Source organism: Nipponia nippon, unplaced genomic scaffold (genome assembly GCF_047370975.1).
Source record: "Nipponia nippon isolate SJK-2023a ecotype South Korea unplaced genomic scaffold, ASM4737097v1 scaffold_5, whole genome shotgun sequence".
In the NCBI taxonomy this organism is placed as follows: domain Eukaryota; kingdom Metazoa; phylum Chordata; class Aves; order Pelecaniformes; family Threskiornithidae; genus Nipponia; species Nipponia nippon.
The window spans coordinates 94,407,049-94,650,752 of NW_028262369.1; the positions used below are offsets into that span (position 1 = coordinate 94,407,049).

Below are 243,704 nucleotides of genomic sequence, written 5' to 3' on the forward strand. Positions count from 1 at the left end.
GAAATTGCTTCTCTTCCATCTGCCTACTCAGGCTGTGGAGGCCTCCCCATCTGCCTCCTCCTTGGTCTCTTGGAGGATCTCAGTTGGCTCACAGCCATTGGCAGTGGAGAGATGGCTGGATCTGGCAGAAGCATCTTGTCAGACCTGTGGAAGGTCCCTTGCCTTGTTGCATCAGATTTCTTCATTTCACAGATGCGTTTCATTTGCCCAGTTCTTGTATATAGATTGTAAGAAATCATTTATTCAAGTAATACGCAGCTCAGGACTCGGACTTTGAAAACCTGGGTTCAAGTCGCTCTTCAAATCCCATCACTTTCTGTTGTGATAACTGGAGCATCACAGCTCATTAGAAAATCCATTTTCCTTATTCCAGTACATTCTGCTTTGTCAATAGTTCCAGGAATGTTTGAGGTGGAAGAATAATTTAATGTCCCCTCAAGGCCCTTTTCAGTTCTAGTTTATTTTTGTGTTGAAACCTTGGTTTATACAAGTGCAGTTCTCTTCCGCCTAACCAGTCACATTTCCAAAGTGAAGGCATGAACAGTAGATTTGTGTACTTCCTGCAAAACCCTCTTTAGTGTCTACAGATCAATTATATCAAGTTAACTCATTGGGTTTGAGTTTGATTCTCTCAATTACTGAAAAACACAAGTACCATGTTTATGCAGATTTTGTAAGCGTTTCCACTGATAGATTCCCTCAGTTTAAGATCAGCGTATATGCAGCCCCTTCACGATCAATGTTTTAACCTTTTAAAGAGATTTCTGTTCATGTGTAAACATTTTCTGTTTTAGACTGTAATCCACTTTATAGGTCCATGATAATTTCCTATTATTTTATGTAAACTTTCTTTATCTTTCTTTTTTAATCCAAGCAGTCTCTAGTGTAATAGCTACTAATACAGATCCTATCCGCCCCCCTCCCCCAGCTCCTTTCTACTGCTGCCGTAACCTTGCTCAGGTTCTCTTCTGATTTTTTTCAGACCTTGCGACTCAAAAATTCACTCCCAGCTTTGGCTACCTTGAGACTGAACCTGGCTTTCTTTTGTTTATTTTGGATTCAGTCCTCTCCTTCTGTTCTGTTTTTTTAAGGAAAGGGAAATCAATAGTCCGGGCTTACTTTCTAATATCTATACAACCTTATGTCAGTATTAATCTCTGTGCTTTTGCCTTGTTCAGATACCACCCTATTACATTTTTTTATTTTACCACAGGCTGAACCGTGCATAATTTCAATAACCGATGGTTTTCCATCTTGATCTTCCTAGTTACGGTCTTTAGAACAACTCTGTTTAGCTCATTCTTTGTGTCTTGACTTGTGTCTTTATTCTCAGGTGTTTCCAAGTAGAAGTTGCAAAAATAGGTCTTGTTATGTATGAAGAAATAGAGAATAAAGCCAGGTTTGAATTTCATTTTGTGTGTGAATAGTGCTTTGGCCATTTCTATCTATCTCCTGCAGGAAATCTCTGCTGTTTCTTCATGTCACTTGCCTTCATGAACCTCCAGTCTTCAGTAATCTGGTCTTGTAAAGTGATGGCAGGTCATAGCTGTCGAGGGGAAAATGATTGTTTGGTTTATAAGGGCATAAGCTTATAAAAGTGTTTTAATAGCAGGAGAAAGATTTTGAAATTGTCTCTGCATTAAAGGGCAAATGAACGGATTAGGTTGATAGTGGCTTGTGCTATTAAACAGATAGATAGGCTGCTTCATTTTGTGCCCATTGAAATTCTTTTTTGGTACCCCAGACTTAGTTAAAATGAAATAAACAGGCTTGATGGATCTTCTTTCTCTGAGACATCCATGTTAGTAACAAACTCTTTGTTGACTATCAGAAGCCTGGCACGGAGTACAGAGAAGGCATGCAGCTTTTGAATAGGGTAATCTAGTTTTGCTGCACCCTTATGAAAAATCTGTCTTATACCTGACATGGACTCTGACAGCACTAACAATCTAATAAATCAGTCATGGGTAATGCATGCCGAAAGCTGCTTTGGGGGAAAAAAAAAGAAAGGAAAAAGGAGGGGACTTAAGAGCAGACCAGGAGTATGTTTCTTTCTTCCCGTGGCTCTAAGGCAAACTGATTAAAAGCCTCTGTATTCTCTCAGTAAACTCAGCACAAGTTATTTCCATCTTCCTGTTGCAGTACGAATGCCAGCAAGTTACATGTCTAGATCGAAATTACTTCTAAAGAGGGGGAAAAAAAAGTCTTAACCAGGTGTCAAAGAAATCAGCTGGGAAATTGGCTGATCCCATCAGGAACACCATCATGACAGAAGAGTAAAATTTCGAGAGTAAAGTTAGTACAAAAAGTTTTGACAAAATTATGATCATTAGGATAAAAGTTCTTCCTGGTTCAGACTGAGAAATTGTCTAGTTAGGGTTTTTTCTCAGAAGCACTTTCCATTTTTTGATCAGTTTTAACAGAGGGGCTTCTCCGAGCCAGGTTAGCTGCAGAGTTTGGGGAGGTGTTGAGTTATCTATCACATGGGAAGGTAATAACAGATCTGGCTCTGGCACGGAAGAGAGAGAAGGAAGTGATTTTGTGAACTCTGAAGAGCTCAACTAACACCTCTAGTTTGGAACTGAGTTGCCTGTGACTCAGGCAGAGGCAGAAAAGAAAGGCACCTCTGGATGATTTGCGTCTTAGTTTCGGAGCACGGAGGCAGAACACATCCCCTTGGAGCAGGGAGGCAGGCACCGAGAGAAGCCAGGCGTGGGCTGTGCCGCAGGAGCCTGACTTCACCTCTGCAGGAGGAGCTCCTGCGTGGCCGCTTACCCGCCTCTGTTCACAGTGCAGGGCTTGGAGCTCATATAAAGAAGTCACACAGTGCATCCACATGTTCCTCTTCCTAGGGAAAACTGGCCAATGTCAAGGCTCCCAAATCTCAGCTGATACAAATAGGAAGCAATACAGAAGAGAGAGCAATGTCTGTCTGCGTCCTGTGAGGCTGAGACCTTCTGCCTTTCTCCACCTGCCTTGTGGGTGCCCAGGGGATCGATTCAGAGCTCCTGTTCTCAAGCATAACGAAAACTTGTTCTGAATAATGAACATTAATTTTGGATGTAGCAGCTCCTACCCAGAGCTCCTGAGTATGAATTAGTTTGCCAAAGTGTAAATGGTAATCTTAGAGGTACATATTGTAATGCATACCACGTATGTTCTGGTATGTCCTGCTTCTTCTCTAACTGTTATTAATGTTAAAAAATTAATTGAGCATAAAGATGTAGTATTAGGCCTACAGAGTATGTCATGCTCTACAGCTTTTGTAGTTAAATAATTTAAAGTGAAAATAATTTTATGCATCATTCTAGGTGTGTGTGTTTATGTGTATGGAGTATTGCAAAGTCTTTTTCATTTGGGATGTGATATACAAGTTGGCAGACCCTCTCAATGTGTCATCAGCTTGAACTGAGCCCCAAAACATACTCATTTCAATCCATCATCTGCTGTTTTTTCAGTGACCTGTGCAGAACAGGGTTTTCTGGCAGCAAGGCTGAGAGTTAAATACACATAGAGACCAGGTCACGCTTCTCTCCCCTACGGGTGGTCTCCCTAGGACAGGATTAGTGGCTTCTGCTGTTCCGCTGCTGCTGTACTTGTTTATGGATAAACCAAGGAATGACATCTGCAGGCCCCTGAAAGCCGTACGTTTCTGGAGCAAAACTCTGCTTATTCTAAAAGGAGTTAAGATGTTGTATCTAACTACCCATTCTGCGGGGAGTACATGCACTTCTTTCAACTTACATTGCACTTCCTAACAGCAGAGAAAAAAAGCCCTTTTAGATGAAAAGAAAATGGTATTTTTTTCCTGCTGGAATACCAAATAGCATGGCTGTTTTTCCATTAAAAGCATTTTCTTTGCTTCATAGCAATTTCTTGGTTTTCAGCTAATGTACTATGGAGATACACATATATGTGCATACATATATATGTACAATGAAGCGTATAACCTGCCCCATTTTTTTGGCAAGGGTTAATAAGGGCAGAGAGTAGGCACAAAAATTAACTCCTATTTATTGCAATCTCCTGCTTTCTAGGCAGAAAAAGTGTTAGTGTCATCTTTTCTCTTGAAAACAACACAAAACCAATGAAAATTCAAAAAGAATACAGCCAGGGGCTTAATGTTTAAACATCCACATGAATGAATATTGTAAGCCATGGATGAGTTAAATCTGGCAATGACTGTGCTCTTAAAAAAGGTTTACATTAAGCAAAAAACCCAAACACTCCCCCTTCTGCCTGATGGTTCTGTTTGCTCTTCCCATAACATGAGATCATGATATATTGTGCCCAATTTATTTGGGGTTTTAATAGGATTGTGAAATAAGTCTTCAGCAAACAAAGAGTTTTGGAAGTCAAAATGACAGTCAGAAGTTACAACTAAATAACTTACAACTTCAAGTAACTATGCAGAGCTGGCACATTTTGTTGGTAGAGTGCAATTGGTAACACTGACTCCTGCCTTAAGCTCCTTGCAGTCTTTTTGGACAAATAACAAGTAGAAGAAGTGGCTTATAAGTACAAGAGAAGATTTAGAAAACTAAGACCTTTTATTTGCAGGAAAAAATCCCAATTGAGTATTTTTCAACGAGGTGTAAAACACCTGTGAAATTCTAGAGAATAATTTTTCTCTTCCATTATTCTATATCTTGTTTAAGACACGAGCTGAGCATATAGTCATCACCACATCTAGTGACTTTTCAGCAAAGTATATTGAATAATCAGTGGAAGAAAATCAGTTAAGTGCTGAAGCGGGCGGGAGAAAAGAAACAGTGTCGAATTCATCCTCAAGAAAAGAAGTGTTACACTGACATGACCTGTGAAACTACGGTAACTGTAGGTTGCCTGTAGTTTGATATCAGACACTGGAACCTGAGCGTTGCTATTTAGTAGCAATCATTTCTGTTTTATAACCACACATGAACTATCCTCAATGATGTCAAATAACTTTCTAATTGTCTAAAAATAGATGGGGATGTATATTGTCTCACATAGTCACTTCTAGAAATACAGTGAGAAGCTGCAAGGCGTTGAAAGCTGTTTTAGGTTTTCAAATCCAATCTTGGCAAAGGGTTTTGTTCATTAGCACTGTCTCTTGCAGACATTATGGAGGCAAGGTAATAGAAATCTTTTTTATTGATTGGGGCTGTACTTCAAGAAAGGCGTAATTGCCACCCTAAATTTAATTGTGTAGATACTCTTCTGGTGCCAATGTTCTGTTTTAGTATTAATGTCTTCCTGGAACTGTTAAAGTGAATGCTAAAAACTTAACTTCATATTAACATTGCTAACTGTGATCTAGTTATGTATGTATTAGTAAAATATAGCAAGTATTTTTGAAGTCTGGTCCTTCATCTAAGTGTTTGTAGGAAACTTCCAAGGAGTGGCAAGTGTAATTTGCTTTTATAATCTTTTGCATTTGGGATACTATTTACGTTGGAGCAGTTCATAACATAAAATGAAAGGCGAAACTTCAGAAATAAAGACTAGAGAATCCTTTATTGGAAAACAGAATGGATACATTTAAAATCATTTTGCTATATTAGTTAGATGTGGGGAAAAAAGCTACTATTGGGAACCGGGCGAAAAGGAGGAGGAATGTTTCTGTGAGTTGTAGTACCGCCAGTTTTTCCAAGCTTTTTTAAACACTTAATTTGCAGTATTCAAAGGTCTCACAGTCAGTATTTTTTATTCTTATACATTGACAGTAAGGGTCAGATCAAATCTTACATCTAGTTACTGTTGCAGCCCTGAAGGTTCAATCAAAAAATCCTTACTAGTATCATTGTTCCCCTAAGTTGCTTCTGGACGAGTGAGGGAATGTCAAAACTTCTGTCTTCCTTCTCCAGGGCACCTAGATTTTGATCTATAGTTGCTCTGAATCTTCCAATGAGACAAACGAAAGGAGAGCATGAGTGCCCAGAGCGTGGTTTGGGATTTACCTTACTGAACCTGAGCCGTCTGAGGTGACAGTTTAAAACTCTTTTTTTTCCAAGTGAACTTATAATTGGTTTCTTTCTTCCCTTCCTCGCACTCCTTCCTTCTCCCCCAGGTTTCCCGCCACTGCTCCATCCCACCCCATGTCAGTACCGCTGCCTGTGATGAAACACGCGGCTCGTCTTTTGGCCCCTGGTAGGTGAGGCAACGGCAGATTGCTGTAAATCTGAATTTTCAGATTAAGATGCAAATTTCTGAGAGCAACTAGATTTTCCAGTATTTCACTAAGCCCCTATTGTATGATTAGAAAGCTGGTTTTTCAAAATGCTTCCAGGGATTAAGGCTGTATGGCTACATGGGGTCTTGTGTGTCCTTAGTGTGTCAACCGTTGACTCGCCAGGGAGCAATGTATAGCCATTACAGAGGGCAAAGGAGAACTCGGGTGTAGAGGCAACTAAAAGCCAGCATTTCACCAGGTACTGCATTGATGCCTCCACAAATAAATGCTGACACATTAGCAACTTAGAAAACTAAAGCATTTGGCTTTAGCAGTTATTCAGCGGAAAGACACTACATGCTGGAGCTAGCATTAGTTAAACATTACTGAGGTCTTTCCCTTGGTAGTCACTGAAATTTCTCAGTAGAAGTAGGATTTTATTTATTCACTTTTCTCTAGACTGTGGGTAAACATACCTGTTAAAAAAATGGGAAGAAATGAGGAAATTTATCTGTGCCTTCAAATTTTAACGGCACTAAAAATCTTTATGAAATGATCTGTACCATTTTAAAATCTTGTTGCTGTCAGGAGCAGTTGTTGTGATGGTGTCACTACAGCCACGGATCGTGAATTTGAGCCTCGCCATAGACAGGTTTGAACGTAAATGTAGGTTTATTGACGTATGAGAAGGTTTGGGTTTTTTTATTCTTCTGTGTGATTATATGAGGGTAAAAGGGACAGAACTAGCAATTTCTTCACACTATATCTTCCCAAATGAAAAACGTGCTCAGTGCCAGATTATCAATACCCAAATGATTGTCTTCATTGTCCTGCTGTTATCTTCATCCTATTGGGAGCTGCAAAAAAGAAATGAGGATTCAGCTGCTTAAGGGACTATAGGAGAAACAGCGTCATGCATGTGGTGTCATGTAAGAAATATTATGTGCAAGTGTTGAAATGATTTATTGTAGTTACTGTGTTTTCTTTGGAACTTTTATGAAATTACGGCAAAATCACAATCCACTTTTGTTTTTTTTTCCACAATTTTGACTTAGGTAACCAAAGTTTTTATTAACCAGGGAATGAAGAACATGTTTTTGAAAGGGATTAAGCAGTGAAATGATGAATGGAACTGTTTCCAAAGCATGCACATAAAGTGATATCATCTAGCTATGGCTGATTTCTGCTCCATCGCTTCAACAGGAAAATAGCTATATTGCTGAAATGATTCGGCTTAGGCTCTATTATTTGTGGTGGCGCTTGACAGTTATGGAGTTGGAATTCAATTTCTTTCATCTAAAGCAGGTGTGCCTTAAAAATATCACTCTGCCACTTATGTATAACGCATGGAGATTGTTGGCTTCTTGCCTGAGAGCGTTTCAGTGCACTTATCCCATTTTCATACAGCAGAAGTTGTCCATGAATATCATCTTGGTTTAAATACATGAGTGAATTTTCTTTATCCCAAAACAAGATAATAGATGATATGAAAAGCTTTATTTTATGCTAGCACATAGATTTAAGAACCCATTTTGAAGGGCAGTTTTATAGAAATCTATATTACAAAGCACATAAAGATGTTGATATTAATTTATTATTCAGGACAAGAAGAAAGGTGCTCCTTAATCTTGATGTATCTGTATTTGATATGACAGGTTAACCTTGATATTAGCATCATGTATCCAAATTGTACTTCCCTGTTTGACTCTAAAATACCTTACCTTAGTTTCTGATAGTGATGTATCCAGGTAGCAGTTGTTTATTTGTGAATAGTACATGGCACATTTATTTTACACAAAAAGAGAGCATACTTCTACAATTGCCTGCTGGGATTTAGACAGGTTTAGTTGCAGTAAGGATTTGATTTCACACGGAAAAAAGGTGTGTAATATCTGGAAGAGTGCTATATATTTACTGAGGTCAAATAAAAATGTATGTGCGTGTCTGTGTCATATTACGTATTTCCATATATCTATATACACATTTATACTAAAATATATATATGGATTTTAGATGTGTATGCATCTGTATGTGTAAATATGTATATATAAAACCATAGAATCATTTAGGTTGGAGAAGACCTTTAAGATCATTAAGTCCAACTATAACCTAGCACTGCCAAATCCACCACTAAACCATGTCCCTAAGCACCACATCTACATCTCTTTTGAATACCTCCAGGGATGGAGGCTCAACCACTGCCCTGGGCAGCCTGTGCCAGTGCCTGACTGCCCTTTCAGAGAACAAATTTTTCTTAATATCCAACCTAAACCTTCCCTGCACAACTTGTGTCCATTTCATCTCGTCCTATCGCTTGTTACTAGGGAGAAGAGACCGACCCCCACCTCGCTCCAGCCTCCTTTCAGGTAGTTGTAGAGAGCAACAAGGTCTCCCCTCAGCCTCCTCTTCTCCAGACTGAACAACCCCAGCTCCCTCAGCCGCTCCTCATAAGACTTGTGCTCCAGACCCTTCCCCAGCTTCGTTGCCCTTCTTTGGATGCAGATGTATATATGTGCATTTATATACAAAATAGGACGTATTATGAAACTTAAAATGCTACAAAGGCACTGTCCTGCTTTCTTTTGGTAGAAACATGTGTGAAGGAAGTTGGAGCATATATTTAGTACCAAAGAGGGCAGAAACTTCCAACTATTCATGTTACAGAAACCTGTCTGCAGTCACCCCAAAACCCCATTCTGAAGGTTTGTGTCAGTTGAAGTCAAAACATATCAGGGAGGACTTTCAGTAGACTGGTTTCTCTTGTGTTCATGAAACTTTAATGAGAGCTAAAGAAAAACACTGTAATTTCCAAATCAGTAATGCTCTTCTGTCCCATTTAGACTTAAAGAGAAGATACATTTTTGTTGCAGGGAAGTCAACAGCAGAAGTCCAGAATGAACACTTTTGTAAGTTTTCTTTCTTCATAAGCTTCTCTGAGATTAAAAGTGTGTTCAAGTATTCATACACACTACAGATTTTCATTTTACTGTGCACTACCATAGTTCTTTAAATCCTTTAAGGACCAGGTGCAGGCTTTTGTCATCAATAGGATGGAGCATACGTTGAGACCTGCAGGCTAGCAGGGACTCAAGCTGGTGAGTTCACCTGGTAGGGCACATCTCTGCCTGGGTTTATCTGGGCACGCCTGGAAGCCCAAGTTCTTGGATGCTTCCAGGTCTGAACTAACTACAGTGTATCAGGAAGCCTCTGAATACAATCTGACTACATGAACAAATATACATGTTGAAGGTATTCAGTGATATGACGAGGAAGTCACAGTAATTTTTCTTGCTTAAATAGCATTTACTACTCTTCCATTCCTTTGTAATAAGCAAGCAAATAGTCCAACTGACATACATGTGTAGCCCGATACTGCTTGTATTTGACTTTCCTTTTTTTATCTCATATTACTTCCCTTTATTTGTCAAATAATTTACAAATAGGCATGCCATTTTTTCCTAAAACTCCACAGATGACTAGCTTGTATATTCACAGATGCTGAATACAGCTTGTATAACTTGAGCATCATGATTTGTGGTTTACTGTCTCTTGATGTATAAATGAACAAAGAAATAGTGATGTTAAGGTCACTAACTGCAGCAAAGGGTTGCCTAATATGAGAAATTGTTTATTAAAAACATCTTGGATTTTCAGGCTGTACTGAAATCAATAGTATGTTTAATCTTGGGAAGGCAGTCAATGGGTTCATTCATAGGGAATGAATGGCCTGTTGCTGTTCGATTTACTGGTAAAAACCAGTGTTAAAAAAAACTGCAACAAGGTTTACCTTTTCTTAATTATTATTTTCTGTAACAGGCTACAACTCTCAGTACCTTTATGTCTTAGAATAAATATTCAACAGACAGGCAAGTTTAGCACATTAATATTTAAACTGTTATGGGGAAAATACACCATCATGATAGCTTGTAGTGTAAATATTATGTACCATTTATATCTAACTAGATAACATTGTTTAGCTTAAATTAATTCTGTTGGCTTAATTAATGCTATTACTTTAATCCGTTTAGAAAGGAAAAAAAAAAAACAAGGAAAGCGTGATGGTATCAGATAGGACAACAGATATGATATGAATTTCAACTTTCTGAAAATCTCCCTGTTGTACAAAGGATGCAGCGATCATCTTAGTCTCTTTTGGGACTCGTGCCAAAGTTTTTAATTGTGGTTCCACTGGAAAAGAGGTCTGTTTAGTCTGTTTTATTTGGGTCGCTCCTTCCAGCCCTGGACAAATGTGCTCTAATGGCTGTTTTGAATATAAAAGTCAGCAGGAGCATTTGTCTTCGTGTCTGCCATGAAACTTGCTAAATTATCTGGATCTCTCAAAGAGTCAATACAAATTAAAAATACGCAAAAGGTTTCTAAGAGAGTGATTGCTATTCTAGCAAGTTCATTAGCCTTCTGAGGAATGCTGTTGGCAGGCTTTGTTTAGCAGAAGTCCAAAACAAAGTAAACCAAAAATGTCAGAAAATGAATTGCAAATCACTTGGTGATACAAATGTGAGAACTAGGACACTGATTATGAATAATTTGGGAAAATGTATATTGTTCCTTCAGGAATCTTAACTGCACAAAGAGGAACTATACCAGAGATTACAGCAGAGAAAGGGGGATAACTTGATTAAGTGAATATGGGCCATCCAGCTTTTCCAAATGCACTGGCAAAACCAGACTCCAGACACTAGTTAGTGTGTGGAAAAAAAAAGGAGTTCTGCAGTGAGGCCTTTTTTTTCCAGCTCCCTGTATCTATCTCCTTAGTGTTTTCAGTCTATACTCTGAAAAAAAGCTGCTGAAAATGATTTTTTCACTCTAATTTTGTGAGACTAAGTTGAAGACCAGAAATGAAGTTAAAAGGAGGAAATCAGTCTCCTAACCTGGGCAAGTGGCAATTGCATCTCCTTCCCTAGAAAAGGGAGGTTGGCGAGCTTCAGTTGGCTGCAGGTGCAGTCACCTGGAGCATCCCTTGTCAGCTGCTGCGGAGGGAAGGGAAGAGGCTGCTCCACTCCAATTTATTCCAGGTTTTTTTTGACAAATTTTACATGCCACTGCTACTGTATTGTTCCCATTATTTGAAGATTCAGAATAGAAACAGACCAAAGCATGAGTTTTAACTCCCATAGCAAAACGTAGTGATAAATCTAACTAGAAGGAGAGAAGATTGCAGATGCCACAGGCAAGGCTAACGTGCTCAGTGCCTTTTCTTCAGTCTTCACGGAAAGGTTAAACGTGACAGAAGGTTTAACATGATCAGAATTAACAAAGGAACAGAAATGCAAAGGGGAGTAGGGAAGGAACTGAGTATTTAGATTCAGAAAAGTCAGATTTAAGGCCTGTTTACAAGGTTAAATGATCAGGCAATAAACTGGGATTTGAATTTATGGTATGCTATCTACTGTGCATTAACTCACCATATGGAAAATCATAGTGTATATGAGGAGCTTTACATGAAGCAGCTTATCCAGGTCAACAGGGTCTCATAGAGTTTACCCCCGCCTATTTAAAGATGCATTTTCTAAACCAGCAGTGATTTGCTTTGAGAACTCCCAAAGGATATAAATAGTCCCAATAAACATAGTACATATTTTTAAATGAGAAAAAAAGGAAAGGCAAGGGAATGACAGCCAAAGGTTCAGACTAAGTTGGTATCTGGAAAGATACTAACACAAAATATTAAACAACCAACTTATAAGCCCCTCAAGCATAATACGGTAAACAGCCACCAGGAGCAGATACGTTTTTCACTTTAGGGAGGCTTCTGACATGACTCAGACAGTCATGCCAGTAGGTATGATTCAGATGAAATAAGTAAGGAGCAAGGCTTGTTTGAGAAAGTATTATCAAAGAATAATTTTATCAGTAGTCTGTTGTCAAGATGGGTACCCAGAGGCCCTGATTTTTCTACTATTCACTACTTGTATTAATGTCTTGGACAATGAGATGTCACATTTTTGAACAAAGTCACACTTGGAAGCAGTGCAAGCAGGCTTAGAATTAAAAATCTTTATAGTAAATGGGTGAAAGAGCTTGAAATGCGTAAGACAAAATTAAGTAAAGACAATAAAGATGGCGCTTACACAGGAAAAGTCAACTGCACAAATGCCAAATGGGAAATAAGGTACCCACACTGTGGAAAAGACTGAGCAGGTTGCAGTGCTGTCGCAGAAAAATGTGAATCTCTTGCTGTAAATGTATTAACCAGCGACTCAGGAGCCACGTGGGGAGGCAGTTGCTCGGCACTGGCTCGTGCCGGCACTCAGCTACAGCACATCAGGAAGGATATGGAGAAACTGGAGAGGGATTAGAGGAGAGCAACAGAGAACAGGGCTTGAGACTTGGTTGGTTTAGCTTAGGAAAATGGGAGAAAGTCAGGCAGGGGAGACTCTAATTGTCTTCAAACATGTAAATGTTACTAAAAGAACTGTGATAACTTTTCTCTGTGCCACCAGGGTTACCCCAAGAAGTATCAGTTTTACTTGCAACAGATTGGGTTTATGTTCAGTGTTAGGGAAAACAAAACTGTGCTCTAATAATGTAGCTAAATGCTTGAATAAATGACTTAGATAAATTGTGAGGTTTCCCTGACTGACGGGTTTGGAGAAGAAGTTGATAAAAGCCTATTCACTTATACCTGATCCATCCTGATAAATTAACTCTTGGGAGGCCTATCGTCCCAAGTTTTCTACAGTAATATAGGTATGAATTCCTATGTTTACAGTTTACTCTAATACATGCTAGTAAATAAGCTTTGTATTTTAATCTCTCTCATAATTTTGATTTCTTTTTGAGGGGTAGCTCATTTACTTTCATATGATATAAGCCATGTAATTTAAACTAGACACCATTAAATCCATCGTTTTTATTACTAACTTTGCTTCTAGCTTTCAGCAAGGCTCCCGGATTGAAGGAAGCCGGTTAATTCTCTTTTATTCAGAACGTTTCCTTCTTCACATCAAAGCAATACATGTTCATATCAGTGCAGCCAATCAGTATTTCTGCAGAATGAGCCATGAAACTGAAGAGTGCTTCAAACAGTCTTAAAAAGTGTGAGATGAATCATTGCTAGAGAGACCCACGTGTTTACGTGTATCATTGATGGCTTGGCATTTTGGACATACCTAATACGCAAAGTCTTTTTCTACTTTCTTTTTCTTTCAGGACTGATTTACTGTGTAATAGTTTATTCATGTGAAAGAGGAAGCCTGGTTTTTTGATTTAATATTTTCTGTTAAGTGCAACAGAGTTCCACTTCATTTGTGAAATGATAAATATCATACTTCACACTTTCACAACTAGAATAATGCTCTAAAGCAATCCTGGTAATCTTTTGGTCTGCTGTATCAAAAAGGGCAACTCTTGACCTACCAAAAGAAAGTCTCCTGGATATAGACACCTGCAGACAATAACTCCAGTTTATCTCGGCATATTCCTGCTTCCATTTGGATGACTTCTGTTAATTATTTGAGAAAATGTCCACCATATTTTCCTAGGCTACAGCCAACCTGTTCAATAGATTTTTTATATATAGAAAATCACAATACTTACTCATCTTTTCTACATCAGCTGCATTTCAGTATTGATGTAGGAGCTGTAATTTAGTATGAGAATGTACTTCTTAAGAAAATCCATACAGAACTGTAATTCTCGTATTAAAATCTAATTATCATTAACAGAATAAAGTGACTATCTGAACAGATTTTCATGCTTTCTCTTAATGCAATATGTAATTGAAGTGAAAATATGTTGATTTTTGCCCCTAGCCTTTCATTATAGATAAATGACAGGGCAACCTGCCTTTCTGAAAGCTGGAGATGGGGCCGGTCAGGACATCTGAGTGTGATAGTGTTTGAGTTATGGGAAATGAGTGGGGCTTAAAAAAGTGGCCCTTGACAAACATGTAAAATGGTTTGGGTGTTTGTGACTCTGGAAGGGAGAAGACTCTCTGAGAAACAGGGGGTGCAGGGTATGAAATAAAGCAGTATTCAAAATAGAAGGGGAAATTCAACTTGATATATACAGCGTTTAGGCACAGCAGGCAAGACAGAAAAAAAGGTTTTGTCTTAGCGGTGGTGCGGGGGAGAAACTGGACCCACAGACAAACACCGACGTGCTGGTCAGGTCAAGCCCAGCTGTTGGATGTGCTGTAGCTTTGCAAACCGTTCTAGGAGCTGGAGATGGCTTATTGTTTTTTTTTTAGGGGGTGAGGGTAGTATTTGCCCAACTCTATGCTTCTCAAATTCATGCAAAAAAAGGTTTGCATGAACTGGACTTCAGTTTGCTTTGGTTGATGCCAGGAAGAAAGAAATCATTGTTTCTTCACAAGGCAAGGGGAACAGCTGTCACAGCATGAAGATACAGAGCAGGAAAGGGGCTGCCTATTTTGGCTGTCATTCACCTTGGGAGGGCACAGAAGATTTAGTCCCGTCACCTCTGTTTGAGCATAGGCAGGAACACATGTTTGGTAGCAGAGTAGCAAGTGTTAACAGGTGCTAGGAGAGTTAATCTTGGAAAAGAGCCTCTAACAAAGTTAATTGGAGGAGAGAAGGGGATCCCTCTCTGACCAGGAGAATTGTTTTGGTGTTTTGCCACTTTTTGATAGGTCTATAGTGACGTTTAATGTATAGTTTGAGGTCAAGCCCAGCCAGACAAAGTGGGCTGTCTGTGGACATCAGGAACTGGAATGGAGAAGGAATGAACTAGAGTAATTGCCGCTTGCGGACCTCCTGGGTGCAAGGCTTGCCATTTCATGTTGCGAACAAGAGGCGAAGTTAGAAAGGCAGGGGGGTGAAAAGCAAGTGGAGGGGCGGCTGGTGGGGAGGAGCAGGTTGCCTTTGCCATTCAGAAAAGCTTCCAGGCTTGGGCTGGGCTGTAACCAGGTATTTTTCTCCAGGGTTTGCTGTGCAGATGATTAGTGGGTTTGGACCGGAGCACTGTATTAAGGATGACCCTGACTACCAGAATAGACACAGCTTTTGTGGATTTTATATTTGGAATATTAAACTGTTCCTTAAGGGAAAACGTTGTATAGAACTTGCATACAGGGTTAGTTTGGCAGCTGAGCAGTCATTAAACTTCCTTTAAACTATTTTATAACCTTATTTACATCTTTCATAAGGTTAACAAGACTTTAATCCATTTTTCTGTAAACTATTTCCATAACATTTCACTATTTTTGTCCTTACCATAAGAATCAGTTCTTTTGGACCTTACCTTCTTTTCACATGCTGAACCAGTATAGCCACTTCGGCAAGCGCAGACATTTGGTCTTATGCATCTGCTTCCAAATAGACATTTTTGCTCACAAAGTGCTACAAACGAAAGATAAACTTGGTTAGAAATACACTTATTCTAAGTCTTATAATTAGAAAGGGAATATTTAGATGCTTTTGAAAATGTTGTGACAAAATATATTATGATTCTGTAGTTTCATATGATGGAGGAAAGGGCAATAAACAAAAAAATGTTGAGCCATTAAAGATGGTTTGCCATAGGCTTTTTCATACCTATGTGTCTGTTATGTTTACAATTGTCTTTATTTCTTCCTTTTGTCCCTAATGATGGGGAAAGCGAAACCTGTGCCAAAGTAGTCGCCTCAGCTCAGTCAGATATTGATCAGTGCAAGGCCTCATTTTGAAAGCCAGGATACATTCTGGGCATTGATGGTTGGGTCAGATTTGTGCCAAAATTGATTTTATTTTGTTCCAATTGAAATAAAATAACAGCCATTAAAAGATCCGTTCTTGACTTGAGATGAAAAGGTATGTTAAATATGTACTCCCAAAGGTGATGCTATATAGGTGATGCTGTATAAAGGGGAGAGTTTGGTGAACTGCACACTTTACACCTCTGGAAACCAAGGCATAAGAACATGTAATTTCATGGTCCCACAGAATCAGTAATGAGCTACTTATTCCAAGTAAAAAGGAATCAGAAAAACTTTTTTATCATATCTAGAGTACCAGTGCACTTACAGAGGCCCATCCATCTGAAGATATTCTGTTAATAATAGAATCAGTGTTCTTGGTTTTTAAGAGAGAAAAAAGATAATCAATTGAATTAGTCAAATTTCAGCCAGTTTTTCCTCCTCATTAGCGGTTTATATTGTTATGACATTGTTTTGGCACTGAATAAAGAGAACAGCCAATTCACAGGGCCCAATTCAAGAAGAACACACATGTCATAGTATTTTAATTAGATCTCATGAGTTAAACCTTCTATAAATATTGCCAGAATATTGTATCCTCATTATAGGCAGTCAAACTAAATGCCTTCAAAACTGTGAATCAACAACGGGATGCTTATATTTTCTTGTGTGGCAGAGGCATATAGGAAGCTGCGAACCATGCACCATTAAGACAGACCTGAAAATAAAGTAGATGCATATCTATGATCCAGTACCATCTCCTTCATCATGGAGCAAAGTGTTTCATCAGATTTGAAAGAGTTTAATGTACTCCTATAAGGTTTTTTTCACAGAAAATCAACTTCAATAAATTCAGGGGCTGAAGGAACAAATTCCAGAATTTCAGTTTGTTGGACTTAGGTTCTGATTTTGACACAGATTTAAGCTCATGCAAATTCTTAGTGTTACGATCTGAAGTCTCAGAGATAAATCCGGCCAAGTGAAATTTCTTTAGAAAACACATAGTGGGATTCTAAGCCGTCCAAATGTGATTCTCAGAGTTATACTAATTGTTATAGTGACCTTGGAAGGCCAGCGACAAGATGTTTAACAACATCTGGAATTTGTATTGGTTTTGTTCTATCAGGTTATCATGGCAGCTACCGCTCAGTGAGGAGGCTGAGATTTTGCTACAGTAGGGAATATTAAAATCTAATTATGTGTACTGAACTTCAGGCTACGGGACAGAGGAGCAAAGAACTAGACTTACTGCCGCTCTACGCGTCTTAAAAAGGAGAGGCTGTAAACAGCTTGGCAAACTGCTACTCTTACGAGTACAGTCAGGTAGCAAGGGTTCATCCTGTGTCAAAACTACTGACCCGTACCATGTCCAGAACAAGAACACGCAGAGACCCGGACATGCTGGTGACCTTCATGTGCTCCTTTTTAAAAAGCCAGCTGTGTCAGGTGGTTATCTGCTGTAGGACTCCAGTGACCTGGAGCTAGCGGCTCGCCTTCCTAGTATATGAGCCAGTTGATGTATTTCTGCTATTTTGTAAAGGTAAAAGTGCTGTTTTGTTGAAATGAGATTTTAAGAAGCAAACTTGGTTTTGTTAGGTGTCTGTTGCAAAACACTCCTAAAGACCCAGAATGGGCAGCTGCAAACTTCTGAATCTCTCCTTCTGAGAGCAGGACACCCCAGTTTGAATCCTGGGTGTGGATGGGGCAGAGGAGGAATTACGGCCAAGCTAGAACAGTGTGCTCATCATCTGTCGACTGCTTCTTCAGCTCCTCCATGAACTTTGAAAGAACTCAGATTTATAACTGGAAAAATCTTAGAGTTTCATTCACTGGAACAAAACCGTTTCCCAGTAGGGAGTGCATTGTCAGCAGAAGGGGCTCCTTGTGCCCACACCAGTTTTGTTCCACTGCATAGTAAGCTAGAAGAGAGAGAACTGTGTATGATACTACTGTTACAGAGAGCTGTGTATGACACTACTGTTATTCATTTGGTATGAACTTGGGCTGGGGAAAAATGGAAGTTGATTCTCCTTTCAGCTTGGTAGTGGATAAAATAAGAACAGGTAAGGCAAAGAGAGGTGGACTCTTCTGGAGACCCCTATAGCAGCTGGGGGTGTTCTGGTGTGCACGGGCAGAAGAACAGGCATTAGGTAACGTACCAGGCTTTTTTCCGTCTGTGGTTTCTTTGAATCTCAGTTGATGCAACAAAGAAAAAAAAGGGAAAAGATTTCCTCCTTTTTTATCCTTTGCTACCTGCCTGTCTCTCCCTCTCCACCCACTGCTTCCTGCTGTAGTGCTCAGAAAAACAAGAGCTCAGTTAGGAGAAAAGTTAAAAACATTTTGGAAGAAAATTGGAACTGAAATCACAGAGGATAATAACATAGCTGAAGTTCAAATGAATATTTCATAAATGTATTTACAAGGGATGCTAAGCCACTAAACACTAAAAATGACACAGGCTATGTATGCATTATCCTGTACAGATTCAGCAAAGAAAGTCATTTAATAAGCTAAGCTTATGTTAAAATTATAATCAATAAATGCCCATTACAGAAAGAGATTTATCCCTGGGTGTTAAAAGAACAGAGCTATAATTTGCATGCGAACTACGTTCTTTTTTAGGATTTTTCTTTTTTAACGTTTGATAGGGTTACACAGGAAAGGTAGAAGAAAGCCTGTCTGAGATGTTGTTCAAGGCAGAGAGAGAGACCGAGGAAGAATGCTGAGGAAATTATAAGGCTATAAGCTTGACACTTATAACATGCAAATAAAGAGAAGACATTCTGAAGGGCAACGAGGAGCCAGTATGGGTTCAATAATATTAGAACAGAAGATAGCAGCATGAATTTTAATGATGAAGATCCTTCACAACTATAACCTTCTTATACTTGATAATTAATTATTAGAATTATACCTTGATCCTGCATTCAGAGCCTTAAACAACAGACTTATATCCCTGGCCAGAAGCCTTCTGACTTTACTGGGTTGTGTTTTGGCTATATCTGTCAGGGTAATCAGATTGCGCTATCAGGTCTTCACTGCTTTGGTCTAATGTTTCTTTTCTAGCTCAATAAAAAGAGACGTGTGAGTTAACCCTGCAGGAGGCAGGGGGAAGCCACAAGCATGGAGCTTTAGACTGGGTGACTGATACGGAATGGGAAGGAAATCACTGATGAAAACATGGTGATCTTGGGATACAGTTTATGTGTTTTCAGAGAGGGAATTCTTGGAATATTTGTGCTGCTGTCATGGAAGCTAAAAACAAAGTCAGACAGAAAATATGTTCTAATGGAGGGAGCTTAATCTATGAAGCTGCTGGTTTCTGTAGTTGAGACATGCTGAATATTTCAAATGACATTTTTTAACCTGTCCTCCTGAAAGGTAATTTCCCTGCATTTGCAATACAGTCTGAAACTTGACCATTATTCCTTAAACTATGACCATCAAAGTCATAGGTATTTATCAAGGATAATGTGTGTATTCCACCGTACACCGTATTTGTTGGGGCAAATGACCTATTTTATTGATTCTCTTTCAGAAGCTATTCTGTTCAGTTACAGATGAGTGGGGAACAAAACCATTCTCTTGACTGACCTCTTTATTTACAGTCTGATAAGAGGACTATTGTGTTTTGTCTGTTACCAATGCCTCCTAAAAGTCTCTACTTTTACTCTTGCGAAGTTCTGCAGTGTAGTGATAGCCAGAGACTGGTCTTACTCTCTAAAGCATTTTCAAAATACTTGAGTGAGAAAATTATTCTGACTTAGACAGTGCCAATCTTCATTGCAACAGAACTGAAAATCTGCTCTAGGTTCCTGTCAGTGGTGGTGTCCGCTGAAAGGTTGAAGCATTTTGGGCTATCACTTGTGATAGAGATCTATGCCCTTCTTTCCCAGTGAAAATTGGCAGGTAAATTTCAGACATCGGTATTTGCACTTGTAAGTATTTAAATTAATTATTAGGGACCTAAAAGTAGAGAATGTCATGTTTTGCCTTTTCTGGTTTTATAGAAGACTGAGAACAGGAGATTTAGAAAAGATTTTATTGCAGCAGCTATATCTACCGCTGCCTCCAAACATCTTCTTGACCTGTCCATGTAGGCTTAGGCTTCTGTGAGTTAGAAACTGCACTGACGAAGGCGATCTGTGACTTCTTACTAAAGATAAATCAAAAGTAGATGTCCAAGATGAATTGTCAGTATTTGTCCGTTGTCTTTTTTGTTGGCTTAATGGCTTACTCTGGCTAGCTATTGCAGTATAGAGGACTGAAACAATTTTTTTCCTTCTGAGAAATGTCCAGAAAATAGTGGAAGTCTCTGTAGATCCTTTGGTTTGGTCACCCTACTGGATGTGCGTTAGGAAGTTAACAGGGAAAAATGGGGTTCAGTGCGTAGATGAAACCTGTATCTCCGTTTCCGTCTCTGCCATCTCGATAAGGGCAGCTGCATGAATTCACAGGCTGAAAAGCTGGGGTTATCTAACCTCCTCCTACCCTTGAAAATGGCCCAGAGAAACAATCCAGCCCGAGTTGCTTCTGGAGAGTGGAGAAGGTACAGCGATTGCTGAGAAAAGTTATCGTCTGGATTGTTACTTGTAAAGTGAGATGGAATTTTTGCATTATGAAATGTAAAAAATCTAGATGAATGATATGAAAAATATATTAATTAATAGATAATATATATTAATAAATTCACATACAATATAATAAACAATAGATAATGTATTTATATAATATGTAATAAAATAAATTAGTATAGAATATGAAATAATATTTGAATATCATGACTAATATGTTGCTACTACTTTCTTATCTTATAAAGTGAATGTTTTGCTCTGTTGTTAGCAGCCAAGGTCTGTAGTTAAAGTGGTGCAAATCAAGGCCGTATTCAGCCTTGTGGTTGATACTACAGTAAAGCACAGAATTTGGGCATACGGAAAGGGGGTGCCGAGCACAGCGAAACCTCAGGGGCTTAAATTTGAGAAAGCAGTTTTGCCCAGGGGAGTAACGTGATGAACCAAACGCCTCCTTGCCAGAAGTGCACTGGGTCTGGCAGAGCGTGTGGATGTGGCCCACTATTCGTGCGCTGCTGGGAGATGGGAAAGAGGCCAAAGTAATACAAGAGTGACAAAAAGATGTAACCAGAAGTTGGTTACAGTCCTCTTTGCTGCCGCTAGCAGCCTGCTCGTCAGTGCCAGAGCTGAGGCGAAGGTGAGCGCTTCTTTGAGCAAGGAAGGCACTCAGAAGGCTTTTTATGTTTAGGCAGATAAATGCGTTTTTTTCATTGAGTTCTGGATTTGGGTGAATCCCATTAAAACACAAAACCAGACCTGCTTTCAGGGGTTACACTTCTATGCAAAACTTTCTACCTAACATATGTGAGGATGAAGACTTTCTTGTTCCCCTGCTTCCTCCCTGCCTCACTGTGAATACCCTGGAGCAACATTATAAGACCTCACCATCTGCTCGCTGACAATAGTCTTCTCTCTTTCTACTTAAAAAACCAGAAATTCCAACCATTTGGTGATTGTTTGAGTTTGCTGTGGGACCTAGGAGTTTCAGCCAGCTCCTTTTGGACAAAAAGCTAATATAATTCCCCACTACAGTGAAAACATGGGAAGAAATAGTAAAAACAGAGTGAGTAGCAAGTGAACAGATTTGGAGCAAAGTTTCAAAGGTTAGACAGATATATAAAAAGTTGCCTAGGCTTCTTTGCCTGCATAGGACAGCAGAAATCCTTAATGACAGTAAGCCTTACTTGCCTTTCACAGGAACAAGCATGATTTGTTTATTTATTTAATAAACTGAGTCAAGAATATGTCATCAACTAATAAATAACTTTAAACATTACGATGTTTGAACTAGAAGACAGCTGGCACAAAGAAACAAGTACACAGCCATTGGGATTTAACTGACAAAGAATTTCCATAAGTAATTACGCTCTGCGAGTGTGAGAGGAAAGAAAGATTGCCCTTTAAAGGGGATAATGCCTTGATATTTTCCTCATGCTCTTTTACTGTAAAGCTAATAACATACACAAACTGAAGTGACCCTGGATGTAACAGGCAATAATGGATCTCTTCCTATTGCAGGTCTTCCAGCCCCTCCACATGCAAGTACTTCCAGCTATCTCAGTGCTCGGTCTGAACACGTAGTATTTACAGGATTGGGCTCTTAGGTAAGCAGATACATAGATTTTCTTTCTGTGCTTAATGCCATCTACGTACACAGAATGGCTACTCCATTTCCTTTTGTCCCTGACCCCTCTTTTTTTTTACCTTGCATTTCAAATTGTTTAATTTAAAGACTACTAATTTTGTCTGACGGATTGAGCTCAGCATCCACATAAGCAAAAGATGAGTCGGGTCTCTTTCTCATGCTGACGTTGAGTCCAGAAATGTCTTTGAAAGTAACAGTTTTACTGGCAGCATAAGACAGTTCTGACAAATAAGAGGCAGAATTGTAGGTGCTAATCATGTCAGGGTTGACTTTTACATGCAGTATACACTTAGTAGGAAATTTAATGCATAAAGATCTCCAGTGCAATGTGCATGGCTACAAAACTGTAGTAGCTAAAGCAGCACTTACGGGTCTGGCACAGCACTCCGACCCATCCTCCAGAGCACTCGCAGATGTTTGGACCTATACATTCTCCACCGTTCAGGCATTTCTGCAGGCAAACAGCTGAACAGATTGACATGAAACAAGTGAGATGATGTACAACATATATCTGATGTTTAAGATCTGTCTGAAAGAGGGACCTGCTCGGTTTTATTCCATATGGCTAATTTCTAAAGAAGTGAATGTGTTATATTCATCAGATAATCAGTGTTCAGGATTCTTTGATGTTTGCTTCTTAAGAAATTAATCTTTGATGACTGTTTACTGGTAGCTTCACTATTTCTAATGCTCAGCTAACTATCAGCTAAGAATATTCTTCATGTAGAAGCATAGAATCATTTAGGTTGGAAAAGACCTTTAGGATCATTGAGTCCAACCATAAACCTAGCACTGCCAACTTCACCACTCAATATATGCTATATCCATATAATTTGATATATCCATATGTGTTATATGCATATTATGTGTTCCATGTTATAAATAAACAGATTCTCACAGTAAAGTTTGATAAGTTTATTGCATATATTATTTCTTCAGAGATCCTGAAAGAATGAATGCATGTTTTGGTGTATATGTGTGAGAGACACAGACTTCCTTCAGAATTTCTGAATCAATTATTAATATTATAATTTCAAAACACTAGTTCTGAAATCATGTTTACTATCAGGACCAAAGGGTAAAAAGCCAATATTTTAATATAGTTTACATGCAGTATGTCATCTTGATTATAAATTTATTCAGTTTATCTGTCAACATCATGGTAATGAATAGCCACGTAAGGAAAAATATTCCTTGAAAATATTTTAGGGTGAGAGGGTTTTTTTAATTACATTTTAATGTAACCATAGTCAGACCTGGTAGAGCTACAGAGTAAGAACACATCATTCTCCAAATTATGCACCAAAATCTATCTGGTGACCTTGAGAGTATGTTGGCTTGGAAGGCTTTATAGCAGGCTTTAAATAGTTCTGTATTTTGAAATATATGGCATTTCTCTGTAAAATATAACAAAATATGTGAAGCTGTTAAAACATAAAATCAATGATTCAAATTTAACACTACAAAAATGAATTTCCATAACAAGATGTATAACAGACAGCTGCATGAAGCAGAACCGGGGTTGCCCTGCACAGCTTTTTTCCTTTGCAAGCATCAAATGTTTATGGCATTTTGTTTTACCTGTACTTAAAACTGGTTTTCTTCAAACTGCTGAAGTAGCAAAACAGATTCTATTCGCTACGTTGTTTTTCAATATTAAAATAAGATTACAATTGATGTTGACTGGCCTAAGTAATAATAATCTGCTCGATGGGCAGTAGAGGTGCTTACGTTTATTACAGTGCTTTCCCCTCCAGCCAGACGGGCAGTCGCAGCCATTTGGGCGTACGCATTTCCCTCCGTTCATGCACATGGGGTCACAGACACCTGCAGATACATATCAAAGGAAGAACATGGTAGCTGGGAAATGAGGGAAGACTTTACTAGAGACTTATTTGCTTCCTTTCAGAAGGTTCAATTGCTTGTAATTAAAAACCAGGAAAGTAATTTGGATTTGAGAATCTGAAACACAGAGGCTTGATAGCTCCCATAAATCCTTCTGGAAAACGCTGTGCGTTGTGTGGAAGCTCTTTCAGGGAAGCTCCAGTAAGAGCTGCCTCACCAGAAAAACAAGAGAGGCATTAATTACAATGATTCTCAGAAAAACAAGTAAGAAATTTTCTGTGGCAGCTGTGGACAGATCGAATACTTGTTAGAGCTTTCGCTTCCTGAATTGGAAAACACGTTCTCAGATGTTCATTTGGATAAGAAAAGACTTGAAGAGGATAGATGGGTTTGACACAATTTTGGGAATGTTTTTGCATTCAACCAAGCTTAAAAGCTAAATAGATCTATTCCTCCATCGCCTTTTTGCACCATTATTTGTTAAAGTACTTACCTTCTTACTTTATTCTGTCATATAAATAAGATGTGAACGCTAAATTGTTCTTTTAACCACAACCACAGGAAAACAGATGATTTTTTTGTTAGATTTCACTAGAAACCTAATTGCTAATTTTTGTGTCTCAGATTAAGCCCTGTATTTATCAATATTGTTGTTTTACAACATTCAACAGTAAAATCTTACTCTTCTGGCAAGTCAAACATCTGCAATCCCAACCTGCTGTGATATAAGTAGATGCCACAGGCAGATACCCAAAGTCCTCACCTCCTGTTTCTCCTTGCCTGTAAGTATAGGAAGGACCCATCAGCGGCAGTGTCGTTTAGAAACATGGCAGTGCTGGGATGATGGGAGTGGGAATGATTTGCCTTTTACGTGGAAGAAGGCATTTGATAGCTGGGTGGAAGACAATAAAACCATGTTACATAGCAAGCAGCTGGACTGGAGTACGGGAGTGAAGTCAGGAGGAGTCTGACAATGAAGGTTTGAGATCACATTTGTCTCGAATGGCTCCTGCCACCTTTAAAGCTTTATGGGCACCATGGGATTTCCCCGTAACTCATTACCAACAGCAGTAATCAGCATCAGTCCTCCCTGCTTGCGGAGCCGGGCGGCTGTTGAACACCCAGCTCTTCCTCAGCAGGGAGCAGGCTACTTGCTTCTGCAGGCACCGAGGGGCCTGACAGCTAAAATATAGCATTACAGTGCCTTTGTTAGCCTTAAGGTTGTGATGTCTTTTGGCACATCAGCAGTAAGAACAGAACTTGAATACTAATGCCGTAGCAATTCCAATTTTCAAGTCATCACTATGTACAGGGATCTGAAACTACCACAGCCCCCCCCAGACCTTTGCTGTAGAAGGTGGAATCCTGCAAAAAGCCTCAAAATAGGAATGATTATTAAGAAATAGCATGCAAAAATACAGCAACTGTTATTCGATGGGAGAATAACCTTGTGTTCCTCTCTTAGGTATGATCAGGCATTTTGAGATAGGTAGATTTAGATTCCCTAATTATTCCTCTGATGTATTGAAATATTGCTTTGGTAGCTTTTTATGTTCTGGTCTATTCCTTCGGTGCAGATGCTGCTGCACTGGCAGCTTTTGGTGCTACATTGCTGCTCTTGGTTGGCTGCTACATTTGCATTTTGTTCTGTGCCAAGCCTCCTGGTTCCCTCAGCACAGTGACCTGCCCTCAGGCAGGTCAGACTTACCCACGCTTATAAGGGCTGCTTGGATCCAAGCCCTTAAACTGTCATCCTCTTTTTCCTTCTTCTTCCCCCTCTCCTGATCCATGCTATAATCTTGGCCTCTGCTTTTACTAAGGCTAACAGGGATCTACAGTTCTTGCTGAATTGTCAAAAAGTGCTGCAACCACTAGTTAAAACCTAGATGAGTTCAAAGTGTCATGGCAACCATAACTCTGAAATAATTTCATCTTTTATTTTCCCTCTTCCTTTTTCTCTCCCTTTTGATCTCATGACTTCTGGCCTACAATCTTTGTTGTGTTGTATTTGACTTCCCATTTCAATTGTAACACAGCTCAGATATTCAGAATTTAGAAAAGATGACCCCAAACCATAAAATTTGGTTCTAGATTTCAAATGACCTTATGCTTTGTGATATTCACGGACCATGGTGTCCCGAATGCTAACCTGCTGTCCTCAAATCAGTTGAAAATCTGGAGGTTGATTTTGAGATCATATGAAACTTGGACAATTTCTTCCACTCACCTCTTAAAAAGTAAAGCCAAGAAAAAGTAACTAGAAGCACAGTAGCAATTGTTCAAATGGGTATTTCTCCTTTTTTTTTTTTTTTTGTCCCTTACATTTTCTGTGTATTTTTAACCTTATTCAAGCAATTACATTTTAAGATATTCCTGGTTGTTTTGTACTGATAGCAGATTTTTTAAATTGTGGAACAACAGACTCTTCCTTCAATTACAGGGAGTCAAACTAGTGTGCTTTTTCATTAACTTTTAGTTTTTAGTGTGTGTATAAGTGAACTTGTTCCAGCTCAATTTGCATTGTAATTCAGCAAAACTTGAAGCAACAGGTGAGGTCCAGTCTCGGTTTGAGAAAAACATCTTGGTTCAAACTGACTTTCAACTTGAGAGCTGTTTTTCTCTTTGTTCAGCTGCCTTACAAATGAACAAGCAACCCTGAAAATGTAGCATGAACTTCCTTTACGTTGTTTATTGCTTATGGCATCTCTCACTTCAGTGATAAATCCAAAGGAGTTCAATTCCAAGTGAACTGAGGCAAGTACCAAACCTGTTCTGAACTGGAGGGGCACTTCTGCCTGGCCACCCTCCGGGGCAGGTACTTTCTCTTCTTGCTAGGGAAATCACGAGCACCTTTATGTAAACGAATGCAGTGTTATCTCTCTCCTTTTCCTGTCTGACACCTCCACTCTGTTCTCCTTTTCTTTAACTTTCTTAAATACAATTCCACCTCAGTACCCATCAGGCAGACTTCAACATTTGTTGATGATGATAACTAGTTTGGATCCTTTCTAGTCCCACTCCTTGGCCTCTGTGGAGGAGCTCCAATTTCAAAACAGCAAACAAAAATGTTACAGCCTCTCACAGGAAAACTAAATAAATTATCAGACACTAGGAGAGCAAATCGAATTATTGTAATCCTCCCAGGCACTGGCATGACTTTAAGAAGACTCACCTTTCTTTTTTTCCCCCTCCCTTTAAAAAAGGCCTGGCATCTTGACCCAAAGGCAACAGTGGTTTGATAGGTATTCCACCTGCCTTGGGGGCTAGCCCTAATGACACGGATACAAACACATTCATCTCTTCCCTTTGTTGCAGTTTGGTGGGGTGTATCACTGGGGATAGGGAGAGTCCTGCGCTGTCAACACATCCTGGGTGCAAACTTGCTGGCAGCCAGTCAGTATCACTAAAGCCTTAATCCCATTCCCCTTGCTGTCAGTGTCGACATTTCCATGCTCCTCAGTAAGAACAGAAGCACAGAATTTCATACGCATATGCAATAGAGTTAATTCTATAACATGCCACAATTCTGTAAGGCCACTGTTTAAAACTAGAAAGGACTTCCATGATCTTATGTTTTCCAAAACAGGTAAGGTAGATAAGGCAAGCCTATGGTGAAGGTGATAATGCAGGTTAAAGAAAAAGCATGATTACGTGTTGTATTTCAGGTGAGGGGTGATTTTGATAAGGTAACAAGCAGATGCAGGTGTTAAGATAAAACATAGGTGTTGCACAGAACATCATACAAAATGTACGGAATTCTTTTGTGTGCTGAAAGGCATTCACAAGTTGCTAAGTTTTCTGTTTTATGCAGCAGCTATTTCTCTTTGATGGCTTTAATGCATTTTGACCTTACAATCACTTAAAATTTCCTGTGACCCTTTTCATAGCTTATCCCCTGTAGGCTGACTTGACCCAGAGAACTGCTTCTTGCAACTCTTTTTATCAACCTCCATGGAGCTCCATAGTTCAACTGCTCAGCCCTAACATCTTTAAGGTAGTCAGACGTCCTGCTTTGTCAGCTAAAGGGAAGAATTTTCCTGCAAAATAAATAATTCCAGAGATTACTAAAATTCTAAGAAAAAAACAAATCAACACCTGAAACGTGGTGTATAAAGTCAAGTAGGTCCTCCTGGTGTAAGTAGCACCAGCAATGGACACCTACAATTCCAGGGTCTTCCTTTGCCTGCCCTTCTTGCCATTGATTTACACTAACAGGTCCCCTAAAACACACATGGTATTAAGCAAAATATCCCTGCTATGCAAAGCCAGAAGGGACTGAGGGCAAAGTTAAGCACTGGGATGCTTTGCTGGACTGCACATACTAGAAGCAACTGCGAGTAATCTCTTGTTCTGACAGTCACAATATTAGCCAGCAGTATCTGCTGATTACTTTACGGTGATTAAAAGAAGCCAGACATTTCCTTCAGACTCCCACTGCTTCTGCGGGTTAGGAGGCAAAAACTTTTCAAGTTGAACCGAAGCCACCTTTTGATGCAACTACCCCATTACACCTTTTCTCGCTAGAAGTAGATAATAATAAGTAGTGAAAAGCTTGTAATTTTGTTGAAATACGACAGTCTTCATCACCACCCTCATAAAGTCAAAACAGAGGGAATATTAAATCAGGCTCCTAAAATCTTGGCAGAAAGGGATCCTCTGCAATGTTTCAGGAGTAGCCTTGCCGCGGCTGAACATCCATGTCCTTCCCTGACAATGAGACTGCACAGACTATTTCTTTCTGAATCAAAAATTACCTGTCATCACGTATCCTGAGCCATGCTGCTGATGAGGAGACAGTGCGTCACGCTGCAGTGCTGATTAGAAGATGTAGTTTTCAAGACAACTTTTCTTTCTTTTTTTTTTTTTTTTTTTTTTTTTTTAATATGCCCTGTAGAAGCTGAGAAAATTGACCTGCTTCTGGATGCATTCTGCCTTTGGATGGAAGAGAGAAAACAGCCTCAAGCAGTAACATCTGTGTGGGCCAGCTAAGGTAATGCATCAGGCTATAGCTTACTGACAAAGAACACAGAAATGCGGCCAAAAGAACCCCTACTGGCAGATACATACTTTAATGTATCCTTTAAGTCACCATCCCTGTGCTGTCATTTATGTGTGATTCACAAGCGCTGCTTTTATTTCTGGCTGTGGTTGGTTTTGGACTGACTTCTCTGTGGGTCTAGTGCATATTTTGACTTGCTCTCTCTACTGCTCTTTTGAGGAGCAGGCAGCTTGATCAGTTGCAGTTTTGGCTTTTGTATGTGTACATGTTGTTTTAATGTTCATTTTCTCCTTTCTGCTTAGTGGTTATCTTGATTTTGTGTGACATTCTCAAAGACAAAGAGCTGTAGCTGGGGAGATACGACACAGTAAGGACACAGAGCATGGGACACATTTAAAAATAACACTGGCTGGTCTTGTCAGGAAAATACAGATGACAGAACTCAAGCTGAGAACAAAAATAAAACCAATAGATGTGAAAGCAGTGGACTTTCTGTTAAAACTGGCACTTCTAGTCCTTTTCCAATGTTTATAGGTAATGTACATCACCTATTGATAAAACACAAAAACCGGGGAGAGGCTCTGTGCCAGGAATGGCACAATCATGAGACTGCAGCCTTAAAATGTAGGGATGTTGCTGAACTTTTCCATAGGACAAGAACTGGAAGGTCAGGTCAGCAGTTTCACAAAATAGCACGGTTCGATTGATCGACTGGAAAGAAGGTTCCCCATCTCTCTGGATGCATTATGCATCCCAGCAGCACTGCTCGAATGAAACATTATCCTGACTGCAGTAAGGAAACAATTGGTTGGATGCTACTGGGCTCCAAATAAAGATTTGATCTTGCTGAACGATCTTTAATCCTTTGAAAAAATGAATAACAAAATGGGTGTGTTCGGGCAAAAAAGGGTTTTTCTAAAAAAGAGCACCATTGTTTGGATTCTACTGCCCTGACACTGGCAAAAACTAGTCGAGGTAAAAAATGTCATTCTCCCCTTTAGAGGGTATAACTGATGCTCAACAGATCATTAGCGAGATGGATGTACCAATATATCTGTTGCTGTGAAGGTCCCAAATGTACATAGCTCTGAAAAACATGTTATGGATTCGGGACACTAGCAATTTCTAGTCTCCTTTTTTCTGCTTCCAAGGGCAGTAAGGAACTAGTTTTGCCGGTGCTGAGTTTTAGGCACGTATGTTGTTCCAGAGCTTGATTTTCTCTGAAATTCCTCATCTATGTTGCTTTGGATTTGTAAATAAAGAAATAACTTTCTCTCGAAGCTCTATCAGAGTAACCTCAGATGTGCGATCCACTGAATGTCAGTAATTATAGCCACAGATTAAATTTTAAGAAGAGGGAATATTTGTCATGTAATAAAGTTGTTGGCAATTTTTGTGCAAGGTTGTTCTAAAATTTGGATCCTTATCCATATCAGGCTACCAATCATTCTGAGGTTTGCTCATCCCTATTTTTCGCTTCATGTATCTCTGACAGAGATGCAAAGCACTTCTTCAATAAATTACCTTTCTGAATAGTAAAAATAATCTGGTAGAAACCTCTGAGGGATGCAGTGCGGGAGAACAAATTACTACAAGACACAGAGGGAGCTGTAAATGTAATTGTGATGGGTGTGGTGACAGTTTGCATTTATAATATATTCACTTTACCACGCAGCTCTAGCAATATGAGTTAGTTTGCATGACCTAGCACACATTTCAGAAGAAAAAATGGTCTGAAAAATTATGGATCATATAGATAGCAGTGCAATGCCAGTGCTTTGCCTAATTGTGTCTGGTCTTTTTTCTGATGCGTACTCTGATATACCTATGAGGCCTTTTAGAGTTATTAAAGCAGGAGATAAATCTAGTTTAGGTATTAGTTCAGGAAAAAAAATGGGAAAAATAATGAATATTGTATGGCAAGAGATGCTAGACTAAAATCCGAGTGTTGTGCATAATGTACTGCATTCCTCTTTGCTCTGTCATGTCACTCTCATCAGACAATAACATTTTCCATCAGTTAAAGAGGCTCCTGATCTCTCCATCTGTACCTCCAAAAGATTCCCTGGTAGTATCTGGTGGGTAAGACTCTTAAACCCCAGGAAGCTGTGGAAACCAGTGAGGGGTTGCCACTCCAATACAGACAGGGGGCTCTCCACTCTCCTTGGACTGAAATATTTCACCCTCCGGGTCTCCAGATCTTCATTTTGCTTATTTTCTCTTGTCAGGTGAAACTCTTTCTAGAGGTACAATTGTATGATGTTTAGATAGCTGCAAAATATTTCAGCATCTTTCAGAATGAAAGCCGCTATAAACAAAATATGCATGTGCAGGTGCACATTTATATATTTGAGGAATATTCTGCTAAGAACTGTCAGATTTTGAGATCGTTAGCAAAACCTTTTTCTCATTTACTGATTGGTTTTAGTCTGCAACACTACTAATTTGAAAGAGACTGCAGCTATATACTTTATTCTCATCTTTGCAACTGTTAGTGTATAATTAATGTGGGGAATTGTAAAGTATACTCTCAGCATAGCTTATATTCCCATCTTGTTAGGATCTTGGGTTTGGTAACGTTTTCTCTTCATTGAAGAATGCTCTGTGTTTTATTAGGTCAGTGAACCATTGCAGCACGTGTATAAATTGTTCTGTTGAGCTGCTTTCTTGCCATGCCTGAATAAGAAGTGAAAGAGGATTCTCATATACGTTGCTTTCCTCTGTTGATTGTTTTTGCAGCTTCTGTGCTTGCAGTATGACCTGCCATTTAGGCACGTTTTCATTGCGCTGAGTGGGCTAAGCCGTCGCCTATGCTTGATGCAATTTGGTTTATTTTCATCTCTACAAAGGAAAAGGGAGATTCGGGCAGAGTAACCGAAGAGAACCGTGGCAACATGGGAGACGCAGTCTCAAGCCAAGAAGAAGACCAGCCGCAGGCCACCGTGGTCCAGCTGATAACCCAGCCGCAGAGCGAGGACCTCAGGTGGGACCCCAGTCAGAAGGTTCGGAAGAGGGCTGCTGTCTGCATTGGCACCGCACTAATCTGTTAGTCATCCTGTTATCATCTGTCTTAGAAAGTCAGCTAAGGCTTACTTGGGAATCGATGCTGGAGAGGATTGTCTTGCCAATGTCTTTTTGTGGATAAACAGACAACATTAATCTCCATAACTGTCTGTCCTCTGGGCTTTTCAAGTGGTAGATCCCATGCCCCTTTTTTTAAAAACATTTAAAAAATATTTTAATTCAAAATAGACCCCCAAAAGTGTTGTTTCTTAAATCAATTAGTGGAAAAAAGCACTTATCCTCACACAGAAGCCCACTGCAAAGAGAAATGCAGTAATTCAGGAATCCCTGCTCTTTTACTTTAAGTATGCATTTACGTACAGCAGCAGATCTGACACATTTCTTCAGTGCCTTTAAAATACAAGTAAAGAAATACTTGCTCAAAACCTAGATTTTCTACTCTAGGAAAATTCATGCTGTAGTCTGTGAATGTTTTGCCTATGGAATGAATAAAAATTTAATAAGGCTTTTGGGCTTATTTAGGATATATATTCAGTTCTTACCCAGATATATTCTTGTTCTCTTCCTGCAAAATAAATTTAGACAACTGCATGTGCTCAACCCCCCTATTAAAATAAATGCATCAGCTACACATAAATGAACAAAATGTAGCTTTTAAGAAAGGCCAACTAATGATTTTGTCACAAATCCTTACTAAGAGTGAGCAGAGAGGAGCGCTGCTTTGAGCGCAGACCACAAACCAGGTTGTGCCTTGAGTCACTGTCTCCTCTTTGGCTCTTGCTTTCTCTGGGAAGTCAGAGCTCTCCCTGTTCCCCCCTGGCAAGATGCGTGGATCATGCTGTGTTCAGCTGAATGGGAAAGACAGTAGTAGCCCTATTTTTTTTTTCCTTCATCTTCTGTTGTATTTCCTTCCAAGGAAGGAAGATGACATCTAATATGAACCTATTCTGTTACATAGGCTGGAAAATCAAGTAAAAACTGAGACCAGCGTTTCCTTTTCCTGTGTCTCCAGACTGTGCAGCAACCAGTCAACAAGCCAACCTACCAATCTTTCTACTTCTGTTACAAAACTAATGCTTTTAGCAGTAAGTTACAAGTCTCTCTGCTATGAGCAGCTGTTTATTTATTTCCAGACACCCACTGCCCAAGGATATTGGCCATCCAGAAATCTTAGACAAATAGTCGTTGCTTATGAGCACATCCCTGACTTAGGAAAAGCAAGTCTAATGCAAATGATTACTCCGTCCATTCAGATGAGATACGTGGATTGTTCCCTGCGCAGTTGTGTGGGAGGCTATGCTGGACCTCTGGTTTGCACACTGGCTGATTTTAGATGGCTTGAGTCAATCTGCCTACTCAGTGAAGATATTCCAGAGAATATATCACCCGTTGTCAAGATGATAACTCGGTAGAAGTCTAATTTGTTGAGCAGTAAAACTTCCTGCTTATGCAGCTGGCAAGGCAGTAATCTACAGAACCATTGCATGGGAAGGCTGGAATATGGGAAATCAGTGACTTTCACAATATGACATTGCTTAGCAAAAAGCTGCCTTTGAAACCCAGTGTTCACATTTCCAATTAGTTTGCCTCTAGCTCTCATGCAAGTAAAGTCCTCATGGTACTGGGAAGGAAAAAGAGAAGGGGAGGGAAGAGGAGCAAGCAGAGCTGGAGGAATGAGCGTGAGTTATATTGTGCACTGTATATTGACTATAAATCCTGCCTGCAGGAATTACTGAAATAGAGAAATAGTTATCTACTAACTTTGAGATCCAATCTGCAAAGTCCCAATGTCAGTGCAATGATTTATGTGATACAAAGTCATCAGGATTCAGCCTGACACGATAAAATAGATGCATGCAGAAACACGGTCTCTCTGTTTTAAACCGTATGTAAACTCCAGCTAGCTGGCTGCGAGACGAGTGGCAAGAAGGTACGCTGCTGTAAGCCAGGCCGAGGTCAGGCTGCAGATGTGCTTGGTATTCTGGAGAAGGGAGGAGGAGGATGTTCAGCACGGTTCTCCTGTGACCTTTGCTTGCTGATGAGCTCCAGAGGGAGCTGTGGCTTGCCTTTTTGCTCAGAGATGAACTCACTAGAAGCGGATAGCAACAGAGAAGGGATAAACGTGCGGTCCCACGAATTCCTCTTTTTCTCCCCTTCTCTTCACTCCAACCCTTCACAAGAAAAGTCAGCTTTTATTAGCTTTCCATTTTAAAGAGTTTTTTCTAAAGCACTCCTGTGAAAATGCGTCTAGTAAATAAATGACATGTAATCTATTTTCTTTGTAATTTTTGTAAGGATGTAGTAGGAATCAGTGTGAACACTGCTTTAAAGCCTCATGAACAGGAGTGATATCCCAGGATTGTTACAGCTGCGCATCTTTTCAAAAGGTAATTTAAACCCACACCGAATAGCTTTTCTTTAGTATTAATGCCGAGTATGTTTGTTCGATGCAAAGTCGATCCAGAAATATATTTTATTTTGAGGTGCTGCCAGCATTTGCCTCTTTCCACTCAACAAGACTGATTATACTGAAAACAACACGTAGCAAGTGAGGATACAAGGTTGTACAATTGCTGAGGCATAACCATACATTTCACTGTCAGCTCTGACACCTGCTTGTCCTGGGTGTGGGTGGCTGGTTTGCATAATCACCAGGCAGTTATTTATCAGTAAACACACCAGGCAAACCCTTATATTTCAGCTGGCAGCCAATCAGACCTGGTTGATTTACACGTTCTTTTGAGATTATGTTTATTTACATACAAAACAAACACAAACTTTCAGGCTGAATGCCTTTCTCTGTATACTAAAGAAGTAAAGAAGAGTAAGCCTGAACGGCAAAGGCGTGGTGCTGCCACTCCGTCCTGCATGTTTTAGCTGTCAGGCAGAGCGCATTAGAAATGCCAAACTGTCCAGACGGGGATGGAAGTGAAAATCCTAAGGCGCGTTGCCACGTATTTAAACTAAACCCGTAGCATATTTGGGCTCAGTTTAGAAATAACCTGTCTTTGATTGGCTGCCATGGCTTTTAGTTTTAATTATCTCCTTGAGTTGAGAATCTGAAGCTGCCAAAAGCAAACAGAAGCTTTTGTTTCTCTGCCCATGCAGGTGAGATATTAAGAAGGAAAGAGAAATGTCTAAAAGCAGTGGAAACAATGCCAAAATGTCCAAGGGGTAAGTGACCAAAAAACTGATTGGTCTTATTTTTATCTTTGCCTCTATACACTGTTCCTACTTTAAAAAAAACTTCGTAAAACAGGTATCATGAATAATATGCAGTTTGTTTAGAGTAGGTGAATTCTTTATGCTGTTAATTCAGCTACAGATATTAAGGTGCCTTTTTATGATATTTGTTAAGATGAAGGAAGTACTTATGAGCTTGAATTACTGGAGAAACAGACACCCACCACTATTATTATTATTATTATTTTGTTGACTCATCACAAGGACAAATGTCTGTCCCACTTGACCGGCTGCTACTTACATCTGAACCATAGAATCATAGAATCATTTAGGTTGGAAAAGACCCTTAAGATCATCAAGTCCAACCATTAACCTGGCACTGCCAAGTCCACTACTAAACCATGTCCCTAAGCACCACATCTATATGTCTTTTAAATACCTCCAGGGATGGAGACTCAACCACTTCCCTGGGCAGCCTGTGCCAGTGCCTGACTGCCCTTGCGGTGAAGAATTTTTTCCTAATGTCCAACCTAAACTTCCCCTGGTGCAGCCTGAGGCTGTTTCCTCTCGTCCTATCGCTTGTTACTAGGGAGAAGAGACTGACCCCCACCTCGCTACAGCCTCCTTTCAGGCAGTTGTAGAGAGTGTTAAGGTCTCCCCTCAGCCTCCTCTTCTCCAGGCTAAACAACACCAGCTCCCTCAGCCGCTCCTCATAAGACTTGTGCTCCAGACCCTTCACCAGCTTCGTTGCCCTCCTCTGGCCACGCTCCAGCACCTCCATGTCCTTCTTGTAGCGAGGGGCCCAAAACTGAACACAGGACTCGAGGTGCGGCCTCACCAGTGCCGAGTACACGGGCACTATCACCTCCCTGGTCCTGCTGGCCACACTATTCCTGATACAAAGTTTCTGAGTTGCAAAACACTCAGTGCATACATTGGGAACAACCCTAATGTGCAAGTTACCTCCAGGATGGACATCCAACTGCTGGCTTCCTTGACTTAATGTAGCTCCATCAAAGGGGTCATCCAGAAGTGTGTTATGCTACCATGAGCCTGCAAACCATAGCATCCCTACTGTAATCAGGGCTGTTCATGGCAGGGAATTTTCCCTTTGCTCTAATTCTGTGTCAGAGCATATTAAAGCTGAAATCTAAGGGTTTACTGATGCTATTGATATCATTATTAGTAGGTTTCAGAGATAAGTGTGCAAAAACTGTGTACTGCTGTGTAGAAACAATGACAAAATTGAAAAGATGTCAGTTTCAAGCATTCAATGCAGGTTCAGAAAGGTAATATTTTTGTTCAGATCACTGTTTCTGAAAAGACTATTTCTCAGTTTTTATGGTTCATGGGAAATTTCCCAACCCCACAAATATTCTCTGAAAATAAAGATCAAGAATGTGAGGCTGCTCTGCACGTAATACATGGGTAGCAAACTTCTTCAGATTTGTCTTAGTCTTAAGTTTACTCACTCTATCTTGATAGGTTTTATTGGGCAGGTAATAAATCCACCCAAGATTAGAGACTCAGTGTAAATACATAGTAAACCTGATTTGCTGTCAGAGGTTTCTGAAACTGTACTAGAAGTGTAAAGGGACTTAAGGACACTGCAAACTCATATTGAGAGAGCATAGAACAAGTAATATAATGATAAAATCCCTCACAAGGAATTGTTTTTCTCATTTTGGCTAAGCCAGCTATGCATGTGTCAGCATGGCGCAACCTGGCAGCGATGGGTTAGATGCCACTGAGCTATGATTTGGGCCACAGGTTCACCTCTGGCAGTTCCTCTGAAAACGTGGTACATGGGCCTGGGGATTTGCAAATGGGAGCTGCTGCAGTATTAAACTTCCAGTAAACTTTGTTTCTAATTACAGTTTTGCTGTTGTCATATGTGTATTTCTTTTCTGTGCAATTACCATGGCAAGTAATACATTCAGAATAAAATCATAAGCCTCACCCAGGGCACAGCTGGGTTACAGGAGGTCCTTAAAGGCAAACAGAAAATATGCTCAAATCCAGAGAAAATCCTCTCTGTAAAACAGAAATCTGCTGGTTTTTTCCTGATTCCTTCCTTGCCATACCCTTCCCAGGAAGGTTAGCAAAAGCATGGCATGGATCATCTCCCAGCTGGGTTTCTGAGCATTCAGGCACACAGTCCATGGGGCTGGTCTCACCTCTACAGAGTCAGCAGCCCAAGCAGCCGCAGGATTATCGAAATCTATTTGATCACTGTGTAAGTAGATACATACACTGCTAGGAATACTGCAAATGAGACAGAATGAGCTACATGACATATTAGCTCCTTTTGGAATGTAAAATGGATATTGTGGTACTTTTTATACATTTTATTTAAGAAAAAAGGGGTTGGGTAGTGGAAGTTCTTCATTCTAGGAATTTATTTTCCACTTTTTCATTTGTCTGCGTGTAAATAAGTTAGGAACACATGTCCATATATATACTCCTAGCCCTTAAGTGTATGCGAAGTACGTCAGCGGATCTACTAATCAGGTCAATGCCTGATTGAAAATGATACCTAAAAAAAGGTATGAAATGCCTTTGGCATTTGAACTTCAAGACGTATGGGACTGAGAGCAGCCTCCAGCCGATGGGAGCACTAGTTTTCTCCATTTTGGGGAGGGGGGGGGGCAGGTTTGCAGAGGTCAGCTGAGGCTTACTTCTGCTGTGGGCCCTGCAGTCCTTTGCTCCAGGGGAACAAAGAAACCTGGATCGTCTGGCGGAGGAGAGAGAAGCTATTTCATAGGACAACAACGATAACACATACAGCTCTAACAGCAACTGCTTGCTATGAAGGGCTTGTGAATAAACTATTTCTTTCTATGGATCATGATACCTGTCCCGTATGCCGTTGATTGTAAGCAAGAAAAAAGAAACATTACTCAACCTTTTTTACCTATTAACAGTCAGTGGCCAGTAAGAGTAAGCAAATAGTAGCATTTGCCTTCTGCTTAATCATGTTTCTATTCATTCATCACAGACACAGGTGCTTTCTTTAAGTTTTTATAACACTAGGCTAAATAAAACAGATTATATACTGGTTATTGAAGCAGAACAGAGGCTGAGATTGGACAGAAAAAAATATTTTCATCACATCAGAAAGCTTTTTTTGCAAAAGACTTTACCAAGATGGGCAACAAAACCTCATAAACTGTTTGAAAGTGGAAAGAAACATGGTGTGGGTTGGTAGTAGCAGCTGGAGCATTTAGGGCAGTGCTTTGCTAGACTGCAATCATGATCACCTCTTTTTCCTTTGATCTGTCTGGAGATGTGGTGGTAGGTTTAAAGCTGGAAACAGCACTTTTCTAATGTTCTCTAACCTCAAAAACAAGATGCCAAACATAAGGTTTTTTTCCTCCTTTCTTCCCTCCAGCTTGTTCCTGCCAGAACAGACTATTCAATTGTGTATTTTGCAGCCAGGCAGAACTGTGCATCGTGATTCTCCCTGCTGAAGGAGGGGAGAGCTGTAGTGTGGGGATTGAGAGGGCTTTTGTTGCTGGAAGGAATTTTTTACTAGCTTTTTTTCTCTGTGTGTGAGAGACATAAAGTGCTTTGGAAACGTACAGATTCTTCTTGCCAAGAATGGTTGTTTTCACAGCTCCCCTTTTGCCAATTTCAAACTGGTTAAGAAATAATAAAAAAAAAAAAAAAAAAGTTTTCACATACATATCCTAAACTCCCTGGGTGACAGATATTGTTGAGCAATAGAGTCTGTAAAAGTGCCAAAATAACCTGTTTCCCCAGAAGAATAGAAGAATCGAATATGAATACCGATGCTAAGGTGAAGAGGGAGTTTTCAGTGAAAAGAACAAAGGCAAGACTGAAGCGTTATTAACCAACTGTCTTAATTAAGCTAGAAGTATGATGTTCTAATATTTTTAAGGATCTCAGTCAGCTGCTCTGCCTTTGGCTTTAATTTTTTCCCCCAAAAAATCTTTAATGCAAAATAACTAATTCATCTCCAAATACAAGTGTTACTCATTCTGAATGCATGAAATATTTAGAGAGGATTCTAGCAAAATGTTCTACTCCCAACATTGACTTGACTTAATGCTATTCTAATTAAGAAGTTGGTTTTAGACATGACGTAGTGCTATATGTGCTCTGATAGAAATATAGGAGATCACAGCATTAATCCAGACTAAATATTCTGTTGAACATGCACAAAAGGGAGAAAAATTGTTTATGAGTCAGAGAACATTGGAAAGCAATGGGAAGTTTGCAACTTACTTTTCTGACACCTTCTTCCAGTGTAGCCCTCGGTACAGGAGCACACATTGGTTCGAACACAGTGACCACCGTTCTTACAAGGGGGAATGCAAACAGCTAGTGAAAGGAAAGCAAAAGTTTGTGCACTGAAATCACGCAGGGGATCAATGTTACCTCAATGTAGGCTCCTTATTTAGGTGCCTGTTGTGGGACACCAGTCTGCAGCGGCTTTTTTCTTTAGTCGGGGTAGAGAAGGTGTCTCTCCAAAGGGTGATTCGGACAGATGCCTAGCTGGAGATCCTGATTCTCTCTTGTTTGTGGAAAGAACGTGGGGGACAACTCCCAGCACCTAAGGGTCTCTCTTAGATGCATGCAGTGAAGTGGTTGGAATATTCCTGAGAATGTCTTACATTTTTAACTTTCTAGCTAAAGGCTTCTGCCCTTGAAATTATAGATCAGTGTTTGATATTTGCTAACTTGGTTTTGGTGCTATTTCTTCCCCCCTTCTCAATGAAGCAGAAGGAAGGGCTTTGCTTTTCTTCAGCATCCGTCCACTATCTCCCCATAGCACTTCCATATCCCACAAATGTGGATATTGATTTTCAAGTTTTAATTCTGTCTAAACCATAACGCTTAGGGAGAAAAAATCCAAATCACCTAGATTTTGAAAATCACCTTCCATGTTGAACCTCAAGAGAAAGATCATCAAATTACAGAGTCTGTATCATTTTCACTCTCTCCTTCACCCCCAACATCACAAAAACAAAGAGCTTCCAGCAAGCTCCATTTGCAATTAGGTTTTTGTGTGTGAATCATTCACTTGCAAAAATATGCGTTGGGATTGTGTTCATCTAGGAACTCCAGGGAAACAAAAGAGAGAGAGAAAGAGAAAAGAACTTTTAATATTGAAATAGTTCAGGTTTAGTAATAAGAGTGTATTTATATTCCCAGATTCAGAAGGGATTATTAGAGCCATGTTCAAAAAAATGAAGAGCAAGTGGTATAAGCACAGGGGTCTTCTTACTATCTGAGCCCTAAACATAAGTTTCTCTCATGTCTATTCTGCCTGGGCTAATGGGTAAAGTATTCATTAATTTGACTTCTGCAGCACAAGTGAAGTGAGGAAGAAGCCCAAGGTACCGTTAGCCTCAGTTAGGAGTTCTCCCCTTTAGGTCAGGGATTCAAAATCAGGTCCTGCTCTATGTCAGGCAGAGTGACATTTGATCAGCTCTTTGAGCAGGGGTCTGAAGGAGTCGTATACAAGTCTCCCATCCATTACACTCTAGGATGGTCACGTAGGTGATATTGTGAGCCCCGTTTGAAGATAAATTATCATCTGGCTCTGAAACACAGTACAGTGCACACTATGGAGTGCGCAAAATGAACAAAGTAGAGCCATGCTTTAGCATTTAATTGAATAGTTGTTAATTAGTGATATCACTGACTTCAATTAATTGTTTAGTTATCAGTAATGCCATCATAAATAAGTGCTTACTCCTTCACAGCACCATTACGAACAATATAATGCGGATTTACGACAGACTGTAACATCAAAGGAGCACACAGGGAGTTATGACAGGGAAAGTCTCTGGATATACTTCATGTGGGGGCAGGTAATGATATAGGCTGCTGTTTATATTTTAAGTCTGGATCTTTTATGAAGATGATAAATAGAACTTTCTTACCTCTCTGGCACTGTGGCCCGTAGAAACCATAAGGACATGTACACATATTTGGCCGTACACAGATTCCTCCATTCAAGCACACAGGATTGCACACAGCTGTATATGAATATAAGGTAACTATATGAATCTCTTGTAATTTTGAATTTTTTAGAGTAGGCACTCTTTTGCTGCTGCACGTGTCATTAAAATAACATTTCTAGTAATACTGTGACAAATTTCATACAGTCCTTGCTGGTCAGTTGTGCTGTGCCATTTATTCATTGTCGACACAGTGGGAGCATTTCAGTGGTGCTTTAGCATAGCTTGGGGGATGAAATAAAATATAATTTAATAGTTTATTTCTGATGTCGTCCTTTGATTTGCGCAGTTCATTTGCTTCCACTCTAGTATCCTCACCAAACACAATCCCAAGGTAGTAAAATGTAGTCACATTGCGTGCAGCCTGGATAACCTGGAGATGAGATATTAACCATTTGCTGCTTTGTCTGAGTTCAGCAGAGCATTGTGACATTTCCACAAAGTTGGATAGGTATGCACCGCAAAACCTCCGTTTGTTCTGCCTCATTTAAATGCCAGTTCCCACAACATATTGGCTCATGCATCACCAACAGAGCCGCTGGCTGAGCTCCCTTTGCCTCTCTATTTATCTGTTATTGCTGTAGATGATATAACGGGCATTAGGAATTAAAAGCTGTCTTGCATATTTCTATGTGGCAAGTACCTGACTGTTGGAAACAAAGGTATTAGAATTGCAAATTAGTTTAGTTGGAAAGTCACTGTGTGAAGAATAAGAAGACCGATAAAGTTTTCATTGTAAAGCAGAGTGATGCTTTAAAATAGGCTTTTTCCTTCTATTCCCTTTGTCTTTCAGTATCTTACAGAATAGCCCATTAAATAAATTAAATACATTTACGCTTAAATAAATTAAGAGTCACTAAAATGTTTCCAATGAACTAAAGGAGAAATAAAATGTCAGTTTGGAAAGAGAAAAAAGTGAAATTGTAGTCTAGATGAGAGGCTTTTCTGACTAAGCAGCAATCACTTATGAAGTCAAAATGGACTTCACGCATTGCTAATGGTGAATTTGGATTAGTTGCCTCATTGTCTTAGCTGGTTCACAGATGTCCACACTCTGTCAGTGTTTATATTTCCACTAGTAAATTCCTCTAAGTCCCTTTTTTTTTGTTTCTGTATCTGTGTTCATCCAGAGACTCCTATCATAGCCCTTGAGGTAGGAAACCCCAACATTATCCACAAAGTACTCTGTGTAGCACACACAGAACAGTGCTGGAGAGGTGAGCCTGATAATCTTTCACCTAAGGTATCGGCAGACAAACAAATCCTGCTGCTGTTATTCTAGGTTGGAAATTACTGCTTCTGCTGCTGTTGCTTGTCCTCCTCTTGGAATAATCCTGTTCAAAGCCACCCCAAAATAAATGTGCAGAAGTCAAGGAGAGTAATATCTGGGAGGAAAAAGAGGAGATAGCGGGAACCAGAATAGCTAGTGGCAATCCCAGTCATTTACCGTGGATCTTAGCTAGGTTAATTTATGTGTCCTCGATTGGTCTGTCATTTCAACACTTACAGGAAGAGCAATCTCCGGGAGATGGAGGTTAAAATGACATCTCTCACCTTCCAGGAAAGGTAATGTAGGCTGAAGGTGTCTTAGTCATTTAATATTCACTATGGCAGAGGCAGACTGCCTCTGTAGCCTTGAGGTTTGGCACTGATTAAGGTACTCCTCCTTCTTGCTCCTTTTAATATTTCACTATTTTGCATGCCTTGTCCCAGGTGAGTGCTGTAGTTACTGTGCCTTTGGAGGAAAAATATGTACTCCAGCTTTTAGTGCTTAGGCCCTGAGAGGAAGGTCTGAGCTGTATCTATTCAAAACAGGGTTCAAAACTATGAGTCCTGACTAAAAATAGGTACCTAGTTCCAATCCCTGCCTTGTCATTTTGTACTTATGGGTGGAGGTGGCTTTTCCCTGAGCGTGCACGCTTCTGTGGATGCCTTTGTAGGTACTCTGCAAGTATGAGCCGCAGGAGGAGCAGTGTGAATTCTGGCAGCAGCAGGATGTTTAACATTAGGGGGTGAATGGTTACCTTCTCCTTGCAAAGTGGCTTTTGTTTTTTCTCATACAGTCACAAGCCATCTTCTAAGTGGCGAAAGTGAATCCAAGAACTGGACCACAAAAGTCTGAGTAGCCAGTCTTAGTTTCTGATAGTTTACCCTTCTATATTTGCTTCTCTTCTTCAGACTATGCAGTATTAGAAGTGCGTATGTAGTTGCTAACTTAGCATCAGAAGTCCCGGTGGCTTGCTTATGTTCTTGTCCTAACTTAAACTGGCCTCCTATTCCTGTCGCCATAAACTGTACTTTTAAGTTCAGATTTGACTGCATACCATTAAAAATCACCAAAAGCCAAACCCTTCTTCTTTCTGCCCCACTGTCATACCTTGAGAGAAACGCGTAGGGTTAAAAGCAATGAAAACTGGAAGTTGCACAGATTGCGAGCAGTGGAGATGGCTGCATTGCCCTCATCTCTGCCACTGCGGGTGTGGGGCAGGACTCATTCTTTGAGCTCTCCATGAGAAGACCAACAAAGGGTGAGGTTATGTCCATGGCAGCTGAGACTGTAAATCATAGAATCATAGAATGCTTTGGGATGGAAGGGACCTTTAACGGCCATCTAGTCCATTCCCCCTGCAATGGGCAGGGACATCTACAACCAGATCAGGTTGCTCAGAGCCCCGTCCAGCCTGGCCTTCAATGTTTCCAGGGATGGGGCATCTACCACCTCTCTGGGCAACCTGTGCCAGTGTTTCACCACCCTCATTGTAAAAAATTTCTTCCTTACATCTAGTCTGAATCTACCCTCTTTTAGTTTAAAACCACCACCCCTTGTCCTATCGCAACAGGCCCTGATAAGAAGTCTGTCCCCATCTTTCTTATAAGCCCCCTTTAAGTACTGAAAGGCTGCAATAAGGTCTCCCTGCAGCCTTCTCTTCTCCAGGCTGAACAACCCTGGATCAACACATCTCCAAAGTCCCAGTGAGAATTATTCTCATTTGCAGAAGCTACCCAGTAAGGTTGTAACTTCTGAAAAGGTGAATAGCTTTATTTTCATTTTTGTGCATGCTAAGAATAAACTCCGGAATCACACGAGCTTAAAAAGCTGCAAAAAGGTTTTGTTTGTGGGTTTCCTCTACGTGACCCTGAGATTTAGACAAACATCTAAACTTATGAATACTTACATAAACTCAAAGCCTTCTGAGGTTTTGCCCTTTACTAGGTCTCCTGTTCTTATGCTTTAATTCTTTAAGCAATTCCCAGTCTGACAGCTGAATTGCGGGAATCACATGGTTTTCAGGCAACAAAAGAGGTGAGAGACCAGTCATTTCTAACCACTTACCTGTTTCGCAAGAAGGGCTGCTCCATCCATTTCTGCATTTGCACTCATCCGGTGACACACAGACCCCGCCGTTGTGACAGTGCCTGTTACACACCACTGGAAAATATGCAAAGGATCAAGATCTCTTATTGGGAACACTGATGCAGATCCTAAAGTTGCTCTATTACAGCAAATAATAAATGGTATTAGTTCAAGAGGTAAACCGAGGGATGAATCTGTCCCTTTCCTGGATTTTCTTTCTCTATTAGCAGTCCTGCACATAAAATTATTTGCTTTTTAAGTATTCCAGCTACTCTGGCTCAGAGATAAAATTATATTCCTGTCAAGGGCAACCTGATGTTTAAATAAGCAGTGAGGAGTGTAATAATGAAACTGCATACGTTTTGCTGTTCAGCTAATATAGAAGGGTTTGAAGGCTGATTTTTTTCCCAGATGTTCTGTATATTGAACCTCTTTTGTAGCTTGTATTGCACAATAACGTGACTCCTAATAGGTATGGTTGTCTTCTTGTGTTCTCAAAATTAGTATTACTGCATTCACTCACACAACCTTGAATTTCATAAATGTTACTATAAATAACATGGAGGTTTTTGCTTGTTTGTTTGTTTTTCCAGAAGCATTTTATGGAGAAAATGTTGATATAGATATGCATATTTTTACATAATACAACTATGCTGCTGGTACATACACGCTCTGAAATAGTTCAGCTACTGTATTACTTCAATATATTATACTTTGATTTCCTTGCTCTATTCAATCATCACTTTAAGGGGGAATATAGAAACATAAAAAGGCTTTTTTCATCTTCTAATTTTCTGCAAATTCAAACATATAATGAGGAGAAAAGCCTGAATGAGTTCATACATACTTGTTTCACATCGAGGACCAACAAATCCATAAGCACAAGAACAAGTATTTTGAGATAGACAAGTTCCTCCATGCTCACATGGTGGATCACACTGCACTGCAAGAATAAAACACGAGAAAAAAAATATAGTTCAAATATTACATTCTGTGTGGTTATGAGCACAGCACTTGTTACTACTTTTCCCATACCATTTTATTCATCCAACAAGTAATTTGGCTACTGAGGAAAACACTGCAGCATAAAAGTAGGTAGTATCGCATTAGTACTACAGCACTAACTGATGACTAGCTATATAGTGTCTGCAAGGGAACAGTTTTAACATAAGCATATTTAACTTCTGAGCATGCACATTTTTAAGTATGTGTTTTTGAAGTCTAAGGATGCATCGAGTACAAATGTGCGTAATACTAAAGACCTTGCCCATCCCTCTACAAATTTGCCTTGTGGATGTTAAGTAAGCCTTGACATGTATCAGAAGTTACACTAAAGCAGAGATGAAGTGTTTCTTCTGCATAGAAAAGAGTTGTATGGAAATTTGTCAGAAAAATGACACACACTTAAGCAACGATTTAAATGTTTAATAAGTAGTGTGAGGTCTGCAAACAAACCAGCAAGTTAGATTATGATTTCTTGACATATTGCAATACGCAGTGTCATTCTGTGGAAGAAAGATGAGGAGCAGATGTATTGCATAAAGCTGGAAAGTACTGCAGCTCCTGAAACACGCTATTTGCCGAAGACACTTGTTGCTTTTTAAATGCTGATCGTTATGAGCCTAGCGGCTTTATTGTGCAGGGAGCCTGGAAGGTTTAGCTTCTTAAATCTAACATCTAAGGTAGATACCGGACATCTGATGTCATGAACGCTTCTATTTGTAGCCCTCTAATAAGAGGTAGTTTTGCATGCCAAAGGCAGGAGAGGAGAAGACCAGTGAAGGTAGAAGATGACCACTGACACTTACTAAAAAGAAGTGTTGTGTGCAGGAGCAGAGGAAAGCGTGTGTGTCAGCTGGCTCTCACTTATGCCTTCAGAAAAAAAGCCACCTCACATAACAGAATGAAAAATATCTTTCCATGTGCTTGGGAAGTGAACACAGAGAAAAATGTGGTACTTTGGCACACTTTACTGGCAGAGTTTTGTCTTTTATAATGGATATGAAGCTAAGCAAGGTTATTCCAAGGAAAATGCAAAATGAAGCTAAAGAGATCTGAAACAAAAGCATCTTTCATTTTAAGTATTGTTACAAGGGGAAAAAAAACCCCAAATGTACCACGTTTTACTCTCAAAACTGGAAAATGGGCTGTGTCACTGGAAAGATAATTGAAGGACAAATACTTGTGGCACCACACAGTTTAAACAAAGCTCATGCACTGAAGGCCTCCTCACCTCTTATAATATCACCAGGCCTTCAGATAAAGCCATTGCATATGAACTTTGCCATCCAAAAAAGCTATGATAGCCACCACACATTTTCCAATTGCAGTTAAAAAGAGAAGCTTCAAGAAGGTACCTTTAAATAAACCATTTTGACACAAATAACATTCAAGAAATATGTTTGGTATTATACCTGCTCTTCAGGTACTTCAGTATTTACATTTCCTGTTATCATATAGTTTTAACTGTGACATTTTCAATGCTGCATTAAAATAACTTCAGGATTTGACATACCTGAGAACAGAAAACTCGGTAGCTATAGTTTAGATCCATACTATACATGCTGAGAATGTCATTAAGCTAAATTTAGTTTGGATTTGATGGGCTGTAAGGTTTAGACATTTGCAATTCAGCATGTGTTTAGCTGAAATTTGAAGTGTACATCTGGGAGAAAAAAAGAATAAAAAAAAATCGACATTGTCTGGACAACTAAATAGATTTGATTTAGACCCATTTAAGGAGTTAGTGTTAAACTTTCCCAAAGTTCTTCTAATTCAGCCACTGTGGGAGCAGGTCAGAGGCTCAGGCAGCTTGGGGTCTCATGCTATTAGGGTGAACAGCAGGTAGCAGTCCGTGATGAAATGGAAAGTGGAAGAAAGGGAAAGAAACTGAAGCTGTTTTCAAAGAAATTTGTTATTCCTTTAAAATTGCAGTGCTGTATTTATAAGCCACCACTCGCGTTTGGGGGCTTACGCTGTATCTCACTGAAGTCAAGGACAGGCGTAGGGTTTTGAAAGGGGGGTGCCAGCCCGTCCGCGGCACACACGTCCCTCTGAAACAGCTCCATTCCTCTGGGCTTGGGTAAGCACAGGACTTGCTTACAAAGGAGTTTCTTTGCAATCAGAAATTAACAGTATATAGAATTAGATAATATTCTCTGCATGGAGACAGGGAAGCACAACACCTGGGAAAAATATACCGCTCTTTTTGAAGAAATGTGATTGCCTTTCCCGTACAATGATGGTTGCATAAAGCCTTCAGGTGCCTAAGTGCTGTGCCAAGCACAGTGATGTTCAAACACATTGCGGTTTATTTCAGCATGTTTTGTATGTAACACTTAGAGCGAATGTGTCCATTGGAATACAGTGCTTTCCATCTGGCCTTTACACATTTCGAGATGCATCTGAACTGTCAGAAAAGAACACGGGATTTTGGATATTAAAACACTTAGCTCTTATGGTGACATTTAATAGTAAAATGTTTAGAACTATTCTATTACTGGTGAACAGCAAAAGATAAAAACTGAACACTGGCTGCAATGTGAGAGCAAGAGTAATATTCACCTAAAAGACATTTCCCTCCATAATAGAAATATACTGTTTGTGTCAAATTCTTTTCCGAAACTTCTATCTTTCATCTTCTGGAATGAATATTTTTTTCCATAAACATTTGCTAAATTGTGCAAAGGTATTGCAGTGTTTTTACACTAAGCGGTTTTGGATGGTATAAAATGACAGTAAAGAGGAAAACACTGCTGTAAATGGTCAATCTGGCTGTCAAATGTATGTATGTTTATGTTTATAATTTAAAATCTGGAGGTGAAAATAGCGAAGACCATTATTGTTTTCTCTGAAAGGGCTTTTTGGGAAATATCCCAAAACTACTTTTTCCATTAAAATGAGATCATACACTTTTTATAAGTTTCTCTACGATAACTTTGGGGGTAGTCAGGAATACCAGATGCTGTGTTGTTTCCTCCATTTTCAATAGCCTAATCAGCAAATGGCTTCCAGGACAGAGTTATTGCTTAACATCTCAACAGCGAGTAAACTCCCTGTGCCCTCCAGCATGTGAGGTCCTGGGCACGCACCATTAAATCAAGGCTCGGAGGTGTGAGAACATTGCCTGCGGTTCCATTTAAAAATTTGGAAATTCACTGGAAGGAGTATAGTCTTCCTTGTTTCATGCAATCATTGTACGTTATTTATTTTCTTTCAAAGATGCATTAATCTAATTTTCTAAATGTACAGATGAAGTTTGAAAATGTGCAGCACAAGGGAAGGAAAAAAAAGAAAAGAAAGTTATGTTGCAGGCTAGCCAGGTTACTGGTTTTCCTTTTGAACAGATAGGGCTTGAAGCCTTTCTTTTGCATGTAAGATACACAGATAAAGGAAATAAAGCATAGGGTTAAATATGTATTTGTGCAATTAAAATAACTCTTATGCGTATTTAAATAGTCCAGCAGTCCAGAGCCCAGTTATGACATAAATACCCCTCATAGCAAATAGAAAATTAACAAGATTAACTTGACTGAATAAATTGGGAATACAAATACAGACAACAGTTCTGGTTAGGTTGTACTAATGGACTTTGTTTTGTGAAATGTCAGCTGAGTGCTCATCTGCAGTCAAAAAAGCAAATAAAGTGTTAGGAATTGTTAAGAAATGAGCAGAGCACAAAATGCCAGACTTTGTTATGGTCTGTATCCATAGTGAGCTGCATCTTAAATACCATGTTCAGGTCTGATCCCCCAGCTCAGAAAAGATATAGTAAAAGTGGAAAAGATGCAAAAAAAGGTGACAGGGATAACCAAAGTTATAGGAGAGCTTTTGTACAAAGAACAAGTGAATAGATTAGGTCTTTGGGAAAGACATGACTTGGAGGGATAGGACAGAAAACTGCAAAATCAGATGTGACCTGGAAAGGTTGAGCAGGGTACTGTTCAAATCCATCACCTTTGCTTTTTGAAGCACATGATCCATAACTTGCTGAGAGACTATACTGGACACTATCCCTGTATCTTTCCCATGTACTGCCAGATGTCTGCTGTTGGTAGCTATTGGAGATAGGGGAAGGACTTTTGGTCTGGTATAGTAGAGCTTTTTGGGTGTAAAAATGTCAGAACAGACAAATGTCAGCTACCTGATTTCTTCTGCCTGGTTTCATCCAGCTGTGCATCCTGAGGATGTAATACTTTCCCAACTACTCCATCTTTCCTGTTATTTTGAAAATTATTTGGTTTGAACAGTGGTTTTGTAATGTCAAGGCAATGCTGTGTTTTTAACTCTTGAGCAGAAAGCATGACTACTGATGTTCTAGACTTCCCCTTCCCTCAGAAAATACCATGCAGAGCCTATAAAATATCCCAGAGTTTTACTGAATTAATATTTTTAAGAAAATGTTTCTAAAGTAGCATGACTTTATCTTCTACACAAATTCTGAGCAACTTTTATGACTACTAAAAAACTGGAAAGATAATAGTCCTTAACTGTCACCTAATCCAAAATAGTTTTAAATAATTGTCTGTATTCTATGGAACTGAGTCTTTGACTTTTTAATTGTACAGTTTTAATAACAAGACACTCCTTATCAAATGAACTTGGGGTTAGAGAAATAAAAACAAGGATGACTGGGAATTTGGCTTAAATTCTTATTTTTCTTCAGGCTTCAGGTTTAGGTCTCTCAGAAACAAGCAGAACACTGATGCCCAGAGCAGAATTTTTTGTTAACTTCAACCCTGTTATCGAACGGAAAGGACAAGTTCCACCTTAGGGCACCCTAAGGAGCTCAAGAAATACAACAGCTGCTCTCAGACAGTGCCGTATGTACAGACCCTGGTGAACAAACTGAGCCCAGGGAAAAGTCAGCATTTGTTTCCTTTTCCAGTGGATACAGCATTTTTGAAAGTGCGGGCTTATGGCCCTGTTGTAGAGTGGGGAACAGGATGGCGAGTAATTGCTCTAAGGTGAGTAACAACACTAACAAATACTTCAGAGAATTAGCCTCAAATGTTACAAAGTGCTGCGTTACATGTGCCACTTGTAATACACTGGACAAAATATCAGAAACATTCTGAAAACAATCCTATTTGGACTAGTTATGCATTGTCAAAGTACTAGTTTTTTATTCTGTTGGCATACTGAGCTGAAATATTTGAAGCTCTGTAAGTGTTACGGCATTTCTGCAGTGTGCTTTGGCAGGTGGTATGTGCTGTCCCGTAAAACTGCTAGGAGTGTACCATAGTAGTGCATTGGTTTTATGGTATATATACTTGAAAAGGACACTCGGAGTGGAAATTATGCATTTAGTAACCTCCCTCATCACCAGAGGAACTCTTCGCTAAGTTGACTCCATGAAGGCCAGCGAGCATCCTCTGCCAGAGAATACATGGGAGAATCCAGTGGACTGCAGTAGGCCTTATTTCTCCTGCTTATTTTTTGTTATTGTGTAGGTGATGTTGGCTATCTCCAAAATGCTACTCTGAAATTACATTTTTCAAGGCCTTGCCTACTTAGCAGACTAGTCTTAACATTAGGCCACTAATAAATGGCAATACTGCCTTTGTGCAGGAAGGTGAAAGAGCTCTACAAGCTGAGAACCTGCCCAGCTGTAGGAAAAGGCATGGGAGTGATGAGTGAAGCCTTGAGGAACTACTTCATCTCAGCTCATCTGCAGAGTAATTAGCCAGGAGCAAGAGAATTAAGAATCTGTGATGCTTATTAAGCCAAAGCAAAATGGGTAAAAGCAAGGTCCTACTTTTTACAGATGACAAAGTTGTTGGTAGTGAAGGGAGTGATCTAAACGGGAATTGCTAAAAGCACCTGAACATATCTCGGTTTAGGCGCCCGAATGTAAGCTGAACACAGTGACATCTAGCTATGTTCTTCCAAAAGAAGATAGGAGGCTGGACCTGATGATCCCTAGAGCTCTCTTCCAGCCTGGACTCCTGTGAGCCTATGATTCCCAAAGGAGGAAGACAGAGCAGAGGGAAGAGACTTCCAACTCAGTCATAACAGGGAGACAGAAGGGCTTGTCCAAAGGGATAAGAATATTACAGAAATAAAATTTGGTATGATTTATTTTAGAAGAGAAATTCTCTTTCAGGATGATGCTTATTTTTTCCCTACCAGTCCTCAAAGCCTGATTTTGAACTGCACAACTGGAAAAAAAATTTACATTCTGTCACAAGATAAATATAACTCAGTAAAGTATTTATTATCTTAGATTATTTTCAGACACTCTTATTAAAGAAAGATCACATCCCCTCAAGCTCCACAGGTATTAAAACTTGCTACTGATGGGCTGTTTCTTTTATCTCGGTGAATTTTGATATTAAATAAGATGGTGACAACTATCAATAGTGTCTGAGGCTGTCGACATTTTTGCTCACTTGCCACAGGTGTTGCATCAAAGCCTGAAGATTTTGCAAATGTTGGTCTCATCTAAGCTTTGATCACTTGTTCAGTTTTGCTGCCTCCTGTTCTTAGAGGGTACTATTGTTTTGAGGGAAGTCGGTACAATCATGGGGGCATTGTGAGGAGCTGATAGCAGAGGTTCCGACAGGCCTTAATCCAAGGAATCATCCTCATCTTTCAGCTTCATCTGTCATGATGAATCAGCTGCATCTGACATGGGGAGAGACATCAACGGCTGGAGGTACAATGGGTGCTCTTCACCCTTCTGGCCACGCTCCAGGAGGTGCTCGCAGGTGCGCAGGGGGGCTCGAGATGAAGCAGAAGCAGGGAACAGACAGGCTCATTATTAAGTCAGGTGACACGGTCAGTGACAAGAGACCAGTAACGGATGTTTGTGTATCATGTCATCAAGCCCGGAGACAGAGAATGATGTTGGTAATAAAGTATTTCATCCTAAGGACTCTCCAGAGAGGTTTTCAGTAATACCAGTAATTGAAGAAAACATCTCATCTTGCGAGAGAGTAAAAGGCAGAGGTAGATTTATGTTTTAAGGACTATACTGATGGGCATACTAAATATACTTATACACAAAGCAGCTGTATGCCCGTATTCATAAATATTCATATGTACATGGGCCTGGTCTTTGAGGGGAGGCCATTCTGCAATCAAACTTGCTTTGGGCTTCCCGGTACTAGGAGCTCCTTGGTATTTTTCCTGTTCCAGGTATAAAACAGGGGTCAAAGATAGGGTCTTTCATGCCAAGTAACCTTAAGTCCTTTAGAAGGGGCATTTCAGAAATGCGCAAACAGGCAAAAATTACAGCACCCAAGATTATAGTAACCTTTTCTTATGCATTTTGTAATATATCTCCAGGACTGCTCTGAGCTTAGAGGGCTGCAGTATTGCTGGGAGCTTTATACCCCCACAAAGCCTTGCTCACAGCAGGTTGTCCCCGGGAGGTCTACCATCGAGCGCAGCAGAGACCCCCCTACGCCTGTCTGCTCCATGTGCAGAGCGCAAGAAACCGTACATGAAAGAGAAATAAATGATGCACACACTTTTGCTTTGTGTAGTGAAAGGCCAATTAAGATATCAACTTATCAGAGGGATTTCAACAAAGGGTGTAATTAATGATAGCTAAGTCAGGGAATTCATTGTTTCAACAATGTGCATAATACTATTGTTTTAGGGAGGTATTCTAAGCTGTCTAATAAATAAGTCAATATATTGTGAAAGCCCTTCTGGTGCTATACATTTCAGATGACAAGTTCAGTTTTGTATTTAAGATATTAGATAGATATTTAAAAGTCATTTTTAAGGTAGTAGAACAATTAGTTTTTCCTAGAATATGTGTTGTATAGAGAAATGGAGTCAATTTTACTCTTTCCCACAGAAGTTTTATATGTTTTCAAATGTAATGATTTCAGTAGAATGAATCTGGCCTTAAGCAAGGGCAAGCAAGATCACAATCTGTCCCTGGTTTCAATAGATTAGATATTATCAAATAAATTTGTCATTTTTGTAAGTGGAAAGAGCTTTTTCAAAGTTACAGAATATTTTTCTATTATTTTGAAATATAATTGGCTTTGAAAACCAGAATGATCCCAGCTAGAGAAATCTCCAAATTTATAATCAAAATTAATTTTCACTTTGGGGAGTTATTAGATTTGAAGTTACAGAAGAATTTGAAAGAGGATTTTCCCCCTTACCTTCACATGTAATTCCATCACCGCTGTATCCAGCGGGACAAGGCCCACATTTAAATCCTCCATCTTCGTCGGGCTCGCACTGCACACCAGTAAAGCACGGCATATTAGCGCAAACGACTTTCTGATGCATCCCACCGCTGGTTTTTGGCAGTTCCACACGATCCATCGCTGTGTTGTACACATTTCTGGCTGCTGTGGCCTGTGCTGGAAGCCTTGCTTGGGGAGCAGACCCTGGTGGGACGCTGGCACTCCAGGGAGCTGTATCAAGGGAAGAACCTATTAAATGGAAAGGGGAGGTGAGGCGTGTTGCCAAAGGAGATGGTCTCTGCTGCTCTGTTGGGAAATCTTGGGATGGTTTAGTCTTTGAGACAGTAACTCGACCGGGCCAGTTCCTGGGAGAATAGCTGTACTTGGAACGAGTTTGCTGAACAGCATGTGGCCTTGCAAAGAATGAACTTGCATTTGTGTTGCGATGAGAAGGAACAGTCCGTGTTGTACCTGGTTTGTATTGTTTAAAATGGAGAGGGGTGTGGGTTGTGACACTGACTGCTGTGGCTCTAGGGTCTGGCTCCTCGTGCAGAAGGAAAGTGTGCGTATCACTTCTTTTTTCAAGAAAAGATTGTTCTTCAGGTGCTGTGGACTCCATATCAGGTTTTTTTGCTGACGATGTCTTCCTTTTCATTGTAAGGGGTGGAGTGTTAATGACTGTGGGGTTTCTTTCCAAAAAGTATGTTGTTTCTTGTCTTGGAATTTGAGTTTGGGACAGAAAGGAATATATGTTTCTTGATGTCTTTAAAACGTCTTCCTGGGGAGAGCCTCTAGCATCTTCAATATCTCTTCCAGCAAAATCCACATGGCTTTGGGAAGATCTTGAAACTAGGGCAGAAGAAAGATATATATTAGCCAAATTTGCTGCTCTAGAGTTTAAAGGAACCACAGTGAGCTTATGAGCAAACAACAGAACATCAGTTCTAGAAGTAAAAGAGTTAATCTATCCTGTATGCTAAGGGCATGTTTATGCTGGCTGGCATAGAAGTGACATGGTGCAGGCTGCTACGGGTAACACCAGCAGTGGATGCACAGGGAACTGCAAGACCGAAACTTACAGGGTGGCAGTTCGTGAACTAGATGAAATATATTTATGCTGGCTTAACCTTGAGCCTAAGGTAGTAAGTCTCAGTGAAGGTCAGGCATTATTCTATGAGGTGTCGCGCTGGGCTTACAGAGGTTAAATTGCAGCCAGCCAAAAACACTTACCATGCTGGTTTACTAATTTGGGCTTACACTGGTCCATGAGGTTTTGGCACTGTGCACCTTTCCATGGTGCACCCTTCCGTGGTGCACCCTGCAGTTCTTGACCACCTGAGCTAATATTTGTTTCTCGTTAACTGTCTATATTGCAATAGTGTGCTGGGAGATGTTCTGCTACATAACGCAGAGACTTTGCGTTCAAGCTCTTGCAGTCTAGGAGTAAGATGAGACATTGCAGTTTGAGACAGACAGATATCGGAGATGGAGAAATAAACAATGTTAAGATGGTCCTTGGCACGATCGTGTCCTAGAGAGACTCTAGTCCCACCACATCAGTGTATAACCATGTAATGCTTTTGTAGTCCTTATGGCAAAGGAAAGTTTTAGGAAAGCATTTAAAGGAGACAAATGGAAAAGCTTTGTTAATGCTGTGTACAGCTCCCTCCAGACGTGAGGGGCAGCATGTAGGAGAGAGTGCTGGTTTGTAACTGTCACCCACTTGTTACAAAGCCAGCCACCTTTTCAGTAGTGTAAGGAGGGATGATAGATGGGGAGAGGGTAGTCTGTGAAGGGCCTTGAAAGTGGAGACGAGTAGTTTGAATCAATACTTTCAGGAAGATTAATGGCCATCTGCTGACTCTAATGAATGGAAGAAGCTATTTTTAACCTGTTCTGGCATACTCACTCCATAGGAAATGGAATATATTGGATCCTGAACAAAAAACCTCACTTGGTTCTAGGGTTAACCCCGTGCGGGATGTACCTCTTCCTTTTAAATATAAATATTAATCACTTTCTTAAAACTCCTCTTGATGTAGAAATTAGCCATAGTTAGCAAGGAAGAAGATTAAGATGCTTGACAAAGGTCGAAATGAAAGTTAGAGCATTGACTAGATCAAAGCAGATCCTGGCATCCAAAGCTGTGTTTATTTGGCTGATAAACAGTGTCATTCTGCTGGTGGCTGATGAGTTTTTATTGCCCTGAAGCATAATGTTTTGGAGTTTTACAATGGTACTGGATCAAGCTATGTACATCAGTAGGTAAATACATGGTATTTAGTAGAGCAGTAGGTAAATACATGGATTTTACTGTCCCAAGTAAGGTGGATAAATGATGAGGTACACAGAACGGAAGAAAAGAGATGGTGAAGCAGGCATGACATCAGCAAAAAGAGCATGGAAGGATAGGAGAAGTCAAAGGATTTTTGAAAATGAATGAGAGAAAGATGAAAGAAATATCCCCATAGAAAATTATCAGTAATAGATGATCATTACTGCCTTGAGAAAATTCTATTCAAGGATCAGAAATCAACAGGAATGACAGGGAAGGGCTGAATGACCTCTCTGACAAATTTCCAAAATGAGCCCTGATTATAGCTTTGAGCTCCTTCCACTGTGTTATAATTAAATGGGTTTTCCTCCTAACTAAATTTTAGTAACTAAGAAGGGGATCAGACTGACTACCTGAGAAAGGGAAATCTTTTATTTCTTTATCACATGATATAGGTGATATACCCATCCTGCAAATAAGCTTCAGCCTTCCCTGCAAGGGGGAGCATACTGTTGGAGTGTATTTATGATAATGCAATTTTTACATCTCAAATACTACTACCAATGAAGAGTAGTGATACATTTTGGTTGGTTGTTCATTATGATATATATGAATCAAGGTCCCTCATTCACTCTGTAGAGGCCACTAAACTTCATAAAATGTTGGCGTCATTCAAATATGGCGACTAGAGTGTCCTCTCAGCTTTCGTTATTTCAGATTTTTACTTAGAGTGATACTGTGCAATTTAGTTCGGATTAGAATACAATAGATTTTTTCTTGAATACCTGAAAATTTCTTTCTGCAGTCTTACAGATATCTAAATAAGCTAAAACAAAGAGGTATACCAAAAGATTGCAGACTCAGTTGTCTGTAGTCAGCAGCTTTCTCAAATCCTGTATTACTTCAATTTATTTTCCTTGCAGTTGATCAATATCTTCAAATGTATAACCCATTATCAATGCAGAAGTGTGATTGCATGAATCTAGTTTTCTCTGTGATGCCACTGTATGATTACATATTGGACTGGATGAAAATAACAAAAAAATGACAAGGCAAACTGCTCAAGGTTATATGACGGTACAAAAATACATTTTCACTACCTGTCAGTATTTCTGCCTATACTAACGGGAAAATGTGCAGCAGTGGAACGATTGAGTTTATTTTTCACAGAGGTAGATAAGAGACTGAGAACCCGCTGCTTTGCTCCAGCTGTGCATGGCAGGAGCTCCATTCGTATCGATGGAGTTACAGCACTGTAAGCACAGCGTAATGCCGGGATGGATCAGGCCCCGAGAAGATAGATTCCTCTCTTGTCCCACTGTCTGGAGAAGATTAGAACAAAGGTGACAGAGGGCAAATTTCCAAGACAGAAGTTTAACGTCCCTCATCCAACTCAACACCAGGACACTTTCCCTCTATGTGGTGCAGGAGTTCCCCCACATGAGAACCCCCCAGGCTTCGGTTCGCCCAGTGTTTCAGATTTTTGTGCTGCTCGCACTAAGCTCATAAATCAGAATCATCATAACCAGTTTCTGGTTCATGCTTGCCAATGTCATCATGGTGGTGTTAAGGCACAGCAAATTCTGATTTCTTCTCCCACTTGAATTGCATTTTGTAGTGAACTACTAGATATCTGTAGTTGGCGAGGATCATGTTCATTCTGAAGGTAATAAAATGAGTATATAAGCTAGTGAAAACAGCAGTTCGCAAACAAAGACACCCGACAGTCTCTTAAACGCAGGGTGGGATATTAACACTCTGAAACACAGAAGAGAAATGGAATATATTTTCTCTCTTCTGAGTTTCTGGTTATTTTTTTGCATTTACAAAGATTCAGAAAAAGGCCACATCCAGACTTGAATTAAGAGAAATCACATCCCCTTCTGACCCCAGCCATTTCTGTTCCCAGAGAAGCAGCACACATTTCATACTCTGCCTGGGACAGGGTGGACCAGGTTGGTTACCATATTCCTCTCTGCCGTTCACCCAAGTCTTTGCTGGTCTTAGACCACCTCCACACCTTTCTTCCCAAGCTATGTGCCATGGAGGCATCCCCCTCCTGACCTACACCTAGCAGCTGACACCTCAGACACTTGCTTAAGCTTCTTGTAAACATGAGTATCTATCACCTTTTCATTGCCATGCTTCTCTTTGCAGCTATTAGTTAGAAACTTACATTTTGGTTTTTAAATGTAGGTGTAACTTTTTTATGTAATGACATGAGGGAGACACTAAGCATCGCCATGTAATCTCAAGTGCTCCTCTCTCCTTTAATCTAATAAAATGCCCCAAACCAGTCTACTCCTCAGGTGGAGACTGGCTCCTTCTCCATAGCAAGATCATCTGGCCGTGGTCTCTTCTGCCTGTCAGGTCAGAGGATTATGGGCACCTTCAATTTTGATCAGGTTACAACTATTTCACAATTGTGTGAATAGTTTAAGAATTCATCTCATTATTAACACAATTCAATAAATTTACAATTTGTGTAGTTTTAGAGCTATTAACATTTAGTAGCACATGCTGCATAGCACATTTCTCATTCAGAAGAATGTCGACAGAGAAATGCTCTTCTGACATATTACACTATGTGGGTCATCGTTTAAAATTTGAAACATCTACCAGCACATAAATCTTATTTAAAATGTCAAGAAAGAATAGAAGAATTACAGTGGCCTAAGAAGTCTTGTTACCAGAGTAGTAAGGATCATCCCATTTCTCTCTCTCTACTTTTCCACATTAATATTTTTTTTCTGTATTTACTTGGTGAGAAAGGGGAAACGAAGCAGCTGTCAATAGGAAGCTCTAGGGAAATTCTGTTTTTCCATCAATTCTTAATCTGCCATTTTATTTGATTAAGTTCTGGCATAACTTTCTTCTCTAGTTAGAGTGCGTTTAATTTCTAAATCTTCTGTTTAGCCATCCAAGCATACCCCAATGTCTTCCCTCTCCCAATATTCAGAAATATAGATTTGATTCTCCCTTCTTTCCCCTTAAGCATCCCGAATTTCCCCCCATTCAGATGCTGGTTGAACTTCCCAGTCACCGATGTCTGTTCTCTTACAATCACAAGCAGTAGCTCCCAGAATAAATTCCTCAGCTCCTTTAAGTGAGGTACAGCTTCGACTTCCCAAATTTTACAAAGGGTGTACTTCCAGGATCATTTTTGTAGAAACAAAAACATTTTAAAGACTCACTGAGATTGGGATATTATTATAAATTTAAGTAGGAGCTTAAGCTTAGAGCTCGTGATCCTTTACCTATTTTTTATGTCAAAACTTGAAAAGTCAAATGTGTTGTAAAAGATGTGAGGTAAAAGGAGCGCACAACACACTGGAAGTAGGCATAGGCAAAAGTTAATCCCCACTTTGAAAAATGTGGAAATAGAGGAGATGAGTAATAAGTTTTATACAAGAGGTGCCCAGATCTGGGATTCGCGAATCAGAAAACGATGTGGAGCTGCGTGCGAGCCACTAGCTGTGCACAGGCAGCCAGAACGAAGCAGCCAGGCTATTTGGCTTCTGCTGGGCTAACAGAGCGAGGCAGCTTGTGGACCTAGCATGCCTTACGTCCAGACAGGTCAGCACGTGAGCAAAGCAGTCGCACAACTCTGTACCCATCTGTACAGGTGCATTCAGTCTTAGTAAAATCTGTGCTCTCAAACCACCATTTCTGTGATGGGTACATTTACTCACTTGGTGCTTTAATGATGAAATGAAAAGGTGAACATCTAGTTCACTGTCCCTGAGCTCTGTTTCAGCCTGATAGAAAATGAGATTGTGTTACTGATGTTGCTACCCGGTGAGTGATTTTCTTCTCCTTCACCTACCAAAATCACGAGCAATAGGGAATATTCTATGGAGTCTGCATCCCTCAGCCACTTCTGATTATAACCATTCCTCTGCTTCAGACTCTTCTGTTTGTCAAATGTGGCTGCAGTTGCACATACACAATTCAGTAATACCATTCATAATTTGCAATGCAAATTTGATTTGTGTGTATGAAATAGAAAATCATTCTGCTCTAACACAATGCTTTTTGTGGAGGAGAAAACCTGGGATCTCCAGCCAGCTCATCCACTAAACTTTGTTTATGAATCTCCCTGTATTCAGAGTAAATGATTCCCACAAATGGCATGGGGTCCAGACTCTGCCATCAAGAACATTCTATTCCAGTTCTAGGATGTTGAAATCCAATGTGAGTATATGAGAAAATATTACCTCAAGAAGAGATAGTGTGTTTGCTTATGTCACATTAAAGGTCTTTCGCATTTGCTTGCATCACTGTATAGTTTATTTGCCCCTAGGTTTTCAGAAAAATATAATTGACATCTCGATTCATTAACTGATGTATTTAAAGAAAATGGGGGTTCTGAGATGCTCGATCAGGAAGCAAACAGTTCATGAACGTAGAAATGATATTACTGACTACTGAAACTGTTCTCAGAGAACAATTTCAGTCTTATCTAAGATATGTCAAGGAATACTTAAAGATAATCCCTTTCATGCTCAACACATACCAAAACAATGGCTTAGAAAGATTTTGCTTAGGCATAGCCCTTTCCTTATGTGAAATATTTTTCTATTCATAAAAATTTTTCATTAGAAAGCATTATAATTTAGAGATGAAGAGAAACAAAAAAACTTAAAAGAGTTGGGGCACTAATACTGCCTTAGTTTGTATTCATTTAAGACAGATTTCTCCATAGAATTTAAATGACTGGCTCCTTTTTAGGTGTCCTGAGTAGTTAATACTAGTATCAGGCTATAAGATGGATTTCTAGAATGACACTCAAGTCTGGCACTAACAAAACAGTTTTAAATATTAAACTTATCCTAATACATGACACTTTCATGTAATATATGTGTATCTGTGTTCCAAGGAGGTATCCATCAGCTTTTCGTTAGTAAGATTCTTGGGACAAGGCATCATAGACAGGCAAAGTGCAAGAACAGTGCAAGAAGGTGATGAACACGATATCTGTACAGAAAAATGGGCCTTTGAGGAAAAGAATGCATTTTGTGCACTTTGTTTGCAGACTCCTGTTGGTTCTTTTTTTACTTTTGTGATTGTTTTCTGTAAGTTTTCAATAGAAATTTTAATGTCAGGGTCACCAGAGACAGTGTTTTGAAAAATGATGTAAGAATTACTGATTGCAAAGATACGAGCATGCTCCCCAAACAGGGATTTTTTTCCCCCTCTATCAATATTTTTCTTTATCAGTGTCTTATTTGGATTGTAGAGAGAGATTTATAAACCAGCTATGTTTTTACAAACAAACAATGTTTTCTCAAACACCTCTCCTACCTGCCAGCTTATTTCAAGATTTAATTGAAAAGTTCTCTCCTAAGGGTTAGAAAAACTCAACGTTTGATGTGCTCTCACCCCCTGCACAGGAGCCTCACTTCTCTTGCTCCTTTGTTACTAGATCTCTTTCCATGTTCCTTCTATTCCTTGGGTCTAGCCAATTCTCTGCTGCAGTTTTTAGAAGTGCTCTTCCTGTGCTTTTCCCTGAATATCCAGCTAACAAAACAGGTCCCGAAAGAGAAGTATGGTTGCGTTTCCAAACACCGTGGATCACCCACTTAACCCCTTCGTAACTGTTTTATTGTCTTTTCTTTCATTATCCCTTGTCCGTCTTTCAGGTCTGAACTTTTACCTCTCTTCTTTGTGTTCTACCTTCTGCAATTATTTGAGTCTGCAACTGTATTTATTTCAGCAGCTACAAAGACAGCATTAAGATAGAGTTCATAAAACTAAATTATATTTTCTATTCAGGAATTGGTAGTATATTTTACTTCTTCTCAGTGCTGCGAGAGATGGAAAAATTAATAAAAACTGTGTTCTTATCTGATGATGCCTCCTGGGCCTTCAGACTCTCTCATGGCTTGAACAGGTTGATAGACATATACAAAACAGGCTAAATCAAGACAGATCGTCTCTGAAGCATTCCTGTCTAATTCTCTGAAACAACTATGTAGAATCCTTTAGAACTGTAATAATAGATTATGAAGAAAGTTCATAACATTTCTTCAAAAGAAAATCCATAATATTTCTTCAAAGAAAAAGTAGCTTAAATTTGAATAATTTACTGAAATTCTCCTTTTATTCAATTCAAGAAGTAAATGGTCTAAAACTATAATTATGTTGTTTTGGGCTGTAAACACATAAAAATGAGTTCCTTTACATATGAAAGCCAAGAAACAATCTGAACTATGCCTTGCTGGAGACCAGTAGTTAATCCATTTTAATACCGTATAAGCACATATAAATACCCTCAGTGAAATCGGCTTTTATGGAATTCTCCACAATTTCAACTGATTACATTGACAACTATCTATAGTTTCTTTCTAATATAGAAAACAAAAAGCAAGGAATTTCGATAATAAGTTTTCAGATGGTATGTCACAACAGTTCTTAGTCAGTTCTGCTGATTTGTACCTAGTTTAACCATAATGGGTTTTTCATTATTGCCAGCAGGTTAGCAATGATGAATGGTGTGTCCATTTAGCTGTGCATAAAGACTATGAACAACGTGCATTGAGTTCAGGTTGCAGTTTAGAAGAGGGGTCGGCATCCCTAAATCCAAACTAAGCAAGCAGCATTAGTGCAGAAGTCGAAGCTTATCTTCCACCTGAACAGCACAAGCTGTTAATGCAACAGTTCCTGAAGTATGGTTATTCAGCTGTAGCTCACTGCTAATGTAGGTGTCATCAGCTCTTGACAAAACTCATTTCTGCCCTTTGAATTCTATGGTGGCATGTTGGGGACAGTCACATCATGAGACTTGCCTTTATAAGGTTTGTAGTTTTCTCTTTGAAAGAGTATTAGGATGAGCAAGTGGAGACACTTGACAGTGGCACTTCAGCTAGCAACGGTGTTGTGGTTAATCTTTTCCTCTCTTAGGCTCTGAGGATGTATTATGGAAATTAGTGTTTTTAATGGAGCGAGAATTCTGAAGCAAGCCGAGGTCACTTAGGGCTTCAACATTGTGACATAAATAGCTATGAAGAAGATAACAGGTCTCCTTTTTTTGCATTCAAACAAATATAAGGGGGAAGTTATGAACTGACCAGAGACATTTGGGGGAGAAGGGATGGAGAAGGCTTAAGGATTACCTTTCCTGTGAGGTATTATGTTAGCTTAAGAAGAATTTAAAATTTCATAAACCAATAGCTTGATTCAAATCTGAGATTTTTAAGAAAATATTCTATAGGTACCATAAGCAACATGTGTTAACATGGAGAAACTCTTAGCAAGGACTATTATTTTTTAATAATATAAAAGATTTATCAGCTGTTCCACCACTTATAGACCAGAGAGCTCTGGTGGTGCTCTCCAGTGTGTGGTTCTACTCCCTTGTGTCCTACAGAAATTAAAACAAAACAAAACAACAGCATTTTGTATTTTCATCATAATATATGAGAGAAATTCTCTTTGAGGAATCAAAGGTTGGACCAGATGATCTTTCGAGGTCCCTTCCAACCTGGGCTATTCTATGAAATTTTTAGTCTAATAGTTTATCGTCATGAGAGATCATTTTCTCCTGCATTCCAGAGGATCAGTTTTGTTGTGTTAGCTATAGGCTGTTGCTGTGTCCCTTCAGAAATGAACTAGCTCTATACATGTGGCGTGTAAGTTTGGGGGCAAAATTCACATGGTTTGGCAGTGAATATCACCCGATTATGCAAGCAAGTCCAGTGAAGTGAGTGCCACTACATTTGTAGGTCCCTGTTCATCAACAAGAGTGAGATGTTAAGGAACTAGTCCTAAATTTGTCCTGAGCAATGATGAGCCTGTGTATTTCACACCTATTTTTCCCCCCTGTACCGCACCGTGCTTTGCATTGCTTATGAATCCTTTTTCTTCAACTCCTGCTTTGCTCTTGCAGTTGGTGGCAAAACTCTTGTGTTGCTTTAATGGGGCCAGGATGTTGGCCCAGCATGAGTTACTTACAGTTTTAAGAGGCTTCTAAGCGCCTTTAACAAAACAGCAATCTTATCAAATTTGGGGAAACAGGGTTGGCTTGCTTTAAAAGCTGTGTGCTATTATAGCTGGATGATTAAATGAGCTTGGAAATTTTAAGAGGAGATAATCTTGTTCTCTACTCTGTCAGTGTAAAAAACTACTTGTTGGAGACTGAGTTGTTATTATCACTTAAAAGTCATGATGGCACAGTGATTGCTTAAGCAAAAGGTGGCACATTCTTCGTAGGAGAGAAATGTAATCTCTACTTGATGTTCTGATTGAATGTAAATATTATTCATGACATATAGCTGAGTCCTCTTCCCTGGTGGTTTTATGGCTTGGGCTTCATTGGTCTTCTATTGCTGAGCTACATCATTTCCTAAATATATTATCTGTATTGGAAGCACTTAACAAATTCTGGATTGACAGAGTATATGGATCAGTGAACCTGGAAACCGTTTATCTTTTAAATTATCTAAACATATTCTTCCCACCATGCCTACTTTAGTTGTTACGTTTGGGTCATAGCATATACCGTACAGGCTTCTGTTGATATTTTTCTGAAAATACTTAATATTTTATTAGGTATCCCTAAGGAGGAGAAAGCCATCAGAAAGACTCTCAGCTTCCCTTTCTATCTTGACAAGTACAGGAGTGGATTTTCAGTGGCAATTACGTACTCAGAGGGCAGGAAAGGGTCACAGCTTATGTCCAAAATGCCAGGCTGATCCTGGCCTTGTGCGATGATTACTGGTATACCATTTGCAAAACTGTGTCTTTCATGAGTCCAAATTTAAATGGAATGTCTTTGTGTGGCATTTCTAACCCCACTTCAGTTGCCATTTCATCACATACCCCTTGAAGGAGACATCATTACATCATAACTGGTCAGTCTGAAAAAATGTACATTTTGTCCTGAAATACACAAACTAGAAACACTGAAACATAATTTACAAAAGGGATCGGCAACTTCTACCATAAATTCCAAAGATGAATTGTGGACAGAGTTTCAATGGCCTGAGTCAGAACTAGGAGCTGGAAGCCACAGCATTGGGATGCACTGCTTCCCGGTTTTGGTGCCCACAAGAATAGCTGAGAGCTATTACCACACAGAGGCAAATCAGACTATTATTTACTATTTATTTTGTGTTTCTGTTATGCCTTCTTTGCAAGGATGTCAGACAACTTCACAGCTAAGGACTGCAGGATCAAAATATTCCTGCCTTCAAGTGAACCTCATAACTCATTACATAAACCAAGTCAAGACTGGTTAGTTACTCATTGCAAAGCACCCTCTGAGTGCTGAAAATTGTGTGCGTTTTACCTACACCTATTGGTACCTATTGGTATTGAAAAGTTCTGTGTGTGATGTGCCTACCTTAACAGGTTTTAAGATCTGTCTTCCAGGAACAGTGCTCAGCTCACTCCATTAGGGTAATGGTATTCATTTAATGGAATCGCTTATGATTTACACTGGTGTAACTGAGACTGGAATCTGGGCCTTGATCTTTTTAATGCAAATTCATCAATTCTGTTAGATAAGAGATGAAAGGAGTCCATTATGTTCTTCAGTCATCTCTTGAAGCAAAATCATTTGATTGGTTCCAGGCAATAAGAGGTCCCTACTCCTGTAGTTAGCTCCAGAGATGAAACCTTGGGTTGGTGACCAAAGCTCTTACTGGAGTTATTTATTTTTCATGGGCAGTGATCAATGATGAGTGCTAATAATGACAGCACTGATTTCAAAATTAAAAGTTAAGAATGTAAAACTTAAGACTAATATGTTCCTCTGGTGTTAGATTGAGCACTATGTGTTTAAACACATTCTTTTAATTCAAAACATTTTATTCTCCTTTTAAATCCACACCTTGATGTTGATCTGACAGTGGTGCAAATGAGAAGGTCACAGAGGTCTCTGATGTAAAATCAAAGTGAATTCAGAAGCACGGTGCAGATACTGGAATAGTGTAAAACATAGAGTGCATAAACATAACAAATAGCTGGCACATACAGAAGTATATCAAGTGCCAAATGTCTACAATACTGCAAATTAACTGCTATGACAGGAGAACTAGCAGTGGTGTTCAGAATGGAAAAGCAGAACTCGATTACAGAGACCATAAAATAATCCTCTCCCTTGATCTTCGGCTCCCTAAACCAGGAGAGGCAGAAAGAGCTGGTTCTGAACAAACAATCTTTTATCGGTGATGGATGTGGCACTGCTTTGTCCAGTAAAATTGCTGATTTACTAATAGAAAAAAAATAAATCTTTTGTGATGACACCAACCTCTCTAACCTGCTAAAGAAAGTGCAAACAGATGGGTATCTCTGTGACTGCGAGTGATGAAACCAGTCCAGACAAATATCAGTAGCGTCTGAATTAGAGAACAAATACTGCAACATGCAGTAACATCACCAGCATCCCCCATTAGGATATATTCATTTTCTTTGTGCCAAGAACATGACCAATGGTACTGCATGGCTTGATTTAATAGATCTGCCTCTTCTAACAAAAAGTTAACAGATATTTTATACAAATATGAAATGTGCCCAGTGAAGCCTGGACAGATTTAAATTCTTTAGACTTTCCTCTTTATTGCAATGCCAGCAAAATTAAGGGGCTTTTGATCCTACTAGAAAATTTTTAAAAAAATGTAGGATACCTGCTTCATGGATTTTGAAGGGAGAGAAATAGGTTTTTGTTTCTGATATGAGAATGTATTTTTAAAAATAGTAATTTCCCTTTATATATGAAACTCCATACCGACTTTGATACTGGTGATGTTTTTCCTTAAAACTAATCTGATATACTTCAAAAACAATTGCAATCAAGTCTGGTTGATTTAAGCCGGTACAAACTACTGATATAAACCAGGTAAAACATGTAAGTAAGAACAGAATGAGGCCCTGCATTGTTGGCAGAGCAGGTAAATATAGCTCAGAAACTTATTTGTGGAGTTACATAGTTTGCAGTAAGTCAGCTACGTCAAAAGATTAATACCTATCACATATCAATGGTGAGGAAATGGTACTTTGTTGATTATAAATCAAAATTGAAGGACTTTTGGGTGCAGCTCAACAAACACTGACTTAGGAAACAATTTTCTTCTGGCATATTTTTTCTCGTCAGTAGTCTACAAAGGCAGCTGAGTAATTTTTGTGATTTCTGTATGAAAAAATACTTATCTTTTAATCCTTAAATCACAACAATAGAGTATAACTTCATGTCAAAAGCAGCAAATAAAAGTACAAAATAGGGATTAACAGGAGTATTCTTAGATTAAAATTACCAGAGTTGGAAAGAAGTGGCACATAATCTCAGTACCTTCACGAGCACTGTAGCAAGCTGAAGAGGTTTTGTTCTGTTTCATTTGAAGACTGGTAGAGTAAGTTACAAGGGAGAGAAGCTATTATTCTAACAGGGAGGGTTTCACAATAATCATAATCCATAACTGTACATAAATTTAATTGAAAGTTTATTCTTTTTTGTCTGCTATCTTTTAATCTTCAATGCTATACAATACTTCTGCTTGAACTAGCAAAGCACACGAGAAAGAAAGTTAAACCAATCATTTTGGTCATAAATTAGGACACTCATACAGCTGCAGCAATTGCTTTCATTTCTAAATATTAAAACAAATGACTACTCTCGTTTAACTTCGAGGAACAAGATTCTTATCATCTATACTGTGATATAGTTCACATGAGTGAATATAAGGTTCTAATGGAACAAGAAATAATTCCTCTTCATTCTTTCCCCAAAGTGCTCAAGCTGGTTGCATGGCCACTTTTGCAGCATGAAGTCCCAGACTCAGTTTGCGTATTCGAGAGGAAAAACAACCCCCCAGCCTCTGATATACAACTTGCTTTTGCAAGACGCATGTATTAGTTTCAGATCCTGATACTCAGGATATTTCTTAAATCTCGCCTGGAGCTGTGTATGACAGGTATGAATCACAGTAAATGGCAACTACTGTCTACACTTCCCTTTTTAGAACACACACAAATTTATTGGTTAATGTTTATATAAGCACAATGTAAGTGTATCTGATTTACTGTACCAATATCTACAGCTGTAGACTATCTGTTCTACTCAACAGCATTTAAACAACCTTTGGGGTGTACGATGCATATCCCATTATCCCATTAGCGACAAGGTGCAGCTTTGGGCAATAACAGAAATGTTAGTTTATTTATATGCGCAATGATTTTTTTTTTTCTCAACTGCTTTTACAGCTTCACCAAGTTATAGAAGAGTCAATATCTGACTCTGACAAACTAAGTAATACATTGTACATAGTCATTGCTAGAGAAAGAAAAATGTTGGGGTTTTTTTTGTAACCTTTAGATTCAGAGAACTGGCTAAAATCAATTTATAGTTCAAAGAGATTGGATGATACCTACACACTAAGCAGTAAAATTGCTTCCACTTTGCTAGTGTGTGCATTAAAATATAACACCAAGGTAACGGTCATTGATTTGGTTACAGAATGGGGAATGCAGGTGGTTTTGTCAAGTGTAGGAGGTTGGGGAACAATTTGACAGGTTTCAAGCCAGTCTGTCTTGAATACCTAAGAAAAAGATTTAGAAGAAAACCAAGGAATCTGACCTAGTAACTACTGTTATTAAGGAATAAACATGAGTTCTCTTGGCAAATCACTCTGTACAGTAAAAAGAGGACAACCATCCAGACTGTCCCTAGAGAACCATACATTGAATTATGAGAATTTCATGGAGAGAGAGCAGGCTCGGATGACTGATGAGTGGTTGCTAAGCTATTGCCACTTTCTGCCTGAGGTCAGGACCCAGCGTTTCTTTCATCACAGCAGAAGACCTCTTCTAATGATCAGTCCTCAGAGATTAATGGGACCGGCTGAGTTTCAGAGCTCCCTAAGGAAGATTATTGCTCAGGCTATGAACGATACTATTGAAATGCTTTAATTATCTGTTGCCATTAGTTGTTGGTAGAGTTGTTCTTACATGACACTTTGGTTTTCATCATCTTCACAGGTCACCTTGGAGAGCAGATGCCTTGCAGCAAAAGAATTAGGAAAGAAGGAATGCAGAGTGATACAGGCATGTGTCATGTTCTGATCTTACTGAGGAGGAAACATGTTTTGAAATCCCATGCCAGTGCTGTGGCAGAAATACAGATGTGGTGAGTCATACCATCTAGTAAATCCTGTTGTGAAGAATTCTCCCTACTGGCAAATGAGGTGGTTAATCTCCTGAATTTTGACTCATAGAGCCAGGTATTCCTGAAATAAGACCTGCTAGCTGCTTGGCAGGTAAGAGTGAAAGAAAAAAGTCTTCGGTGTTTAATTATAAAGCACATTGCATTGTAGTGCCATACTAGTTCGTATTTTCTTACAGCCTTTGTATGCAAAACCTTTTTAAAATTCTAAAAATTAGAGAGTACCTGGTCTGGGGACTTTGGTACAGATTCGGCCATTTCCAAAAAAACCTGCTGGACATCGGCTGCAGACATATCCGATATAAGGGGGTTTCCGATCAAAACATAACACTCCAGGAAAACATGGCCTGTTGGCACAGGTAGTAATGTGTGACAGTGGTGCTGCATGGCCTAAAAAAGGAGAAAGTTCAAGCATGCTTGTTTATAATTTCTCAAATCAAATGCATATATAAAATTAAGCAGTGACTGCCTGAGCCCAGCTAAAGCTTTATAACTGCTTTTATTCTTTTAAAGTCTAATTAATGCAGAATGTTCCCAAACCTTGAGCCAAACATGAGAATGTCCTGTAGGCACAGTGTAACAGAACAGCTGTTTCTCATTAAAGCAAGATTTATTAGTCTGCTAATTACATGTTTTCAAGTTTATTACTCAAAGTTGTTTGGCATTTATCATGGATAATATAGGAACTGTAATTTTCAGCGTAAGTGAAAGATTAACTGGGTGAGAAACTGTATTATTCAGACATCCTTTTGGTCCTTTATAATTGGAAGGTAATCAACAAACCTTGCAGCACGTATACTTTACCTTTAAAAATACACTGTCAAGTACATATGTTTCTGATCTAGAAATCATCCTTAATGTGTCAAATGTATGACAGGAGACCACTTTAATTATCTTAGAACTATGTGCAAAATTTAATACTCCAGTAGTATATAATATTTTATCACTTATGATGTCACTGAATAGCAAGTGCATATGAACTGTCTGTGAAGTATTTAATAGTGTCAAGACAGAGAACAGGTGATGAATAAAATCTTAATGATGGTTGTAGATCTTTTTTAATTGCCTCCAGTGAGGTCTCCATCATGATTCTCAAGTATTTTCAGCATTATTCTTGCACCTTGCCTACGCGTTATGATGGATACCTGTAAGAGGCAAGTTCTGGTTAGGTGTTGGCTGGCCTGATACAGATATAAAAAAAAAAAGGTGAGAAAAAAAAAATCTTTTCTTTTACATTTGCCCCTACATAACAGACATGCCCAGTCTCAATTCTTCTGCTCCCTGCTTTCACTAGAAAATCAACTAAACATGCAACACTCATTACAACAGGGACAACATAAGCATCGTGCAGGTGCACACCCCTGTTAGAGAGTGCTGTAGTGCTCCGCATCTGGGAAAAGCAGCTGCCACAGTCAAGTTCATACTTCAAGAGACGGTCTTTGCTTATGCTCAAGACTCAGTCTTAATTCAGTGACTGCCTGTCAAATGCTGAAATGAAATGTCAGTGTCGCTTGGTGATGGCAAGCTGGCATAAGCTGTCATTCTTATCATTTTGTTTTCCGTTGATCACTACGATTTGGAGTGATTTTGTTCTGCCTCAGAAGTGATGTGATTTCTAGTTAAGCCTGACCACTCTGATTGCTATTGCTGTAATGGCTCTCTTCCCATGTAAAATTGTTTAGCAGCAATCCAGTCTGATGTATTGAGGCGGTTTTTGATTTTTAACTCTGTCTTTCTATGATGCATTATGAACAGCTACTTTATGTTTACTGTTAAGATGGTAAAATGTATGATTTCTGAATATGTAAAATGCTGCAACTGAAAAAGATTTCATATCCGTGTATACCTACCATGTCTATCACTTATGCTAAGATTTTTAATTACAGGAGAATCCTTTGCCTCCAAGGGTTGCAGTAGCTGCTTAACCTCGGTCTTGTTCAAATCACCTTTGCCATTGCCTTGTTCCGTGCTTAAAGCTTTTGTAATGTCAGCAGCAAGCACAGCTGTGAAAAGAAAGCATGGAGACAAGGAAACAAGGTGTTACAGCTTAGCTGTGATTGATGATAAAAAGCAACAGTACCAGCAAATCAGATAACCTGACATCAGTTTATTCTGGAAGCCAACCATCAAGCAAATAAAGGCAAATCAGGTGAGTCAGCTGCTGACACACAGCAAAGCTTCAACACAAATATTGAAAAAATTACTATGCCTAAACTCACTGAACTTTGCTTATCTGGGAGACATACTTAATATGCACAGTGATCTTTTATTGAGCTAAGGGCAGTAAGAAGGCCTCAGGTCCCCATGTATTAGATAGCATTGTTACTTGGATGAAGATGCTACACTACACACTGGGACCTGTGCTCTGCCTGATTCCTGCCTCTCCTTGAAAGCTTCTTTCTGAAACTATGTTGTGTATGTTTGTTGGCTTCAGTTAGTTCAGCTGCAAACTTTGGACGTGTCAAAATACCTGTAGAAAGTATACATGGTTGTAAAGAGGAAAATTGATTGGTGGAGACTCTAAAAATATTGATTTCACTGTAATTTTCAGCTAACTTCTTGAATGAATTAAGGATTGTAAAGTCTACGTGGATATATGTTGCGAGCTAAACAACCCTGCCCTGGGTCTCTTGGATATTGTGTACTCTTAATAAAGCCTGACACTATGACTCTTTATATATATTAAATAATGTAATGAACTATCGCCCACTCTAACAGCTATAAAGTGACTTCAATTTTCTCCTCCTTCCTCCCAGAAGTCTTTCTACTTGCTTCAGCAAGGGAAGTATGAGTAGGTATGTTAAGTCTGTATATCAGAACCATAGAGAATTATTTCTATCCTATTTTGGGTGAACAAGGAAGCCCTCAGGTTTATTCCTTCTAATGAACATGCATTTTGGAAATAGAGAAATATTTCTGTAATTAAGAAAAATGTAAAGGAAGAAATTACTTTTCTGATATGGAGCTTAATGATGGTGACGATAGGGTTGAGTGTTTACGGGTAAGAATCAGGGAGAAGGCCAAGAAGGCAGATATCATGGTGGGAGTCTGTTATAGAGCACCCAACCAGGGTGAAGAGGTGGATGAAGTATTCTGTAAGCAGCTGGGAGAAATCTCACAATCGCTCACCCTTGTTCTCATGGGAGACTTCAACTTACTAGATACCTGCTGGAAATACAACACAGCAGAGAGGAAAGAGTCTAGGAGGTTCCTGGAGTGTGTGGAAGAGACTTTCCTGACACAGCTGGTGAGGGAGCCAGCCAGGGAGGGCACCCTGCTGGACCTCTTGTTTGTGAACAGAGAAGGCCTGGTGGGTGATGGCTGGAGGCCATCTTGGACATAGTGATTGAAATGATAGAATTTTTGATTCTTGGAGAAGTAAGGAGGGGAGTCAGCAGAAATGCTACCGTGGACTTTCAGAGGGCAGACTTTGACCTGTTCAGGAACCTCGTTGACAGAGTCCCTTGGGAGGCAGTCCTGAAGGGCAAAGGAGTCCAGGAAGGCTGGACATTCTTCAAGAAGGAAATCTTATAGGTGCATGAGCAGGCCATGCCCACGTGCCAAAAGACAAGCCGATGGGGGAGAAGACCGGCCTGGCTGAACAGAGAGCTTCGGCTGGAACTCAGGAATAAAAGGAGAGTTTATGACCCATGGAATAAAGGGCAGGCAACTCAGGAGGACTACAAGGGTGTCATGAGGTTATGCAAGGAGAGGATTAGAAGGACCAAAGCCCAGCTGCAACTTAAACTGTCTACTGCTGTAAAAGACAAGAAAAAATGTTTCTGCAAATATATTAGCAACAAAAGGAGAGCTAAGGAGAATCTCCATCCTTTGTTGGATGCGGGGGGAAACATAGTGATGGAGGGCAAGGAAAAGGCTGAGGTACTTAATGCCTGCTTTGCCTCAGTCTTTAATAGTCAGACCAGTTGTTCTCGGGGTACCCAGCCCCCTGAGCTGGAAGACAGGGATGGGGAGCAGAATGAAGCTTCCGTAATCCAAGGGGAAATGGTCAGCAACATGCTACACCACATAGACACACACAAGTCCATGGGGCCGGATGGGATCCACCCAAGGGGACTGAGGGAGCTGGCGGAGGTGCTTGCCAAGCCACTCTCCATCATCTATCAGCAGACCTGGCTAACGGGGGAGGTCCCAGTTAACTGGAAGTTAGCAAACGTGATGCCCATCTACAGGAAGGGCCAGAAGGAGGATCCGGGGAACTACAGGCCTGTCAGCCTGACCTCGATGCTGGGGAAGGTTATGGAGCAGATCATCCTGAGTGCCATCACGTGGCATGTACGGGACAACCAGGGGATCAGGCCCAGTCAGCACGGGTTTATGAAAGGCAGGTCCTGCTTCACTAACCCAATCTCCTTCTATGGCAAGGTGACCCGCTTAGTGGATGAGGGAAAGGCTGTGAATATTGTCTACCTGGACTTTAGTAAGGTGTTTGACACCGTTTCCCACAGCATTCTCCTGGAGAAACTGGCTGCTCGTGGCTTGGACGGGTGTACTCTTTGCTGGGTAAAAAACTAGCTGGATGGCTGGGCCCAAAGAGTGGTGGTGAATGGAGTTAAATCCAGTTGGCGGCCGGTCACGAGTGGTGTTCCCCAGGGCTCAGTACTGGAGCCAGTTCTGTTTAATATCTTTATCAGTGATCTGGGTGAGGGGATCGAGTGCACCTCAGTAAGTTTGCAGATGACACCAACCTGGGCGGGAGTGCTGATCTGCTGGAGGGTAGGAAGGCCCTACAGAGGGACCTGGACAGGCTGGATCGATGGGCTGAGGCCAGCTGTATGAGGTTCAACAAGGCTCAGTGCTGGGTCCTCCACTTGGATCGCAACAACCCCATGCAACGCTACAGGCTTGGGGAGGAGTGGCTGGAGAGCTGCCCGGTGGAAAAGGACCTGGAGGTGTTGGTTGACAGCTGGCTGAATATGAACCAGCAGTGTGCTCAGGTGGCCAAGAAGACCAGGGAGGTGATCGTGACTCTGTACTCGGCACTGGTGAGGCCGCACCTCGAGTCCTGTGTTCAGTTTTGGGCCCCTCACTACAAGAAGGACATGGAGGTGCTGGAGCGTGTCCAGAGAAGGGCAACGAAGCTGGTGAAGGGTCTGGAGCACAAGTCTTAGGAGGAGCGGCTGAGGGAGCTGGGGTTGTTTAGCCTGGAGAAGAGGAGGCTGAGGGGAGACCTTATCGCTCTCTCCAGCTACCTGAAAGGAGGCTGTAGCGAGGTGGGGGTTGGTCCCTCCTCCCTAGTAACAAGCGATAGGACAAGAGGAAACAGCCTCAAGCTGCGCCAGGGGAAGTTTAGGTTGGATATTAGGAAAAATTTCTTCTCTGAAAGGGCAGTCAGGCACTGGCACAGGCTGCCCAGGGAAGTGGTTGAGTCCCTGTCCCTGGAGGTATTTAAGACATATAGATGTGGTGCTTAGGGACATGGTTTAGTGTTGGACTTGGCAGTGTTAGGTTAACGTTTGGACTCGATGATCTTAAGGGTCTTTTCCAACCTAAACAATTCTATGATATTTTTAAAAAGGGTATTATTTGGTATATCCTTCCTTCATTGGTCAAATCAGCTACAAAATTATGCATTAGTGAGAGATGCAAAATCACTTTGAAATAACCCATGTGGCCAAATAATGCAGGAAAAAAAACAGTCTGTACAGACATTTGGCAATATGATTGAAAGGATATTTGGTAAACCTGGCAAAGGCAGTCCTGCTGGTGCCAGAATCCTGCCGTTACAACTGAGTCTTTCTACATCAGATTTTTTGGTAGTCAATATGAGGAAGAGTTAATATCTTCACAGTTAATATCTGTATCTTTTGCTTCTCAGATTTCTTTGGAAACACCAACAAACAAACAAACGTGAAACACTTCAAGTGTTGATTCCTCTCCTTCTGGCCAACCAAATGTTATTTTTAGAGAAGATTTGTGTGTATATGACTAAAACAAGCAGCGTATGAGTAGGCTGCATCCTATGCACTGGGAAGGTCTCAGCAGAGTGCAAAGTCACTGTAGTCTCCCTACTAAAGAGTCTGTTGCCCCAAAAGTAAATACTGAGTAGGTATAAAATAGTTCCTAGCCATTTCCTTCACTAATTGGGACCTGTGGCATGACTTTACATCAAGCATGAGCTCAGCAGCTGTGGACTGTGTCCTCTAATGAAAGCACACCTTGGAAACAGAGGTGAAAGGATGTGAAGGATTTGCACATGGACCTTCTTCCTCTTACCCTACACTCTGCTTACACAGCATTTGCCCAAAGCAAAAGTAATCCTGGGGGCGCTCCCCAAGCACTTGTTAGTGCATGGTATATTTACGAGTGAAATAGTGGAGAACATGGGGAATGTCCTTGGCAGATTATTTAGCTGGCATTTGGAAAATACTGTTTTCTATGCTACAGTGTTCGTTCTAATTAAAATGGAACTAAACTGCAGTGAAAAATAGCAAACAGAGACCAATTTGCAATTATCCATATTAATATAACAAGACAACAGTCAGCTTTGTATATTTAAAGGTCCATACTTGAGTGGCAAAGTAGTCAATTAAGGATAATAGTAGTAGAATTGAACCCATTTTTTTCCCCCATCCATTAAAATAAATCATGCAAAACACTTACATTTGCAAGTTTTACCATTTCCCTCCATCCCAGTGGGGCAAATTCCACATGCATATGATCCAAAGGTATTCATACAAGACACTCCAGGAAAACAAAGACTCTCTTCACATTCATTCCTGTCTTCCTGACACGTAAGCCCTGTGCCAAAACAAAGGGGAGGTTAATAATCAGGAAAGATTCCTTGTTTTATTCCTCATCTCACATGTTGAAGTAGATGAAAGCTTACTTCTCAGCTCTAAACTCATCACAGGGTAAGTCACTCATGTTAGAGCCAAATTCCTCACTGTCTCACTTAAACCTGCTTTTATCACACTGTTTATTACTGTCGTTACTGGCACCAGAAGTGCTGAACTTAAGACTACTGCTCATAGAAAACTGTGCATGTTAAATTAATTATTTCCCCTTCGTTTCGCGTCTTTGTTGCTGCTTTTGTTGTCTTGTTTATGTGAGATCCTTTTCATATACTGAAGAAGCCAATGAATGTCACCGTTTTGGCGTTAGGATATGAAGATCCGTGTACTGACCTATTGTGCTTCTCATTTCTCTGTGAACCTCACATAACTAACAGCTTATTGTGAACCAGCCTGCTAGAGTCTGGCTGAAGGTAAACCTTACAAAATGATCAGATTTTTTAAAAAACAATTTTTTCTATTTAAAAATAAAATTTAAAAAAACATTCTGAAAATGTCTCTGAGTCACAGTGCTGGTGTACAGAAGATAAGCTGCTGTAGGATCTGAACCCAAAACAATGTGTCTTGGCTATTGCTGATTTTGGAAATAGGGTTTTAAAAATCCCTTGAAGCAACTGATATTCAAATGCACAGCTCTGGATGATTTAACAGATACCTATAGGGGAAGGATGACCCAAAAGTTAAAATTGCTATCTGAAAAGCAAATGATGCACAGTAATCACATATAGTGTTGTTAAAAACTCCCTCGGGCTTCAGGTATGTGTGCTGCTGTCTCTGTGCACTTAAGAAAACTTGCTTGGCTATTGCTGGTTAGCAGAATATGCAGTCCTGATAGCAGGTCGTAAACTAGCCCATCTCACTTCTATTAAGGCATGCCCTTTGTGCCTTGCAGGAATACCCAAGGAGATAGATAGGGACATCTTCTCGAGAGTCTAGGTGCCTGCTTCAAGACATACCACAAGGTACAGAAAGGCTTGTTCCATATCAGATATCCAGCTTTATCATGAAAGAAGATTTAAGGATAAAAGAATATTTTTTTTTTGTCTTCAAAAAAGGAATTTGTCCCAGTGGAATGAATTACAGGATGATAAAACCAGAACATTATTATTCATCTCCTACAACATAATCTCTCATTGCTTCAGCATTTCAGATAGCTTCCACTACTCCTTTTAAGTTAAAATAGCATCTCCATGTAAAAAACTCAAATTGAAGTATATCGTGATTGACCTGCCTAAAAAAGTTAGTGGCATCAGCTTCTCAAGCCTGCTTTGTCTTGTGGGGGGGGGGGGGAAAACCCAACCAACAGTAGCACAAAAGGCACGTCCCTTTTCTGGTGCCATCTCAAGCTAAGTTGTTGTGGTGTTGCGTGCTTCTTGCTTCTTTCCTGTAAGTTGGACATCACATAGTATTGCAGGGCTTAACTTACTTTTTTCCCTCCCTTGTTACATTTTGGATTACTATTTCTATTTGTATAAGTTAATTAGCACATTCATAGCATCAGGCTGCTTTTTTCTGATACTGCTTTCTGGTGAAGCTTTGGGAAATTATTAGACATCACATTCTGGAAAATATTGAATGAGTTACCCTCTGATTAGATTAGTAATTATTTTCTTTCTCTGAATATCATATAAAGACTAAACATGATACCATAGACAAGGAAAGTAGGAATGAAGTTCCCAGTTTCAGTAACAACAGCCACTTCTCCCCCAGTCCCTTCTCCTCCCTCCTACATACTCAATTTTTGCTGCAAAGGGCTGGCTTTAAAATCTCAAAGATGAGAGAATTACAAAAAGCAAAGGAACTCCATAAGTAACAAGCTAAATTTTAAAATTCAGTCACTTGACTGATTTTTGTAATGTAAAGGTGGAACTATGCAAGCACTTCTTTTCAGTCAGAGAGATTTGATTTTAAACAGTATCTGATCAATTTGGGCGTAAAGATAATCCAGCTGAGTCCAAGGACAAATGTTTGCAAAGTCTGAAACTTGGCTGAAGGTTGCTGAAGAAGCAGCAGAAATGGACAGAAAACTGTCTGCAACAAGAAGCGTCAATTATTCTGTTTGCACGACCTCCAGTGCACTGCAACACAAGAGAGTTTCAATTCTCTTGGCACTGCTACAGTACAAATAAAAATAACGGGAATAAAAGACCTTCAGGTTGCAAGGTTGAAACATCTGTTTCTGTGCCAGCTCTATTTCTCCATCCCTGCATGGGAAATTGGCTGAGAAGATAAAATCCTTTTTTGCCTCGAGAGGAGCTGACCACCTACAGATGCAGAGAAAGACTTTTTGACTGTGTTCACGTTAAGTTGACTCTAAAGGAACAGGCAATCCCATTGAGGGACTCTATGGTTATTACAAACCATGAACAAATCTTGGGGTTTTCTTCAGTTTCCTGAAAAGCAAAACGAAATTATAGTTCCATTTCCCCCCTGCCCCCAATTTTATATTAACCAGTGCTACATGGGGAAAGAAAGAATGGTTTTGTGACTGAGATGCAGTTTTCAAGGATGAGTTCTGTTCTCAGGCGGGTGATGTTCTTGCTTTCAGTGGCCAAAAGAAAAAACAACAGGAATTCTTGTTATCTTGTTAACAATGTCAAAGAGAAATGAATGAGCTTTGAACACTCGATGAGATAAACACATATAAGTCTCTGCAGAAGTTTAAAGTAGTAATAATTCTGGAGTCATCCTTCTCTCAGATTGTCCAAAGGCTTCTCTCCCTGCCTTGTTCCCATTCCTACATTTTACCCTTACATTGCCTGAGATTCACCGATGCACTTGAATTGCTACCGCTTAGCAACACGCTGTGTTCCCTGTGCTGCTGCTTCTCTTGTACTGGTGTTGGAGAAGCTCTCAGAAGAGTTAACATTTAGTTTCTACTACCTGTTCACTATCATTTGTAAAGATTTGACGGTGAAGTGGTGCTGTCACTTGAGCAGTATAGCATTGCCTTCTCATTAGATTATTGATGGTTTTCTGGGGAATTGAGACATAAACACAGCATCATGGATGAGCTTTTATTGTTGTCACAGAACCTGCCCTGAAGTAAAATCATCTGCTTCCCAGCTGGCTTTCAGCTCCACTTGCTTATAATTTTTCACCTGCTATTAAAACTTTGAGATCTATTCCTGTTTCACTCAATCATATCCTTTTTTCTGTTGTTACTTGTGTTTTAGCGTTTTTGGTGAGGGAAGTACAGCAAAACCAATGGACATTTATTTAACCTGGCAAGAATTAAGGGTTCAGGAAAACCCAGTGTTTCTCCAGCCGTCAGGGTGTCCTGTGCCCTTGTCTGTACAGTCAGCTGTATGTTGCTTTCAAGCGTGTTATTTTGAAGTGTTGGATATTTCATTCTTTACTGTTTGTGTAAGAATGAGAACCACATTTCAGAATATGCTCCATGTGAATTTATAAACAATGCATTGTAATTATGGCAGACTATTTTATGTGGAATAATAGGGCTTGATTTCATTCCATCTATGTGCAATACTGCATAAAGTGAGAAGGGCAGCAGTGTGAAACTGGTGATGATTAAACAACAGGAGCAGATCCACTGAAGTTATGAACTCATGGAATTATATTGCTTTTTATTAATTTAATCCACCTCTTTATAGTCAATGAAGAATTGTTCTCATTATATATTTCCAAGTGTTTAATCAAATACAGCCAAAAAACTTCTTAAATTTCCCTGTTGTTCCAGGGGGATTCAAGACATTCTGCATATGTTTGTTTGGTTTGGGAATTTTATATTTTAGTCAAACTTTCAGTTTCTAACTTTAGTCTCCATGCTTAGGCTTCTGTGTTCTTGCATCAGTAGGTCTTTTGTGGCACAAACACTTTGGATATCAGGAGGCTTTGGCTATTTGATAGCATTACCTGGAGTCAATACTGCCTAGGTGTCATACATCTTTTAGGACATTTTTCTGAACTTCCACTTCTGAATGTTTTTGATTTTTCATTTCTGCTGGAATTTTATAGTTAATGAAATCTGGACTTGCAGTCCCACATGACCAAAACAAAGGTTTCATGAACTGCTGAAAGGCAGAAAGGGTACCTGGCTGCCTGTATGAGCCCATTGAGCAAAATCTGTTCATTGCTTTTGTTTATAATTGAGTTTCTTCTATATGTACACACTATAAGCAGTAATAATTATGTGCATTTGATGTTATTTCTACAGGATTTTTCAAACCTATAGCACTGCACAGCAGCCAATATTATGGGTCTCATGAATTCATTCATGCTTTCATATGTGAACAAAGTAGGGTTTTTGACAGGTTCAAGGACTGAAATCTGAGCTCAGCTTAAGGTGTTTTTTTCTTACTCTGCTTTTGAAATGGTTCTGATCCAAGAGATGTTCTAACACAGTTTCAGTTAGCACCTTTCACTTGTGGGAGACTAATGTGACAAGAATGGATAGCAACACAATGTCTTTACTTTCCAATGACTGTTATTTTAACTGGCCCTTTGTCTGCAAAGCTGAGCGAGAGCCAGGTTTAGAAATCCTGTTCAAGTCCTGTATGTTCAGATTTGCCTTGTACCTCCTGAAGAGCTGCACTGCAAATGAAAAGAGCACAACTTCCATGAAACTCCAGGAGAAGGTGTGTTTAGGCCAACGTGAAACTCTGTTATGTTGGAAGCGAGTGGTGTTACGCACAGCTGGAGTGTGGGTCACAGCTTGGAGGAGGTGGTAGGCACTCTGTGAGACCCAACAGCGACTCAGCTCAGCCAAACTCCAGGAGCTTATTGCAGCAGAGAGTCTAATGGCTGGCTCTGCCGGTTCCAGTCTGCAGAGCACAGGGGAGTCGTTGTCCACATGCTGTCACAAGTGCTTTTTCACGTGTGTGAATCATTCACAGATGTCCTGAATGCAGTGAAGCTGACCATAACTTGCATGCTAGGTACCAACATGCTCTTTCCTCACCTCCGTTATCTGTTAGATGCTTCTCTTTCTCCTCACATTTCAGATTTTCCTGTCTGCACTATATGTCTTGCGTCCACCTTTTTGGCCTCACTGCATTTCGTTCTCCAACTCCTCTTCTTAATACTTTTCATTCTGCTTTTCTAAAAGAACCTTTTTTGGTGCACTGATCATCCCTCTTCCCTGCATCTCTTAAAATCATATTGTGGCCAGCCCTGAACAGTTTACAAGGTTAGGTTTGTTCCGTCAGCATGTCTGACAACCAAATGTGTTTGTGGTTTTCTAATGCTTAAATTTAATGAAGCTTCAAGTGCGACTAAAGAACAATTTATTTTTGCATGTTTTCCATATCTACTTCTCCTTCCTAGACCTAAAAAAATCATTCATTCTCAGTTCTTTCATTGGCTTAATTTAGTAAAATCCTCTGGAGTGCAAAAGGGTCCTGGATCTTTGCCTTTTCTCTCTTCCACTAAGTCTTCTCCTAGGTCATCTCATGGATGGACAAATCCATGGGAAATAATCAGGTGGAAACTGAGATCAGGGAGGTTCACAGCCTCCTTGAGTGATCATTCCAGGACCACAGAGCTTTAGGTCATTTTTCCTTCCTTGAGCATGGATAATTAGATAGCCTGTTTTGTACGTTTTCTATCTGTCCAAAGCTAAGTTCTGGGAGCAGAAGAGGAGGATCACACAGTCCATTTGACAGATGCCTGTGGTCATGCTGCGCTCAAAAAATCCTGTAGCACAATATATCTCTAGCTAAATCAGAGACGGAAACAGTGAGGTGTTACCTCCCAAACCAGGGGGACATTTACAAAAGTAGCTATCCACACTGTCCACACATGTTCCACTGCCACAGGGGTTTGATTTGCAGTCATTAATATCTTCCTGGCAAAATTCTCCATCAAATCCATTTGGACATAAGCACAGGTATTCACCGAGGCCTGGAGGGAATTTGATATTGGTAACACATGTTCCACCATTGAGGCAGCTGCAGGGCTTCACTCCAACCTGAGGAAAGCAGAAGGGAGTTGTGGTAAGATTCCTCCAGACCCTTTAGGAAGGGGCAGATTTGCAGTACAAACTTATTATCTAGGATTACAAAAACTTATTTCTAACCAATTTCCTTTGTCTAGATAGATGGTCTCATACTCAGCATACTTATTTATTTGACTGAAAGCTTGACTTTAAAGGGATTTTTTTTTTTCATCATTTAGGGGCACATTCTAACTTCTTCTAAGAAAAAAAAATCCTATTTGCTATAACAGCAGTTTTTACATAGTATCTGAGGGCAGAATTTGTTCCTTATTCTTCAAAGAAGAAATGAAAAGTCTCTTCTCTTTGCCTGCCTGCCCTCCTTACTATTTCACATTACAAATGGCTCCCAGGCAGAACATGATTGTGGAATTCCTTAGCCAGTCTCTCTCTTCAGGGAACGTATGTACAAGAACAGCATTTCAACAGATTCAAAGCTCTGTATTATCTCACCTAGTTAAACATAGGTCTAGTTTGAAATGCTTCAATTTCAAACCATATCTACACTCCAGTTTCCCCTTTGCTGTGTGGGTTCAGCAGATTGGTATTTTTCATGATAGTGGTTGGAATGAGTAAAAATTGGAATCTTTAGGAATTTTTTTTTTTCCTTCACAAAACTATTCTTATGTCAAGAGTCTGCATCCCACTTTATTAGCTCATCCTGTCACAGGATTAACATTAGGCTATACAATAAAGACGAAGCAATGCACAGGCTCTGCCAAGAAACTTAAAGTGTGGAGTAATGACATAAGAGCAAGACACCCTCTAAAAATATCATTGAGAATGAGTTATAATCTCCCTTTTATAGCTAAAACTTGGTCTTTTATGTTATATGCTTTTTTCTGCAATCCAAATGCAGAATGTGAATTTTAAAGCAGATTAATGAACCATTAAAAGGCTCTGCAAGAGTGTTCTTTCAAACAGCAATCAATAGCACTCTCTCTTGTTCCTTGTATATATAGTTTCTATGTTCTCAGAGATATTTATTCCATTAATTGATCATTATTGCTGTGCTGGATAATATACACTTATGAGGAAATAGCTGAAGTCTTAGTTTTCAAGACAGGAACAAATTATAAGCTATAATGACAATAGCACCAAAGCACTGACATGATAAACAGGTTTGTTTTGTTTTTCCTTTAAAGAGTTCATTTCCTTACCTCAACAGAATATCTGCTCTGTGCATTGCATTCATCCGACACAGTGAATTCAAAGGTCTGCGTTTCTTCTGAATCAACTTTCCAGATAAGAAGGCCAGCAGGAGAGAGCCTGGCATCCTGTGGCCCAGCCTCTAAGATGAATAGCACAGCTGACCCTTCCGGATCCACTGCTATTAACTGGTAAACAAAATTCTCACCAATAAATGTCAGCAGCTGGCTGGAGGGGGCCTGGAACACAGGAGGCAGGTTGTCTAAACAGCAAAAATGAAACCATGATTACATAAATTCCCATTTCTCCCACGTAAAGATTCACAGCAAGGGTCTTTGTAGGAGTTCTCTCAAAGAAAAAGATACAGAACGTACCCTGAGACTGATGGAGAAAGCGATTTAGATGTTAGAGGCAGCAAATAGCTTTACCAAAAAGGTTACCTTTTTCCTCCTATTTTCTTTGTGCCCCATACTGAACTCTTCTCCCATCCTGAACTCTGATTGCTTTTGATGTGTTATCTGATACATGGGAAGAGATCAAACATGACTTCTATAACCTCCCACTAGAACCCTAATTCTTACTAAAACTTTAATTAATTGTATTTCTAATACTTACATATATATACTTATTCTATCTACCACTCTATCGATCTATCCATTTAAATATAAGTAAACTAAATCTCAAAATGATGAATGACAAATGAATTGGATGGGCAACTTGGGGTGGGGGGGAATATTGCATAACTCTTCCATTGAGTAGACTCTTCTGCCTTTGCACACGAGTAGTAATTAAGCCTGCACAGTTTGACTGAATTCAGTTGGATATTTCATCAGGAATAAAGGTCATCTCAGTGCCAGCAGAGGTACATCAGTGATGCTGAGATTCTCTATCCCTGGTGGCAGTAGTGCATATCATGTCACCATCGGCATTGCTATTTCTAGTGTTGTTTACATTCAGTATTTCCTTAATGAAGATAAAAGCCTAATTGTACAAGGCTATTTTACAATAGAAGACAAATGCTACCTGAAGATACTTAGAATATAAATAGGTAGGGAGGACAAGGTAGAGAAATGATTGCATTTTATAATTAGAAACCAAGGAAAAGTAAGATCGGATGAGTACCCTGAGGTGACAGCAGCTCTGTGCAGGGCCAGGCATTTTGTCTCCATGTCCTAAGCCTCCTCAGTCTCAAGCCACCTTTCCTCTTTAACCCGCAGTACAAATTGACATGTATTGATACGTAAAGGAATCTTCTCACAATGTAATTTGACCATAGTTACGTTTAACTTAAAGAACATTTCTAATACTGAGGATTAATTTCAAGTCACACTCTAAAACTACGAACTATATATGTGTTCTCATAAGAACTGCGTGTGTCCTTGCATTATACTTGTGGGAAGTCATCATTAGGGTTTTTTTGTGGTGCATATCCTTTTATCAAGCTTCGCTTTCCATAGCATGTCTCACATTATGCAATTATTTAAATGTGTCTCTCCACTCATTGCTGCTGTGCTATGGAGCTTTCTAAACTGCTTGTCCAGCAGATTGTCCTGGCGTTACTGTTGAAAGCTTCCATCTATTAATTTACCTTTTATTTCCCAAACACTTAAACTGTGGAGCCCATAAAAGTTGTGCCCAAAGTAATCAATGAAATATTGATGCTGGGTATGCATTTACAAATAAACACAAAGGTGTTAACTGGATGGAGGGTAACGAGAAGTTGTAGGCACAAAATAACATAAAATCAGATGTTCTGAAAGTAGTCTGTGAATAAGAGTGTTTCTAATTCCACAGAGATCTCCTTGCCATCCAGTGAATATATATATATACACTCCCAATTATTGCAGAAGCTTTAAAAAGGTTTTCAGAATTTTGAAAACAAGTCTAGCAAACCCTTTCTTTTCAAAATTTTTAAATTTTGAAATTATTGAAAAGGTAACCATGATCTGTTTCAGATTTCCCAAATCACTTCTAGCTTTATAAATGCCAAAAACAAATGCTGTTTTTCCCTTTTAAGCCATTTTCTGAATTTCAAAATTGAACTGTCTTGGTATTAGTAATGAGTCTGTCTAGACAATCAGGATCAGCTCATCCCTGGAGATGCTACTGCTGTGGCCAATACCATGGAAGGACAGAAAGGAGGCAAGGTTTGTGAGTCACAGATAATATCTCTCATTAGACTAAACTATATCCTTGGGGGAAAAAACACACGCTTTCAGGTGTACAAGCTCTTCTTCAGGTCTGGCTTACCTGTAGGCATTTTAACTACTCATGCAAGTAACGTCCAATGGGATTTTTAGTTGGCCAACACCTGGGATGGATCTGCCTACACCTTTTCCTGACAGGGAGTTTTAAATCCCAAAAGGCTGGATTTTTTAGGACATAAACTGGAGGTGTATATTTTTAAATAGAGAAAATTCAAAGTGGATAGCCTGGAACAGGAACTACAAGGACTCATGAACAACTCTCTCCCTTCTTATTGTGTTCTTGCTTCCAAAATTGATTTCAGACAACTTATGACTTCTTGTGTTGTCAGAAGCTGTTGAGTCCTTGCTGGTCTTTCTCGCAGGCATTTCTGTCACCTCTGAGGAGAGTGTGTCTGCTCACTTCTCTCCTTGGCGGTGTCTCTACTGGAGCTATGGACTCCAGCCATTGTGTTACAGCTCTCGCTGTTTCTGCCGCCATACCTTGCACTCTCTAGGAGCCTCTGTCCCTGAGCATCCCCAGCTGTTCCCCAAGGACAAGAGCAATCTTCCTCTCCTTCCAGAAGGGTCCTGCTGACCTAGTCACCCTAAAGGAATATAAAACTGCAAACAAACAGAGCAAACTAGTCCTGTCACTCACATGTCTCTCTGTAATTTCCTTGTGTTTACAGAACCTAAAAGTGCAAGAAAATCTTTCTAGAATCAACACATGAATCTACATAAAAGCACTAAAATAGTCTTTATATTGACCAGATGCAAATGTGCTCATGTAAGAGAGGGGATGCACTGTGAGGATAATGCTGCTAGAAACATGGATTATCTGTAAAGCATGCGGTAAGTAATGGTTGTTGTTTACACTGGGGATGTAACCATGAAAAAGCTATGCTTACATCCTCAGCATTCAGGAGGTGCTTCAAAAGGCAGCCTTCTCCGTGCCCCCTGCCATGATGGGCTGCAGAATGAGCCTTTAGGTTCTGTGGCAGTGAAGTTAACGAGTGGCTGATCCCTATCACTTAGACTCCCTGCCAAGCCAAGGTCTTTTGTGTGGCATTTTATAGGATTTGGCTCAGGGAAAGAAAACAATTCTTCCAGATACCAAAAATATACCTTAGTGTTTTAAAAGCAGTGCTTTCCCCAAATTGTTCCCTTAAAGATTCATACCTGCGAGATGATGACAGATGTATTTAGGGTCCGTCACCTTTAGCTGACAGACTTCGGCACTGCATGGTGCACTGGCACATCAACAATTTCATTGTCAGGTGTTATTTTGGTTTTATTAATTTGAGATTTGTCAGGTTTCAGCCAGAACATGATACGTGCCCAGATGCATAGTGCACGCAGTGGAGCACTGTCTGCTTCTGGTCAGTCTTCGTTGCTGGTGCACCCAATTATTCCCATTGCAAACAGTCCACACGCACTATTGTGCAGGATAGATTCATGTTAGCCAAATGAAGGAACCATGCATTTCATAGACCGAGTCATAAATTCACAGCTAAGTGCTTTTAAATCTTAGAAAAATCTGTCTTACTTTCATTAATAGACCAGGTGAACTTAGAAATGTCAGGTTCACAGAGAAGACAAGGACTGGTAGGGCTTGACTCTCCTTCACCATAGCAAAGTCCATCAATATTACAAGTATTTTCCTGCCAAAAAAGGAAATAAAAATGGGTGGGAGCTGGAGGTAAGGAAAAAAGAAATAAGAAAGATAAGAAATTAGCAGTTAATAATTTCTGGAGATAAACAGAAACTCACTTGTCTCTTGAAAAAATAAAATAGTAGCAATTTAAATGCTGGTACTTTCTCCCAACAGGGAGAAAACAAGACATGTAAGTTTTCCAGTTTCAGTTTGAGATACTTTGGGTGTTTTAGCTTAGGCAACATGTGATGATGCTTGTCATAGATGAATGCAACAGAATGTGATTCTTTTTTTTTTTTTTCCACACTTATGTAGTGTATGTGATCATTATTGCCAGCTGTGACTACTAATATGATGATTATTAGGTAACGCTCAAAAGTGACCTCCATGAGACTAGCAAAAACTGAAACTGGATAAAAGCTATGTTTGAAATTTTGGAATCCTGTTCTGGTGACTTAATTATTTCTGGAGATTCTTCATAAAAATATGAAAAAGCAATCATATAAAAGCAGAATAAAGAAGTGCATTAGATTTTAAGCTCCCATGAGATAGTTGTAAACAACAACTAAACACATTGATGGTGCGTGCGTAGCTCAGGCAGAACATCCCAGCAGAAGTTCATGTGGTGCACTGTGGGCACGACAGCCTCTGAGGCTGACCTGGTCCTCTCCTAGTTAGGGCGGCCACCAGGGCCAGGGAGGCCCTGTGGCTTCCACGTGGGCTGAAGACACTTGGGTTGTCTGAGAAGTGAACACAGGGACATAATTAACAGATGCAATTAAATATCTATGCCACAGGAAGGTCCTGTTGCAGATTAACGCCTTTTGCTTGTAGCCTGTGTTGGGGCACACTTGCAGATGGGACTTTATCTGACGTTGCAGGTTCCCAGCAAAACATGGGGCGCTGTTGGGAACACAGGAGATGTCACTGCCACGGTGGGACAGCAGGAGGGAGAAGCTACCAGGACCAAAGACATTTTTCCTTTTCCTTCCTTTGAATACACATTGCTTTTCTGAGACTGCTGTATGTACTGTTACTGGCCTTGTGGTTTCTATCTACTGCTTTATTAGTTTCTCAAATTTCTTTTGCAGAGTATATTAGTCAATATTTTAAATAATACCACTTTAAGAGTAATGGGTAAGGTAGAGAAACAAAAAGGACTTTCATGATTGCCCTGACATGATAGAACATGACAGATCTTCAACATTAAAATCTGGATGTTAATTAGATTTTATTACATTGTTGTTTTCAAAGGCTTGATGTTCTGAATGAAAAGATGCTTTTTTCTGATGTGATAGTGTGGTACAGAATGGGCTCCATAAAAGAAGAACAAAGAATGTGAAATGGCCTGATATAAAATGTCCCCTAATTGAAACACCTTTTCTGAAAGCAATTTAGGTATTACAAAGTAATGTTATAAGAGAGGTAATTAGAATGTGGTCTGATGCAATTGGAAGCCTAGTTCAAATAGTCCCTTGAAGCATCTTAGGATAGAAATTATTATAATCTCTAAAGAACACTAGCATATTGAGAAAACATATATATTTCTGAGTTTCAGAAAGGTAAGAATAAGGAAAGCCTTTGACAAAAAAAAAAAAAACAAAACAGCCTAGATTTAATTGAAATGGTTCTGACACAATTATTTTAATCTGAAATTTAAGTGGTTTTGCCCTCATTTGGACCTATAAAGTAATTTCTATTCACTGATTTATTTGAAAAAATGTGAACTTTCGTTTTATTTTGGTAACTGGTATGTTCCTGCAATCAGTGCAAGTTTAAAAACTGTATTTTCCCATTAGTGTTAATGAGAACAGTGAGGCAAATGAGTTAAGATATACCTGATTAATCTTCATTTTATAAAAATGCAGACTGGTGGTCTCCTATTCATTCATATTTGCCTCAGGGTAGGAAAGCAGGATCAGCACATTCAAATATCCCACCCAATACCCTACAAAAAGTTTCTTTTGAAGCCGCACTGAAAAATGGAAAAGTTGTCTAACACAGCTCTCTAGAAAATAAGAGCAGGGACTCTCTTTTTTAAGGGATGGGGATGTTACACTAATAAGTCCGCAGGAAAACAGAGGGTTATAGTGCTCTCCAGGCAGTTCCTAGCATGTTGGCAGTTTAAAACGTAGCACTAGACTTTTGATTACGGTTTTGAAACTGTCAAAGTACTATATGTTTGTACTTAGCTGTGTTTAATGTAAGCAAGGATGTTTTATGTTCTCTCAAGGGTGTTTTCACATGACAAAAACTGTATAACATGCATCTTAGTATACCTCTTGCTAAGGCAGAAAATGGGTATAGAAATGATATACCTTACAGTTACAGTGCCCTCACCAAGCCGTCTGGGAGAGGTATAATAGCTTACTAGCAGAGACACTTGAAAAGTGAAGTTAAGCTGCCTTTCAGGGGAGACTCCTCAGTCTTATTTACTTCCATGAACAGCTGCAAAGTATAAATATCATCAACCATGGTCTTTCTGGAAGTGTCTGTCTGAGAAAGGTCCGTCACAAAGCATGCTCTATAGGTATTCATACCCCACATAAGTATGAAAAAAAAATATCACAGACAGGAGATTGTGAAAGAGAGAAAAGTGTTAGGTTGTGCAGCTGACCTATGAAATAGATTTTCCTCTTCTAAAGCAGTTATTACACACAGTACATCAAAGGGAGGGAGAGGGCTAAGGAAGAAATGAACGATCCATATTAAACCTTTATGCTCTTTAAATTACCTTTAATTTACAAAGTCCGGTTGGATGGAATTGGCAGGCCTGGCAGACTGCGTCGTACAGGGTCAGCACTCTGGAATTACTGTACTGGAAGCCATCGTTAGTGATCTAAATGATACAAAAATCATCCTTATAAGTAATAATGTTCCATATGGAGACTGTCTGTTCATTTTGGAGCATATACCGTTGCCCCCTTGAACTGGATGCTTGCCAGCAAGATAAATTAAAACACTTGTGAGTGCCTCTACTGCAAGCTAACAAATTGCTTAATGCTCCAAACTGGAAACTATTCATTAATAACCAAAAGATCTTTTGGCTCAGCTGGCATTCAACTTTTTTGATTGCTGTTAGGGTTTTTTCTGCAGGATTCTTCAATACCCTTATGGAAACTGCATAGGTACTCAAGTATTACAAGGGTGTCTTTCAAGGAGTTGTGAAATGAAATTAAGATTTTTGGCTGAAATTCAGGACCACTTTCTTACTAATGGCAAGTCAGTAAGTAAAATCCTTGGGGTAAAAAAAAAAGAGAATGCATATTATTTAGGTGATTTTAAATTAACCTTAAAAAACAGTGCTAGAGTGAATAACACCAGACGGCAACAGTCCTATTTCCATAGAAAGGTACGTTAGAAGAACAGTCACTGTCTGTCCCAGCTCACAGTTTCCTGTACATGTAGGTAATTTAGAAAGCATTAAGTTAGCATGGCATTTTTCATATATGAATGCTTACACAATAAAGGGTTAAATGAGCTTATATTTTAATTTTTCTACGATAAAAATGAAAAAATACCAGACTAGTGTGGAAAGGGTTAACTTTTGAGAAAGTGTTGCGACACCTCTTGAGATGTGTGAATGTTCAAGAGCACCCCAAAATTCTGCTGAAAGCCATGCTGTAAACACTGATGAATACCAGCAGGAAAGCAAAGCCCTTTCTGTCAGGTATTTTTTAGGTTTTGGCTTCTCACAGTCACACTATAGCTGCTGCTTAGCAGACCTAACAAGGCCTTTGCTTTGGATCAGGCAGGTAACCCTTCTGTCCTCTTGCTATAAAAACAACCCCCAAGCCTTCCTCCATCTCTCCCGTGGCCCCAAAGCTGAAACATCCTCAGTCCCTTTACAAAGGACTTCTACAAGGTCAAGAGTATAAAGTGTTTTGATCAATTAATAAAGTATATTTCAGTTCACAGAAATAATGTATGTTAAATTGAACAAAGATAACTGCAAGTGCACAGAATAAAAATTACTTTCATAAGTTTCATAAAAAGGATCAATTATCATAAGTTCACTAAGAATGATCTGAAAGCCCATGGAACATAATACAGCAGATAGATACTCCCACAATTTCACGTTAAGGGGTCTCAGCTCAAAATGCACTGCAAGCTAAGAGCATTTGTTTCTGCAGAAACCAATGCAACGAGGTAAACAGGCAGTATTCATGGCTATTCACAATTTGAAATTGTGAAAGGGAAACAACTTCTTTGGACTAATTTAAATTGAAGTGAAATTCATTGGTATAACTTTAAGGAAAAAAATATTTTTTTCCTGTGCGTCATACTCAGTTGAGATGCTAGATATTGTGTGTTATACTAAAAGTAAAAACTCTTTTAAAAGAAATACTGCAGTTTGAGAGGAGAAAAAAAATAAAACAGGCAACCCCCCTCAAGACCTGCTCTTCTCTGAAAGACAGTGCTTATTGGCAGCAAGACTTCCATTAAAAATATATTATTCTTAATGCAATTTACATTTCATTTCATTCTTTTGCCAGAGCGTCCAATGTTGTCTCAATACCAGTGCACTAATAATGGGTGAAGAAATGTGTAGACAGGGAAAAATATAAAAAGCTATAAAATTGCACTAATTGTTCTGTCTGAAGTGAGCATTGTGAGTGAAATGTAACTCTTGCCAATTTGATTTTTTTTTTTTATTCTTTATTTTTTTCTACATTCTATTATCAACATCCATTTTGGTGTCTTTTTAGAATTGGGTTTTTTTATAGCTATTTTAATTGCTTTTCCATTAGTCACCTTAGTGATGTGGAACAAATACTTCAATGAGACCTAAGCTGAGCAATCCTCTCTTCAAATTTGGTTGGCCCTTAAAAGCCAAAGGTGCACTTAGAGTTGTGCCTTGATTGCTTGGACATACGGATCATCTGGAAAGAAAGAGCCACTTCTTCTGGATAAGCAGTCAGGACAACCAGGAAATCTGTCACTTCTGCCTGAACTATTTCATTCATCATGAAACAATCTTGGCTCTTTGTATCACTCATAATCTACATACAATTTGACTTGTGTGAATGTTTGTAAATAGAAGAGGAAAGCTGTAAAAACTTGATGAATTCAAATTCAAGTTTCTGCCTTTCTGACGTTTTTTTCTGCTCTTGACAAATACAGGCAACAATAATGAATTGAGGATAAGCAAGAGACCTGCTCCCCAAACCAGATAAGTGCCTGCCAGGCTCTTTCACCTCTTCAGCCAGGCATCTGTGTGGACAGTCCAAGTCATCTACTGCCCAAGTAGGAGTTTTTATTTTGATATCTAAACTAATTACACCAACGCTCTGGTGTAGCCCCATGTACTTTCTTATCTACGTTCAGCAGTGTGGCATGGAAAGAATGAGCAAAATCTGAAACGTGAATACAAGAGCAGATAAAATGAAAGAGCACTGAGAAGAGCTTGTCAAGCCCCCATTTCCCCAGCGTCGGTAGTGAAAAAAGCTTATGTGAAAATTTGCTGATTCCTCTGAAATTTGATTTGGGAGGGGGGAGAGATTCTGAAAATATTGAACAGTGATATTTCCAGAAAGAATTGTTTTGATTTTTGGTTCTGAAAAATCTTTTACCTACATTTTAAAAAGTATCTATTAACATAAGCCAGAAGATCAGTGTTGCAGTAAGTCTTATCAGGAATTTTCTGGACCACAAATTTTTGAACATCTGTGGAATTAGTTTCAAATAATTTTTTTTGTTGAAAAGCTCCACCATTTTGTTCTCTGTGCCACTATGTAAGGCCAGCTGCCTTTGAAACTGAGTGCTGAGCTCTGCCTTCCCAATTCGTTCAGCAAAAATATCCACAGGAGAGCTAGGATTCACATGCAGCCAGCCAGGCCGGACTGAGACGATTTAATTGTCTGTTCGCTGCATAGCCTTGAACTTGTTTTTCCTGCAGGGTTTGAAGGAGAGGGAAGGGGCAGAAGGCTTACAGGTGCAGAGGTTTTCTTGAACTCAAGTGCAAGGAAAGAGATATTCTACATGTGTTTTGAGAGGAAAAATAAGAAAAATGGTACAGACCTCCTCAGGGCTGAAAAGCGGCACTTGAAAGCAAACTGCATCATAATATACCTGAGCTGCAAGGAAGCTTTCCTAGTTACACTGGAGAAATGGCTCTGTGCCCATGCAAAAATATTAGGTGTCCTCTTGGGCCAAGAAATTCAAGGGTGTGTCCCTCTTGGATCCTTCTGTCATGAGGCAACATTTCACCTCACAGTTAGCAGAGTTCAGTATCTTCTTAGAGAAATTTTGGAGCCCTAAGCAGATGAGCTGCCCTCCTGGTTCAGCCTCGATGTCTGCCCACTCTGATGGCTCCTTCCCCAGAAGGAAGGTTCAAGGTCTACCCCAACAGTCAATGGTCAAGTTCTGCTCCCACAGAGATCTTACACCAATCTCTTAAAACATAAATACTTATCTATTTAAAATAAATTACCAAATAGAAAACATGTACTGCCAAACATCTTTCTGTTTCCCCTAAGCCACAGGCAGCACATGTCCCCAGTCGGGGGTACAGACAGCTGTGGGGTGCAGGACAGGCTGTAACACTGCAGTGAAGTGAGTGTTTTACGCTTTTCATTTTTACATGCTGCAATTTTCAAAGCACATCTGCAGTCTTTATACTATGGCAATATATTTTTCTCAGCTATGGAGCCTTTAAATGATCTCAATCTTAAAAAAACCTAACCAATCTGCAGAAAATAACCATCCAGGCTGAGAGCAAGACCAAGGGTAGCAGGCGCAGGGTCAGTAAGGCACTGATTTCCTGGAAATATTTAGAAAGTAGGTATCGTTTTGTGAACAAAAGGGGCTAAAACTGCAGCAGAGAACCCAGCATGAGCAGGTACTGCACATGGTTCTTCCTGCAGTCATTCAAGCCCATGACTGGCATCTTTGCTTATGCAATGCTAGCCCTCACCTGCTGCCCAGGAGTGCTCTGCTCCTGCACTGCGCAAGCATCAGCCTTGCAACCAGCGAGCGAAAGCTGTCTTATACTTGCTGCCTAATCAGGAGTTTGAGCTGGGGTTTCCAGAAATGAAATGCTAATGATTAACAATTGATTAGTACAACTGCATCAATCTCAGGTGATTACCTGGAGAAGTGATTGTAATTTACCCTTTTGGATTGCCTACAAAGACACCTGTTTTTAATTCATATTGTTTTGGTTGGTGGTTTTTTCTTTTTCCCTACATGGCATTAGCGTGAGTATTTCTACAGGCATTTTCACTTCTGAACGGAAGTAAATTGTGCTTTGCATTTTAATTTACCATGACAACTGATTTTCTCCTTCTAAATCATTTCTTAGAAATGTAAGAAATTCCTACTTTCACTTGCCATCTTGCGAACGGCTCATCACCAGCCACAAAGTGCACAGCCTCTGTCTCTGTGATGTTCAGGAGAGGAATCTGGCAGTCAACAGCTTCAGAGCTGAGAAAATCTGCTTTTGTGGTTTCTTGTTCTCTTGATATCCATTCGCCATTGAGATACTACAGTAAAACAGAAGGAGAGTGCAGAAACTGAAGGCTCATATAAAGAAATTGCAGCTGTCAACATATGTTTATGTTTCTAATTAATAATATAAGGCATTTCCAGATGGTTTATTTAAAAGAAATGACGCTGTTACTATAGCCACAGTAAAGAGCAAGCCATGCTCATCTATGCATGCAAGCGGTCTATTGATTTAGGAAGTGCTGTGGTCTGTGCTTGGGATGCGCAGCTGGGACGAGACAGGGGAACGCGGTGGAGCAACTTTGTGTTTGCTCCTGGAGCTCAGCAGCCAGCTCATTGCTCCTTGAAGGTGATGTCAGCTGCTTATCTAGATCAGCTGCACAGGACATCACTGCTGGTTAAGAGCATGCGAAGCCCTAAGCGGGCATGGTAGGCAAATCTTAGCTGTGCCTCATTAGCATGTTAGCACTGAACGGGAATCAGGCTGAACGTATTTTATGAGGTGGATTTACGAGATGAATCAAACTCTTCGTATCTGAGTATGCTGATACACCAAATAATTCAGTCCTAGTATTGCCTGTGTATAGTTGTTTATAATAAAATTATAGTGTTAGCAGAAGAGATGGGTTTAATACTCGTTAAAACTTCTGATTTCGTATAGAACTATGACTAAGAAAATTCAAATAAGAGCCTCTGTAACTATGTTGAGGAAACCTTATATTTATCCACAAAACTTAGCATTCGAATGTGTTTAGGAAAACAACCAAGCGTACCGATTCCAGATGCACAAAATGGGAAATAATATTGTGATTTCAGGCTTCACTGGACTACAGTGCAGCTGAACCAAACAAGAGTTAAACAAAATCCCACAGAGAAAATTAGGAAGAATGCATAGCTGTGCATTTCCAAGGAACCAGTCCTGGAAAGGGCTGAGCCTCTTCAGCTCCCCTCGCTCGTAGCAAACATTGGCAATGGCTTCGGAAGGTATTTGCACCGCGCTGTGGCAGTGAGAGGTGACGTCACTCTGCATGATTCAGGGTAAAAGACTTTAATATATACATCTCAAAGTTTGGCTGTATCATCAATACTTTATGAGCCCATGGGAAGTTGCTTACAATTAACCTGGTGACCTCGCAGTGCAGGTTGGGTGACTCTTTGAAGCCAAGGCCAAACACCCGGATCCTGGTGCAGTGGGAGGCTCGGATGTCACAGAGGCCCCCGTTCTCTAAGCCTGTGATTTCCAAAGCTTGCTCTGAAAGGGTGAAATAGATATAAAGCTTTAGAGAGTAGCACTTACATGCTGTTCTGGTTTAACAGAGATTTTGTTGTTGGTGGTTCTGGTTGTTTTGGTTTAATTCTTTTCCTTGGGGTCTTCCTTGCTCCCCTGTGAATTTCTCTTGAAAAGGGGAGCAGCAGTTGTCAAAATAGGAAGCAGCAAACCTCCATTGAATAATTGCCCTGTGCACCCAGTGCTGCAAGACGTATCAGTGAGCATTATACGGCTCGTGGAATCAATTAACTGAAGCTGCGGCTTCATGTTAAAAGGTCTCCAGTGGTAATACTTCTGCTGACCCAGGTAACAGGAGGGGAGCACAGCTGAGAGGACAGGGTGTCATGCCATAGCGTAGAGAAGCATGAGAGTGAGAAGTAGAAATATCTGAAGATGACCATGCCACCGGGCTCCTCATAATGTGAAACAGCAGTGCAAAAGACGGTCCTTTTATTTCAAAAGGTATAGTTGCAATAAAAGTAATGATCCTCAGAGGAATGCTTGCTTGCGAGGGTTAAGTCATTAATGGGTGGCACTCAGCTCTGCACAGTGTCAGCACAAATGTCATGCACCAGCTAAGTTTCACTTAAATCCTATTTTGAGGCCTTAAGTAGGGCTTAAGTGACGTATGGCCTGTGCTGCCCCCCTTACAAGGTTGAATTTCACCCATTACTGTTTTTAAAATGGTTTATGATTCTCAGGTAAAGGTTCATTTGTGTCCTGTTTTACTTTATGTATTCCCCATTTAAAATTGCTCATTGCTTTCGTATTGGGGTTATTTTTACAGAGTCAAAATGCAAGTTCATTGGGCAGGAGAATTCACATATTTACTTTAGAAAAAACATAATTGGGCAGATATTTGCATCGGCACCAGCACAGGGTAGTGCAAGCTGTTTTCCCTGTTCCATGGTGGGGAGAGGCTGCTTAGCTTTTCCTCTTGCCTGCCCCACCACCACTGCTCTGGCAAAGCAATATTGCCCATCAATTGTCTCTGAGCTGTAGCTTGTCTAAACCAGCAGCTCTGTGTTGCCTAATATTTTAATAGTACATTGCTTTAGCTCTGATTCAAGGGGCAAAACGCCCTGAGCTGAGTTGATAACCTTCCCCCGTACCTTGCTGTTCCTTTAGGGCTCTGCCATTTAAGCTGTAACTAGGATGAATGCAGTTTAAACACTGCGATCCCACCAGATTGCAGCCCATAACAACATAGCTGCATGTCTCGTTTTTCCAGAGAGAGGAAGGAAAGCAACATAAATGTGAAAAATAGTGGAAAGACTTTTTCTGTACTTCTGAAATGCTTTTAGCTTTTCTTTCTTTTATTTTTTTATTGATTTTATTGCAGCAGTATTAGCAGCACTGTTGGACCCTTTGCAATATTTACAAGAAGAGGAATGGTTTACAGCTTATCAGCATTCATCAGTTAGTTGTGGATTCCTGTAATGTACAAAACTATTAGTCAGATGTAGTGAATGGTTTTGATAAATTGCCTTCTTCTGTGGTTAGTGCATAAAAATTAAAAAAAATGCTTCATTATGTTTTTCATGAGATTTTAATAGTTAGCCCCACTAGTACTGAGGTAGCTGGGATTGCATTAACATTTTCATTATCGTTGCAGGCTTCTGTGGGTGAAGTGAAATCTCACAGCCTGGGAAGGAGGGAGGCACAGGAGTGTGCTCCTGCAGCCGTTCCTCTGCCAGGAAGGCACTCGCAGGTTTGTTGCTTGTCGATGAGCCCCGCGTGCTTCCCCGAGGGTTTCCTTACATCTTTATGAGCATCCTGACACTACCACGGCACCATCGTGTCAGGGCCAGGGCAAGATTATCCAGCCTCAATGCTTTTTGAAATGACTTACAGTATCAGCATGGCATTTCCTATTTATTTCTCTCAAACCATTCTGTACACACTTTTGTACAGCATCTTTAAATTGATCTAAATCTGGAGGAAATATGTTCCCATATATGCTTCGGATATCTTCTCTCAAGACTTGTCATGTTATGGGTTAATTGGGATGAAAATGAGATTTTTCTTTCTGCTGAAATGGGTGAAAGGTTCATGGAAGAAAAATTGACCTTGTATTTTCTGTAGTTTGATGAAGGTGGGGAAGAAGGAGGGGACTGAACTGTTGTTCGTGTGGGCTTTTTTCTCTTACCTCAGCCGGCCATGTCATGCACTGCCTGATTCAGCTGGGAGTGCTCAAAGGGAGGAATACACAGCATGGTTGCGTGGGGGCCCATATTTAATTTAATGTTCTATTCCTTATTTCTGGCCAGCTGAAATGTGATACTGAGGAGGTGGTGGAGCCCCCATGTAGATTTTTACCAAGGCCTTTCGCAGGGGGTGTTGGGAGGAGAGGAAGAAGAGGGAGGAAGTCCGATGGAAAATGAAAGTAATTATCATGACTCATTTTTAAACAAATGGGTGCTAGAGTTCAGACCTTAGGCCTCAGTATAGGCAGTACATTCCTTTTGAAAATCGTCATTATTTTTATCTAACTGTTTTTTAAAATGATATCATATTTAATGGGTGTCCGAATTTTAGGCGTTTGTTTTTAATGTGATTTTCTGTCTGTCTTTGCTGTCTAGTTTTGGCGTACATTAGCCAGTTTCAGCCAAACGTGGAAGGTGAAATTGTAATGACATTAGCTTTGGAAAAGTCTCATGACAGTCAGTAGCTGGGTACTCAGCCATACAGATCCTGCTCTTGTTGGGGGAAACACAGCCACGGTTCGGCTGTTGTTCATCCCTCCCCACGTTAGTGGATGGGTAGTTAATAAGCCTGTGTGCGGCATACGCTTACGGGCCAGAGAGGTGGAGAGGTGAGAAGGAAAACTGGAGAACCTGAAAAACCTTAGCAAAAGAGCTGCAAGTAGTTCAGAGGGAGACTGGAGGGGAGAAAGACATGGCCAAAGGAAAGAGCTGGGAAATACCATAAAGGCGAGAGTAAGGGCTAAAGTGCAGATATCCAGAGAACCTGGAGGTTGTGGAGACCTGGGGTGGATGTCTGATGTCTGTGGGGGGGCAAGTTAGAGAAATCTGTGGGACATCAGGCAGTGCATGGAACAAGTTTGTGAAAAGTATGATCTATTTGAACATTAATAATTTATGTTTAGGAGTGTGAATGCCAAAACACAACAAAATCCGAGACAGAACATACTTCTTTTCTCTGTATGGCCTATAGGCCAAAAATGTACTTTGAGTTTTACTGGTAGATTAAAAACTGAAGCTCAGGGTAGCACCTGGGGCTCAGATGGGTGGCAGGGTGCAGTCACGTTATGGAGGGGGATTTAAGGAGCTGTGTGTTCGCATCCACTGGCTTAGGCACGGGCACCTCGGTGCACTTCTAATGCCTGGTCTGCACACACACCAAGTAAACACACCTGAAACGAGCCTGTCACCTGGGAGAGCATCGCACTCGGACACTGATGAACAGCAGGAGATGTTGGGGAAAAAAGTAAAAGAATCTTGAGTTTTAATAAAACTATCTTGGAATAAAAAGTAGAGAGGCATCTGGACTTGAAGGTTGCATCTAAAAGGCCTCCAGACCTCAGGCAACTAGACAGAAGTAAGGGGTCTGTCCTGTTTGGTTTGCAATGCTTGCGTTGTTCCACTCTCAACAGGCAGGGAGCCTCCCAGTCCCTCTGCTTTACCCCCAGTAGGAATTTGCAGGAAAGAACAGTAAGTTCACCACACTGGCACTGCTGACAGTGCAGTTTCTTTCTATAAGCATTTACATGAGTCAAACCTGACAAGGAGCACAGGCTACATAATCAACTTAAAAAATCCCTGCATAAATACACGATTGGTTTTCTAGATATTTGTTGTAGTGTATTATGTGAATAATAAGTATGCACAGATGTGGAAGTGAAATGGAGACAGTTGACACAAAATCAGGAATCTTGCAAAACTACACTTATTGAGTCTTACTGATGGATAGATATGGTTCATGTTGGGTTTCCAGTTTTGATTAGAAAAATATCCTAGCGCAAATAAACATTCTTCTGCAATGTTTGAAAGCTACGCATGCAACTTTGGGCTGGGGCAGCAGACATGAAATTAAAACTGGAAAGGATTTTGTTCAAATAAAGAAAAGGAAATGGTCTGCTCTGCTTTTCTTGATCAGGATGATAAATAAGCAACCTAAGTCATGAAAAGCAAATCAAGAGCCAGATCATAAGCACTGGGTATGGTCACAGCTTTGCTGAAGTGCAGAAGAAAGTTGTCCATATTGTCCAGTTGCCCTATCCTTGAAATCATTGAGCAAGCTGCTGTGCCAGAGCTTGCTGGCACACTTGTGGACAGCTGGCTATCGCAGCTATGAGGGTTCTGGATCAGAGCAGACTGATGCTTAGTTGTCTCACAGATTGGACAGAGCAAGTCTGAAACTGTCTCCATTCAAATACATGCACAAATATTGCATTTCTTTCTTTTGTATGTAGGGTTATTTCAGCAGTCCTATTCACAATTATTGAATGCATTATTCTGGAACTCATGGTAGCCATAACCCAAAGCTCATCTGAAAATCCTTTCTAAGAAAAAGTAATAGCAGCTGTATGCTGTTTGCTGGGATTTTTGCACATCACTGACCTCCCTGGCTTCTAGATGAAGACTGTGTTTGTCCCTGCTTCCAAAACCAGTTCTCAAAAAAACAGAGTATGTCATAGTACTGAACTATAGAGCTACGATCTTTAGCTGACATGGAGTGAATCTGGTTTTCTGCTTTGAGGGTCTCTAGTACACAGGATGGATTACAGAAAGTGAGCCCTGGGAAGGTATGGGAAAGGCATTTTGCAAGTACTCACTGCGTGCGAGAAATGGACTGGCTCAATTTCACACTGAAAGCATCCATGTGCTGCAACAATATGGGAGATTATTTTTGCTTTAGAAATCTCACTATGACATTTTATGTCTATTTGATCCTTCTATTTTTAAAAGCCTTGCTAGCAATTTACTTTAGCAATAGAAGGGAAGAGAAGAAGTGCTCTGTTAACTATAGAATATTTCCTTTTTTCTCGATGGCCTGGATAGGTGGTAAAATGTAAGATCTGGTTGCGCACTCATGCTGCTTACTGGCATACCAAAGCAGGTCTCGGTTTCAGTCCCTCGAAGGCACTTCAGGGCTGAACCCCTGGCAGCATTTTGTGGTTCCCCACAAACGACTGCAGTGATGCCACTCACGGGGATTTGGGCATGAGGCGCTCATGGGTGTCATCATGGTCTTTATGTCCATGCTAGTATCCATGTGGTTGTTTTTAGTAATTTTCTCATCGTTACAGTTACTGAATTAGAATAAGATCTGGTTATTACACTTTGGTTTTTATTCACAATTGGTTGAACATTCTGTATTGGTAGATTGTGGGTTCTTTACACAACATAAAGCACGATATAAAGGCGTTATAATTTTGCTCTGAATTTTTAGCTTTGGTCAGTTTAAATCAGACCTTTTAATGTTTTGCAGGTTTTAATTCTATAGCTCATAAACTGTCATGAATTTGTTATTTTGTGTGTGTGTGTGAGTATTTGGGGAAGGAGTCTGTTTGTTCAGGGCATTTTGTTTTCTTTTGAATTTAACAAGATTTAAGGCTGAAATTTCCCATGGTGCCTGCAAACAGCATGATGTAAAGAAGTTATAGGCATGCATCTGGAGTGTCTGGCTTTGGTCAGTTTAAATCAGACCTATAATTTTGTAAACTTTTCTAGCATTTAATTCTATATACTTCAGGAAATGGTTTTGTTTAGCTACATGTTTCACTGAACTGCTTTCACTGCTTTGCATTAAAGCAAATAAACTAATCACCAGAAAAGACTAATCTGCCTGATCTGATTTGCAGGGAATAGTATGGATCACTGAGCATGCAACCTTCCATGTCCCTTATCATGAGGATTTGATATCCTTTTAAAATTCGGTTTCTATTGACTTTGTAACTATCAAGCTAATAGCCCTCTTCCCGCTCAGCCAGGTCTGTGCTTCAAATGGAAAGAACTGGGAGTTAAAACAGTAGATTAGTGCTGGTATTGATGTATTGACTGGCAAACTGGTAACAACAGACAAGGAGAAGGCTGCGGTACTCAACAACTTCTTTGCCTCAGTCTTCACTGCCAACCTCTCTTCCTGCACCTCTCAAGTGGATGGACCGCAAGACGGGGGCTGGGGGAGCGAAGTCCCTCCCATGGTAAAGAAGATCAGGTTCGTGACCACCTGAGGCACCTGAACATACATAAGTCTATGGGTCCCGATGAGATGCACCCCAGAGCCCTGAGGGAACTGGCTGATGTAGTTGCCAAGCCACTCTCCATGATATTTGAAAAGTCATGGCAGTCAGGTGGAGTCCCTGGGGACTGGAAAAAGGGAAACATTGCACCCATTTTTAAAAAGGGACGAAAGGAGGACCCTGGGAACTACCGACCTGTCAGCCTCACCTCTGTGCCTGGGAAGATCATGGAACAGATCCTCCTAGCAGCTATGCTAAGGCACATGGAGGACAGGGAGGTGATTTGAGACAGCCAGCACAGCTTCACCAAGGGCAAGTCCTGCCTGACCAACCTAATGGCCTTCTAAGTCTTAGGAGGAGTGGCTGAGGGAACTAGGGTTGTTTAGCCTGGAGAAGAGGAGGCTGAGGGGAGACCTTATCACTCTCTACAACTACTTGAAGGGAGGCTGTAGCGAGCTGGGAGTCAGTCTCTTCTCCCAAGTAACAAGCGACAGGACGAGAGGAAATGGCCTCAAGTTGCACCAGGGGAGGTTTAGGTTGGATATTAGGAAAAATTCCTTCACCGCAAGGGTTGCCAAGCATTGGAACAGGCTGCCCAAGGAAGTGGTTGAGTCCCCATCCCTGGAGGTATTCAAAAGAGATGTAGATGTGGTGCTTAGGGACATGGCTTAGTGGTGGACTTGGCAGTGCTAGGTTAACAGTTGGACTTGATGATCTTAAAGGTCTTTTCCAACCTAAATGATTCTATGATTCTGTGATTCTATGATGGAGTGACTACATCAGTGGACAAGATGTACGGATGTTGTCTATCTGGACTTCTGTAAGGCCTTTGACACGGTCCCCCACAATCTCTCTCTCTCTAAATTGGAGAGATATGGCTTTGGTGGCTGGACTGTTCAGTGGATGAGGAATTGGTTGGATGGTTGCATCCAGAGAGCAGTGGTCAATGGCTCGCTGTCCAGATGGAGATCGGTGACAAGTGGTGTCCCTCAGGGGTCTGTATTGGGACCAGTACTGCTTAATAACTTCATCAATGACATAGTGGGATTGAGTGCACCCTCAGCAAGGCTGCAGACAACACCTAGCTGAGTGGTGCAGTTGACACGCCTGAGGGACGGGATGCCATCCAGAGGGACCTGGACAAGCTCGAGAAGTGGTCCCGTGTGAACTTCATGAGGTTCAACAAGGCCAAGTGCAGGGTCCTGCACCTGGGTTCGGGCAACTCCTGGTATCAATACAGGCTGGGGAACAAAGGGATTGAGAGCAGCCCTGGGGAGAAGGACTTTGGGGTACTGGTGGATGAAAAGCTGGACATGAGCCGACAATGTGCACTCGCAGCCCAGAAGGCCACCCGTACCCTGGGCTGCATCAAAAGAAGGGTGGCCAGCAGGGTGAGGGAGGTGATTCTGCCCCTCTGCTCTGCTCTGCTCTGGTGAGACCCCACTTGGAGCACTGCCTCCAGCTCTGGGGTCCTCAGCACAGGAAGGACATGGACCTGTTGGAGCGGGTCCAGAGGAGGCCACAAAAATGATCCGAGGGCTGGAGCACCTCTGCTATGAGGAAAGGCTGAAAGAGCTGGGGTTGTTCAGCCTGGAGAAGAGAAGGCTCCAGTGAGACCTTATTGCAGCCTTTCAGTACTTAAAGGGGGCTTAAAAGAAAGATGGGGACAGACATTTTATCAGGGCCTGTTGTGATAGGACAAGGGGTGATGGTTTTAAACTAAAAGAGGGTAGATTCAGACTAGATGTAAGGCAGAAATTTTTTACAATGAGGGTGGTGAAACACTGGCACAGGTTGCCCAGAGAGGTGGTAGATGCCCCATCCCTGGAAACATTGAAGGCCAGGCTGGACGGGGCTCTGAGCAACCTGATCGAGTTGAAGATGTCCCTGCCCATTGCAGGGGGGTTGGACTAGATGGCCTGTAAAGGTCCCTTCCAACCCAAGGCATTCTATGATTCTATGATTCTAGGTTTGCCTTTTCAGATGCGTGTTTATTGCATCTGCATCATCAAAGAGTAAACTAAAATTGCTGTGAAAAGAAGAAAAGCTTCAAAACTAGCATGAAGCTTGTTAGTTCCTGAGAATTACCCACAAATATGTTTTATGTGACTGGGAAAAATCTGTCTCCATCAATATAAAACAGAGTGCACAGGTGTCAATCAGGATGCATCAATAGTAGGTTAGGTTCACAATTATTTTTGCTTTTGATTCTTAACTATGTTTATTTTGTAAATTTTGTATTTCTTACTACCATTTTTGTGGTTGGAGGTGTTAATTCATTCTAAAAGCATGAGAGTGATATTTTTAAAAGCAGATAAGTCCTATGTTCAAAAAATTATGTTTGGCTGAGTAATCTCAAAGCCTTGATATTTGCTCGTTATGCCTACCCATTATGCCTACCCATTATGCCTTTTGTAATTATGACCACTAATGCTACCTTTGGTTTTAGACTGAAAAGAATATATTGGTGTAAATTTTCATGGTCCAGATGTGTAAATACTGTAGAATAATTTTATTGATATAAGATGCCAATATTATTAGGATTCATAGCTTCTCAGTTGAGGACCATTCCTCTGTAGATGTCTGGGAGAAAAAAGTAGTGTATTTTGCAAATAAACATGTTAATTTTTTTTTAAGTTTGCATTCAGTATTAAATCATAAATTGGTTTAACTAAGAAAAAGCTGAATAACTGAAGCCAATAATATCTTGAATTGCTTAATATGTATTTTCATATTTATTCTTTATCTGTTTTCCAATATTAACCAGTAAGCTGGATGTCAGCTTGAAGGAAATAAGAATATATTGTTAATATCTTTAAGCTCCATGTAAAGAACACAATCCTAGTGGAATGGAAGCAGCATATTAAAGTGTGTTTTATGTCGCAACAGTATAGAGAGATCTGCATGAAGTGTTCCCTGCTTTACAGAAATCATTACTGAAGAAAAATATATTTGATAGAAACAGTTGAGTTAGCTTCTAAACTATAATATAATAACACAGCCTCACTGTCCATCAGTTGTCAAGTGAACAAGTATATATTTGAGGGAACGCGTGGGGCATAGGCATAGGAAATTTTCAAACCTCCCTCAGTTGGCTAGATAAGAAAACTCAACATTGTAGAATAGAAAAGGCAATAATTAATACGAGAAAAAAGGAAAAAGAAAAAAGCATTTGTAAAGAGACCTAATTTTTTCTTGATAATGTAAACTTCATCAAAGCTAATACTACGTCCACCAAAGTCAGTTGAATTATTATAATGAAGAGGAGAATTAAGCCCAATGACTTATTATTTGAAAAGAAAAAAAGCTTTTTAAAGGATAATGCCATTTAATAATTTCTTTTTTTTTTTATAGTAATAGCACTCTGTTTTGGCAAGAAAAGTTTAATAGTAGTAACTATGGTGTTTGCTGTTCTCACAAGCATGTTTGACTCCTCTTTTGAAATCCAATTTTGAAAAACTGATACAATTACTTGTTAAAGTCTATTGCATTCTCACTACCATATAAAGTGTTTTGCCATATTCGCCCAAAGCTTGGTTGTGTTTTTTCTTTGTTTACTAATCTAAGCAAATTTTAAAACCTGGTCAATTCCTGTGGAGAAGATCACAATTCCAGGTAACTCTATTTCTGAGGCCCTTATGGTGATATAAAATGTAATTCTCCCTCGAAGGTCTGGTCACACAGGCACCGCAGGCTGGCTTCAGAGACAGAGGCTACCACCTTTACACACAGTAAGTAGCATGTTTCTTTGTAGATATCCTGGCGATTTAAGAAATTAATTGGTTTTCTTTGAAAAGTCTAGTATGCATTTTTTTACTTGTATAGTCTAATTTATGCATGGAGAGCTTCTATGGACCCAAGACACCCTAACGGCTCCAGCTGCACTGTTGTGATGCATCGCGTCGGCAAAACACATACTGCATGTGCCAAAAAGTATCCATTTACTTGACAGACTAGCAGCCCTTAAATAATTATGGCACCATGATCTGGAATTTAAAGACCACTGAACTGATAGAAATGGGAGAAACATATTTATTAGAAAGTCAATATGTTCCCATACAAAATCTCCAAAGCGGATGTTTGACGTAGAGAACTGAAATACTCTGTCCCCTTTCACCTGAGGGTCTTGAAACAATTTAAATCTTTTCTTTAAATGTCTCCCTCATGTTTTGTCCTTGAAAATTGGAATTAAGCTTAAAAATAAAGCACAATTATATAAATGGTGAGATTTCTATAAAACATATTTTGTCCTCAACTTGCATGACTGGCCTGATTAAAACTCTGAGCTTATTCTTCCAAAGGGGAGAGATATCTTTGTTCAGAAGACCCCACCTGAGGAACTGTAATAGCTGACCCAATACTTCTGCTCAGTATAATTTATTTTTTTTAAATAGTTGGTGCTTTAATTAATATTATTTAATTAGAGCACATGAACAAGACTCAGCCCAAAGCAGTATGATAAATTCAGAAAGGTCTATATGATCATTCTAGAGATAACAGAGTGTAATTCATGTAACTGCTGTTGCAGATGTGTTTGGGGGACCTGCGTGGTTGTGGTTCACAGCTCTGAAAATGCGCTTGGGTTCACAGAACTTCTTAATAACACTACTGAAATGTATTGATGTGAAAATAGAATATCCATAAGTGTGTTAGGTAAGCATTAACTTCTCACCTTCTCACCATCATTTTTGTTCTCTTTAATTTCTTTGCAGGCTATTTTTTTTTTCCCCAGAACTTTCCACATAGAAATTTAAACTTCAAGTGTCATTACTTCACTGAAACTAATTTGTCCTTATTATTCCTCATTACCTTTTATCTTGTAATTGCTCTTTAGAGCTTCATACAATCTGCGTATTACATCCCTCTATGTGTGCTTTGCTAGTCCTGATTTTTTTTTTTATAAGCAACATGGTCAATATATACAAGCGGTAAGCACCAACCTGATTTGCTATCTGCAGTAATTGGATTCTGCATTTAATTACAGGTGGTAATGACATTTTAAGCACCTTATACAGGTGTTGGGGGGGGTTATGAAATGTTAAGCAACATTAAGAAAGTCTAAGCTTCTGGAGCATTGCCAAATTTCAGAGGTGCCTTTCAACTCCAAATTGCAGTTTTCATGTGAGGATAATTATAGCTCTGGCCACCTGGACTGCTCCTGTTGGAGTCAGGCAGAGCAGAGGAGTAAGCCTGTCTGCAAGCCCCACTTCACATCTTCTCTCTTTCTACATATTTTCATTTAAAATTATTCCAAATATGTTGTGGGTTGTATTCAATCCCTAAAAATACTGCACGGCCATCTTTTTGTGTGTGTGTGCTGGTCAAAACAAGTGGAAGAATACATTATTATGTATTGGCAGGGTGACCTTGGAAAAGCTATTTGAATTATGTTGATGGCCTCCTTGATCTTGGGGGAGTTTTAATTCATGCCTATAATTCCAGCCTGAGAAAATTAGGTGGAGATTTGTTTTGGAGCTAATGGGAAAATATATGGCCAGCAAAAGGAGTTGCCTTCTCCTTCTTTACTCATGTCACTTCTCCTGGAAGATAACTTTTTCCTAACAATGGCATTTCAGAGTTAGCATTTCCAAAATCAGCATACATTCTTCTATTTCTTTGGTCCTGTCTTTTAAAAAGAACGTGAAAGAGGCAGTGGTTTTATATGTCCTGCAGAAGCCTAATTCAGTCCTTAATTTCTCCTCCTTTTCTTCCCTTCCTACAGAACCTCTGCTTATTAGTACAAAAGCCAAAAGGCTTATCCCACCTGTGCTTGCCCAGCGCTGATTGCCTGCACGCTGCCAGCCAGGTCAGGGTGCCCGAGCTGCCAGTTAGGGGGCTCAAGCTGTTCCCGTTGGAACACGCAGCTTTATTTGGGAGATTGATCTTAATTCTTCATCTCAATAGCCTTTTCTGGTGTGAAATCCTGGCTTTACTGATGTCAACAGGACTTCAGTTCTGAGGACTTCCAGTCTTTTGAGCTGCTGTTTAAGCAGCACGTTATTATTGTGTGGTACTGTAGTACTTTTCCCTGCAGATAGGTGTTACATCGCATGCTGTCCATGTAGAATATTTCTGCCTATGAAATGTAAAAACAGGCAGATATCTTTAAAAAATGTTGTGAATAAAACTCAAAAATCAAGAACAGCTAAAGGTGAAGCTCACACTCATGCTTATCTTGCTTGTCTGTACCAAATTAACTAGCTGACCTTTTCTAAGTATTATAATATGGGAGTGATTGGCATGCCAGACCTAAGATTTTATTTCTCCTTGTAGGGGATCTGACCTCTGGCTGGTTATATAGATCTGCTTTACATTGCATTTCCAAGATCAGGCACTTTTATAAATACACGTTTTCTGTCTTTTTGTATACAGAGAAAGAGTATTCACTCATAAATGAATTCACAAATAGTCTGTAACACATGGAGGTCATTGTAGTTCATCACATTGATTCACTCTAGGCTGTGGTGGTACTTTTCCCTCTCCATAGTTAAAGCCAAACCCAACTTCTTGTGTGAAGTCTTCTTAGCTTCTCTACAGTTATGCCAAAGACAAAGGGGAATGTTCTGCAAGTTAAGTGTGCTGGTTGTTACCCTGGTTTTGTTTTAACTTCTCTGGAATATTTTTTTTCCCAGTTTTGCTCGAAGTCAGCTTGAACTTGAGAGGCTTCTCCTTCCCATTATCTCTGTACCAGGAGTGCAAGAGACGGGCTACCCCAGCAGCCAGGTCCCGCTCGCTGCTGGGCTCTGGTGTGGCTGTCTGAGCTATCGCCCTCCCAGCACACACTGGTGTTTCACCAGTCTAGCGTTAGTTGGCACCAGGACATCTGGGAGAGGAGGAGGAATGAGCACCAGAAGATGCGTCCAGTTCTTAATTTCTTCTTTATCAAGTATGCTTCAATCGCTGGTATCAGGAATTAAAACCAAATTATCCAGATTAAATTACTGACCCTCCTGTAAGGACATAATACCATTTCAAATGCGTCTCCAAGGGATCCTAAAGCTGGAGAAGGTTACTCCAGGGGGCTGGATTCAGACCTTTGTGTTTTTGATTGCCCTGCAGACCACTGCTTTCCGAAAGCACTACAGTCAGCTCAGTTTCCAGGGTCCAAAGCTCTGACTTTGGGCTGCCATAAGACAAGCATAAACCTTCTGAAGTAAATGAGAAGCTGTGGATGAATTTGGAGTCCGTTGTTTTTAATGATTATGGGCCTCAGTCAGTATTTAGGTGAAGAGATGTTTTCTGACATTGAGGTCGCAGGTACATACTACGTACGCAGAAGTAGCTTGCAAAGATTGCTGCACCGGCATAAGGTCAAATACTCAGAAATTAGAAAACCTGGTGAGTATTCACTGAACATGCTGAGAAGTTAATTTGCAATGTTATGTTCCCCAAACTCAAGGAAGCCCTTCTCTTTAAAGGGACCGATACGATGACAATCTTCAAACTGTTACCACTGGCACGAGGGGAAATTCGTACTGCCTCCTGCTCACCCATCATGTGGAGAAGCTGAGGACTCTTCTGGCAACATGCTTTGGGAAGAGTCAAGTGACAGCAACGGATTCAAAGGTATATTTTCTCAAGTGTTTTGCATTTGTGGAACTCATGTTATAGAAGGTGTTTGCAACTCTCCTGGTCACTACTGTTCCCATTTGTCAGTACTGTGATGTTAGGTAATGTTGGTCAGGAAATGGATACTCTTTATTTCTAGTGTCTTCATTTTAGGGGAAAAAAACAACAATCCAAACCAAATCCAGCCAAACAAACCCCAGGTTTTTATATGAAGGAGGATCCCTCCTTTAACAAACAAAATTTCATAAATGTTAATGGATTTTTTTTTCATTAGTCTGTGGGTAATTTTTTTTTAAGTTATATTTGCTTGAGCAGCTGCTTTTTTTTTCAATTTTAATGAAAAATGGATTGTAAAATATTTTAAATAAATATTTTCTCTAGGACGTGGAACACACAATGAATTGCTAAGTAGTTTTATTGTCTACAAGGATACTTGGGAAACAGCAGCTCATCTGTAAGATTCTAATTGTCATGCATAAAACAACTCAGAGGTTTCCATGGGCTGAGGGGTCTATCCCTGTGAACCGTGCTGCGTCTTCAGGGTTTTACCCTGTACAAGCTGGTAGATAGATAGAAATAGAAAAAAATAAATCTGTATTTTGCAGAGAAGATTTTAGTGATGAAATTAATTACACTAGCCTTAATAACGGTCTGTTGTGGCATTTTTTTTTTCCTTCTGTACAAATGTGTAAGTTCGCAGTGTATGTTCATGGTGTGGAATATACCATGAGTGACTGTTGTCTTACACCTCTAGAGATGGACAGCTGTTGATGAGAGGGGAACGTACAATCTCTAGTATGGTGGAAAAAAGAAAAATGAATGCTAAATGTTCCCCAGATCAGGTGCACCCTTGGGAAGATATGCACTGCACATCACAGAGTTATGCCACTACCTTTTCCTCAAGAGAAAAATAAATACTGGTGGCCAAAATGGCAATTTCTGCTACATTTTTATTTAATGCTTTCTCTTCTGAGCTCACTTGACTTAGCTAGAAAGCATTTTTCTCCTCGAGTAGTAATTATTAATGTGTTCTTTGGGTTTTCTTAAATAAAAAAATAATATTTGTACTTAACGGTTACACCCACAGAAAATATTTTAGAGGTATTAGTTAAAAAAAATGCAAGTCCTTAGCTGCAGCTAAGGTAAGGCGGGTTGCATACAGTGTGACAGAGGGAACAAGGGCTATTCACTTTTTAAATTAAATATTACCCTTGAAATGTTGGGAAAACTGCATGGGAATTTTGGAAAAGGGCCTGCTGCCTTGTGTTAGGAAAACTGCTGAAGCTGTCAATGTTAATTTTGTCATGGCATTAACAAACTCACCCCAGCAAATGGAGCAGTATAAACAGTAAGGGAAATTTATACTTTCCTAATTGCAACAGTGAGGCTCTTTCGTGGGTCCCAACACCAAGCTTGTGTCCTGCAGGGACCAGGGGAAGCACAAGGATGCTCGTGCTAAAAACTCAGCCTCTGTGGAACATTTCTCACTCAGTGGAGGCCGCCGGGAGCCCTGGGGCAGTGGAGCAGGTTTCCAGGTGAGTGGCGCTGGAGTAGGGATGCTAGTGACTCTTTGGAAAACTGGAGGGAATAATTTGATGTACTTTGAACTCTAATAAACCACACTCCCAAAAGAGAAGTGATCTGAAGCAAAGACCAGCTACATTTTCCTCAACTGGAGAAAAGTGAAGCAAAGGCAGTGAGAGACGGACAAAGCAGCCAGACCGTGGCATAGTAACGGCTTACGGTGTGTTTGCCACAGGTGATGTGTGTTTGTTTGCCACTTCTCACCTCCCTGTGCAATCTCAGGCCGTGCTCTGTACTCTGTCCTTGTTTATATTTGATGTCGCAGCAAGAAGACAATGTGCCATTAGCTTTTACTTGAAAGGTCATATTGAAGTTTTTTTCTTCTAATCTGAGGGATTTCAACTATAGCAAAGTAAAATAAAATTTAAAAATCTGGTCTAAGCAACCCCCCTAACCTGACCGTATCACAGAGAAATGAAGTTAAATGCTGAATTGTGTATTACTGCAGAATTGCTCAACTTGCTTTTCAGTCACCAGTATCAGTTGTTCTCTGTGTGAAAGAGAATGAATTCCTCCAAATTCAGGAAATGATCCTGCAAATTGCAGCTTGCCATTAACAAAAAATAGATGTCAGGATGTATTTTACCACTTTATAAGTCAGCACACTGAAGCCATGTTTATTGTGAAGCACATGGGTAATCCCATCCTGGCTAGTAGATGCGTTGGGGTATCAGATGTGCTGCTGAGCTTCCGGGGCTGGATGGAGATTTGGATGTCTCAGCTAAGCCATAGCAACTGCCCCTAGATATGAGCTTTATCTGTCCTAAATACAGAATAATGTCCTAAGCATCGCAGAAAAAGGCTTTCCCCCACATTTGGGATGGGTTATGAGAGCATACCTTGTCATTTCAGCTTAGCTGAAATACTGTTACTTCTTAAGCTGCAGGAACTCAACTGTTCGGCTGAGCCTTAAGTACCTTTTTGTAACTTCAAGCATAAGCTTATGTGGTTTGCTGAGGCAGGGCTTACATTTTGACATTAATGTTAACATCTATGCGTATGCTTAGTTTCAAGCACTGTCAGTACTCACATTGGACTTGGATTTTTCCATTGAGAGTCTGAACTGTAGAGAAGAAACAAACCTAGTGGGACAGTCTCCTGTGTAAATGCATTTCATAAATATTTGCAGAATCAGGTCTGCAGGTTCAAATGTGTCCTGTAGCTATTCTATGTCTTTGACAATGTTACCTGTTCATTTTGTCACTTCTAATTTTTTTTTTTTTGTTACTAGTACAGTGTTTGAAAATAATTTTCAAATTTTATTCTCTGTTGATCAGGAAAAAAACCCCAGAAGTATCTATACAGTGTTAATATGAATATTGACCACAAGGTGAACAGGACCCTCTTTTTTTGTCAGAAGCTTGCTTGTCAGCATGCTGGTGATAGATCAGATGTAAAGAAAATCACTTCTGCAAAACCAATTTGCTAAGGGGCTTGTAAAATCCATTTTTAAAAAGTTACTGAGGCGAAAAAGTGAAGGACCAGCCAACCAGATATTTTGATCGGCTCTTCAAGGTCAAAAACTGATTACTAATTCATCAAATATCTTACTGGTAGCGCTGTTTGAAGAGCAAACAACTCTGTGCAGATGTTCTACCTAATAACTCTAATACCATGGAAAGACGGGTAGGGTAGGAACAAACAGAATTTTTTACTTACTTTTGGCAATGCTACAATCATAGGAGCTGTGGTCTTCAAAGCACTGGCAGCCCACTTCAGTACATTGTCCTTTGCCGTTACAGAAAGCAGGACACCGGAGGACGGTGAGGATTTCCTCCTGGGTAGCAGATGGCTGGTTTCCTACCTGAAACACTCTGTTTCTGTTTCCTAGCACTCTCCTTTCACATTCGTTTTCCAAAAGGGCTACCAGTGCCCTCACCCAAGCCACGTCATCTTTGAGCTGCAGATCTAAAAGGCATATATCAATTGCCTCATCCATCTGTTTTCCAAGGAGACCTTTACACACTAAGCCAATGGTGGAATTTGCAAGAATTTGGTGGCAGATCTCCCGAGCTTTGGTGGCAGTTAGGCCATTGGGAGTGGGCCATGCCAGTGGAAGTTTCGTCCGAATCCCTTCAAAGTAATCCTCTGGGAAAAAATATGCAAAGCTCTCTGAGTCTCTCTGGCTTGGGCCATGCAATGCGTGAAAGGATGAGTATTCATAATAGTCGTCTTGCCTTTTTGCTCTCCGTGGGTCTTCTGTTTGTTTGGTAGAGTTAATGGAACTGTTGTTTTTCATGGAAACCTTGTGTGCGAGGGGTTTTAATTGGTCCTCGGGGCTACCTCTCTTTTGGACTGATTTAGGCAGATAGCTTTGATCAAAAGACTTGGTCAACGGTTTCTCGTCTTTTCTTAAAGTAGACTCTGTTTCTGAGCGAGTGACAAACTCTGATGTAACATCTAGATATGGGATTGCAGAGGTGTAATCCACGTGATCGTAATGGCAACCAGGGGACTGAGGGAAAGGCGTCTGAAAGGCATTCAGCATGTTTACTGTGGGCACAGACTTAGTGTTCTCCTTCTGACACCTGCAGTAATTTTTCCTTTGCTTCCCCTCAGAAGGTGCTGGAGTCTTGTCAAATAAACTCTTCCCTGGAGGTATTCTGATTTAAAAATAGAAAGAGATTAGAGGGAGGAAACTTTCAACAAATTAGTCTACAATACCAAGTAAACTTTCTTTCCCTGAGGCCGGGGAATGTATAAATTCGCAATCTACCAAAGTACTTAAGAAAATGCTCAAGTTTAATCTCTGTTTTCTTTAGCCACTTTTGCACTGCCCTTCTTGAGTTGTCCTGTACATTTTTTAGCACTACATTGGGACTTTCTAGTAACAGATGTTTAAGTGCTTTGCTGGAGCGTTGCCTAACTGCTTGCCTTCTCTTTGCAGAACTTTCTCTAAGGTGCAGGTTACCCTCCGCATACTGCCCATGAAATAAGGCCTTGGACTTGTCCCTGGTGTGACTCAGAGCTTGGAGAATGACAAAAAAAGATGTATTTGTTTCAAATGCTTTATTATGAAAATCATCTTTATCTATTTGCCTGTGCTCTCCTTACCAGGTGTTTCCTCTAAGACTTGGATCAGTAAGTTTATTTTTTTTAAATGTTTTTTTCCTTTATTTTTTTTTATGCATATTTCATTTCATTCTTGTCTTCTAATGGAGCTTTCTTTGAGTTTTTCTTTTGACACAAAGCAGTTTTATATTGATAATAGGGCTAGGCCATCACATAAGGTAAGCTTATTTTTTTTTTCCCCTTTTAATTTAGTCCAGCTTCAATGATGGATGAACTTCTAGAGAGTTTAGTTTGAATAAACAGCCATGATTAAAGTTTCTTTGGAAACTTCATGAGAATAAGATCTCTTATTGATCTTATTTGTGCAGCACAGGAGGAATCCTGGAGCTTTATAGAAAAAGATATGCTTCTTGTCCCAACAGTTGGCAGCACTTTACTTCCAGACAAATTTGAAATATCACCAAAAATTTAAATTATTTTGGCATTAATTTTGTCTTGCAGCCAGAACGTAGAGATTTCAGGAAAGTGGAAGCATTTGCCAACATTTTGGAGCCAGACACTAGATTCTGTTGTAACAATCATAATTGTTTTTATCCAATTTTTCCAAGATATATTGAAAATGGCATGTATGACATTATTATTTTGATCATTGATACAATACTACTTTTAAATAAAACATCATGGTGACACAGGCAAAACGAACCAATTTCTCTTTCTAAAACAGAAGCCCAGACATTTATGAAACCATTTTACCCAATGTGCGGGCAGAGCAGAAAACAATGTGATACGACAGGACAGCTTTTGTGCTTGCAGAAATGCAGAAGCTATTCTGCACTTTCCTACAGTCTAGGACAATAAAACATATTTGGTGATTGAGGGAGTACTGAAACGACCTCTGGTCCCTTGGACAACGCAGTTCAGTGTCTGAGCGGGCGTCCTGCACGCACCGTTTCTCTGGCTCTGCGTGGTGGCGTTACCTGCAGTGGAAGCTGCCCAGACTCGCATCATGAACTAACTATAAACCTAAATTAAGGCAGCAGAACTAGCTCTTTCTTTGAGAGAGCACTACAAAAACTAGAAGCTCTAAGTAAATATTGCGTATTTAATAAATAAATAGAAATCATAAACTGGTCCAGAATCAGGACAGAAATGTAAAACAAAAATGAAAATTTCAGCAAAATGAAAATGGTTTGCCTTCGTATTTTATTGAAACAAATTTCTTCATTATTCCTATGTGAAACCAAATGCCTTCCTTTGATCAGGTCCAGTCAACAGGATGAGGGTATATGGTGTGGAGAGGATGGAGCCACTGAAAAGCCCGTCCTTCCTCACAGGCATACACACACCGACAGCACCTCAGGGAGCTAGGATGTGCCTTCTGTCCCCCGCATAAGATGATGAGACTGTCATTCCTCTTAGCTGCCCGTTATAATCAAGGAAGAACTAAAGACAAGTTTTTCAAACTAAGTTGGATGCTATTATAGAGAGAGAGTTCAAAATTAATAGCATTGCTGCTGGTTTCTCAAAAGATTTGAAAAATCATTTGAAAAATGTATTTTACCTACTTAAAATACATGTTTTAAAGTTCAACTCTTCCTTGTCCAGATGCTATTTAAAGGCTGGGAGGCTCTGATGCTGTTTTATTCTTTAAAAGTTTCATTGGAAAGCTGATGTTTAAAACAGATCTGTGCCATTCAGAGCCCTGCAGCTGCTTGAGAGAGGTGGGAGCCAGGGAAAGAGCCGAACTGCCAGATGGTGAGCACTCAGACTAGCTTCAGGTGCTGGAGAAAACCTAACGTGCTTTCAGTGTTATTTAAAATGGAATTAAAAACAGCAGCAAAAAAAATCACCCTCCAGGTTTTGTTTTTTACTGTGCCATTTCTCTGTGGGAGGGTCAGAGACCGATCCAGTCTCCTCCAGAGGTGGCCTTAGCCTTTCCATTGGCTTGGTTGTTTTTTTAACCAGGTTCTGAAGGTCCCTTGAGAATCCATCCTTGGGAGTACTGCGAGGTGAAACTCATCACCCCTCTTGCCCTTCTCACTTAGCAGGAGCTTCTCCTGCCTTCCCTGAAGCTTCTCCTCCGCTTCCCAAGCGCTAGGAAACTCCGAGCTGCTTTATAAGTAAATTGTTATATAGTGTGCTTTGGCTTCTGATCGTTCAGCAAACTTGCTTTAAACAGGTCCTCCTAAGGATCTTGTTAGTCCTTCTTTGGATAGTCAGCCGTTGGTCGTTCTTGCACCAAACTATTTCTTCATTTGCTTTCCCAGAAGCAAGCTCTGACTGATTATCACATTATTAGGATGTTAAAGATGGCTGTTGACTTCTAAATAGTGCAATTTGTAATAGCAGGTCAAAATTGTCATTAACTAGCCATTATTTAGGCCCATTGAATGTAACTAGAATATGATAGAGGTGTTTGTTTTTTTTTCTGAAATGCACTAGGTCTAAAATTTCTTGTTCCCGTGGGATTGCACTAAGTTCCCATGTACAGATTTAGTGGTACATTAAGGTGGTTTGCCTTATTTTTCCTGATTTGCAAAACATACTTCACAAACAAAACTACACAGTCAAGCAAACCCATTTTGATTTTAGGGAACATCTATTAGGCACGTTTAGAGTTCAGCAACAGGAATTAAAATGTAGGGTAGGGACAGGGATAGGGACAGGGACAGGGATACAGCAGGGTGCCAGATCCTGGCTCTGGTTCCAGACCATCTGCCTCAGAAAGTGCAAGTTTTTAGAGCTCACTGCCATCATTAGTAGAGTAGGTATTAAGTTTTAGCATGGTACGTATATTACCACACTTCGTCAAAATGTAACATTTAATCTATACTCACATATTGTAATTAGTGTTCGGGAATAAAAGAACAGGGGAAATACCAACCCTTAATTAATCCCTATTGTCAGTTATCTATATTTTCTAGTGTGGGTGAGAACCACATTTTTTTTAACAGCTGAGTGGGATCTTAACACAGCTGTTAACATGACATCACTTGCAAATATAAAACTTCTCTCTTAGTAACTGCTTATGTGTATTGTGCTGGCGGAGAATGAAGCCCCCGTAGTGTTCGGATGGTGATGGGTCTCCAGGCTTCCCTTACTAGATTGAGCAGATCCCTCTGTCAGGTCATGAGGAGAGCACGTAATAAAATAAACCTATCGACACCCCTTGAAACAGTGCTACGGAGCATCTCCCGGCCTGGATCCTCTCTCGCTTTGTACCTCCACTCCTCTGGGAAGTCTTCCTCGGGCACATTGCTCAGGTCGTTGTGACCGATCCCGTCAAAGAGGCCACACAAACCTCTGGTGCTGTTGAAGTCGCTACCCGGCGTCCTCACCGTCAAACCCATTCCCCACTCGCTCACGTCAGCTCGCACGAACGCTCCCGAAGGGAAAAGGATCTGAAGAGGCAGAAAAAAAAAAAACAACAGCGAATTGAAGCTGTTACCAAGCTTTTTATGCGATAAAATTGTCCCTTTCTGTAAATGAAAATATTGAAGTAGGACGTTGATGGTGGCGGAGGTAATTTAAGATCACTTAGACTATAAATATTTATTTGTGCTCTTATTTAGCTTGTTTTCAGATTCTGTGGTACTAATACCTGATAGCATTGCATAAATATAAAACTGCACAAGTACTTTCTTTTTAAATTAATAATTAAATCCATTGAAGTTTTCCCACTGTTAAGTTACCAGCTAATTTTTGAAACAACTTCCATGACAATAAGGCCACCCTTGTGTCTTTGCCTGGGAAATCATTTGTTTTAGATAAACTGCCAAGTCTGAAAAACAGCTTTCTTCCCTCTGAAAAATCATTTCATTTTCCAAGGCTGGATTACCCAGAAAACGATTGTGTTTTAAAGTGGATAAAGCAATTTTCTCATTAAAGAACTTGTGGTAGGCTTACACTGACCTTTAAAAGAAAAAAAATCTTGAGGTTAAGACAAAGAAGTAACTGTGTGGATAATGGATTTTTCAGATTGGTGTCTCAAGGAAATAATAAAAAAAAAAAAAAGAAAAAATCTGTTCAGCTGAAATGTATTTTTGCTTGTTTGCTTTATTTTTACAGGTAAAAAGAAAATTATTTTGAAACTGATCTGTGCCAGGAGTGGAAGGAGGAGCACTCTATCCTGACAGGTAACCTTAATATTTTCTTTTGATCCGAAATTAAATGTTTTCAGTTAATCTTAAAAAGTATGTTAAATAGTTAGAAACATCTCATTACAATAATTTCAAAAGAATTATTTTCCTTTTTTTAAGTCACCCCTGCCCTGTTTATTCAGTCAAATAATGTCTATTGCTTTTCTTTCTTTCTATATTGCTTTTCTTTCTTTTTATAAAAATCTATAAGGGATTTTAGTCCCTCATAAGTTCCTCCCCACCAAATCTATTCATATCTGTGAAGAAGCAACTAGCTTATATTTGTATTTCTGTGCTGGAATCCAGAGTTTACATTTTGGCTGGACTAAATAATAATCTTGCCCATTTTAGCTTCCCAGTGATCATTTCGGGCATGAGAATACTTTTTGAGCAGCTCTCCATGAGTGATCTCCTCATCCAGCTGAGCGGAGCAGCAAAGTGCCAGTGGTTGCAATAACAGCCAGGGACACTATGTTTTGAACTCAGGCCCTCTTGTTTTGATCAGGGCATTTAAAGCATCCTTTCTTCAAAAGTTGTTGGCCCTGGTGAATAATGGAAGTCATCATATAAGACCAGTCTTTGAATACATCAGAAGGTCTTGGCGGTACCTCCACCTTGGCTGTACTTCCACCTTGGATGTACCTCCACCTTGGCTCTATGTTTCGCTTCCCAAGGTAAGTTTAAAAAAAAAAAAATTCCCCAACATAAAGCTCAAATGGCCTGATGAGTTAATTTTTTCTTAGTGGTTCAATAGGTAAAGCAGGAGAACTACAGTTGACACAGTGCTGGGCAGGATTTGATTTTCTTCTTCAGATAAACCTGTGCCTTCTAATTACACGCTTTACTCCCGGGAGGAGCATTTCCTGCAAGGCTGCATATAAAATCCTTGCAGTCAGGACTGCATGAGCTGCTTCAGTCTTCTGTGCTGTCTGGATTAATATTTCCAGGTGTGGATTTATTTCAGGAATTCAGAGGGCTGTAACGCTTTCTTTTCCCGCTACCCTGGGCAAGGCGTCCTATCTGCCACTGAGGACCTAACAGCTGCCCAGGTTTTCTGTAACCCACCTAGATTTAATACTGCTGATTGAGGCTTTGAAGAAGCTTTTTTGAGACCTCAGTTTGCAGAGATATATAGTGACTGGCTGCTGGAAGCTGCTACCTTGTGCAGAAAAGCAAGTGACTTAACCCCGTTGAAAGCATCAGCCTTGAACGGCGCGGGAGCAGTGGGGGAGCCGGCTCCTGCGCTGCGCGGGGTTGGCGACGGGCAACTGCTCAGCGGATCGGGATGCACCGTGCACAGCAGCCTGATCAGGGACTGTATTCGGTGCTGCACAGATTCCCATTCGGATCGGGGCAGGATTCACGTTCGTGTCCTGAGGGTGTCCTAATCTGTTTCACTGAGACTTACACAAGGTGTAAATGAGAACAGGGGATTCCTTGCTAAGATTATTCTGGTAATAAAACAGTAATTATATTGCATTCAGCTGCAAAATGAAATGACAGCTTGCTTCCTGCTTTTTCTCTATTCTGTAATTAACAGGCTTTCAATTACTACCTTACCAAGATCTATTCCAAGCAAGATCAGAAGGAGAGCCAAACACAGGCACTCCCTGCACCGTTCTGGCTCCGTTGTGGACCTTTCTTCACCCAAAACATTTCCTGGCAATAAACCTTGATGGTACAACTCTAGGACAAAATTATCATCTTGGCCATAATCTGTGGCTCTTCTCCTCACCAAAGCCCCTGGTGCAGCCTGCTCTTATTCCCCAAAGATTTCACTGGGTAGTGTGGATATGTGATACTTACGCAAAGTATGTTGTGGCCATATATTTTTTAGGCAAATACTTTAAATTATACCAAATGTTGCACATTTGCAGCCCATTTTCATGGCTTTTGGGGGCTATCTGGATCTGACTAGTATTGCCTTACTGTTCCACTCTAAAACTACATTATTCCGCTACCCGTGATCTTTCCTTGAATATTTATATCAGAAGCTCTGCAAAGAAATTTGCTTTATGCGATGTGGTTGGGTAGTGCCTTGCATAAACTGAGAGCAGATTGCCGTACTGGGGAGAGTAAGTAGCAATATTGGCATTCCACTATGTCTCCCAGAAATTTCCAGAGATATTTGTTTTGTTTTGTTTTACAGTTTGTTAAACTAACACTTTAACCAGCTTCTTCCCTGCATCTTGTTTTTCGGTACATTTTGCTGCAGGCACTCTTATGCCTTCAGATAGATATTTTTGTAGCAACTTCATTAATAATTCAGAAATATTAAACCCGCATTTTTAAAGAACAACAACAACAAGAGTACTCAAATATCCACGTACTGTTATTTTTCTCCCTCCGTAGGACTTAAGGATTTTGACACGTGGCGATGCCTCAGTGCTTTTGACGGCTAGCTGGGGTCTGCTCTCCCGAAAATGGCCATTGCAGGTGTCCAGCACCACGGTGTCACCCCCCTCTCGCGCAGCTACGCCGCAGTTGCAGGCGGTGGCGGAGCGGTGGCCTCCGCAGTCCCACTGCCGAACGTGCACTTCAAACGCCCGCGCCACGCTCCGGCACAAAAGGAAGGTGCCGATTTTATAGTTATCGTAGCGCCTAAACAGCAACAAACAAAAAAGAGGATTTAGAGACCCAGAGCATCCACCTGTGACAGCTGTTTGTTGGTACTTGTACAACAGCGCTCCTTAATTAGGCCAGCGTGGCAGCTGGCCTTGGAGGAGGGAAAAATCAGCACGCAGAGAAGCGTTTCGCCGGCACCGTAAGCAAGGGAACGCCATCGCAGTTATTAGCTGGAAGTGCATAAGAATTCATGTGAAAAGCGGGTAGCTGTCTCCCAGCTGCTGCTATGGTAACGGGCACGGATAAAAAGGATAAACATTTGATAAAAAGCAAACAGAAAAAGTCCCTGCCTCCAAGTCTTAATAAATATATTTTGGTTCTAACCGGATGCTTTACAGCATGCTATTCTTTAAAGCAAAGTCAATGCTCAAATAACCTCTTCTGTGACTAATCACTAATGTTTACAAGACTGACTGCGGCTAGGTGAATGCTTGATGTGAAAATCCGGGATTCTAACAAAAACCTGTTAAAATGAAGTTGGTTCCCTCCCCCCAACAACTTCACTGTAAGCACAACTTTGGCTCTAAACGGACTGGCCATCAGCACAGTGCAGTGCGTTGAACGGTTTGGGACTTCCATTCTTCTCTGCACAAAAAGTCCTTGCTCCACCTGAGTGAGGCGACGAGCAGAATAACTTGAATAACTTTGCAGGTGTTTCCCCTCTGCCCGAGCCAGGTAAAACTCCACCCGGCTGCAGCCCCTCGGGTTTCCACAACAGGGACCTACGAGAGGATCTTCCTCTGCTTGTTCTTTGCTTTCTCGCTCCATAAGCTTGTCTTGTCCTTACTCTATTTTATTCTAACGAGATGTATAAAAGTAAAGAAAACAGTAGCTGTATACTTTATATATGTTGCTGGAGTTTTCTCCTGACAAACCAACAGCTGCCATCTTTAAAGATGATGGATTATTCTACTTCCTTTTAAGGCACCCCATTTAGTTCTAAACACGTTTTTTAGGCAATTAAGTGCAATGGAAACTAAGCTATAAGCTTATAATAATAAGTGTTATTCTTTTCTACGATAAAAAAGAAAATGTAAAAAAGTGTATAAAATAACTAAACTAAATAACAGGATCATTTTTAAGCACTCTTATACGAACATCAATATTTTTTCAGTCTGTTAGTGTTTTCTACACAGAGGAACAAATGGCTAAACGACCAAGATTTTTTAGCATGTATATATCTGCATTTTATTTCTCTTCAGAATAAAAGCCATAGAAAACTCTGTAGCTTAAAACACAATAAGAATTTAAACTCTCTGCTAGAAAACGCATTCGACTTTATCTTTCATCTTGAAAAACTTAGTGAAGTTGGCCATAAAACAATAAGATTTTGAATGATTCTGACTCATCTTATTTTCTAATGAGGTACATAAATCCTAAGTACACTGCGCAGATGCTGTTGCTAAGATTGATTAGAACTAAGGAGACAGAAAAAAATAGATAATCTCTTTTAACATCAAGTACTAGCTCCGTTTGGATGTCTTCACAGGAGAGGCAGAGGAGATGATATTTTATGAGAATCACCTTCCGCAGTTTCCTTCAATGGGGGAGCTTAGAAGGAAAGGTGTTTAGAGAGCTTGAGGGAAAGTAAAGCACCAGAATGGCTGTACCCAGGCTAATCAGCTCTATCTGGTAAATAAGACTGTGTTAGCATATGCATATAAACATCATTGCAGTTACGGGAGCTATTTACTGCTTAATAAGCATTGTCAGTGGACCCAATCCAACTCTCCTGGAAGTCACTTAGAGTCCTTCAATTAAGTCACGGCATAGATTGCGTAGCACATAACAAATCTGCAACATGCCTAAATTGAAACTTTCAGCTGCCTTTGAATTACTTGAATGGATAATTGAATGTAGTCAGATAAACTTTTCTGATGTTTATGCAACTGTAATTGTGATAATGATTCTTTGGACAACATTTGAGAAATGGAATTGCAGCCTTGTGGTGCTAAAAGCGTGAAGTAGAGTTACAGGAGCTCTTGCATGAGGGAGCTCTGCGTGTTCTGGGAACCAGGCACCGCCGCTTGGGTCTAAAGTGTCCTCCGCAGTGCACTTCCCCATCCTGCTGCCCGAATAGTCTGTAGCAATGGATGCACTGGGTGGAAAGCAGTTCCCTCCCACCCCACCTCTGTGTTCGGGTTGTTTTTCAAGGAGTGTAGCAAGTTCTTGTCCCAGCATGAAGTCATGGCTCAAGTTGTGCTCTTAACCCAAGAATTATAAACCACGCCTAAGTAAGTCTTTGCTTATGACAGTGAGATGCTATAGGAATCATTTCTGTTGGTTCACTATAAGAGAGGGACAGAAAGGAATGTAAATGTATGTAAACACTTACTACTAGTACCTTTAGATTAACTGGCACAACACACTTACTATTCACCAAGCTGCACTTCATCTTTTTATTAATTCAGTTATTATTGTGGCTGCTCCTAAAGTTTTTCCACCACAGTTTTGCCACCAAATAAGTTGATTTGTTGACATGCCCCTCCAGGCAGGCTCTCTCTTTCCTCGCTAGTGAGAACTATTTTGTGCTAGTTGTGACCCTAGGAAGTGCTGGGTGATGCTGGAGGTTGTCCTGTGGTTTCAGAGCGCTCATCACTAGGGACTGACTGTGTTGTTCTCAGGGAGTGAAGCTGTTGGGTTATGTTCAGCAGTCCCTGGGTGCTTAGAGATGGATAAACTTCTACGGACCATCAAAAAGAACAGCACCTCTGTGAGGGCTACACGTGCCCAGGACTTAGTTGTGGGCTACTATGATGAATGCCATTAAAACCATCCACAGACGTGAAGCTGTGCAAGCTGAGGGGTTTTGTCATTGTGCAGAAAATGGTGCCATTGCCCCTGTGATAATATTAATAGATTAGCGTAAATCTTTGAGAAAGCTCAAAAAACTTTTTTCTTTTTCTCAAGTTAAAATGCAAAATAACATGGATGATATATATAGTTCACCAATCAAGAAATATTTCCCTTTTTACATTTTGCCTTAAAAGGATTTTCTGCATATTTAGTTTTAAGCTAGTACTTCATATTTAAGAATCTACGATTTATGGCATGAAAAGCTTTTATATTTATAACGTGCCATAACTAGTAATGAAGGCTATACTTTTGCTTTACCAGGCTTTCACATTTGTTTAATTTAGAAGGTACTTTGCTATGAAAGGAAGTGCTCTCGCTGGATTTTAGCTGGTATAATTAACGCTATTTCACATCTATGCCTCAATATACACAAATTGATTGTGCTTACACTGTAAAACATGAGACATTCTTCTTTGAATTTCAGTCACTTCCTTTGGTCAAAAGAATGAAAAGATTACAAGATAAATATTTCTACAGAAATATATTAGCAAGAGGCATACCAAAGGGGAGAGTTATCATTAGAAGTGGGAGTTAGGTATTTCGGTTATCTAATAAATAGCTAACTGCCTCAGATGTAATGTGAGCTCAGTATGTCAGATTAAAAATCATCGAAAACATCACTATAGAAGTTACAAAATTAAATGTTATTGTGAAATCTTATGAATCAACCTATACATTGGAAGTGACAATTTCAGTAGGAAAATTTTGCTACCAAAAAAGAAATACCTTCCAGTCTTTTGATTTTCATGCCATTTTTCAATTTTCCGTAAATCTGCTAAAGTAATTATTAGAATCAATATTTTTAACTTAAGTTACATTTTGATGAGCTTTGTTTTTCATTTAGATTTTGGAAATCAAAAAGGTTGCAATTTCTATTTTTGTGTCTGCTTTCATCCTTGCTTTTCTCCATTGTGCATTTTTCCTTCTCTTTGCCGTTGCTAATGGGAAAGTCCAAAAAGGTCAGCAACTCTGTGAAAGGCAGGAATATGTTTATGTGCATGCCCATGCGCGTAGAAAACACTCCTGCCGTTTTGCTGTTGGCAATGTTCCCCATCTTCAGACTTTCCCTTGCTTTTCATGTGACAGTCCTTCAGTGAGCCATCCCCAGGACTCGAGTGGGTGGAAAGGATGCCAAAGAGACAACTGATCACCACCCATCCACAGCAGCTCTGCCTGCAACATTTTGATCTGTCTCCTGGTAAGCTGACCTACAGGCTTCGTGGTGGAACAAATGGTTTTCCTTGGGTACATTGTTTGATGGATGCTCTGTTGTTAATCTCAGAATCAGTTTTGATCGTTTCTTTATTAAGCTTTGTTTGCTGCCGTCTTTGTAGCCTTGTAGAGGTGGGTAAAGGCTGCTATTTCCTTCAGTTCTCTTCACTAATTTTGGATATTTCTTTTCTTTCTTGTGTAATGTTCTTACCTGAGCCTGCATCTACTGATCACTTACAGTCGATGTAGCTCCTGATGCCCAAGAGCTGATGCTCCCCTCATCCTCTCAGCCTATTGCTTGATAGTCCCTAGGAGAAGCTTCTATTTGCTTTTTCTCCTCTCTTGCTTTGCTGTTTACAATCTCCAGATCAGTCTCTTTCTGATACTTTTTTATTATTGAAGGACATTCGTATGGTTTCTCACTTGAGCCCACAAGGTTTTTGTACAATTCTTCCATTCACAAGACCTAACACACACCTCATTTCAAACACAATTTCCCACAACATACCTTTCACGACCAAAGGGGAATGCTGCAGTTCCACACCTCTGTGTCAGCCTTTGTCTTCAGGTTATAGGTTTGTATCGGGACAGAAGCAGCAACTGCATTCCCCACTCCTTAGATACAGAGCTTTAAAATCATTTGCTAATGTGTTAACATTTCTTGGATAGGCAGACAGAGAACTTGCTTAACTGATGTGTAATAGGGTGGCATAATCATTACAATAATTGAAAGAGAAATTATTTACAATAATAAATGGGAATATAAGTAGGAGTAATGGGACTGTGAAATGATGGGTAAGAAACTTGGCTGAATATCAAGAAGTGATATATCTTAGTGAAATAACCTACTTATTGAGATGGCAGAAGCCCCATCAGCTTGGCTCATTTAAAGCTACACTGGACAGAGCGGTAATGAGCGTCCATCCACAGGGAAGAAACGTGCAGTTGTCGAGGGGCCAAGCGAATCCGGTGGCAGGGTGCCACAGGAGGACGGGCTTTTCCAAACTCCCTGTGCTCAGATATAATTGTAAATTGCTTAGAAGCATTTCGGTGTGCTATCAATAACAGGGTTGCAAAATCAGTTATTCAAATAAAATTGCTTTATTTTATTTTAGTCCTTTTTTCCCATGGAAGCTATGTAAAAATATATTACGTGGCTGAGAGCGTTCCCCCATTCCAAGAGTCACTTTTCAGTAATTTATGACCTCTTAAACACAACAACCTGACAGATCACTGTCCATTCTTAGCCCTAAATCAGAAGGGAGTATTTTAGAATATAAATGTATAGAGAGTTTTGAAATAATATTCTAATCTCGTTTAATATCCCAGAGTTGAAATAATTGCAGACGGCATGAGGCATGGGAATGTCTTTGCACCTCTTGTAACTTTTCCACAGCTTCTATAGTCAAGCAACCAAATTTGCATGAAACAAGTGCCTGACCACATTTTAAATGGTATTCAGGAAAGCAGGAGGGAAACTGGAAAGCCCTAGATGTGCAGAGCTAACCTCCTAGCTGAGACCACCCAGTTTAGGTGGTATCTTTATTTGAGGCAGACCTGTAACCTTTAACGGAGCCACCGCCTTTCCTCCTCTCCTTTCATCGACAGATTTCTCCAGCTTTGACATCATTTCAGATGCTACCTCCAAAGCATGCTGGACTGAAATTGGGACATTAGGATATCGAAATTAGAATATCATGCCTGCTGAGCCCCTGTGGACGCTGTGCGCCTAAAGTCATTATCTGTGCCATTAGGAGGTTAATGGCAGAATGACAAACCTGGAATGTGATCTGAAATATTAGCAACTTTGGATCAAATGTGCCAGATGCAAACTTTAAAAACTTTCTGTTATGTTAAATAGCTGGGGTAAATAGATTCATGAATGATTAGGGAAGTTAACCGAAGAAAAGTTCTGTACAGTATAGGTTGTCAAACACAAAGATACCGCCTTTGGCTCAGCAAGTCTTTAAGCAACTTACTGCTGGATAATACAGGAGGATATCTGGACAGTACAGGAGGACGTACAGTTTTATTTTTGCACTCTTTCCCTGATATTTGCCACTTATCATTTTTAACTTCTTTTATCTGAGACAGTATGGCCATCTTTATGGTTTTTTGGTTGTGATTATGACTGTCAACTCCATGCAGAGATGCAGCTGTGCATAACCCAGCTCTGGAAGCAGAAGAACGCAAGAGCATCCTTGAGCTGTGTGACTTTGCATCAGGTGTTACTAAACTGCTGGGAAGGACCGGGCTGTCCCCGTGTGCTGTGCTGCCGCAGGACGTGACGGCTCACTTGGGTGGAACTGGGCTGTCGCTGACGCGATGCCACACGGTGGAGACACCCTCTCAAAGTCAATAATGTTGATCCTGTTTGAAGAACATTTTGGAATCTGACCTTTGTCTTGTAAAAATTGTTCAGACTCAAAACCATTGCCTCTTCAAGATATTAATCCATTTCTAGCCCTTCTGTTAAAAGGAGCATAAACAGCTGGAAGGAAACCATGTATGTTATTGAAGCACTACATTAATCACTATGAGTAAACTAGTACAATGCTCTTTTGATATTCTAATGTAAAACCAAATGCATGCTACAACCAGAAACTGAAAACTGCAGTAATTGAGCCAAATTATTTCAAAGTAGAATACTCACCATCCATCAAATGTGATAATGTGTGGATCAGTGAAAGAGTAGCAGTTCCCTGTTGGGAGGTCTCGAACTGTGACCTAGTTAAAATGAAATGTGTAATGAATACAGTCTACACAGCAGTTTTTCTTCATTACTGTTCCTCACAAAACATTAGGGGCAGGATTCATGTGTCAAGCACAAACTAAAATCTGACTTCTAAAACATGATTGTGAATGGGCACAAAATAGGCTTCACTTTCAAACAACGGAGTTTAATCACATGCAATAAGGGAGTTCAAAGTGCTCCTGTTCCACCTGATGTAAGGCACTGTCTTTCTTTATCTAGTAAAAAAGCAAAGCTTTTTTGTTAAACTTTTTTGCTAAGAAGTAGATCGTTCACTGAAATTATCAAGAGAGTAGAGTGCTCATTAAATTGTACTAATTTTAATGCCTGAAGTATGGTGTAAGGTATGCTGTAATTAAGTAGCATTAGCATATTTTAGTAGTATCATTGCCTGTCCCCCAATTTGACCTTAAATTTCCTGATACAGCATATGAATGGTTGATTTATATATTTGATGTGCAGGTGATTGATCGGGTACCGGTGACGAGGGCCCAAATCAGGCTGCTGGAGCTGTCTGCTTTTGGCATGTGAATAAAAGAGGAAAGCGTCTACTACAGCAACAGAGATCTTCAGCTGCATCAGCTGCTGGTTGGGCACGAGCTGGGTCACAGGCAAGGTCTGAGAGTCCTGGCACCTTGCGAGGACAGATATGCCTGCCAAAGCCAGAGGTAGGGCACCTCCCTTCGAAGCTGCAATACCTGACTCTCGGGCAGTGCTGGGCCTGCATTGCCACGTCTGCGCAAGATGGTGTTTTTTCATCTCTGCTATCCAGTTCTCAGAAATGCAAGACTGGGTTGTGTAGTGATTTGCAATATGAAGAGCTCCCAGTCATACTGGTGGGAGTGATGAAGTATTATGGTTTTCCCATATCCAGCCTGCCAGGCTGATTTCTTGGCCAGGGCTGTTAATTCCTTGCTTGCTCTTTGCCCATGAGAAATCCAGAGGTGCAATTCAGTTAGTTCTGCCACAATCTGCGGAGCAGGGAAGAAGAATGGCCGCTATATCCTTGTGCAGTCTTTCAGTGACAAAGCAGAACTTAGCTTTTAGGAAGAGTGGTGAAATTAAATAAATGAATAAGAGGGTGAAGATAGAACCACACTGCCTGACAAAATTCTTCACCTGTGGCAATACATCAGCTGTATTTCAAAATGCCCCTTAACTATCACACAGAGACACTGCTTAGACACCCACTGGCATCTTTCATCCCAAAATGTTAGAGTGATGGTCTTGAGGAATGAAAAACTGAACACCTCTTTGAACAGCATTTTGATCTGAGGTCAATTGTATCATTTGTATCTACAGCGTGATATAAAGAAGCGTCTCAGAATTTTCCCATTTTCTCCACGGCCGTAACCTTCCTAAGTAAAACCTTTGCACAAACAAATCCAGGTGGCCCTTTTTGCTCTGCTCTTTTCTTGCATGGTACCAGCAGACGATGCAAGTCCTAGTTGGCAGTCTTAGTTTTCTGAAGAAATCCACTTTACCGTGTGTCTGAATGTGTCAGGATGTTCTGCCCACCATTTCCGTTCAATTTTCAGATAAATCAAAAATATTTGAACAAATCTGAAGGACTAAAGATTATGTGGATTTTAATATATGGATTTTTCCTTGATATGTTGCAGGAACTGTGTTACATTAACGCCTCTAATTAACTGCAAAGCAGCAATGGGGAGATGGGGGGGAGGAAAGGTAATGTCTATTATGTTTCCATAGATCAAGTTTTAACTGAGATAGATAGAATTTATTATTAAAATTGATTAATTCCATTTCACACTTGCTACACTTTTCATATTTTAATGGAAGCATTTGTAACTTCAAGAAAAAATATGGGTATGTGAGTGTACTACATGGAATTAGCTGCAATTTCTGATTTAAGAATCTTAAAAAGTTTAAAAGAAGCCTAGGCTGGCGCGGAAAGGATATAGTCGCATGCTAGGCATTTTACTTTGGAAGACAAAAATTCTTTTGGTCCCGTTTAATCTCATTCTCTCATGAGCAAATCCACAAAAATCAGGGCAGTGAAATTATAGATTTCATTGGGGGTTTGTTTTCGGTTACTTAAAATATACCAGCTTGGATGTGCCACTGCTCTCAGAAATTTAGCTGAGAAATTTAGCTGAGTCAAATCCGTGTTCTGGTTTATTCTCTCGGGCGGTGGGATTACGGCTCTCAAACCTCCCAGCCGAGGCCCTGAAACAACTTCACAGACAACGGGCCAGTCTCTGCTCGCCACACTCCTTTCCAGGCAGGGAAAGCATGGCTTGCCTCCCTGATTGATTCTTACTATTTTTCTTTTGAACATTTCATACAGGGATAAATGGAGAGACGGAGCAGCTGCGTGTGTTGTTGGAGGTGTCCTGGTGATTTCTGGCACAGTCACAAATTGAACACGGCACTGCTGAGTCCCGGTCCTCCTTTCTCATTACTGAGGCACAGCCTTTCCTTTGCTTTTTCAGAAACTGTTCTCCAAACCCTTGGTCTTCCCTCTCCCTCCTTCTCAAAAAGGCGCTAATTCCCTAACCTGGGTTCTCCCTCTCTCCTCTTCCGTCATACACAAGCACACCTGGTTACATCTATAATCCAGCTGTTGGCCTTACTGATGTGCTGACTAACAATCAAACCTAAATTTGTTAAAGCTAAAGGCTTTACACATTCATTTTCTTGGTGTATAAAGAGACTGTTTTGGTTTACTCTGCTGACAGCAGTTCCCAGATGTTTATGTGGTTAAGGATTATCATTGTTTTCTGCAATACTAAACCTCCCTTTAAATTTGACACATTTTCCAAATTATTTTAGGACCTGACCTGCACATCCTTTGGTGCGTAAGCCCTCCAAAGCAAATCCCTCCGTCCGACTGGCTCAGCTCGGATGCGGCTGGTGCGGTTCCCGTCCTGAGCAAAGTCTGTCACGGCTGTCACTGTCAGCGCGGCTGCTGCACAGCTGCTTTCCGAGCAGGGCGCCCGCAGCAGATCCACCTGGCATGCCGAAAGGGCGATGTTTGGGGGCCCCAGTAACTGGCTATCTAAAATGAACACGAAGACTGAGTCTGACAAGAGTTATCCAAACAGTTGCCTGTACCCTGTTTACCATCCAGCACAAACGTTTCAAATTCCAGGACACACATGCCTTGAAACCAGGTGGGTTTGGCATGAAGATAGTTGTGACGGACTCAGTCTGGCATCCCTCTGCACGTTTTACTGTGCTTTTTTTTCCCCCCTGCAGCAGACAGTTTACTAAAACTCAGTGGTGCTTTTCTTTCCACAGGTGCTAATATTTCTGGAATGACAGTCTTATCTTTATGGGTCCATGCCCAGGGAATGAAGACGAGTAGTTCTCATGACAAAGAAAGAGATGAGTCTGTGTTTCTGGAAAACATTTATCTTTCACTAGCTTTATTATAAGGAGGTATCTGCTGGGAGTTATTTAATTTAAAATAAACAGATTTTTTTTATCTAGAAAGGGAGGGTTCTCACGTCAGTTTTTAGTGAACTTCAGTTCCACAACAGGAAGGCAAATGCAGCAGTTTGTGTTTGTATTTTTGGCTTAGCTAGGTTATGGTGCTTTACTTTCCAACCTGTAAAACGATGGTACTTTTACTTCTGTCTTTCACAGCGGCATTGTGAGGATAAATTCACCAAAAGAATGTGGAAAAGTGATGAGCTTTGGTGGTACTGGTTATGTAAGTATCTGTGATGGGTAGGGAAGCGATGGGTGGTGAGAAAATCAATACAGCAATGGCAACCCAAGTCGTTCGTTCAGCTCTGCCTCTGCACATCATATTAGGCCAAAAGGGACCTCTCCTAGGCGCAAGACTAGTAGTGTGCACTTCTCTTGTTTGTGCTGAGGATTTAGTTTTCTGTCCCAGACCAATAATTATCATCTGAAAAGAACAAAGTTCTAGAAATGGTGTCAATGGAATTAATCTAATATGAAAATACCAAATTTTCATTTTTCCCATTTGTAGAATTGTTTAATAATTTATAGGAGATAGCATTCAAGTATTTTAAAATGGTATTTCTAACACAAGCAAATAATCAATGTTTTATTCCTTATGGAAAAGACTCATAAAATACAATTTAAATTAACCATGTAGAGTTCTATAGGAACTGAACTAAAAACCTACAAATATTAATAGCATATTATCTCTCATACCAAATCCTTAAAGGCTGCCTCACATCTTACAGAAAAGTCCTGGCTCATTTTCAAGGTTCTTGATCCAATTAAATTGGAGGTTTCCATGAGGAATAGTTATTGCCATTACAGCCCCATGAGCTGTGCTCACAACCCAGAACAAAAGTTTAAAATCAAAGAAAATCATCTTGTCAAACTAGTAATGATAAACTTAACAGAAGCCAAACTCCAGTGGCTCTGCTGTGCCTTGGCATTCATGATGATATTGTCTGAACTTAGAGGGATATTTCTGTGCTTGTAATTAGCTTTCTTATCAGTTATTCCCTACATAATTAGCACAACAGTGTTGTTATATGGATTCAGTCAGACAAGGAGCTTGTCCGTTAATTTAGCTAAAGTTGTTTTTATTTTCAGTTTATAGCACTGTGGCCAACATTACATTTTTCAGAAGCCCACAGATAAACTGATGGACCCTACAGACAATAAAGGCACAAACCAGACATGCAGCTATGCAAACACACAGCAACAGATAGTTAACCTTAAGTATATATAGATATCTCAATTGATCATAAACGGCCCAGGTGTCATCCAAGGAAATAGCCCCAGGATGGAGCAATCAGGGGCTAGAGCTGGTTATTAGTTTAAGCTGCAGAAATGAGTTGATTAAAAGTAACTGAAATTTTCCACTTCAGTGACAAGTTCCTTCAAAGATTAATTAATTGGTCGAGTTGTGCCTCTGTCCTGGGACCTCTTGGCACCAATACGTCAAGCCCATTGACAGCCTGAAATTAAGCTGCTTCCGTAAATCTTACCTCCCCTCTTTCTTCCAGTCAAATGCATGTTGTGGGACTGGAGAAGACCCTGGCAAGGGGTCAGCCTCAGTCTGATCTATCGAACTCAGCGTCCCCCACTTGAGAGCTCCTGGCCTATGCATTCATTGTCAATGAGATTTTGAAAGGCTTTATCAATGCCTAAGAAAATCAGAGTTTAAAAAATTACTTTGACGGCTTATGTGACTAATTCTCACTTGATCCTCATTGTAGGTGTCTTACGTTGCTTCGAGGCTGTGGGGACGTCCCACCACACACCAGCCTGTGTTCTTAGCTACCTCAATATCTAAGAAAATCTGTTGCCGTGAGCTCAGCGGATGTTTGCCTGATGGACCGGCAGAGACTCTAAGCCAAGAGCGCTATGCAGAACAGAGCAGCACTGAGCCATGGAGAAATGCAAAGTACTCCATGTACGAGAGCCAAGACAGCTGCTGGAACCATAAGGTGCCGTTCAGTTTAAGATCATTGTGTTATGATACCATTTGAATTATTTTTTTTCTTCTAAGCATTTGGCTGATGATGGGGAGAGAAAGGAGAGGGATTTAGAAAGGGAAAAATATCAGGAACTATCTGGGGTTTGCCAACATTTTTTTTTGAGCTGGCTTTTTGTGGGTAGAGAAACTGTGGCTGTAATCCTATCTCTAAACATTTTTCTCATTGAGTCACCTAAGGAAGAGAAATAAAAAGGGCTGGGTGTTTTATTTAGTGCAAATGGAAAGTAAATATATATATATATATGCCCCCCTTGGTCAGGCATGATATTCCACCAGATTAACCTGGGGAAAGCATTTACTGATTAAAAAGGCAAGAGAATTTTCTAAGTGACATTGTCAATGTTTGCAAGTAAAAAAAAAAATCTTTAGAAAGAATAATATATAAGCATAAGAATGATTTTTCCTTCTATATTAAGTTAGAAAAAGCTGTAAGCCAGCAAAAGAAAGAAAAAAGGCTTCAGTACACGTTTACTGAATAATAAATCTGCAGGTGAGCCTCTTATTGATAATTAATGAAATTATTCGAGCTAAGACCATTGCTGCTACAAAAACTTAAAATGGAATTACAAATAAGTTCTTCTACTCATAGTTATTTCATCCATACATCTCGATGGACTACCATTCAGGTCATTGTTAGTCAGATTTTTTTTCTCAAAAACCTGACTGATAATATAATCTATTTTATTTTGCAAACAAATATATGGCCTAGTTCGTTGATTTTATGGCTTCCGCCCTTTGTTGTTAAGTCTTGTAGTTTCTGTTGGAATTCATTGTAACATAAACACAGGAGAAAGTAATCATATTGAGTTCATGATGATATGTAAAACTCTTACCCAAATCCTCAGTACTTAGCTGTAAAGTAATTTTACAGGAATCGTCGTGCTCAGGACAGGCAATTGGTACAGTGCTCAGAACGGTCAAAACATGCTCTTTGCCATCCTCTGCAATTTGTAACGATTCTGGTAAAAACTGAAAATAAGAAAATGATTTTTAGATCATTTTGACAGTTTAATTAGGCAGTACTGGTATTTATGAAATTTTGAATGTTTTTAATCAATTATGAAAAGTTATAATTGCTTATAAAGTAATAATAATCTTTGCAATAATCGTCATAATAATAATAATAATAATAATATTTGTAATAATGATCTTCAAGGTGAAATTGTTGTTAAAATACTTTAACATTCTTGGCAATTAAGAAAATATTTGCAGTTGTCATATATAGTGTCTAATTGCTTCTCATCTCCTAATCTTAAAACAGGTTTTTATTAAGCCTGAAAATAGCATGATACCATAGAACTTACTAATTTTTAATATCCCTGGTTAAAAGGAGCTCCTATTCCAATGCACTAGGAGAAATACTAGCAATATTCATGGCCTAAAGTATGGCTTTACCTCATGGGCGTGGACTCTATGTTTGTATTCTGCCCCAGACGCAAAGTGAGTACAGTTTTTGCCTGATTTCTCTTCCCTGCTGTGGCAGAAGAAGAATTTCTCCGTACATAATATATTACAGCTTCGGTGGCTCAAGCGCCGGGCAGAGAGCTCGGTTTGTGCCATTTCTGTCTGTCTGTCTGTCCTCCTGGGGTAAGAGCAGAAACAGCACTCGGGGCTAGTTAGAAATGGGAATTTCCATTCTCTGGGAAATTCTAACACTTAAAAAAACCCCGAAACTCTTCTTCAAACGCCACACAGAATGAGTTGCCAGATTTTTCAAACACCGTTCATGGAGGCAGGAAGCTTAGATACTCAGAAGATCTCAAATTCTCCTGGACTGCCAGACTGACAGTATAATCCTTGAGTGGGATTAGACCTGGTTTTTGCACTCAGGGTGAATTTATCTTCAGCAATTCGGGTTTTGTAGTGCCTGACCATAAGAGGATGATGGATAAAAACTAGTTTTTCTCTTCACTTTCTTCTGGTTTAGGTACAGCGAAATTCTGCATCCTTATAGGTGTGTCTTCCCATTATACATAACCACCAGAGTACTTGGGGGTGTATTTACTAGAAGATGGAGTTTTGCACATTCTTTATGGTGCATTAGTGTCAACACCTGCACACGGTGCTGATGGGTGCTTTAGGGTGTTTTACAAACAGACTGAAAGCCATATAATTTATTAAGACATTTTCTCAAAGAGAACATAAAAGCAGTGCTGGTTATGACGATCAAGGCTTATGTTTCTGTGTCTTGTTTTTCAGAGCATGTCAGATAATGTATAAATATTCCCTAAGGATATGCCAAGTCAGTAAATCAGGGCCATCAACATTACCTTAATCCCAGCATAGAAACCTTTGCTCTCTTCAGGCAATGACTGTTGCTCAGGAGTGTCCCTCGTAAAAGCGGTAACAGTGCAAAAGACCTGTGATAAATAAACAGCATCTGCTATAGCTTTTCTTGAAGAAAATTCATATAATTATGCATCTTCCTGTTGATCAGAGTTGTCAAGCTTTTTTTCTACTGTTAAAAGACATTTTGGGGGTTTAGGCTTTAAAAAGGTTTATGCATAAATCTTGAGATTTGGAAGAATTTTTGATGCATTTAATAAGCAAAGAAACATGGCTTCTATCTCAACAATTAAAAACACTGAATGCTTACAATGTGTTTTCTTCTGCAGTTTTTCAAGCACCTTGGTTAGTGATATTAACTCATTTTGATTAGGGAGAATTACATTGTTCATAGACATTACTGTCAGGATTAGGGCAGTAGCCCTTGGGATCCCAGACTTTAGTCTGTCCACTGGATCAAATATCCTCTCTGTACCATGTTTTAAGCTTTTTTTTTCATTTAAATTAGTTTGACAGTCATCCAGTCTCAGAAACTGTCAGCAATATAAGATGCTCCTCTTTTTTTCTTATTGCATTATAAAAGATGATGCAGATGTGCCTACAGGGTTTATATTGTAAAAAAAACAAACAAACAAAATCTCAAAACAAAAAACTCCACCAAACACAATGTACCAGGCCATTTAAGTTTTATTCCTAGCACAGTCACACAACCTTTATCTCTGCTGAGCCCGCACACCATCTGCCATCTTAATATTTCATTGGTTTCAGAAAACCCAAACTGCTAACATCATTTCTAGGATCATAAGATTAAACTACAGAAATTTTCCTTAAAGCAAATGACAATAGGCTCTGAAACTGTAGTTCTGAATTTTTTTTTTTTGGCCTCTTCTCGGAAATGAAGTAACATTGTGACATACTAAATCAATTCCAAATAGTCAGATGGCATATTTATAGCTATTGCTTTTTTTAAGCCTCGAGTAACCCATGAGGAGGAATCAGACCAACTTAATTTATTTTCCATTGTGATAAACTCCTTTGGATGGATTTTCCAGCATCACCCACCGGCTGTACTGCTCTTGGTAGCTCTAACCTGCCGGCTCAGGCACGACCCTCATCAGCAAAACAGGCTCAAAACCAGGATATTCCCAGATTCATTTGGTAGTGTGGGCATGAGTTGCATAGCACTCTGGAATATTTCTTTGACCACTCTAAAAATCCCTCTTCATTACCATCAAGTCATGAGTTTCCTCCAAACTGAAGAATCCTCTTTCCTAACTCATTTGTGCACAACAAAAATGGCCCACCGGCAATACAGCGTCGTTTGGATGGCTATGGGAAAAATCAAGTGTTTCCGTGCTCTTCAGGTGGATCATTTCCAGTTCAGTTCAGTCCCAGGTTTATGTGCCTTTTGGGCCGTTTTTACCTTCATAAAGTTTCTCACTCTTTTGCTGACAGCTCCATCCACTTTGGCCCAGTGAAAATGGTGTTATTTGTTCCGTTAACTAGATGGAAGCCTTGAGGTTGTACTGGGTGTAGTGGGGGAAAAAAAGACACGGACCTCACAGAGCTACTCTATAGTTAAAATTCCTCAGATACTTTGTAGTTAGCCAGTTTGCCTCCAAAGGAGAACAAGTCGTTTTCTCCTCAAGGTAATAAGCCTATGATATCATTAGATATTTTTTATTTCCAAGCATTCCCTAAAGGCTCATGTTCAGCTTACAAAGTTTTCAGAAAAGTTCTGCTGGGAAGGCAGAAGGTGAGTGTTGATCTTCCTCCTGCTGCTTCTCCTACAGCTGCCATGGGGACAGTCTGCAAAATCGGGATCTGACAAGGTGGTGACAACAGAGAAAGAGTTCAGATAACGTATATTCCCCCTAGTGAAAAAAAAACAAACCAACGATCCCCTTGCAGAGCTCATTGAGCAGATCCAATGCACCTGCATTGCAGAGACTATATTTACACTTGCCGGGCTGTTTGCACTTTTGGCTTTGATGCTTTTTACCAAAAATATTCACAGGGAGACAGCCTTCTGAGTATGCCACGTGGAGCGTTCCTGCCAAGGAGGGAGCTGTAATGAGAGGCAGCAGGGTCAGCATGAGGATGCCCGGCGCCGATGGAGGCATCTCCCTGTGATCTTCCCCAAAGTGACATCCTGGGAAATGTCAGAATCCAGCCTCATTCCCTGCAAGCATTGTATTTTATCACATATATTTTTTAGAGGTATATTTTATTGATAAAGCACTGAACACTAAAATCAAAAATTACTCCGTAACGATACACTGAGATATTCTTAGACTACCAGTCCATTCCAGTTCTATCTTCAGCACTTTTGGAGATTAGCATAAGCTTTGCAAATTCGAAATGTACAGACAGCCGTTAGGAGTTACATTTTATTTCTGTCTTTTATATCATTCCTCCCCTTGTAGTGCCTTTACCTTGTTAGGTGCACACTTCACTTCACAATCAGCAGATATGTTCATCGGCTACTGAGCTACAGGTTGACAGTTTGTCACATAATTATTGTGATAGTCACTCCGAGGAGGCTTTTTTGCCTTCAGCTAAATACTAGCTCTTTTTCTCCAGTTCAATAATCAACTTTTTCCTTCTCTTCTTCCCCCCACCCTCCCATCTCAAGATGCAGGCTTTTTAAAGCAAAGAGATAAAAGCATCACTGACAGCAGTATGCTGATGGCCATGACAGGTTAGGCAGTATTTTTCCACAAGCTCATCAGATCTGTTAAAGAAATCAAATTATAATTTTTCATCATCCCTTTTAAGGGACAGAAATGTAAGGATGCCCTTGGACAAGATGACCGGACTGCTTCTGGGTGTGGGCTGCTCCCTTTCCTTCATGTGCCAGCAGATCTTCCCATAGGGTGGAAAACTACTTTCAGGCACAAAATTCTGATAGAAAAGGGCCCTGGTAGCTAAGAAGTTTCTCCTTTCCTGTGTGTCGGAGCAGATTTCCACCCTTACATGGGATCAATTGGATTCCTTCCCACTTTGCCGTGAACCTGGGGAGCAGCATATTTAGCTAAAAGCAGAATTCAGTCATTAATTTGGTGGGGTTTGGGTAGCTCTGGGATACAATTTGGGAGAGTATTTTAATCCTATGACCTGTCACCATCTCCAGCAAATTTACTTCTAACAACTTGCACATCAAAATGTGGGTTTTTTTCAGACCTCTCAGAATCCAAAGCTCCCCCAAATCAATTGTTTATACTCATTTTCAACATAAAACCGTCTCCAGTTTCACCCTTTTCTGTGCCCTTAATTACTTCTGAATGTAGTTCAGGGATCATCTGTGGCAGCTTGAGCATGTAGTGAGAGATGCAGGGCCAAGGGCAGAGACAGAAAAGCTCAAAGAAAGTCGTGTTCACGTTTATTGCCATCTTCAAAGGCGGCGTGCGCAGAGGCGGGAGTGCGGAGGGGGATGCTTGCTGGCGCATCCAGCATGGTTGTGCTGCAAGTTCATCAGCCTCTCTCAGCCATGCTCAGATAAGGGCTTGGGTTCCCAAAGGCAAAACAGGAGATACTTGTTTTCTGATCAAAACCCATCTCTGCTCTTCAGTCAGGTATCTGTGAAGGCTCCTAGGTTTGCCAGATAATTTCAGGAGCTCTCAGGAAAGCCAACCTCAGCTGTGTGCTTCTCAAAGCACTGCCAGAAATGGTGCCACCACCCATCTCAACAGCATCCCAGGTGCAACGGCACTTGTCCTCAAAATAGGGAGAGCTGGCAGATGGGACTATGGAGTTTGTTTCTGCCCATCAGGACCACTCCTGTGTTTTACCTAAACAGTCACCAGAGAAAATAAGCAAATGCACGTGCTGGTCCCTGGCTGTGGTCTCTGCTTCCTCTCCTAGTGCGGCCTGTGCCCTGCGGGTGGGATGCTCCCTTGGGAAGGGCAGGACATGCACCTAACTCACAGCTGGGAGGACCATCTACCCATTTCCTATCTCTCCAGCAAGCACTTGAGCTGTGTTGTACTGCCAGAGGCCCCACAGTGACAACAGCGATGATTTAAAGTTGAAATATTTACTTTTACTGGTAGTGATCTTTCAAAGACTACATACAGCCAGGGACATCTGAGTAGGACTTGAAGGTCTGGATTAAAAAGTAGATGGAGGCACTTTCCTGACGTGGACATCCAATCTCCTGAGAGGTATGGGAATTCAGGGATGCTGCTCAGGTCAGTAATTTATGTTGGCCACCTGTGGGGAGCTCCCTTCTCAATATAAGGTACCTTTTAGGAATACCCACTTCTTCCCATTCACTGGGCAGGGAAGTCTGCATGCTGCTCGTAAGGTGCAGGTGCCCAAGCTGTGGCTGATTAACTCTATTAATTCCAGGATTGGATCTACCCTCCTAGCTACATCACCCATGTCAAAAGGCAGGCTGGGGCTGCAAAGGTAAGAGTCATTCAGCCATGCTCATGGCTTGCAGGTGAAGGGTTGGGCAGGGAATCGATCATGGCAGGGGAAAGAGTGTCTCGCAATGGCTATCAAGACCTCTGAGCTGCCATTGTCTGCTCAATTAAATGCTAATGGGCTGGGGTTAGAAAAGCCTTGAGGAGTGACTCTGCTGGGAGCTGGGGAGTGTGTGTGGGAGGGAGCTGTGGTTTATAGCCTTGATGAAAAGAGCAAAGGATGAGCAGAGCTGAAGGATGGCATTTCTAGGGAAGCTGGAGGAAAAAAATAGTTCTCATTAGCTTGAAGAAATGATCTGGCTGTAGGTATCTGCAGAAAGGGGTAGGAACAAAGTCTCTGGAAAGGCTTTCCAGAAGGGTTAGCGGGAAGGGGGAAAGAAGGGAGAATCTGACTTTGAGTTAATTAATAAACTAGTCCTTAAAGCTTTTGAACACAAATCGCTCCCGGTGATGGGCTGTTGGCTGCAGAAGGGAGGGAGCTGGTGCAGCAGTGTGACGTGACACTTCAGGAAGTCTGGCTGTAGTCACCCTGCTACTCACTAGATATAAAGCAAGCAGCTCCTTCCAGTTGCCAATCAGCATGTGGAGGCTGACCATCTACTAAGGGTAGTAGTGAGGTGTCTTATCAGCTGCAGAGTTCTGCTCATCATTTCTCTGACCCTTTCTGCTTTAAAATCTGTCCAAGTTCCCCCAGAGCTCTGCTTCTGTGGGGATGCTCCTCATTTTCTACCTAAAGGTTAAGAAAGAAATTGTAAACTCAGGTGTGACCTACAAGTAGGCAGGTCTTCCTATTTCTGTTGTTGATTTTGTCAAGTCCAGTGGTTCAGTTGGGATTAGTATTTAAGCAGGGGGAAATTTCACTCCTCTTCCCTTGTCAGTGAAAAATTAGTTATTTTCTGTACTGAGGCACTAATTTACAGTCTTTTTGGCTGGGGCATATTCTTCTGCTGTTGCAGAGTGCCACATGAAACAGCCACTTCTAGCACAGAGCTCAGACAGGCTGGTTTTACTTAAATATTTTTATTTTGCAATGTGCATCATAGTTTATGTGTGGTGACAATTTCTTCTCGCTGTATGAACTTTTGGATTGCTGTGCTGAGCAGAATCTGCACGGTTTTCTTCTAAACACCTTTCTTTCTTAGCATAACTCATTACTCACAGTGTGCCGCTATAATTTATAGATGGCTGTGCCTCAAGGAATGAAATGACCTCTGTCACTATTGCCTAAATAAGGCTTAGGAATGCCAGGATTTTCATATCAGATGGAGTAGGCTTCTTTCAGTGCTTATATAGAAATAACAGTATGTTATAGATTTATTTAAGGCTGCAATACGTTTGTGAACATTATGCTGCCAACATTACTGTCTGAAATAACAAAATTGGAACCCAAAGATGGGGGAGAAAAGCACACATGATGCCTATTAAAAAATAACTGGCTGTTTAGTCAATACAAGTTCAGAAAAGTTGGCCGGTAAATCTCAACTCTTCTCTAAGGTTTGACTGCACATTAAAATATATCAATACGTATTCTATTATGTGACTAACCTATTACCCAGAGACTTTTTTGACGGATGAAAAATAGCATAGGTATCAATCACCTAAAAGGTGATTAAAAATATTCTTCTCACTTGGCTGTATTTATTTTATCAAGAAATGAACAGCGAAGATGCTGATTTCAGGCTATAAAAGCATTGAGACCAAATTCAGGCTATGTGCAGGTAGATGATGAGTAGGTTAAAAAAAGCAAGCAGTTTCCAAAACTCTGCAAATTCTGCATCCCGGGGGACAAATTCTGATCTGAATGTCACCCACGTGCCCTGGCAACACGCAGCCATGGGGATGCTACCGCTGGGTTGTGCACAGAGAGGGGGAAAGAGAACTGGAAAGTGGCCCCGATTCATTGTCTACTCTCTAATATGTTTTTTATCAGTGGGGATCTGGCCTCCCTTTAAAGATGCCTGAGAAAAAAGCCTTCCACCTGTATCTTTCCTGGGCGGGTGGCAGGTTCTGAACTGCCTCTGTGCAGCTGAATTTGGTCCCTGGGGTCTGACTTTACCTTTAGTGGCATCACCTTTCCTTTGCGGTGGTATGGTGCCAATGCTTACTAAGTTGCTTCAGGTTTACACCACTGGAGGTGAAAGGAGAGTCTGTCCCTTTGTGACTCTTATTAGACACCCAGAGTGGGATGGCAAACATGGTGAAATACTTTTTTTGATCTTTATTATGTAAAACTGAATTCCCAGTTACAGCTGAGGCTTCATTGCTTGGTTTTCACCAGTGATGATTTATGGATAATTATAATTAGTCAAATAGGTCATGAAGAGATTTTTTTTAAATCTAGCAAGGAAGAGAACATTTTAGTCTCACTAAACCTGCTAAATTAAACATGTGGGTTTCAGCAGAGGACAAAGAAGGGCTTACTGAAATCTTAATTTAATAAAAATGGTCTTATAAAGATTTGGTGATGCTACTAGTTAACAGAGCTATATTTTCTCTGAATCCCTCAGGACTGTTAAAACTAGATTTGAAGTGATTGCAAGTGAAATTATTTTGATGAAAATATCTCTTCATAACACAAACTTGTCTTAAAGTGGCAGAATTGTCTGCCTCGTTATAATATAAGTGAGGGCAGCATCAGTCAGGTTCTGAACTCAGGAGGCATAATTACAAAGAGAAATGAGAAAAAACTATCTAGGTTGTGCTACTGTTATAAATGACTCATCCTTTCAAGAACTGGAAAAAGCTTATTCACATTTCTTAAATATCTTAAATATCTCAAAGAAGAGCTGCAAAATGACTATTTTGAACCTACTTTTAACACAAGGCCATTATCCCTGTTTATTCTTTCAGTTTGTTGTAGCATCACTAATGGCTCTCTGCCTATAAAAGTTATGAACCTAATTTAACTTTAAAAGTCTTGATTCTGTACCATGAAAGGCCATGAATTCATACACAAGTCAATTTTTTTCACATCTTGTATTGGCTTCTTTTTTGTTGTTGTTGTTGAAATTAGATCTGTGTTGCTACGTAAGCCATCAAATACACTTCTTAAAGATTGTTTTGCAATGAACTCTATCTTTCAGTATGCTATTGAACCAAGAATTTGGAATCGGAGAGGCAGAACACCATGAAAAAGACCATAAAATAAACCTCCCTCTATTTTAAAATGTACTGTCTTTCTTTTCTGTGAAAAGATGTTATTGTGTCTCTGGTCCATGAGTATAAAAATTACTGAGTGCATATAGCTGAGTCTGCCTCTACTGCAAATTCTCGCTGCTGCAAGATACAAAAAAGTGCTAAGCAAAAATTGGCTCAGGCACATGTACCTACTACTCATACCAACTTCATGGCATTCAAGCTGTAACGTAAGTGCAAATATTCAAGTTGCCTTTAGAAAATAGTAAAATGGATAGCTTCCGTGAACTCACTGCAATTCAAAGAAATGTTATAGATCCTGAATCTGGTAAGAGCTATTTAATAACCCTGTTGTGAAACAGTTTCAGTATTTTTTTCTGCAGAAGTTGTAAGTATAATGAGCGAGGAGCAGCACTAATAAAAAAACGACAAAGATTTAAGAAAAGGGTCTGATCCCCCTGAGTGTTTGACCTTTTTTGCTGAAGGCAGGGCGGCATTACCGTGTCTCCCAATTTGAGATTTACGCCGTTCATCTCGATGTAGGAAAATGACTGCAGGGTGGTGTCACGCTGAATCTGCTCCTTCTTGCCAGGGGTGGACAGACGCGACCAGACCACCGTGTACTGGAGCGGCAGCTTTGAGGAGGGGCGGCTGTAAGCGCATTTCAGGTGGACACGACCTTGCACAAGCTCAGGAGTTATCACTGGTTGCAAAGCCAGGCTTGTGAGTTTGTCTGGAAGAAGAAAACAAAAGAAGGATGTAGCACAAAATGTTATTTTAATATTACAATTGTTCACTCAACAAGAAGGTTTCAATATAACTAAACATGGGAGAAACACTACGTGGTATATTCTAATGATTTGATTATTAACTATGTAAGTAAGAAAATGTATTTCATGTGAAATGCAAAAAGTGTTAATTGTGTACTGACTACCCATTGTTGTTATAATATTTGACCTGTTTTTGTGTGTTTCGTTTTTATTTTTTTTCAGTAAGAGAAATGTTATTGAAATGAAGCACTCGGATTAATACAAATTAATTACTCTGGCAAAGGCCATCAGCTTTGCATTCCCCTGAGGCACAGCCTTTTGATCCAAGTTTTGCAATAACTACAGAAGAGATACAAGAAATAATTATGTTGAAGAGGTAAACTGACTCTCAGAGAGCACCCAGCCCATATTGTCAGGCTGTGAAGATCCTTTCCAGGCTGTTCTGGGACATACCTAGGCTGAGTCTGCCCAATATAGTCTCCCTCTGCCCAGAATAATGCTGCTGCTCTAAAAATACAGCCTGCTTTCTATAGGCTTCAACAAGTAATGAAGTCTGAAACTTTTCTTCCTGTTAAACTTGCCTAGAAAGGAGAAACAAAAAGATATATAATACTGTAGAGTGATGTTCTTTCATCTCTAGAGACCTGGACTCAAATGGAACATGAAGCTGGTTCAGAGGCTTTGAAAGGATAAATTAAGAACCTTTTTTGGAGGAGTGTAGAAAATATTATGGAAGCCCAAGGGAATAAGGTATGAGGCTGTTACAGCAGAATGAAGAACCAATATGTTAACATCAGTCCAGGGCAAATAACGAGAGGTAAGAAAAAGAAACAATTTACTTAAAATATGAATAAGAGCCAGTTGTTTATATCCTTTTCTCTTTTTTTTTTTTTCTAAGGGAAGCTGCCTCAAACTGTGGCTCACGTCATGACTTTCTGCAGGAAATTATTCCAGAAGGACAAAAGTAGGTGATCAGCTCATGGGAGGATGTGAGCAGAATTGCAAGCACGTACGCTGCTTTTCCCAACCGTGTCCTTTCTGCCAGGCTATGAAGCTTTAAATTCATTTTGTTTTGCAGCTCAGAAGTGCTGACCGGTGTCCTGTTCCCAAGCCTCCAGCGGACGGGGCTGGGGGATTGACCCCGGCAAGAAGCCGCAACGGTGCCAGCTGGACCCAGCTCTGAGGCTGCGTAGAGGCTCCCGTGGTGCAATGTTCACAGCTGAATTTAAGACAGTGAGTTAACAATCCCCAATAAAAACCTTCACCTTTGGGTGTTTTCTATCCAACACATGATACTGCAAAAACATCCTAAAGACAAGAAGTTAAAGACTTGGGAGAGCTGGACCTCACTGAAATGCCTAGGGAGAAGGTGAAAGCTTCAACAACAGTGGTAAGAAAGAGGCAGAAGGCCGTTGATTTTGGAATAGATGGGAAGGGATAAACTTTCTCTTAGGAAAAATGCAAGCAGATTTACGTTACTAAACAGGTATGGATCAACAGAAAGGACAAAACTAATCATCCAAAAAGTATTAGTAAAAAAATTCTTCGAACAAGGGTAGTGGAATTCTTATCGTTTAAAAAAAGCCAAGCTTGAACTGGAAAATGACTGTATTCAGTTAAAAAGTCATTTCTGAGAAAGAATCATGGAAATTAAAGAGGAGTTTCATTTATTTTAATGGATATTTTTTATTTCAAATAGTGAATTAATCTCACTTTCTTTGAGCCTTTTTTCCTTGCTCTTCTTCATGTGGGAATGTTAAAATATTGATAAAGATAAGAAAATAGATATCTCTCTCTTTAAAATTTATTTAAGCTTGAATTTTGCCTGATTGAAAGATGATAACCCTAGTTTCTCAGTGTGTCATGTCTCTGTCCAAAAATGCTGAAAGGAAAGTATAAAGGTAATTTTTTCCTTTTGAGAAAGAACTGTCTTTTCTGACTAAATCTATATGCACCTGAACATGCTCCGAAGTTCAGAAGGTTTAACAGAGTGAGCAATTGCTTTCTGCTATTCCTTTGTTTCCTAGCTACCGAACAGAGGTTAGATCTCTTGTAGTAGGCTGAAAATTATTTCTGATGAGAGTAATTATATAAATGTCATGAAAAAGATGTTATCTGTTTGTGGGTTTTTTTTCCTTCCAGAGTTTCAGAATTATCTTTTTCTGGGGGGATACTGCATTACAGAAGATAAGAATGGACCTTAGATGCAGTATCCTGGATACAGTGCCTCAATAAAACTGAGATGCCTCCGCTCACTAAGCTGTGCAACTTCAAGCCAAAGTGGAGGCAAAGACAGTAGGAAAGGTTACATGTGAACTGTAACCAAGCGAAGAACACTTCAGTAATACACACCAGATTACATTTTGCACTGGTAATAATAGCTATTCCTCAGGAACACCTTGGACCACCGCTGATTTATTTTCTACATGGTCTGCATCTTACTGGGAGCAGTGCTTGACTCACAAGGTCACTGAGATGTGTATTGCAATACCAGGAACTTTGAACACACAGCCAGAGAGGCACATGCAATCTTATTGATAAATACTTTACTGATCCTCACCTTCTGCGCAGTAGCCCATGCATCCTTGAGTAGGCTGCAGGAGGTACGCAAAGAATTCGCCGCAGTTCCTGACGGCAACGGGTATCCGAAACAAGCAGCAGTCCTTGGTGCCCCCGAAGACCTGCCAGGTAGCACATGCTGTGAGCCGCTTGCTCTCACCAGGAACTGGCAGGGATTCAGACTTCAGCGACAGCCACACCGGAGCTTGTGTCCCACATTTATTCATCTGAGGATGCACACAAAAGAAACTGTTTACAGCAAATGCAGTAATCGTTAAAACCGAAGACTTTGATTGTGGTGAACTTGGAGGGTCAGTGAAAAAGCTGTGGAGGTGGGCATGAAAATGTCTTGCTCAGTTTAGAGAGGTGAAATTGCACAGATAAAATTCTCAAAGAACACAAATAACTGGATTCCAAGGTATTTTACTCTGTTTTTGGTTGGTTGGCATAAAAAAGATGAAAGCATGTAAACAGGCTAGATCCTTTCTCTGGGCAGCACGCTTTGGGCCACATCAGCTGGCTGTTCCCATCCATGCTTCATCTGTGGCAGAAGAAAGCAAAGGCTGACAGAGCATGAGAGGCAAGAAGATGTTGGGTCCACCTCAAAGCAGGACACCGCTATGCTCAGAGCATCACACACCAGCACCTTCCTCCAAAACCGTTGTCCTGACAGCTTCTGCCTTACCCCTCCAGCATGTACTGGACACTTCTTTGGGGCTTGAGCTTCTCCCTCATTCTTGAAGGGAAATACATATGCAGGATGTATGTGATTTGATCAAATTCTCTGGGGTTTTTGACCTTCAGGTTTCTATCTATTAACAGCTTCCACTAAATCCCTGAATCTCCTGAACATAGGAAATCCCAAAGCAGAAGGGATTGGTCCTAAATGGCTTAAACTACAGCATTTTGAGTCATGGTTGGGAGAAGCTGCACTAGGTTTACCTTTCCCAATTTGCGGGTGGATGTTCAGGCATCTCAGATCTGAATTGCTCTCTGTACCTGTCAGGCTCTTTCCACTGACTAAAGGGACATGATTATCCAAAGCTGTCTTTAATTTAAGCACCTCAGTGATGAGATTAAGCATAATCTGAGCCTAATAAAATATGCACAGCCAATTACAGTGGTAACTTCTTATTCTGCGCCATTACCTATCATTTGCCAATATGCAAAGCATACAGATATTTGAGCTAAGGTTTGAAAATTATTACCAAATACTGACAATAATTTACTTTTAGGTATCAGTTATATTCTGCAGAGCGTGACTGCTGCCTTTTCTTTGCATTTCTTTTGCCAGCAATAGTGAACTGTCTCTAATAGTCCCACTCTGGGGACACGCTTCCTCCTGGTGCTATATACATTTGGCTTTATATCATGTTGAAAAAAACCCCCCACTATTTTTTCCCATTGGCTCGGGTTTGCTGCATCACTTTTTAAGATCAGAAGTTGTTTGTGACAGCAGGGGAAGCCGTGGAAGTCAAAGGATAAATTTATTAAGTCACACGCTAGTGCCCTCCTGTAGTTTGAATTTTACCTGGGAGCTATACAAGTCAGAAAGGGGGGACAGGGGACCGGGGGCTGCACACCCAGAAAAAGAAAGGTATTTGAACAAAAATAAAGCATACGGCATGACACGGTCTGATTTCCATTTGGAGCTAGCTATTGGCAGGCTCCTAAAAATAAGGATTCCAGAGAGATACCATTAAAATTGTCCAAAATCTTTTTTTTTCCCCCTCCAGAAATGCAGCAGCAGCCGAGCAGAGGGGCTGACCCTGCCCTCCCGTTCGGGTGCCCATGACCTCGGTGTCCTTGCGGAAGGCGCTGGAGCTCGCCCAGCGCAGCTGGTCCCCGGGGAGGAGCAGCGTGCCGGCAGTGTGCTAGCGAAGGAGGAGATCGGCATGAAAATGCTTTTACGTGGAATTTTAGATGAATCCCTTCCTTTATTTAAAAGCCATTTTTTGTGTAACTTTTAAAGGGATTTGTTCTGTTTATTTATTTACAGCTTTAAGGGACACTGGTGCTTTTTGTGCTAGGCAAAATGCAGATGCCAGGAATTTCTTGTATCCTGGTGAACTTCTGACCTACAGAGCAAGATCTGATGTGAAGTAATGTGTTTCCAAAGCATGTTTGTGAGCACACACTTGTAACGACACTGAGGAGGGGAGCAAGCATCATCCAGAGAAGTACTGTATGCAAAGGGGGAAGGACGGGCGCAGAGAGGAGGACAGCAACTGGAGCTCAGCGGTCTCTGCTTCATACTCATGGTATGTTCTTTATGAGATACTTGCACCTTGAATTTCCTCTTACTCCAGGTAGCTGCTGACTTCAGTGCCTCTGCATGCGTGAGTAAAGATGGTTGGAATGAATCAGTGTTTTTTAAAATTATGTTTAAAATACAGACATTTGTGAGTGTACCTCACAGGTGTTTTGAGCCCCACAAGCTGGGAAGAGTTAGAGTAAAGGGGCGCAGAGCAGAAGAGATGAATGAGCACTGGAGCTCAATGCGTGTGTGCAAACTCACAGAAAGCCTTGAAGGAAAATGTTTTGGTAAGGAGACACAGCGCAGCCTACCCATCCCTCCTGGGGCCCTCCCCTGCAGAACTGACTCCATGGCTGGCACCAGCACTCACTGCTGGAGGAGGAGGAGGAGGAGCAGGGATGCCGGCACCACTCATGCCATGGGAAGCATTCCCAGTGCTGCTAACACCCACTGCAAAGGGCTGTTGCAGCCATTTCCTGACATTGAGTTGTGGAAAAGTGACCTTCCTTACTTTGAGGCCACTCGATCTCGTGTCAATACCTGTGTCTCAAGGAGTATTTGCACCCACAGCTGCACAAACTGGAAAAAATACTCCAACAATTTTCTATGGAAGAACTGCTGCTGCTCAAAATAAGCTATTGCATCTGTTTGCTTCTGCCTTTTACTAGTGTAACCGGTCTCAGTATGTCAACGCGGCTCCACTGGGAGTGTGGCTGCTGGAGTGCCCCTGGCCAGGCATGCGCAGTGCCTCAGTTTCCCTGGCTGCTGCCTGACCTTGGGCAAATCACACGCTCTTTGTGCACCTCGCTTCCTTATCTCTAAACCAGAGGCAGAGGTGGCTGAGGTGGTAATAGTACCTCCCTGCCTTGCAGCAGTGCTGAAAAGATAAATTCATTAATGAGACATCCATCTATCTGCTGTGCTATGGGCCATGTAGATAAATAGACAGATGCAAGTGCATCCTAGCTGTGGAAAAAGACAAAATGTGACCCGTACGTAAAAGTGGGTCTGTATCCCCTGTTAACATATAGAGGAAAAAAACTAAAACGATGAAATAAGACAACAGTGATTTTCACCTTCTTTGTATTTATCCTCGCCACAAGTCTATGAGCCATTTCAGCGCTAGAGAAATTACGGATTAGCACCGCTAACGTCAGCTGCCAGTGTTGTGTGCAGGCTTTCTGATAACCCCCCGCTGTCATCTGCAGCACCCCGGATTTGTTCTGGCGAATCTTGCACTGAAACCGTTTGAGCGAAATAGTTTATTATGTAATGTGCACAAATTACAAGCAATAATGAACCCTTTTGACTGACTTCGCACCCAGGAAAAGTCAGAATGTGAGAAAGCAAGTTATTGTAACAAACTATGATACAGTATTACGGGCTGCTTAAGGAAGAATTTTGGTATAAATCAAATATTTCTGTTTTCCTGGCAGCTTTCTGACACATATGCATTTATTTTCTGCTTTGAGCTACATGCTGTCCATCTGAGTCAGGCAAATTGCCCCATGCCAGCCAAAAGGATTTGCTGCATGAGGCCTCTGTGAATTAGAAAACAGACGTGGGAAGGCAAGGGCAAATGTATATTCAGGTATTCAAACAGAGGTACATCTAAGAACAGAAAAAAACAAAGAAAAAAATATTAAAAAAAAAAAGAAGTCTAGGAGAAGAGACTTCAAACAGCCAAAATTTTCAAGTCCCAGCTGTGGCATAATTAGCATTAAATTTTGTAGCAGTCATTTGGGAGAGCAACCAGAAAATTGAATACAGAGGTAGTAAATGATTGACATTTACGATATAGCATCTACCTGCAATCACTACAGCCATTGCTGCTCTAAGAATAGCGTAAAGCTGTGGGAATCTCACGCCGTAATTCAGCAGCATTTTCAAAATGAAGAAGAGGAATTATACAGCTGCCTCCACAGAAGAGCAAACTCCACAAGGCTCTTGCAAGCAGGCGCTTGTCTGCTGGGAAGCCGGTGGTGAGGAGCAGACCGTGGCTTTGCTGGGCTTCTCCAGGTGGTCTACATAGCGTAGACTGCATGGCAGCGCTATTGCTGTGGCGTGCAAAATATCCACGGTTCTCACTCAAAATGGAAGCTATGCAGCAGGAAGAAAAATAAGCTACAATGCCAGCCACACTGGAAAACACGTGTGTGCCCACAGTTCATCCGTTTATTTCTGAGTATACTGGTAAATCTATTGAGAAACAGTCTCTCTCCCTACAAATCCTGTCTCCCCTATATGTCTTTAAGCAGCATCCTTGATGGCGAGCTGCTGCGGACATCTGATTAACACTCCGTATATGAAATCACAAGCATTTGATTACTTCAGTTGACATGTTTACTTGGACTTGCAACTGGTCAATGTAATGGCAAATTAGTGAAGTAAACGATATTGTTGTAAATCCTAAATTTAGGTTATTCAGTGCATCTGTGTTAGGTATCCAGTGACACGGCTTGCACAAAGGAGAACTTATCTAACACAAAAGGGAGTTTTTAGGCTGTTGCCAGGCTTCTTTAGTGCTCAGTATCCTTTCATACTTTATCCAATTATAATTAAGTGGTGTTTTTAATCTTCAAAGCATTTTATAAACCTTACCTCATTAATCTTCACAACACCTCTATGTGGCAGGTAAGCATTCATTATGTATTTTTGATTCATAATTAGGCACCAGCTAATCATTTAAATAATTCAGTTCATAAAACCCAAATGAAAAAAAATCAAATTTGTTCCCCCTTTGCCAAAACAATGGGACAAACCATTATTGTTTAATCCAATGATGTCTCCTTCCATTTAGTTGGGGTTTGGAGAATCAACTAGTTTGATTGATTGAACACTCTAAGGTTCTTTATAATTGCACAAAGAAATCAAGCTTGATTGTTCTTGTCACTTGGGTATTGCGCTGAAATTATGCTGTTAAAAATAAGTAGCACCATATGTGAGAAATGCATTGTTTTAGTTAGATGGAGATGGAAGGCTTTTTGGTATACTGTTGGTTGGCAGTTAAAGCATTGTGATTTTGCATCTGTTATCCACTCAAAACTTTACTTTGTCTTAGTTTTTTGAATTCCTTTGTAGTAAGTTAAAGTAAATAAGATTTTTATTTCAGTCTGGGGCCCAACTCCAGAGAAATCAGTTTACGTCAGGAATATCTGTAGTAGCAATTAAACCAGTGCCTGTCTTGTGTTTCTTTTAAGTACATGCTTCTGAACAATAGAGGCTGTAATTGTAATTTCTATAGAAGGCTTTTTGTATGCCTGAGAAACAAACAAGAAAAACAAAACCTCTTCATACCTACCATTATGATCTTGGAGTATTCACGTATACATGCGAGAAAGAGAATTACAGATGAAAACATGAAATAATACCTTGCAAGTGTCACTTGCTTTCAAGTTCGTAAAACAATGGCAAATCAAAGTAGGATTGGTCTCAGAGCAAAATAAAAAATGAAACAAAATAAAAAAATAGTATGCAGTTGAGCTATTGCATTTTGATTGTGAGTATAAGATGTTCTAGGACAGGTTAAGTAGAGAAGGAAATTAAACTGAGTATGGGAAAAAGTAAATCTTTTTCTTCTCCAGGGGCTACAATATTAAGCATCATAGGCAGGTTAGATTTGATATGCTTTAACATGACCTTGTTTTATACACCAAAGATTAGCATTTAAGCCTATGTTTGAGCCTAGTATATATAAAAGTAAATTTATATTGCTAAAAATGCAACTGTTGAGGAAACACCACCCCTGACTGCATAACATGTCCTTCTTCTGCCACATTTACATACAAATTTGGAGGTGGTTTTGCTCATTTAGAGAATGAAACTTCTGAAGAAGGATGTTGGAAGTAATCTTGATATACCGTCACAGGCAGGTATTGTTACCGGGCATTTCCAGAACAGGGTGTCATATCCGTAACTAACCTGTAGAAATCCTTGCTGCAGGATTCTGGATGCTAAAAAATTACAGTGACTGGACTGGCTCATGGGAGAGAAATCCCTTTAAAGTCTCATACAACCCATGGCTGAATCCAGAAGCCCCTGAATCAGGGGTTGCTGGAGATTGGTAAGGTGCAAAGCTGAAACTATTGCCCTGCTCCTGCCCTTCCCTCCGGACCACCACATTCAGCTGCTGGCAAGGATGAGCACCTGGGGCAGGTAGACCTCTGCTGTGGTGCAAGAGGTCCCTTGGAAGCTCCTGCCATACATGCCAGCAGGATTGAAGAAAATAAAGTGAACCCAAGTGAGGGGTTGCCTTAAGACTGGGAGGAAACCGAGAGTGAAGCAGTTGCTGCTCCGAGAGGTTGAACGTGAGCTGAGCTGACGGGATGCAGTGCTGTGCACGTATATACCTGTGTGTCTGTGTGTGTATGTGGGTACGCACCTGGTGTGTATCTGTCGGTCCTGGTAGTATGCATGGTTTTGTATGCATACATATAGAAATGCTGAACCATGCAGCTGGGCCTTTTGTATTGATGGGTGTTGTGGGAGGACTGCTGGCTGATGAGGTACTCTGACATATCAGAAGATCTGGAGACCAGTGAGACCAGTGTCTCACCTCGGCAGTGGGTGTGCAGTGATTTTTGTGGTCAGTGCAGTAACATCTGTATTAATCCCTCTGCTCAAGGAATACGGTACCACGAATCCTCTGTTTCAGAGGACAAGTGTTTGATAGTGACAGTTGTTCTAGTAGTGATTCTGGTTTTAGTACCTTTCTTTTTAGCTTATTATTTGCTGTTTGCAATTGACTGCTCAAAGCTGGAAATATTAGCATTGCTTTGAGAAGTAATGAATTCAACTCGTGCATGCGGTATCATGAGTATTATTGCTGGCTCCAGAAACAATTACTATTTGCATAATCAAATTCTTAATTGTTGTTTTTCCTTAAGGTTGCAGAGTATAATCTGTGCTTTTGTACCTCCATGTAAATGAGGGGAAGAAGTGCATTTCCAGCCATATTTCTGGCTTCACCGTGAGCTGTGAGCCAGCGTTGCAAGGCCTGCCTGTCGTTAGCATGGCATGGCATTTGGATTTGCATTACGGATAGCAGCGTGCACTGCTCTTCTGTAATCCACAGATTGATCTTTTATCTGACTGTAGAGCAGATCTTCAATAACGTTAGCAGGTTGTGTTCTCTCTCATTCCTTTTTAGCATTCATTCCTTTCCTGGGGCTTGCCCATATGTACATATATACATATGTATGTGTATACCCTATATTATTTTAGTTCAGAAGCCTGAATTAAAATAATAGTTATTTCTGTATCTGAGGAATGTCTTTCCTATATTGACTGTTAAATACTTTTCTGTATTTTTAATAGATTTTCTGTTGAGCTTTAATTTTTATATCACTTTTGTTCTTCCTCTGAAGGTCATTTTACTACTAGGTCTGGCCATGTCTGTACATTGCCTCCTACTCTGAGCACAGTACCTTAACCTTAGTAAAACCTTCCCTATGTTTTCTTCCTTTAGTGTTTTTGCCTTTCACAGTGAGGTTGGCAGTTCTTGAAGAACAAACTGTTGTTTGTGATCTATAGGCAGCAGCCTCAATACCTTGGGATATAAAATTTGCACGTTTGTGTTGCTTTTCTGCTAGGATTTGTTGTTGGATGGGGAGGGGGCTGTGGCCAAGAGTGCATGCCCAGGATCCGGTAATTGCTGGGCCTCCTTCGGGAGCACAGGGGGAGAGGCGAGGAAGAAATAGAAGGAGGAACGTCAGGATCATTCGTTACTCCCAAGAGACATTCAGCAGGCAATGCCTAAATTGGAAAGCTCTTTCAATCAAAAGTATTTTGCCACTGGAGGAATAAGTTTATGGACAGCAGTTGGATTCAAGGGATGAACTCAGGAATACAGTTCACGTTTTCACTCTTTTTTGACATAAAAGCTTTTGGGTTTTTGTTCTGTCTTTTTTCCCTTTGTTTTTCACTTTTTTTTTTTTTAATTAGTGGATGAGAAGCAGCTTTTTAAGAGTTATTTGTTTTTTCATGACAAAAGTTGCTGTGCCTCTTAGCTGTGACATGGTTGTAGACTGAGGCCCTCATAACTGTATGTGACTTGGTTCTGCTCTCTGTTGAATATAACACTTTCTGTGGTTATGAAACAATATTCAGGCAGGGCCACATTTTTATTGTGGAGTTTTTTTGTGGCAAGATTCAGAATACAGGCTTTGAGAGCGTGTCTGAAGGAGTCAGCTACCCCTGCCCAGGCACCATAGCCAGCTCTGGGAGCTCACCTCCCACCCAACACGTGCCATTTGTCCTGCCGCGATTCTCTCCCGAGCTGGGCAGGACCTCTAAATCTCCATCATGGTTTAAATCCCTTTTGAGGTCAATTGGGTGACAAGAATCCTTACCTACTATTACTTTGAATTAAGAAGTTAATCGTATCCATCGATAAGCATCTAATTGTATCTGGCCAGTATCATCAGGATATCACCAGACATATATTTTACAAGGTGCCGGAGTAATGTTCTTTTTAACTCTCCAGCTGTACTGTCGGGCTTTATTTGGTCTCTTTTCTCTTCTATCTGTTCAGGATTTTGTCGTTGACTCGTTTAATTAAAATCAGCTCACTCCAGCCAGGCTGGAATGTCCAATAATAACTGCTTATTAAGGAGTGGAAGCTGTGCAGTTATTAATTTAAATTATTTTGTTCCAGAGGTTTTGCTCAAATTAAATGGAAAACCAAATTAAACAATGATTTAATTAAGTGGAAGAGATAGAACGTAGATGCAGATTTAGAAGGTGAAGATCTAAAAGAAGCTTATTCTTCCAGTTGTGACATCTAACAGATGTAATCCTTCATCAGCATGGTGAAGCAGAGATTTACTGTCATTCAGAGGGTAATGAAGAAACCAATGGCAAAAATTATGTTACAAGATAAGAAACTAATGAATATAGCTCTACAAACCTGAATAAAAAACAAAGCATGTATTGTTGGAAAGAAATCTCATACAGTCAAGCATTATTACATACTAGAAATTGCTGAAATACAATGGCAATTTAAATAATTTTATAGCATATATACACACTTCTAGAGTAACCTGTAAAAATAAACTTCACAATGGATTGGCATATTCAAGAACGACCTGCCATGAAATGAATATTTCAATAATAATCATGCCAATTTGTTCACGTTAATTAGATTTATAGTTTGTGTATGCAGAGGGTTAGAAAACCCACAGAAGTAACAATTATCTCTTAACATTTCATTTAACATTAGATTATTAAGGTATATTTCTATTGTGACAAGTTCACAGGTTCATTTTGAATGGATATGAAATATTGTTTGCTAATTTTGAGAAGGTTCTCCAGCTAGGGTAGCGTCGCCTAATATTAAACTTCCTGGTACTCTAGGTTGAATATTTCATCTTTAAAGTCATTTATGGTAATTAGTTTATTAGTTTCTGAATAATTTTGTTTAACAGTGTGTTTGAAATTATTCTAACCTCCTGCAGCTGGGCTATTTGAGATGGCAATGACTTTAGTTAGGGTCTCAAGTTGCTCTGGCAGCAATGGTTGCAAGCTAAACGTTATTGTCATACATATTAAACACACATAAAACCAGATAATGACTGTTTTGTCTTTTTTAGAGAGTAGTCTTATGTGCTGGAGCATTTTTGCTCTAGAAAGCCATTAGCATACTTACGAAACTAAATAATACAAGAAATGGTAATAACGGAAAAAGACTCAAATTTAGCTTTTCCTTCTGTATCACTAAAGAATCTCTTTTCATGTTCATTTTTTCTGATTTTTCCCTTCTGATTTCATAATAAGGACATATTGCTAATTCACTATAAATTATATGGAGAAAGAGTCAGGTTCCAGAATCCATTCTTAAAGCAATAGAATTGCTTGAAAAAAGTACAACTTACAGTGACGTATGTGGATTACTAAGGATCTCTCTTTGGAGTTGGAAGACACCTTGTTTTGTGTTTGAATAATGCCCAGTCCATAGGGATCCTGGTCTCTGACTACTGCCCTTGGATATGACAGTAGTACTATTATTATTATTATTATTATTATTATTATTATTATTATTATTATTACTATGGGAAATGTGTTTTCCCATTACCACTCACCTATCCCCATTACAGTCTACTGGCTATGAGAGTAGAGAGGTGGCTGGAAAGGAAAATTACATCAAAGGATTTATTCAAGTTCACCAGGGTTAATGCTTAAGTTTTACTGACTTCGACACATCTCGTTGGCATTTCCGCGGGCCTGTCGTCAATCATGAAACGGTACCATGCTGGTGGCAAGGAGTGGTCACAAACCAGGTCCTGAATCGCCGTTCGCTGCAGCTCCAGTGAGTCAAACCTGGTGCTGCGGTAGGGATTGCGAAGGATGCGGTGTCCCTCCGGGGAGCACTCGGGAGCTGGAAATGGTGAAAACCGACAATGATTAAATAAGTTAATTCAAGTAAATTGAATACTGTTAATAACTGCTTAAAGGGGGGTACAACCTGTTATGTTCGGATTCAGTTTAGGACTGGGCTAATTTTCAAGGCAAACACTGGGAAAAGATCAAATTTGGAATTAAATACATAAAACTGGAAGCCTGGTAACATAAAGATTTTAGTTATCTAGATTTTCATCATACCTGAATCAGAACCAGAAAACTTAACCCTCTGAATGTGATCTCAGTCTAGTTTTAGGGATTAACGTCTGAATTGCTCCTCCTCAGAAATCAAGTAATGTTTTGAGGTTCCAAAGCCTAGTGATCTTTGAAAACATATGCTTTTTTAATTTAGTTTGCTATATGCATGGGCATTTTAATCATGATATAAATTGATGCTCAAGTATAAAGTGCACTTCACATACTTTTATATCCATATTTAGGATAATAAAACCAGGAAATGCTAAAAAGAGAAAAAGAAATAGTGAAAAACCAACAGTACAGTGGGTTTTTAGAAATAAGCTCAAGCCAGGCCTGCAGATATTCAAGCCACAGGTCAGACTCGCCTGAGGCATGTACCCATAAAGCCAAATGCAGCAGAGCTACTGTGCATGCATCACAAAGTCTCAATCAAAACTGCTGCCCCCCGACGTATGCTTGTTTACATGCCTGCCCTGTTTGTTTTCATACATCTCTTGATTTTTTTACAGAATATTCAGTAGTTTCTTATCACCTAATAAAAAGAAGCCTTGCAGTGATTCTTTTAGAAGCTGTTTATTTTCAAAAAGCTGATCATGTAGAAAAAAGGGCCTTTTCTTGGTTATCTATCTTAGCCATTTCTCTATGAGGCAAAGTCCATTTTTGCTGCGTTCGCACTGCAGAGTGGGTCACGGGAGGAGACCGAGGTGGAGTTGCTCTGCTGTATGCACTGGCACCAGAAAGCTCAGCTAATTTCTTGCTGCAGTAATCTTTAATTGCTAATGATGGTGTAAGAGGCAGAGAGCACATTGCAGGAATTGCACAACCTGGTTTCAGGAGCGAGCCTGGCAGTTAGCAAAATCACCTCTTTGCACTGTAAATAGAGCATATTTATGTGACACCGCTGACAGAGAATAAGACCCCTCCCCATAATATCATCTTTCAAATGTCACTTTTCAGATTATGACTCTGCTTTAATATTACGCCAGTGGCACGCTAAAACAGATTTATCGGTTTTATTTTATTGACAAGATACTCAGAAGGTCAAAGTCAATCCATTTATGGTACTATTTTTAAAGATTATTTTTATTGTGCCAAAGGCAAGGCAATGGTATCCAAGACAAATGGGGACAAAATGTAGCATTACAGAGCCTTTATTGCAATTTTCAGGGAACTAAACTATCAAAGCAATAGTGCAATTCCAATGCAAAATTCAGTTGAATTAATACAATTCCCTTTTTAAATAAAAAAGGTATGCCCTAAGCTTTTCTTTTCTACAGGTAAGAGCCTTTTTAGAGAGGGAACGCTTGGAAATACTGCCCCTCTAATTAAATCTGGGATCCGATTCCATCCCTCAGATGTCCTTTCTGGGGATTTGGGCCCAGCGGTGGGGACCGCGTGGAGATTGTCCTTTGCCAATTCCCAGCCCAAGGGAATAAGTGACATTTCAGCAGACCAACTATTTTAAGCAAATGAAAAGTTTATCCTATATTTAAAAACCATTAAAAAATGCAGACCGTTGCTGACCCGTTCAATATCACTCAGTGCTTCAGGAGTGTTAATGGGAACAGGACTTTGGCTCGTGGTGCCTTTTGCTTGCCCTAAGTACCTCCTTTCTGAAGAACAACAACAAAAAAGAGTCTAAAAGTAAACAGCTTTTTGCACAGTATTGCCACAGGAGTTCTGCCAGAGCATTGTAATATAATTAATAGCATTTGGTTTCTCAATAATAATAATATCAAATAGTCCCTTTAAATGTAATTAATAACCTTCTGCTCAATATGTATTAGTTATAATCCAAATTCACACAACATGTTGTGGTCTTACCAATGATTAACTACTCTGTCTAAACAATGCAAATAAATTAGGCACTGAGACATGGCTAATTATTTTTCATCCTTCGCATAGTTTTGTTTGCAGTAGTTTAGAAAATGCTGTTTCACATATTGACGTTAGAGGAGCTGAATGCTGCGGATGGGACTTGCAAAGGGCAGGGAGAGACCCGGAGGAGCACATGGAGGAGGCATGCAAGGTCGGTAAGGAGAGGGGTGTTCACCCGTTACATTTAACAGTATTTGGGACAAACGCCATGTGTTCACTCCCTAAAGAGCATATATGTAAAGCCCTGGCTCAAGCAGCCACCACCTCTAAAGGTGTATTTTATTCTGTATTAAATGTCAGGCTATGTTTATACACCTGGGACTGGTTTTACTTATGCGTGCAGGCTGTCACTGAGGAGGCGGCAAGGCAAATTGATCTCATATCAGCTCCCCTGGAGCCAGACTGACGGATTTTGTTCTCACCCTGATGCAGATCAGACCGAACCACACCGAAGTTGATGGCGGTGTGCCAGCACAGAGCAGGAGGGAGCACGAGCAAAAGCTCGCCCAGGTTTTGCAGCAAGCCGTGAGCAAAACAATCCCTGAATTATTGAGTTTCTCTTGTAAAATGGTGCTTATTACGGCCTTATGACAGAATCATTGTAAACTTTAACATGTAAATTGCAGGCCATGGTACAAGTTAATTACTACTGCCTTTCCTGCAGAAATAAATAAATAAAGGCATCACTGTAATCAGAGTATATTATGAAAATATTATTTAAAAAAACCCAGGAAGATACAGTTGAGCCCTGTTGGTTGTTCACCTGAGGGGTGCTCGCTGGTTCCTTATGGTGACTGCAGCTACAGTCTAATCAGATGAAGCCTTCTGCTTCATTTTTAATTCATGACAAAGTCAGATGCAGATGTCAAGTTTGTGTACAGTGATAAAGTGCTCAATATCACAATTGTCCCCCCTGTTGTGGGGAACAATAAAAGTCCACATCCATGTCTTGTATGGAGTTGCTGTTACTCTCTGGTGTGCAGGCTAGATTGCCTTTAAAAGAAAATATATTTTTCTTTACATATAAGACACCTAGACATCTAATTTAATCGCCCAGCTCTATTCCTATAATTGCATTAAAAGGTCTTATGGAAAAAATGCCTCCTTTTCAGGGAGCTGAGTGCTCATCGTCGTTATGACCATTCAGATTTCCTTCAGGAAGAAATTAAACCGTGCAGTGAGATTTTGTTGCTCTTGGTCCACAGTGTTGTTGGAATTAAATGTTGTACAGTAGCTGGTGCTTTAGTCTCCTGGAAAGAGCTGCTTCTTGAACCACCACCACCCTCGATATAGGCAAGGAGCTGTTGCTAAGACATAAGGATTTGTTCGCTTCACTAGACTTAAAGCATTTTTTTTTTTAAACCCAACAATTTTGTGGCAGCAACTTGCTGCAAAGAGACACTTGGTAGCTCCTTTTTGACACAAAAAGCAAACAAATAACAATACCTTTTGCAGCTGCTCAGTGAAAACAGCATTTGAATAACTCTGGTATCATGATAAAGCAAGTCCCGTTGGGAAGATCTGCCTCTGTTGAAGCCATAAGGAAAGTTGCCGTTAATGTCTGGAGGTTGAGATTCACCTGACATTAATGTGTGGGAAGTTATCATGTACAAATGAAATGAAGGGCAGCCTGTGGGCTCGCTGGGAAGAGGAGAGCCTCCTGCAGAAGGCAGAAGTGTCCAGAAATATGCAATGGAAAATGAACAGAAAGTAAATACCTGAACTTGTATTTCATGCTGAAATACAGTTGTGGACCTGGGGTTTGACTCTCAGCTAAAGGAAGCATCGACGTGACCAGGGTTGGAGGAAGACGTGCATGTCAGTAGATCCTGGGGGCAGCAGCCCAGAAGCCCATCCTTGGTGGGTTGCTCAATATTGTACGGGGGAGGGCAGAGGCTCCACAGGGCTATACCAGGGACCAGCCAAACAAGAGTCTGGAAAGGTGTTTTTAGGGCATTATTCTGGGATGCCCCCAGGACAGGCCCACACATTTAACACCTTAAACATCCTCTAGCTGGAGCTTATTTCAAGCAGGTTGGTAACTGGGTGGTCTGCAAGCAGCTGAGCCACCCATGCACTTCTTGGGCAGTGGATTAAGTGGGAAAGATGCTGCTATGGGGACCACCAGCACCCATGAAGGGTCTGACCATCCTGGCTGGTGCTCGTGGCCATGGGAGGAAGCATCAGACGCTTCAGGGAGGGACGCCAGGAAAATCGGAGCAGCAGGCTGAAAACTTGAAAGGAAATTATTTGCTAAACATTTGTTTTTATTTCTAAAGGCAGGTGAGCACGAGTGTGACAGAGCTCTATCCGTCACTCTTGCTCCCAGTAAATATCAGTGGCTTATGTGGAGGAAGGTCTAAGAAGCTGTGAGATTTTGTTTGTTTGCTTTGAATAGAGGCTGCAAATCAAATATTATCAATAGGTGATGGCAGCTAGAAAACCCTGAAAGAACTATAGTCCACAAGCCTGAGGTGCATGTTTGTTTTGGGCAAAGCAGTGCCAGCCACGCAATATATTTAAAGGGCATTCTAAAGCTCTGGGAAGTAGTTGGCAGATCACAAAATAATTTTTGTGTGGAGGGAGAATGAAAACCCAGTGGCTGATCCAGGTAATACTAACCAACCATTTGGCGATGTGCTGTAATTGTTCTGTGACCAGGAAAGAGATATCCCCTGGTGCAGATTTCTTTCTCCCCATCGTCCCCCACATCGGGGAGCTCGGCTGGAGCCTTCCCCCAAACCCACAGCCAGCCCGGGGCTGGGGAAGCGGGGCTGCCCGCCGGCTTTCACATGGCTTCGCTCAAAGGCAGAGAGAGGGGGTGGCTCACGTAGGTATATGTAAGTATGCATACCTATATATGCATGTGTGTGTATATATATACATTTATTTTTCAAATTATGCATGGAAATACTTGTATTTTCACCATTTGTATGACACGGTAAACCTTTGAAACCCCTCCCTGTCAGATTTTCAGATTTCCACTTTTTGTTTCTTACTCTAAAATCCATAGTGGAACAAAACATTTTCCAGTGTGTTTTACTTTCTCTTCACAGGAAAATTATGAAAGATTTTCATTTGGAAAAAACGAGTCTGAAATGCCTAGGCTATTAAGCCATAATTCCAAATTAGTTGCAGATGAAGGATGTGTTAGCTTTCTTCTCTTTCTGTTTTAAAGACAGAAGGAAACCTTGTCATTGCCTGCCATTTCCATGCCCAGTGGCTATATTTCACTGACACAGCAAAGCTCAGGTGAAAGCTTCCACATCCCTATATTATGCTTTGCCATACACTGAAAGAGAGTTTGGGCAGAAAAGCAAGGCAGACATTGGGAAATTCTTTCCAAGTTCGTAACGGATGTGTTCAAAATAACAGCAGAAGACTCTGATCTGAAAACATTTAAAAATTTCTTTTGGTGGATGCAAATTCCAGATGAACAGTAATCTATTAATAGATAAGGCATTTGCAGCTAAGAAACATCTGACAGTTTTTTGCAGATGAATCTTTCTGCCTTATTTCACCAATATTTGCTAAGATTTTAATGCAATTAGTCTGCACCCTGATGACAAAAATTTTATTCCTAAAAGTATTCAGAGGCAGAAATTTGTTGTGAATGTGATCACTACATAAAAACACTTGAACCATGCATGCTCCTCTGGTAGGTAAAAAATATTAACTTTACAAAAAGCCTTGATAGGTAGTAAATAAAGCTATTTTCAGATCATTCAGAAGCAGAAGAACCTCCTACTGAACTGAAATGATAAGGAAGTGCATTGTATAAATACCACATACTCATAATGGCCAGGTCTTGAAAAAGTCATAATGCGTTCATAAGATGAAATTGATAGAGATAAATGAACTATTGTGTAAAATGAATGTAATTATAGAAAATTTCACCTAGGAAGAGGCTGAGCACCTGCTGAAAAGAATAAGACATTTTTCACACATATTATTTGTACTGAATAACAGACAGAATTAGGAAGACGGAAAATCAGGCCAAGCAGGAACATGGTTTTCTAGGAGTCTGCAGCTTAACGCTTCCTCTTAGCTATAAGATGGTTTTGAAAATACGGGGTCTTCTTGTAACCCAGGGAACTCAGCAGACAATTAAAGACTCTTTCACATGTATGTCTTACAGAGTAAGCACTCTTCTTTCAAGGCAGGCTTTACATTGTTCAACTCTAGGGATCTGCTATGTTGGAAACAAAACGTAGCCTACAATACATCCTCCTGCAGTGCCTGAGTGTGGTCCAAGCACCAAAGACAGAGGCAGCGATGTGGGAAGGCATCCCTTTCCTTCTTTCCTCAGTCCCACGGATGCTCTATATGATACCCTTGACATTTTGTACTTACCGTACATGTAACTGAAACTCTTTCTTACTACAGATTGCTCCCACCAGGCAGGATTAGTGAGTTTATTGCTTAATTCTTAGGAAATTCTTTTTTTCTGCAGAAAGGTGATAGCACGGCGCCCTGAGAGAAACTGTAGTTGAAAAAAACCCTCCTACAATCTCAAGATGTTGTCTGTATGATGCATCTGAGTTTCATTTGCCTAGGAACAAGGTCACTTATCATCCCGGTCTTCTATGAAGTAAAGCAATATACTATTGGCAAACCAGAGGCCAGCATTCAGTTCCAGAGAAAACAATTATTTATTCAAGCTAGTATCTCTTACCTTGGCTTGTGTTTCTATTTTTAACTTGTGGTTTAGAAAGGAGGAATTGATTACATGACACCTGTCTTCTAGTCTGTGTTTCCTCTGAATGCTTTGCAGAATAATGCACTACGTACAGCTCGCACAGGAGGATGCAGATAGAGGCAGACATCCATTTTGCACGGGGCCAGAAGAGGTGTCAAAAGGGGCCGACGAAGTAGGTAACAACAAGGGGTCCCTGCGAGAAACGTGAGCAAAGTCTGAGGAACTTCTGGGCAGTTTAACATGGAGTTTGGATCACTGTCACAGAAGATGGGCTGAAAAGCACTTTCTTCTGTGCTCCATAAATAAAGAGGATGAAGGAACTATTTATTTTCAGGGACAACAACACATGTGTGGTCAACTGACCTGGATGAGCCAAGAAGTTTCCAGCAGAAGTGTTGTCATTTAAAACGTTTTGGTCTCCAGGACTCGCTATCTGGCGTCTCTCAGCAATATGAAAATTGCTCACGAATAGCATGATGGGCACAAGAGGGACGACACATGATCACATGGATAAAAAGCAGAGGGCAGCTGGACAGGAGAGATGAAGTCTGTAGTTCCCCTGCTTTGCAAAATATAGACTCATTTATTGAATGTGCCAGTTAGAAAAAGCAACAAAGCCAGATTGTGTCAATTATTCTATTAAATTTTACCAAGTCTCATCCTCGCCAATTCTGGCTCAGCTTCAGAGCCAGGAAGGCTGAGCATCTGAATATAGAAATCACTTACTATTGCTGTGTCAGAAGAGAATTAAAAACCTCATAAATTTCCTCAAGTTATCTCTAAGTTAATGATGATGCCTTTAAGGATTTCTGAGCAATCAATAAAAAGAAAATTATAATTATTGTTATTGATTGGTCTATTTTGCTCTCATCCTTCAGAATGAAAAAGTGAAACAAAATGAAAAGGTTCTTTCTTACCTCCTAATCTCAGTTGAACATACACTTGCAAATGTAGCTTTCCTAAACAGCACTAGCAAAAACGAACTCACATGTTTTGATTTTAGAACCCACTGGGCTCTATTCAGACAGAAATTTGATTTCCATGGTTTACTCCTTTGAGAGCTGGAGCTGTTTCCATGCCTCAACTGCAACGCAGGCTAATTACAATTTGCGAGCCACACGTTTTTCCAGACTGCTCCCATGGCAAATGCTGAATTTTGGCCACATTTCCCCCCACTTCTTCAATTTAATTCTGTTTATGGATGATACAGCGTTGGAGAAAGTGTCACCAGTAACTTATTGTCAGTGCATCCAGGATGCAGCAGCGACTGGCAGAAAGATAAGGGGACTCCAACTGAAGGCAGCTTAGCGCTGCCAAATGCCAGATTCGCGTGTGTCCTGGGTGTGATTTAGTTCCTAATGTATGCAGGGTGACGAGGCAATTTTTCCTGCTATTGTTTTGCTATTATTCATCGCTATTATTCATTCTATTCTCTGGCACAATAGTTGTTTCGGCAACCACACACTCTTCACATGTTTATAATGGGCTTTTCTGTCAGGGTTTTGACATTTGGGAAGAATGGTTTGGTTTGCTCTTGCCTTTGGAGTAAGGCTTTATTCATTACTGTTCTACAGCAGCGTTCATGGACACACTCCACTTCCCAAGTAATGCACGAACCTGGAAGGATCTCAGCACCTTCCTACCAAAATACAGGTCTTTGACCCCGTCACTTCATCCTCTTGTAGGCTGCCCACTCTTCGAAACTTGGAAAGAGTCGATGCAAAACTGTCTCAAGCACATAGCAGCTCCTGCTGCGTATGCAAAAACCCTTCTCATGCATTATAGCACTTTGGATGGATTTAAAAATATTAAAATAAAAGGTCATGAGCTAGAAATAGTCAGCAGCCTGCCTGGCCAGCATGATAAAATAAAGCTGTGTACTCCCAACCGTGGAAATGCGACATTAAGTGTAATAGATTTCCAGAAACCAAGTTTATCAGCAATCCTCACTGTTTGTTTCTTCAACACTCAAAAGATACGGTTTCTGTACATATAGCCGTAATTATCCTCAAAATCAAAATGCATTATTGCCTTCCTCCTATAGAAAAAAGACAGTCACAGTTCCAGCCGGTAGTTTCCCTCAGCCATGGTGGTATTTCAGGGGAATATCGTACCTCTGGTTGTGGAAAATGCCACTCATCATGTGTCTAGCACTTGAATGAGATCTGTTGATGTCTATTCATGCCATGAAAGAGCAAGGCTTTCAGTTCCTATACATGAAAACCTCTAGATAAATGCATTTACTATTTTTATTTAGAGGAATTTAGTCCCCATTCACTATTCTAACAGGTACTAATTTTCTTTTTTGTTTAGGGTCATCTCTGCTTTGCTTTCTCCACAGTCTCTGCTTATTTACCAGGAGTAGTAGAAGCATTCATAAAAATAGCAGGGTTTCAGGAATCTATAAGGACTTCAGCTATAAGCTGCTTTTTGATATCAAAGAAAATCCAGTTCAGCTGCTATCAACTGAGTCTTCATTAAATTTACAGCTTCTACCTGCACAATCTTTTAGGATGTAATTACAATAATAAGAAAAAACATCTCCATAATTGCATGTGCAAAAAGCAAAATGCCTTTCTCTGGCCATCCAGCTAGAGCTGCAGATACAGATATGCATGCCTACAGAGGACACAGGGGATTAGGAAGGCATAGGAATAAACATGAGACAATTGTTGCCCCATATGGTGCATATTATAGGCAGATGTGTTTTGATCAGGATCAGCCATGCAGAAGGTAAACCGACTGATTTTTTTCTTGTTTACACTGAGCTAACTTTGATCACAATGTAGGTTCGTGTGTTTTAAAACTTATGCTCACTTAAAAATGACTCCAAATGTGCTGGGGAGATTTGTGTCCTCAGAAGGTCTTCTGAGCCAGAAAATGAGCTCTATCCCTCGGTGGCTGGCCAGGCTGCCTGTGGGGTTTCCCACGCAGGGATGGGTTGGGATGCGATGGGATGGGGATTTCCTCCACCACATTGACGTGGTGCCGTGGTGCAGCACTACCACTTTCTAGTTCTTTAGAAAGTAAATAAAAGGAACTCATATTGCCCGGTGGAGTATTCTCGATGGGAACCACTCTTTTTCTTTCTTAGACACTGATAATGCAGTATAGTTTCTTCTCACCAGAGAAGATGAATCCTAGTAATTTTTTATTTCCATGGAGCCATTTCCATGCTGAGCTTTCAATTCGACTCCTCCACTTCTTTCTTTCCTGATAACAGCGAGAGTAGACGTTTAGCTTATAAAATAGAGCTATACCTTTTATTGGAAAAGATGGTTTAAAAAAGCAGCATTCCTGAAGGAAGAAATAGCCAGAGCTTAATTCTTTTGCTAGGGAATAATACAACAAAAAATGTTCTGTGTGTATCATCATCCATAGGTAAATCAAGGTGATTATAGGCAGACATGCTCTATTTCAGGTTTTCTTTCATCTTTCTGTTATCACAAACAGACTCAATTTTGCATTCTTACTTGGTAATTGGCTAATAACTGTAATTTTCGTCTTAAGAAGATAGGCTAGAAACCACTGTTCAGAAAAGCCCTACAACATAACAGATGATCAATTCTTCATTACACTTGATGCATTCAGTTTACCACAGTCATTTCATTTGCAATTTGAGCTAAAAAAACAAACAACAAAAATCTACTCAAGCAATTTCAGATTGGAAAGCCATAACACAAATTAGTACACAAAGAAACAGCAGGCAATCAATTTATCATTTGCTACTATATTCTTTAGCAATTTGCAGTCATTATTGAGTTGCTTTTGAAACTTGTAAAATTTGATTATGTGAAACCTGGTGAATGTCAGGCTTTGGTCATTTCTGTGTTGTGTTTTATGAGTTGTTTAGAGAACAGAGAGTTTGTATAGGTAGATCTGTCTGGCATCTGCTAATATCCTGCACAAGCACGCATAGCTAAAACTTAGCATGGAAGCCCTGGCAGCTCTGTTTCTGTTGTTTTCTAGTGTTAAGCCAGTTCAGAGAAGGTTTAGCTCCCACTAAAGCAGGTATATGCCACTTCAAAAGACACACTGTGGACCTACATATCCAAACAAGTGCATGAGGCAGCTGTGGTCCCACACGCAAGACTGACTATTGTGTCTCCTACAGTATCCACCGTGTGGGTGGAATATTACAGAAATGTAATGACATTTTTAACCCCGCAGTTTGAATAACATGCCGGTCAGCCCATTAATAAGAAGGGGTTTGCCTGTGATAGACAGAGAAGTGCCACATGCTGCTGTGCAGACCTTACACCTGTTCACATTTATTCATAGGTGACCTCAAGAGGGCTTTCTATTTTTTATCCTCCACAATGTTCGTCTTCTGCATTCGGAAATGAGGATCCCATTAACCTTTTTCAGCCTTGATGTCGAATTGAGTTGTATAAATATTGTTTGCAAGCAGTGGATATGCTCAGAGAGGCAGTGGATATGCTCGGAGCACAGTCTGTAGAATAGACCTGACAGAAGAGCAATGAAAGGCAAACAAACAGGCGAGAGGAGAGGGAGTGACCTGGGGACATCATCTGCTGGGCTTGGGCTCCACTGGCAAATTTGGAGCTGGCTGGTTCTCCCTGACTTGAAACCAGGTCTGCCACGTGCTGGGGCAATGGCCTGAGCTCTTGGGTATTCCATGGAAGATCCCCCTCCTACTGAAACTGCTCTCTTTTGTATAGTTTTGTTAACTATATATTAACTATAAATAAGAACATGCCGACTTTGTCACCTTCCAAAGCTGTTTCCCTTCCTTTTATTTATCTTTGCACCAATGCATATTCAATTATGTTTATAAAATGCATGATTGCATCAAGAAAATCAACAGGTCTGATACCAAAATGTTCTGCTGCCTCATGATATTTCTGTGGAGCAGAAACCAAGGAGTGGGATATTAAAACCAGTTCCTTTGCTCCAACCTCTTCTTATTGGCTATAATGAGATGGAAAATGTCTCCTTTTTTTTTTTTTTTCTAAGCAAGAGAGTTTCTGACAGAAGCACTTAGCTGTGGGAGAGGGTTTCACAGATGAGACTTCTGAAGTAGGTGAGATAGATGCAAAGTCCCTAAAGGACAAGGTTTACCTGCTGTCACTAGCTCCAGTCTCCCTGTGGGAATTTAGGCATCTCCCTGCTCAGCCTGATGGTTGTGGTGGCTCCTGCCCTCCTGCCTTTCTGGTCCACATGCTGTGCAGCAAAGAAAATTGCTCCTCGTGGGCTATCAAAGCTGAACTGCTTTGGATAAGCGCATTCGCTTGTTTTAGATGTGGGCCAGGTACTATATTCTGCACTGCAGTATGAGTAAACGTCCTTACTGGACTCTCATCCCACGTCATTTAAGCAACCTTTACACTTAAAATCACATTTGTTGTGAATAAAGTTCAGAGACAAAGGGTGGTCAAAAATAGCATCATCGTGCCTCTCAAAGAATTTCCCTACCCGCCTGATTCTTAATTAATTCAGTTTGTTTTGAAAAATTGATGTTGAATTGTTTTTTTTATTTTTAGGTTAGAGTTTGGGTTGGTTTTTTTAGAGTCTCTTGCATTGGCTAGACTAATTCTGCAGCTGATCATGTTTGGCATGTTTCAGTCTCAGCAGTCCAAAAATCAGCTTTTCATCAACAGAAGTATGCAGCACAAGGCTTATTGTCTCTCATTCAAAGCACATTGCGGACAGGTCTATGTTTCTGTTCGACAAACACCAGAAGACCCAACGTTCAGGCCTGCCAAGATGAATCACGCTGGGATTGCAGGACTGAGATGCAGCTATTTTTCCCTTTTTCACTTCATCCCCCACCATTTACCCACCTACCTCCAACTTACCCTTTTGGCAGGAACTGCAACTCTCTATTTTACCCCACATTTTACTTTCAAATGTGGTGTGAAAGAAAAGCCAGGGTCCAAATTTACTGTGAAGGTCTTTGCTAGCTATTTTTTAGCCTCTCATTCCTTCTCTGTCATGCCACTGTAAAATTGTAGGCTAAGGACAAGTTTCATTTCATCCTTTCTATTATTTGCTGAAGTAAGTGTCTAGCATAAAGGAAAGCACTAAAATCTAGGTTATTTCCTTACAGAACATGTAGATTCAGCAGCATGGCTCAATATTAATAACAACCGAATGGCTAAATCCCTGCAAACTGGGATAAATTTTGCTCCTAGGGATCCAGCAAACACACTTAAACCATTGAATTATCCTAATTCTAAAATAGCCTCCCAGCAGTACCATGGGGCCAGGCTACACTTTGGGTTATTTTGCTGTATTTGGAATTTTGAGGCTATTCCAGAGACAGACAGGCATAATGAAAAGCAGAGTTGGCCAAACATGTGAAGACTTGAGGTATAAAAGGATTAACAGATGCTAATGTTCTACATTTCTCTGCTGCAATAATATAAGTACAGACAGCAGCCAGAGCAAAGCAGAAAGGAAAAGATTGCACGTAGGAGGGACAGAAAGACACAGCTATAATACTGTGCTGTAGTAAATTTTGAAAAAGGCAACTGTTGAACAGATGTTACCAGCACATGGAAAATTTAGTAAGTAGATAATTTGCAATTCACCGGTCCAGTGAGGAAAAGTGACTTATTTCAATCTAAAATGAAACCTTTCAGATTTTCCAGAGAAATAGAATCTCTAAAATCACAAAGACAGACTGATAATAATTGAAAGTCAGACTAAAATCCTCTTCAACCTGAAATTAAATATCTTGGAAACAGGAGGCATCGAGTCATTTCATTTGCAAAGACATTGAAAGGAAATATTTCAACTTTTAGAAAAATATGCTTCTTTTTCTCTAGGCCAAATAGTTTGTCACGTTCAAAATGAAACTATGGTAGATCTTGCTGATGTGGAGAAAAGTGTCGCCAATGCCATTTTAACCCAAGCTCTATTTACTCGGAACAAGCTCCTGAGGGCACTCGCATCATTGGGTTTGCTCCAAGGAGCACATTCTCTGTGCTTTTGTTTTCCCTGTCTCAACTGCCTTCATTCACATGAACTGCTCCGTATGATGAGCCCTTATTTTTTATTCTTTTTATTCTGACTGCAGGACAGCCAGATCCTAAACACAGGTCTCCTGCAAGACCCCCGTCACATTACAAGCTGGAAGTTACACAGCTCCTATTGCTCTGGCGTCAAGAAAGCAATGCATTCACCCAGCATAATTATAGAGAAGAATGAAGTGTGTCTTGGCATGGCACTTATCCCAACCCTGATTACCCAGTGTAAAGAGCACAGAGGCATTTTGGCATGAGCAGTGCTGAAAAGAGGGTCAGCCTACTGCTTTTCGTGATAATCCTTCTTATCTCTAAACTATTGCTACAGCATCTGTATGGGAACGTGCGGCGGGGACACCACTTTGGTCTCGACGGTCCTTCTACAATAGATGTGTTTCCCTCTCCTCTACCTCAAGCAAGGATGTTTAATTCTGATTTATCTCCCATACTGTACTGATCAGCCACATAAATGAATGACTGCTTTAGCTATGCATGCAAAACACTTTGGATTCATGTCACCTGCAATATTTTTACATAATTCTTCAGCAGCAAGGCACAGTTTTCATCTTCATCTGGCCTGAGAGACAACTGCCCTTCCTAAATTTTGCATCCTTTTAGGTCACAGTTCTTCTTAGCCATGATGCAAATCTGTTCATGTTGCCAGCAAGTCTGATCTGCCATTAGGGTCTCAGTTGCTGATATGGATAATACAGTGTAGGTCTGACTTGAAGTGGTCATCTGAACCAGTTCATTTCTGTATCGCTCTCAAACTCTTTTCTTGATATTTGTTACTTATTATATATACAAAGAGTACATCAAAGCTGAATATCTCTCTTTAATCAGGGACCAAACCCATTATCACTCTGATCATAAGATTGCAGCTTTCATATTTTCTTCTCAGAGCTATTCTTGGAATGCGTCCCATCATTTAAAATCCTCTTCTAAGGTAGGAAAAACAAGCTTTTCTCTTTCAAGGCAAACCTTTTCTTAGGATCATCCATGGACTTCATGGGTATATGCCAAGAATGACATAGATTTTTATACAGATTGAATCTGATTTGCAGTAATAATTTGCAGTAATTTTGCATAGCCAAAATTCTTTCAAAGATTTCTTACAGCAGCAGGTTATTTTGGCTGTGATTTCATGAGAAATGGCAGTCCATCTCTTTGCAAAAGGCTCTGCAAATAGTCATTAAGCTAAGGCTCCTTTCCCATGAGAACAGGATGTAAAGAACTGAGATGTGACCTTATTTGTGTGTGCGTATGGAATATGTGGAGATAGTGGAAAAGTCTGCTTTTCAGCCTTTTTATAAGATAGGTATATATATGTACAATAGCTAAAATAAGAGTTGATTTTTTTCTGCCAGACCAAGTAGGAGTTGGAGCTATTAACAAACAGTGTTAAGATTAAAGAGAATAAACAAAACAATTAATCATTTCTTCTGGCCCAAGTAAAATAAACATAACAGCTAAGTTAGCCCCTTTTACAGTGACAGAGGAAAAAAATCCCTGTCTATGAGACAAAACCTTGCTAGAGGGAAAAAGAGAGAAATACATTGGGGAAAACAGACTGCCTGTCCCTGTTGTCCTGAGGTCTAGCCTGGGCCAGGAGCAAGGAACTACGGGACACTTGGGCTATACCATAGAAAGTCAAAGCAAATAGGGCAGGAAAGGACTGGGGAAGGTCATGTAATCCACCCGCATTCAACTATGTACACCACGGATTATACACAATCCCATTTTCCACACGTGGGATAACATTTGTGGACTTTAGAGATGTGACCGTTGCTTGGTCTGTGCTCTTAGCAGAGTGTGTTGGTTTGAAGCAGAACTTATCTTTCTGAGCATCTCCCAGAAATTCCCTAAAAACTTTGGAAATTCTTTTGTTCAGGACTTGAGGTGCTGCCCCAGGGGAATATCTGCAGGGTCCCTCTGAGGAGACGGCTCTGTGCAGTCCCCTGTTGCTCAACAAGGGGGCACTTGTTCACACCCTTGTCTCTTTAGGGCTTGGCATGGATTTTCCATGCTTGTTTTACTCTCTGTCTGCTAACAACTTGCCCCTGAGTATTTGGAATCAGTATAAAGTGAATAGAGTGAGATACCATATGTTAATTTCAGTATGCCTTTTGGCTGATAAAAGTGAAAAGTATAAGCTCTTTGTGAGATTATTGCATATAAACGAGTTAAGGCAATTGCATGGATAAGCTAGAAAAGCAGTAGCTTTACCCATTAAGATTTTATCTAAATAATCCAAATTTTATGAAGGAGGAAAAAAATAAGTAGAAGGTTGGGTAGCAAGATCAAACTACGAAAAATCTGATCTCTGGTCATGCAGAGATTTTGAATGTTAAACTTTTTAGTATGTCTAAGAGATGCTTAGTATGTGGTGGTGCATTACAACTGTTACGTACTATCTTGCTTGGGTGGATGTGTATATTTTGCTACTGCACATATTTCTCAGGCAAACAAATATAAGTGGCAAGGGAAAGGACATTGTTCCTTGATGCAGTTGTTCTCTTGACACTTCATACTATGAAATATACTCCAAATTTCCCAATAGAAAGAGACTGAAATTATGAAGAATAAGATTTACTGTAATGGATGACAGTGTTTAAAAAATGTTAGCTAGTATTGATGTTTTGGAGAAAAAAAATATTCTGAGAATGCTATCCCAAGGAGGTGATCGATACGGCTGCCACAGGGGCCTGTGTCATGCCGGATAAGTCACTCCAGCCGTGTCAGAGGTGATCATTACTTTCATGCTCCTCGTTTTCTGGGTGCCTGACTGACAACCCTGATATGCAGAAATATGAGGCATTTAAAGGTTAGCTGCTACTGAAATCTCAGTGTTGGAGCCAGCTGCGAGCTTTCTGATGAAAAATTTTTCTATTAGAAAATGTTGACTTGCCACAGCTGAGATTTTCACAGAAGGGTGTTTTTCCATTGAAGTTATCGTTGTATGATTTTTAGTACGGGATTGCTGGAGGAAAAAAAGGGAGAAAATAAAAGGGAGGAAGCTCTGCACTTTGGAATAATCAAAGCACATGAGAAACCACAAAGTGAGAGGCTCGGGCTCTGCTCTGGGTCTGCCTGAGCAAAACTTCCCAAATTAATGCCGTTATCTCCTGGGCCAATGGCTATTATGGGATTGGTGGTGGGGGAGAGGGGAAGAAAAGAGGATCTTTCTCCCTTTCCTTCTCTTTCTAAGTCCTTTTACTAAACTTTTCAAAGGGATTTTGTTTCATTCCAGTATGAAAGAGTGAAAAAAAAATTCTCTGTACTTTTTATGGAAGGGGAGAGCAGCTCCATGCCTGGCTCCCCTTTGGGCAGCTCTGAGTTCAGACATCAGACACCTCAGTGGATGGGACACTTTTAGCCCCCTTTCCTTGTCTCTGAAACCATTAAGTTGTTAGCCTGAAGATGCCGGTGAAGTCAGGATACATCACACCTCACACTTGCCTTTTACTCACTAGACCAGTAACGCTGTCAGAGAAGGAAATCAGCTGATACGGTGCAATTTGTTCTTAATCATCCACAGCAGCCTTTTCCCATCACCTTATTTTACCCTTTGCTGAAGTAGGATTTAATATTGCTAAGCCACCCACCTGTGGGGTTTGCCTATCCCCTTCTCAGCTCCAGGTGAAGGGAGTTTTGTGGATGCCGATCTCCCCAGACAAGGTGTGCCACCACTTAACTCTCTCATGGTTAGAAAGTGTCCTGCCTTTGCCTGTACCAAGGTCAGACTGGTCTCCCTCTTCCTCTGCTGTCCATGGATATGGGGAATAACCAACTGCTGCCTTCTCTGCTCCCCATGTGAGAAGACTAAATGCAACCTCTTCCAGGGCTCTCTTCTCTAAGGTAAGCCCATTTCTTTTTTCTTTCCTTACAGGTCACATTTCCAGGCCCCTTGTTAGCTTTTCTGCTCCCTTTTTGAACTGCCTCTAATTTGTCCAGCTTTATTTAAGTATGATGATCAAAATTAGACATAGTACTCCAGTTGTGGCCTCTCAAGCCCGAGCGCATAGGTCTAATGAGTTGCTGTGCTTTATGTGCACTACCCTCAGTAACAAATTCTATTCTTGTTAATTTTTCCTAATTACTCTGCAAGTTGTGGGTCATTAGGAACCTGCATTGGAGGTAGTCTGGCTGGTTTGTAGGTTCTTAAATCATCCTTGCTTCACTTTTTGATGTTAAATACTGAATTTGTGCTTTTGCCTTTGTCCTTCTTTGGATCTCGGAGGTTCTCCATAAGTTTTTGAAGATAACTTTTAATGATTCAAATAATGACTTGACTGTTACTTAAGGTGGATTCAGCAGTTACTGACAATCTGGATATACCCATTTTTAGCTGTTTTTCTTCTTTTTGTGCCTTGTGCTCCTATTATCGTCTTGAAATTAACTGTGCTAAATATCTGATTGTAATTAAATTTCTCTGAGAAGGCTGAAGTAACAAAGACTTTGAATGCATCTGTATTCCCTGTGTCATTTTACCTGCTCTCCTTCCCTGTTAATGGACCTGCACTACTTTCCTTTGCCTTGATAACATTAATAATATTTGCCCTTCACCCCACAAAGGCTGTGAAAGTAAATCAATGACTGCGCATTAGGTACCCAGTTACTCTAATAAGAAGGAAAAAGCCTATCAGGAAATGAATGGTACTTCCAAGATGGTTTTTGCTACTTTGTGGCATACATGCATTAAAGCCACGTGCTCACAAATAGGAATGGCATGAAATACTGGCTCACTGCTCGGTAACGGAGTGCCATCTGTCCTGGGGGCTGAAGGAAGCACCAGTCCTCGAGCAAATCAGTGCGTGGTCGTGCCACAGAGACTGGATTAGAATTTGCAAGCACAAGGAGCAAATTAAGGCAGCACAAACAACCTTAGCTCTGGGGGTTCCTGGTTTGTGAGCGCTTCCCATCACAACTTTGTGTGTCGATAGATGGAAGGTGAAATGTTTGCTCTGCCCCAAGTGCTGGGTAGTGTACTGTCAGCTTCTTCAAGGTACTGAGTGCTTCCTCGCCTTGGAAGAAGTTAGATCTTTCACTCCTGCTTGGGATTGTAACTTGCATCCTGTTACTGTTCTCTGATTTCATAGTTCCTTATCCATAGATGGAGAGAATAATATGCTCTTAGTGATTACGTAAATTTATAGGAATTTCTAGCACCACCTTCTGTAGCGTCTGATAACTGCATGATTGTACCAGGCAGTCTTGCTGTCTTCTGGAAACATTTGGAGATGGTAACTGTGACTTGCACGACTCTTCGTGAGTGTACACAATGATGTAAACTGTCAGTGGAAATTATTCTGAAGTGAACTCAGGCCTGAAGTTGAAACAGCACCATGAAAAACTGAATAGCACCATGAAGATGAATAGCAAAAGTGATTTTTGCAAGCTTTCTGTTCCCCCAACATATTTGCTTGAGATTACTGGGGACCAAATGACAACCTGACATGATGTGACCCACAGCAGCCTCTGCACCAAACTGCAGAAGTTTCTAATGACTTTTTATGAATCATTTCTTCCTTGGAGAGCACTACGGTGCTGATACCCTGGTTGCCCTATGGCTCGTATGACCAGCTGTTGTGTGACTTGTGTCTAGCATTGTTCTACCCAGAGGGAACAATTTAAAGTACACTATGTTGTCTTTGTAGCAACCAAGATTTCCTACAATAATGATATTCTTACCTGGTGGCTTGTAGCAAAATTAAGACCTTATTTTCTGCTGAAGAGGTGTGAACAATCACCAGAGTGGGTCCAGAGCTGACCCTGGTTTTCTCGTAAATACTCTTTTTTTTTTTTTTTTTTTTTTCTCCTGCTGTCCAATCTAGCTGCTGGGGATTTTACTCGCAGGCCGTCATCTGACCTCTCTGCCCACAACTGTAAAATTAATTAAACATGCCTCTCTCCATGCATGCTCGCTAAACAGACTGTCCATTCCAGCACTAGTTAGTACAGCATTAGCATCCATATTAACAGGAAATATCTAAATACGGGGCATGAAAGTTTTGCATTCCGCCTGCTGTACAAATCAGCTCATTGTACATCCTCTCCTTGTCCTATATGTGTAGCCTTTTGTCTCCTGCGTCCTTTCGACTTAATTTTAGTTTGCCCTCTACTTTCACCTCCATTACTGTGTTATACATGGGCAGTTGACTATGTGACTTAATCATATCAGCCTCCTCCTGCTGTTTTACTTCAATCATCTCCAACCTTTCTCCACTGAGCTGACAAAGATACTTTCTCCTGTGCCATGGAAAACATGATCTAAACCAATATGATAGTGTTAGAGTTCTGCATGCATAATTTCAATAACGTCCCATGTAACCAGTCACCTGCCTGTTTTTTTTTTTAATGAAATCGCCCTTGTTATCAGCCTGTTTTCATTCTGTTCTCACAAAAGGATTGCTCACAGTGTGAGTCATGCCAGACATTTTAGTATCTCTGTCAGGAAGTCAGTAAAGATAATAAAAAGGGGTACATGCAGACAAATCTTTGGAAATATAACATTTAAGACCACCGATGCTGCTGATAGCTTTCAGTCATTTGGCAGAACATTAAGAAAAAAAAGCAACCCAACCCCCAAAATAACATTTTGATCATTAGTACTTTTGTATTGCTCCCCACCGTGTTTACTTGCACCTCTTATATAACTCTAAGGTTTCCAACTTCACTTTTTCATTTTAAGGTCTTCTCTCAGAACTTTCTTCTCAGTAAGAGTAATAGAAAGCTCAGCAAAGCGAGCAAAGTCACTCATCTGATCATGTAAAGCTGGGGACGAGCCCGCTGCCACGGCTCCGGGGAGGTAGTGCAGAAGGGTGCCGAGAAATGCGCTCGCCTGCTCCTGCTGCCGCCCTTGGGTACAAGGGTAAGTGCTGGTACCTCTGGCAGGGGAGGTGCTTTCTAGTCTCAGTCCCCTCCTGTCTGAATAAGAAAGGGATCGCTACTGCATGCACACAAATGTACGCTGAGATCATCTGTTGTTTTTTGCCTACATGCTTCTCTCCTGAAAAGAACATTTTTTTGCAAAGTCAATTGGCAATATCTACATCATTATGAAGCTTTTCTGGCACTACATCTGCTGATTGATGGCCGTAAAAATGCAGCATATTTCATTTTCTTTTTCTAGACATGAAGCCAGCTGCTAATGGTTTTCACAGGGTGAAGCTGGCAGCTGCAGGATCAGGTCTCAAGGCTCTAAAATGTACATTTGCAGGAGAGCCACCTGGGCTTTTGGTCGTTTCATTACTGGTCATTACTGCTCATGAAAAGTGATCTAGGCAAAATGGGTGCTGAGGCTGGCTGTAAATTCTGGGCTTTGATTTGGGAAACCACAGTCATTAGCATCAGATGGAAGTGATCTCAATGATCTTGAAATCTTTCTTTATGCAATTAAAACTTCTGTCGCCTGTGACCAAAACCACACTAAGTCCCATGGTCTAACAGTTGACATTTATTCAGTTTTACTCCTATGCCTCTTCAAGTCAAATACAGAAACTAATACGTAAGTACCCTCCTGATGTTAATTGTGAATACTTGCTGAAGACTGAAATAAAGCGTGAATGCCAGTGCATCATCAGGCTGAGTGAGAGTGAGACTGTGGCTCTCTGCAGACACCAGACAGCAATAAGTAATCTTCTTCTACAGGTGTTGGATAAAATTGGTGTCTAAAAGTACTTGTTCCTTTCCCTCTAGAAAAAGGCCATTTGATTCCAACATGTCTATATTTTGCCCAACTTCCCTGTATTTCATGCACAGCAGAGGGCAGGGAACCGTGGCAACTGCAGAGGCCATCTGGGCTATGGGATTGCTGTCCTGCTTCTTCAAGCGCCATGCAGCGCCTTCTGTTTTTATAAAAGCCCTCTGCAATTATGAAGAATGAGGTAGGATTTGTCCCTCCTAGACGTGTAGATGGCGTGTTCTTCTGGGAGGTGAAGGCAGCAAAAACACATGGGCTTTGGCAGTGCTGCGTGTTACTCCCTAGGCTGACTTCTAACAAACCAGGCTGGATGCCTTATCTTTCCTAGAGAAAGACAGACTCACCAGGATGCCTGGGGAAAAAAAAGGAAGAGCTCTGAAAGATTCACCATCAGTTTTGTAAGCCGCTGTCGGGCGGGAAGCAGCCTGATCTGCATTTGCATTTATGTTTTTTGGAGTGTTTCACAACGACTTAAATGGGAAAGAGCAAGGTAGAAATGATCGGTTGTCTGGGAATTCCTGAGAGCAGCAAGAGAATTTCATAATTGCATAAAATCATGCAAGCACAAATTTTGCATTGTTGGCCGCTCTTTCCACACAGAAAATTGACCTTGACATACACTTGAACAATTTTAAACAGAAGAAATAGGTTCCGTAAGCAGAACTACTATAAATCAGAACCTTCCTTCCAGGTAGGAAAGTCCTGTTTGCTTGATTTCTAATCTCTATGATCAACAAAAAGCATTCGTAATTGTTAAGCGGCTGAAGAGCAGGCCCAGAGTGCACATCGTTTTCTTCTGTGAGGCTCTGCGGGTTGAATTCTCTCTCATCAGCGTGTGCCACAGAGGCTTTAGATAAGGAACTGGTGAAGAATAGCTGAACAGTGAAAGCTATTATCTCAAAAGACTGATATTTACTGGATTCCTGCTTTTTACCTTTCTAGCTGAGTCACAGAATTTCCTTTGTTGCTGCACATTCGTTTCTCTCCTTTCTCTAACAAATACCATTGCGTTGAGTATGCACACGTCTTATATACTGTTATCTAGAATTATCTCCAAAAACCCTTAAGTCCTGTTCACATACAAATGAGACTTGAATACTTCCAGGGCAGAGTAGTACATTAACAAGCCCGAGAATTAACAATAGAATTGGGTCGATAAAAGGAGGATATACTATCTGATCACAAGGTGACTGTTTCCACTGTAATGTGAAAAGCCTCTTTCAGTGCTGAAAATACAGTAGAGCAACAGTTAAATTAATGCCACTGTATAGACCTCATTTGGATCCCTGTGTACATGTTCAGATTTGTGCAGGCAGAGGGAATGGCTATTAGGATAATCAGGGGAACGAAGAGCTGGCTTTGTAAATAGAGATTAAAATTAATTTGCTTAGCCTAGCAAAAGGGAGACTGCAGATGCATTTCATGCTGCTGATGTGTACGTAGCAGGGAAGAGAACTCTGTAGGCTAAGGGAGAACGTTGCGGTGAGAACATCTGCTTTAGGAGCAACATCTATGAAAATATTTGGTGTGGAAAAAAGGGAGTTTCTACCTACTGAAAGGTAAAGGTCCAGCTGACTTGAGCAAAATATCTATTTCTAAGATGGATTTGATGGCTGCCTCTATAGCAAGGGACTTGGGCTGAGCAAGAGCAATGACAAGGTTCGTACAAGAGGGGCTTTTATAACGTAACTGAGGGAGCTCTGCATGGTGGCATTTGCCAAATCCTCTTTCCAGCTTATCTTCTCAGAATCTGGGTGTGACCAAAACAAGTCCTCCTCTGTGTGGCCTGCAAAAAGCCAAAGGTACCTCCAAACATGCTGGCTGGACTGGCAGCATAGAGTCTCCCCCACTGGTTACTTGGGTATATTTGATGAAGGGAAAATATCTGCATCGTACTGCAGCTACTGAAGCAGCGAAGCTGGAAGGTTCTCGTTCAGGGGATCAGAGAGCTCTGAAAGTTTTGCAATGTTATTCTTGCCCTCACCCACTGCAGATTTGATTTAATGCCTCCAGGCCACATTATTGTTTATAATATTTCACTTTGTGATAAAAAATTTTTTGAAAACTATTATCTATTTTGTTATTTTATCATCGATTATTGAATTATTGTTGGGAGGGGTTTATACATTCACCATCTTATCATAAATATTCTGGAATATAAAAATGTCTGATTTGTAGACTCTTACTATGAATAAATTAAGCCGGATTTATAAGACTTACGGTCTGTTCTTCCTCTGTTCTTTGGAGGGCTTTGTGAATGTGCAATGAGAGTTCTTATTTCTTATTATGGAATTTTATTGCCACGGTGTAACTGGGTTAATATAAGAAGTATAAATAGGGATATGCATTTGCCTGTGAGATGTTTTAATATGGAGAAGAGTATCTGAAGTTCAAAAAATATGAACTGAAGTACATACTGTATATCTTACTCTGTAAATAGGAAGAGAAACCATTTCAAGTGCTGAAGAATGGAGTATGTGGGAATTGTCCCCTAGGAAGGTAAAAAAGTCATGGGATTTTTTTAAGCCATCTTGCTCTACCCTGCAACTACATTTTAGCAACCATCCTAAAATGCTGCAGTTGCTTCCTCTTGCCTGCTGGTCTCCTGCACAAACTTTCATAAGGTGAAAGAAAGGGCGTAGAAAGCAAGAGAGGCTGGAAAGGTCTAACAGCTAAGATATGTTGCCTTCTAGTAGTTCCTCTTCGTTTTGGTCTACACGAACATGGCTGATGTTTAGTTCATGTAGACTGAGACCCAGACAATAACTACAACCTACTTTTAAAAGAAAAAAAAAATCGAGACACATGAAGTACTCTTTTTTTTTTTTTTTTCTTTAGTGAAGAATACAAGCTAAATCCTCTGACTCTCTCTCCTGTGCATAAGCAGAAAAAATCCTCATTCATCCCCGTGCCATCTTCTCATCCTTTACATACTTCAATGGTATTTTAATAACATTAAGATCACAAGGATACAGGCGATGTCCATGCACACAAATGAAGGGAAGGCAGAAGGCTGCTGCCAGCAGATGAGGATGGAGCCAGCACAGCTGTGCCTAAAGAGATAGCAGCTGGAAAGGACTGAGGTGGCCACCAAAAGGGACAACAGCTGGAAAACCAAAAAAGAGGTTTTAAAGGAGGTGCACACAAACTGGCTTAACTGAGAGAAGCAGGTGTTGGGTCTGGAGTGGCCAGATTGCCTTGCAGGCTGCAGGAGCCCTCGCTGCAGGGTGACCCCGGGGAAGGAGCGGTAATGGGAATGGAAAGGAGAAGGGGGAGTTTGTGCTTCATACAGGCTGGGGGAAATATAGCAGTAAAAAGCCATGGGGAAGGGGTTTGGCACAATAGACTTTTTTGGTTTACCTTCAAGGCAGAAAGGACTGCTGGAAACCAGTACGAGGCTGCTGATGCCACCAAAGAGTGACTGTTGCTCTCAGTCCTCCTGGGCAGATTTCCTTTGGCTGCCAATAACAGGATTTTCTGTGGTTTTTTGTAGGAACGGAATGGGGACAAGTTCACAGGCAGGCTGACTGTAAAGCTCAATATTTTGGAGTAGGGGTTCATTGCTCTTTGCACGGTGCTATAGATGATAACCTTTTATTCTCTTTTTCAGAGTTAACAGACCCATTTTCCTTTGGCCCTAAATGTGAGAGTGCAACAGGTATTCTAAACACAATAGGCATTTTATTTAAAAGGTTAAAAAATCACACTAGTCTAGAACATGTTAATTAGATGTGTGATTGCAATTAGATTGCTAATGTTCATCACTGCTGTAGCCATCTTTGCTAGTCTGTGGTGTCAGATGGAGAGCTAGTGGGTTATTGCTATATTATGTTTCACTGTGAAATCCAGTCAGATTAATGACTTTGGGGTCAGCTGAGATTTACATAATTTATATAGATGACTTGCTGTTTAAAGTGTTTTACAAAATCAGAAAATAAATTGTAGGTTTTATAAAAATATCATAATTAAAAATTGACTTGTACTAACTGTTGGCTTCAGGAATGTGCAACAAGTTCAAGTATGATGGATTGTTTTGCTCATTGAATACTATAAAAAACCAAGAGAGACTTACGATGATAAAAAGCATTTTTTTTTTAGGTGGTTACATTATCAATCTTTATATTGAGCCAAATGCTGCTTGCATTTCTTCTGTGCATATTTTATTGACTTCATTGTGACCAATTTTGGAAGGACAGCAATATTTGTATTATAGTGAAGAAATATTATCACATTCAAAATCAAAATGTGTTCTTGAACCAAGTGTAAAACTTCAGAAGCCAGAAATGAAACACTTGTTTTAGTTATGTCTTTAATATGACTTAATCGCTCCAGAATTTAGCAAGCTGTGATAAATCTCTCTGCTATAAAAACAGAAGGGAAATGTTCTTGTCTTTCCTCACATTAGCAATCAAAATATTCAGATGGTGAATGTTATTTTTTCAATAGTTTTATTTGGGAGAAGCAATGAAAAAAAAAAATTCAATGGGAATCTGTGACATGTAAGGCTGGTCTCAATGTTTTTTTAATGAAAATGGGTTTGGAGGCAGTTGTTACAATGCAAAAATGATCCAAACTCTGCTCTCCGTATGACTGGTCTATTCCCAGTGAAAATTGATGGAGTTGGACAGGACCAATGGCCTTGAATTTAACTCGGTATTATAGGGTTCATAACATGAGATCCCTGTGTAAGGAAGTAGACACGCTCTTCCATTTTATTTGGTATCAAACCGAAACTCAGCTGTTTCAGCAGAATACTAAGATGTGCAAAAGGACGGCTAAAAATGTAAAGTTCTATCTTGTTACGACAATTAGAGATGAAGCAAGAAATGCTTTCCTACCCCTTTCCCCTGGAAGAAGGGTGCTGGGGGAGACAAAATGTCCAAGCTCCAACTGCTGCCTGGGAGAAGACTGAGCTGGAGACTGGAAATAGCAGATGTTGGGGTGAGGTGGGCTCTGGGCAGGGTGGGAGGAAGGCAGAGTCCTGGGACAGTGATGGATGGCACAACGGCACCAAAACACCTTGCTACAGCTCATCTTACAATCATGAACTCCAGAGGAATGAATCTGGTGGACAAACGTCTCTTATTTGTACGAGACATACTGTACAATTGCAGAAGCAGGGCAGTGCTAGCTGGAGGCTTGTTCTTTTTAATCCAAACCTTTCCTATAATGCAGCATTGTGCGCACAGCAAGGAGCACTCTTTCATGATGAAATTACATGTTCAACAAGCTATGCCTTGCAGCCACATAATATAATGGTTGTGCAAACAGGGAGAGAGACATCTTTCTGGTGCACCTTCATGAAATGGGTTTGAAATAAGTTTTGATCTGTATGCCAGATATCTGTGATAATAAAAATGAAATTCCACTTAATGGCTACTTTTTCCCCAGTTTTGCAGCCCAGTTCTGGTTTGCTTCACTATCTTAGCTCACTGAGAGCCCTAAGAGAAGCCAAAACAGGATGGGAGTTTCCATGAGTAACAAATCTGAGAGTATGAGGCAAAAAGAAAAACATGGGAAGAAATACATAAAGCTTCTTGATGGTAATCATGTAGTGTTAAGTTGTATGTTAAACCCAAGAGACCAATTTTACGCAGTGGCTGTCCTACAAATGCTCTTCTGCTATTTGGTGCTGTCCGTTATTGTCAGCTCACGTGTTCCTTTGCAGCTTCACTTGGGTTTCGAACGAACAATCATATGCTGATAAGTTTTCTGGGCCTTTATTTCCCAGTTCCCTGAATTATGGGTTAGTGGCAAAATCACACTGACAAAATCTTCCAGATGCCTTATCTGAGTTTCAGAAATAAATAACTTGTTGGGTACACTCTTGAACTCTCACAAAATAGATCACTAGGGGTCACCAGAAAGAAGCAAAACTTTGTATTTTATCTGGAATGCTTATAAATTTATACAATGGTTTTCAGTTAATCTTTTATAGGGGATAATTTAGTTTTCAAAAACCAAGACAAATTATTTTTCTACAGACGACGGGTATTTCCTACTAATGAAAATGGCATTATAGAAGGCCCGTGTTAAAAAGAGAAAAAAGGCTCGTGTGCAATTTCCTGCTCACTTAATTGCATGCTGATACTGAAAAGACACTGTGATTTGAAATTTTACTCCAAGCTAAAATAAGATGCTTGCTCCTATGGTTTAGTAACCTGTGTTAGAATACTGGCTAATATGGCAGTATGAATTTTAATTTTTCAGCTGGGCTTAAACAGAGCAGTAATGGTTTGGTTTTGGTAAAAATTCAGTGCAATATTTTTAAGCTTATAATTGTAGAAATATAGATTACAGTTTTTCAGAATTTGTTCCAGCTCTATGCTTGCAAATCTTAGAAAATATGTTGCATGAAGTGATTAGAGGTTTATTCAAGGATGCTTGAAAGGACAGCCTGCTCGGGTAGAAAGAAGAATACTTTGGTATACTTGGCAGGGAAAGAACAAAGATAGCATGGGTGAGTGCAGTGGGGATTTGAGGAAGAATTTGGTTCAGCACTGTTTTATTGCTCTTCTGTTCATTCTTAGTGCTGAGCAAAGGCAAAGTTTCCCTGTGAATATTCAGCCAATGGTCAGTCTGGCTTTAATGAAAATGGAGAACATGTCGAGAAACACCTCATTTACCAAAATGCATATATTTCTGTATTTTTCCAATGACTTGATGCCTGTCACAGGAGAGGCCAGTGCCTTGCAGGAGTGCTTGGATGTAGTGAGAGCAGAGATCTGCCTGCACCCAGCAAAGCTGCGTAGTTCGTACTCCTGCCAGTGCACACAAATGCATATTCTTCCGTGCTTTGTCTTGTCCTCCTTCAGTCTAGGTAAAACTGACATTGTTTCCCCCTCCCTTCTTTAATGTATATATTTTATAGCTAATGAAAAAGCTCAGGAAATATAACTGTCCCTCATATTGATTTTGCTTTTATATAGTGCCTTTTCCCCAAATGGATGCCAGAATGCACTCTTAAAATCAAACTATATAGAACAATAATTTCTACCAGAATGGAAAAACATGGCAGCAGCTTAACAGTGCACTTTAGTGCTAGACAACACTTTAGGAAATGAATGTGGCTTTAAGGAGCAGGAATAATCTCGTGGCCTTGAAGTTATTAGATATGGGTATGGAGCAAGACCCAGCGCAGCCTTTGTCACCCCCGGCTGCCTGCACTGGATGGGGGGGGAAACGCCTTGCCAGCGCCTTGCTCAGACCCTCTGATATTAAAGAACAGGCATACCTTACAGGCTGAAATATTGTTTAAGCTATGAGGGCTCTTAAGACATCAGATTTCAGTTCATGTAACAAATAGCTCAACAGCCTGCAGCCCTTCATACACAGAATTTACTCAAATACATTCCCATTTAGCTGTCTACTGCGTGCCAGTGGGTACCTGCTGCCCCCAGCTCCAGGGCCCCCATCAGACCATCCCAAATTAAGAACTCTTTTGCCTTCAGTAAAACCATGATTTTTGTAGAGCATAAATTAAATTCACTTTATCTTGTTTTCTTTATGCAAAATATCCAATTCCCTTATGCCCTCTCTTAAGCATAAAACAATAGGAGATACAGGATACTCCATGGCTTTCTTTTTGCAGAAAAGGACCTTTGATTAAAAAAACGGTTGAAAATCAGTGTGTTAGAACATTGCTTCATAAGCACAAATGAACATAAATCACCTCTTTCTGCATTGTTGGGGAGTCGCAAACAAGTATCATTACTAATATTGAAATTTACTGCCCCTTTTATTTAGCTTGTTCATTCTTCTAAAAAATGTATGCTTGGGTTAGAACTGGTCAGGAATTTTAAGTGTTGATTATTTCATGTGCTGTTAATGAAACTTTTCATAGAAATGTGCAAGTTTTGAGAAGACCTGTACTTTTTTTTTTTTGGTATAGGTTTCATCTTAGGAAGGGAGGCATTTGGAGGCTCACGCACTTGGGCGTATGGTTTTGACCAAAACACATGTACTGATCAATTGAATGATCAGTCTATCTACCTGTCTAACGCTGTACTAGAATTGCTTTCTTTTTTATAAATAGCAAATATACATTACACCATAGAATGAATGAACGAACTTGCTGTCCATCGCAGTTATTTACACCTGTACAGTAGACGAACACATGGGAGACTGACACTGAAGCCCTTATTCCAAGATGTATTTAATTACTAATAGAAAGTGAAACAGTTCAAATAAGAGATCTAAAGATATTCTCTCCAGCATAATCGATAGCCCAGTTCTGAGGGCACTTATCTGTGACAGAAGAGATTGATCCAGCTCCTGTATCCTAAAACACAACATGTTTCCTGTCGGAAGTGATTAACAAAATATCAGGTTACCTGTTAGCACTCTGGGTTTTTCCCAGTTTTGTCTCAGTGGGAAAGTAAATTTTTAATTGTTTTCAATTATTAAAGCAATCAGACAGAAAAAAACCTTCCTGTGGGGATCAACAGCATTTACTCAACCTGAAGTAGGTTATCTCTGGGAAGTCATATAGTCTATAAACTGTTATGCAGATAATCACAGTGCAGAGTTGGGCTATAGCAGCGGTGAGTCCCTGGTGGAATTCAGAGGCAAAAATCCCACTTAGTGGGTGGATTTGTACGGTGTATTTTTTTGTTACCATCATAATTTTTCTTGCAGCATTTCTGCAGCACTAATTTTAGCAATAATTACATGAAGCACTGGTAGCAGCGGTAGCCAAAATGGTGTTTCCTGCGCTTATGTACACGTGTGGCCATCTGCGCTACCTTTTACAGGATTGCAATGTTTTAGTTTTATGTTCACTTTAGCTGCATTGAAAGCAACATAAGTATTAATATATGTTAAGGTTGTCAAAGGCATACCTTATCCCCGTGTGCTGACCAGATGCAAGGTTTTAAATCTGAGAACCTCACCAAAGGGTCTTTCAGAAAGCCTGTGCTCCACTACCAGGGAAGGATTTCTCAGTAAACCTGATTAAAAGAAGCCAGAATAAAGTTGTCTGCTTCAAGGGTCTTTAAAAAAATAAAATCCCATACCATCACAAAAAAAAGACTTTGGAAAACAGCTTGTTTTCCAGCTGATGACTGTATATACAAGTACTATTTAGTGTCTCTGTCACCAACCTTTCTGAGTGGTAAAAAGCTCCTTCCAGCACAGGTTTTTGACCTTGTGAGTGCTTCTGTGCGAGGGTCCGTGGGAGCTGCGCGGGGGTGACCAGGCATGGCTCGCCAGATCCCCTTGCATCCTGCCGGCACTTAATGAGGATGCTTGGTATTCTCGGGAGGCAATTTGCAAGCTCAGATCTAAGACAGAAGATGAAGTTGTTTTGAAACAGCAGATGAATAATATTGTCAGGAGTGTATTAATGAGAGAAAGTGTCTACACACCCATGCAAGGAGTGTAGGTAATAGCAAACAGAACAAGAAATGTTAGCGGATAACAGACATTATGAAGCAGCAGGAATAACTGTGGGTGATCTTCATGACTAAAATATCAGTTATTGGGAAAAACTGAAAAAGGAAGAAGTGAAGGAATGGGGGTGGGTAGTAGATTTATGATTTATGTCAAAGCTATTTGTATTGCAAGGCAGCGATCATGTCAAGAGGAGAAAATAGTTGTAAAATTCCTCTGGGACATGTATAGCTTGTGCTGGGATCATAGTCTGCAACTCAAATCCAGCTATCCTGAAGTCCATCAGTATCTTTAAGCCTAATACCCTCACACAAACACACGCTAGGGACAGGGATTAAGTCAAACTTCAGCCCTCCACATCCGAGCCCGTGTGCTTCCACACGGCCGTAGTCTTCGCTTGTGATATCTTAAGGAAATATCAAACCTTCTCCCCTGTGAGGTGTGTTGCAGTGGGCAGGATTGTACTGGTGCTGTGCTGGGAGGCACAAGCGAGTCCTACCTGCCACTGTTTCAGCAGATGCTGACCCGCCAGGCAGGGCAGGTCGTGCCCCTGCACAGGTATCCCCATGCAGGGGCTGGAGAATGAACAAAATGCATCTTTGCTCCAGACTAGGAATGCTACAAGCTACTCCAGCTTTCCCAGTGTAACTGTTCACAGTGGTTTATTAGGGATTTCCTTTACAGGATCAATTAGACTGAAAATTATTTGCAACTGAAGGATTCCTATTTTCAGCAATTATGAGTGAGACTTTTAAAGGATGTTATAGCAGAAAAGAACGCCAAATGCTTCAGGAATGTCATGCGGTGTGGGTGGCTGAGTCCCACTGGCACTTAGAAGACTTTCTGTTGGAGTAAAAAGCAACTTCTGGGGTGGTTATGGGCTAGCTAAGGAAGAAGGATAGCTTTCTTTTATCTTTATTTTTATTCTGCTTTATACACCTTCAGAAAATGAAACGTCCACATATTTTAGCACTTGAAGAATGAGTTGCAGGTACATTGGGGTAGGAAATAGCCTCCTCTTCATTTTCCTTGTCTTTCTTGCAAAAGAGAAACAAAGAATTAATTAGATTTCACCCTGTTTATGTCTTTCTTGCTAGCTCTAATCTTAACATCTAATAAAAGAACAGAGCAAATGGCTCTGTGACTTTTTATATTTTTTTCTCTAGCCCATTAAGAAAAGAACAGAGCTGATGATAAGGTAGCCTGAGTGAATCAAAGTATCTATGCTGTGTTATTGAGGGAGGCTGAGTCACAGTCAACTAATTTTATAGCATACCCATAGTTGATTATAAAGCAAATAATTGGAGGGAAAAAAGCAAATAATTGGAGGAAAGGGACAAAGAAGACTATTAAAAATAATCTCTGAAAGATGTTTGCAAATCTGCCTGTTCTGGTAGCCAGACCAGATCAACAAATAACGTATCTGACTAATGCAGTGAGGTCTAATAATGTTAATTCTAAAGAAATTTTAAATTATTAAGTTATGAATAACAAAACATTAGCTTAGCTATTAAATAAACTAGTGACTGAGTTTTATCTCCCTTTGCGCTTCATATAGGTCTGTAGAAAATCAATGAGAGAAAATTCCATGAAAAGTTTGCATGACTGTCAAACATCAGCAAAATATAGTTTTAAACCGAGGTGAGAAGCAAGCAGGAGCTGACATAATACAGGCTCCTTTCTGTAAAGCAATGGTCTAGTTTAGATCCCAAGTCATTCTCCACATTAAACTCATTATAGAGCTATTAATTCAGGAACTTCCAAGAACCCTCTCATCTCAGTGTCATCTTCTAGATTTTTTCCACAGACTTTTGCCTTCTGAGAGAGCGTGAACACAAGTTAAATGCAACTTGATCAGCCATTTAAAAAATGAAGAGAAAGTAGGACTGCAAGTCCAGGATGGGAAATGTTATGCCTTTTCTTATTAGCATAAGGAGGAGGAAAATTTGGGGTATCCACCGGTTCATGGAAAGTGCAAGAGCTACTGAGCTGATGAGGCATTAGCAAGATACTGCATGAGGGACTATTTGCTGAAACTGTCAACACACAAAGCTGTCAAGGGACAGTTGAGTTGTAAAATACTCCGGCTACCACGGGAGATGCATTACACTATTGTGGTATGCAGATAAATTGCTATCCAGCTCGTGCAAGCTGCTTTGTGAACAAAATAGGGGAATAAGATAAACTTGCTCTCAGTCGATGAATTAATATAAAAGCAGCAAAAGGAGCAGAGCAGACTACTACAATCCCTCAACTATATTAGGCAATCAATTTTTTTCCTTTCAATATGTAGAATATTCCCTTGCGGCTCCCTGTGGATGCCATGCAGTGTGAACACAGCAATCAAAGTAATAGACGTCAGAATAATCAAAATAATATGTGTCAGAAAGAAGCAAATGAGTACATACATTCATTAAGTAAATCTCCTAAGAGCTTAACACACAAAACTCTTTCCAGAAAAGCTGTACAAACAATTGCATGCACTAACACATGGTTTTACTGGTGTTTCAAAGTCGGATGAAAAATATTCTTCAACCTAATCCACTTTTTTCAGATTTCACCATAAATAATCTCTACGTAAGGCAAAACACATAGTGTAGCTGCCACAGTGAAATTAATAAAGGTTATAACTGAAGGTAAAATACACCACTTCGAAGAAAACTTAAAAATCATTAAAGCAGCAATGTATGCTGCCCACCAAGCGTTAAAGACAATATCCATTTTTGTAGTGGATTAGGCATCGGCTATGTCCAACACTAAACCTCCACCTGTTAAATGACAAGACAGACGCTTTATCCAGAAAGAAAGTAGCCCAAAACTCAGAACAAACCAATGGATATCCACAGAAACAAACTGGTAGACAGAATCAGACAGATCAGTAATCTGGCTGCCTTGAGAACATTTCCCAGCAAACTGTTCGAAGTGATACAGCACAAACCCAGTTAAAAATAAACAAAATGGTACTTCTCACAATATCCTCAGCCTTTTGAAGCAGCAAGCCTAGGTCACAAAAAAATTGGAGGAAATGTATTGGAATGAAAGAGCCATTTCCAAAGCCAGAAATGTTTTATTAGGCTACAGAAGCGGTCTAGGAAGAAGTAGGAAAGAAAAGAAAAGAAATTCTGTCTCTAATGAAGTTAGTGCAGGAATGACTTTTCCGTCTTTTCCTCAACTATATTTGTATGATAATGTAGATGTAGCATTTTGGAAGTAAATGGATCCTTTCCTGATTAAAATCAAAGGGGATTTGGGGAAAATTTCAGTATTGGTCATCTAAAATATGTTAAGTAGTCTAAAACCCACCAACAATACTTTGTGTCCCCTTGAGCCTGTGTGTGTAGCCATTTCACTTCAGAGTTTGCAAGGAAGTTGGAGAAAGGTTTAGCATTTTTATTACACTCCTATTTGCTATATTAGCTTTCAGTTATGAGTTGTGCTGCAGTTAACGGGGCTGAGTTGTGACTCATGAGGCCTCAGTACAGATCTCAGCTCCACCAAAGGATTTTCTTCATGACCTTGAGCCACTTCACGTCTCTATCCCATCTGTAAAACAGAATGATGATGCTTCCTCTCCACAGCAATTTGTCTTGTCAATTTAGGAACAAACACTGATTTGTCTTGACTACTTGCAGCTCCTATCGATTGCAAAGGAAGTTAGATGTATACAATACTTCTTCAGATTTGGCATTTGGAGACAAAATAACTTTGAAGAACTAGACCATTAAAGCAAACATTTTGGCCATGAGTGTCCTATACTGTTACGAACAGTGTCTAATAAAATGATCGCCAATTTTAGTACAGCATAGAGTAGTAAATAGCTTTTAAGGAGTTTAAACAGCATGCATATTTGGCAGGTCAATGGGAAACAGGCAAATCCTTGAGAGATGCAGTAGAAAGGCAGCGCTCTCACACCAAACATATTTTGTAACCCTGTATAACTTTGAAAACAACTATTAATTTTCATCAGAAGATTGGAAGGCAAATACGTGAGCTAAAAATTATTTCCTACCAAATTTCAGTGTCTTAAAATCCAGTAGTGACATACTGATGCTGCTTAGGAGAGTCACAAACACATTCATTATAAGGTGAAAGAGGTTCCCTCACCCCCAGACTGTAACAGCTGCCTGATTTTGCCTTCCTTATGAAAGAATTATTCCTGCAGTAAGGATAACTCTGTTGTCTTTCAGATAGAAAGGAGAGGAATGAAAAAGTTATCAGCAAACAGAAATCATTGTACAACCCCGGCTGCTAGCTTTGCTTTGACGCCACATAATCAGATAAGATCAAATTTCACTCTTAGATCAAACAATACAAACTGGATTAATTCCAGACAATGAGGCCAATGGTGTTACTTGATGTTGACAAAAACTTAAATAAGAGGGAAATAAAATATTAACGTGTAAACACCTTTTGATAATTAAAAATAATATCGGGAGAGAAACATGCTGTAAAGGTTGTTCCTCTCCCTTTGAGAGTCGTTACTGCTTATTTGCTACAGCCAGTGAGTAGGAAAGCATTTAGCAGGGTATTTTTTGTTGGCACAGTGCTATAAATGTCTGTTGTGCTTTCCACAGAGCGAAGACACGGAGCCAGAATAATCCCAGTGTAATTTCTAAAGTCACAGGAATGTCCCTGACCAACCCACTCATGGCCTGAGAGCTTGATCCCTGCAAGCTGTTTCCAGGCCAGATACCCTGGGGCTTCCCTGGGGGTGTTTGCACCCCTCTTGTGCTTGGGGACCCAGGGGGTGGCAGGACCCCTGGAGCTCCAGGGGGTTGCTGGGGACCTGGGTGGCACATTTGAGGTCTCACCAAGGGACGGGAGGGTTTGTCATCTACAGTAGGTACATGAAACCAGTGGGAAAGCTCCTGAACAGTTTGAATTATTCCTTTTGAAATACTCATGGGAAAATGTTTTCTCAGCTCCAGTAGATTTTTGCTTAAAGCATGGAAAGTCCATGGCACTCAGATTTTACAGCAGACACTCACAAGTGAGATCATGGGTTACTTGTGGGTAGTACACAAAGCAGATTACATACTCTGATTTTCACTTCATTCTTCTAGTGAAAGCAAGACCAGGGTTTATAAAATTGCAAGACATACTGAATAATTTTTGCCATGCTAGACTATTCTCATTTACTTTCTTAAATCAAATTAGACCATTTGAATTGTTTGAGAATGCACCGTCTTTTCCCGCTGGCTGTAGGCACCTAGACTTCCCCTGACACCATCCTCTCTCTCCTCTTTCTTCACCTCAGGATATGCTCAATTTTTTTCTTACGTGTTTCAGAGTTGAGGAAAATCCACAGGTGTGAGCTTGCAAACAATTAATTGTATCTGATTTTACTATATATGTAAGACCTTGCACTGAAGCTCCAGTGGATTCCGTGGGCTTCAAGGAACACCTTTTCAGGAAGCTCATATCCAAATTAAAAACTTTTTCAATTGTACGTTATGAAAAGGCTCCAGAGGGGACAGGAAGCAATTCCATCTCAATGGTGATGTTACAAGCAACTATCTATTTTAAGATAAATACCTTTGTCTAAAATACCTCTATAAAAAAATCTATTGTCTTTTTCTTTTGATTGACTTATTTACAGAATTTCATCTGAGAATAGTCTGACAAGCTCTGTGCTGTGTCAGCCCTCCCACATCTATGATTCACTGAGTTGCTTTTGTCCCTGACGCTTTACTTAATCTTCTACCAGAGAGCAGCTACAGATGTTATTGGTAACATTTCATGTTTGTCAGTCACAGGAAATGATGTAAAAATCCCAAATAATGAGAATATTCTCCATCACTGGGAGCTTCGTTCCCTAAAATAATGCTGCAGAAGATGATAAAGTTCTTTCTTGGTCTTTAAAGGACTTTTTCATCTTCTCTTTCTTAATGAGACATCTGCAAAAAGCTGTTTGGTCAGACGTTCCTTATTCACAGTTAAATTCTTATGGGATTAGTGGGTTTGTTATACTCGGATTAAAAAAAGTAAACAGCATATGGCTCTGTTAATATCCTTATAATGTCACAACACAATCTGTCAAGATGTAAACTATTTTGAGCAGTTTCATTTACTTGAAGTTCACACTATAAAAAAAAAGAACGAACGAGTCTTATGAATCCTTCTGCATCACCTAAGAGACAGAAAGCTATTTCTTAATTCTTGTTTTGTGTTCCCAGTTTAATAAGTATGTCTATACATATTACCTTCAGTAACAAAAATACAGTGGAAAATACAGTTACTTAGTTACTAGGAGTTAAAAGGTCATTTCCCCTTGATGAAATGCTTGTTCTATCAGGTAAGTAGCTGCTACACTCCATAAAACTGGCAACCCTTCAAAAGGTTTCAGAAATTAAAGGCGTTGTTTGAAGATAAAGGCGATAAGGTCATTTGCCTTGTGTTCAGTCCTGCAAACCTTTCTGGGTGACCCTTTGATATTGAAATGAAGAGTGCTTTAAATTGTTTTATCTTCATAGAGCTAATGAGTGCTGGCTGACAATCACTTTTAAGACTAGTTGAAACTCTACCGGAATTAAATCTTGTAAAATATTGCAACGCATTTCCATTAAGGGGGGTGTATGTGTGTGTGTGCCTCCACAGAGTTTGCCAGAGCCGTATCCATAAACACCCGCAGCACTATGTTCTGGTCCTACAGCTTTACTCAGTTTTTTTTTATTAACTCTGCTTTTACTAGTTGAGTAATATCTAATGTGATTTTCAATGTATTCCTGAAGTAGATTAATAAAGCTGTATAAACAAGTTACATACATAAAATCTATGTCCTCTTCGAACTCTACGCTAGAGTGAAACAAGCCTTTCATTTAATGTGTACAGTAGTAGAAAAATTACTCATGAACTTTTTATTGCCAGAGACTGTATAGCTGTGTATTATTATATGTGTAATTAACTAATCTATAATGTTGCTCTGATATATAGTGTATATACTTCCTTCCTTAGAGGAATAGATTCTTATTTTAAAGCTTTTTCTTCTTTTATGGTTCACTTCATATATTCCATTTATGGGAAAATGTTATGAAAATTCTTTAAATCACTTGATTTTTTTTCTAGTAGTAAGTAAGAATCTTCATAGGTTTGTAATTTCTTTATTTACAAAAAAAAAGGAAAAAAAAGGAAAGTGAAAGTTTTCTAATGGACAATAAACGTTGTGTGCTGTAAGCATGCTTGATTATCACTGTGACCTTCTTCATTACCTTAGAAGTTGTTTATTTTAACCTTACTTCCATTCTATTTTGGAGACTCTTTCTAATAATAGCCCTCTATCACTCTAACCCACATTCAAAAGTAAATGTAAACAAGATCATCATAAAATACACATGACCTCTATCCCCCAAATGACTATCAAATAATTTAAAAGTACAAAATCCTTACCTAATGGAGCTGACTCAGTGCTAATGGCCAACAAGGGAATCCAACAGAGGTAGGCAACAAGTTGGAGATGCTGATGGAAAGGAAAGGGCTGCTGCATGTTGTCCGGGATAGGTTTTATCCATGCATCTGCAGTTGCTTAGAAGTTAACTTTTGAAGTACTAAACTTTGCAGGAAAAGCCATCAGCCTGCCTGCCTGTTTCAATTTTTTTTTTCTTTCTTTCGTTCTTTTCAATCCACTCTCTTGGAGCAGGCTTAATGTGTCATTAATCCCAGAATTTCCAAGAGGGAAGCCCTCCAGCTATACACAAACCACACTCACCCCCCCCCACACAAACAGCTCAGCGGCCAGCATGTGTCCCTGCAGCTGCTCTGGCTGCAGCTGCTGGGATTTACACACCCGGTAACACACCCGCGCACACACGGAGGGTGAGAACACCATGTACCGTTGGTGTCGGTGGTAGGAGGTGATCCTGGAGAAATCAGGGCTGTAAACCAAACATGCCTGCTCGTGAGGATTTTAAAGCAAACACTGACTTCAGGTTATTGCCGTCATATCTGACACTGTATTCATATGAGAGGGGTTTAAAAAAATGGTAAAATATAAGCTTGCAAATAGCTTGTTTTTTGCTTTAGATTGCTGGAGGTTACATTTATGCAAAGCTATTACAGAGGTGGTCTGTGCAGTGCAAACAGAAATCCTGAAGGTTTGTGTCTTGGGTCGATGTATCATTGTTTGGTATTTTAGAGAATAGTCCTTTGCTGCTGAAATAAAGTGCGGCAGCATTTGCTCTGCCAACCCGTCCTGAAAAGCGAGATGTACGTTTCAGAAGGTCGGCTCACTGGAAAGAATAATAACAGAAACAGAAAACAGAAGAAAATGGCAGTGAAAGAATTCAATCACTCATGTTGCTCAATTACATTTTTCTAAAGTTTTGCCTCATTGGGAAGTGCCCTGTTGCTACCGCATGGGTCTTTTGTGCTACCTCTAGTCGATGTGAGCAATGTTTATTGCTTGACAATGCATATTGCCAGCTTAATGCGCAATATGAAGAATGTGCTATTAAATCGCATGCTATACTGATATTGATGGCATTTTATTTAGAAAATATTGTATCCCCACCCGCTGTTCAGTGTCTTCCATACCTAACACTTCCTTTCTTTGACTTGTCAAGTCTGATTATTGTGTGCCTGCTTGTTTAAGTGAGGATATTGTGAATTATCTGGTAACAGAGTAATATACAAGTCTGTAAACATTCCAGGCAAATCACTGTGAGGAGTACTTCATCTAAAAGCATCAACAAAGCCATTAAAAATATTTTGCAGTACAGCCAAGGAGTTTCAAATGTTGTTCATTTGGCTTAACTACATCCCTTGAGGAGTTTTACCACTGGATTCCTTGAAGGAAATATAAGTTATTTAAGAAGAAACTTCTGAAACTTTTTTCTTAATTTTGATTTTGGATTTCGATGTTGCAAAACCACTGCTTTTAACAGTCCCATTGTATTGGCTGTGTCATGGGCCTGATTTGTAGCCCTTTGGGAGTCTTTGTGAGTCTTTCTGTTGATTTTACTGATGTTTAGATTTCTTCAAGGTCATTAAGACTCCAATCCAAGAGATCCCCATCCCTTTCTTGAATACCAATGTATGACAAAATTCCAGTTTATTTTAAACAGGACACAATTTCTGCCTTTACATGGCTTTCTCAGTTAATGCTTGAATGTATTTGTGGCAGTTTCTACACACTGATGGGGGCCCAATCTTCTTTCACTCTAAGTTTTGGCCTAAAAAGCATAGCTCTAATGTTTAACTTTTAACATGAAAAAAACCTGAAATCTGTTGTGGATTGAGATTTATCCTTGCCAAAATATTGGCAACCAAAAACAATTTGCAAAAAAGCAAGAGAGCTTTCCACAAACAATCCAACCTTTGTTGGTCTTTTGGATACAGAAAGCAGAAGTAATCAGGCAAAAAGTGTAAGTGGAAGGTATTCATGACCTCCTAGAACAGGACAAAAAGGACTGTTTTGTAGACTTGCTTATCCTCTTACCTGTTGTCTCTCTAAGCAGGTTTTAATCAAGGGGAGCCTTTGAAGGTGATTACTCCTGGTAAAGATGAAAGGAAGATTCCCATTGTCTCAGCCAAGTTTCTCTGGGTTGCATATGGCTCCCTTCAATTCGGGAGGACAACCAGCTCCAGGTCAGGCAATGAGGTACAAATATTCCCCATTTCCCATTCTCCCAGACCAAGACAAGACCTTACAGAAGTCAGAAAAATAGCGAACAACACTTTCTCCCTCCCCCCAAACATTAATCTAAAAAATCATGGGAAATTAAACCCATGGAGAACCTGCATAAAAATATTGCAAAATACTCTCACAGTCTCCACACCATTAACCTCAGTAAGAGGAGAAACTGAAACTCCCCAGCAAGTTTTTGTTGTCAAGTGGGGTAGTGAAGACTTGAAATGATTAGCTTCACTGTCTGTACAAAAAGACAGCACAACATTGAAAGCCTGACACCAGTCCTTCTTGTATTAAATTAATTTTCAATGGTAGGGGTGGATATGGGGAGTTTAAACAAGCCAAAAGTCACAGCTGGAAGTTGGCAGCAGCATTTCAGACTTGGCCAAAAATTGTTTGATGGATACGCATGTTAGGTATTCAGATCTCTTCGCTTTGCAAGAAAGACAGTGTTTGCCTGAAACATCCCACTCAGCAAGTTGGTGCTGCGATGCTGGGGATGGGCTGGAGGAGCCGTGCTGACTCGGGGTGGAGAGGACTGGGCCACCCACGGGGAGGCAGCAGAGGTAGGAGGAAGGCTGTGGGAAGAGTATTAAGATAACTATTTTTGCTTTTTTCTTCAGATGCAGAACCAAAACTCAGGATGAGACTGAATGATAACATGATGATACAAATGCAAATACCTTGAAGGACTCCAAAGATGTGACTTTTTGACGCTTTGTTCCAAGTATTGAAATGCTCAGACTCCCAAGTCAGTGTAGGAGATTTAAGATTTGCATGCAGAAGTCCTGGGCAATAGTGAAGTTTTGAGGGATGAATCCCATCACTCAAGTACCTTCTGAAGGTCATGTGGAAAGTGGCCATATACCTGGAACCCCAGGAGGGAGAAGAGAGGGTAATACCATGTTCCTCTTCTCAAAAATTGAGTGTAGCTAACACTTTCCTTTTGCACTTGAGCCAGCAGACACTTGCACAGTCCTTTTAAGCACTGACACATTAGAAACTACTCTAAAAATGACAGTCCAGGTTTTTTCCCTTCTGCTTCCTATGAGGAATACCCTCATTATGAGGCTGTCCCCTGGGGTGGCTCTCTAGGCATAGAAAAGATTTGTTATTCACGGGTGACAAAGAGAGCGTGACCCTGCCTGTACACACACTTTCCTACTAGGACAGAGTCCTTCAGAGGGAAAAGATGTCTTCATTAAATAGTATAAATTTTTTTGCAAGTCTGAATTTACACATTTACATGTGCCAAAACCCTCCTCTGTGCATTTCTATTTGCTTGTCTTATCTGATCAAAAATACCTCCCAAGTCCAGTGACCAGGAATAAACTCACTGTGCTCCCAGGGAAATCCCTTCTCTGTTGATATGGGCTAGCTGTGTCCACTGATTCTTGCAATCCTTTCTGCAGCTTCCGAGCAGGTGGCAAGGTTGCCATGATGGATTTTAACTGAGTCCCAGCAGTCTCCAGGAAGCACCCTCCCCAAAAAGATTTTCCTAAAAGGGATAAGAAGGGGTTCAGGCCTGGGATTCTCTCTCTTTGCTGTTGGCTCCTATTTCTTTTAGTCATCTCTGTCCATATATTTTAGAGAAATGCCAAGCACACTTATTATAACCAAGGTGCAGTATTCATGCACCTCCTTAGCCCAAACAACTACTCTTTATCTCACCACTCTTATTTCAAGACTGCACAGGTGAGTGACATTAAATAGGAAGAACTTAATCTCAATTTATGCCTAGTTTGGGGAAATAGAGAGTGGTCACACAGTGATTAAAGCTTGTGTTTTCCTCTGTTTTGTGTTCTAGTGTATAGAAGACAGCATTTCTAGTTCTTCAGAAAATAATGTGAGAAGTACTACATGTAATCTACAGGATGAAGCTCTTCATTTAAGTGAAGACTAGTTGTGATTTTTAGGGTAATAATTCATTATACAAAAGCATATCCCCTTTTGCACAGCTCTGGGAGTATAGAGAGTGATTTGTACATTCAATCACTTGGTGTGTTTATCTTTCAGCTTCTAATTCCCTTGTAGGAGAACTCTGATGGCTTTCAGTGCATCACTCCTCATTAGCCAGTGGGCCAAACTATGGGAGTTCAAAATCTAAAGCAGAGATAAAGTGAAGAAACCTATTCGTTATCTCCAGGTTTTTTAAGGGTATATAGAGCATGAGCGCTTGGGCTCTGAGACAGCATAAGAGAACCTATGAGAGGAATTAAATCAGTTCCTTGTAACTATGTTGTCCCTTGGCATGGATCAAAGTTGGATGTGATCCCTGACCTGACATGGTGCACCCACAGCTCTGGGTGTGCAGGGGGATGAACCTCTGTTTTGCTCTCTTCACTGTTTTGCCACATGTGTTGCCCTGGGCATCTGAACTTTAGCTGGGCACAGCATGCCCTTATTAAATTTGCAGGGTGCAACATCAGCGCCCTTCTTGGATGGACACCTCTGCAGGGCAGGTGAGCTATACATGAGCCAAGCACCCCGTGAACTCATGTGCGCTAAGGCACGGTCATAACTGAGGTGTGCATTCTTCATATGAATTCCTTACTTTACTGGAAACCACCAAACTATTGCAGAGATGTCAATATAAATCACATCTGCAATTCACCTCTGCTCCAGAGTACCCTAAGACATTTCCAACAGAATGGTTGTCGTTGCTCAGCAGCTCAAAACCAAACCCAACTTTTCTATGTGAAGAGATTGGCAATTAGCAAATACTAATAAAAAGAGGACCCCATGTCCAAACTGTGTATATTGGAACTGGCTGGGGATTTCTCATCAGAATCCATTTTCAGAAAAATACATGATGTCCACAAAATCAGTAGGAAGGAGATAAATTGTTTAGAAATCTTTTTTGTTCTTAGATCATCTCAGCATTTCTTTCATTTTTTTGTGAGCTGCTCTGGTGCCTGAATCGATCATGGTCCCGTCTTCCACAAGGAACTGCTTCAGCTTCTGCGAACATCATTTATTGTGCAACTTAGGTGAAATGGATTACTTGATTAAAAAAAACCCTGCATTTTGATTGTTCTTCTGTAAAATTAATATTAATAAGTATTGCAAAATTAATATTAATAAGTATGGAAGTACCACAATACTCTCACAGAGTGGAAATTCTCAAAACACTTACATTGGTGGATTAGTCCAATAACACAGGATATAGCAGGGAAAAGGAATTGGACTTTTTCTGAAAAATTTCTTTGCCTGTTCTCCCTAAGTCTTGACTTATCATGACTGGATAGTAAAAAGAAAGAGTAAGAAAAATGGCTACTCATAGCCTTGATTATGGACAGATAACACCAATACAAAAATCACAGTTACTCAGAAAAATTGCAGACTGAATTTTCTCATTGAGCAAACTTTCCATTTAGGAAACAGTTTCCTTTGAAATGCCAGCAGAAAAGCATTTCACAGGAGTTTTTCATCAGCATTAGCAGTGGAAAGGCATGAAGTGGAAAGGTGTACCTTGAACCATTTCATTCAGCCTTTTTCTGGAACTTTTCTTTTTGAAGAAATCAAAATCATAAGGGGCAACCAGTGCAGTGCCAATACTCCTCTAGATCTTCCAGCCAGGAGTAATGAGAATCAGAGCAGAACCACCAGGTTTAATAACAAAAGGTGGGAATCTGACTTGGGTTAAAAACAGCATAAACTCAACATTAAAACTGACTATCCATATATCTGTCATCTCTTCTTTCATCCCTCTTTTCCATCTTGGCTGTTACAATTGGACCTTGTAAGTGATTTTATGTAAGCAAATGTGTTCAAAGAAAGTTCGAGTACTGCAAGTGGCCTTGGCAGGGCTCCTCTTGAGCGGACCTGATGGTTGCTTCTACTTCTTCAACACAGATGTTGCCTCTTCAAGGCTTTTAGATTGTTGAATGAGCAAGGGATGCTAGGAGTAAATGAAAAAAAAAACCATCATAACTGTACCAAAAATATGATATAAATGGTATCAAAATGTAAAATATGGCTAACTAGTGGATGAATGAAAATAAGTGGCAGAGAAATGGGAGTATTGCAGCGTAGATCACTCTCCTAATTTGATTCAATTGCCTTTTTACATTCATTCAAGAAAGAAAAATATTGCAAATATTATTTCTTTTAAGAGATGATGGGTTAATCTAAGTATTAATGGGGATATTCATCACTATCAGGTTAACTCTAAAGATTAGCTTTAAGAGACAGGCATCCCAGCAGATTTAAAAAAGACAGATTCCTCCATAGCATGCTCCCCATAGTATATAGTTTTAGGGTCTCTGAGAAATCACCTGGAGAAACCTCACTGCATCACTGTAGAGGAAACCAAGGCATATCAGCCTACTTTGAAATTCCCCCTCTTTTTCCTGCCATCAGTATCATACACATATAGGAAATGAGTTTTAACCATTTTGTTAAACATTTGCAATGGAAAAAATAAGAATTTTATTTCAAGCTCCCAGTAACATATGTTTCACTCTATAACCTTATCACAGAGTATGTTGCTTTGGAAAAGACAGAGATTTATTCTGAAACATTTTTCTTTCATCTCTTTATAGTTCTGTTGATGATTTTAAATGTTTGTGCTATTGGTACTTACATACAGTAAATGATAAATGATATATTACAACAACAACTTCATGAAGCTGAATTGCTTTTTTTAGTGAATTTAGTGAATTTACTGCCTTGAAAGGTAACAGATTGATAGTACTAGTGAATTAAATCCTGTCTTTATCTCCAGAACAAGTATAATATGGACATTGCAAATATTTTCCAGACCTATAAATCAGCCATAGCACCTCAACTATCATCTACAGGGACCTGCTGCTCCCTGCTTTTCTCTTTTGTTTTTTTCCTAAAGCTTCTTCCTCTAGGGATTTTACAGAATACATCAGTTTCAAGAACAAAAGGGCGGTGGTACCTCTCATGAGCTTAGCTTTTCTGTATTAAACAATAATTATCAACTTTTTATATTAGAAAAGGTGTGTGGGGAATATCGTCAGTGGTGCCTTGGAAGGTGGAACAGGAGCTGCTGAAGTACAGGTGATAAACAGCGTACTTCCAGCCATGGATGGGAGGCTCTCCTTTACCTCTCACAGAAACTGTTTTTTCAAAATCTCTGCCTTTTTACTGCTAATATTGTCATAAACCTCTAAGTGGCCACCGGCTTTAGCCCACCTTGAAAATAACTGAAACTAGAGAAATATTGGAAATACAGGGCTGGATTCTCTCAGATATATTTACTCCATTGCTCTCAGTGGAGTTAATCTGATTTATACACATCACCCCACGGGAAAAGCAAGTTTCCAACAGGGCTCAGAAAGACCTCACGGGAGCTAAGGGCCAATTTATAGCCAGCTCAATAATTTATTTTCCACAAGGCTTCCTCTGTTCAGTATTCTCAACTACACATTTTGCAAATTCCGGGTTTTCAGCTTTTCAGATGGGTAAAAATCAATTCATTACTGAATTTTTCTGAAGAAAATTGTGTGGAGGGAAAAGCAGGTGTTAAATAAAAACAGAAGCACTCGAAACACATTATTTCAGCTCTTATAAATAACAGATGTCTCATAAATTCATCTCTTGTGAAGAGATCTCATCTAATTTACCTACCTTTAAAAACCTAGTAATACAAAATTAATAGAACAATATTTATTGTCATAGACCAGTAACATTTTAGAGGGAATGAAGGTTCTAGAATATGTTTTATTTTGTGCAGTTTTTTTTCACTAAGGTAAGCATTCATTCCAAATATCACATAAATTGGAATCATAACTCTACTTTACACACCTGTTTGGCTTTCTGGGCAGTAGATAATGGGCTGCTCTTAAATAATCATGTTGCTGTCTCGTGCTATACATAGACCTCTCAGGCTATTTTTTGAACGCTTCCTTTCTTTTGGCCCAACTTTTCTGTTGTCATCCATTTCAACAAGCATGGACATTTTTATGACCTCATTTTGGATTAGCTGTTCTTAGCCACTTTTTTAAGGGACATTTCACCTTGAGTACAACAGCCCTTGGCTTCTAATATTCATAAAATTCAGATCTTGCCTACGGTCTGTTAGTCCCATTGTTCCCTTCTACAGTTGCTTTCTTTTCCTTTCAGTTTTACTGGCAACATGAGATTTGCTATTAACCACCCAACAATTCCGCAATCACTGCTTCTGAAGGATCATGAAAACAGTACAAATGCAGCAAAGAAAATATTTCATTTTCCAGTCTTATTTTTTATCTTGGCTCAAACTGATGCAATGCAGGTACTTTAAATTAGTAGCCTATCACAGCAAATCTCATACAAGCATTATGGTATCTGTTTATATAAAAGCAAGAAAAGCATTTTTGCTTTATTAGGGACTTTAATCACATTTACCTGTTTGGATTTTAGAGCATCAATGTCACATGATAGGTTTTACACAGCTGACTGCCTATTAATTGAATACTCTAATTCAGCCTCTAATTCTCCCTTTTAATGGTTGAAAGCCCATTAAAGCAGCTATTTCTCTAATAGCTGTGTAGAAAAGGTGATGTTTGTTTTGTTTCATCCTGACTGATTCTTCTCCTCATCCTCCGGCTGAGCAGTCTGATGGGGCTGCCCAGGCCCTTTTGGTTTGAGTTCAGTGCTAGAGCAGCACAAAGCACTTTTTCAGAAGTATGAAAATAAGACAGACTTGCTCTGTGTACATTATCGACAATAAAACACTCCTCTAAATGTTTCCTGTTAGCACATATCATTAGTCTAATGTTATTTATTAGCCTAAAGTAATGGTCTGCAGATCTCTTTTCAGCACTCAAAATTATCAAAATGTGAGCCAAACCCTTTGCCTACCCAGCTGGGCAGACTGAATGAAGCTAAATAAGTTCTCAGAAAATTGCACAGGAGGAAGGAAAGGTTTTTTTTTTTCTCCCAGCCTGCACAGAGTTTTATAAAACTCTGGACCAAGTTGAAGCAGGCTAGGTTGCAGGACACTTTTCAGCTATAAAAAAAGAAGCAGGCATTTGCACCTGGCAAATTTGCTTTCGACTTCCGTGCTGTGAACCTGTAATCACTGCAGGTAATGGCATCTTGCTGAAGAGTTAACTCAATAAGGAGCATTAAGGGACATGGAGCTTATGATTCATTTTGTTACGGCATTTTGTTATACACTTAGTAGAACTGACTAAATATCAATGGCTAAATTATGACTAAATACCACTGGCTAAATTATGAAGGTGGGTGATTTTGTAACTCTGTCTAAATGTACTTTGCTCTTTTGTAGGCTCTCTAATGTATTACAAATTGTCCATTTTTTTAATTATTCTAGAATATGTCAATTTACATCGTTGCTTGGCCTAAAGTCAAATGTAACAAATGCTTTGTTAAATAATTGGTCTAAGACTAGAGAACAAAGTCATGCATCATCAAGTCACAGGTTTTGTTTTGTTTCCAATAAATTGTTTCAGTGCAATTTCTTTTGGTAATAAATCTTAAATCTGTGATATTCAATATCATTACACAACACTGAATTTACTATTTGTGTTTAAATACAGGCTAAATGTCTATATGAAAATCAAGAGCTTACAAAGCCCTTTTACAGCATTTTTGAGTGTCTAATGGACATAAAATATTTAAGACATAAGCCAACTACTGTTCAGCTGAAGAAGAAACTTCTGTTATTCCCTGAGTGCTCATTATCAAGTTTGCTGAACTTTCCTCACAAGCAGCTGGTGCTGAGCAGTGCTCGACAAGATGAACAACAGTCTGGCTTGTCGCATGGCAAATAAGTCTCTCAAGTTCGGAGTGGGTCACAGAACAGAGATTGGTTGTTTCATGGTGCAGGAACCATTGCGTTAGCCGTATTTTCAGCCTTTGGATAAGAAGCACATTACTCTCCCCCGAGTAAGGATCCTGGCCCTAGAGAGCCATGCACTAGGTGCTGGGGATGAACAAATGGGGAATAAGGCACATCAGTGATGCAAAGAAAACTTAACAGCCATTTTGGGAAAGCGAGGTCCATTTTGTAGCATGACTCGATAAATCTAAGAACCTCATTTGTATTATACTACTCCTCTCTAATTTTTTATTTGTTTAAATTGTTTGGAAGGTGAATTGATTAGTAAAGGATTCAGTTTCACAAGCTCACAGAGACATGAGAGTCCAAGTGGTTCAATAAATCAAACAATAAATGGAAATATATTTGGATATGTTGTGGCTTTCTCTAGGTTTTAAAATCTAAGTGAGCAAAAATGGTACCAAAAGAAAGTCCAATTTTGCTTATTTTTTGTTGACATTATTAAGAATTTTCCTGACTCTATAAGATTTTCAGATGAAATATGAAGACCATCTTATCACAAGTTTTTCTGAGACTGTCTTGCCAAAACTGAGTCCAGGTTAAGCTGGAAAAAAACTTGGGATTTTGTCCTAAAATAGCAGTATGGATCCACGTTCTGTTGCCCTAAATCCCACTAACAGTGCTACCAGGATTCGCTAAAGCAGAGATACAACTCCAGAGAAATACGACTGTCAGCTCCACAGATGAGTGTACCGACAGCTTCAAGTCTTTCATGAGATTTGGTATTATTTTGTAAGGTGAAGGCAAGATATACATGGTATCTGATACAGTAGCACAGGATCCAACAGCACATCAAGGGCAGTGAGTAAAAGCACTGGCCGCTCAGAAAGACTTGTCAGGAATTTCTGGAATACCTGCAGTGTTTCAGCAATGCTTATAAATTGCAAATGTCATTTTGTGATAGACTGCAAATAATTAAAAATGGCTAAATATACTGCGTGTAAATGGGCTTGTTGAAAACTTTGATCATACACAGAAAGGGATTCTTTTAAAATCCTACTGTTAACAGTAGGTAAAAAGTTAATGAGAAACATGTAAATAATTAATTCTTCCTCTAGAGCCAGCAAAGATTTGTTATTGCTGCTAATGGACTCACAATATAAGTTGTATTGTCTTTTCTGAAGTAAGCACTAAATTACTTGATCTCCATACAAAAGGAAATAATTTATTGCACCAAGAACTTTATTAATGTTTGTATTCCCAATAAGAAAATATTTTCCTGGGTTAACTAAAGCAACTTGCCTTGGTGATATACACAGGATGGCAGAGCTAAATTGGCACTTCAAAATAAACAGCACACTTCAAATCAAAAAAACTGTTGAAGGAAAATAGGCAAAAAAAAGTCTGGCACTTGGTATTTGCAAGAAAGCAATTACAAAGCACACAGAACTATTTAAGATGATTCAATTGTAATACTGCATTAAAACATGTCTCCTTCCTGCACGTGATGTTCTTTGAAGCAGTATCATCAGGAGAAGCAATACCCTTCCTTTACTTACACATATAGAGTATGCAGAGCCATCACAGCTTGAAAGTAATTCAGGTCAAAAATACTTACAGGATCCCAGGTGTTCAGACGCGATCATTTTACAACTGAACTGAAAATGCACTCTCCCTACATTATTTGATAAATATTTTGGCAATATTACAATAATCTCGTTTGACATTATGGTATTAAGTAATGTGATTGCTCTCAGCTGTCCTATTGAAAATAATTCCTACATGGTTCTGCTGAACTTATAAATTGCATGCAAGCTTGCTGGGTACATTGTCTGCATAGTATTAAATACTGTGCTGAGGCAGATACATCTCAGGCACAATAGAGATACCTAGGCATAAGCCAGTGGATAGCTTGGGGGCAGGCAACAGGTTTAAAAAAACACGTCAAAAATTGTCTTCCAAGTTCTTTCTGTATAAGATAGACAATCAGCTCCTGGTATGGCTTCATTCATGTGTGACAGACACCGATAATATTTAATCATAATAAATGCACAGGATCTACTGTTGCTTCTGCTACTGATGGAGAAAATGCACCTTAGCCATCTGATGCTATTAATTTTCATTTATATGTAAATTTAAGTGAATAAATATATTAGAAGGAAGGATATTTTTTTTCTGAGAGGGAAAGTAGGTTTCTAAGGCTAGGGTTTTACCACCATTCAGCTGTAAAAATATACGTTAATATTAAACTATCTAATCTAATAACCACCCAGAAAAAAACTCCTTAAATATCCCCAGTGAGTCTTTTCAGCTGTGGTTGCATTGATCTTTATGGGAGAAAGCCTTGGCAAGGCGCCCAGCAGGGATGCTGCAATCGTACCTATGCCCATACTGGTATAGGAGCTGGCCTAAGCTTGTACCTATCCTCAGCCTTGCATTAACGACTATCGCCCTGGTCTCCACGTATCCCGTAACAAAATGGCCAGGTTCTTCATCCAGCCTCACAATCCCCACCCAACAGCGTTTCATTGCATGTGGCACTGTCCTGCCTCCAGGAAAATCTTTGCAGCTCAGGTGGCAGATTGCATCTCCTCTGGACATTTCTTCCCGAAAGGGAAAACATTTTAAATTTCAGTAGCACCTAGCAGGAACACAAGGAGGTTTAATGACTTCATCCTTTTTTTCTTTTACCCCGTGGGGGCCTGAAATAGCTAGAGGCATGAAGAGATCTTATAACTTTGTAAAAACTCAAAGGGCTGATGAAGTGGGGCGGGGGGGGGGGTCTTGCATAGCTCCAGCAATTCTTCCTCTGCAGAAGGAGGAAATCTCACTGTCTTTCATGTGAGGGCTGTTCCTCATCTTAAGGGACAATAACAGATTGTCTCCCCACATTAATGGAGGCATGTTTTAGCCTTGTTTCTGACTCCTGTGAAAGCTATTCTCTACTGATCCAATTGTTAGCAAGTCTCTGGTGTTTTGGGCAGGGGAGGGGGGCAAAAATGCTCCATGCGATATCATCCACATCATCCTTGTTTGTGCCTTAGGCTGTAGAAAATGATGTGCCTTAACCATGTTAGCTGAGTTGATAGACTTCTAGCTTTTCAGCTCGTTTTTGCAGAATACCACCTATGTATCACAGATACCCCACGTTGTTACTGGAAATCATTTGTATCAGCAATAAGCGTAGAAGGAGGCTACAGTAAGCCTAATACACCCAACAGCAAGAAATCCTGCAGCATTTATACTTTCTGCAAGAATAATTTCTGGGTCTTTGTCACATGCTGCTTCCCACATCTGGCCATGGCGTGCGACTGAACTTGTCAGTGGACGTTGCTATTTCTAGGTTTCTGCTTTGCAGGCTTGATGTGTGCAGCTGCATGTGACCTAGCAACAGATCTGTAAGAACAAATCATATCAGTCTTGATAGGAATCAAATTAATATATCTTTTACAGGGCACAGCTGCTGTACTGGTGCTGCTCCCTGCACAGAAATGCTATGAAAAATGTTCCCCATTTCCCTACTCATGTATATCCACGCAAGGCAGTCATTTTTTATTATGTATCTATTTAGCTATGTCTTACATAGAAAGCAGCCTGGAAAAGCATCAGTCAACATTAATAATAAAAATAATGAAGAATTACGTGATGAAGGCTTACCAAGCATGTTCTGGTATGTACCAAAGAAGCTGTGGCTGGGAGTCGCAGACGCTTTCGTCTCCGTACAACCTCTCCTTTTGCTGTATTAACCGGCTGCCCAGTAGATGGTGGTGTTATTTCAACTACTTTGCTCTGTGCTCCCTGGGAAGCAGCCAGGCTGCACAGAACAACTATGGGAAAAGTTGCTTTAGGATTTCGCAGCTCCTAGAATTGCACTTACAGGTTATTTCCTGCAGCATCCTGATATTCCTTCTTGTAGAAATAAATGTTACTGATATATATATTAGATTAAACATTCTTAAATGAATGATGAAAATGTTGGTGACGGGAGGAAGCGCCCCTTCTCACAAGCAGCAGGAAATATTTCTTTCAAGGATCTCTTTTCCAGAAATTTCAGTCTGCTACAAGCTGCGCTCCAGCCCTGGTCTGGTAGTGTAATTACCTCCTTCTGGGATTTCTAGTCTTCTCCGCAGCTTATGTGGGATAACCTAATTACTCATGCTCTTTACCAGCAATACCCTGTTCCTTTCTTTTTCCGTTCTTGTAACATTTTTATTCTTCTTTGTTTCTGTCCCCTCCTGAGCAGATACTTCATTAGATTTGCTGACTCTCTTGCATCTCTTTTTTGCAGTCTGTAAAGTGGGCTTTTCCTTCTCAAGCTACTGGCCACATCTAGAAACGCAGCAGCTCAGCTCCTGGCTGTTTGGCTGTCATGGAGTAAGAGCCCACAAAGGAATAGTAAACCCCATCACAGAGTTGGTGGTGTTTCCCCCTTTGGATGGGAGCTAGAGGGGGGAAATGGTATTTTTAGGGTGGAGTCTGTCTCTACAAGCACTAAACCAAGTTGTGCTTAATCTTTTTGCATACTTTAAATAATTATTATAGCCATTGCAGTGTGACATGGTCAGTCACCAGCTGGAAATGGTCATCCAAAGGCAGTTTGAGAAATTTGTTTGCTCAGTTGATGATATTCAATCAATTATGGTCTGACACAATATCTGGAGACTAACTTATATTTGAGGTATGGCATGTTTCAGTGCATACTTTTTGAGTTGCTCCATGTATTTAGTTAGCTGGCGTGTGTCTTCATGAATATTTTATATGAACTCAAAGTCTGAAACATGATGCAAGCAATTTTTCTAATGCCAGCAAGAGCAGAAATTTATAATACTTGTTTAGGTCTGTGTTTCCATATTATAATGCTAAGAAAGCAATAACTGATTGATTATAAATATTATATAATAACTAGAAAAGTTTAGGACCAAACCTGTTTCTTGGATATGGCAAAACCTTTAACAAGACCTAGGAGTCCAAGCAACTTTTGACATGAATGCCCTTAATGACCTACAGTAAAATAGAGTTCAACACAGGCATATATCTATGTCAACACACTTTTGATAATACTATTTTTTCCACTCTTTGATCATGAATTGAGCTGCTGGACTTTTCACATCCGTAGTGGCCACCAGCCCAGGCAAACCCATGGCTGGCCGTGGATGAGAGGGAGGGCCAGGCTGGCCACCCTCCCCCCAGGAGGTCTTGTGCTGCTGCTGCACCCTGCTCCTGGGCACCACAGAGGCCTGCTGCGCACTGGGCTGTTTGCACAGCAGACTGGCAGCTCCTTGGTGTCACAGACTGCAAACAGCAGCTGATTTCTCCAAGAGAGTGTGGCTGTTGCTGTGTGGCTGCAAACCTCTCCACCGCTGTGCTGTTTCCCCTGAGCGGTGCCAAAGGCAGGAGTCAGCCTCCTCTCATCATCCTTTAGGGTCTGACAGCTTCCAGGGAGGAGCACTCCACCAGTTGCACTGCCCTGCAGAGGTCCTGCAAGTCTTTATTCCCAGTCCCTGCCCCTTCCCAGGGAGTGCAGAGATGGCTCCAAGTCAAGCAGCTCACTTGCAGTGTGCTTTGCCCAAGGCTGCATTAGTTACCTCCAAGCCAGGCTGCACGGAGACAGCAGTGCACTTGCAGCCTCTGGCATTTCTGGCCCTAGTGGGAGCTCCCAGAAATCTCAAAGTTTTGGGGCACCCACAGTGCAGATACAGCTGAAATCTGTGGGCAGGACCCAAACTTCTGTTTCCAGCATGTTTCCTCAAGCACCACGGCCCATGCACGATCAAGGAGCAGTTGCTAATGCAGCACTGTAGCCTCAGTTGCAGTTATCCCAAGCAGACAGCCATTCACATCCACTTAGCCATGCATAGTAAGGTATAAAAATGTAAAATACATGAGAATGAGACTGCTTGAGAAGTACAGAATATATTTTTTGTAATATAAGGCAATTTATATGTAAAACATCTGTAATCACAAAAGTGGCTTAAATACAATATTCAAATTCCAGCAATAAAAATCCTGTATCTGACAATGATAAATCAGCACATTAAAAACATGTCACTCAGAGAGCAGATGCTCTATGCAGGGGAAAGAAGGTTTGTAATGTGGAGTTAAAATAGTGGTGACATAAACAGGATCAGTCACGCACAGCTGGTCTGTGTCCTCAGCAGTGCCAGGATGGGAACCGAGGAGGTGCAGAAATACTTCACGCTGCAGCATGTTGCTATGGGCAGAATGACTTCTTGCCACGATTGTGTGTTTACAGGGTCAGACCCCATACTGCCCCTAAAATGATGGGAGCTACTTTCTAGTCAAGTGGTAAATTCTATTAAATTGGGTCTAATGGAATATTCTAGCTATTTCTTTCTTCTTTGTGTTCCAGCACCCAAACCACTTCATTTTCAAGTTGTCTAAAATAATGCATAAACTAAACAAGTCTTACCTAATTACCTTGGTGTACCCCAGGATGAAAATAACCTTTGGATCATGCATGTCCCTGGTCTTTTGGATGACCTTCTACTGCACTTGATTTCTACCTGGATGATCAGAAAGCAGCTTTTCGTGTAACCCAAGGATAAGAAACTAAGGAGATCTCAAAGTAGAAAACATAAGCAGTTCCATTGCTTAAAGAAAAAGCACCCCAAAAATTCACTAAAGAGAGTGGAATTAGTGCATACCATACAGCCACAAGCTCAGCCTGAAATGAACTTTGGACAGCTATATAGGAATTGGGAAATTTCACTCACACAATGCAGAATCACAAGCTAAATTTCATGGGAATTAGACCTTTAAATATCTGGCCTGTGCTTGATTAGAGCGGTGAGCTGATGAGCAAGAGGTCTTCTAGTATCTTCTTGTCTGGTTAAATCTATTTCTAAAGCAATAAGACAGAAGGTTTAGATGCTGGAAACCAGCTATGCCGTCAAGCAGTCTCACTCACAGAAGACTTAAACATGTAATAATTTAACAGGATTATCAGAAAGTAATAGTTAAGGTTTTGTTCTACTAAATGTTCACCCATCCTTTGTCAAGTATTTCTAATTACCAGGATTTTAATGGTAATGTTTAACAGCCCCAGAACTCCAGGGTCTTTTAATATCTGCCACAACAGAGTTTTCAATTATCATAATTCTGTCCTTAATTTCCATCATCATAATTATCCTTCATTACAGCAACATTCTTAAATCTGACTCATCAAAGCAAAATTTTTCCTTGTTTCACTTCACTTGCAGCTCAAACTGGGATTTAACCTCTCAGTCAGTCATTTCACCCTATAGTTTCAATGAATGAAAAAAAAATCACTTCTCTTGTTTCCCACATACAACAGTTGCTGGATCAGTGTAGGGGACACACAATACTTTTTGTCAAAACTAGGAGTCAAAGGTTGAGTATTTATACAATTCTTATAATAATAACAGTAAGAGTACAGGATAAAAATCTCTAATTTTTGCAACAGTCACTCACATCACAGCATGGCTGACCTCCAGAAAACCTAGCATGTTACAAAAAAAGTATTTGTAGTAGATAACAGCCATCTCTCTGATAATTCACCTGTCTTAGAAGAGCAATCCATTTGATATGCTATTAATTACATTAAAAAATACTGGGATACCAATCAGCTACAGATCTTAATTTATTTAAATTGCTTATATGCAATTCACTTTCAAAGTGCCTCAACATTTGCACTTGAAAAATGTGATCAGCCTACAAAAAATTTAGATGTTCTCAGTGTCAGATCTTCTAGCCTCCATCAGCTCTGACTGACTTCAGTTTGATGGCAAAATCAGGGCAGAGTTTGTCTTCCTCAAAAAATGGCTTTCAAACCCACCGAAGAAGGGTCACCGCAACCAGCAGTGCGCTGCTGCATCGAGTCATTCCCTACCTCACCCTGCACTTATTGAAGTCAATGAGGATTTTATTGCTGATTTTGTGGGAACAGACACCAGCCCGCCATCTCTTTGTCAGCATGCTTTCAAAGTCCCTTCTGCAGTACTTCATCCAAGTCAAGAACTCAATTTAACAAATTCAGACCAGGAAGATGACAAAACAAATATAGCTGTAACAAGCAGGTCATGATAAAGGGTTAGGTACTTTATATTACTTCAAGTACTTCTGCGGTATTTCCTCTCTTAAGTCTGTGTAGCAGCCTCAGCCTAGAAGGTTTCTAAATTAAAACTAGAATATAGGAAATACCACATCATAAGACTTTAATAGAGAAAAATAACTGGCAATCTCCCTGTCATCTTCTATCATTGCCCTGTGGGAGGCTGTGTGGTGTAAGGAGGCTGTATGGTGTAATGGATGAAGCAAGCCCTGGTAGCCAGCTGAGCCTTGGAATGGCTGTGTAGTTTTGGAGCAGTCACTTGACCTTCTTTTGCTTCACTCAAGCCAGCCAGAAAATTAGAGGTAACATAGAGCCAGAGTGAAAACTGGACATTGCTTATAGCAGTATTTTCTAGAAAGGTAAATTGCAAAAACGTAATTTTGTAATACTAGTTTTGTTCAGTGCTGTAATGTGTGTGGTACATGCAAACAACAATTCTATATATACACAGAGTGCAATATAAATTTATGAGATTTATAAATGCATGCTTTCATTTTTTGGCTGTATGTTATACACTAAAGAGATCTTCTTGCAACTGCCTAAAATCTAAAGATAATAAAGTGTAGTCCATACTCAGTTGCTAATTAATCTTAGACCTTCTCTTTACATTTTTATTAATTTTAATGTAGCTCGTTAGTGGGCAAAAGACATGATTTATATAAAGGCCGCAGTTAGCTCATCACAAGAGGCTTAAGCTGTCAGCTGTAACATAACAGCAAAGGAGGCTTGGAAACCTTGTTTTTTTCTCTCATCTGTACGTTTGCGCTTGTTAATCCGGTGTTGACTGCACAGTCTTGCCAGGAGGGGATAGAGTCATTCCCGTTAGACCACAGGTAATATACTGGTCAGGTAATTGAGGCTCTGCTGAGAGATCCCAACTGGAAGGTGTAAATGTTTCCAGCCTGAGGTGGGTATTAGACACATTTCTTCACATTTCCTTGGCAAACCTGGAGCTCTTTGAGCACTTCATTCATGTTCTTGAATTAATGTGGCTGATGGCCTCCAGTTACCAGCTCTGTCTACCTCCTCTGAGGAGGCTCATGAGTGCTCTGAAATACATTTCTGCTTACCCTCATTTCCCTGCCAGACTGATCACACAGCTGAGGCTGTCCAGCCATCTCACCTGCCTCTGCAGCAGAAGTGGACTGCCGCTCCTCTTCTGGAGGTTTTCCAAGACTTGGCCCTGGCTGATCGGATCTGGTCTTGGTGATCATCCTGCTTCAAGCAGGCTGGAGTAGATGACCTTCAGATGTTTATTCAACTGACATTTCTAGGCTCCCCTGGTCCTGCCTGCTCGATGGTATAAAATCAGCTTAGGCACAATGGCATCATCTCTGAACGTGGGTCTTAGGTGCCTCTTTAACTGGGCTTTAACTCTTTGACTTTAAGAGGCTGTCTTGGGGAGTTGGAAATCCTCAAGAGTTCACTTCGATTTGCATTCACCCATGAACTCTTTTGGGTGCACAAGTCTGGATCTGGGTCTTACTCACAGCTCCTCTCTAATTGCCTTTGATCCAAAATCTGCAGCTCATGTAAATGGGAGGTGGTGGAACATGTTTATAAAAAGAATTGTGGATACTATAAAATATATTTTCAATCTAAGCTGATAGTTGACTTTTAATAAACTTTTCTGTCTCAGATAACTGTTCCCGAGCTGCTGCCAATGCAAGAGTAACAGCTTGAGAGCAGTTTTGTTCTTCCTTTTCGGTAAAACTCTTTCAGTTGTCACAAATGCAGCAGTAGGATAATATTAGAGCTGAAATCTACCTTTATCAGATCAATATGGTTTGATTTGAAGTCTATATGTAGCTACTCCATAACTATATAAATACTTATTTTAAGAAAACAGGAACAGCAAAGAAATATGTCAGAGTGACTGGCAATAACTAAAATGATGTAAGAAGATATCAATAATACCCTGTGTATGGGTGTGACACCAAAGAAATAAGTGATTACAAGGCATGGTTTAAATACTACTACTGTATTGGGAAATCAGTGCCCTCATATTATACTGCAATATAAAGCAAAGATGAGTACCTTTATTTCCTGATGGCATTTTGAGAACCAGCCCCCATACAAGCTGGTGATCGTTAACTTAATACTGTTAAGAACTGTCAAGATTAAAGTAAATTTATGCACATGAAAGGGTAAGCAAATGCATGTGTTTGAATTTACATGCTTGTTTTCAAGCAGTTCCAGTGTCACTGCTCCTTATGTCCATGTTAAGCAAGATCATGACTTGAGTGTTGCCCATTTAAAATCTTCAGAAAGTATTAGCTACCTTAGATAATGAGACGAGGAAATGTCCTTTGCATCTAGCTGGTCTTTGGGCCCTAGTCTTTGGACCAGCTTTGTGCTGGAACTCTTGCAATGTAGAGGAATGTATAACAAAAAAAAAAAATCTTATTAATGCTTTAGAAATATTTACTGAAAATACTTTTATTCACACAATGTTACATTACTCTTCAACTTGGATTGTTGGTGATAACATGCTGAAATTCAGTGATGATCAAGGGAAGCAGCAGAAAGTAGTGTCCCAAGCTAAATTAAATTTATAAACAAGTTATATCTGTCCTGGATGCATTACCAGCCCTTGCTGGGCAATGCAACACACTGCTCTGGTTACGGACCATCTGCCATATAGCACGTTCTACCCAACAACTTCTGTAAGATGGAAGCAAAAAAAAGTCATTCTTTGCTTAGCCTCTACTGGAGCACAATCAGTGGCTTATAAAAGCTTACCGCCCCGTATGGGAAAGAATCGGAACTAATACTTGGAGTCAGATGCGTCGGAAAATTATTACATTTCAGAAGTCCTTCACAGCTGGAATTTCTGTTTCATCTGGTGGAACTGAATCAGTTCATTTCATCCAAGCAGTAATTCAAGGCCCCAGAAGAGCCAGGCAGGCAAATTCTACCAGAGAATTGAAATTTGGATGTGTGTGGAGAGTTGACTCTGGGCTTGAGTTACCTTTGCAAATACAGGTGCATATTTCAAACTCTGCAAGCACATATGGTATTGGTTGGCAATTAGGCATCCCCTGACAAGGTTATTTGTCTTCAGAGTCAACAAATACAGTATGATAACCTTTGTCTAGGTAAAGAACAAATATATTAAAGTTCCTTATTTAAAATTATTTACTTTGTTTATCATTCATAGAAGTCTAATCATGCCATCGTTTAATCTAATAAAATGATGTTGAAAGACCCATGGCAGGTAGGTAAAATGCAAGAGCAAAAGCTCAACAAGAGCATTTCTCTGTGCTGTGATTACAGTAACTTACTGGCCTAGCATAAAAACACTAAAGAGAATGGAAAACATTCATCTTGTTCACTTTTCTATTAGCACAAGACTGTTTTGCCTTTTGTTTCCTCAGTGTCTTTTCTAGTCTCCAGTGTTCTTGACTATGAGACTTCTGAAATAATTTGGCAACAAAAGAGATACTGCTGTTAAAATTCTCTTTGCTATGCATTGGTATTTGCCAGACATTTCACTCTTCTCTTATTAACAAGTGAATAAATGTAAACCTTAACCAAGTTCTTCTTTGCAGGGTTTTTTTATTAAATAGAATGAAAACAAAGATTTTTTTAAAGTCACACTAAAACTAGGATTTGATTATGATCATGGCTGATAAAATTTAACTAGTTGCATTTGCAACCTTTGAGCTAATGACCCTTCTAATAAATCATATTTTTGTGTCCCTTATCTCATATTTCTATCACTGATAAGAAGTAGCTACCCTACAATGCTAGCAATCAAATCTGTTATTCATAGGCATGTTTTCAAATGCAGCTGTAATAAACAAATATTTTCAAAAGACCTTTTTTTAACAAAATATTAAATGCATTTTTGCAAATTAAATAATGCATAAAGAAAATAATGACAAAGGCAAGTATTTCAACAGTCACAGACTAGGCAGTCCTGCCCTTGACTGACTGAGGGAAAGCTTTTCTGCTTTGGTAAATATTAAGAATAGAATTTGAAAAACACTAATTAATGTGCACAGCCCCTATTGACTCTCAGAAAAACATGACTTTCAAGGTCACATAGCCATTTTTAATTATTTTGTCCTTAGGCTTTAACAGGAGACTCACATCACCATGGTATTCAAGAAAAAATGATGTGCCATATTAGAAACTATTCTAATGACTGAAAAATCTAAATCCATTTTATTTAACTATTTAAAACCTCTCATTAGAATAGGTTTGCCTGGCATTTGGACAGGAAGATCCAAATATTCCTTGCACACTGTTCCCTGCATAGGTGGGGAGAAAAAAGTGTATAGTTCCCTCTGACAGTGAATGCAAACCAGCTAATTTTCCTCTGACACCAAAATACTTTTACCTGGACACAGAGTGAGCTGTCATCAGGAAAAAGATCATAAATAAAATATGATTTAACTATACACCGCAAATAACACATATAATGCTTTAGTAGCAACAGCAGACTGCTCGTAGAAGAGAAGTACTGTTGTTATGATCAGCATCAGAGTGAAAATGAGTGTCTCGGAATAGATTCCTTTTTGGCTTATCATTGGGTGTAAAAAACACTACCTTTCCTTCTCTGGGGAACCGTAGATTGTTTGTTTGTTTTTAAGGGAAAAAGCCAAAAGGCAATAAAGAGGAATCATACAATCTGGCAGCAGTGCAAACGGTGAAAGCTGGACACGTACATCACATAATGCTTTGTAAGCTGACAACTGATACTGATAAATACCATCAGAGCATACTTCTGTCCTCCCACTGCTCTTCTTAATCTTTCCTAAAAAAAATGGGAGTCGAGTTATAAGAACACAGAGATTCCTGTCCTGATGCAGTGGAGGGTCAGTGGTGGAGAGAAACACTGAGCTAAAAGTAGGATTTCATAAAGGAGAAATATTTTTATTATAATTAGCATCAGAATAAAAATGAGTTATGTGAGTAGTTTTTGTGACTGGAGATATGGAAATTTTAGTTCATCTGTATGATGGAGGCTTATAAAACTCTGATGTGGAAACATCTGTTGAAATGAAATGCCCTGTGTCTTGCCTTATAATCTAGACCAAAGGTCTATTTCCAGCTCTGCCACTAGCACCACCGTGACCCAAGGTGAGCCACCCACCTCTCCTGTGTCTCTGTTTCCAGCTATGAAAAATGGGTTAATAACGCCCATCTTGCAGGGAAGTTGTGAGCTTGCATTTTTCAGCCAGATTGGGGATGGTAAGAAAGCGCATTGAGGCAATTGACTGATACTTGCAAAGTGCTTTGAATGCAAATACCAAGTAGTCTTACTTTATTCATGCTTTCTTATCTTTAATTTCTCATTTACAAACCAGTGCACATGTGGCAAGTTTCTCAGTTGCAAAAGACATTTTTGAAGGAAGTTTACAAGCAGTAACATATCAGAAGGTCTGAACAAGGTGGATTTGTTTTGCTTCTTTCAGATTAACTGTTTACAGCTTTTACCACTGAAGTTTCAAAAGTGGGGGAAAAGAAATATAAATGCCTATTTGGCTTTAAAAGCATTTGGAAGACTATAGTATGATCATTTTCTCCCCACATTAAAGAACCTGGTCATTTTTGATGACTTTCCTTCTTTCCATTTCTGTCTTAATCTTGCACTTTTATCAGTTTTAGTTTTTCACGTTCTTTTTGACTTCTTCCCCTCTAAGTGCATACACTTACTGTCTCTCACTTCCCCGCTCCCTCTAGAGGTATGAAATGCACTGCGGCTGCCCAGTGCAATGGCTTTTATATCGCTCAAGGTCAGACTCTTGCAGTTCCTGTGATTTGCCATATGTTTTGTAATTCCTCTTGTGTCCCTGAAAATGCTAATGCTGCTGCTGCACTGGGAGGCCATGAGCTGTGGGTGTGAGAGCTTCTGATAGCAGCAGAAGTGTCCCAGGCACCCCCAGAAAGAGAGCGAAAGGTGGGACCCAGCAAATCCGCTGGCACCAATGGCAGCTCCTATCCTACAGAAATGCTCCCAAGGTGCCCCAATTCACAGCTCAACCCATGGATTTTGCAAAACCAAATGACCTGGCAGATCTGGCCTTCGGAGAGTTGAACTGACCATGTGTAAATACACTGGTGATCTGGTATGAACCCCATTAGCACCAGCGTGCAGCCAGTGCTAGAGTGAGTGGCTCTAAAGTTCAGAATGACTTTTGTTTTAATTTGTTTTCTGATCTGCTGAACAATTTTCAACACGACCTGGCTGGTGCTTCTGAATGCTCGCAGCCATGGCTGTTATTAAAACAAATACAGGGATTATTGTTCTCATTAGTCAAATATTGATTCACATGCTGTTTCTCCTCGATAGACATTGTACAGTCATGATTACTTTTGCACAACATGAACAAGACATGGATCACGTCCATTTCCATTCTACAGGCTGTTGTGTTTTCTGAAGGATATAACATTCCCTTTGGATAATCTAGGACAAACTTTTAGGGCTTTAACCAAGAGGCCTTTATAGCTCTAGTAGTATGAAAGACCTTTTTAAATACCACACTCTTTTGTGACCCTGATTCAAACATGTAAGCAAAAATCTGTCAGCTGTAATAATATGCCTTGCCACACTGAAGTATACTGAGTCTTCATCAAAGTTCATGTTTTCCATTCTATTTTCAAGCTCCAGAAGTCTGAAGTTCTATCAGTAGGTGCACAAGTATTTAGCCTTTGATTTCAAATTGTGATGTTGCTTCTGCTAAATGGAAGTCCTTTTGAGACAATTGTGTTCCTGCTCCAATAATCTCTGCAATTGCTTGTTTCCATTGAACAACTTTCTCTGTGCTGGAGTGATTGAAGTTTCTTCCAGTTCAGGAGCACTGCTATGGAGAGAGACTGGTTAAAACTAGTTCTGACATGCATGAAATTCTGACTCTTTTTATTGTGTGTCACTAATCATCTTATTTAGTCTTTAAAATGAAGGGTCATTGTGCAATGTTTTTCCAGAAGGCTTCAAAGTCATTGATCAAGAAATATGAATCCATCACAGTGTGTAATTGGGTGTGAACTGTCATCATCCCACAACAGGCACTTTGGCAACATCAGAAAGGATGCACTTTTACTTAAATACTCATCATAGCAGGATCTTGTCTCTTGGTAATACAGCTTTTACTAACTGAGAATGCAGAAGATAATTTGACATAGCTGCTCAAAGAAGTTAGGAGCAACCTTTGAGCATATTGCACAGGCTCTCATGATACTGCAAGTCTCCATTATTAAAATCGATGAATTTATGGTTGTAGTGTTGAGTAGCCATGTACTCACCAATCCAAATCACTGCACAGCAGTATCCAGAGCTGTCAGCCTGACAGTTTTCAGAAGTGGTCACAGTGGGTGAACAAATATTTGAGCTGACCAGCTGCTGAGAGGAAGAGGGCTGCTGCAACAGGGATATTAGGTGGGAATTTGAACTGGTTTCTGGAGAGGGGAGTCCTCCTGGTTTTCTGTGAAGTCCTTTCTGCTATATAGATTTTAATTCATGGTTTGGCCTTCTTAGGCACACACTAGAAGTTCAGATGCTTGTCTCACGCTTAACTCCCTCTTAGGTACTCTATTCTGCTGTGCTGCCTGCAGTGAATGAAGGCAACCGGTATGTAAACTCATTATTCTCTCTCTTTATTCCCTCTCTTTATCCCTCTTTGCCTGTGAGATTTGCAGAGGAGGGACTGTATGTCTGAAGTATTCTGAAAGCATCACACTTGCAGATAGTGCTACCAAAAATTAAATAGAGTAAAAATGAAACAGAGGTTATTTTCAAACCCAGCTTAGTATACTTTATTGGCTCCCATCAGTCAACAGGATGTGCATGAAGAAATCATGCATACAGATGACATCAGAAACAGGAACATACATTTGCCTTCTAAACCAAGAGAGTTTATAAATATTTGAAGTTACATTCATCTGGCCTGTGTCTTTTTAAATGTACCTTGAATTCTTTTGTAATGTGAATCTGGTCAAATAACAGTAGAGACCACTCCCTTCTCTGTTTTTCTCATTATTTTGGGGGCAAATATTACCAAAAAAGCTATGGCAGTGCATGGCAGGCTTTATATAATAGAGGTTTACAATGGATTTGCTGACAGGCTCTTAGTGCAGCACTAGCCAACAGAGCTATGAAAAAGAGCTTTAGCTGGGATTAAAGCTTCTGGAATTACTCATTAATTGGATTAATGAACTGTAATTCATCATGCATGTCAATCCTGCTTTAGTCAACTCCTTCTTCCACCCTCCTTGTAACATTCATCCAAGGAAGACCTCTGTTCTGGGAAAGTTCAAGAACAATGTTAAGACTTCCATGATTTCACATTCATTTTAAATCCCTAATGTGATCAAAATTCCCTTTATTCCTTCCCTGAACACCTCTGTAATTTTTCTTTATATAATACTTAGAGTCTTTTTTAAAACCCCTCATTTCAGAGCTCAGGTCTGAATGTTTCTTTTTTAGATTTCAAGGCTGTAGAATTGTCTTCACTGGTCTTTTTTATTTTAGAAAATTAAAATACTAGAACTGTTTAACTTAGATTTGTTGTTGTTGTTGAAATGCAGAACACTCCATTAAAATATTTACTTAAGTAAAGTAAAAAAGAGACACAGCTTAAAAATTCCAGTACTTTGGTTAAAAACCTTCTTTGGAAAATATGGTCTAGCTTTTATTTCCTTCCATTTTTTTTCCTATGTTCTGATAAATGATCTAAAATATTAAAATGGGTTTTTTAGCTTTTTTCCTCAGATAAGCTATTTATTTCATTTGCACCTTCAAAGGACACTTCTCCATTGAATATACAGAATACACATTACTCGAGCGATGGCACTCTGAAACAGTAACATTAGCCCTGCTCGGCTGTCAAAAGCTGAAAAACAGATTCTGCAGATATCACTCCTCTGGAGTTGTTAATAAATTGCCTCGGAGTCTGGTTACAGAAGAATATGTGCATGGCAGGAAGTCAGAATTTGAAATGAAAATGTTTCTGAAGTTTGGAAGCTACCTGATCACACATCTTCCCATTTGCTCTGTGTGTGTCGAAGCCCCTTGGCCTGAAACTCCAAAGGGTAAGGAGCTCTCTGCTTTCATATCTTGGTGGAGAGAAAGAGCTGTTTCATCTGCATATCTCAGCAATTCTCAATTTTCGGCAGACAGAAGTTCCTGAGGGAAAGCAGCTACCTACTTCCATTTATTTGTAGAGTGGAAGTCAAACATGGTCACAGAGATGGTTTAATGTACATATACTTTCTATACAGAGCATTTGCAGTTAAACGGCAGGACTCGCCCTGCCTAAAAGAAGTGCAGAGTAGACTGAGGAGTGGAGCAAAAAGAGCTTCTGCTATTTTATATCAAGGAGCTTTTTCTCTGCTCGTGGCCCCTCTGTGTTGGTGGGAGGATGCTTTGATGGGAACTGGTGAAAGCCTGCATCTCACTGAGATACATTGTAAAGTCCTTCTGCAGGAGGGGATAGCAGAGATGAACCAATGCTGGCGAGATCTCACCAACTCAACCACTGAATGTGACTCATGTCATTAGAGCTGGATTACGGTGCCTCAAGAGAGGGCCAGGCTCGGCAAATGGGCTGGAAGACAGGTCAGGCTGGTTGCACCCAAACTCTGATATGATAATATTCCCTGGCAACAAAGCGGGGACATAGCTTAGCCAAGAAAGAAGAAGAGGGGGGAAGTGATATCCAAAGTGACATTTTTCCATGTGCTCTTCGCTTGGTCTGGGGGAATTGAGTTAATGAAATACTGACAATGTTTCTGTGAGTGAATGCATTCATTAATATCAAGAGAAATAACTTTTATAAGGAAAGGTAATATCCCTTATTAAACCAACTAATATAATTAGAAAACAGATAGACTTTCAAGCCAGAGTCCCTTTTTCAGTCTGACAAGAAGAACAAAATTCAACCTAATGTAGGTCAGACCCAACAACTCATAATTCAATCTAATTATTTTAATCACTTTGTGGCAGAGAAGGGAGCCGGCACCATGGTGCAGTGAGGGCTGTTAACAGGGGACAGGGACTGTCACCTTAGTTTGGGTGAAATATGAAGGTGCTCAGTGTTGTAGAGTGGGTGAGAGGAAGATTTTAATGTGCTGTAAAACCAGAGCTTTTGCAGAATTGTATTAATCAGTTGACTTCTAAGCTTTCAGTTCCTGGCTTGTCTTTTGAAGGTATTTTTCTGGTTCTTCTGTGAGGATCAGCTCTGAGAGATTAAAGATGGATCACCTGTTTGGAGGAAATGCTCTTCCACTGGAAAAACAGGAATTGTGATTCATACGGCACTGTTGTCTTCCTAATAGGACTGTTCACTCTTTTTTACCCCTAAAAGTTTCCCTTGTTTTGTACACAGACTCAGGGTGGGATTTATACCACTGAAATTTAGCTGCCTTGTATGAGATAGCCATCACCCAATCAGTTAAGGCAAAAACACTCCTCCAGAGAAAAATTCACGTCACTTACCTTCAGGGGAGGCTGATATTGGATTAACTTAATGCATTTAACAGAAAACATTGGTAATTCAATACCTGTCACGTCATCTACAGAATCCTACAAAGGGACGATGACTCAGGGAAGCCCCATCTGGGGACGGAAATCACCGAGGTTATCCAGCCTAAACTGCTCCTGAGGTTTCAGATATATTTTAAGATGGGTTGGATCAACCTTTACAGGCAGTGAAACAGAGGGCACCAAGGTAAGAATCTTTAACCAGCTATCTTACCTGTGTAGCCATTCCAAGTCTAGTGCAATTATTTCACTGTTTGTAAGTAGGGTTTAGCAAAATACTATTAATCCCAGGAATTCACAGAAGCTGCCTAAGCCAGAAGTAGTTTTCTTTTAAAGAGATCAGCTTGTTATTTGAATCTGACTCTTGCTGCTAACAGTGGGATTTGAAAGATTAAATCTAAAGGCAAGTAGGCGTGGAAGATGTTTGCAATAAAATTATGTACTTTTTTTTTATTAGAAGGATAAAAGTGAATTGGGCTGAGTGCCCAGTTGATCCTTCTGCTTTAAGGAAACAGGATGGAAACTTTCCACTGCTCTGAGGCTTCTTGACATGGGTCGAAGGCAGAAATGAGCACAGTGAACCAATAGGATCTCTTAAATAAAAGAGACTTCTCTTTTAATATCAGCTAGAGACATTTTGTCTTGTTTTCTTCATTGCAGACATAAACTGGGATGGTGACAAATAGATGTTCCCATGCCATGGACAATGAAGGCAAAGGAGAAAGCCCCAGGGCTCCTGGGAAAATCAGCGTCTTGCAATGCAGGTTACAAAGCCTCTGTCTTGCGGTGAAGCACAAGAATGACAGCACTGAGTCTAACCAACTGCTGTCTGAGATTTAGCTGCAAATGACTTGGACTCACAGCCAGTCTGTGCAGTTTAGGTGCACAGATTGCCTAAATGTGCAAATTGAAACCAGAGGGTTTTTATAGCTGTTACTATAATCTTGATTTCCCTGTTTGCGAAGCAGAACGCTACACTGAATAGACGTGTGGTTTGCTCTGATTTATCCAGTACTCAGGGTATTAGACATACAGATTTATGCCGTCAGTTATGCCAACATCTTCATGTCAAGAGCCAACATTGATTTCATGCTAAGGTGAAGCATTGTGTGGGCTGCAGTCAGGATGTATATGTCTGAGCTACTGAAGGCCCGCAGAGATTAAAAGCTGTCTACAGCTACCGATAACAGTATCAGACATCCTCACTTACGAGCTGCCTTCTGGAGTCTGCAGACTCTAGGAACTGTCTCTGATACCATCCGTGCCAGCAGCGACTTGGTGTGTGTCCGTGAAGCAGCTGACTCAAAGCTTCGGTTACCCAAGGCAAAACTGTCTACCACGACCTCAAAATCTGCATGAAGTTTAACACACACAGTTCAGGCTGTGGAATATGACAATAAGCAAGCACTGTGTAGAAAAGCCACTGCATATATTAATACGCCAGGAGAGTGTTATGCTGAATTGAAATTGTATTTCTGGCTGTAATCTCCTTAGGTGAATATCAGAGTTGCACACCTCACGGCTTGACCCACAGTGCTGGCACATCTCCATATCACTTGCAAGTGTCCTCTCTTCTGAAACCCTCATGCAGCCTAAGTACAACTCTCTCTATATTGAGATAAATCTCTGTAGCTTGTTTTTTTCTCTATTCAAAGCAGACTTCTGTTTGTTTGGTTGGTTGGTTTTTATACCACAATATACAAGCAATATACTCTGCATCTATTGCAATTAATCTGAGTGCTTTTGCTCTCCAAAGGAGGTAAGGATTGATCTCATTCTGCTCCTGGATCACCTCTACTCTGAGTTTTGTTTTGTGCCTCACAGAGCCCCGATTCCCCAAGCAAATGATAACACTTCACTCGTATTTTAGGATGTAGATAGAGGGCTAAGATTGCTTTTCTGAAAAATCCCACATCTTCCACCATTGTGGAGCTTTTCTTCAATATAGCTGACACCAATTCAAATTGAACATTTTTAGATTGCTGCCACAAAAAACATCAAACTCTTCTGTTGAGTATAAAAGTCAATGCCTGAATCCCAGAAAACACTGCTCAAATTATCATTTAAAATGTCAGCACTGGCTATAATGAAAACTCAATTTTCAACAATTCCAAGAAGCACACTTACAAAGAGATTTTTTTCTAGAGTTTTGAGAATTCTGTGGTGTATGAAGGAGAAAGCATCATTATATATATATTATTAATACATAAATTAATTTCCAGAAGTACAGATTATAATTAATTATACAGATTATAATTAATAATATATTACGTTATTATTTTATTGACACTTAATGACTGGATCACCCTACCAGGAAGACGACAGTTTCAGTACAATTTTAAAAATATGTGAGCCTAGCAAATAATATCTTATTTTCTAATACAGCACAAGATAAATTATGATATGTAGTTTTACAAATGGGTGAATGCCACAATATTAAAGAAAAAGTTTATTACAGATAATTGCTTGCTCTGTTTATGCTGTTTCTGTAGAACTTGGATAAGCAATTTAAGTTACAGAGATTTATAACTGTTTTCATGAAGACGTATGAAACTAAAAAAATTGCAAGCCTTTTTAATCCACCTATAAATCATTTTATACATTTAATTTCTTCTATATAAATTTTATGGGTTCATATATAAAATACAAGTTTAAATTGCTACATGCTTTCAGATGAACCAGTTATTGCATTTCTTTTCACCTTTTTATTATTACCTTACGTATTCTCTTCAAGTAGAATACATTAAAATTCCCACAGGTTACTTAATATTAAATATTTAATGGCTGTTATAATTCTGCATTTAAAAATATTTTTGTAGGGATGTCAGTGGTGGGTACTGCATATGTTTCTTCTTGATAGGAGTAGCAATACGTTCCTTAGTTTGGAAACCAGAGAAATGGTGAGTGAGCCCTGGACAAAAACCAGCCAAGGCTGTCTGCAAGGCAATTGCCAAAGCGGGGGGAAACCAGCTCAGGCACGAGCAAGCCCCAGCAGTGCTGAGACCCGGTGTTCTTGGGTCAGGCCAAAGACTTCTACATCATCCCATGGCTGATCCCTGTCCTTGAAGCAAGCCCTAGGGAGCTGGGGATGTTGAAGCTCCCACTCAAAGACTCTTCTTTTCCAATCCATTATCGCTCTTTGCAAGATGTGGCAAAATCCCTCTTTTGCTAGCAAGACTCTATGGATTTAATTGAAAGCAAGTGGCAGGCGCCAAGGCTCTTTCTCCTCCCTGCCCTTGGTAGCTCATGCTGTCCTGGTATCCTCCCTTCTCCTTGTCATACCCACTCTGCAGCTGGCATAGGGCCAGACCTGTTTCTGTGAAGTTAATGGAGGTTTTGCTGTAATTTTGGTGGAAACAGGACCTTAAATTGTGAAATCCCCTAAAGAGTTTTCTGAAACCTGTTAGTCTGCAGTGTGGCTATGTCACTTCTATGGTAACTACATGACATTGTTCCCTCCTAATTGTTTTGACTGCTTATTCATCCGAGTGGATTATTATGCACATTTGTGCTTTGCGAGAACTGATTTCTGAAAAAATACTGGTCAGGAAAATAGATTTAAAGTGTCCTCTAGGCATTACATTCTGCAGATAGGCTGAATACATATTGAAAAAAGTTAGACAATCTTATTTGATTACATTTTATCTAATAATAGCAGAAGAATTCTGACTTCAGAAATGGGGAGATCTGATCATTAAGGTTCCTTTTAAAGCATAATTAGAATTTTAAAAAGAATTAGAGAGACAGTGGAGATAAGGTGTTCATTTTCCCCAAATGTTCTGTATAGGAAATCCAGAGAGAAAAATTCAGCTGGGGCAAATTTAGCACAATTCCTAAGTGTGAAAACAGGTAGGGACATCCTTTTTATTATTTATACAGAACTCTTGTTTTCGCTCAACCAGGCTACAACTTAATCGTACTGTGAAAAACCCTGGTACTGTGACTACAGGCATGGTGCCAAGGAAAACAGCATTTGTTGTCCCTTGCCACTTGACTTCCAGTTGATGTTCCATAAAGTATCTGAGCACCTCCTTCACATTGTACCTTCTCTTAAAATTGTCTTCTGGTTATGTTATCTGGTCTTGCCCTTCACTCCTTTTGGAATTTTCCCTATTTTTTTTATTGTGTTTGTGCATGTGTTTGTGGTGGCGTTGGGGTGTGTGCAGTATACAAACCAGATATTGCAAGATATTCCTTATTTCTGTGAAGGAGCTCTCCAGTTTCCCCTTGTTTGTTCCAGGACATCATATTGTCTGCAACTCGTCCACCAGGATTCCCATTTGCTTCCACCCTCCAGTGAACTCAGAGTCCTTGTAGGTTATTTAATGGTTTTTCAAAAGACTTAACAAGGTTATTGCCCCTAAAGTGCTTTTACCTCAGAGGACTGAGAAAAAGAAATATGCAGTTTAAGCCACAGAACTTTATAAAATCTTTTTGGAGAAGAATTCTCCAGACTTTGTATTTAGGCATCTGGGACATCTACCTTAATGATACGCAACTATTATCAACGCACTGCTACATATATTTTAAATAAGACAGGGCTTCAATTATAAATTACTTACTTGTTTCTGTATTATTTTAAACGGTAGTTAAGAAGTTCAAAGCCATTTCATTACTACTGCAAAATTTATCTGTGGGGATATTAGAATAAAAAGTACTTATTTGCTTTGTGACTTAAATTGCACCATTGTGGGGTATCAGCTTGCATTTAAAAGCTGTAAATTCAGAAAATTACATTATGTTTATAGTTGTCATCAACATATAAAAAGGAACATTAATCTTCTTGAATTTAATTTTGCCTGGATTTTAATTCCACTGCTTATTACCAGAGGGATTTATAGAATTTTTTTCTTAATATCTCTGACTTCACAAAGTTTATGTTTGAAAAAAATGATATGCTACAGTATTGAAGTAATTTTCTAGTTGATAGCTTTAGTATTGCCCTCTTATTCTCTAATAATTTTCATACAAGTATTACAGTACTCCATTTTTGTCCCAGTTCAATAGAAATTTTATGCCTGTCATATTTCAGCCCTCAGCTGAAACACAGTGCTGGGAACGAGGTCAGAGTTTCCCAGGTACTGCACCAACTTCTCACAGCTCTGCTCAGATTAGAGGTGGAACTAGACGCCCTACTGAGAAAAGATGCTCTGGTACTTCTTTTAGCTGTCAAGTGTTTTTTATTATTAGATTTGGGTTTCTTTTCCAGCAAATTTTACCTTTCTATCTCTTTCTGGTATTAAATCTCCTAGAGCGTGGGCTGGGCATTGGGGAGGTTTCATGCATCCCTACGTGATCATCCCTCTCAGCTACACAAATTGAGTGAAGGAAGAGAATAACCTAGTACGTGTCCTCCTTTGGGCAAACAGCATCATTCTGTGTTAGTGTAGTTCAGAATAAACATTAACTTGTTAATACCATGTTAGTACTTATCCTCCGTGAGGAAAAATGAGAGGTTATTTTTCCTCCATTTCTTTTCACAGGCAAATATTTTACTGAGCAGGTGGAACTCTGATACTCCAGTATCATACAGGATATGTAAAATATAATATCCCTGGCTGCCTTGTTTACACTGATATGAGAGAAACGTATTTCATCCTGCAGTTTTGAAGTCTTGCATGAGATGCAAGATGAGAAAGGTATGTAAGATGGCAGATGCACGTTTATTTGTTTTATGACTAAACGTGGGAAGAGCAGCTGAAGTAAGAAGAGATGCTATAAGAAAACTATACTCTTGCTTAGAGCTCAAAATGCTTTTGTTTAATAGTTTGGGCTTGTTCTGTTTTTAAGTTTCTTTGTAAAATAAAAAGAATAAACTGAGAAATGATGAGAAATCGATGGGTCAATTGTTCTTTGCTGGTAGATATCGGGGCAAGGAGGTCAACAATTGCTGAACTGCCCATTTGAGCCAAGTTTCTGATATTGGAAATTACCACCAACATCCAAGTTCAGGGTGAAATCTCTCTTTTATCTCTAAATCAGGCACTTTCACCATTGCCTACTCCATTCTTCTCTTGCCTGAATTTTTATGGGCTGTATTTTAGCTCTGTTGAGAGAACAGCAGCTCCTACATTATGAAACATTTTCACATGGGGCAGCTTAGCCCTTCATGTATTTCCTTATGGAGTTTACTTTTTCCATTTTGTTCTGCAAAAGCAGGCAGCAGACACAGTTTCCAAAAAGGATGGTTCGCAATGTTTGCTAACCTGACTTGAGAGAGGGAAACAGTTAATATGGGCATGCTCACTTAGATGATCTTTTTACCAGTCCTTGTGGGAAGACAATGAATTACTTGCAGATATTAAAATCTCAAAAATGCGACTGAGATGCTAATTTAATAGAAGTCAGAACTTATAAATATTCCATGTGCCTGGGATTGTATATTGCATTCCTGCAATTTTCATACTGCTATTATCTATTTTTATTATGAGCTTCATTCTATCAGCAGCTCTGATAACTTCAGTAAAAACTTTATTTAAGAAAACAAATCCAAAAAGGTTTTCATTGTAGACTAAGTTAGTGGGTTTTTTTGGCTGTCAGTCATTCTTATTTCTCGTCAGGATTTATTGCCTGTTTGTCACTTGTAGTCTGCAGATTATATTTATTAGTAAACAAAGACCTGTCTTTTATTATAGCTTATGCATGTCAAGGATGATTTTTTTACTTACCTTTGACATCAGACAAGATGATTTCTGAATATCCTGCACCTCTAGTTTGTCAGTTCATGGGATGACATGACACCCCTGTTGTCATTGTTGAGGGTCTAGCTATGTTAAGTATTATGTTAGTGTCTAATTCATGGATCTGTGACTGAAGGTACAAATATGAGCAAACTGTGATGGGTGGATGGGTTCTCACAAGTTCCTTAGGATTTAGATGGTTTGGGGTCCAATTTAAACTCAGAATTAAGAAAAATGTGGTTGATTTTAGAGTTTCAAGGGTTCTTTTTCTATGATCAGTCTGCTAGACTATGTGTCAGGGAGAGAAACTAGACAGAGAGATAATTTACCTCTTTTATAAACACTGATCCAGGATCTTTCTACTTACCTACCAATGTTGGTTAGAACAATCACACAGTGAGGAGGAGGCATTTGGATGGGGCCACATCCTTCATATGCATTTCAGACATACTAAATAAATAATATATCCATTACTAATGTCTCAGCAGGATGATCTTTCACCCTTTTGCTCTAGTCTCCGGGAAGCCACTGTAGTTCCAGTTACAGTCATGCTCTTCTAATTTTTGAAAAGGTTAACACAGTTTTATCTTTAATAGCTGCTTGATCATTGCGGAAGCTAACAAGTCATGTTGGAAACATTAGTCAGGGAGACAGGGGAATATACCTGGGTGTCTCACACAATTATAAGGAGAGTTATTCTCCTGCTGTTATCACTACATTACCATGGCTGGTATTGAAATGACATATTTATTAGGGAACAGTACATGAGGTTGAAGAAGCTTTGGGTGCCTGCCAGCAGTGAAGTGTTTGCCTCTCCTCCATCTGGTCATCTGATTGTCCAAACCATCTTGTGAAAATAGTCAGGCTATTGTTGCTTCTCTCATGTTCAAGGATCCCACGTTGGCACTTTCATTAAAGGGTATCACCAAGTTCACTGCCATAGTGATTTGATTAAATGCCAGAGTGCTGTTAAGTAGATAGCCAAATAAAACAGCTTTTTTTTTTCAAATGTACCTAACTAAGCATATGCACCTCTGTGTGAATTGTCTTTGATAAATGAATTGTAATTCAATTTTTTCATTCATTTAAAAAAGTAATCTTGTCATTTTTCCCATGTCTTCTCTCTGCCCATATCCAGCAGAGCTCTTGCTTCACCAGGAACAAGTAAAAACCCTCCGTCCCTCCTGCTTTGGGTTTAATCATCTTCTCTGGATGGTCCAGTCAGTTGGGACCCATGCAATGGCTTGGAAAATCAGAAGCTGTCCCTTCTTCCCTGCTTCGCCAGCTCAGCGTTCACGGGCAGGTTCCAGTATTGTGCGGGAGCGGCAGTGCAAGGTCAGCTTTGCTCTGCTCTTGCCTCCTCCCCAGTGTAGAGGAGAACAGATATCGAGGTGGAGGCAGCACTTGGGTGCATCTGCATGTACAGGATCCCAACAGAGAATGCTTTGCTGACCCTGACTGTCTCCTGTGTTCAGCACCTGCCTATGCTTAAAGACAAGTCTGACTTAAGCTCTATAAATAGAGATAAACTGAAAAAAACCCCAAAACTGCTGTGATCAAATCTGTTACTTCCAGCCTTGTACCTTGTTTACAGTACATCTCTTGGTGTTACGCTTCGTGATTCCACCTGCACTCGAGCGTGCCACACACAGAGACATTGCTTTTGCACTGCAGCTGGGAAAGCTTGCCAAAATAAAACACAGCAGGAAATGTTGGTTAAGTTTTTGTGGCTTGAATGTTGCATAATTGAATGGCCATACACAAGTAGGAGAGCCTTTTTCTGCTTTGTGAAGTAGTTAGGAAACCAACGTAATAAGACTGTGAAAGAGGATTGCATTTCTAATATATTTGCATGTTGAACTCCTTGAAAGAGCAGAGAAGCTTGAAATGGCCTGAACAGGAAACAAAATAAATACAGGAGGGAGAAAAGCTGGAGGAGGAGCTGGGAGAAGCACCACTGCGAATGCTCTTTTAGCTGCCCTCAGCTAGATTAGAAGCGATGCATTTTGCACTGTACAGATTAGATACCAGGGGCTGAAGTGACATGAAAACTGGAGTCATGGGACATGTCAAGGAAAGCAAAATCAATTGCCTTTCATGTGTTTTCAGCCACAAATCCAACCTCCTTCCAACATCCAGATTAGGAAATGTTACAATTCTTTCCATGGTGTATGTAGCCGTGTGCTCTGGGAAAGGAGTAGGTGGATGCAGATATGTTGCTTTTTCACTTGAAGAGAAAGAATATATTAACTCTGAGATCAGTGCACTGATCTAATGTTATTTAGCAGTAGTATACAACTATGGTTTATTGTATTGTGATGCATTTGTTTTCTTGCTTTAGTTCATAAAATATTTTGTAAAGAAGGACTAAAAACAATGTTTGGTACATATTCCTTTTTATTTACAAAATATATTGCTATTATACTACTTTTATATACTACATATGTATACATACATCTATATACATACTAATATGTCTGTCTTGATATCTATATTGCTAGACGTAAATAGATATCAACGTTGATATCAATACAGATACATATATATCAATATGGATATTTGTAAAAATAACATTTCGTGTAAAAAAAAATCATGTTTAAGAAATGAGTACTCTAAGTAAAATATAACTAGCAACATCTTTGAAAAAATCTGCAGATGTTAACAAGGTTGCTCAGGTAACTGCTGAAGTAACACGAAGAGTTCCTTATATGTAAAATACAGTTATTTAGTGAAGACACGCATTGCAAGTAGGGCACAAAGAAATTATGCTCAGTGAAATAAGGTCAACATTTACCCACACCTAACTACATTTTACCTGAATATAGGTCAATATTGCAGCATCTTTGGTAACAATTTTCACTAAAAGTAGTATTTTAGTGGCAATATTTGCAGCTAATTTCACATCGAACTACTATCAGATTGCATTTAAAGTATTAGTGGCTTAGCATTACTACTGGACAATGCTAGTTAGTCACTGTAATTGCCTAAAGATTCCATGTTACTTTTAAATGGGGAAAAGAAAGACTGATGAAGTTATACAATTAGAGCAATCATAGCTAATAGTTAAATAAGGATGTGAATTGCATCTATGGAGCTGTTCTGGGTTCTTTGATGTCCTGGGTTTAATGACACTTAGCTGAATCTTAAGAGCAGAAGCTTAAGAGAAATTAAATGTTCCCCATCTAGACCTGATGACCTGAGATTGTGCAACAGCTTAAAAAGATTAAAATGCTAGCTAAAAGCCCAGCATACATTTATTATAATGCGGTTATTGCAATAACATTTTGATTTTTACTGTATCATCTGAAAATATTTTGAAATTAGAAAAAAATCTATAGAAGAGGTAAAAGAGGCAGAAATTTAATTCTTTAGCTTGCACGATTTCAGGAGATGTTTCTGACCTGGGCTATGGGTATGCACTTGGGGCAAACCCTGAGATCTTGTCTTGTGGCCAACTCCTGGTATGCAGGGTGAGTTCCCAAGCAGACCTACAGCAGAGAGGGTGCTTGGGACATCGAAAGCATCTCGAAGATGGTAGGAGTGTCTTCACTAAAAGCTGTTAGATCAATACCACTAGCTGGGAGGGAAATCCTTTGGACTGCGATATCTGGAGGCAAGTCTATAATGATCCTGGGCAGTCTCTGCAACAAAACAAATGGCCACACCAGAGTCCAGAGAAAAGAAGGTATAAGTGATTTTTTGGAACATTTTAAGTGAGCTCAAAATATGAATTTTTTAGCTAAAATGTAATTTTATGGAAAATAATTTTTTCTAGCTAAAGCACTCTCTTCATTTGGCTTATTTAAACTGTTTGCACTCACACATTTTGTAATGTTGGATTTCTCTGCTGCTTAATGTAAACACTGGGCAACATCTTGGTTATTTTAGCAAGAATGTCATACTAAAAATGAATGTGTCAACATGAATAAACCTAGAAAAATTCAAAATAATTGAACAAGTAGCTTCTATTGCAGCTTCCAGTTGACTAAACGAATAATAAATGAGAATGCCATGATGGAAATATTGAGATGTACAGTGCAGAAAACACATAAAAAGGTAAATTATTACTATTTTTTTTAATTATGGGAACTGAAGGAGGTGCAGCAAGCATTGCTTCTCACTCAGACTTGTGGGCCTTCATAGCTGACTGGTAACATCTGTTGTTTTGGCTTTCAGCAGGGCCATTGGGGAGCTGCATACTCGAGGCAGATTCGTATCCCATGTACCTTTCGCACTGCCTTGTCAGAGAAGGCTCAGCTAGCACCCAGCACCTTCAGTCTGTTTTTGCAAGGACAACACACTTTCCAACAGTTTTTTTTCTGTTTTCTCTGGGATGTTTTACCCATCACTGTAATGCTCAAGGACTTCAAAGCACAAAAACTTCAAGCACCTTTTTATGCTTTCTAACCTTGATAACAATGCCACGTCCTTACAAAAACTATTATGTACAGAATTAATCATATCAATGACCTTTAACTACAATGTCTGTAACATCTGTGGTACCATGGCCTACCATCCTGTGATCATCAGTGAAGAATCAATGAAAATCTGACATCAAATTAAAACAGTGAAACAATACCTAGCTCCAGAAGAAGGAAAATGGAATGATGCTGACTGAAACTGCTGCTATAACGTGTGACAGGCTTTGGCCATAATCACCACCCAAACCCATATGTGGGTCCACTGAGTTTAACCCCGGTGTGACAAGATACAATACCCAGCCTGCAGAATCCAAAAGAACAACTAGGGTAAGTTAAATAAGTGGCTGCTTCTACCTTTCCTCCAGGGACTGCTGGCACAAAAGCTCTGGAGTCACCTGGAACTTTTACTGGAGAGCAAAAACAGTGTTGAGCAGCTCACAGCCTGGGAAGAGCATCTCAAAAACTATCTGCAACCACCAACATTGTCATTAAAAGGGCTCCTTCAACCTGTCAAGTTTAAAAAAAAAAACCAGGAGATAGGAACAAACGTCCAACAGATGTAGCTGTCATTTAAGATTAAAGAAAAAGCTGGCAGTACAAAACCTTACGATGTGTGCAATCACGCTTGTTTCTACCAAAGCAAAAGTAGCAACATCTCTTAAAATATTTCAGTTAAAAATGAAAGAACAAAGTGCACCAACAATACATAAATCAAGACACTGACTAGAAGAGCTCCACAATATGTCCACACATGCATCCTATAAGCACCTCAAGGCCCTGTCCTCAAGGACCAATAATCCCTCCAAGAAATCATTTACTTTCCTTTCCACAAAGCATGCTGAAACATGAAGTCATAAATTCTCCTTCTGTCAAGAGGAAAACATACCTGCTTGAAAAGTGAGAGAAATAGGGAACAGGAATGGCTGACAAAAAACATGACATTATGCAGTGTCGAGTCTGGGCAGAGGAGAGCTGCCCGAGTCCTTGGCAAATGACTTAGAAAAGAAGCAGAGAAGATAGTTGTTTTAGGAAAATAGCCCTGTTTCAAACCAAGCAGCCATCCTATCTAACACAAATTAGTAGTTCTTCCAAAAACAAGCCTCCTGCTAACCTGGAAATAAAGTAATCTTCCCATATTAATCTGTACTGTGTCCAAACACCACACGTGTCCTCTCAGCCAAAGGAGTAAATGGTACAGATAGTGCCTCATGTCGCCAGGGCCTTTTTCAGCTCCTCGGGACCAGAGAGGATTGAGTGAATAGGCTATTGCATACACAATGTGGGGATAATTGCTTTCAGGTGAAAGAAGCTTACAGTTATATCCAAAATCCACTTTTACTCAAGTAGAAGCAAGCCGACTATATATACAGGGGAAAAAAAAAAAAGCTTCATGGAAATGTGTCTAAACTCTTGCATATTTTCCTTAACTAATAAAGAAAAAAACCATATTTTTTTGGTTGCATTTATGTTTCAGAAATTATCTCTTTCCTGTTCTGCATATAAGGCTTTAAAGCATCCTTTTGTGTTGTTTTACCTAATACCTTAACACTTACATACAGAGGAATGTAATTTTCAAATTACGGCTTCTGCCACATGCATTAGAATTCCTTCCCAAGTGAGTGAAATCCTAATTTTGAAGAGCCTATCCAATTATTTGTATTTTAAAAATCATCTTGGCTAATCACTGACAAGCTGCACAGTACAAGAAATCAGTTGAGTGCATATTTTTTAAAAGTACTATATAATCAAACCATTTAACCAGGCATTTTATACGTCTCAGGACAAAACAAACCTCTGTCAATAAAATTACAAGGCATATCGCAATCTACAACAGGTGCTTTATTGAATTCTTTAAATATATTACTCTATTAGCATCAGTTCGTGTCACGGTTACACTTCAGGTGAAACCTTCTTAAGTGAACACCAGATAAAGGATGGACCTGTTGCAGCAATAGATTTACTGTTATGGATTTAAGAGGTCTCCACTGTATTCACATTACTTTATTACCATTTAGCACATTCTAATTAAAAATAAAAAGACTTCTTCCCTTTGCCTTCTTCCCTTGTGCATTTTGAAGTGATTTAATTCTAAAGAGAAAGAGCAAATGACAGATCAAAAGAAAATGTTAGACTATAAATTACCTGCTTCTCTGGACATATGGACTATTCATTAAGTACGAGGTTGAATGCAAGTTAAATTCCTTGCCTGTCAGATACGCTAATTCACCCAAGCCATTTTACACATCACGTAAGACATTCCCATGCTGTGATTTAGGGATTTGCTTCTCAAATGGAAGCTCCAGTTCCCAGAGGCTCTCCAGCTGCATCTGTGCTGGTACAGCAAAGAGTGGCACTGCTTATGGGAAGGGGTCACCCCTCCTTTTAAATTCTAAGAATGGGAAAAAGGGCTTCACTCAGGAGTCCTGTGCCCAGGCACAGTGTAGACATGGCTGCACCACCCTGGCTTTCCAGCACAGCCCCTCAGACCTGCCAGTGCCAGAACCAGCTCAGGCTGCACCAAACACAAAGCAGAAGTCCTGCTCTCGGGTCAGCAAAGCATCTTTCCTGTTAACCTGCCCTTGGCGAATGGCTCATGGAAAGAGAGGTGCAACTGAGGCATCAAAAACACATCTGCCTGGGCTACAGCCAGGAGCTGGGGGAGCTGGATGAACCCAGAACCCATCGAAATGTGTGCAGGATCAGGGAGGCAAGCCCAGGCAGGTGTCTGCTCTACCATTGCCATTAAAAACCTCAACTTAACTAGCATTGGATCACATCCCAAGAAGGTAAGCGATCTCAGCAGGGAGGATAGTCAAAAAATTGCTAGGAACAGAAATGAGAGGTGGATGGGCTTGTGTTTCTCTTGGAAGGACTCAAGTCTACCTATATGGAAGTGGCACCAACCAAATGCTGAGCTCCCCCATCCTTGAAAGTGTCCAAATCTTTAAAGACTGTCTGTTCCCAGAAGCCCTTATTTTTTATACTGGCAAGGCAGGGAAATTGCATTCAAATGGAAACAGACTTGCAGAAAAAACTGCTCTGCTGACAGCCTCGAAGTATGTTAATGGGAGAGTGGGTAACTCATGCCTTTTGTATGTTGGGAATAGTTTGTGGTTAAAAAATAAACACAGAACTTTGTTGGACAAAGTACCTACATTGATGCTACATTTTATTATTTAATTTAAAAAAGACCCGTAGAATTTGCAATATTTATGCAAAATTTGCAGTATGGTAAAATTGTTGTTATTCATGGATGAAAGTCCTGAATGATCATTGTTGGATTTTTTTTTTTTTTAAACGTTGATGATTCTTAACATTCATAAAAATAAGAAGCCAATTTGCACTGGATAGATCCTAGCAAAACCCTGCCAGAACCAGCTTAGCCTTCTCAGCAGTTGAGTGAATGCAATTTAGCATTCTCCAGCAATCCTTAGCACTTCCCAGGCTTCTTTTCATCAGAGACTTGCCAAAGTATTTTGAACTGCTTGCTTTTTTCTGACTTAGATAAACATCTTGTAGGAAATTAGATTAATACTAGTTCACAATGGAAAACCTTTATGACCCTGTTTCATTATTACTGCTCGGATCATCATTCACATCATGAATAAAGATGTGGGGTATTGCTCCTGGAAATACATTATGCTGCTAAAAGGCTGTGTTGTTTAAAGCTACCTTTGCCTTGCTGGGAGGGAAGAGGTGGTGTTCAGGCAGGCTGTCTTGAAAAGCTTCCCCTGTTGCCAAAGTGAGCATCAACAGTGAACTTCCAAAAAGCAGACAACTTCTCTGAAAGGTGCAGGAGCTGGTGCTGGTGCCTGACCTGTGCTGACGGATCAGGTCCAATGGTGTCCCTTGCTTTGCTGGTGGGGAGCTCGCTGCGGCAAGCTGTGCTTTGCTAGATGTGGAGTAGAGGATGAATGATCATAATTAAGAATATAAAATCAGGGCCGAAGGCAGTCTTGTTCCTCACCCTCTCTCCAGCAGTGCTAGCACTGAATGGCACAGGCTAAGAAATAGAGGATATTGCCTTAGACTAGATATTTTTTTCTTTAAGTTCTTTTATAGCATACCTGAGTCTCAGGTTAGTTTTTCCCAGCCACTAGATAGGGACAGATTACTGAAGCTGGAGGTTAACCATAGGTCGACATTGCACTTCAAACTTGAGTTTGCTGGGTGGGTTTCCAAACTGAGTAGCACACAGTTAAAATTTATTTAGGGTGTTTCTCTACACAGTAAGCTGTGTATCACTTCTGTGAAAGAAGAAGAGGAATTTTCTGTGTATGTCAAATTTAGGGTATAATGAATAATAAGTTATCCAGTTTTAACTGGGTATGAGTGTCAGAGAGTAGGTTTTAACTACTAAGCAGGAATTTGGTTACAGAAATTAGTGTCCTCACTGTCATTTTTATGAAAAGCACCACTGATTAATCATGTTGTGGCAGGAGTCACCAGGCAATTTTGTTAACGACAGTCTCAAAGTTATTTTTTTTCTGAGAGAAGGCAAAGCAGAATTTTTGTCTGGAAAAAACACAGTATTGTTCTTTGTTCTGCTAAAGAGTGGTCCTTCGAGAGAAATTGTCAGATAGTTGAGAACTTGTTCTTTCATTTTATTCTCCATCTTTCAAGGCAGTTCCCAGGACAGAGTAGCTTTCTGGGAACTGAACCGTGGTACATGGGTTAAAGTTTTTGGAAGAATGGATTATGGATTGCCTGCATATGACTTTTTCTTATTACGAGATTGATGTGTATATGTACAAAGTAAGTTAAACTCAGACTATAGCCAGACTCTGCTTCACTGAATTCTCCTCCCTGAGAGCTACTGTTGGAGCCTCTAAGGGCAATTCCAGCCTTCAAATGTACATAACTTATTAGAATGACATTGAAAGCCTGGCCAATTAGTGAGAGCATAAATCTGAATTAAAATGTCCACTTCTGAAGATTTTTGGTTACTGACACTGATTGCGATCACTCTTGTGCCAAGAAGGAAATTGTGCAGTGGATTTGCATGGTTTTATTTGTACATAATTGATATTGTGTCTCATTGGCAGTGGGTACAGAAGATTTACGGTGGTTGGAAAGATGAGGGGAGGAGCTGGCAGTTAACACTTCAATAGTCAGAGCTGCTAAACCTAAAATTCAAGCTACAGTCCCATAAACATGACATATGAGGATAAGGAAGTGATTTGAATTTATGAATAGGGAATAATGTTCTCCTGCTCTAAAACTCTCTTACCATTTGCTGTAGCTAATGATGGAATGGTTTGTGAATTTACTTTGTGACTAAGATACAGATTTAACCAATTTTAGAACATCAGAGCTGGATGGCACGCAATAAGATGTAATTGTCAATTATTGCAATATATCCATAAAGACAAAGTCATTAAACAGCAGTGAAACTGCAGATGGTTTGAAAGGTATCTAAATGTTTCTAAATTTAGCCCAATTAAAATAATAGACCAGTGTAAAAAAATAGTGCTTTAAGGAGTCTGAGGGGGGGAAAAATGAGAGTAGTGATCTAGAAGTCTGTGCGCTGTATAAATAAAGCTCTAAAGATTCAGAGACAAGAGACCCTAATTGAAGTCCATTAAAATCAATAGAGGAATAAAAACCAGACAGAAATAGAACAGGAAGGAAAACATGCCAAGGGAGTTTCAAAGTACTGAGTGTACCAAGGGAGTTTCAAAATATCAAGTGCTCACCTGCAATTTCTACCTAATTAACAAAAGCTATTGGTGATCAAGAACTCAGGAAATCTTGGAAATCTGTCCGCTGCTGAATTTTGGCATGAAGTCCTGCTCTAAGGACGTTATTCTGTTGACCTCGCTCAGCCTGTGATTTCACTCCTGTCCCTCCGTTTTTCTTTTTTACAAGGTGTAGACTATAAATAAGTCATAATGCTGAATCACTCTCTCTTTCTGTAGTGCAAAATTCTCCGATCTGCTGCATTTGCTTCATCTGAAAGGGCAGAGAAAAGTATTTATGTCTATCCTTAGGCCTGTAACTGAGTATCCTGTGAGCACCCAATATCTTTAAAAATATAGCTGTCATTCAGAGAATACTTGTTTCCACCCTGTCCTCCTGTTCCTCGTGGCTATGAGGATCCTGAGGAGCCTTTTTGAGGTATAGGGACTATATAACAGCAGTGCTGACCTTTGTGTTCTGAATTCATGAACCAGGCTTCAGCAGCAAAAGATTTACTTTTATTTGTGTTTTCCATCTGCTTTTTCAGCTTCAAGTGCCATTTTCAAGATTTTCTTCCTGTCTATGAAGAATACCATTTTTCCCATTCAGGGAAATCCATTTTAAAGAACGTGATTCTAAGTGTTGAAGCTTTAAGAAAACATTAACTAGCATGACATTTATAAGATACAATTTAATGAGATTTTACTGGTATACCTTAGAGAAAATTTTCCCCTGTTTGCCTGACTCTTCTCTCTATTAAAATAACACAAAAGCAAAAAAAATCTACAGCATCCCCATGTACTCATCATCTGAATTTACAGTGCTCTGGTACCCAGTTGACCCATTAGAGATTATCACTACAGCCAGATAGTGCTTATTTCAGGAAGAGCATCATATATGGTTATAAACCGTGGAATACATATAATTTTAATATGCTGTATTGGCCAGATTAACCAGTCCTTCCTCTTATAATATAAGTAGTCTCATTTATTTCAGTATAGCACAGAATTAAGTTAAGAAAAAAATAAAAGCGAGAATAGGTCAATTTAATAGTCAGGAGGTTGCACAGCCTGCACCACTTTCTCTGCTTCACTTAAGACAGGCTGCTGTGATAATTTTAAGTCTGCCTGGTGAAGGATAATGCAAAATGTGGGCCAAATGCTGTACAGCTTGCTCATGCCAGCAGTCCCACTGAACCCTGGTGTTTATAGCAGTTTCTGTACTCCATCAACTGGATGCCATGAAATGAAGTAGGATACTCCATTAATTTCTTTTAGTGCAGGACTGGCAAACTGAGCAGTGTGCCAATTGATGGGCTGAATAGGGGCTGGGAGGTTAGACATGCACCTGACACCGAATCTTTACGAAAAAGCTCCGGTAAAATGATCATTAATCAATAAACAGCAAAATGTATTCTTCGGAGGAATATTTTCCAATAAGAAATCAACCAGTAAAATGGCTGTCATAGGTAACATAGAAAAGGCCGGAAATTTTCTCATTTCAAGTGATATGTTTGTATAAATTGGCTAATAAACCAAAGAAACAAGATTATTTGGCAGCCACCCTTAAAAAAAATTTTAAGCACATCAAGCAAAGGAATGATATGTTGCTGTGACTGTGAGTGCATCCCTGGCTCAGAATTTCCTTTACTTTCATTTGATAGACTAATTAAGTCCCATTTATGTTTAAGTAAATGATTCTTCACAGCATTCACTGACTAAGTTCTTATTGGATAAGCATAAACAAAATTTATGGATAACTCTAAATCCAAGTCCTTGGACTGCTGAGAGGACTGTCTTGAGATTTCAGCCTTCAATTTCTAACTTCTTAAAAAGTCCACAGTAAGTAATGACGCTCAGTATATCAGCCTGATACTGCCTTTGCACATTAGCACTGGTTAGATGGTGTCCATAGCTCTTGCAGTGCTGAAACCCACAGTAAAAACAACTACCATCATGAGGCTTTTCTCCCTCAATAAAAATGTTTCCTTAAGTGAAGACCTATAAGCCTATATGAAAAGAACTTGCCTAAGTAGCCATTTGCTCAACACACTTTGGGGAGCAGAAAGGAGCAGAAAGACACAAATTTCAGTGGTCTGAGCTGCTCCTCTGGCTTTCTTTCCTCCTACAAAACATAAGCCCAAAGGTGGGTGATGCTTGATGAATTGAGACGGGAACTTGTACCAATATTATCCTGATCAAGTAAACTAGCTTTTCAGAAATGTCAACAAGAGTGAAGTTTACTTTAGTAACATACTTGTAAATGCTCTTTTTTAGATCTTTAAGCAAGGGCATAAAAATTAATACTTATGAAAGCAAAATCACAATTACTTAATTTTGCATCTATCATATCTAGTAATCGTGTGCTGCCCTCATCTTTGGCCAGATTTGGACAAGTAAAGTGAGTCTGGACCTGGCTATTGGGAACTGTTCTGGTGTAAGAAATCTGTTTTAGAAACAAAAGCAGGCAGGTATTTAAAAGAAACAAGCAAGCAAACAAAACTACATTTTCACTTGGAAAAGGAATTTAAAAGAGGAAATGGGAAACAGGCCCTGAAAGAACATTTGTTCTTAGCAGATAGGTAGGCATTTTTAGAGAATATCCAGACTACAAGGGCATTAAAATAAAAATGGAGCAATTTAATGAAGGGAACAAAACATTTCAAGAACACTGGAGTACATGTTTTACATAATGAAGAATTCAAAGAAAAGGGAGGAAAAGAACAAATTTTAGATACTGTTTTCAGTAGTAACTATCTTAAAGTCTCTAATCTAAAACCGAAGCCTTTATACAGAGCACAGCAATTACAGCTATCAAATACTCTATATAAGTTTCTTTCTTTGGTTTTTTTTTTTCTTTCTTTTGTTCTTTCTCCATTTCTCCATTTCTTTCTTTTTCTCTCTTCCTTGCTTTCTTCTGTTTTGCACACACACTCTATCCTTTTTTCATAACTTTTTCAGTGCTTGTTCTTTTTTCATTTTGAGTAAATTATTTCTAGAAAACTTTAACAGATATTTGAAGTGAATGATGACATACTGAAAACATATGCAAAAAGCACTCCTCTTGTTGGTTTCTTAAGGTCTGTAATACAACCACTCTCTAAAAGTGTGTTTGAGTTTTGACTGTGAATAATTATATTTAGGGCCCAATAAGGTAACATGACAAGGATGTCTCACAGAGGGCCTATGTACCAAAGCACTTTGGCATCAGGCTTCTGGCAACAAAATAAAATAGGAAATTATATAGGTGAAAATCAGTTATTTGTAGCTGGGCTCCATTTGCTGGGTCTGCAGACTCTGAAACAGAGTCTACATTTGTATCACCCTCAACAGCAAAGGCATTGCACAGGAGATGTCTAATGATATAAATAAGCCCGTATTCAA

General features: G+C 40.0%; 1 protein-coding gene and 2 long non-coding RNA genes across 3 annotated transcripts; 2 read left to right on the top strand and 1 right to left on the bottom strand.

Annotated features, from left to right (window-relative positions):
• Positions 1 to 6,914: 6,914 nt before the first annotated feature.
• Positions 6,915 to 195,062, bottom strand: LOC148052391 (von Willebrand factor D and EGF domain-containing protein-like). Its single transcript, XM_087731996.1, has 29 exons — positions 194,966 to 195,062; positions 156,516 to 156,700; positions 146,071 to 146,296; positions 143,241 to 143,473; positions 135,163 to 135,252; positions 133,726 to 133,861; positions 130,242 to 130,459; positions 127,339 to 127,412; positions 120,323 to 120,593; positions 117,076 to 117,254; positions 112,501 to 113,444; positions 95,326 to 95,462; positions 94,087 to 94,248; positions 89,499 to 89,603; positions 86,657 to 86,771; positions 82,936 to 83,186; positions 81,532 to 81,751; positions 75,632 to 75,769; positions 70,858 to 71,010; positions 69,233 to 69,397; positions 53,547 to 54,422; positions 45,269 to 45,364; positions 44,401 to 44,496; positions 40,989 to 41,084; positions 39,325 to 39,420; positions 23,757 to 23,852; positions 22,395 to 22,490; positions 15,377 to 15,474; positions 6,915 to 7,011 (listed from the first exon to the last, which is right to left on the bottom strand). Exons 1-29 carry the CDS (start codon positions 195,060 to 195,062, stop codon positions 6,997 to 6,999), a joined length of 5,664 nt encoding a protein of 1,887 aa, XP_087588122.1. The 3' UTR covers positions 6,915 to 6,996.
• LOC148052392 (uncharacterized) lies at positions 139,469 to 147,155 on the top strand. Its single transcript, XR_015698800.1, has 7 exons — positions 139,469 to 139,588; positions 143,333 to 143,615; positions 143,733 to 143,886; positions 144,151 to 144,260; positions 144,409 to 144,474; positions 144,589 to 144,743; positions 145,653 to 147,155. It is a non-coding gene; the product is annotated as an uncharacterized LOC148052392 (long non-coding RNA).
• Positions 195,063 to 197,039: 1,977 nt separating the features above from the next.
• Positions 197,040 to 199,118, top strand: LOC148052393 (uncharacterized). Its single transcript, XR_015698801.1, has 3 exons — positions 197,040 to 197,174; positions 197,828 to 198,099; positions 199,012 to 199,118. It is a non-coding gene; the product is annotated as an uncharacterized LOC148052393 (long non-coding RNA).
• The last annotated feature ends 44,586 nt before the right edge of the window (positions 199,119 to 243,704 follow it).

What these genes read in the sequence shown, in the direction of transcription:
- LOC148052391 (XM_087731996.1), bottom strand. Translation starts at nt 195,062, where the DNA reads ATGCAGCAGCCCTTTCCTTTCCATCAGCATCTCCAACTTGTTGCCTAC. An exon ending in CACTGAGTCAGCTCCATTAG is followed by an intron (nt 156,701 to 194,965) that starts GTAAGGATTTTG and finishes CACCATTTCCAG; the next exon opens with CTCCCGAGTGCTCCCCGGAG. An exon ending in GACTTCCCAGAGGAGTGGAG is followed by an intron (nt 113,445 to 117,075) that starts GTACAAAGCGAG and finishes TTTTTAAATCAG; the next exon opens with AATACCTCCAGGGAAGAGTT.